The following is a 288,358-nucleotide window of genomic DNA, read 5'->3' on the forward strand; positions in this document are numbered from 1 at the left end:
ATATTTGCAGCACACTGAACACAGAAACTGAGAGAACGCTGCACGTCCTCTCGCTATCATCTCCAATGCACAAGTGAAAATGGCGGCGACGCGCGGCTCCTTATATAGAATATGAATCTCGCGAGAATCCGACAGCGGGATGATGACGTTCGGGCGCGCTCGGGTTAACCGAGCAAGGCGGGAAGATCCGAATCTGCCTCGGAACCGTGTAAAGTGGGTGAAGTTCGGGGGATTCGGATCCCGAGGAACGGAACCCGCTCATCACTAATATATATAAACTTGGGTCGCTTAGCTTAGTCACACAGCTACCTCATTGCACCTCTTTTTTTCTTTGCATCATGTGCTGTTTGGGGACTATTTTTTTTAAATCTGCCATCCTGTCTGACACTGCAGTGCCACTCCTAGATGGGCCAGGTGTTTGTGTCGGCCACTTGGGTCGCTTAGCTTAGTCACACAGCTGCCTCATTGCACCTCTTTTTTTCTTTGCATCATGTGCTGTTTGGGGACTATTTTTTAAATCTGCCATCCTGTCTGACACTGCAGTGCCACTCGTAGATGGCCAGGTGTTTGTATCGGCCACTTGGGTCGCTTAGCTTAGTCACACAGCTACCTCATTGCACCTCTTTTTTTCTTTGCATCATGTGCTGTTTGGGGACTATTTTTTTTAAATCTGCCATCCTGTCTGACACTGCAGTGCCACTCCTAGATGGGCCAGGTGTTTGTGTCGGCCACTTGGGTCGCTTAGCTTAGTCACACAGCTGCCTCATTGCACCTCTTTTTTTCTTTGCATCATGTGCTGTTTGGGGACTATTTTTTAAATCTGCCATCCTGTCTGACACTGCAGTGCCACTCGTAGATGGCCAGGTGTTTGTATCGGCCACTTGGGTCGCTTAGCTTAGTCACACAGCTACCTCATTGCACCTCTTTTTTTCTTTGCATCATGTGCTGTTTGGGGACTATTTTTTTAAATCTGCCATCCTGTCTGACACTGCAGTGCCACTCTTAGATGGGCCAGGTGTTTGTGTCGGCCACTTGGGTCGCTTAGCTTAGCCATCCAGCGACCTCGGTGCGAATTTTAGGACTAAAAATAATATTGTGAGGTGTGAGGTGATCAGAATAGACTGGAAATGAGTGGAAATTATGGTTATTGAGGTTAATAATACTATGGGATCAAAATGACCCCCAAATTCTATGATTTAAGCTGTTTTTGAGGGTTTTTTTGTAAAACAACACCCGAATTCAAAACACACCCGAAACCGACAAAAAAATTTCAGGGAGGTTTTGGCAAAACGCGTCCGAATCCAAAACACGGCCGTGGAACCGAATCCAAAACCAAAACACAAAACCCGAAAAATTTCCGGTGCACATCACTAAATATATACACTGCTCAAAAAAATAAAAAGGGAACACTAAAATAACACATCCTAGATCTGAATGAATGAAATGTTCTTATTAAATACTTTGTTCTTTACATAGTTGAATGTGCTGACAACAAAATCACACAAAAATAATCAATGGAAATCAAATTTATTAACCCATGGAGGTCTGGATTTGGAGTCACACTCAAAATTAAAGTGGAGAAACACACTACAGGCTGATCCAACTTTGATGTAATGTCCTTAAAACGGATGGTCTTCAGTATGCCGTTTGTCGGGATGCCAGCGCACAATATACCGGCGCCGGAATCCCGACAGCCGGCATACCGACACTTATTTTCCCTCGTGGGGGTCCACGACCCCCCTGGAGGGAGAATAAAATAGCGTGGCGCGCGCGCCACCGTGCCCGCAAGGGGCTCATTTGCGCTCGCCACACTGACGGTATGCCGGCAGTCGGGCTCCCAGCGCCGGTATGCTGGTCGCCGGGAGCCCGACCGCCGGCATACCATAGTACACCCCCTTAAAACAAGTCAAAATGAGGCTCAGTAGTGTGTGTGGCCTCCACGTGCCTGTATGACCACCCTACAACGCCTGGGCATGCTCCTGATGGGGTGGCGGATGGTCTCCTGAGGGATCTCCTCCCAGACCTGGACTAAAGCATCCGCCAACTCCTGGACAGTCTGTGGTGCAACGTGGCATTGGTGGATGGAGCGAGACATGATGTCCCAGATGTGCTCAATTGGATTCAGGTCTGGGGAACGGGCGAGCCAGTCCATAGCATCAATGCCTTTGTCTTACAGGACCTGCTGACACACTCCAGCCACATGAGGTCTAGCATTGTCTTGCATTAGGAGGAACCCAGGGCCAACCGCACCAGCATATGGTCTCACAAGGGGTCTGAGGATCTCATCTCGGTACCTAATGGCAGTCAGGCTACCTCTGGCGAGCACATGGAGGGCTGTGCGGCCCCCTAAGAAATGCCACCCCACACCATTACTGACCCACTGCCAACCCGGTCATGCTGGAGGATGTTGCAGGCAGCAGAACGTTCTCCTTGGCGTCTCCAGACTCTGTCATGTCTGTCACATGTGCTCAGTGAGAACCTGGTTTCATCTGTGAAGAGCACAGGGCGCCAGTGGCGAATTTGCCAATCTTGGTGTTCTCTGGCAAATGCCAAACGTCCTGCACGGTGTTGGGCTGTAAGCACAACCCCCACCTGTGGATGTCGGGCCCTCATACCACCCTCATGGAGTCTGAATCTAATCGTTTGAGTAGACACATGCACATTTGTGGTTTGCTGGAGGCCATTTTGCAGGGCTCTGGCAGTGCTCCTCCTGTTCCTCCTTGCACAAAGGCGGAGGTAGCAGTCCTGCTGCTGGGTTGTTGCCCTCCTACGGCCTCCTCCACGTCTCCTGATGTACTGGCCTGTCTCCTGGTAGTGCCTCCATGCTCTGGACACTACGCTGACAGACACAGCAAACCTTCTTGCCACGGCAGGGGTACTCAGATTTTATCAAAAACCTATAGTGACGCAAAGTTAAAAGTTACAGCATACCAACGTGTCGGGTCTATGGCCCCCGAAACGTTGATATGCTGTGACTTTGCATCATTACAATTTTTTGACAAAATCTCTGATTTCCCCTGCCTTTTTTACCGGTATTACAATTAATTACAGAGGGCACTTGAATATTATTTTGCATGTCAGGAGTGCCGGACTGCCATTCATTCACATACAGTAGCATACTTACAAACACAGCATACATACATCACAGTATACATGCACACAGCATAGATGCATACACACACTATACATGCACACAGCACACATACACAGTATACGTGCACACATACATACACACAGTATACATGCACACTGCATACATACACAAACAGTATACATGTATACATACCACACACACACACACACACACACACACACACACACATGCTACTGACACTGCTGCAGTTAAAGGAACAGCATGTACAGTACCTCTCCTAGTCAGTATATTTTACTACAGACCACAGGCCTCTCCTTCACCCCCGAGATATGCCCAAGCACCTGGAGTCAGTGACAGCATCATATAGCTACTGCCCAGTGTCCTCATCAGGCTCTTTCAATACCCCACATACTGCCTGAGAGGAGCTGCGCGCTGTCGTAGCAGCTCCCCCTACAGGCACCCAGCAGCAAGCTTCTCTCACTGGTAGTGTAAGGAGGGAGCTGCTGCTGCAGCCGCGTGGGTGCACTCAGTCTGCCTGTGCTCCTCCTTACTGTATACACACACAAGAAACATTAATTAGCAGCGCAGGTGGATCGGTGGCCAGGGGGGGTTTCTAGGTACTCTGAAACCCCCCCTGCGTGCGCGTATGCTTTCCCTTCCCCCCCTTTGCCTGGTTTGTGTGCTTCCCCACTGGGAGTGGTTCCCAAAAAGGCCCCATGTAAGTTCTACCTCCTTCAGCACTTGTCCCACCCACATGGGGGTTCGGTTAACGACGCTATCCCAGAAGACGCCTGTCGGGTTTGATACCAGTCTTCTGACTAGGCTCTGCAGATTGTTTGTGGTTTTGGTCCCGGGGCTCTGTTGCCCAATTTGGAGATTGAGTCCGCTTTTCACCTTCTACCAATTCACCCCGATTCCCTTCGGTTTCTGGGTTTCCGTTTGGGAGGGGGGTTTTACGTTGATAGGTGCTTGCCCATGGGGATGTTCGGTCTCTTGCGCCTACTTTGAGAAATTCAGCTCTTTTTTGTATTGGTGTGTCCAGTCAGCCTCCGGTCACACTGGGGTGGCTCATTACTTGGATGATTTTCTCTTTGTAGGTCCAGGTAGCAGTTCAGTTTGTGGCAAGGTTTTGGACATCGCGAGTAGTTTGTTCAGATTACTGGGGGTCCCTGTAGCCTCTGATAACACTGAGGGTCCCATCTGCTGTCTCAGTTATTTGGGGATCAAAATAGATACAGCTGCCAGTTGTCGCCTGCCTGCTGGCAAGGTTCAGAAACTCCTGGGTCTTATTGATGAGTGATGAGTAAACATAGGGTCCGGCTTAAACAGGTCCAATCGTTTCTGGGTTCTTTCAACTTTGCATGTAGGATCATCCCCATGGGGCGGGTTTTTTGCAATAAGCTTGAGAGGTCCACGGCTGGCATTTCTAAACCTCATCATACTGTATACCTGTCCCGCGAGATCAGGGATGATCTGGTCTACATTCCTGGCCGAGTGAGCATGCAGTCTTCTTTTCCTTTGAGGCTTGGTTCCGGCCATGTGGCTTTTGTTTTGTTTGTTTCATTTTCATTACAGGATGCTCTGGCGTTGTGCGCTATCGCGCGCCCTCAGGCGACTCGGTCCGGCCTGGATCGCTGGGGTCCAGCTGAGGTCGCCGGCTGCTGACTATTATTCTGGGCCTGGCAGTTTGGGGTCATTTTATTTCTTTAATTTCAGTACTGCAGAGAGTGGGGCCTATTCCTTGCGGATGGGGCAGCTGCTCTGGCTGCATCAGAGGTATTCCAGCGGCGGCTATACAGGGGCCTGGCCGCTGGAAATGTTCGGCTTGTATGTTTTCTATACGTTGATTATGTTTGTTGCGCCTGTTACTTTAACCCAAAAACTTAGTTTACCTCTCTGTTTTCAAATGGCTAGCATGCATGAATTGAGGGTGTGAAGTAAATTTTTTTTTTTTTTTAAATTGTTTATTTTAATTTTTAGGTTATGAATATCACCACAGCTCCCCACCACACGTGGGGTGAGCTGTTGTCATGTAACAGATACAACCAAAAACAGAGATATAACTCTAGAACATGAATCATGCGGTTCCCATCTTGTGACAGGAAAGAAAGGAGGTAAATAAGAGGAATAGGATAACATGTGAGTCATTAATCATACATTTGTTGAAATGAAAAACAGTTATGGATTATACCTCTGGGTGAGAGTAAAGAGAAGACCCTACTGTCGGGTGGGAACCGGATATTACGCACTTAGCGTATGGCATTAGAAAGATGAAGTCTAGGGAAAGAAAGAGAGAGCAAGAAGAGAGAGAAGAGGGAGCGGGTCAAGACGGGATGGGAATAGGATATAGGGGGGGGGGGGAAGACCCAGGTTTGGGGGGGCCGCTAGTGCGCCTCCTCAATCCGCTGATCACGAGTAGGGCGTTAGTATAAGAAGGGAAAAATGCTACCTGAGGGACACGAAGAGGTCACATTAGGGGGCGAGCTTGTAACTACTTGTCAGGATAGGTGGACACCGAACTCAGAGCAGGAGAGCCATCGAGCTTCCGGGGGATCGTAATCCACTTGCGGGAGCCTGTGAATCGAACCAAAGTTCCCAGCTCAGAAGAAACTGGAAAGATCTATTATGGAGATATGCAGTGATTTTTTCCATGCTTGCGAGGTACCATACCTTGTTGATGACCTGTCTAATAGGGGGGGGCTCCCTCTGTTTCCATTGAAGGGCAATTGAGCATCTAGCTGCGTTTAGGATCTGTGTCAGTAGTTTACCGGAGTTTGGGGGTGCGTTAGCAATGGGGAGTCCTAGTAGGAAGGACCAAGGGGCTTTTTGTACTTGAGTCTGGAGTACTGTACTCAACAGGTGTGCGATTGCATCCCAGAATATTGTGATTTTAGGGCACGTCCACCAAATATGGAGGAAAGAGCCATGTTCCCCGCATTCTCTCCAGCACATGGGTGATGAGGATGGAAACATTTTGTGGAGTCTTGAGGGGACAAGATACCACCTGTATAAGATTTTGTATGCGTTTTCCTTTACCAGGGTTGAGATAGAGGACTTCGCGACCGCAGCGAAGATGTCCGACCAATCGTAGTCATCAGGTACCGGCCCTAAGTCCCGTTCCCACTGGAGCACGAAGGCCGGGGTCGTCTTCTGATCCCGATTCTGGAGAAGGGAATACAGCAGAGAGATGATTCCTCGCTCGAGTGGTTTGTGATAACAGTAGGATTCCAGCGTGGTGAGAGGTTGGAACGGGGACGTGTTTGATAAAGAAGTGATAAAATGTCTCAGCTGGAAATAGGTGAAAGGGTTTGCCTCCGGGAAGTCAAATTTCGTCATGATGTCCGATAGAGGAGCGCAATTTCCATCGGTGAGCATGTCCAGAACAAAGCGTATGTTCCGTTCCGCCCATGGACCCGAGCGGGATAATGACTGACCCGGTGCAAATGAGGGGTTGTCCCATAAGGGGGTAAGCGCCGAGGGAGATGTCAGTAAGTGAAAGCGACGCGTGCAATAGTCCCAGATCTGACAAGTGAACTCTAGCACCGGGTGCAATTGTAGGTGGGGAGATCTGGATCTAGGGAGGGATAGGAGTAGGGATGACAAAGATGGGATGTGGCTAAGTGCCGACTCCAGCTGGAGCCAGCGTAAAGTCTGTGTAGGGGCGAACCAGGTTACCGCCTGGCTAAGGTGGGAGGCCAAATAATATAGGCGGATGTCTGGGAAACCTCTACCTCCTTCCTGCACTGGTTTGCGCAGGGTTGAGAAGCCTATTCTAGGCACCTTGTTCCTCCACACAAATCGGAGCAACCATGAGTGGACTTGTGCTAAAACAGATTCCGGAACCTTCACTGGTAGTGTCTGAAACAGGTAAAGTAGACGGGGAATAATGTTCATTTTCAGAGCTACAATGCGACCCAGCCAGGAGATAATTAGTGATTGCCATTTATGGAGGTCGGCTTTAAGGTTTTTGAACAGTGGCGAAAAGTTTTCCTTATATAAGTCTCCGTAGCAGCGGGTAATAAAGATCCCCAGATAACGAATTTTAGAAGCGCACCAGGTGAATTTAAAGTTGCTTTGCATGTGGGATAATCGGGGAGGGGGGATGTGGAAGGGGAGAGCCTCCGTTTTGGACCAGTTTACTTTGTACCCCGAGACTTGGCCATATTCAAGGAGGAGGTCAAAAAGGTTCGGTAAAGAAGTGTGTGGTGAGGAAAGCGATAGGAGGACATCGTCTGCAAACAAAGAGATTTTGTAAGTGGAGCCCCCCACCTTCAGTCCCCCGATGTCGGGCGAGGCTCGGATGCGGGCTGCTAGAGGCTCTATAACTAAGGCAAAGATCAGAGGCGAGAGTGGGCAGCCCTGTCTGGTGCCGTTGGAGATAACTAGAGGGTCCGACTGCACTCCGTTCACAGATACTCTGGCGGAGGGGCACGAGTACAGGGCCTGGATTCCTGTGAGAAACTCCCCCTGAAAGCCGAAGTGGGCAAGTGTTTCGAATAGAAAGGGCCACCCTATCCTGTCAAACGCCTTCTCTGCGTCCAGAGAAAGCAAAAGAGCAGGAGTGTGCGTGAGGTTGATGTAGTGAGCAAGGCTAACAATGCGTCTTGTGTTGTCTCGGGCTTGGCGGCCGGGAATAAATCCCACCTGATCATTATGGACAAGGTGTGGTAATACACTATTCAATCGTAGGGCTAAAATTTTTGCGTAGATCTTGATATCCGAGTTAAGTAGCGAAATAGGTCTATAGTTAGCGCAATTAGAAGCGTCTTTGCCGTCCTTGTGGATAACTATAATTTTAGCCTCCAGAGCCGATTTGGAGAAAGAAGCTCCCTGTAAAACAGCGTTGAAGAGGGATGAAAGGTGGGGTGTAAGTTGGGGAAGAAAAGTCTTGTAATAGGCGGCCGTAAAGCCGTCTGGGCCCGGCGCCTTGGTAAGTTTTAGGGCTTTAACCACGGTGGCGATTTCTTCATCGGAGACCTTTGAGTTTAATCCTGCGGCTTCCGATGGGCTCAGACAAGGCAGCCGGCATTGGGACAGGAAGGCACGGATGGCCTCATGAAAGTCCGGTTTCGATTGAGTGGGCCCATGGGCGTTGTATAGCTTTTCGTAGAAGCGAGAGAAAGCTTCAGTAATACCTTTAGGGTCAGCTGTTTTCTTGCCAGAGGAGGACTGGATAGATAGGACATTGTTCCTAGCAAGTTTAGCCCGAAGTCTAGAAGCTAGTAGTCGGTCAGCTTTATCCCCTTTTTCGTAAAAGGACTGATTAAGCCATTTCAGGCTAGTCTCTGCCTTCGCCGTCAGGAGCATATTTAGTTCTCCCCTGGCCGCGGACAGGGACGAACGATCTGCTTCGGAACCAGTTTTTTTGTGTTTTTGTGAGAGGGACGTCACTAAGTCCGAGAGCTCCCGGATGCGTTTGGATCTGGTCCTCTTATTATGAGATGAGGCACTAATCAGGCTTCCGCGTATTACTGCTTTGTGGGCGTCCCATAATATCATAGGGGAAATAGATGGGGATATATTTGTATCAAAGTAGTGTGAAATTTCGGCAGCTATGCGAGTTTTTGTTTGAGGGTTCAGGAGGAGTCTGTCATTCAGCCTCCAAACAGGGTGCCGAACGGGGGGGTGCGGGCCAGGGACGTCCACAGAAACCGGGCCGTGGTCTGACCACGTGCTCGGGTGGATGGAGGCGTCAAGAATGCATTGGGCTGGTTCTGCACTTAGAAATATCATGTCCAGTCTTGTGTAGACATCGAAAATGGGGGAATAATATGTGTAATCCCTAGCATTTGACTCCTTCGTTCTCCAGGTGTCGAAGAGGAGGTGCTGTGACAGCAGGTGGTTTAGAGCGGCTGCGTTGCGCGAGTGTAAGGAGCGCATGGATCTGGGCAAAGGTTTTGATCTGTCCAAGTCGCTGTCCAGAGTTATGTTAAAGTCTCCCCCCAACACCACGCTGCCGTTTCTGTGCAAGGCTAAGAGGCTATTTAGGGAGCGAAAGAAAGGGGCCTGAAGCTGGTTTGGAGCATATACGTTCAAGAACGTATAGGGGGATCCATTTAATAACCCTACTAATAGCAAGTATCTGCCTTCTGGGTCCCGCAGTATTTCAGAGGGGGTAAAATCTAGATGGCTAGCAAATAGTATAGAGACCCCCTTCTTCTTGCGCATGGGGTCGCAAGCATGGAAAGATTGTGGGAAAGATTTTGATCTAAGTTCGGGGTGCGACTTACCCGAGAAGTGGGTCTCCTGTAGGAATACGATGTCACCACTGAGTTGTTTAAGGGACTGGAACAAAAAAGAGCGTTTACGTGGGCTGTTTAATCCCTTCGTGTTCAGGGTAATTATTCTAAGAACCATGGTGTTGAGGTGGAGCACAATTCCTGTGGGAGCGCATCAGCGGGGCCCCTGGGGAGAGAGGGGAAAGGAAAGGGGAGGAAATCAGAGAAAGAGGGGGAGAAAGAGTAAGAGAACAGAAGGAGCATAGGCAAAAATTAGTATCCATAACTTGATAACAGAGAAATTCCATTCTCACTAGTCGGACCCAAGGAAGAAGGAGACCCGCAGGTCCAGTTCGTCCGACGTCGACCTCGGAGGTCGAGTGGGGGGTGGATGAACCCGGCCGGTTGAAGAGAAGACCGGGTCCCGTGTGTGTACAAACTCAATTTAAATGTATGTATTGCGGCTTGTAAGCCATAGGAGCTAACGGGGAAGGGAGGGGAGGGAGGGGAGTGGGGAGAGGAAGGGGGTGAGTCGCATATTGCGGTTGGTAGGCAGAAGAAACCAACAGAGGGGGGGGAGAAAAGCAAGTTCGAGGGAACTAAAGGTACATGTGATATGTCTGTTACGAAGCAACAATAGTAGCATTGGGATCAGTTTGGATTAAGAAAAGGAGGTTCGGCCCCGTCGGGCCGCTCGCGGCAGGAGCCCGCGCGGCCAGGCGCGCGGGACCCTGTCCCAAGGGCCCGGGAAGGCCCACCCAAAACACATTCACCAAGGCAACAAGCGGTCAACAGCAGTTATCTAGCGGGCTCCGCGCCATTGAATGGGGGGTGAGTGGAGGCGAGGGGGGGGGGGGGAGGAAGGGGAGCATAAAGGAACCAAGGGTAAACACGGCATGGCAATCACAGAGCAACAATAGCAACACTTAGAGTAGTATGAGGTAATAAGAGAGAGGCGGCGGCCCAGTCGGGCCGCCAGGGACAGTAGCCCCCGCGGCCAGCCGCGGGGAGCCCCTGCCCCAGGGGCCCGAGAAGGCCCGCCCGCCAGACATGCAGCAGTGTAATAAACAGTGAATAATTGTTATATAAAGGGCCTTGCACCCCATGCGAGCCTCAGCAAGGCGCACCGGGATCTTCCGTGGTACACTGAGGGCCCGTTCGGGCATCACGGCCCTGTAAGGCCCCTAACATATAGCGGCTCATGTATCCAAAGAGGTACGTGTTGTCGGTCCAACTGTGTTCCATTCTGGAGATGGGGCCGTGAGGGAAGGGGAGGTGTTGACTGGTAGAGGTCGTTGAGAGGCGGCCGGGGGGGCGGATATGTTCAGTTGACGGAGTAGTTGTAGGGCTTCGTCCGGTGATCTGGCAGAGAGGAATTTACCATCCGCCCTGACCTGGAGGGCAAAGGGGAAGCCCCATCTATATCTGATGTTGCTGTCTCTCAAGGCTTTGGTTATGTCCTTTAATTCCCGCCTCCTATTCAGCGTAACTGGTGACAGGTCCTGGAAGATTGAAAGATCTGAGCCTTCGAAAGAGGTAACCGGAGACCTCCGAGCTTTGGCGAAGACTTGGTCTTTGGCCGCAAAGTAGTGAAACCGTAGGATCACATCTCTCGGTGTTGTTGCCTCCTGGGATCTAGGACGCAGGGCTCTGTGAGCTCTATCTAGGAGTAACATGTCGTCTGGAACGGAGGGGGCGAGAGTGCGGAAGAGGCGGAACAGGTAATCCATGAGGTGGGATTGCTCCACCGTTTCGGGAACGTTACGGATTCGAAGATTGTTCCGACGGCCTCTGTTGTCTAAATCTTCTTGTTTATCTGCCATCAGCATAACATCGGTACGCATTTGGGTCATCTCCTGTTCCGATTCTTGTTGGAAGGCTATGAGCTCTTCTTGTTTTCTTTCGATGGCGTCGACTCTGGAGCCCAGGTTGTCCACATCGCTTTTCAGGCCCGATATCGCCTCCTGTACCTCCGCGCGGATTGATTTCTTAATGTTGCGCTTTCGGACAGGAGAAGGGCGACGTCTGCTTTTGTGGCGGGTGTAGAGGAAGAGTCATCATCTGAGTCCCAGTCAGAGGTGGGTGGGGGTGAGGCAGATTTCCGGGTGGAGGATGGGGTAGAATTCTTGAAGTAGCCCACCAAGTTATGGGCGTTCGGCTTTTTCCCCCCTTTAGGCATCGTGGTGGTGAGGGGTGAGAAAAATTGGTAGTCAACACCTAGGCAGGTATGGGGGAGCTCCTAGAGCATTAGGATCGCACACGGGACCTGGAGCGCAGTATGACAAGATCACATGGTGAACGGTTCACGGGAGGATGGCCCGCAGAGCCCGGTCGGGTGTGCTGAGGTGGGAGGGTACACCCTTAAGCCCCCAGTTAGTTTAGGATCTCCCGGGGTCACTGTTGGGGTCGTCCAATGGGCCGCGTCGGTTGTCTATGTGGGCGTAAGAGATGGCGCCCTGAGGGTGCCCCTGGTGGTGTCAGTGTTCGTGGGCCCACTATTATATGTCAGCCAGCAGTGGTGCGTGAATAGGAGGGGGAGAGCACGCGTCAGGCAGTGTGTCTCCTCTGGTGCTGTGCGCAGCGGTGCCCCGTCGTCCGTGCGTGGGAGGCAGTGCAGCCAGATGGGGTGAGCTTGGACCATAAGGGTCTGTTCTGATGGAGCTCAGACCTGATGCAGCACCGCGAGTCTGGGGAGGGCAGATGAAGGGACACTCAGTCACTCAGACTCCGGGCCACGATCTCATCTATCCCCAGCTTCAATGTAGGGCTATGTTATGTATCTATGCCCCCTGGCCCAGGAGTGTGACCCTGAGCGAGGGCACCTGCGACGTTTCCAGGGGATCTATAGCTGAGCCAGGCCTCTGCCAAGATGGCCGCCGCTGCTCCCTTCGTCTCGTCTGGTAGGCCGGGGATGTGAGCAGGGCCAGGATAAAGCCCCTACAAGGGCCGGTGATGTGATGTCCCGTGGGTAAAGAAAATATATTTCTTTTGTGTGTCGGGGCAGCGGGGAGAGGTGTCCGCGGTGAGATGCTGGGAAACACCAGCGTGTGACTCACCCACCGCGCGAGGCTGTCTCCGTCCGCCGCTCAGAGCTCCGTCTTCCTACCTCACTCGCTGAGGACCCTAGGGAGCTCCGGTGCAGGGGGTATCTCTCTCCGCCCGCCTGTATTCTTCGACGGGGTAAGTTGCGGTCGTCTCCCGGGTAACGCCGTCCGCAGGCCGCAGGGCAGTGCTGAGTAAGGGAGGGGAAGCCGTACTCCAGCCCCCGGCTTCTGATGGAGGGGAAGGCCGCAACCCGCGGGAACCCTTAAAAGGGCTCCCCGGCTCCGCAACCGATGCCCCTCGCCCTGGGTGACAAAGGGCACAGGAATCTGTGTCTGTGCTCCCGTGGGGTACAGCAAGTCCCTGCAAATAGTCTATTTATGTGTGGGGCTGCAGGAGCTCACATGAAATGCTTCCTCACAGCACACCAGCCAGGCCACGCCCCCGTGAAGTAAATTTTTTAATTTTCCTCTGAGGGGGCCGAATTACGGGAGGTTTTCTGAGTTTTCTCCTTCACTTGGGTTCCTTTCTGTTTGTCACAACTGAGGGCTGGTGACGGTAGCAGGAAGCCTCAGTTGTAGGGGCTGACGGGTACCGGAATTTAGGAGGTGAGAGAGGACTCCTAGACATGCGCTTAAGCAGTAGCACCCAGATGCCCGAAGGCGTGACCACGACAACAGGAGATGCCTTTGAGGGTTTTATTAAATAAAAAGTCAAGACTAAGCAACCAAACAATAAGTGAAAATGTGAGTCTCTGAACACTACTGGTAAAGACCAGCAGTGGCGGATTTAGGGGGGGGGGGGCACAAAGGCACGTGCCCCCCCTGTCGTTCATTCATTTAAACCGCAAGCCCGCCCGTGTCCAGGATGAGGGAGTCAGCCTCTTAGCCCTCCTGTCGGGCCTCGGGCGGGGAGACAGAGGTGAGGGAGAGACTACAGTAGCTGCGGTGCACACCGCTATTAAGGGACCTGAACCATTAATAGCCGCCGCTCCGTGCTGGGATGGCACTAAGCAAGATGTTCTGCCGGCGGCTCAGGCGGGGAGCAGGATTGTGCTAGCACACTTTAAAGCTACGGCTCCGTAGCTTTAAAGTGTGCTGGCACAATCCTGCTCCCCGCCTGAGCCACCGGCAGAACCTCTTGCTTGGTGCGTGCTGGTCTCATATTCTGGTGGTTCAGGCATCAGTGGCGCACGCAGGGGGGGTTCTGAGTACCCAGAAACCCCCCCTGATGGATCACACATTTTTTTTCAGCATTGGTCCGGACGGCCGTCAATTGTAGCCCTGCCCCCTCGCGGCTATTTGCCGCGATTCGCGGGTCTGTCGTGAAGGGGGCGGAGCCAATATGAACAGATTCTCATGTAATTGAGTCATATTGACTCCTCCCACTCAACTCCGACCCGCGAATCGCGGCATTTAGCCGAGAGGGGGCGGAGCTACAGTTGCCGGACCAATTATGCCACGGTGGCTTATTTTTGAAACATGCTCCAGTCCAGCCCTGCATTAATGACAACTGCAACATCCTCTTCCTTCAGGACAGGGCAGTGTCCAAATGTATGTGGTGTGTAATTGTGTATGTGTGTATATGTATGTGTTCCATGTGTATATTTATGTGTACGTGTTCTGTGTATTGTAAAAGCCTATTATATATCCTATATCAAACACGCTAAAAGGTTAATGAACACAGTACGCAATTGGCGTATGGAATACCGTAAGAGTACGCAAGTAGCGTACAAACGCGTGGCCGTGGACGAGACGCACGAGCGGCACGTTCGCTCACGGCTTAAAGCGTAAAGGCAAGCACGCTATAGGCTGCCGACTAACGTAATGATACGCTAGCAGCGTAGCGGACGCTCGAGATCACGAGGAGATCACGAGCGGCGCTGACGCTCACAGAGTTAAACCTTTGTAACAATATCATAAACAATGTACTTCAATGGTAAACCTTTGTGCGGTGATAAGGTGTAAATGCAACACAGTGTAACCTTGTTAGTTTAAAGCTGTATGAGCGATTCTTACACTCTGAGAACCCTTTAGCAATAATAAACACTCAAATACCGGTCTAAGGGTCTAACACCTTTTAAGGAAATGAATGAACGTTCAATCGCAAAAGAATACACAATACAAGTTATACACTACCAAACTAACATAAAATACCTAACCGAGTTACTACACGTTAAAATACAACAAAGACACAATTACATTTAAAAGGGGGAAGGAGAGAGAGAATGGCTTACAACAAAATAGGAGATAAATATGGTTGCAGAGAACTTACGCACAAGGGGAACAATCGCAAGCGCCTTTCTGGATATCCAGCTCCCGATTATCAGTGATGAGAACCGTTGAAAAGAGTAGAGAGCTGGCCCAGATCGGCTTGTCTTTATATACACTTACACACAGTACAGTACAATGGTCCCTACATACTTATTGTTCATTGGACACAGGAACTCGTCTCTGCATTATAACAAAAGGTCATAGGTTGGTTCATACAGGTGGGCTGTGACTATTTCAAACTGCTCAGGTGGGAGGGAAACTGGGTTTCCCGCCGCATGGGTAATAAAGTGCAAATATAGTAAATGTCCATAAACTTCTTATGTCCATAACTATACGCACGAGCGAGTAATCTGCTTCAAACCAACACCGGAATATTGCTAATTATATTCTCTTCCGATGGATACTAAACACCACTGTGTAACCCCTGTCTGACCCTTCGTATCAAACAAAGAGGAATCTCTTTGTCCCCGAACATGCTATATTAACTAAACTTTCAGATTCTATCAAAGGGACCATAATCTACAAAATACATTATATGACTAAAATATGTTATGATTGAATCGCCCGCTAGACGCACACAAACTCTACCGTAAATGCGCATACCGCGTGCCCGCGAGTGCACGCGACCGCGAGTATACGCACGCACAGGAGAGCTCATGCTCGTGCAGCGTGCACACGCACGAGGTGCATATATGGCAATGTGCAGCGTGATATTTTTCTGACTTTGACAGTCCACCCTTTGGCAGTCACCAATAACTGCCATTTCCTAAAACAGTTCAAAAAGAGAAAAATATATGTCATGTATAATACATTTCTATGATTGGGTAGGGGAGAAGAGGAGAAGGTGGGAAAACGGTATGACCTAGTGAGATAGCAGAAGCATGTGTGTATGAATCCATGTTTGGGGGGTCATGTATCATCGTGCCGTACGTGTTTTAAATCAAGCTTCGAGGTATTGCGAAGTATACATTTGAATTCCTTCTTATCCCGTATTAAGGGTCTGTGGATGGGCTGTCAAACTTTACCGAGCTCTTTTCGGCTTTTGGTTGCAACAAAATGGGGGAGCACATTTTAGTTGATGATACATGAATGGGGGGATATGTGAGTGCTGATATCTGTGCCTATATTCCCTATCGACTATGTGTGTTATTACCTGAAGGTTGTAGAAATGAAGATAAAGGGCAATTATGGTAAATGCAGTTGTAAACTATGTGAGTTTAATGTACATTTGCCTATTGAGGTCTTGTCTGTGTCTTGTCTTGTCTTGTCTCGATGTACATGTTGACTGTAGTCTCCCAATGCTTTTGCTATAAACGGTGTGCAAAAAGCTTTCTCAATGTCCATAGACTTACAAAAAGTGTTGGGCTAGCGTAAAATTAAAAGTACTAGGGATATGGGGGGGTCTATGGCATAGTCCATCAGTTGTCTGTGTAAAAGGTTGTCAATTTCTTCTTCCAAGCGGATGTCTTTGTACCTTGGAGGAAAACAAAGGAGAAACGGGTGAAAGAAACGGACCGTGGAATCACATTTTCATCACAACATTGTCTCTATCGTTGGGTCATAAACCAAATCAGTCGTTGTTATTACAGTATCTTCACTTCTTAAACTCATCACTCGGGCGCTACGTTTACACTTTGTTAAAATCCGAACGCATCTAAATATCAGACCGACCAATATGATGACACCCAGAATACACAAAAGAAATTTCCCTACATCCATGATAATACCTTGGGTCCATTCTCCTAAACCAGAGAACCAATTTCGCGGGTTCAACCATGACACCCAACCGGTCAGCTCATTACCCACAGCAGCTAGGGTGAGATTGTGTTTCCTTCGGAACTCCCATTTTAATTGCAAAATGTCATCCATCTTTTGATCTATGACCTCGGCCGGGTCCTCTGTGCTGTTTGTAATATACGTGCAGCACTTTATTCCATACTGAGTCGCAAGGGTAACACAATACCCGCCTGTCACAGCTGTGAGATAATTGAGAATCATCCTATGCTGAACCAGTTCTGTTTTATAAGCTTGGAGCTCCCTTCCGGTATACCTGAATGTGTCATCATACATTTCAGTGATATTGTCTAATAAATTTGCAAGCGCAGATATATATTTATAATTTATCACTCCTCTGGCGGTACGAGTGATATCTAACGCGATTAGGAATTGAATCCCGGTGGATTCATGGATCAGGTCGGAGGCCGGATGCTCTGTTCTTTCTATTAGGTGCCGTTTAACGATGTGCTCGTAATGAGTGTGAGTATAAGGAGCTTGGGCACTGCGGTGAATATCCTTCATTTTAGTGTGGGATACGGTCATTACTTCAGGCAGTACTTTTCCAATATAACATAACCCTTCTGAGTTTGGGGCAAGCCACTTATACGCCTTCCTCCCGCATATGAAATATGCATCATCGGGGAGAACATATGGGACGGAGTAGGACATTACCATATTACACATTTTCCATATGAAATCTCCTAACCCTAATTCTCCCATCTGTTTAGTACACGTATCAGTTTGTACGATATGTGCACAGTATCCTGGTGATACTTCTCCAACTCTCATGATCCTACTTCCTAGGGTATACCTAAATCGGAAATATTTTCCACTACCGGCTATGTGGCGTATAAGTTCTGTATCTGTAGGCATTCTATCGGCTCTGTATGAAAAGGTCATGGTTTGGTTGTTCCATGACACTTCCCAATTTCCCGGCTTTCGGGGATTGGAAATGTTAAAACATATTAGGGATCTATCCACATGATATTGGTGGAGCTTCAAACTAGGAGGACTGGAGATATTAAACCTCCTGTCCACCGGCCTCCCACCACTTAGCTCAAGTACCTCCCCTATAGTTAGAGGGAATGGTACTAACCCTGATTTGCTATGGCCTTGAGGTACTTGAGAGCATACCCAACAATCTGTCTGATTTAACACTTTACCCACTAAGGAGTGATAGTCACTCAATGGATGCCGGTCCATGTGGATATTAAAACTGGATTGGCATTTCTTGATACACCCATCCTCAACTACACTGTCACAGAGTCTACAGATACAGTTCTCTTCAGCTAACAATCCTTCACAATTCCTCCTATTGTCAATGCTATCGGATCGTTTTCTGATACTCGCCTTTGCTTGATGATTATGTTGTTCTTGGAAATCTACGCCTCCAACTTTGTCATCAGAACCCATTCCAGAACCTCTCTCGACCTCCATGGTACTCTCGCCGGAACAGACTGCTCTGGTCAACATCATGGTCAACAGGAAAATCCGGATCACAGTCTCTTGGGGCAAGTCCATCTTATAGGAGGAAATGGAGAAGAATGAGAAGGGGGAAAGAAATAATTGAGGGAGATGGGATGGGAAGTGGAGAAAACAATAAAAGGGAACAGGGAATCGACAACTGCCTCCGATCTTATTATTCTCAATGCTCAGGTGCCGTCTCAGTCCTCCTGAAACAGACACTCCAGTGATACAACTTCCTCTACCGTCTGTTCTTTATCACGGGACCTCTCTGGATCAGCAACCTTCTTACAATGGGACGAATGAACCCAAGTCTCTCTCTCGGCAACCTTCAATGCTGTCGTGCTAATCAATAAGACTTGGTATGGTCCTTCCCATCTGTCAATAAGGCAACCTGAGCGTAGAAAATTCCGTATCATTACATAATCCCCAGGTTCAATGTCATGACAATTACTATCTGGCAGATTAGGAATCACTAACTTCAAATTATTATTCTGATTCCTTAGCTGTTTACTCATCTTAACCAAATACTTTACAATCACTTCATTGTTACACTTCAAGTCATCCTGAGGGTTAATCATGACATGCGGTTGTCGACCAAACAGAATTTCAAAAGGGGACAGATTAAGAGGGGACCTGGGAGTGGTTCTGATGCTGTATAATACAAGGGGCAAAGCTTCTGGCCATGTCAATCCTGTTTCCGTCATAACTTTGCTCAATTTATTTTTAATAGTGCTGTTCACTCTTTCTACCTTCGCACTCGCCTGGGGGCGGTACGGAGTGTGCAGCTTACTATCAATTCCCATCAACTTACACATTCCTTGAAAGACATCACCTGTAAAATGGGTACCCCTATCACTTTCAATTATTCTAGGGATACCATATCTACACACAAATTCTTGTACAATTTTCTTAGCAGTAAACATTGCGGTATTTGTGGCCGCAGGAAATGCTTCGACCCAATTTGAAAACACATCTATACAAACTAGTACATACTTCAAATTTCGACAAGGGGGTAATTGTATGAAATCAATCTGTATTACCTGAAAAGGGCCGTCTGTAGGTGGGATATGAGATGGTTCTGTTGGTATTGCCTTTCCGATATTCTTCCTCAAGCAGGTGAGGCAAGTCATTGCCCTCTTTCCCGCATGGGAAGAAGATCCTGGGGCGCACCAATATGCTCTTACCAACTTGCACATCCCTTCCTTGCCTAGATGAGTCAGCCCATGTGCTGCTTCCGCTAAACTTGGAAGGTATGCTCTGGGTGCCACTGGTTTACCCTGTCCATCTGTCCAGAGTCCTGAGGACTCCTGGCCATATCCTTTTGCCCTCCAAACTGCCTTTTCCTGGGTGGAACACAAATTTTGCATTTCACACAATTTCTGTGTGTTGACGGTATTAAATACCATCAGTTGTGTGGTGTCTGTCTGTCTGGGGGTACCAGCTGCTAACTTAGCAGCTTCGTCTGCTCGGCTGTTACCAAGTGATACCGGGTCTTGGCTATATGTATGTGCTTTACACTTGATAACAGCCACTCTGTCGGGTTCCTGTATCGCTGTTAGAAGCCTTTTGATGTGAGCTGCATGCGCTACCGGTGTACCAGCTGCCGTCATGAAATTTCTGAGGCACCATAGGGCTCCGAAATCATGGACTACCCCGAAGGCGTATCTAGAGTCGGTATAGATATTGGCTGTTTTGCCCTTAGCCAATTCACATGCTCTGGTTAGGGCAACCAGTTCAGCAACCTGGGCTGAGTGAGGTGGGCCTAGCGGTTCTGCTTCTATGGTGCCTTGGTCATCTACGACTGCGTATCCAGTACACAAGTCTCCCGAGTCCGTCTGTCTGTGACAACTACCGTCAGTGTAGAAAGTAAGATCTACATCTTCCAGTGGGTTGTCACTGATGTCAGGCCTTGCCGTGAAATTTTTGGTCAAATATTCCATACAATCATGTGAGTCAGGTCTGTACCAAATCCTCCTCCATCACTCTCATCCCCCACCCTTTGTGCCTGTCCAGGCACACCTGGGAGATACGTTGCTGGATTTAGTGCACTGCATCTCTTTATGGTGATGTTTACAGGGGCCATTAGTGCTAATTCCCACCTTGTAAACCGTGCGGATGAGACATGTCTGGTTTGGGCAGAATTTAGTAAGGCTGACACTGCATGAGGTGTATGGATTGTGAGGTTGTGTCCTAACACTACATCTTCGCTTTTCGTTACTAGCAATGCTATCGCAGCGACACTTCGCAAGCATGTGGGGAGGGATCGCGCTACCGTATCTAGCTGAGCGCTGTAGTATGCTACCGGCCTGCTGGCATCACCGTGCTTTTGGGTTAGGACGCCTGCCGCGCAACCAGCACTTTCTGTTCCGTACAGCTCAAAGGGTTTCCCATAGTCTGGCATACCTAATGCTGGTGCCTGCGTTAGGCACTGTTTAAGTCTCTCAAATGCCATCTCGGATTCGTCTGTATGCGAAATCCGATCAGGTTTGTTTGATGAGACCATCTCCTGCAAAGGTAATGCTAGAATGGAAAAACCTGGGATCCAGTTACGGCAATACCCACACATTCCTAAAAATGTTCTGATCTGTTGCGGAGTTTGTGGCAGTGTCATGTCTCGAATTGCTTGAATTCTATCAGCGGTCAGGTGTCTCAGTCCTTGTGTCAGACAGTGTCCCAGATATTTTACTTTAGTCTGGCATAATTGCAACTTGTCTTTGGAAACCTTGTGTCCTGTGTCTGAAAGATGAAACAGGAGCTGTTTCGTATCTTTCAGGGACGCTTCCAGTGAATCTGAACACAGTAGTAAATCATCCACATATTGGATCAATACTGATCCACTTTCTGGTTGGAAAGACTGTAAACAATCATGCAAAGCCTGTGAAAATATACTTGGACTGTCTATGAAACCTTGTGGTAATCGAGTCCATGTGTATTGGACTCCTCTGTATGTGAATGCAAACAAATATTGGCTGTCAGGGTGCAGAGGTACCGAGAAGAAGGCGGAGCAGAGGTCAATAACAGTGAAAAATTTCGCAGTGGGAGGGATTTGAATAAGGATGACAGCTGGATTTGGCACTACGGGGAACTGACTCTCAACTATTTTGTTAATCCCCCTTAGATCCGGCACTAGCCTGTAACCCCTCCCCCCACTCTTTTTCACAGGGAAGATGGGACTATTGGCAGTGCTGGATGTTCTTACCAGAATTCCCTGTTGTAGCAAGCGCTCTATTACGGGGTATACTCCTAACTCCACCTCTGGCTTCAGAGGGTATTGTGGGATTTTTGGAGCTATCCTACCATCTTTTACTTGCACAACTACTGGAGCTACGTTTGCCATTAATCCAGTGTCTTGTCCATCTTTAGTCCAAAGTGACTCTGGTATTTGGGATGTCATTTCTTCTACCTGGGATGAACTCCTATTTATCATAATGGTATGTGACATTAATTTTGATGGGGAGTCTAGCATGTCTCGTACTTCCTGAGCGTGATTCTCAGGTATGTCTAAGAATACACCTTCAGGGGTACAATAAATGACACACCCCATTTTACACAATAAATCTCTTCCCAGGAGATTAGTCGGTGCCGATGCAGCCAGCAAAAAGGAATGCTTGGTATGCAAAGGCCCTATTGTAATCTCTGCTGGTTTGCTAACAGGGTAGTGCTGTACTACTCCCGTTACTCCCATGGCTGGAATTGTTTTACCAGTGGTTCTCATGCCCACTGTCGAATTTATCACTGATTTGGCCGCCCCCGTATCTACAAGGAAATTTAATGATTTACCAGCTACATCAATTGTGATCTCGGGTTCACTTCCAAGACTTGCAATCAATTTCACTGGCTGCAGATTACAGGTGTGGCCACACCCCTATTGGGTATGGTGACCTCCCTGAATCGCGGTGGCAGCAATTACTTGTGGTGGGGGTAGATGGGAACTATCAGAGATTTGCCAGTCTCTTCTTGGGGGATACCTTTTTGTTTCCCCTGCATGTGGCTCATAGCTCCGCCCCTTCGGTCCTTGATCCCAATGTCTCGTATCAGGTCGTTGTCTATAGGGTTGATATGAATTTTGTATTTGTCTTGCTTTACAATCACGTGACATGTGTCCCTCTCTGTGACAATTATAACATTTTATACCTCTTGACTTACCCACAGGGGTCACAGTTCTGGGCTGAGGTGGCCGGGTAGTGAGGGCCTGTATGCTTACAGCCATTAACTTATCACTCTGTGACTCCCTGTGTCTGATGATATTTCGATCATGCCCAGCAGCAGCCTCTCCCAATGCATCCACCGACATACCTCTCCAATCAGGCCTAGTGGTTTGTATTCTATTTCTTAAAACCTCCTTTAGACCGTCCATTAATACTGAAACAGCTACTTCCCTGTGGTGTACATTAGTTTTAATGTCATCTATACCAGTGTACCTAGCCATATCCTGCAGAGCCCGGTGAAAATACTCTGGTGTGGATTCACCTTCTTTTTGTTTTATGGTAAAGATTTTATTCCACTTTACAACTGCAGGGAAATATACCCCTAACTGTAAGTTGATTCTCTTTACATTATCCTGATTATACTCATCTGTTAGTGGTACTTCCTCATCTAACTTGCAATCAGCGATAAACTTTACCGGATCAACACTAGCTCCCTAATATACTTTTGACATGCAACTAAATCTTTCCTAGGATCAGGGAATTCAGACATCATTGATCTTAATTCTGCTCGGGAAGAGGGACAGTGCATGGCGATGTTTCTGACAGGAGTTGCTCCTGAAGCTTCGGTTTTCCCATTTGGCACTGCTATTACCCTAACAGGATTAAGTCCAACAACATCATTCTGAGTAGATTCTACAACATGTGGTGAAATGGTTTCAGCATAGTGTATGGTGCCGTACTTACCAGTCGATACGACCTCACCTGTCCCTCCGCTAGGGGCCTTTGATACTAATCTTACGGGTTGAGTCGTGCCTACTGCTGTTTCTGATATAGTGGCTGCTAAGGAGAGTGCTGATATTGTTGTGGGCTCATCCTCTTGGTCACAATCCTGGGGAAAGTTCAAAACAGGGTACAACCTTCACAGATTAGTGTTAGCATTAATTACTTTGGTTACATTATCCTTAACTTCTACACATTTAACATAACCCTGAGTGCCATTCTCTGCAACCAATTTCTCTCCAGGTATGTATGGTGGTGGGGGTGCAGTGGCTATCAGTTTCCTGATAGGGTTAGATCCAGTGGCTTGCGCCAACCACCTTTGTATTTCACCTTCCTGTTGCCACAATGTTAAATAATCATAATGTTTAATACGCCTTTTTGAAGATTTAATCAGGCAAACTCTTCTCCTTAAATTCTGTAACACTTCTGGGTTAAAACTACCTACCCGGGGAAACTTTTCCCCGTCATGCTCAGTCATCCTTTCCCATTCATTGCACAACATTTCTGTGTGATGACCATATTTCTCACACATGATATACCTTGCCGACCCGATTGGTCGGTTTACCAAATCAACCTGAACCTGGGTTGATCGCCCCTTACCTGAACAACTGGCCCCCATCTCTGCAGGTGCTGCTTTTACTACCTCTGACTTCAAATCAGGGTCTTTGGCAACCCTTACAAAAACCAAGATGCTCGGGGTAAGGCTGCGGTGGGGGTTTTGCTCCGAAGTCCGCCCACTTAACTCCCGTCCACGCTGGCCAATACGGCGACCAAAGTTCCCAGAGGTTCCGTACCCAACCTAGGGCACCTAAGTACGTCTACTTGCTCGGGCGTGTGGGAGTGTCTTACCCTCCCCAGCAAGTATCAGTCGCTGGAATGTCCCTGAGTGATCAGGCTACTTCCCTTAAAATAAAAAAATTACACAAATCACGTTAACAATGTGCAAGCAGCGTTCTTCTGAATTCAAGACACGCTGATGCACACAATCACATGCGGTACAATCGTATCTGCACACAAGCAACTAATCTTATGTGCGGAACGATCAGTGGAATCGAAAATTTCGGCTGCGAATTCCTTCAGCAATGAGCTTCTTTGGCCTATATGGGTCTAGCACCAACCCTCTTCGGTTGTGCTTCTCTACTTCTAGTCTGCTGTACCTGAACCTCCTGTTCTATGACCTCCTGGTCTGTGACCTCCTGGTCTGTGACCTCCTGGTCTGTTATGTACAGCAGACTCTACTGCTCATAAATGTGTCGAGACTAACAAGGGATGCCTCCCAAGCCACCCCACGATATCACTCTCGCTGGTGTACCTCTTTCTACTGGCCTATGGTTCCCACTTCCGTAATAAAAGAGAAATCTTATATATACACACTCTTACGTTCAAACACTCTTATTTCTGTACAGAATCCCTTTCATTCAGTAATAGTCTAACCCAGAAGAATTACAACAGACAAAGTCTTTTTCTTTTAACTTTAAACTTTTTGGATTTGAGATAGATTTTCGTTATTTTCGCGTTACTTCCTTATCGCCTATTAAAACAATACTATCGTGCGGTTTGTATTATGTGGGCGTATCCGTACGCTCCGTTGCGTGATATACGCTCCGTGCGTCGACCCTTGCGTTGCGTACGCCCTGCCCTTGTAAGGACACGTGTACGCAGACCAAGTACGTCCACAGTTACACACTACACGTTTATCAATGTGAATGATCTTTAACAGTAATCCTTCACTGACCACCACTCAAATATCCCTTGTATTCTAGGCGAGATTGTGTGCGTGCCTTTTACAATTATTCCCTTAACTATTTATCCTTTAACTATTAATAACAACAAATGTCTCAACACGTTATCACTAGTGTGTGGCAATCAGGAGAATGAGGTACGGACAAATAATCCTAAACAAGGAATACAGGTGTGTGTGCTTATGCGTACGTTCGCAAAACAGAAACTAAACAGGTTTTAAAAGACAATAACGTACTGTTCCTACCTTTTGGTTCCGGATTCCTTCAGCACTCCTTACTACGCGAAGCAGACGCTTATCTGGTCAGCACTACGAGGAATATTACTTCCCGCCTTTTGCTGACCGATAATGTCTGCTGAAATTACCTAGTGCAGATATGTGAAGAGCAGGCGAGACCCCAATTGTAAAAGCCTATTATATATCCTATATCAAACACGCTAAAAGGTTAATGAACACAGTACGCAATTGGCGTATGGAATACCGTAAGAGTACGCAAGTAGCGTACAAACGCGTGGCCGTGGACGAGACGCACGAGCGGCACGTTCGCTCACGGCTTAAAGCGTAAAGGCAAGCACGCTATAGGCTGCCGACTAACGTAATGATACGCTAGCAGCGTAGCGGACGCTCGAGACCACGAGGAGATCACGAGCGCCGCTGACGCTCACAGAGTTAAACCTTTGTAACAATATCATAAACAATGTACTTCAATGGTAAACCTTTGTGCAGTGATAAGGTGTAAATGCAACACAGTGTAACCTTGTTAGTTTAATGCTGTATGAGCGATTCTTACACTCTGAGAACCCTTTAGCAATAATAAACACTCAAATACCGGTCTAAGGGTCTAACACCTTTTAAGGAAATGAATGAATGAACGTTCAATCGCAAAAGAATACACAATACAAGTTATACACTGCCAAACTAACATAAAATACCTAACCGAGTTACTACACGTTAAAATACAACAAAGACACAAATACATTTAAAAGGGGGAAGGAGAGAGAGAATGGCTTACAACAAAATAGGAGATAAATATGGTTGCAGAGAACTTGCGCACAAGGGGAACAATCGCAAGCGCCTTTCTGGATATCCAGCTCCCGATTATCAGTGATGAGAACCGTTGAAAAGAGTAGAGAGCTGGCCCAGATCGGCTTGTCTTTATAACACTTACACACAGTACAGTACAATGGTCCCTACATACTTATTGTTCATTGGACACAGGAACTCGTCTCTGCATTATAACAAAAGGTCATAGGTTGGTTCATACAGGTGGGCTGTGACTATTTCAAACTGCTCAGGTGGGAGGGAAACTGGGTTTCCCGCCGCATGGGTAATAAAGTGCAAATATAGTAAATGTCCATAAACTTCTTATGTCCATAACTATACGCACGAGCGAGTAATCTGCTTCAAACCAACACCGGAATATTGCTAATTATATTCTCTTCCGATGGATACTAAACACCACTGTGTAACCCCTGTCTGACCCTTCGTATCAAACAAAGAGGAATCTCTTTGTCCCCGAACATGCTATATTAACTAAACTTTCAGATTCTATCAAAGGGACCATAATCTACAAAATACATTATATGACTAAAATATGTTATGATTGAATTGCCCGCTAGACGCACACAAAGTCTACCGTAAATGCGCATACCGCGCGCCCGCGAGTGCACGCGACCGCGAGTATACGCACGCACAGGAGAGCTCATGCTCGTGCAGCGTGCACACGCAGCAGCGTGATATTTTTCTGACTTTGACAGTATGTATATCGATCTATGTATGTATTGATGTGTTCTATGAGTGTGTGTACTGTATATATGTATGTATGTGGTGTTCTATGTGTGCGTTTGTGTGTATGTGTTCTATGTAATATATGTATTATATATATCTACATGTGTGTGTGTGTGTGTGCGCACGAACACACTTGTGCGCACATAGAAGTAACACCCCCCCTTCCCCATTAATCCTGCGTTTACCCCTGAGGGGGGTATCCTGTGCGCAGGATCTAGAGCAGTGGTTCTCAAACTCGGTCCTCAGGACCCCACACAGTGCATGTTTTGCAGGTAACCCAGCAAGTGCACAGGTGTATTAATTACTCACTGACACATTTTAAAAGGTCCACAGGTGGAGCTAATTATTTCACTTGTGATTCTGTAAGGAGACCTGCAAAACATGCACTGTGTGGGGTCCTGAGGACCGAGTTTGAGAACCTGTGATCTAGAGTGATAAGATACTCATAATGAATGTATCTGCAGATGATATATGGGGACAAGCATAGGTAAACGCAGGGGGGATATCCAGTTGCCCGATGTTCCGCACAGTTGCCCGATGTTCGGCACAGTGGGAAATTGCGGATTGCATTTGGAAACCCCCCTCTTGAAATCCTGCGTTTGCCCCTGGGCATGGCCCGGAACTGCCCTCTCTTCTGCTCCCTGCCTGCGGGGAAGAGATCTGTGCTGGGTCCCCGCGATATAACCGTTGCCCCTGCCTGGGACATACAGTTGGTCTGAGGTATCAGCTGTGTACGAGGTACAGTGGAGTTCCAGATTTTGCCTCAGTGGCAGTTATCTACAGTACACAGTATGAGGCTAATCAGAGGTGGATGCAGACGTCTGAAAATCGGGCAATTTTCGGACATCTGCACACGGGCATTGGCTGCAGTACGTGTGCACAATCAATCATTATGCGATCGCATCCTGGGAGGATGCCTTTGCATCATGATTGACAGATGGCGGGCTTCTGGGGGCGGTAACACAGTATTGGGGGGAGTGCACCATGAAATGCAGGCGTGTCATGGCCATTTTCGGGGCCGATGATGTCACCTGCATTTCCTGAGATCGCATGGCGGCGGTGCACCTGCCTGCGCAGCCATGAGGTCGACCTCTATTTGAGTTTTTCGCAATGCAATCAAAATAGAATTGTGATCCCATCGCGGGGCGGCACCAAACATGCTGGGCGACTTTGCCATGTGCTGGGCAGCCCCCCACCGTATGCGATTTTAGTGGTTGCAGATCTTGCTAAAATAGCAAAATCTGCGACTAACTCTGAATAACCCCCAATGTCCTTATTATTAAGGCATACCAGTAAAATATAGTAATTACAGGTTGTTGTTTTTTTTTTTTCTAAATTGTAAAGCAACTAGGGTGACAATGTATATAGGGTCAGCTTAAATTCAGGCTGGCATTGGTGATCACTAAAAGTGGCTGTGAATTACTTGCTTGAGTGATGGAGAAGGGATAGCAGGAGCAGAGAGTGTTATACAATAGTTTGTCTTAGTTATTTCTATTAGCTGTTCAACAGTGACCTAGTTTGCATGTGGTTTAGCTAGTGGCAAAGTAGCTACGGGACTGGGGATGTTATATGGTATATGGTGCTGTGGATGGCACCTGGCCTGATTCCTGTGCCACCCCAGACAGCCATTGCTCCTGGAAGGTCCAGCTCTGGTTGGGGAAAGCCGGGAACACCTCCTCCAACATGGGACGGGGAGAGGCCGTTCCCGCTAACAGAACACTCTCTTCACTGGTGAGGACTCTCATTATATTAATACACCTTACTGCACCTGTCCTGTGTAATTAGCAATCATACCATGTATGTCCATCGCTACGGATCCCAGAGGCTTATAGGGCCCAGATAACCATCTGTCTCTCCAAAGCATCAACCTCTCCCCGTCAACCTCTGCATCTCCCTGTCACCCGCTTCTTATCCCTGTCAGCTTCTCCCCATTACCTTCTCCCTGTCACCCACTGCCTTTTCCTATAACCCTTTCCTGTCACTCACTGCAGTACCTCTCCATCTCCCACTATCTCTCCCCGTCACCTCTCTCCTGTCACCAACTGCAACACCCCGTCATCCTCTGTCACCCACAGTCTTCCCCAGGCATCACTCACTTCCTCCCCCTGCCACCCATTTCCTGGCATCACCCACTGCCTCCCGCTGTCATCCATTCCCTGAAGTCACCCACTGTCTCTCACTGTCACACTCTGCTTGTCCCTGTCACCCATTGCCTCTCAGTCACCCATTGCCTCACCCTCTGCCTCTACCTTGTGTCACTATCTCTCTATCACCCTCTTTTTCCTGTCACCCTCTGTCTTTCCAAGGCATCACCTGCACCCCATTATATGAATATGGCATTACCTTTGAGGCCACGCCCCTTGCTGAGAGGCTATGCCCCTATAGAGAGGCCACGCTCACTTTTCCAAGAACATGCGCCTTTGGCGTGCACTAGTAACACCCCTCTTCCTCATCATAGTGCTCCCCCTGTCATTTTGTTCTGGATCCGCCCCTGAAGACCAGTAATCTGAAGCTGGAGTGAAAAGTGCTGTATAACACTTGGGAGCCCAGGTGAGGTTAAAGGTGAATGCTGGGAAACATAGGTGAAACTTAGAATGAAGCTGGGGTTCGCAGGTAACTGTGAGCGAAGCTGGGGATCGCTGGTAAACAGAGAATGAAGCTGGGGTTCACAGGTAACTGTGAGCGAAGCTGGGGTTCACAGGTAACTATAAGCGAAGCTGGGGTTCGCAGGATTTGTATTCCACAGTAAGGGTTAATACTGGTTGAGAGGTAAACAAAGAACTGCTGGAGAGTGGCTGCTGGAAGCCGTGGAGACACACTCTGCTAGCGCTGGGTGCGGAAACAAGTTAGGCAGGTAGCACTACAGAGCTTTAGCCATACCTCCCAACTTTCTTTTCCTGTGGAGCGGGACACTCGCGCTCCTGAAAAGGGGGTGTGGCCTACGAAAAGGGGGCGTGGCTTCGCGGGAGGACCCGCGATCGCGAGTCATGCCCCCGTTTTCGTCACTGAGGGGGCATGCCCAGCGCTCTGTGAGCCGCTGGCATGCTCCCTCTCCCTCTGACTCCACTGAGTAGACGCTGTGCGCATGCGCACAGCGTCTATTCATTGCTGCTCTGCTAAGCAGGGCAGCGAGAGAGGGAGCCTCCCAACTGCCCCCCCCCCCCCCCCCACCGCGGGACACTGCGGCCCGCGGGTGGGACAGCGGGACAGTCCCCAAAAACCGGGACTGTCCCGCGAAAATCAGGACAGTTGGGAGGTATGCTTTAGCACAGGAGACCTGGAACAGCACTGCAGAGGGAAAGCACCAGGGAGTCAGGCTATATTGCAGGGAAGATCCACAGGAGAGTCCACAGTGAACTGCACACTGGAATCGCTGGAGAGACAATTGAAGCACTGACAACCTTTTGGACAGGATACTTATACCTGCTGGATAGCAGGGATTGGCTGACAATTATGACCTGGCTCTAGCAGTATTGAGGATAGGTGTGGATAGTGACATGTGATCCAAGTCCAAAATGGCTGCGCCCATTGACGGAGATTGAAGGGGAAGAAACAATCTGAAACCATGTGTAAAACAACAATGGCGGCGGAGGCCGCAGCAGCAGAGTTCCATGCGCCCAGATGCGCACAGCGGCCAAAGGGATGGAAGCGGCGGCCGGGGCACAGAGAGGACGCACATCCAGCAGAAGACCACAGGCGCGGCAGTGACGGCTGCGACGGGACTGGGAGCGCTGCACCGCCGTAAGTGTAAATACTAAGAAGGCCGCTGAAACCAGCGCTACAGGCCATAACCAAAAACATAACTATGGCCCGGCTCTGGCTCGCTGCGCCAATCTCAGGACACACCTAACAGGTAGGATAGAGCGTCTAGTTACCCGGATCGTGACACTGTTGCTGTATTTGTCTTAGTTTGAATTGTTGCTGATGTAGGGTTTCTCTTTTTCAGCTGCATTGGATACTTCGGAACAGATTTGGCTAGTTGGCCATTCATAAATTTTTGGAGCGGCGAGGCATCCTATGGCAGGACAAACAGATGACTTTTTTGGTGACAGGGTAGTCCGATGGTTAGGTGTGAGAGGTTTGCGTTGGGTAGGTTTGCTTTGGCTTCTTTCCCGTCATGAACGACGGTGGGGCCAGCCCGACTGAATCGTCATTCACCTTGGTGGGAATGACTTGGGTCGAGTTAAGGGCATCGACCTCATCTGTCAAGATGGATTTGGTGGCTTTGCGAGCCTCTTGGCCTCAAGTGAGTGTTGTGGTCAGATATTGTACCCCGGTTTCACTGGCGGGGTGCTGTTCACTTCTCTGCCATAGAAAAGGCTCGTAAGAAGTAAGAAGATGAATTCTTTGGTGTCTGTGTATGTGAAGGCCATGGGTGGTTTGACAGTTCGGCATCCCCTGCTGGTTCTTCGTAACTCCCAGCCTTATAGGGAGGACGGTGTTCACTTTTCCCCGGCAGGCATTAGTGTGTTTTTTAAACATTTTTAACTTTTTAGATAGTTAGTTTCGGCTTTTTTGGTTTTCTTTTGTTTGGATGGCGTCTGCGGTTTAGGTAAACCTTGTGGTGGTGGAAATTCGCTACCAGCTAGCAGCTAAAAGCTTGCATAAGTGGTCATTGTGGGGCACGCCTTTTTGGTAAGACAGCAAGTGTGTCCTCCCCCTGCGGGTGGACTACGGACGTTCCCGTGCGGTTTCTTCCATTGCTCTGTTAGAGTAAAGGGTGGTGAGTCCTGCACAATACGGGTTATGCTTTAGGTGGCGGTGCTAAGTCCCCTCCTAGGTTATTTGGTATTATTCTAGTTGACTAGTGCTGGTGAGGTGGTAGCGCCTTTCTTTGCCATCCTCCAAGACATAGTTAAAATAAGGCCATCAAACAATAAATGCCTGTTGACCTTTTTAAATCTAGCAGTTGGTGTACGTGTCGTTATTTCTTAGTGCTAAGCTAGTTTAAGTATATACATGTTTAAGTGTGTCACAATACAGTTATGGGCGACTTATGCAAACTGCAGACGGCTGAATATCATGAGTCTGACGCTGACCCACCGGCCGTTGTCACACAGCATAGGTGGAACCCTTACAATTCTCTGCAGTCTCCGGTCCCTGTAGACTGGCTGAGAGCGCTATCTATATAATTATGTAAGTCTTGTATGTTTATGTACACATGTTTTATGTACAGTGTGTTTTCACTTTTTTTAAAGGAGGAAGGGGCACCAAACTCCAACATGCCTCCGGGCGACTGGGATGATCTTATGCACCTGAGATCTATCTTGTAAAATGCTCCCTGTTGTTCCGAACTGGTTCTAAGTTCTACATGAGATGATGTAGACTGAAACAGATACAGAATAGAAGGATAAAATAGTCCTGTTCAAGTTCTTTAAACAGATCACCATTGCACCAGTCATTTTTGGTGAGGATTGATGTCAGGACCTGTGAGTTCTGTAGTAATTTTGACTTTATTTTTTTATTTTTTCTATCAGAAATGTGCATGTCTGTCAGTGAGGCAGTAATGTGCTGGTGTCAGTGAGGTCGGGATGTGCTGCTTTCAATGAGGCAGTGATGTGCTGCTGTCAGTGAGGCAGGGATGTGCTCCTGTCAGTGAGGCAGGGATGTGCTCCTGTCAGTGAGGCAGTGATGTGCTGCTGCCTGTGAGGCAGTGATGTGATGCTGTCAGTGAGGCAGGGATGTGCTCCTGTCAGTAAGGCAGGGATGGGCTGCTGTTTGTAAGGCAGTGACGTGTGCAGACCACCTGAATGCAGTCGCTGTGTACAGATGTGTGGCTGCGTTTGGGTCTAAATGACCCCCCAAGTGTGCAGATAGGTATGAGGCATCAAGGCTCAGCACAGGGGTTAGTAGATAATGGTTTAAGAACAGAGATCTCATGTGTTGGCAAATGTATGATAGGCATAAAGTCCCCCTTATTGCATCCAAATATTGATTCCTTCATATCACACAATGATAATATGCAAATTCTAAATTTCCTGACTATGGGGCCAATTCAGTAAGGATTGTAAAAATTACAAATTTACCAAAATTGCGAGCAAAAAAAGAACGCCCAAACGGGAAAACTGCAACACTAATTTAATGTTACAAAAAGAAGGTGGGCTTGTGAAATGTGCAAATATTGCGAAGACCTAAAAAAATACGCATTATTTGCTTACATGTTTCTGATGTTGCAATTTTTGCAAACAACTGTGTTTTAACCTCACTACCTACTTGCCGGGCAAAAAAAAATAAAAATGGTGTTGCTGTTCTTGAACTTATGTTTGTGTGTGTAGCGATATAAAAAAAAAATACCCAAATGTACGTGGGTATGTTTTGTTAACAAAAAAACATGTTGGTTGCTTAAAAAGCATTAAAAAAACTGTTAGGAAGCTAAAAGACATTAAGCAGACCCCACAAAGCAAAATGTTTGGAAATGTTAATTAACGTTTGCGTTTCAAAAATAGTGTGGTTGTCAAACCACGATAGTTAGTAAGTGTAAAAACAATTAGTTTCCTAACCTATATTTTACATACCCTCCAACATGACCCGCCCCACTAGGTACAAAATGCTCTGTTCCTGGACTTCCCTCTTAATTTATTATTGCCATCACCTGTGAAGAAAGTAACAGCTTTTATTATCATTTAACTAGTTCAACACAGGTGCTGGTAATCATAAATTAAGAGGGAAGTCCAGAAACAGAGCATTTTGTACCTAGTGGGGCGGGTCATGTTGGAGGGTCTGTTTTTTATAAATAAACATGTGTTCAGGGTCGGACTGGCCCACAGGGGTACCAGGGAAACCACCGGTAGGTCCCACTGCCTGAGGGACCATTTCTTCCTCTAGGGAACAGGTTCCAAACTGTGCACTTGTATTACACATGGTAGATATGTTGCATTACACTGCAATAGACTATTGTGTATTTCAAGCCTCTGTGGAGGCTGGCCACACCCTTAAGTATGGGCCCCTATTACTGCATTCCCCCGGTGGGCCCTTCATGCCCCAGTCCGACACTGCATGTGTTACAGCGTTTAAAGCTCCCTTACATGTTCAGAAGTTTCAATACAGCTGAATGAAGTGATTTGTGGTCAGCAGTGTGAGCTTCTTCAGCTGGGTGTAATGAAGCAATGATTGCAGTATACATCAAACATTCTACAACTGAGGTCAGCTTGTGCAGATTTTAAGGTAGACCTGTAGTCACTCAGAAACTGCACACCATAAATGTGCGATCAGTTGTAAAAATTGCATATGCAACGCCCACCGAACATCATCATACGCCCACAACACGCCCCTGCTCGTTGTTTTTGCGAGTCCAGCCCTTTAGTACACCCCCTACACGCCTACTTTTCATAGTGCATACACCGTTTTTGCTTCGTCTCAGAAGTTGCATTTTTTTTCTCTGTTTTTGTGGGATATGGTGCAGATTTTGCGATTTTCCGCATTTTCTGCGATTTTTGCTGCTTTGCGATTCTTGCTGACTTAGGCCCTATGGGCCTTATTCAGGTTCAGTTGCAGTTTTGTTAAAACAGCAAAACTGCAGCTGCTAATACTCACATGCTGGGGCTGCCCAGCATACAAATGCCCACCAGCGGTGTGATTGCATCACTGAACTAGGGATGCTCCCCTGTCTGCCCAGCCTGGCTTCGAAGGCAGGCACAGGGTGGCCATGTTTTCCGTCATGATGTCATGACGTCACACGGCCGCCCAGAAAACGACCCAAACCCGCACCTATTTTCGCCGCCCCGGACTGCCTCGCAAACACCTCCGTCTGTCAATCAGGCAGAGTTGTTCGCATTAGTGAGGTGCGATTGCATCTCACTGCATATGCACACGCAGTACGGGTCCTACGCGTGTGCACTGGGCATATTATCACCAGTATGTGATCCTTACTGAATAAGGCCCTATAGACAGACTATTATCCATATATCATAAAATATATAATTTTCTTTCCAAAACACTTTTACTTTAAATCGCCTTGGCACATGGTGGGTTACCTTAAAATACCCTAGGCGATACAGCAGATGAAAACAGTTTTGTGCCCACACAATGAAGTTCAGCTAATCATGTTTTGTTGCATCAAGCCAACCAGGATGTGGGTGTTTCCTAGTAAAGAGCAACACATTTTAGGAGAGCTAAGTCCAGTGTAAAAGTGTCTATATGACAGGACAGTAGGAAAGCTCCATAGCAGAGCTGCAGGATGACGTTTATAACTGACTCTCTGTCTAGGGCCGATGTGTTACTGTGCCTGACAGCCTGCATTGCATTCCTCATCTACTGGATCAATGGCTCTAAGAAGAGTACAAGAAATATGCCCCCTGGACCTACCCCTCTCCCCCTCATTGGGACCTTACACGTGCTGGACCTGAATAGACCCTACAAGTCATTGATGGAGGTAGGATACTGATTATGTGAAAATACTGCATTCTATAAGCATGTCTATAAAACAGAACTTGTTGATTTGTAGTACCTGATGTTTTCCTCTTACTGTAATCTATGTCATTAGCAAATACAGAAAAACAAGGACCTGTGGCGCTACTTGATATCTAGGAATTCAATTATATTAATGCATAAAGTTTTATAATCTGTTTATTATGAACATAGTACTAAGACAAAACAAAATCAGTATTTAAATAAGCATTTAAAAGAGATATTTCTATACCGGGGTTGTGGCTTGATAAGCACCCCCACAGTACCTGTCTACAATTATTAAATCAATTGTTATATTAGAATACTGTTACATTTATACACGGTTTTAAATTATTTACATATGGCTTTATGAACTTGTGACATATACTCCAATCATAAAAACCACCACCCCTCTGCCTTATACTAACAGCATCACTGAGACTCGGACGCTATATTAATTAGCGCAGAACAATTAAGTGTGTGAGCAGTGAATTTTAATAATTGTAGACGGGTGCTGTGGGGTGCTTATCAAGCCACAACCCCGGTATAGAAATATTGCTGTCTCTCTCTTTTAAATGCTTATTTAAATACTGATTTTGTTTTGTCTTAGTACTATGTTCATAATAAGCAGATTATAAAACTTTATGCATTAATATCATTGAATTCCTAGATATCAAGTAGCGCCACAGGTCCTTGTTTTTCTGTATTTGCTATTGCCATAACGAGGAATACTTGAAAAGAATTCCTCTTAGGTACCTGGGCTGCACTGGTATAACCTATCCCACACAGACAAACTCCAATTGGAGGGAGCGCAGATCACACCCCCACCTGTGTAATCTATGTCATACCTATCAATGTTTCTGCAAATACTGTACTGCTTGTATTTAATTTTTGCTATTCCATAGGGATGACCATCGTCCATTGATGATTCAAAATCATCGATGGTGTATGGATGATGTTGAATACTTTTGCCATTGATGGGGGAGAACCAAATGGCTTCCCTCCATTGACAGTAAAGAACAACCAGATAGTTTTTTTTTCTCTTCTACAATGTGTCGGGACACAGAGCATAGATCCGCCCCCAACACCCACAAAGCCACTCCCCCAATCGTTGATTTGCCTGCAGCCCACTCCATAGTAAAGCAGGGATGACCATTGGTGGGTGAAACCATCGATGGATCCCTAACCAATGGTTTTATGCCATCAATATTACCATCAATGTTAACCCACCGATGGCCATCCCTACTATCCCAGAACCTCATCTGACTTAAATCTATGTAAATATCATATACTGTATGTATCTGCGGTTTGTCAGAAATTATATGTGTACAGTGCTATTTTTCTAGAAAAATAGGTTCAGGACCTCCTGGGGTGGGCAGAGTTGTGGGTAATGTGTGAGGAGCTACAGTGGGTGGGGGTATCTTTGAAGAATAAAGAATTTTCCTTTGTAAGAATAAAGAATTTGTGCACACCGTAGGCACATGCCAAAAAAGAGTGTGTAGCCTCACTGCAAGGGGAGTGGCCTTGCGGCAGGGGACATGGCCTTGCAGGAAAAGACTACTTTATACCCCAGTTTGCAACCTGCACACCCAGACATTGGTCACCACTGGAAAAATAAATCCTGATTCATGCCCCTTACATTATTTGTCATTTTTCCTCCATATAGTAATGCTCTTTACACAATATGACACACACCATAATGCAGTGTTCGAAGTGGGCTGGTATACACCGATATGGCATACCGGCACTTCGAACACTGACTGAAGACCCATGCCGCCGCATCATTTCAAATTCGGCTCTATTCACGCGCCAATTGGAGCTCTCAAACTGGTAACCAATCAGGAGCGGCCGCTCCTGTTTAGCTGACGATCTGCGGCAGATTTGAAATGGTGGCGGTCGTAGACGGACCAGAGCCGCACTGAAGGCCGCCGCCGACCACAGCCTCCTCACCACCGCCGCCAACAGCCTCCTCCGCACTACCGCCCACAGCCTCCTCCTACGCTGACCACAGCCTCCTCCGCACCGCTGCTGCTCATTAGGTAATCTTTCCCTGCTGCCTTTCTCTCTCCCTACTGTATGTCCTTGTTGTCCCTCTCTCTGTCACTCTCCTGTCCCTATGTCCCTGCTGTCACTCCCTATCCCTATGTCACTCTCCCTGTCCCTGCTATCACTCCCTGTCCCTATGTACCTCTGTCACTCTCCCTGTCCCTCTGTCACTCTCCCTGTCCCTATGTCCCTGCTGTCACTCCCTGTCCCTATGTTTTTCTGTCACTCTCCCTGTCCCTATGCCCCTGCTGTCACTCCCTGTCCCTATATCCCTCTGTCACTCTCCCTGTCCCTATGTCCCACTGACACTCTCCCTGTCCCTATGTCACTCTCTGTTCCTATGTCCCTCTGTCACTCTCCTTGTCCCTAAGTCCCTGCTGTCACTCTCCCTGTATCTGAATTTTGGCACATACTGTGTGGCATAATTTGAAGTTTGACTCATACTGTGTGGCATAATGTGAATTTTGGCTCATACTGTGTGGCATAATGTGAATTTTGGATCATACTGTGTGGCATATTGCGAGTTTTGTCTCATTCCTTGTGGCATAATGTGAATTTTGACTTATTCCGTGGGAATTTTGGCTAATACTGTGTGGCATAATGTGAATTTTGGCTCATTCCATGTGGCATAATGCGTAAGGGGCACCAGTACTAGATAGTATAAGGGGTCCTACTATTGTGGTGCATAATGTGTATAAGGGATATATGGTGTGGTACTCTACACTTAAGGACATGCCCCATTTTGAGTGGCCACACCCCCTTTCACAAAGCGCCTGCACCCTCAGCGAACGCATAATTGCAGCCATCGCTTTTCCATACCCCTACTTAAAAATGTCCACTTCGACCACAGACCATAATTCCCATTACACATTATGGGGGGTATTCAATTGAACTGGCGTCTTGTCGGAAAGACAGCAGTTTCCAATTTTTTTAGGTCGGAAGGGGTTCTGACCTATTCAATCGGGATGCTTTTTTTCCCGACAAGTCGGCAAATCCGACTTCGCAGAAAACACGTGGATCGGCGGATTAGCCACGGATCCATGTGTTTTCTAGGATTCCGCTGGCAAATCCGACAGGTTTTGGCCCCAGTTTCCGACAATGTCAATCCGAATTTAAAATACTGCTCATTGAATACTGGGATGTCGGATCCTTTCTGTCGGAAAGAATCCAACATCTATTGAATACACCCCTATGCACATGCCATAATGCTCATTACACATTATGCCACACACTGTAATGCCCATTACACATTATGCCACACACAGTTATACCCCTGACAACATTTTAATCCCCACACACAATAATGCCCCTTAAAAATTATGCCCCACAGAAGGCTTCTAATTACTTTTAAATTACCTTCTTGTTGTCAGGGGTCTCACACTCGTTTTCAGGGGTTTCATGCTCATTACCAGGGGTTTCATGCTGATTGCCAAGGGTTTCATGTTCGATGCCAGGGGTTTCATGCCCTGGGTTCCGTGCTGGTGGTCAGGGGTCTCACGGTCATTGCCAGGGGTCTCATGTTTGTTGCCAAGGGTTTCATGCTTGTTGCCAGGGGTTTAGTGCTCATTGCCAGGGGTTTCCTGCTCATTGTCAGGGGTCTCATGCTTGTTGCCAAGGGTTTCGTGCTCATTGTCGGGGGTTTCATAGGTTTCTGCATCTTCTCCCAGTGGTGTCAGTGTTCCCGCCACTTTCAGGTAACACTATTTGCGCCTTCATTGACTCATCTGTCTCCTGCTACGCGGTGGCCATTTTTAGAGGGCCTTATTTTACACCAGCTGCAGGCGGAAGTCCCTGCAACTCCTGGCGCTCTAAATACACTGCGGGGCTGCGAGAGTTATTGCTACGCCACTGGAGGAACACATTGTGTTTCTCCCTCACCCCCGCATGCGCCCCCCTTAATTAAAAAAAACTTTGGTGGCATCGCCAGCCCTGCTGACAGGACGTTCTGGAACTCCGTTACTGGTGACGTCATTTTTAAGAAGACCTTCAGTAACTGCATTCCGGAGCATTCCAGCCGAACAATTGCCCTGTATGTGCTAATGCTAGATTGGTGATGCAGTTTTAGATATATTATTAGTCAGATACATGTAATACTTTGATCAGCTGACATTTTTGCTCACGTTTCTGGTGTAAATGTGCTACAACCAGGGGCAGATTTGGAATTTAAGGTGTCTCTGTAAAATATTGTGAAAGTGGCTTCAACTTGGCATATGTCCCAATTGTCCCATTTTTTGTGGAAATGTCCTGATTCATAGGCTGCAAAAGGGGTGGATTGGTCAGGGTTTCGGCAGATCATGAGCAGGGCCTGTTGTTTCCCTTTTTGGCATGTGTAAATAATAGGAGGTAAGTGTGACCAAACCTGGTACAGTCAGGATGGGATACAATACATGGTCACTCAATTCCGCCACCTTCTTCCTGCGGCTGTATTCTTGCCCATTCCTGGCAGGTCCTCCATACTATCCAACTGGGCTAGGGTCTGCCCTGTCGCTCACTGCAGTGGGAGCTGCTGGAGTGGTGGCATGCACCCCAGCTCCCACTGGGCATGCATGTTGAGATGTGATAAACCCTACTAGATTATTATATAGGTATACACCGAGTGGACAAATTATTATTACCACCAGGTGATGTCTTAATCTGTATATAGCTGAGTACACACTGGTCGATATATCGGCCATTCAAGCGTGAGCCCATCAGCGGGTGTCTACCCCCAATATGTCTCTGAACAACGTCGATCACAGACATATGCGGCATAGCCAATGGCCACTATGGGGTGACGGAAAGGACCCGACAGCTCTCTATTCAATGCAGGCCAAACCCGCTCGTTCACGAAAGTGTCAATCTGACTTTTTTTTAAGTAGGATTGACATTGTCGGAAACGGGGCTAAAACCTGGATTCTTCTTGTATCGTCACAACTCTCCAGGGTAGTGCAGGCAAGCAATGCTAGGTGAGGCATACTATTCATTGAGAGGACATCTGAATTGGTCCCTGATTTAGATTAATGTGATGCACCATTGCCCATATGTGGGACTGAACAAGTATACCAACTCTCTTGAGTATCCAGTATCGGCTTATGACTGCAAGCCTTGCAGTCAGGCGCAGTATTACAAATGTGTCTGAACATATCCTGCCTTAAATTTGCGGCATGGCGTGCCCGCTATTTATTTGCATTGCGGGACTGTCCACCGACATCAGCCCTTTCAATTGCTATTATTCTCGGGCACGTGCATATGCAGAGCTACAAAGACTTCCATAGATACGGGTAGCAGGAGCATTACATACCGCTACCCGATCTAGTGCATTGCTGCCATGTCCCCCTCTGTACTCAGTCAGTGGGAGCGTTCTTACCCCGCTGACTGCAACCGCACTGAGCTTCTTTCTCTTTTGGCCCGGGGTGTGCATACATAGGGGGTAATTCCAAGTTGATCGCTGCAGGAAATTTTTTAGCAGTTGGGCAAAACCATGTGCACTGCAAGGGGGGCAGATATAACATTTGCAGAGAGAGTTAGATTTGGGTGGGTTATTTTGTTTCTGTGCAGGGTAAATACTGGCTGCTTTATTTTTACACTGCAATTTAGATTGCAGATTTAACTCACCACATCCAAATCTATCTCTCTCTGCACGTTATATCTGCCTCCCCTGCAGTGCACATGGTTTTGCCCAACTGCTAACAAAATTCCTGCTGCGATCAACTTGGAATTACCCCCATAGTGCCTGCCTGCATACGGATGCACCACGTGAACGCTACGTTATGCCGATTTCTATGTCCCGCAATGCATTCGCATCACTGGCAAAGACGCAAAGGGACACATCTGTATGTCTGCTGGTCCATTCTATGTCAACTTTAACAGCTGTCGTCCTGAAACAATTCACCAGTGCAGCTGTTTTGCTAATGCTATTACTGCTGCTGCTATTATGCATAAAATCACCTGGTGGTCATAATTATTCACCCATTCAGTGTATAAGAACTTTTACTTTAAACTATGTGTAAATAAAGCTAGGTTTCTTTTTTTTTTTCAATAATGATTTTTTTATTAATTTCCAAATATAGAGAAAAAAAACAAACAAGTGTACACGAACATAGATCGTATAAAGTGTACAACATTGAGCTAGTACATGAAACCCGATCATAAACAACAAATCTGAATTCAGACGCTCAGTTCACTAATAGTGTACATAGTTTCTATTAACTATCAACCATAAATAGAACCATAAAAGTAATAAAATAGAGAGCTCAGTAGAGAGGGAAAGAGAGAAAGACAGAACAAGACAGCGACACACGAAGGAAGGAGTATAGACAAAGAGAAGAAAACATATATGTCAGGGGAATACCTTACTCAGATATGGTAACAGATAGATAGATAGATAGATAGATAGATAGATAGAGGGCATCTGTCACATACGGGTATTATCAGATTGTGGAGAGTGTAGAATTGCCGTGTCAATGGGATCACTAAAAGTTACGGAGTGACCCTGTCTCTCCCGGAATTCACTCCATTTAAACCATCTCATATAGATAGAAGACGGAGATGAAGAGTACACACATCCCGCCGTTTCAAAAAGGAAATGCTTATGGGTATTATTAATAACCGTCTGAATGTGAGGTATGGACTGTGATTTCCACAATTGGCCTATCGCCGCCTCAGCTGATATTAAGACGTGACCTACAATATACTTGTCGCAGCTGAGGAGAGCGTGAGGAGAGTAGTGGAATAAGGCAAATAGTGGATCTGGTGGCATAATCGCTCCCACCACTTCCCCCAAAAGAGAGAACACTTCCGTCCACAGAGGCCCCAAAACTGGGCAATCCCAGAAAATATGTAGAATGGTTCCTACATCACCACATTTTCGCCAGCATAGCTGGGAGGTCGAGGGCCAGATACGGTGAAGCCTCTGCGGAGTGAAGTACGCCCTATTGCATAGTTTATAGAACATTTCTGAATGCTGGAGACATTTAGAGATTTTAAAGCACTGTGAGGAAATTGTATCCCACTCTTCCTCTCGAAGTACAATAGAAAGATCCTTCTCCCACTTAATCTGCGAAGGGAGTTTACCGGTTTTATTCAGAAGAACAATATATTGATACCATCTGGATACCCCACCCCTATGCCCAGAGGTAGACAATCTAGAAAGCATAATAGCAGGTAGAGGAAGGGGGCCACCAGACCCGTCCACATAAGAATGGAGCCAATGGCGTAGTTGTAAGTACTTGAAAAAAATCATGCTTTGAAATCCCAAACTGAGACTGAAGCTGAGAGAAAGGAATCAGACCATCATTCAAGAAAAGATCTTTCAGTCTCACAACTCCAGCGTCAATCCAGGTGTCTAATATAAGATCAGGGATAGTACAAGCTACGGTTCTGATAGGGAGATCCGCTGCCGGTAATACAATAGATGGGTCAGATACAACCACTGAGTGCCATAACTTCAAAGTACATCTAATCGCGTCCCCAGGACCAGTCCATTTCGGAACGCTATTTATCGGCAGTAGAAATAGATCTGTAACGTTAATCGACCCTAAATAGGATTTTTCAATGACTACCCATGGTTTGGGGGAATGAGCTGCATACCAGTCGCGGGCCTGACTAAGAAGGCAGGCGGAGTGATATGCATCTAAGTTGGGGTAAGCTACCCCACCAAAGCCCTTGGGCAATGACAGAACCTGCCTAGAGATACGCCGTCTAGATCCCTTCCAGATGAAGTGTAACAGAATTTTATTAGCCCTAACACTAAGAGGTTTAGGGAAGCTGCGGGGGATGGCCCGAAATAGGTAAAGGAGTTTAGGTAGCAGTACCATCTTAGTTGCAGATATACGCCCCAGCCAAGAGATTTCATGTAAAGACCACTCTTTAATCAATTTTTCGAAGGCGCTAAACAAAGGGGAGTAGTTACAGTCATACAGATCTCTGTCAAGCGATAGATGTATACCTAAATATTTAATAGTTCTCGCTTGCCAAGCATATCTGTATCTATCCTTAAGTAAAGCCAGGATATGTGGTGGGATATGGAGCGGTAGTGCCTCCGTTTTGGAAGTATTCAGTTTATAGTATGATAATCTAGAATACTTATCTAATATGGCATGAAGACCGATAAGGGAGGATTCAGGGTTGGTCAGACAGAGTAGAATATCATCTGCGAAAAGGTTGACTTTATGACTCAATCCTCCTATCTCGGGTCCCGAGACCCCCGTTGCAGACCTAATAGTCTCAGCCAGGGGTTCAAAAGCCAGGGCAAAAATAAGGGGAGACAAAGGGCACCCCTGTCTGGTGCCGTTGAGAATATCGAAACCCCTGGATAGACACCCATTAACATACACCTTAGCAGAGGGGGCAGAATATAAAGCAAAAATGGAATCCAGAAACCTTCCCTGGAAGCCAAACTTATCCAGGACTGATCTCAGATACCCCCAGTGTAACCTATCAAACGCCTTCTCAGCGTCCAATGATAGGACGAGGAGAGGCTCTTTATTAGCATTACAATACTCCATGACATTGTAAACTCTCCGAGTGTTGTCCGGGGCCTGCCTGCCCGGGACGAAGCCAACCTGATCAGCAGCTATAAGGGAAGGCAATAAAGGGCAAAGACGGTTAGCGATAACCTTAGCAAAAAGCTTTACGTCTGTATTCAACAGAGCTATCGGTCGGTAATTTTGAATGGATGCGTGAGATTTACCCGGCTTAGGGATAGCAACTATCCGCGCTTCAAGCATCTCCCTCGGGAACCTCCCAGCCTCCGACGCCTCGTTGAAGACTGTCAATAACACTGGTGCCAAATCTGCATTATAAGTTTTGTAGAAATTAGACGGAAATCCATCTGGCCCCGGCGCTTTGTCACGTGGAAGACCGTCAATAGCTGCCTCAAGTTCAGTAATAGTCCAGGGAGAGCTGAGGGACAGGCAGGCCTCGGAGTTCAGTGTCGGTAGGGACAGGTTTTTAAAAAAAGACTGGATTTCAGCTTCAATGGGTTGGGGAGTATTAGGATCTGACTGTAGATTGTAGAGTCGGGAGTAATACTCTGCAAAAGTGTCTGCTATACTATAAGGGTCAGAGACTCTTGAGCCCGTAGGGGAATAGACAAAGTGAAGTCTGGCCTTAGCTCGCTGGCCTCGCAGTTTCCGTGCCAAGAGACGCCCTGCCTTATTTCCAAATACATAAAATCTCTGATTTAATCGGGCAAGATTGCGTTGTACTTCCCGAAGAGAAAAAACGTTCACCTTTTCCCTTGCGGCAAGCAAAAGCTTAAAGGCAGTTCTATTCTGCGGGTCAGCCTTATGTGCTAATTCTAATTTTGCAACTTCGGTTTCAGCCAAGAGACGTTCAGCATTTTGAGAATGTTTTAGCCGTGAAGCGGCCTGGATGGCAGCCCCCCGCATTACAGCCTTACAAGAGCACCAATTATTAAAGACCGAGGTGTCTTCGGGTTTGTTAGTTTCTAAATATAGCTTTAAAGTTTGATGTATGGCAAGTGAAGCCTCTTGATGGCATAGCAGGAAATTTCCCAGTCTCCAAGGACCCGGTGACACTTTACGGGCCCCAAGTTTCCACACCACCTTCAGCGGAGAATGGTCAGACCATGACATCGGTAATATATTAATTTTCGTAATGGCCGGTAGTGACACTCTGTCAGTCAAAACGAGATCGATTCTAGAATATGAGGAGTGGACATGTGAGTAAAAGGAGTAATCTCTAACTGTAGGATGTTTAGTCCTCCACGCATCATAGAGATCGTACTCTCCTAACAATTGGCGAAGCCCAAGGGTATTAATAGGGGAAGTTCTGGGTTTAGCTAAAGGGCTCCTAGTGGGGAGAGATCTATCAACAGAGGGGTCTACAACCAAGTTGAAGTCCCCCAATAGCATGACGGCACCTTTAGCGTGCTTCTGTATCAGGGAGAATAGTGTCCTACAAAATGAGAGTTGACCAGAGTTGGGTGCATAACAGGAAGCCAAAGTAACAGTGGTATCCTCAAGCTGTCCAATTAATATTAAATACCTTCCTTCGGGGTCTACGATTTGGGATTCTAGAGTGAATGGGCAGTCACGAGAAATTAGTATAGCCACTCCGGCCTTTTTTGCGGGACCATTAGCCATGTAGCAGGTAGGGAAATGATTATCATAGAGTCTGGGGGGGGTCTGATTTCCTAAAATGAGTTTCCTGGATAGCGACCACATTCGCCTTCAGTTTATAGAAGAAAGATAAGGCCAATCTACGCTTCTGTGGGGAATTCAATCCCTTAACATTCAGTGATACCAAATTAACCATAACAAACTAACCAGGAGGAGGAGCATCCGCTGAAACCAAAGAATACAATTAAAAAGGTACAATACCCTGAACACAGAGTGAAAGAAGAAAGAAGCATGGGGGGGACGAGACACAAAGGGAGACACACATAGGAGGACAAAGAGAGAAAAGAGAAAAACACAGTACACAAAACAAAGAAAACCGACTCCGTGCAGAGACGAAGTCATAGTAAGACGCCAAAACATACAGGGCCTCACCCAGCAAGGTTGGGAGGTTAGTGGCCAACCTCCCCGCAATCAAGTAACCAAAATATTGTAAACATTATAAACAAACAATCGCACATGGCATATGAAGGGAATGTCGTTAAGAATGGAATGATAGGCTAATTTGTAATGATGTATGTAAAGAAGGTCTTATAGACCTTGATTAAAAGCTGCGCTGATGCTTCATAAAATTCAGCCGTGCGTCCACGAACTGAAATACATGTAGGTGGGAGACTGATAAGAGGTACCTCTGTTAGAAATCACTGTTGAAATGTACGGTCTCTCCTCTCCTTATGCACATGCAAGCCTCATTGGCGGACAGTGTCCCAGTGTTGGAAATGCGGACACCGGCGCTGTATTAATGTGTAATGAATAGATGGTAATGGTATAAAGAAATCAAATTCTCTTGTAGTGTATCACCTGATGGAGGAGCCTCTCCGTTGAGAGCGCTGTACTGAGCCGGGTATGCAGCGGCTCGATGCAATGGGAGTACAGCTGGTCACGCCGATGGTGAACTATCCGTTTGATTGCGGCTATACTTCTCCACTGTGAGCGCTGTACCCATCTGGGTGTGCAACGGCACAGTGTAGTGGGAAGGCAGATTCTCTAGCCGCTGGAGAAATATCCGTTTGATTGCGGCTATGCTTCACTCAGTGTTTACAGCTCAAAAAGTGTCAGGAGAATATGGCAGTCAGGTGGAATCCTTCAATGGAGTATCTTAACGCGTTTCTCGGCCTGCAGCACTGGCCGTTTCATCAGAAGGAAATTAAATCATTTCCTTCTGATGAAATGGCCAGTGCTGCAGGCCGAGAAACGCGTTTGCGAGATGCTGCTACTGGTGCCGCCGCTGCTGTTCTTGCTGCGGGAGGCAATACATCTACCCAGTGGGCTGTCACAGTCATATAGTCCTGAGTCTGCCCTGCTCCACTTGTCCACATGTCCGTGGTTAAGTGGACATTGGGTACAACTGCATTTTTTAGGACACTGGTGAGTCTTTTTCTGAGGTCTGTGTACATTTTCGGTATCGCCTGCCTAGAGAAATGGAACCTAGATGGTATTTGGTACCGGGGACACAGTACCTCAATCAAGTCTCTAGTTGGCTCTGAATTAACGATGGATACCGGAACCACGTTTCTCACCGCCCAGGCTGCCAAGGCCTCAGTTATCCGCTTTGCAGCAGGATAACTGCTGTGATATTTCATCTTCCTCGCAAAGGACTGTTGGACAGTCAATTGCTTACTGGAAGTAGTACAAGTGGTCTTCCGACTTCCCCTCTGGGATGGCGATCGACTCCCAGCAGCAACAACAGCAGCGCCAGCAGCAGTAGGCGTTACACTCAAGGATGCATCGGAGGAATCCCAGGCAGGAGAGGACTCGTCAGACTTGACAGTGACATGGCCTGCAGGACTATTGGCTTTCCTGGGTAAGGAGGAAATTGACACTGAAGGAGTTGGTGGTGTGGTTTGCAGGAGCTTGGTTACAAGAGGAAGGGATTTAGTGGTCAGTGGACTGCTTCCGCTGTCAGCCAAAGTTTTTGAACTTGTCACTGACTTATGATGAATGCGCTGCAGGTGACGTATAAGGGAGGATGTTCCGAGGTGGTTAACGTCCTTACCCCTACTTATTACAGCTTGACAAAGGCAACACACGGCTTGACACCTGTTGTCCGCATTTGTGTTGAAATAATTCCACACCGAAGAGCTGATTTTTTTAGTATTTTGACCAGGCATGTCAATGGCCATATTCCTCCCACGGACAACAGGTGTCTCTCCGGGTGTCTGACTTAAACAAACCACCTCACCATCAGAATCCTCCTTGTCAATTTCCTCCCCAGCGCCAGCAACACCCATATCCTCATCCTGGTGTACTTCAACAGTGACATCTTCCATTTGACTATCAGGAACTGGACTGCGGGTGCTCCTTCCAGCACTTGCAGGGGGCGTGCAAATGGTGGAAGGCGCAAGCTCTTCCCGTCCAGTGTTGGGAAGGTCAGGCATCGCAACTGACACAATTGGACTCTCCTTGGGGATTTGTGATTTTGAAGAACGCACAGTTCTTTGCTGTGCTTTTGCCAGCTTAAGTCTTTTCTTTTTTCTAGCGAGAGGATGAGTGCTTCCATCCTCATTTGAAGCTGAACCACTAGCCATGAACATAGGCCAGGGCCTCAGCCGTTCCTTGCCACTCCGTGTCGTAAATGGCATATTGGCAAGTTTACGCTTCTCCTCAGACGCTTTTCATTTTGATTTTTGGGTCATTTTACTGAACTTTTGTGTTTTGGATTTTACATGCTCTCTACTATGACATTGGGCATCGGCCTTGGCAGACGACGTTGATGGCATTTCATCGTCTCGGCCATGACTAGTGGCAGCAGCTTCAGCACGAGGTGGAAGTGGATCTTGATCTTTCCCTTTAACCTCCACATTTTTGTTCTCCATTTTTTAATGTGTGGAATTATATGCCAGTATCAATAGCAATGGCCTACTACTATATTTACTGCGCACAACTAAAAGGCACCACAGGTATACAATGTAGATGGATGGGATAGTATACTTAATGGATGACGAGTGACGACACAGAGGTAGGTACACAGCAGTGGCCTACCGTACTGCTATATACAGTATACTGGACCTGGTGGACACTGTCAGCAAACTGCTAAACTAGTCTAAGAAAAAGGCACCACAGGTATACAATGTAGATGGATGGATAGTATACTTGATGGATGACGAGTGATGACACAGAGGTAGGTACAGCAGTGGCCTACGTACTGCTATATACAGTATACTGGACCTGGTGGACACTGTCAGCAAACTGCTAAACTAAAATGCACCACAGGTATAGGAATGTAGATGGATAGTATACTTAATGGATGACGACACAGAGGTAGGTACAGCAGTGCACTCTGCACTGTACTCCTCCTATATAATATTAATTATACTGGTGGTCCCCAGTCCCCACAATAAAGCAGCACACTGTGAGCACAGATATGGAGTGTTTTTCAGGCGGACAAACGTATACTGGTGGTCACTGTCAGCAAAACTCTGCACTGTACTCCTGCTATAGCTGCTCCCCAGTCCCCACAATTAAGCAGCTATAGCACTCAGCACAGATATATCATGCAGCACACTGAGCACAGATATATGGTATGGAGCGGTTTTTCAGGCAGAGAACGGATAAAAACTAAACTCTGCACTGTACTCCTCCTAACAGCTGCTCCCCAATCCTCCCCACAATTATAGTCATAAACAAGCACAAGCAATCAAATCAACTGTCTTCTACTAAACGGAGAGGACGCCAGCCACGTCCTCTCCCTATCATCTCCAATGCACGTGTGAAAATGGCGGCGACGCGCGGCTGCTTATAGAATCCGAATCTCGCGAGAATCCGACAGCGGGATGATGACGTTCGGGCGCGCTCGGGTTAACCGAGCCATACGGGAGAATCCGAGTATGGTTCGGACCCGTGTAAAAAAGGTAAAGCTCGGGGGGGTTCGGTTTCTCGGAAACCGAACCCGCTCATCACTAATTATGAGAGCCCACTACCTCACCCATCTTTGTTTCCAAATGTCCGGTCCTCTCGCCCAAATCCTCAACGGAGCGCTGGCAGGATTGCAACATAGTACGGAATTCTGACGCCACCTCATCTTTAAACTGGTGTAACAAAAGCTTCATGGCGCCCACCGTTAAGGCTTCACTGTCCTCCAGGCGTGGAGAGGAGGGGGAATCCTCAGATGAAGGTAAGGCCATCATGGGCGAGGAAGTCGTAGGCGGGGGATCCGATCCGGTGGCAGAAGCCCCAGGCCCTTGAGACTTATTACGATAAGGGGAGGGCTTGAAAAAGGCAACTTGAGAAATTGATTTGGAGGCTTTATTCTTTTTTGGAGGCATCATGTATCACCTTGAGAAAATAGAAGAACCCCAGTAGAAAGGAGGATTCCGTCAAAGGCCCAGAACGGTAGATATACTCTATGCCACGTGCGTGACTGTGTCAGCTAAAATGATTGCGGGGAGTTGCCGGGAAGATACATTGGAAAGGTGCCTACATCCTATAGGTATAGCAGCGTGCACGACTCCGGTGGGTAGATGTCATCAATTTCTCAACAGAGAGGGCCCAGTGGACCCAATGGAGAATGTGGAAGCAGCTGCAGAATCAGAGGACTCCGACCTCAGGACTGGTCATGCAGGTAGACAGGGCTCAGCAGGATAATCTGAGCTGCTGAGGTTTAGAATAGTGATAGAGCAACTGATAGGGCAGCACAGCAGTACAGTTTCCTGGGCTCTCCTTATGCACTGTAGTCTGTAGTGTGAAGATGGCCGCCACCACCTGTCTCCCGGGCCATATATTCAGTCCCAGATTAGGAGCCCAATTTTGTGGGGGGGGAGGGCCCCAGAGGAGAGGATCCAGAGGGGATATGGGGGCCGGTGCTGGATGCTGCTGTGGAGCCTCCCGGGTGTCCATTTCGGCCGTCGCATCCGCGATCCGGCCACGGAGCTTGCCGCCGGGCAGGAGTATGAAATCTAGCCCCCGGCTTCTGGAGCTGAAGTAGGCCGCGTGCCGGAAACCTCTTTCCCGGTGGTCCCACCACCCGGGGCGAGTGCTGTGGGCCTCCCACCACCGCGGGCAGCAGCAGGAGGGCTGTAGGGGCTGCAAAGGAGGCAGGAGTCGGGCACTTTGGGCATATAATAGCAGGAGCTCCTGAAGTGCACTTCTGATCAGCTCCGCCGCTAAGCCACGCCCCCTCCTTTTTATTTTTTTTAACAACAGCTGGAGCAGCCCCAGAGAGTGCCCGGGAGACAAAGGCACCAATAGACTCCCCCCAAGCAGCGGCAGAAGCAGGGCCGAGCTGCCACTCAGCACCCACTGCGAGGGGTCCATGTGTGGGCGCAACGCCAGTGAGCAAGATGGCGCCGCCAGACCCTGGTGTAAACCCTCGGCTGTCCAGGCCCTCGGAGGCCACTAACTGATCAGCCGGGAACGGGTGCAGCGGCGGGCGTAGTGTGCAGGCCGGGATCCCCCAGTCCGGGCGCCGATGAGCGGGTGAGGCAGCTGCGGTGGGAGAGAGCGGCAGAGTCCGCCCGCCCCCGGCTCTCCACAGCGTGACCGCGATGACCGGCGGGCTTCCGTCCGAGGTAAGGGGGCAGCGGGCAGCACTCGCCTCCACTCGGAGCAACAGGGTAGAAGGCGTCAGGAAGGGTATTCAAGCACCGATGTGGGGGAGGGGGGGCCACCCTCCGCGGCGGACTTCAGCCACAAGAGACCTCCTCCTCCGGGGCAGCAGCAAAATAGAGGTCCCGGCTTCTCCTGAGTCAGAAGGCCGCAACCCGCACGGGTGCAGGAGACACCTGCCGGCTCCGCGGACCTCACTGCCCAATACAGGAAGACCCCAGCTGGTAGAGGTGGGTCCCCAAGGTCACCAGGGAGCAGCAGATTATTGTTATATATGAGCGTAAGGTAGGAGCTCCAGTGGAACACGTCTGCCCAGATCTGCAGCTAGGCCACGCCCCCAAAGCTAGGTTTCTTATACACTTGATACATGCTGAGGAATTATAGGTCTTTAATAAGACGCATTTTAACCTGAAGGTATCCTCTTGTGTACACATAAATTAAACTTTAAAAGATTGTCCACATAGCATTGTACACACAGCTTGAAACGGTTGCTATTAGATTGAGTGGCCAGTATTCCAAGGATTCAGGACCGCTCCGAACATCGGAAATCTGAGTCCACTTGAGATGCTGTTCGGGTGTTCCTGCCAGATTCAGATTCAATGTCAAGGCCGAACGTTATCCTCCCAAATTCTTGTGGGAATGGATTCTATATATGGCGCCATGGCCGTCACTTGGTGCCAGTTTACACTAAAGCACACTGCCGTTTGCTGCACTGTACTTCGCTGTATTAGCTGTGCTGTGTCCACAAGTGGCTATGCTCTATAGTGACTGTATATATAGACACACTGCACGCTGCGGTATGCTGCATTATACTCTGCTGTATTAGCTGTGCTGTGTCCACAAGTGGCTGTACTCTATAGTAACTGTATATAGGTGGCACACTGCATGATGCTGAATGCTGTGCTATACACTGTACTGTATTAGCTGTGCTGTGTCCAGACTTACAAGTGGCTCTGCTGTAAATTGTACTGTTTGGTGCACTTTACCTTAGTACACTTTGATCATGCGCATCTATAAGCCCTGTGTTCCACGCAGTTTGAACTGAGCTGCAAGTTAAAAAATAGAAAAATAAACAATATCTGTATACCTATTTTTGTATTGTTTGGTGTGCTTTACCCTAGTGCGCTTTGTTTACGTACATCTATATTCCCTGTGATGCATGCAGTTTGAACAGAACTGCAAGTTAAAAGAAGAAATAAAACGTATTTCTGTTGTTTGTACTGTTTGGTACGCCTTACCCTAGTGCGCTTTGTTCACGAGCATCTATAAGCCCTGTGATCCACGCAGTTTGAACCGAGCTGCAAGTTAAAAAACAGAAAAATATAAATAATATCTATTGTTTGTACTGTTTGGTTCGCTTTGTTCACATGCATCTATAAGCCCTGTGGTCCACACAGTTTGAACCAAGCTGCAAGTTCAAAAAAGAAAAAAAATATATACGGTAGATCTTTTGTTTGCATTGTTCTGTACACTGTACCCCAGTATGCTATGGCAATGGTTATATAGATGTGCTATAAACTGCCATATGTTTATGCAGCAGCTCTGTCACTTAGTAACCAGTCAGCTCACTGCAGCATTTGGCCAGTATTGGTGAAAACATTATTGTAAGCTGTGAGGTGGTCATGACTGAAAATTAATGTTACTGAGGTTCATAAAATGTTAGGAACAAAAAAATGGCCAAAATATGTGTATTTAGCTTTTTTTGTCAAATTTTTAACAACAAAAAACTAATCCAGTCACAGCGGTTTGGCAAATCCAGAACCGGAAGATGAATCAGAGCCAAATCCAGAAAAATGGTCCGGTGCACCTAAAAGAGAATGAAAGGGGAGAATCAAAAGCCTCTCAAAATCATCATAAGACAAACTTTTTAAACTTCTATCTGGTATTATACCATAATTTACCATTGTTTTATCTTGTACTAGTATTTAGTACTCATAATTCGCCTGGTCACTAGCGATTGTATCCAGCATTACAGGGGTTTCTTTTTTCCTGTCTCTTCCCCCATCTGACCATCTCTCTCTTTCCAATGTCTCTCTGGGGGTAATTCCAAGTTGATCGCAGCAGGAATGTTTTTAGCAGTTGGGCAAAACCATGGGGGAAATTCCAAGTTGATCGCAGCAGGAAATTTTTAAGCAGTTGGGCAAAACCATGTGCACTGCAGGGGGGGCAGATATAACATTTGCAGAGAGAGTTAGATTTGGGTGTATTATTTTGTTTCTGTGCAGGGTAAATACTGGCTGCTTTATTTTTATACTGCAATTTAGATTGAACTCACCACACCCAAATCTAACTCTCTCTGCAAATGTTATATCTGCCTCCCCTGCACTGCACATGGTTTTGCCCAACTGCTAACAAAGTTCCTGCTGCGATCAACTCAGAATTACCCCCCATGTTTACTGCAGGGAAGGCAGATTTAACATGTGCATAGAGAGTTAGATTTGGGTGTGGTGTGTTCAATCTGCAATCTAATTTGCAGTGTAAAAATAAAGCAGCCAGTATTTACCCTGCACAGAAACAAAATAACCCACCCAAATCTAACTCTTTCTGCACATGTTATATCGGGTGTAGTATGGCTAACCGGCGGTCTCCTGACCGCCGGTCAGCTTACCGACGCCAGGATCCCGGCAGCATACCGACGCTGGGAACCCGGTGGGGAGGGGCGAGTGCAGCAAGCCCCTTGCGGGCTAGCTGCGGGCTCGGTGGCGACCTGTGGTCGCCACAGGTTCTATTCCCACTCTATGGGTGTCGTGGACACCCACGAGTGGAAATAGTCCCTGTTGGTCGGCATGCCGACCATCGGGATAGTGAGCCTTCGGGATGGTGGAGGAGGTCATGTGACTGTCGGTCAGCAGACCGCCGATCACATGAATACCACCCGTTATATCTGCCCCCCTGCAGTGCACATGGTTTTGCCCAACTGCTAAAAAAATTCCTGCTGCGATCAACTTGGAATTACCCCCTCTGTCCCTAACTCCCTCCAACCTGTCTCACTGTTACTTTCTCTCTCCCCTGTGTCTCTCTGTACATTTATCCCTCCCCATGTCTATCTATTCCTCTATCTCCCCATGTCTGTCTCTTTCTTTCCCTGTATATCTCTCTCTCAATATGTATCTTTTCTTCTGTGTCTCTCTTTCCTCTGTATACCCCTCTCTCTTCCCCTCATGTCTCTCTTTTTCCCTACATGTATTTCACTCTCCCCGATGTTTGTCTCTCTTCACCAATATTTCTCTCCCCCCCCCCCCTGTCTCGCTCTCTCTTACCTCTTGTCTCTCTCATTCCCCCATGTCTCTCTCCACGTATGTCTCTCTCTCTCTGTATCTCACTCCTACCCTTCATGTCTCTCTCTCTCCCCTTGACAACTCACTGCGATATCAATGTCCAAACATCCTCTTACTATACCATATCTTCAGCACCAGTCTAGTGGGATGTAGTTGATTGAGTTAGATGCAATTGTATTTTCCTGTGGAAAATCACAGTTAAACAGAGGACAACCAGCAAAACTTTCAACTGTAACATAAAAAAACTGCTTTCATCATCTCATTGTCCTACAAATCCCTACAACTGCCCCCATATCCTTCATAATTCAGTTCAAGCTACTCCCTTTCACTTTCATACATCTCATACAACTCATCAGGTCTGCATCTCCTTCAACCACATCTGTACTTCTTCTGTTATAAGCTTCAACATACCAGCAGTAACTGGTGGAGTTTCAAAATAGTACCATATGTGTAGGTGGGTCATGAGAAAGCAGCACAGTGCCTAAAATAGTGAGAGCATAACCCTGATATTTGTAGAGTTTCTGCCTGAGCTGTATAATATGGTCATTGCTCATGGAACAGGAGGAAAAAATGTATCTCGCGAATCTAGGAAGGAAAGCATGCCTCAAAAGTGGACACTGAGTTGTAATTTCTTAATGTGACAGCAGCACCCCTTTTTTGTGACAGTGTGAAAGATTTTGATTTCAGGTGCCCTTTTCCAAACTTTCTGTCCCCAGGACCACCTTTACTAGATGCTGTAGAACTATCATGACAGACAGCAGCCATGGCATTGGTACTTGGTTGCTACTTTTACTCTTCTATCGACTAATCGTGATCTTGTCATAACAGGTATGCCCGCTTGAAACTGCAGTAGCTTGGCCCTTATATTTATTTGAACACAGTGGGGTACAGCACACACAAGTTGTACTAAAAAGCAAATATAGTGTAATAGTATTATTTGTTTACTTGAACTTTAAAAAAAAAAAAATGACCACTGCTGAGTCACAGTGATTATGTGACGTGAATACAGTGGGGTACACCACACATACATTGTACCAAAAATTCAATTGTAGTAATAATATTACTACAATTGAATAATAATATTACAATTGTAGTAATAATATTATTTATATTCTTGAACCTTTTTCGAAAATGACCATTCACACTGTTTATTTGACTTGAAAGCAGTGGGGTACAGCACAAATTGTACCAAAGAAACAAGTATACTATAATAGTATCATACTTACCTACATTTTATTTCTCTTCTCCGGGAGAAGCCCGGAGAGGAGACGCTGCAGGTGTCATCGGGGGGCGGGGCTGAACTGTGACATCAGTAAGCCCCGCCCCCGCATCGGGAAATGTCGCGGGTCCGCGGGAAGGGGGCGGGGCTAAAATGACGCTATTTGCGTCATTTTAACCCCTTCTCCACCCGACGGACCCGCGAATGCGGGAGGTTATCTCTCCATCCTGCTCGCATCACTAGGGTGCGAGCAGGATGCGGGAGACCTGCCCACTGTTCCGGGGGTGCGGGGGGCTACCCCAAAAAACGGGAGCCTCCCGCAGCTTCCGGGAGAGTAGGTAAGTATGAATAGTATTAATAATTTAATTGAACTTTTAAAAAAGTCAGTGGCAAAAAAAAGTTTAAAACACCATTGTGCTGTGCACCAAAGGTAAATGCGGCCTTATATGGCACTCCGATCTGCAGTTGCAGTGTGCATTTGCACCAAAGGTGATACTCAGCACCAATGTAACACTTAGGATTACACAACAGCACCAGTGTGAGACACTTAGAGGCCTATTTATCACCATCCGCATTCAGGATGCAGATGACAGGTGATAAAATCACCCTAACTCGTACTGCGATAATTGATTACATCGCAGGGATGTATCAATCATTGCATGCAGGAACAGAGCTTGCAGTCAAGCTCTGTCCCTACGATGACTCTTCGCAGCATCATCGGGGTATTTTTCTTAAAAAATCCCCCGATGTCCTGCTGCGCATGCGCCGCCCCTGCTGACATCGCCGCTACGGCCGCCCAGTTGATCCCCCCTGCAACGACCCCCCCCAGTAGGATAATATACTCACCTGTCCAGGGAGCCGGTCCGCGCTACTTCAGAAGGCTGCCGGGCGCCGGGTACTTCTCCTGCACTATGACCCCCGGTGCTGTAAACTGCGCTGCCATTTTGCAGTGTCACTTTACTGCACCGGGGTCACATTGTAATACACCGGCTCCCTGGACAGGTGAGTATGTTTTTTTCACACTGTGATCAGCTTGTGTGTCCATCGGACACACAGAGCTGATCACTTTAGACGGGTCCCTCTCAGTTTTCTCAGGGGCAGAGAAAGCTGAGCAAAAGGGTGCTTATCACATTTTCTCTGACGTCCTAGTGGATGCTGGGAACTCCGTAAGGACCATGGGGAATAGACGGGCTCCGCAGGAGACTGGGCACTCTAAAAGAAAGATTAGGTACTATCTGGTGTGCACTGGCTCCTCCCTCTATGCCCCTCCTCCAGACCTCAGTTAGAATCTGTGCCCGGCCAGAGCTGGGTGCTCCTAGTGGGCTCTCCTGAGCTTGCTAGAAAAGAAAGTATTTGTTAGGTTTTTTATTTTCAGTGAGATCTGCTGGCAACAGACTCACTGCTACGTGGGACTAAGGGGAGAGAAGCAAACCTACCTGCTTGCAGCTAGCTTGTGCTTCTTAGGCTACTGGACACCATTAGCTCCAGAGGGTTCGAACACAGGGCCTGACCTCGATCGTCCGTTCCCGGAGCCGCGCCGCCGTCCCCCTTGCAGAGCCAGAAGACAGAAAATAAGCGATGAAATCGGCGGCAGAAGACTCCTGTCTTCATTAAGGTAGCGCACAGCACCGCAGCTGTGCGCCATTGCTCCCACAGCACACCACACACTCCGGTCACTGTAGGGTGCAGGGCGCTGGGGGGGGCGCCCTGGGCAGCAATTATAATACCTTTTGGCACTTAAAATACACATAATACAGTCTGAAAACTGTATATGTGTAAAAAAAACCGCCATTAAGTTACATAAATCGCGGGACAGAAGCCCGCCGCTGAGGGGGCGGGGCCTTTTTCCTCAGCACACCAGCGCCATTTTCCCTTCACAGCTCCGCTGGAAGCAGCTCCCCAGGCTCTCCCCTGCAGTATCCTGATACAAGAAGGGTAAAAAAGAGAGGGGGGGGCACATAAATTTAGGCGCAAATAAGATATTTAAGCAGCTATTGGATAAATCACTTTTTATAGTGTAAATCCCTGTGTTATATAGCGCTGTGGTGTGTGCTGGCATACTCTCTCTCTGTCTCCCCAAAGGACTTTGTGGGGTCCTGTCCTCAGTCTGAGCATTCCCTGTGTGTGTGCAGTGTGTCGGTACGGCTGTGTCGACATGTTTGATGAGGAGGGTTACGTGGAGGTGGAGCAGGGGCAGATAAGTGTGGTGTCGCCCCCGACGGTGCCGACACATGATTGGATGGATATGTGGAAGGTCTTAACCGAGAGTGTCAACTCCTTACATAAAAGGTTCGATGACGCAGCAGCCTTGGGACAGCCGGGGTCTCAGCCCGCGCCTGCCCAGGCGACTCAGAAGCCGTCAGGGGCTTATAAACGCCCGCTAGCTCAGATGATAGACACAGATGTCGACACGGAGTCTGACTCCAGTGTAGATGAGGATGAGACAAATGTACAGTCTACAAAAGCCATCCGATGCATGATTACTGCAATGAAAGATGTATTGCACATTTCTGATATTAACCCGGTTACCACCAAGAGGGGTATTATGTTTGGGGAGAAAAAGCAGCCAGCGACTTTTCCCCCATCTGATGAATTAAATGATTTGTGTGAAGAAGCGTGGAGTTCCCCTGATAAGAAACTAGTGATTTCTAAGAGGTTACTGATGGCGTACCCTTTCCCGCCAACAGATAGGTTACGTTGGGAAACATCCCCTAGGGTGGACAAGGCGCTGACACGCTTATCTAAAAGGGTGGTACTGCCGTCTCAGGATACGGCCGCCCTAAAAGAGCCTGCGGATAGAAAGCAGGAAGCTATCCTAAAGTCTGTGTATACACACTCTGGTACTCTACTGAGACCTGCTATTGCTTCAGCCTGGATGTGTAGTGCTGCAGCAGCATGGACTGATACCCTGTCAGACAACATTGATTCCCTCGACAGGGATACTGTTTTGCTAACCATCGAACATATAAAAGAAGTCATCTTATATATGCGGGATGCCCAGAGGGACATTTGCCTGCTGGCATCTAGAATTAATGCAATGTCCATTTCTGCCAGGAGAGTATTATGGACTCGGCAGTGGACAGGTGATGCTGATTCAAAAAAACACATAGACGGTCTCTCGGACCTCGTATCCACAGCAACTGCTGGGAAGTCGACTTTATTACCTCAGGTTCCCTCACAGCCTAAGAGAAAGCACCGTATTATCAAGTGAGTCCTTTCGGCCTCAGAAAGGCAAGCGGGTCAGAGGAGCATCCTTTCTGGCCAGAGGCAAGGGTAGAGGAAAGAAGCTGCACCAGGCAGCCAGTTCCCAGGAACAAAAATCCTCCCCTGCTTCCACTAAGTCCACCGCATGACGTTGGGGCTCCACAGGCGGAGCCAGGTGCGGTGGGGGCGCGTCTATGAAACTTCAGCAACCAGTGGGTTCGCTCACAAGTGGATCTCTGGGCTGTACAAATTGTATCTCAGGGATTCAAGCTGGAGTTCGAGGCGACTCCCCCTCGCCGTTACCTCAAATCAGCCTTGCCAGCTGCTCCCAGGGAAAGGGAGGTAGTACTGGCGGCAATTCACAAGCTGTACCTCCAGCAGGTGATAATCAAGGTCCCCCTCCTTCAACAGGGCAGGGGTTACTATTCCACAATGTTTGTGGTACCGAAACCGGACGGTTCGGTGAGACCCATTCTGAATTTAAAATCCTTGAACACTTATATAAAGAAGTTCAAGTTCAAAATGGAATCGCTCAGGGCGGTTATTGCAAGCCTGGAAGAGGGGGATTTTATGGTGTCGCTGGACATCAAGGATGCTTACTTGCATGTCCCCATTTACCCACCTCACCAGGAATACCTCAGGTTTGTGGTACAGGACTGTCATTACCAATTCCAGACGTTGCCGTTTGGTCTCTCCACGGCACCGAGAATATTTACCAAGGTAATGGCCGAAATGATGATACTCCTTCGGAAGAAGGGAGTTATAATTATCCCGTACTTGGACGATCTCCTCATAAAGATTTATTCCAGAGAGCAGTTGTTGGTCAGCGTAGCACTCTCTCAGGAAGTGTTGCAACAGCACGGCTGGATTCTGAATATCCCAAAGTCGCAGCTGATTCCTTCGACGCGTCTGCTTTTCCTGGGCATGATTCTGGACATAGAACAGAAGAAGGTGTTTCTCCCGGTGGAGAAGGCCCAGGAATTGTCATCTCTGGTCAGGGACCTCCTGAAACCAAAACAGGTGTCGGTGCATCACTGCACGCGAGTCCTGGGAAAGATGGTGGCTTCTTACGAAGCAATTCCCTTCGGCAGGTTCCATGCAAGGATCTTTCAGTGGGATCTGTTGGACAAATGGTCCGGATCGCATCTTCAGATGCATCGGCTGATCACCCTGTCCCCAAGGGCCAGGGTGTCTCTGCTGTGGTGGCTGCAGAGTGCTCATCTTCTCGAGGGCCGCAGGTTCGGCATACAGGACTGGGTCCTGGTGACCACGGATGCAAGTCTCCGAGGATGGGGGGCAGTCACTCAGGGAAGAAACTTCCAAGGACAGTGGTCAAGTCTGGAGACTTCACTACACATAAATATACTGGAACTAAGGGCCATTTACAACGTCCTGAGTCAAGCAGAGCCCCTGCTTCAAAACAACCCAGTACTGATTCAGTCAGACAACATCACGGCGGTCGCCCATGTAAACCGCCAGGGCGGCACGAGAAGCAGGATGGCAATGGCAGAAGCCACAAGGATTCTTCGATGGGCGGAGAATCACGTGCTAGCACTGTCAGCAGTGTTCATTCCGGGAGTGGACAACTGGGAAGCAGACTTCCTCAGCAGGCACGACCTCCACCCGGGAGAGTGGGGACTTCATCAAGAAGTCTTTACACAGATTGTAAATCGCTGGGAACTGCCACGGGTGGACATGATGGCGTCCCGCCTCAACAAAAAGCTAAAAAAATATTGCGCCAGGTCAAGGGACCCTCAGGCGATAGCTGTGGACGCACTAGTGACACCGTGGGTGTACCAGTCGGTTTATGTGTTCCCTCCTCTTCCTCTCATACCCGAGGTACTGAGGATAGTAAGAAAGAGAGGAGTAAGAACTATACTCATCGTTCCGGATTGGCCAAGAAGAACTTGGTACCCAGAACTACAAGAAATGATCTCAGAGGACCCATGGCCTCTGCCTCTCAGACAGGACCTGTTACAGCAGGGGCCCTGTCTGTTCCAAGACTTACCGCGGCTGCGTTTGATGGCATGGCGGTTGAACGCCGGATCCTAACGGAAAAGGGCATTCCAGATGAAGTGATTCCTACGCTGATAAAAGCTAGGAAGGATGTGACAGCAAAGCATTATCACCGCATATGGCGGAAATATGTCGCTTGGTGTGAGGCCAGGAAGGCCCCAACAGAGGAATTCCAGCTGGGTCGATTTCTGCACTTCCTACAGTCAGGGGTGACTATGGGCCTGAAATTGGGGTCCATAAAGGTCCAGATTTCGGCCCTATCTATTTTCTTTCAAAAAGAACTGGCTTCACTGCCTGAAGTTCAGACGTTTGTAAAGGGAGTGCTGCACATTCAACACCCTTTTGTGCCTCCAGTGGCACCTTGGGATCTTAACGTTGTGTTGGATTTCCTGAAATCACACTGGTTTGAGCCACTTAGGACCGTGGAGCTAAAGTATCTCACGTAGAAGGTGGTCATGCTGTTGGCCTTAGCTTCAGCTAGGCGTGTGTCAGAATTGGCGGCTTTGTCATGTAAAAGCCCGTATCTGATCTTCCATATGGACAGGGCAGAATTGAGGACTCGTCCCCAATTTCTCCAAAAGGTGGTATCAGCGTTTCATTTGAACCAACCTATTGTGGTGCCTGCGGCTACTCGGGACTTTGAAAATTTATGTTCCCAGGACGGCTGGAGTCAGGAAAACTGACTCGCTATTTATCCTGCATGCACCCAACAAGCTGGGTGCTCCTGCTTCAAAGCAAACTATTGCTCGCTGTATCTGTTGCACGATTCAGCTGGCACATTCTGCGGCTGGACTGCCGCATCCTAAATCAGTGAAAGCACATTCCACAAGGAAGGTGGGCTCTTCTTGGGCGGCTGCCCGAGGGGTCTCGGCTTTACAGCTTTGCCGAGCTGCTACTTGGTCGGGTTCAAACACATTTGCTAAATTCTACAAGTTTGATACCCTGGCTGAGGAGGACCTTGAGTTTGCTCATTCGGTGCTGCAGAGTCAACCGCACTCTCCCGCCCGTTTGGGAGCTTTGGTATAATCCCCATGGTCCTTACGGAGTTCCCAGCATCCACTAGGACGTCAGAGAAAATAAGATTTTACTCACCGGTAATTATATTTCTCGTAGTCCGTAGTGGATGCTGGGCGCCCGTCCCAAGTGCGGACTCTCTGCAATACATGTATATAGTTATTGCTTCACTAAAGGGTTATTGTTATGAGCCATCCGTAAAAGGAGGCTCAGTTGTTGTTCATACTGTTAACTGGGTATGGTTATCACAAGTTGTACAGTGTGATTGGTGTGGCTGGTATGAGTCTTACCCTGGATTCTAAATCCTTTTCTTGTTGTGTCAGCTCTTCCGGGCACAGTTTCCCTAACTGAGGTCTGGAGGAGGGGCATAGAGGGAGGAGCCAGTGCACACCAGATAGTACCTAATCTTTCTTTTAGAGTGCCCAGTCTCCTGCGGAGCCCGTCTATTCCCCATGGTCCTTACAGAGTTCCCAGCATCCACTACGGACTACGAGAAATAGAATTACCGGTGAGTAAATTCTTATATTATTTTTTTTTTGTAAATCTGGTCAAGTCGCATTTCCCATTACAAGTATGGGGAATGCGATGTGGGTTACTAAAAAAAAAGTGAGTTAAAGGGTTTGGAGCACTTTTTTATGAAAACTGCTCCAAATGCTTTTTAATACATTCAGGTGATACTAAAATAATGTGAAAAGGGTGTGAAAACACACCCTTCTTCACATTATTTTAGTAAAAATAATGCTAATAAATAGGCCCCTTAGACAATTTATTATTATTATTATTATTATTATTATTATTATCCTTTATTTATATGGCGCCACAAGGGATCCGCAGCACCCATTACACAGTACATAATAAAATGAGTAAACAAGAAAACCGCACTTACAGTACAGGACAAAATAGGACAGGTATAGAGAACCCGGAGTTAGGTGCCATCAAAGGGAGTAAGGAGTATAAGATAGTGTAAGTAAGAAAAGGAAAGGAACATGAGGAAAGAAGTCCCTGCTCTTACGAGCTTACAATCTAAAAGGTGAGGGGCTAACAGACCAGACTGACACAGGGGTGATCTTCAGTTTGCTGACTGTCGGGACCCCGACGCACAGTATACCGGCGCCGGAATCCCGACAGCCGGCATACCAACACTTTTTCTCCCTCTTGGGGGTCCAAGACCCCCCTGGAGGGAGAATAGATAGAGCTCCACCGTGCCCGCAGCGTGGCGAGCGCAGCTCTTTTGTGCTCGCCCAGCTGTCGGTATGCCGGCGGTCGGGATTCCGGTGCTGGTATGCTGGCTGCCGGGAGCCCGGCCGCCGGCATACCATACTACATAGATGGGGTAGACAGTGAGCATAGACAAGAGGGTTAGGAGGAGAGTTGACTGGGTTTGGTGAAGAAGTGGGTCTTGAGAGCCTATTTGAAGTTTTGTAGAGAGGTGGAGAGTCGGATGGAGAGAGGTAGAGCATTCCAGAGATAGGGAGCAGCACATGCAAAATCTTGTAGGTAGGAGTGGGAGGAGGTAATTAGTTGGCAGGAGAGATGGCGTGCATTAGCAGAATGAAAAGGATGGGTGGAAATGTAAAGAGAGATAAGGTCAGAGATGTAAGAGGGAGAAGAGTGGGTGAGGGCTTTGTAGGCGAGTGTGAGAAGCTTGAATTGGATTCTGAATGGGAAGGGTAGCCAGTGAAGGTCCTGCAAGAGAGGGGATGTGGACAATAGATGTACTGTAACTTTCAAGTTTCTGCACTATAAAAAATAATAAACAATGACTTGCTAAATGCCTGTACAGTATATATACTGTAGCTCGGTCAGTATTACACTAAGGGGACTGGAATGGACACTTGGATAGGTCAGCTCAGCAGCACTGCAGTGAAGAATGGACAGATAGTTCAGCTCAGCTGCATTGGAGTGGTTGGACAGATAGGTCAGCTCATCCTGAAGTGGACAGATAAATCAGCTTAGCACTGGCATGGAGGCAGCACAGACATCGGGGAGACACCTGTTTCTCTAACGTCCTAGGAGATACTGGGGTGGTCTTAGTACCATGGGGTATAGATGTGGTCCATTTGGAGCCTGGCACTTTCAAAATTCTTCAGTGTGTGCTGGCTCCTCCCCTCTATGCCCCTCCTGCAGACTCAGTTTAGAAAAATGTGCCCAAGGAGCCGGGTGCATCCTCTTCAAAACTTTATTTTAGTTTGTTATTTTCAGGCAGCACTGGCTGGCACCAGTTTGCCTGCTTCGTGGCACTTGGGGGAGGGGGGGGGGACTGGACCAACCTCTTGAAGGGTTAATGGTCCGGATCCCTGCTGACAGGACATAGCTCCTGAGGTGTTGTTTCGCTCGCCCCCATGGTGTGTGCGCACTCCAACAGCATGCTTCCACCCCTAACAGAGCTGAAGATGCTGGTGTGGTGAGTACAGTTAGCGGGTCCCTGGTTCACATGGTGTCATAAGGGCACGGCGGGCACTTGGCACTGCAGGCTGTGGTGCCCGCTGCATATACCCACATAATAATGTACAGGGACTGCGCTCTATTAAGGGACGGGGCTTTACTAATAGCGGGACCAGCGGCTCAGAGGCGCCATTTCCTGCTGCATCACACTACAGGCTGCTACTACAAGGACCCTCAAAAACACCTTAAACTGGTACCAGGGGGTTTTGTAGAAGGCGGGAGCAATATATTGTCTAAAAAAAACTAGTCACCTTATCTAAGGCTCTAGTTTCTGCCTGGCAAAGCACTGCTTTGCTGATTGAGGCAAGAGTGTTCTGGTTTATCTCCCTCTCTGTTTCTCTTCATCCAGGCTGTAAGCTGGGTTACTGTGTATATTTCACTGCTCCTGTGTGTGTGTTCTGCTGTATAAACATGTCTAGCAAGAAAGTTGCATGTCAGTCCTGTAACACATAGTTTTCCCCCACCCCAGGGGGGTCTCTGTTTTGTATTCAGTGCAGTCTCCCTTCACAGCAAAACAGCACATATGTAGGAACCAGAATGGCTGAGTTCAATTAAAAGGATGATTTCTAACATATCTTCTGAACTGGCTAGTGCCAGGCAGGAAAGACAAGTGTTTAAAAAATCTATGGATAATTTTCTGGTTCACATTTCAGACCTCAGACCTGCCCCTCAACCCCCTCTGCTGGTTTTCCCAGAAACACACGCTGCCCCATGTGCTCCAGTCTGACTCTGATAATGACATTCCAGATTTTGAGGAAGGGGAAGTAGAGGTTGATAAAGGAGACAGTACTCTGTCTCAGAGTGTGGAAGCCCTTATATTAGGGAGATCCTGTATATCCCTGATAAAGAGGCAGAACCTGATGAGGAATTGCTTCTTAATATATTTAAAAAAGTCTACTGCCACCTTTCCTGTCTCTAAGGAATTAAACACACCTTTTAAAGAGACGTGGATTAATCCTGACAAGAAATTTCAAACCCCTAAGCAGTTGCTAACCTCTTTCCCTTTCCCCCCTGAGGATAGGAAGGTGTGAGAGACTCCTCCAGCTGTGGATACCTCAGTGTCCATGCTGTCACGTAAAATTGTACTGCCTGTACCTGGTGCTATCTCCTTAAAAGACCATGCCGATCGTAAGATTGAGACTACACTCAAATCCATTTACACTGCAGTGAGAGTCGCACAAAGACCCACCATTGCTTGTGGTTGGATATCAAGGGCCATTGTTAAATGGTATGGTAATGTGATAGGGTTTTGACACTATGGGGTATATTCAATTGAAGTTGAAAGCTCCCGTCAGTCGAAAAGACGTCAGTTTTCTACTTTTTTAGGTCGCAAGGGGTTCCGACCTATTCAATATAACACAAAATTCGACAAGTCGAGGAATTCGACTTGTCAAAAAGCACGTGGATCGGTGGAATAGCTGGTTTTGGCCCCCTTTTCGACCATCTCAATTCGAGTTTAAAAAAAAGTCGAATTGAGATGCGGGAGCAGAGATGGGGAGAGCCGCGGGCAGACGGGGGAGAGCAGTGCCGGAGGATGTGTCACAGCCGCCACTCACAGCAGCGTCCACCCAACTCCAGCAAGCGAGACCTCGCTTGCCAGAGCTGGGTGGACGCTGCCGTGAGCAGCGGCTGTGATGCGGGAGCCAAGACGGAGGAGAGGAGGAGATGGGAGGGGGGAGACGGGGGAGAGGAGGAGATGGGGGAGAGCCACGGGTAGATGGGGGAGAGCAGCGCTACAGCAGCGGGCAGCGTAGCCGGAGGATGTCACAGCCGCCGCTCACAGCAGCGTCCACCCGGCTCCAGCAAGCGAGACCTCGCTTGCTGAAGCCGGGTGGACGCTGCCGTGAGCGGCGGCTGTGACACATCCTCCAGCTATGCTGCTGTAGCGCTGCCCTCCCCCGTCTGCCCGACTTTTTTTAAAGTCAAATTGAGATTGCATTGAATAGCCCAGGTCAGATCCATTCCGACATATGAATGTCGGAATGAATCCGACTTCAATTGAATATACCCCTATGTCTCAAGATGAACTCCTGACTCTCCTACAATATATTCAGGATTCTGCTAACTTCATGAGTGATGCAATCAAGGAGATTGGCCTAATGAACTGACGTGCCGCGGCTATGGCTGTGTCGGCTCGCAGAGCGCTATGGATGCAACAGTGGACAGCGGATGCTGAGTCCAAAAGGTGCGTTCTGAATCTTCCCTTCATTGGGGAGGCTCTGTTTGGTGAGGAACTTAACAAGTGGATTTCACAATCTGCGGCTCCTCCGGCTAGACAGGCTTACCCCGGCCCCTCTCTACAGTCCTTTCGTGAGGCCTGATTTAGAGGCAGGGCCAGGTGTGCCTCAAATGCAGCTAGATGAAATCGAGGTAAACCTCGCAGACCAGCAGCTGCTGGATCACTGGAGCAGAATTCAGGTTTTTCCTCAACAAAGCCCTCCACGTAACAGTTGGCCCCAGCTGCAGGGGGACTTTCAGGTGGGTGCTCGACTCCAATATTTCCAACAGGTTTGGGGGGAGTCTTGCCGGGATCCTTGGGTGAGAAACCTAATCTCAAAAGGATACCGGTTGTAGTTTCAGACACTCCCTCCTCACCGATTCTTCAAGTCCGGCTTACCAGTTTCATCTGTGGCAAGAGTTACCTTGCAAGACACCATACAAAAATTGCTCTTAACGCAGGTTATTGTCCCAGTCCCTCCTCTACTTCGAAACAAAGGATTTTATTTAAGCCTGTTCGTGGTACCAAAGCCGGACGGCCGATCTTGAACCTCAAATCTCTGAATCCGTACCTACGGGTGTTCAAGTTCAAAATGGAATCTCTGAAAGTGGTGGTCTCTGGCCTAGAGGAAGGGAGTTCCTGGTATCCCTGGATATCAAGGAAGCGTACCTTCACATCCTGATCTGGCCGCCTCATCAGGCATACCTCAGATTTGTGCTGCAGGACAGCCACTTCCAGTTTTGGGCCTTACCTTTTGGTCTCTTCACGGCACCGAGAGTGTTCACGAAGGTTATGGCGGAGATGATGCTGCAACTCCGCTTGTTGGGAGTGAACATCGTTCCATACTTGGACAATCTCTTCATAAAAGCTGTGTCCAGGACTTGTTTGTTGGAAAGCATCAACCTGACGACGCGACTTCTCATAAGTCACGGTTGGATTCTCAAGCTACAAAAATTACACCTGGAACCTGCGCAGAGACTTCAGTTCCAGGGGATGATACTGGACATGGTGTCTCAGAAGGTGTTCCTGCCTATGGACAAAGCCTTGACAATCCAGTCTATGGTCCGCTCCGTTCTGAAACCACACAAGATCTTGGGCATCATTGCATCTGCCTATTAGGCAAGATGGTGGCCTCCAACAAGGCTATTCAATACGGAAGATTCCATGCCCGTCCGTTCCAGCTAGACCTGCTGGACAGAGTCACATCTCCAGATGCACAGGAGGATTTCTCTTTCCCCAAAGGCAAGGATCTCCCTTCTATGGTGGTGGCAGATCTCCCACCTAGAGAAGGGGTGAAGGTTCGGAATTCAGTAATGGATTCTGTTGACAACGGATGTGAGTTGGGGGGCTGTGACGCAAGGGGCTCAGTTTCAGGGAAGGTGGTCGCCCCAAGAGGCTTCTCTTCCGATAAACATTCTGGAACTCCGGGAGATTTAAAATACCCTTCTGCAAGCCTCTTACCTCCTTCAAAATCAGGCCATACAGGTCCAGTCAGACAAAGCCACGGTGGTGGCGTACATAAACCGAAAAGCAGGGCTGCAATGCGAGAGGTGTCCAGGATACGGGTGGTCTTCTATTTGCCGGCGGTCGGGCTCCCGGCGCTCAGTATACCGGCGCCGGGAGCCCGACAGCCGGCATACCGACACTTATTTTCCCTCGTGGGGGTCCACGACCCCCATAGAGGGAGAATAAAATAGTGTGGCGCGCGTAGCGCGCCACCGTGCCCGTAGCGTGGCGAGCGCAGCGAGCCCGCAAGGGGCTCATTTGCGCTCGCCAAGCTGTCGGTAAGCCGGCGGTCGGGCTCCCGGCGCCGGGATGCTGGTCGCCGGGAGCCCGACCGCCGGCCAGCCGTAGTGAACCCCCAGGATACTCCTCTGGGTGAAACGCAATGCTAGGGCCATGTCCCCCCTTTTTCATTCTGAGAGTGAACAACTGGGATGCAGACTTCTTTAGCAGACACAATCTGCACCCGGAGGAATGGGGCCTTCACCCACAGGTGTTTCAGCAGTTGGTTCAATGGTGGGACTGCCTGCTGATCGACATGATGGCTTCTCACCTCAACAAGAAGCTGCGTCGCTACTGCTGCAGGACGAGGGATCCACAGGCTGCAGCGGTGGACGTTCTGATGGCGCCCTGGGTTTACCAGTTCGTCTATCTGTTCCCTCCGCTTCCTCTCATTCCCAGAGTTCTCAAAAGACTAAAACGGGAAAGCGTTCAGGCAATTCTCATTGCCTAGGATTGGCTTGGTATGTCGACCTCCTATCCATGTCCCTTGAGGAGCCCTGGCCTCTGTCACTTCAAATAGATCTTCTTCAGCAAGGGCCGTTCATCTGTCCAGACTTACCGCGGCTTCGTTTGATGGCATGGAGGTTGAAAAGGAGATTTTAGCCAGGAAAGGGCTTCCCGCCAAGGTTAACTCAACTACTGTCCAGGCCAGGAAAGTGGTAACATCTAAACATTACTACCGCATATGTAAGAAGGAAGAAGAGAGAGGGTTCGAAATGCCTTAAAGTGGTGCACTTAATCTTTAATTAAAATATAACTTTTATTATAATATATGGTAAAACCAGCGAATATTAAAAGGAAAAGTAAAGTAGTGTGAATAAGAAAGAAATCGTGATTGAAATTGAAAGAGCTGCGCACTAGATGTCACCCAAATGATTTATATATTATTCATATGGTTTCAGGATAATGAAGAGTGTGTCAAAGGTATATGTTTCCTATATAGCTGTGTCTCTACTAGCCATAGAGGAACTCCTTAAATAAATGTCTCAAGTTTTCCAATCCTTCCCAGGATACATAATATGAGACTACTGTGGAAACAGGACTCCAATTTTCCTAGTGTGTGTTATACTAATAGTGATACTCTAATAGTTTGCTGTGTTCTTATAATAGCAGTAATAAACTTAATAAAATGATCTCCCAAAGCTGTGAGCTATGCTTTCAGTATATCACAGAAATGGTAACAGAACTCTGGCTGAGCTACAAATATATCTCATAAACATCTGAGTGCCCTCCTGAGCTTCGTAAATATTGTTACATCCTTTAGAGAGGAACCATAAACATATGATACATTTGTATCACATGAGAGAAAAACAACTGCTGTCAGTTCACGGACTGAACTCTGGCAGCCTGAGATCTTTTGGCTGTTAATACGTGACAGTCTTATCTTGTTAAGTTGTGACTGGATAACGGGGCTCGTTTACAGCTATCGTCGCTGCTGACAGAAGTTAATCAGTAGTCCCTAGTCACAATATTATTTTCTCAACACTTGATCTCTATATATGGCTATATTAGGACTTTATTCGTGTAGTCCATATGGGATCATTCAGGATTTAATCTCTCTGTTATTAGAACAGGAGATAATAATAATGAGATAATGAGGGCTCACTCAGTGCTAATCATCTTCTGTGCACTGTTCATTTCTTTATTAGGATAACCCAAAAATTGCAATAGTAACCAAGCCTTTATGATTATGTTCTGATGCCTGGATGTATTAAGCGCCCACAATATCACAGTTTTTAGACATTTAATGTAATATTTCTAAAAAGAATAACATTAGCATATGCTTTCAATAAGTCAATAATAGCTGTGAGATCATTACATATATGAGCCGTGTCACTGATGTTCTGACGTGTATATAATCCTTTATCAGGCAATTTTCAATATATACACATATGCATCGAGTGTTTAATATCGTTCATGTCAGAACTAAGTACTGCAATCTAAAAGAACACCTTTCACATTGACTGCACACACTGTGTTTCAGTATGCACAATGGAGTCTGACATAAATTTCTAATACAACTGTTTCCTATACATATCCCCGCAGCTTGCATGGGATATGCCACTCTTCACTTATTCAATCCTTCCTAATCTGACATAGTAAGGTGACTATCTGCAGTGCGCAGCTAGCCTGACGCACGCTTCGCTGTTCGCTTCATCAGAGGCATCATTTGGGTGACATCTAGTGCGCAGCTCTTTCAATTTTAATCACGATTTCTTTCTTATTCACACTACTTTACTTTTCCTTTTAATATTCTCTGGTTTTACCATATATTATAATAAAAGTTATATTTTAATTAAAGATTAAGTGCACCACTTTAAGGCATTTCGAACCCTCTCTCTTCTTCCTTCATGCAGATTTATTTTGCCTGTGGTAGCACCCCCTAAATGGTTACGAATAACGCAGATGTGCTCTGGATAATATAAATTGGGGTCATTTTCATAATAAGAAGTAACCTGTGCGACCAGTATTACAGTTACTACCGCATATGTAAGAAATATGTTTCTTGGTATTCTACTGTTGATTTACATCTCTGACGGTTCTTATTCTTCCTGCAGGCAGTTTTGGCTATGGGCCTATGTTAAGGCTCCATTAAAGTTCAGGTCTCGGCCTTGACTATCTTCTTCCAACGGCAGTTGGCTGTGATCCCAGAGGTCCAGACGTTTTTAAAGGATGTCCTTCATATTCATCCGCACTTTGTGCCTCCCACGGCTCTGTGGGAACTCAATTTGGTCCTGACCTTTCTCCAATCTGATTGGTTTGAACCATTACATAGGGTGGACATGAAGTATTTGACTTGGAAGACTGTCGTGTTATTGGCCTTGGCCTCTGTAAGAGCCCTTATCTGGTGTTCCACGAGGATAGAGCGGAGCTCAGGACTCACCCGCAGTTTTTGCCTAAGGTGATGCCGGCGTTTCACATCAATCAGCCGATAGTGGTTCCCGTGGTGTCTGACACGTCAGGTACGCCAAAGGTTAAAGAGGACCTTCAGTTTGGTCATTCGGTTTTGAAGGGGTCTCAGCACTCTCCCATCTAGTCTGGGAGCTTTGGGACTTCCCCATGGTACTAAGGACCATGTCCTTCCCCATGGTACTAAGGACCACGTACCTCTAATCTCTTAGGACATTAGAGAAAATAGGAAAATAGGAATTTAATACCTACCGGTAATTCCTTTTCTCGTACTCCGTAGGGGGTACTGGGCGCCCGCCTCTGTGCTTCATTTGTTTTCCTGCAAGCTTTGTTCTTGTGTTCTTGTTTGGGTCAGCTGTTGCTGTCCCTTGTTTCAAGTTGTGGTTAGCATGGCTAGCATCTTGTTGTGTTGTGTGCTGGTTCGGTTCTCACCACTTTTCTTGTCTATTTTCCTCCTCTCAAAGTTTGTCCGTCTCCTCAGGCACAGTTTTCATAGACTGAGTCTGCAGGAGGGGCATAGAAGGGAGGAGCCAGCACACTCTGAAGAATTTTTAAAGTGCCAAGCTCCAATGGACCCCATCTATACCCTATGGTACTAAGACCATCCTAGTATCCCCAAAGGACTACAAGAAAAGGATTTGCCGGTAGAAATTAAATTCCTATTTTCCTGCTGTGAAATGGCGCCCGAGTTACCGCTGCAGGCACGTATATCGGAACCAAAACTTGTAAATATATGACACTGGGATGATGACGTTTTGCCTCATTTTGGTATCCGAGCCGGGAAAACCCGAGCTAGTGCTCAGATTCCCTTGGATGGATCCATGAAGTTCAGGTGGGCTCGATTTTCGGAAAACAGAGCCCACTCATCTATACTGTAACCCTTGTATGACTTGTCTACATACTTTCATTTGAGACAATGTAAAACAGCATTTACTGTAACTGCGCTCTATTTTTACAGCTTGGATCACTTCTACATATCTCTATTCCCTAACTGTAATGGGATAGTAGCCATAGGCGTTTCTATAAGGGATGCAGTGTGTGCCTTGCACACAGGTCCCTGGATCCAGGAGGGCACACACTGCACTCATATATTATACTTACCTCTCCGCAACGTCAGCCCTGCACTGCAGACAGAAATTACTCAGGAAATGCGCACTGGAGATGTCCCCGGGAACAAGGCGCGGGCGTCATGTTCTCGGAGACCTGCACATGCGCAGCAAACTCTGGCATTATGCCAGAGTCTACTGCTGCCGGAGAGGAGGGGGTCCGCGCCGGAGGCTGCATGCGGCTCCCCTCCTCTATTAAAACGCCCCTGCCACTAGCATTAGATTTATGTTTAAAAATTCAATTTTAAAGGTTTTTGAGACCATATGGCAAACACAATGCATTTCTACTTACATTCAGCAAATTATTAGAGATATATTGTGTCAAAGGCACTGAATGCACATGAAGTGACTTTTGTCTTTTTATATGTTTTTTTTAATGGATTACGCGTTATTACTATTTTTAGTTACTTCAAATTATCCTGCTGGTGTGAGGAGATCATACCTCAGAATTTGATGTGTATTGCTGGGAAAATGCTGTGTGAGACACAACTGACTCAGAGTCATAACTACGTGTGAGCCAGGTGTGCCTGGCACACAGCGCAGTCGCCCTGAGGGCGCAACTGCCAGCATTCCAAGTCAGCGGCTTGTAATGAGTCAAATTGACTCATTACAAGCTGCCTGTGCTGTGTGCGCCAGAGCAGGAGAGGAGAGGAGCAGCTTCGGGTGCAGGGGAGGAGGAGGAGGGAGGGGGACTCTGATGCCGTAGCAGCGCTATGTAATTGGTAGCGGCGTTGCTGCAGCTGTCCCTCTTCTTCCGCATTGGCTGGGATCCCAGCATTCACAGCGGCGGCGGACAGCCAATGCCAAAGGAGAGGGACAGCTGCATGCACTGCCGCCAGCAATTACACTGCGCTGCTGCGGCTCCCTCCTTCTCCCCTGCCTCTGGAGCTGCCAGCACCGAGGAGCCTGACTGCCTGAGCCAGCAAGTACGTATCAACTATTCTGTCTCTGTCTGTCTGTCTGTCTATCTATCTGTCTAACTATCTCTGTCTATCTGCCATAATGTGTAAAAAGGGGGACTGGCTGCCATGATGTGTAAAAAGGGGGACGCTGTCTGCCGTAATGTGTAAAAAGGGGACGCTATATTCCCTTCCTCAGGCAGTCTGAGGAAGGGAATACCCCGAAACGCGTTGCAGCTGGAGAGTGCAGTGTGTGCCTCTACTTAATTGGGGAAAAGGTGAACCAGACGGAGGGGAGATACGGTCAAGGGAGCAAGGTTCCGGAGCCTGACATCCAATATTTACACCTGAAGGCCCGACATTCACTACTATCTGGTAATCCTCCACCCAAATATTACCCTCCATTAGGGTGCATTTTTTAAACAAGATTTCCACATCGTTTGTGTGTTAATTTGTAGTATTTTCATGTTCTAAGTTTTATGAAGAAGTTGTTATAACAGAAATATTAAATATCCCTATACAAACATACTACACTATATGCCATTCTGTTGTTTCCTTTACATATGGAATCCGTTGGAAAACTGTGAGCATTTGTGAAGCATTAAGGGAAGTATCTGATTCCATTATTAAGGGAATTTTATTCTAATCACCATTGGAATTGTATAAAGGATTGTGTTATTTTCACATTCAGGAATCTATCAGCTCATTAGCGCACCCTGTTGTACCTACTTTTTGCATGCCACATTCCATATCTAGGTATAAGGGAATACCATGAGTTCAAAGGGGTGCTGCTTTTAAGGGGCTCATCTGGCGCCATATTAGCTCTATAGATCAATCTATACCACGTTAATAAGGGGACGCTGTCTGCCGTAATGTGTAAAAAGGGGACGCTGTCTGCAATAATGTGTAAAAAGGGGACGCAGTCTGCCGTAATGTGTAAAATGGGGGACTGGCTGCCATAATGTGTAAAAAGGGGACTCTGTCTGCCGTAATGTGTAAAAAGGGGACACTGTCTGCCGTAATGTGTAAAAAGGGGGGCGCTGTCTGCCGTAATATGTAAAAAGGGGACGCTGTCTGGCGTAATGTGTAAAAAGGGGACTCTGCCATAATGTGTAAAAAGGGGACGCTGTCTGCAATAATGTGTAAAAAGGGGAAGAGGTTTTCCATAATGTGTAAAAAGGGGGACTGTCTGCTGTATTGTGTAAAAAGGGGACGCGGTCTTCCATAATGTGTAAAAAGGGGGACTGTCTGTCATAATGTGTAAAAAGGGGGACTGGCTGCCGTAATGTGTAAAAAGGGGTACTGGCTCCCGTAATGTGTAAAAAGGGGGACTGGCTCCCGTAATGTGTAAAAAGGGGGACTGTCTGCCGTAATGTGTAAAAAGGGGACACGGTCTTCCATAATGTGTAAAAAGGGGGACTGTCTGCCGTAATGTGTAAAAAGGGAGACTGCCGTAATGTGTAAAAAGGGGAACTGGCTGCCGTAATGTGTAAAAAGGGGCCGGGGACTGGCTGTCGTAATGTGTAAAAAAGGGAATCTTTCCGCCGTAATGGGTAAAGGGGGCTCTACCTGGTGTAGTGGCGCTACTGTGCAGTGTAATGGGAATAATGGAGACTACTATGCACCGTAATATGAATTGGTATTATTTTGTGGCCACACCCCTTCCCCATGAAGCCACGCCCTATATTTTATGTGCACACCAACGGCGCGCACTGCCCCTATTTTACATAAGGGGGGGCGCCAATGCCATTTCTTGCACACAACGCTAAAATGTCTAATTACGGCATTGCAACTGAGAGAACCACATCTAGAGCTGGAAGTATAAGAGTATACCTTGTCATCTATAGTGCTGCTGGAGCAGTATTCTTTTTATTGTGTACACTTAGGGGGTAATTCAGAGTTCATTGCAGCAGCAAATTTGTTAGCAGTTGGGCAAAACCATGGGGGTCATTCCGAGTTGATCGCTCGCTAGCTAGTTTTAGCAGCCGTGCAAATGCTATGCCACCGCCCACTGGGAGTGTATTTTAGCTTAGCACACAGGTTCTCAAACTCGGTCCTCAGGACCCCACACGGTGCATGTTTTGCAGGTCTCCTCACAGAATCACAAGTGAAATAATTAGCTCCACCTGTGGACCTTTTAAAATGTGTCAGTGAATAATTAATACACCTGTGCACCTGCTGGGTTACCTGCAAAACATGCACCGTGTGGGGTCCCGAGGACCGAGTTTGAGAACCACTGGCTTAGCAGAAGTGCGAACGGTTGTATCGCAGAGCGGCTACAACATTTTTTTGTGTAGTTTCAGAGTAGCTCAAAACCTACTCAGCGCTTGCGATCACTTCAGACTATTCAGTTCCGGAATTGACGTCACAAACCCGACCAGCGTTCGCCCAGCCACGCCTGCGTTTTCCCTGGCACGCCTGCGTTTTTCCGCACACTCCCTGAAAACGGTCAGTTGCCACCCAGAAACACCCACTTCATGTCAATCACTCTGCGGCAAGCAGTGTGACTGAAATGCATCGCTAGACCCTGTGCAAAACTACATCATTCGTTGACCAACTGCTAACAAATTTGCTGCTGCGATCAACTCTGAATTACCCCCTTAGAAAAGTGATGTGATCTCAAAGGATGAACTAGGAGGCTATAGATAATAGTACTTTTTGAAAATGCTTTGACTGAAGGGAAAATGTTAAACTTTCATTCAATTGCACATGGTAATATTTTGCAGCTTTCTGAGAAATATGGAGAAGTCTTTACTATACAGTTTGGACCCAAGAAGGTGGTGATAATTGCTGGATACAAAGCGGTGAAGGACGCTCTCATCACCCAAGCTGATGATTTCGGATATAGGGCGGAAATACCGATCATGTCACTGCTCACAAAAGGAAATGGTAATGAGAACAAACACTTCATCTATAGCAATAGCCATGTAATTTCAGAGACCTTTTTGTAATATAGATCAGTGGAAATCTGGCATTTTACACTTAATGACGCAACCTCTCTTCTTCTACTGTCCGTATAACTAATTACTATGGCGGAAACATAGGTGGTTATACAGAGTTTCAAACCAAAAAAAATAGCAATTGTCCAAAACTTCAACGCATCGTGTGACGCATTGTGTGCACATCGTATGTGTTTTTGGTAGGATTACAATGCAGTGCGCATCCCTGTTGGTCAAACGTCGCATCATTTAATTATTTGTGCAGCCCATATTATCCGTCATAATCGTATGCACATTTGGCCTATTTCAGTAAGGCATACTTGCCTACTTTTGAAAACTAGTTTCAGGGAGATTCCAGGTGGCAGCAGAATGTGCCGTTGAGGGGTGTGTCTAGCTCTGCCTATGGGCGTAGTTATTACCACTCAGGGGTGTGTCCTACAATGGCAGGTGAAAACTATAGCACTATAAGCAGCAAAAAAAAAAAAAAAAGAGTAATATAGGTACACTATATACTGTGTACATTCGTGAGAAGAGATGGAGAAATAGAAAATCTATATACACTGGTGCGGGATTGATATATATTACACCCACATATACAATAATAAATACTTTGGCACCCCTGGAGTACTCTTGTGCACGCCAAAGGTGCTTGCCTGAAAAAAATAAAGGGGGTGTGATCTCACAAAAAAACCCAGTTGTAGTACTCCATACACATTACGCCCACATCAGTAGTGCTCCTTACACATTACGCCCACATCAGTAGTGCTCCGTACACATTATGCCCACATTAGTAGTGCTCCGTACACATTACGCCCACATTAGTAGTGCTCCGTACACATTACGCCCACATTAGTAGTGCTCCGTACACATTATGCCCACAGTAATAGTGCCCCTTACACATTAGTATACATGACTTTTAGGAGTGAGGACACTTGATGGTACTGGGAGCCTGGCCCACTTACTCGAGGGGTGCTGCCCACTGCTGCCACTGCTAACATATGCATGCAGGCTCAGCAGAGTCCTCAGGTCAGGGACTCCTCTCAAACCACCTGTCGCAGTCCAATGCCAGTGTGGAACAGCAGCCGGCTAAGCAAAGGAGCCGCGGCTCACCCACAAACACAATGGCGCAGTGCAGGCCAGGCAGCTGAGACACAGACTGCCACTTCCCCCACCAGAGCTTATTTCTGCATGTGGCTAACTGGGACCGGGTCAGGGTGCCCTACTGTGGTGCGTACCCAGAGTAGCTATCAGTGCTGCAAGTAGAAAAAAGTGTCAGTGGTACTGTGTGTGTGCGCCGAAGGCGTGCATGCCCCCCCCCCAAATGGGTGTGGCCAAATGCCACATGGGGCATGGCCAATGAAAATGGGGGCGTGATATACATATAGGGGGGGCCAGATACACATATGACCCCAATAGTGCCAGATACACATATGCTCCTACAGTGCCTGATATGCCCCCACGGTGCCAGATACACAAATGCCCCACGGTGCCAGATACACAAATGCCCCCAGCAGTGCCATATATGCTCCCAGCAGTTTCAGATACACATTGCCCCAGCAGTGCTAGATACACATTGCCCCCCAGCAGTGTCAGATACACGTTGCCCCAGCAGTGCCAGATACACGTTGCACCCAGCAGTGACAGATACACGTTGCCCTCAGCAGTGTCAGATAATACACGTTGTCCCCAGCAGTGTCAGATAATACACGTTGTCCCCAGCAGTGTCAGATAATACACGTTGTCCCCAGCAGTGTCCGATAATACACGTTGTCCCCAGCAGTGTCAGATAATACACGTTGCCCCCAGCAGTGTCAGATAATACACGTTGTCCCCAGCAGTGTCAGATAATACACGTTGCCCCCAGCAGTGTCAGATAATACACGTTGTCCCCAGCAGTGTCAGATAATACACGTTGTCCCCAGCAGTGTCAGATAATACACGTTGCCCCAGCAGTGTCAGATAATACACGTTGTCCCCAGCAGTGTCAGATAATACACGTTGTCCCCAGCAGTGTTAGATAGTACACGTTGTCCCCAGCAGTGTCAGATAATACACGTTGTCCCCAGCAGTGTCAGATAATACACGTTGCCCCCAGCAGTATCAGATAATACACGTTGTCCCCAGCAGTGTCAGATAATACACGTTGTCCCCAGCAGTGTCAGATAATACACGTTGTCCCCAGCAGTGTTAGATAGTACACGTTGTCCCCAGCAGTGTTAGATAATACACGTTGTCCCCAGCAGTGTCAGATAATACACGTTGCCCCAAGCAGTGTCAGATAATACACGTTGTCCCCAGCAGTGTCAGATAGTACACGTTGTCCCCAGCAGTGTCAGATAGTACACGTTGTCCCCAGCAGTGTCAGATAATACACGTTGTCCCCAGCAGTGTCAGATAATACACGTTGTCCCCAGCAGTGTCAGATAATACACGTTGTCCCCAGCAGTGTCAGATAATACACGTTGTCCCCAGCAGTGTCAGATAATACACGTTGTCCCCAGCAGTGTCAGATAATACACGTTGTCCCCAGCAGTGTCAGATAATACACGTTGCCCCCAGCAGTGTCAGATAATACACGTTGTCCCCAGCAGTGTCAGATAATACACGTTGTCCCCAGCAGTGTCAGATAATACACGTTGCCCCAAGCAGTGTCAGATAATACACGTTGTCCCCAGCAGTGTCAGATAATACACGTTGTCCCCAGCAGTGTCAGATAATACACGTTGTCCCCAGCAGTGTCAGATAATACACGTTGCCCCCAGCAGTGTCAGATAATACACGTTGTCCCCAGCAGTGTCAGATAATACATGTTGTCCCCAGCAGTGTCAGATAATACACGTTGTCCCCAGCAGTGTCAGATAATACACGTTGTCCCAGCAGTGTCAGATAATACACGTTGTCCCCAGCAGTGTCAGATAATACACGTTGTCCCCAGCAGTGTCAGATAATACACGTTGTCCCCAGCAGTGTCAGATAATACACGTTGTCCCAGCAGTGCCAGATACACGTTGTCCCCAGCAGTGTCAGATAGTACACGTTGTCCCCAGCAGTGTCAGGTAATACACGTTGTCCCCAGCAGTGTCAGATAATACACGTTGCCCCAAGCAGTGTCAGATAATACACGTTGTCCCCAGCAGTGTCAGATAATACACGTTGTCCCCAGCAGTGTCAGATAATACACGTTGTCCCCAGCAGTGTCAGATAATACACGTTGTCCCCAGCAGTGTCAGATAATACACGTTGTCCCCAGCAGTGTCAGATAATACACGTTGTCCCCAGCAGTGTCAGATAATACACGTTGTCCCCAGCAGTGTCAGATAATACACGTTGTCCCCAGCAGTGTCAGATAATACACGTTGTCCCCAGCAGTGTCAGATAATACACGTTGCCCCAAGCAGTGTCAGATAATACACGTTGTCCCCAGCAGTGTCAGATAATACACGTTGCCCCAAGCAGTGTCAGATAATACACGTTGTCCCCAGCAGTGTCAGATAATACACGTTGTCCCCAGCAGTGTCAGATAATACACGTTGCCCCCAGCAGTGTCAGATAATACACGTTGTCCCCAGCAGTGTCAGATAATACACGTTGTCCCCAGCAGTGTCAGATAATACACGTTGTCCCCAGCAGTGTCAGATAATACACGTTGTCCCCAGCAGTGTCAGATAATACACGTTGTCCCCAGCAGTGTCAGATAATACACGTTGTCCCCAGCAGTGTCAGATAATACACGTTGTCCCCAGCAGTGTCAGATAATACACGTTGCCCCAGCAGTGTCAGATAATACACGTTGTCCCCAGCAGTGTCAGATAATACACGTTGTCCCCAGCAGTGTCAGATAATACACGTTGTCCCCAGCAGTGTCAGATAATACACGTTGTCCCCAGCAGTGTCAGATAATACACGTTGCCCCTAGCAGTGTCAGATAATACACGTTGCCCCAAGCAGTGTCAGATAATACATGTTGTCCCCAGCAGTGTCAGATAATACACGTTGCCCCCAGCAGTGTCAGATAATACACGTTGCCAGTGTCAGATACACGTTGCCCCCAGCAGTGCCAGATACACGTTGCCCCCAGCAGTGCCAGATACACGTTGCCCCAGCAGTGCCAGATACACGTTGCACCCAGCAGTGTCAGATACACGTTGCCCCAGCAGTGTCAGATACACGTTGCCCCAGCAGTGCCAGATACACGTTGCCCCAGCAGTGCCAGATACACGTTGCCCCAGCAGTGCCAGATACACGTTGCCCCCAGCAGTGTCAGATAATACACGTTGCCCCAGCAGTGCCAGATACACGTTGCCCCCAGCAGTGCCAGATACACGTTGCCCCCTGCAGTGTCCGATAATACACGTTGCCCCAGCAGTGCCAGATACACGTTGCCCCCAGCAGTGTCAGATACACGTTGCCCCAGCAGTGCCAGATACACATTGCCCCCAGCAGTGCCAGATACACGTTGCCCCCAGCAGTGTCAGATACACGTTGCCCCAGCAGTGCCAGATACACGTTGCCCCAGCAGTGTCAGATACACGTTGCCCCAGAGTGTACCGGTTAGGAATTTCTTACCGGTACGCCATACCGCCATACTTGCAGCACTGGTATCTATAGAACCACCCTGCTCAGTACACATTACATTATACACAGCCCCCCATAATTACACCCAGTACCACACTACAGTAAACACAGCATACAGTACATAGCCCCCTTCCCCATATTACACAGATCCCCTCACCCATATTACATTATACCCAGCATACAGTACACTACACAGCCCCCCCCCCCCCATATAGACCCAGCACCACATTATACTGCATTATACACATCCCTTCCACCCCCATATTGCACTCAGTACTAGATTACATCATATTATACACACATTATATAACACACAGCCTCCATTCCCCCACGTTACCTCCAGCACCCACCTGGGTATGTTGCCCCTTCCAGTAAAGGCTGGGAGCTGACCCTGGGACAGTGAGGGGAGACAGCCTAGTGCAGACACTCCAGTGAGAGGCGAGGAGCAGGAGCCAGGAGGAGGAAGCTGCTGCTGGGCTGATCCATGCTGCAGCCCCGAGTGTGGTGGGCGGGGCCAGCCACAGGAAAGCAGAAGCAGAGCCCTGCTGCAGTGTGGCTCTGCTACACAGTACACACAACCATGCTGTGGCCAGCCAGGCAGTCTCCCGTGCTGGCCCCACCCCCCGACCTCTCCGGACTTGCGCATGCGCAGTCCATATTTTCAGCCTCGGACCTGTAAAAACCGGGAGGGCTGTCAAGGTATGCGGGGCAGCGGGAGGCTCAACTAAAAATCGGGAGCCTCCCGCTGAATGCGGGAGGGTAGGTAAGCCTGCAGTAAGGATTGCAAATTCTGCTAATTAGCAGAATTTGCAATCCTTTTGTTAGCATGCTGGGAGCCACCCATCACAGGGCAAGGCCGCCCAGCATTCTGCCCGCCCAGGGCCGGTGCAAGGTTTCTCAGCACCCTAGGCAAATCTTCAGCGCCCCTCCCCCCATGAGGGGGAGGCAGAGACGGGCCCCAGACATAGAGAGTCAGGGAGTGAGCGACAGTGTCAGGGAGAGAGGGAGAGGGAGAGAGAGCCAGTGTCAGGGAGAGAGTGACAGTTTCAGGCAGGGAGGGAGAGACAGTGTCACAGAGAGTGAGATAGAGTGTCATGGAGACAGAGGGGGTCATTTCGAGTTGATCACTAGATAAAAATGTTCGCAGCGCAGCGATTAAGTGAAAACCGGCACTTCTGACATGAAGTGGGCGTTTCTGGGTGGCAACTGACCGTTTTCAGGGAGTGTTCGGAAAAACGCAGGCGTGCCAGGAAAAACGCAGGCATGGCTGGGAGAAAGCAAGGGAGTGTTTGTGACGTCAAATCCGGAACTGAACAGTCTGAAGTGATCGCAAGCGCTGAGTAGGTCTGCAGCTATTAAGAAAATGCACAATATTTTTTTGTAGCTGCTCTGAGATGCATTTGTTCGTACTTCTGCTAAGCTAAAATACACTCCCAGAGGGCGGCGGCATAGCGTTTGCACGGCTGCTAAAAACTGCTAGCGAGCGATCAACTCGGAATGACCCCCAGTGTCAGAAAGAGAGGAAGAGAGAGACAGTGGGGGGGGGGGGCAGTGAGACAATGTTAGGGAGCTAGAGAAAACAGACAGAGAGGAGCAAGAGAGAGAGTGTCAGGGAAAGACAGAGAGAGAGAGAGATAGAGAGAGAGAGAGAGGGAGAGCCAGCAGGAGATACAGTATACTACCTGAGTACAGCACAACACAGTAGGGATGGCCATCGACCATCGATGATTCTGAATCATCGATTATTTATCCTTGATGTTGAATATTTTTGCCATCCATGGCAGAGAACCAGATGGGCTTCCGCCAATGGTATTGCACAGTACAGTATACACAGTATATGGCACACATATACCATATATAGTACAGTGTGTGATATGTATACACCACATAATACGCACAGTACATATAGTATAATGTACACTTACAGTTTGCTGGGTAAGAGAGAGAGAGAGAGATATATATATATATATATATGCTCCTATGGGTGCCCGGCACTCCTGCAACTGATAGCAACGTCCCCGAGTGCGGGATACTTTCTGGTATCACACACACACACACTAAATCCAACAATGTGCTGGGGTGCTTCTTACCATGTTCAGAAGATAAACTCCTCATTCCTGGTGCATAAGTAATATGAAGGGGTGCACTCTCCAGGCTCTCATTAGAATCCAAATCACAGTGAGGACCGAAACGTCAGCAATACTGATTGTATCTATGTCTCAATAAAAGATTTGGATTCTAATGAGAGCCTGGAGAGTGCACCCCTTCATATTACTTATATATATATATATATATATATATATAAAATACACACAGTATATAATACAGCGGACACAGCGTAATCACACTGCTGTGTATATAATATACACAGTACAGTATATAAGATATAATGCACACATATAGTGCACTGGGTGATATATACATCCTGTATATATTATAAGTTAGTGGGACACACGGTGTAATCACACTGCAGGCCAGGCTGCAGCACATATATAAATAGAGACTCACAGTCACAGCTGTAAAGGAGGATACCGACCAGAGGGGAACAGGTCTATGATGGGGACGGGACTTCGCAGCATTAGGCCCCCCCCCCTAAATACCCGCGAATTGGGATCCAGCCTGGGCAGAGCAGGCGGGCCAGGATATGTCCTCCCCTCCCCTCCCCTCCCATCCTCCGTGTTTGAAAGCTGCAGCGTTACACAGCTTTCACTGTAGCAGCTTCAGCTCCTCCAGACCTCCACACAAAAAAACATGACACCGGGTGAGCAGGCGCCATACATCCCTCGCGGTGAGCGCAGTGCAGATCCTGTGAGTCTGTGACATCATTGATTTTGTTGCTTCACTCAGCGCCGCCCTCCAAGTGCCGGCGCCCATAGGCAGTTGCCTAAAGCTGCCTAGTGGTGGCGCCGGCCCTGTGCCCGCTTCCCCTCCCCCTTGATGAAGCAGAAATTGGGATCGCATTGCAATTTCTGGTTCATCATAGAAATTAGTGATGACTCCTGCTGGAGCAGCTTAGCTGCACCCGCAGGAGGCCCTCCGCCATGATCCACATCACGGCGGCTGCATGTGATGTTACGCAGCCACCAAGATCATGCCACACTCTGCCACGCCCCGTTCACGCAGCATCGCCCCCGCAACGCTCCGCCTCCGCTCTGGAAACGGAGTGTTGCCGTCCCAACCCACCCATTTTCTATGCCCCCCCCCCGCAAAGAAAGTGTGGGCGCATGCGCAGGAAGGCACTGCTCATGCGTCCACGGGGCGATCGCAATAATTCCGGTTGGATCGCGATTTGCGATCCAACCTGAATTAGCCTCATTGTATGCACATACGATGCATCGTACGATGGTGCATACGATCATCGTCCTTAAAATATTTTTTTGTGATCACGTGCTAGGTGAGGCATACGATCATACGATAGATCGTATGATTCATCTTATGAAAAAAAATAAATAAAGCCAAATCATGTGCGATGGGTTCCACAGGGGATTGAAGGGAAATCATATGAGGAATCGGATCGGATGCTGGTTGTCCTAATGTATGGCCAGCATTACTCTCTCAGCACATGTTATATCTGCCCTGTGCCCCACCTGCAGTGCAACATGCTTTTGCCCAATTGCTAACTTTTTTTGGTTTGCTAACAACTCTAACTAACCCCCCTAGTCAGCAACTTACAGTTGTACAACATGATTATCTTCAGTATAGCAACAACTCTCATTTAATGGTAATCTGCAATGTAAATATAATCTTTCCATTTATTGTTTATTGTATATTTTGCTGGGTTTTGCTACCTTTGATATGAAGGTAGAGTTCTAAGCATTTGTTATAACAGGTATGCACTCCTGAAACTGCAGTAGATTGGCCCAGACAGCCTCTAATAGCTCGGCAGCGCATGACTAAAAGCCACTACTGAGAAATCATACTGTGGTGTAAGAATGTGCAGTATTGTCATTGCCATCTCCTTGTAGCTTACTTGGACTCCTGCTGATGTTACAATGCCGTCCAGGATACCGATGCCGACATCCCGACAGCTGACAATGCCGGCAACCGGAATCCCAGCTCATGAGGGCTATTCCCACTCGTGGGTGTCCACGACACCCATAGAGTGTGAAGAGATCCAAGCCCACAAGGGGACTCCTAGCGCTCGCCCCACTGTCGGGATATTGACAGCCGGCATTCCGCTTGCCGGGATTACGTATGTAACCCAATGTTATGCTGAGAGATAGCATTTTATCTATATAGTATATACTCCTTCATGTACTCGACTTTGTGCTGTACAAAGTTCGCCTCAGGTTGCTTCTTCTCATCAGACCTTTCACTTTATAAAACGTCTGCGAGACTACTCACATATCACATGCAGATGCTTTCCCGCGGATTAAGGAATACATATGCTACTCTATAGCTAGGTCCATGGTTCTCATGGCTCTCTCCACGTCATGGGTTGGGGTTCTACCTGGGATTGCTAGTCACCTTCCAAATTTCCCCCCCCCATTACTGCTTTTCCATGCCAAATTCCTATGTTGCATCACTTTTATATCCCATTCATTTTGCAAAGCTTATACTGGCCAATGCTCTATACATTTTCCTTTGATATGAATAAAGGACTTTTGCACTCACAGCTTCCTTTGATTCTGCATTCCAGTGGGTTAGGTATGATACATCGACATTCAAATGTCAGTATTCATAATTTTGACAATCACCATGTTGACATTCCCCCATAGCCTGATCCTAATATCCTCCTATTACCTAACCTTAACCATTCCCCATAGCCTAACCCTAACATTCCCTAGTGCAGGGGTGGCCAATCAGTCAGAGGCAAAGAGCCAGAAAAGATCTTTAGTCAAGAGTAAGAGCCACTCTCATGCATGCGCCGAAGGCACACGTGCAAAAATGGGGGCGTGGCCTAGTTGTCACAAAGCCACACCCCATTTTTGTGCGCACACCTTTCGGTATGATGTTTGTAGGAGTATGACCTTGTGTCCTAACCCCTGTTTCAGTTATTGTGTACAGTGCCACATACATATAAAAATGGCCAAAAATGGGTGCCTCCACAGTGCCAGATACATATATGCCCCCACAGTGCCCTATACATATATGCCCCACAGTACCAGATACATATATGCCCCCCCATCACCCGTGCTGCTCACCGCGCTTCTGCTCTGCTGCAGTGCTGTTTGTGAGGGGAGGAGAGCGCAGTGTGCGCCTTTCCTGCCCCTCAGTCTCCGGCGGCGTTGTCGCCAATTAGGTGCCGGTCCGTGAGCCAATCAGAGCTCATGGACCGGCAGCTAAGACTCTTGATTGGCTGCCGGTCCGCGAGCTCTGATTGGCACACAGGCCGGCGCCGGGCACTGCAGTCAGACAGCGGGAGGCTAGACTCAAACTCACGAGCCGCATGCGGAGGAAGAAAGAGCCATATGTGGCTCGAGAGCCGTGGGATGGCCACCGATGCCCTAGTGCCTAACCCTAACCTTCCCCCATAGCCTAACCCTAACCTCTCCTTAGTGGCTAACCCTAACCTTCTCCCATAGCCTAACCCTAACATGACCCTAGTGCATAGCCCTAACCTCCTCCATAACCTATCCCTAACCTACCCCTACTGCCTAATCCTAACCTTATCCCATATCTTAACCTCCCTCCAGTGTATAATCATAAATATCCTGATGACCTAACCCTAAACTCAACTTAGTGCCTAACCCTAAATTTCCCCATAGCCTAACCCTACCCCCCTAGTGTCTAACCCTAACCTTCCTCCATAGTCTAACCCTAACCTCCCCACAGTGCATAACCCTAGCTTTCCCCATAGCCTAATTCTAACCTTCCCCCTAGAGCCTAACACTAACCTTCACCATAGCCTAGCCCTTGACTCCCACTCATACCTAACCCTAACTTTTCCCATAGCCTAACCCTAACGACCCCCTAGTACCTAACCCTAACCTTCTCCCTAGCCTAACCCTAACCATCCCCTAGTGCCTAACCCTAACCTTCTCCAATAACATGACCCTAACCTCCCCCTAGTGCCTAACTCAAACCTAACCCCATAGCATAACCCTAACTTCTCCCTAGTGCCTAAACCTAACCTCCCCCTGGTGTCTAACACTAACCTTCCCCATAGCCTAACCCTTAATTCCCCCTCATACCTAACCCTAACCTTTCCCCACAGCCTAACCCTAACATCCCTCTGGTGCCTAACTCTAACCTGCTCCCTAGCCTAACCCTAACCTAACTCTAGTGACTAATCCAAACCTAACCCCTAGTTCCTAACCCTAACCTGCCCCTAGTACCTAACTTTCCCACATAGCCTAACCCCAACCTCCCCATAGTTCTTAACCCTAACCTTCCCCATAGCCTAACCCTAACCTCCCCCTAGTATCTTCTCCAATAACATAACCCTAATCTCCGCCTAGTGTATAACCCAAACCTAACCCCATAACATAACCCTAACCTCCCCCTAGTGCCTAATCCAAACCTAACCTCATAGCATAACCCTAACCTCCCCCTAGTGCCTAACCCTAGCCTTCCTCCATAGCCTAACCCTAACCTTCCCCTTGTGCTTAACCTTTCCCCATAGCCTAACCCGAACCTCCCCCTAGTGCCTAACCTTCTCCAATAACATAACCCTAACCTCCCGCTAGTGCATAACCCAAACCTAATCCCATAGCATAACCCTAACTTTCCCCTAGTGCCTAACCCTAACCTTCCACCATGGCCTAACCTTAACCTCCCCATAGTGCCTAACTCTAACCTTCCCCAGAGTCTAACTCTAACCTCCCCCTAGTGCCTAACCCTAGCCTTCCCCATAGCCTTATCCTAACCTCCCCCAGAGCCTAACTCTAACCTTTCACTTTAGCCTAACCCTAACATCCCCCTAGTGCCTAGCTCTAACCTGCTCCCTAGCCTATCCCTAACCTCTCCATAGTACCTAAATCTAACCTTCTCCAATAATAAAACCCTAACCTCCCCCTAGTACCCAATCCAAACCTAACCCCATAGCATAAACCCAACCTCCACCCAGTGCCTAATCCTAACCTCCCCCTAGTGACTAACCTTAACCTTCCCCAGAGCCTAACTCTAACCTCCCCTTAGTGCCTAACCCTAACCGTCCCCCATAGCCTAAGCCTAACCTCCCCCTGGTGCCTAACCCTAGCCTTCCCCATTGCCTAACATTAACCTCACCCAAGTGCATGCATAACCCTAACCTTCCCCCATAGCCTAACCCTAACCTCCCCCTAGTGCCTAACCCTAACCTCCCCCTAGTGCCTAACCTTCCCACAAAGGCTAACCCTATTAAACCTTCTAAAAAGTGAATTAGTGGAGAAGTTGACACCAAGCAGCTTCTAGCTAGCATATATCAGGTACATTCTATAAAATCATATGTTGATTTGGGCAACTTCTCCACTTGTCCACTTCTTTGAAAGGTTTGATACATTTCTCCTATATATATTAACTCAATCCCCAAACTTGTGTAGAAGTATTGGAGAGCTGAAGTAATTATACTCATGTATTAGCAGTGTTTGGTGATATTTTATAACACTGCTCTGACATTATATATGTAAATTTCCTTGTCATTTTTTGTTTAGAATCTAAATATTTACTCAAAATTTGATATCACATAAGGTTTTTTTAGATATTTTGAAAAATTTGAATTAGAAAATTAAAGCATTTAAGTGCTCGACAAGACTCCATTCTGCCTGCTCTATACGGTACACATCTTGCTCCATCATCAGAATCCCCCTCCTCATCTTCCTCATTCTCCTTTCATGTCCTGGTGCAGATCCCTTCTCAGCATACTACGCTACCTGCTTGCTGTTTTTAGTGTTTATGGTACAGCGACTGCCTCTGCCTGTCAATCAGGCAGAGGCGATCGTAGCAGCCCGATAGCCTTCGGCCGTCTGGCATGCGCCGGTGCACTGCAGCACCGGCGCATGTGCAGTTCTGACCCGATCGCACCGCTGCGATAAACTGCAGTGTGCGATCGGGTCAGAATGACCCCCAATATACTTAATATCTCTCTCTTTGAATCAGCATATCGGTCCTCTGTTTGCAACAATCTATATATTATTCAAAGACATAAACAAGACATCATAGTGTAGGTGTATTTGTTTCCAATCAAATATGTGTTCCTCCTGGACTCTAATACCCCTTTTCCACCTGATTACCGTGTCCGATCCGGGATTTTTAACCCGGCTACAACCCGTGTCGGCCCCCCCGTTTCCACTGCACTTCGACGCGGGTTATTCCCGTGTCGGATCTGTTTCCACCTAACCCGGGTAAGCTCTGTAAAAGCCTATTGATGTCATTACAAATGGACTTTTTACTGTCTCATCAAGAGGATGTCATCAAAAGAACCAAAAGCTTGTTTGCAAGCTGCCTCAATGCCTGCATGTGCCCAGCGTAGTGTTGTTTGCAAGCTGCTGCAATAGATGTGCACAGCGACTTGCATCCGCGTTTGTTTGCAAGCTGCTGCGGTGCCTGCATGTGCCCAGCGTTTCTCCCAGGGATGACATCATCTTCCTGTGCCCCAGAAGCACCAATCAGCGTCTCAGAGCGTTACTCGGGTCTGAAAACACGGGTAATGACCGTTTCCACTGCACACTTACCCGGGTCATTACCGTGTTCTACCCAGGTAGCTATCCGGGTAGGATTCCCGGGTCACTCAACCCGTGTTGACCCGTTTCCACCTACTAAAAACCTGTGTCGATGCGCGCCCCCGTGCCAAAACACGGGTAAAAAAAGATAGTGGAAAAGGGGTATTACTAATATCAGTGGTCTACAATAGGAGTAGACAACTTGAACATATATCGAGAGCGGACACTGCCAATTATGGTTCTCCCTTAGATATTATTCTCAGGTATGGGTCGGATGGAACATGCAAAGAAAGAGACACTCCAATAGTGTAATGCTGGATTTACACATTCAGTCACCACAAATATTTAAGTCATAAACTCTCACCAGAAGATTGTAGACAACTGAACAGACATAGGAGCGGACAATGCCTTATGCAATTCACATTAGGAACTGATGTGAACTAACAACTAACTTATGGCTTTTAAAAGTGAGACATTCACCAGTCCCTCTCACTTTTAAAAAGAGCGTGGTGATGCAATCATTTCAGCGTAGCCCCACCCCCGCTTTACAATGACCGCATTACCGACACCCTTCTCCTGTGCGGCAGGATGCCGCGGGTGGTGGTTAGTGGGTGGTAAGCGGCATGCAAGAGACTTTCCTACTTAGTGTCTACTGTAACTGCAACAACCTCACTTGTCATTTACTTAATTTCAGGTTTATTATTTAGTCATGGAGAGTTATGGAAATCTATGAGGAGGTTTACACTGTCAGCACTGCGAGACTTTGGGATGGGGAAGAAAACAATTGAAGTGAAAATTCAAGAAGAATTAACCCCTCTCATAGAAGACATCAAATCTCACAATGGTAAGATAAGCTACCTGTATGCCTAATGTACGCTTGCCTACTCTGGCTTACTCTCATCCAAGCAAACTAGGGATGGCCATAAACAAATATCTTTTAATTTATTTTTTGCAAGGTTCTGGGACACGGAGCATAGCTCTGCCCCTGACACCCGCTAAGCCCCACTCCCATTTTTATAATGGCCCGCAGCCCAGCCAACACCTTTCAGCAGTGGCCATTGAGTGGTGCAAACCATCGATGGTTCGCCATAGATGGTGTATGCATTGGTGTTTCTGTCATGGGTGCAATGTGTGTGGTGCCCATGGGCCTCTGGCTCCAGGGGGGCCCACACTGCACCCATATTTTAGTACTTACCTCTCCGGAGTCCAGCGTCGGGTGCTGCAGCCGCTGCTGTCGCGCAAAAAATCCCTTCCAAAATTGCCGCTGCGCATGCGCAGTTTGAATTTTGTATCCGGAACATGGCGGGCGCCATGTTTCCAGAGACCTGTGCATGCGCAGTAGGCTCCAGCACAGTGTCGGAGCCTACAGCGCCGTGGAAAGGAGGGGGCCCACCCGGAGTCTGCACGCGGGACTGCTCCTCGCTTAAGACGCCTATTCACCACTGTTTTGATAAGCAGGGCAGCGAGTGACAGAAGCCTCCCACCCCTTTTCCGACCTCTGGCTGACTCTCCTTTTCCAGTTCAGCAGTACACTGTAGGGCACTGATGCGATGATTAAAGGCAGTGTGTGTGTGGGGGGGGGGGGGGGGAGTGAGTCTGGGGTAACTTGTCCCCTTGTGCCCCCTCTCAATCTGGCTCTGCCGGGTACAAACACACTATAGAGGAAACTGCAAGCAAACTACAGCTCCAGGCAGCAAGGGCTGCTGGGAGATGTAGTTTATTCTGAGTTTCATCACAGCAATGTGGTGTGCCCGGCTCCGTGATAGGCGGCAGCTAGTCGAGTCTGGAACTTGAGCTCCGCCGTCTCTAAGTGACATAGGGAGAGGGGTGTCAGCGCCCACTCCAATCCAGCGCCCAGGTCGATGCCTCCCTAGCCTCTCCTAGTTGCGGCAACGTCATACACTTCTACTACATTTAGGGGAATCGTGTGTGTTTTTTAGGAATCAGGATAGGATGGCCCAACCTGATGGCACAGTTCAGGTATCAAAGGGAAGTCAAGAGCCACTGAAACGCCAGAGACCTCACCACTGGTTATAAGGGGTTAAATCGTGGAGGTATTCTTCATCTAGAAAACGGAACCCCTTCATTGGCATGATGAATTAGTCATTGTTTTAGGGGGATCTCTTCAGACTGTTGCACACCAAATAAGTAGAGAGTTATGGTCAAAAGCAAAAATTTGGTAAATGTACCCTAACAGCTCCTTATTCAAGTGCCGGCTCTGACCAATTTGGTGCCCTAGGTAAGATTTTATCTGGTGGCCCTCCATGTGGGACCTTCCGCGTGCGCATACATGAAAAGGGGGCATGGCTTCATGGAAGGGGCATGGTCTGACAGAAGGCATAGCTTCGTGGTTCTGTACTCCCCTTCCCCCATTGTGTTGTGCTCCCCATCCCACGCAGCCTCTTCCACTATTGTGCCTCTCCAGCCCACACAAGTGTCTCTTCAGCCCCAGCTCAAGAACGTTGTTGAAATAGTGCACACTAATATATATGAAGGATGATCGGTTCGGATTCTGAGGAATCTGAACCGCTCCGAACACGGGAATCTGAGCGCACACGAGCCTGAGGCTCTGGTGTTTTCGCCAGACTTGGATTCCCCACCAAGTCCGAATGTCCTCTTCCCAGTGTTGGATTCTTGCTGGACTTGGATTCTATGAAAGGTTCCGCGGCCAGGACTCGGCTCCATTTCTCGAAGATAGCAGCACGCTGACGTGTGCTTCGCTTACTCTGCAATTAAAACAAAAACATAACTGCATTATGGGGGACATTTGTGTTCATATAGTATATGTAAGGGGATACACTGGCATTAAAAAAATACTTATTTAGGGGGGACATTTGTGTTAGTATAGTATATGTAAGTGGATACACTGCTACAAGCCTGCAACTTTTGTGTGACTCTCACAAGGGGCTGTACTGTAGGGGGTACACTGTGTTGACTCGGCTATTATAATTACAGTAACTCTGCTTTGTGCACTCCAGACTCGGAGTATCACAAGGGGGTGCGCTGTACCCTACTGCGCTCTCTTCACGTGCATCTAACCCTGTGATTCACGCAGTTTTCCTGTCGCTGTAGGGCTTGGTTTGTTAAGCTGTGCATGTCCTTTTTAATATCCAACATAAGGGTTGATGGGAAGGGCCCAAGGATAATTCCATCTTGCACCACCATTAATTTCATGGTGGTCATTCCAATCCGTTCGCACACTGCAGTTAGTCGCAGCGGTGCGAACGGGTCAGAAGTGCGCATGCGCGGCGGCCGCATTGCACATCCTTGTCATTGCCCGGTGACGGTAGTAGCCGGGCAGCGATCCTGCCAGCGGAAAAAGTGATCACAGCGGCAATCGCAAGAAGACTGATAGGCGGGAGGCGTTCCGGGGCGTCAACTGACCGTTTTCCAGACGTGGTGAGGCGAACGCAGGCGTGTCCAGGCGTTTGGAGGGCAGATGTCTTATGTCAATTCCGGGACCTTCGTCACTGGATCCGTCGCACAGGATAAGTAAGTCTGACCCTGGTCTTGTTTTGCAGGAAACTTTTTAAGCATAACAGGGCTGCATAAGCGATCGCAGCCCTGCTATGCTAAAATACACTCCCCCATAGGTGGCGTCAAGCTGATCGCCCGAGCAGCAAAAAGTTGCTACGTGTGATCAACTTGGAATGACCACCTATGTTTCTTAAATGTGCTATAAACTGCCGTGTGTTTGTGGCTCTGCTCTGTCGCTTAGTAAACCAACTAGCTCGCTGCTGACTTTGGCCAATATTGTTGAAAACAATATTGTGAGGTGGTCAAAACTGACTGGAAATGTCTGGAAATTAATGTTATTGAGGTTAATAATACTCTAGGGACAAAAAAGGCCCAAATTATGTGATTTTAGCATTTTTGTACATTTAAAAAATAAATAAATCCAAATCCAGTCACTGCGGCCGACAAATCAGAACCAAATCCAATCCATCAAAAATGGCCCGGCGCACATCCCATATATATCTAATAACTCAAACAATATGAATAAGTCCCTGCAGACTTCAGCACCAGCCCACACCAGTGTCTCTTCAGCCCCAGAATGTTGATAAAAATAGAATTTTAATTACCTACTGGTAAATCCTTTTCTCGTAGTCCGTAGAGGATGCTGGGGTCCACATTAGTACCATGGGGTACAGACGGGTCCACTAGGAGCCATTGGCTCTTTAAGAATTTAACAGTGTGGGCTGGCTCCTCCCTCTATGCCCCTCCTACCAGACTCAGTCTAAAAACCGTGCCCGAGGAGACGGACAACTTCGAGAGAAGGATTTTACACAGATAGTGGAGAGATTCATACCAGCTCACACATACAAGGCAAACCAAGCTAACCAGCTTGAAAACTCAGCAACGGCTGAGCAAATTACTTAACCAAGTAACAAAACAGTACTTAACCAAGAACCAAGCAGTACTGAACAAAGTAACCACTGCAGGATCACGAAGCGCTGTGCGGGCGCCCAGCATACTCGACGGACTGCGAGAAAATTATTTACTGGTAGGTAATTAAAATCCTGTTTTCTCTTACGTCCTAGAGGATGCTGGGGTCCAATTTAGTACCATGTGGATGTACCAAAGCTCCCAGTATGGGAGGGAGAGTGCTGAGGTTCCTGCAGAACTGATTGACCAAACTTTAGGTCCTCAGAGGCCAAAGTATCGAACTTGTAGAACTTAGCAAACGTGTTCGACCCTGACCAAGTAGCTGCTCTACAAAGCTGTAAAGCCAATACACCCCGGGCAGCCGCCCAGGAAGAACCCACTTCACGAGTAGAATGGGCCTTAATAGATTTTGGACACGGCAAGCCTGCCGTAGAATAAGCATGCTTGATAGTAAACCTGATCAAGCGAGAAATTTTCTGCTTAGAAGCAGGACACCCAACCTTGTTGGGATCATAAAGGACAACCAGAGCGTCCGACTTCCTGTGACGAGTTCTCTTCACATATATTTTCAAAGCCCTCACAACATCCAAGGACTTTGAGGTAATGGAGGAGTCCGTAGCCACTGGCACCACAATAGGTTGGTTGATATGAAAAACTGACACAACCTTTGGAAGAAACTGCTGAAGCGTACGGAGCTCAGCTCTATCCTCATGGAAAATCAAATAGGGGGTCTTGTATGACAGTGTCCCCAGTTCAGACACACGTCTAGCAGATGACAATGCCAACAGCGTGGCCACCTTCCAAGTAAGAAACTTGACATCCTCCTCCTGTAAAGGCTCAAACTAATCCGATTGCAGGAACTGCAGCACCACATTAAGATCCCAAGGTGCCGTAGGAGGCACAAAAGGTGGTTGGATGTGCAGAACCCCTTTCAAGAAAGTCTGAACCTCTGGGAGAGCAGCCAATTGCTTCTGGAAGAAAATGGACAAGGCCGAAATCTGGACCTTGATGGAGCCCAAGCGTAGGTCCACATCCACACCTGCAGAAAGAGGAGAAACCGTCCCAGTTGAAACTCCACCAATTCACACCAAGACACATACTTTTTCCAAATGCGATGGTAATGTTTAGACGTTACTCCTTTCCTAGCCTGTATCAGGGTAGGAATAACCTTGTTCGGAATGCGCTTCCGAGCTAATATCTGGCGCTCAACCTCCATGCCGCCAAATGTAGCCATGGTAAGTCTTGATAGGCGAACGGCCCCAGTTGCTGAAGGTCCTCTCGAAGAGGAAGAGGCCTCGGATCTTCCAGCAGTAACTCCAGAAGATCCGCGTACCAAGCCCTTCTTGGCCAGTCTGGAGCAATGAGGATCGCCTGAACTCTTGTTCTCTTTATGAGTTTTAGAATTCTTGGGATGAGTGGAAGTGGAGGGAACACATGCACAGACTTGAACACCCACGGAGTTACCAGTGCGTCCACCACCACTGCTTGTTGATCTCTTGATCTGGACAGTACCTCCAAAGTTTCTTGTTGAGACGGGAGGCCATCATGTCTATTTGAGGTACGCCCCAAAGACTCGTCACCTCTGTGAACACCTCCGTATGAAGGCCCTACTCTCCCAGATGGAGATCGTGTCTGCTGAGGAAGTCCACTTTCCAGTTGTCCACTCCTGGAAGGAATATTGGTGACAACGCCACTTCGTGCTTTTCCGGCCAGAGTAGGATTCTTGTTACCTCTGACATAGCAGCTCTGCTCTTTGTTCCTCCCTGTTGGTTTATGTAGGCCAGCGTCGTTACATTGTCCGACTGTACTTGAGTGGGCCGATTTCGCAGAAGGTGCTCCGCTTGAAGAAGACCGTTGTATACGGCTCGTAGTTCCAGAATGTTTTTGGAACAGTAGATTTCAGACTTGTCCACCTTCCTTGTAAGGTTTCCCCCTGAGTGACTGGGCCCCAACCCCTGAGGCTTGCATCCGTGGTTAGAAAATCTGGACCTTGATGGAGCCCAAGCGTAGGTCCACATCCACACCTGCAGAAAGAGGATAAACCGTCCCAGTTGAAACTCCACCAATTCACACCAAAGCACATACTTTTTCCAAATGCGATGGTAATGTTTAGACGTTACTCCCTTCCTAGCCTGTATCAGCGTAGGAATGACCGTCGTCGGAATACCCTTCCGAGCTAAGTTCTTGCGTTCAACCTCCATGCCATCAAACGTAGCTGCGGTAAGTCTTGATAGACGAACGGCCCCTGTTGAAGAAGATCCTCGTGAAGAGGAAGAGGCCTAGGATCCTCCAGCAGTAATTCCAGAAGATCCGCATACCAAGTCCTTCGTGGCCAGTCCAGAGCAATGAGGATCGCTTGAACTCTTGTTCTTATTATTAGCTTGAGAATCCTTGGGATGAGTGGAAGTGGAGGGAACACATGCACTGACTGGAATACCCCTGGAGTTAACATGGCATCCACTGCCACTGCTTTTGGGTCTCGTGACCTGGAACAGTACCTCCGAAGCTCTTGTTGAGGAAAGAGGCCATCATGTCTATCTGAGGGACACCCCATTGGCTTGTCACTTCTGCGAACACCTCCGGGTGGAGGCCCCATTCTCCTGGATGGAGATCGTGTCTGCTGAAAAAGTCCACTTCCCAGTTGTCCACTCCCAGAATAAAGATCGCTGACAATGCCACCGCATGCTTTTCTGCCGCTCTGCTCTTCGTTCCGCCCTGACGGTTTATGTAGGACAATGCCATTACATTGTCCGACTGAACCTGAATGGCCTGATCCTGAAGAAGATGTGCCACTTGTAGAAGGCCGTTGTATATGGCCCTTAGTTCCAGAATGTTTATCGGAAGGGTGGATTCCAGACTTGACCACTTTCCTTGGAAATTTTCCCCTTGGGTGACTGCTCCCCAACCTCTGAGACTTCCGTGGTTAGAAGGATCCAATTCTGAATCCTGAACCTGCGGCCCTCGAGTAGGTGAGAAGTTTGCAGCCACCAGAGGAGTGAAATTCTGGCTTTCGGCAACAGGCATATCTGCTGGTGCATGTGAAGATGAGAACCTGACCATTTGTCTAAGAGATCCAGTTGGAAGGACCTCGCATGGAATCTTCCATACTGTAGAGCCTCGTAGGAGGCTACCATCTTTCCCAGAAGGCGAATGCACTGATGAACCGATACACGGGCTGGCTTCAGGATGTCTCATACCATCGATTGGATCACCAACGTTTCTCCACTGGTAGAAACACCCTCTGCACCTCGGTGTCGAGTATCATCCCCAGGAAGGGCAGCCTTCTTGTTGGCTCCAAATGTGACTTTGGAAGGTTGAGGATCCACCCTTGATCCTGGAGTAGTCAAGTTGAGAGAGCAATACTCTGCAACAACCTCTCCCTGGAAGATGCTTTTATCGGCAGATCTTTCAGATATGGAATTATGTTCACACCCTGCCTGCGGAGGAGTAGCATCATCTCTGCCATGACCTTGGTGAACACCCTCGGTGCCATGGAGAGGCCAACTGATAGTGACAGTCCAGCAGCGCAAACCTGAGGTAAGCCTGGTGAGGCGGCCATATTGGAACGTGAAGGTATGCATCCTTGATATCCAGGGATACCAGGAATCCCCCCTCCTCCAGACCTGAGATCACCGCTCTCAGAGACTCCATCTTGAATTTGAATCCCTCAAGTAGGGGTTCAATGACTCTAGGTTTAATATTGGCCTTACCGAACCGTCCGGTTTCGGTACCACAACAGGTTTGAGTAATAACCCTTGTGTTGTAGGTGAGGTGGAACTGGAACAATGACATTTGTTTTAACCAATTTTTGAATGGCATGCTGTAGGATAGCACTTTCTGTCAGCGAAGCTGGTAAGCCCGATTTGAATAATCTGTGAGGTGGGAGTTCTTGAAACTCCAGTCTATACCCCTGGACAACAATATCTGTCACCCAGGGGTGTAGGCATGATGTCGCCCAGATGTGACTGAAATCTTTTAGTCTCGCTCCCACCTGTGTGATCTCCAGGCTGGGAGGTCCACCGTAATGCAGAAGATTTTGTGTTCCTGAGATCCTGTTGGTGCAGGTTTTCTGGATTTTGCCTGACCTCCCCTAAAGAAGGTGGCGGGGGGTTTGGATTTTTAAAATTTTGTGGTCCAAAAGGACTGCAGTGTAGACACAGGATAAGATTTCCTAGCTGGTGGTGCTGCTGAGGGAAGAAAGGTTGACTTACCCGTAGTTGCCATGGAAATCCACGCATCCAATGCGTCCCCAAACAGAGCCTGACCTGTGAAGGGTAGGTTCTCCACACTTTTCTTGGATTCTGATTGCGCAGTCCATTGGCATAGCCAGAGTCCTCTGCGTGCCGAGACCGCCATGGACATAGCCCTCGCATTCAGCATGCCAATGTCCTTCATGGCCTCCACCATGAAACCTGCAGAATGCTGTATGTGACGCAAACACAATTCAATGTCACACCTATCCATAGTATCTAAGTCCTCAAGTAATGTGCCTGACCACTTTACTATAGCTTTAGAAATCCACGCACAAGCAATGGTGGATCTTAAAGCTACGCCATTAGCTGTGTATAGTAATTTGAGCGTAGTTTCAATCTTGCGGTCATCCAGCTCTTTCAAAGCGATTGAACCAGGGACAGGTAAAACCACCTTTTTTGACAGCCTAGATACAGAAGTGTCTACTATAGTGGGGTTTTCCCATTTTTTTCTGTCCTCTTCAGGGAAAGAAAAAGCAATAAGAACCCTTTTTGGGATCTGGAATTTTTTCTCTGGGTTTTCCCAGGATTTTTCAAACAAAAAAAAGAGTTTAACTCCTTAGAAGCCAGGTGTCACAACTGAGGGCCTGAGCTGACGGGAGGCAGCCTCAGTTGTAGGGGCTGAGATGTACCGGAACCTGGGAGGTTGTATCAGACCCCTGGACATGTAAGTAACATGAATAATAACTGCCCGAAGGCGTGACCACGACAACTTGGATAAAAGTCAATGATGTTTATTATGACAACTCCGCAACACAGCAGCAGTAAAAGAAAACGTAAAAGTCAGCAAAGAATAAATACAGTTCCTGGGTACTACAGGATGGCAGGAGCCACAGGGCACTGGTAGTGTGAGATAGTTCTTATGATCTTCTAGATGGAAAGTCCTTACCAGGCCCGACTGTAGCAATGGAGATAACCCAGGATTGTGCCAGCTGGTGTTCCAGGAAAAGCTGGGTTGCTGAAGATAAAACAGCTGCTGTGGATACTGGCTGGAACCAGACTGTTGTTAGCACGGAGTGGATACTGGCTGGAACCAGTTAAATAATAAATGAACTTGGGAGCGATGAAATATGAACTGAAATGTAGAACTTGAGAGCGGAGAAATAATAATACCGGTGGAGAGTGGTAAAGTGTAGAAAGGACACCGGCCCTTTAAGGGAAGCTGTACTCTGCTGGAAGCTGAGCTGGAAGCAGGTAAAGTTGTAGCTGGAAACAGATGAATCCACAATGGATTGGAGAGTCAGGCTACACCGCAGGTGGAATGCTGGTGCGGGTCTCTATGGTGGAAGTCTTGAGACAGGAGCTGGAACCTGGAAGACAATCACAGGAGAGAGACAAACAGGAACTAGGTTTGACAACCAAAGCACTGACGCCTTCCTTGCTCAGGCACAGTGTATTTATACCTGCAGCAAGGAAGGGATTGGCTAGGCAATTATGCAGATTATCAATACTGAGAACAGATTGGTGGAAATGATCAGCTGACAGAATCCAAGATGGCTGCGCCCATGCAGACACTTGGAGGGAAGTTTGGTTTGTAATCCATGTGGTAATGAAAACAGTAATGGCGGCGCCGGCCACCGGAGACAGGAGGCGCCAGGCTGACAGATGCACATCCAACCACGCGGACACAGCGGAGGCCGCGGCTGACGTAATCGCCACTCAGACACTCTGCATGCAGAAGTTCAGGGACGGCGGCGGAGGCCGCGGGAGACGCCATGCCAGGTGTAATATGGCGTTTACTGTGACAGCGTCCCAGAGTGACAGGAGAGGATACAGGAATGTACACATCAGGATAACAGATGGGATCCGGTCCTGGAGCGCTGAGCCAGCCTTAGGAGGCATCTGATGGGTAAGAAATGGCGTCCAGATACCCAGATCGTGACAGCACCCCCCCCTTTAGGAGTGGCCCCAGGACACTTCTTTGGCTTTTGAGGAAACTTGGAATGGAATCTCCGGACCAAGGCAGGAGCATGGACATCAGAAGCATTGGTCCATGAACGTTCCTCAGGACCATAACCCTTCCTGTCAATAAGATATTGTAGTTGACCGTAACGGTGACGTGAGTCCAGGATCTTGGCCACTTCATACTCAACGCCTCGTTGAGTTTGGACTTTCGGAGTTGGAGGAAGTGAGGAATGAAACCGATTCAAGATCAGCGGTTTCAACAGGGAAACATGGAATGTCCTGGGTATTTTTAAGAAGGGAGGCAACTGGAGTCTGTAAGCAACAGGATTGATGACTTGTTCAATCTTGAAAGGACCGATATAGCGAGGTGCAAACTTCATACTGGGAACTCTTAACCTCAAATTCTTCGTGGATAACCATACCCGATCACCCACCTTGAGAGCAGGAACTGCTCGACGCTTCTTATCCGCAAACTTCTTGTACCTGAACGATGCCTTGAGCAGAGCTGATCGTACGCTCTTCCAGATATTGGCAAACTGATGCAAGGTGATATCCACTGCGGGAACAGAAGTTGCTGGAAGCGGTTGGAACTCAGGGACTTTAGGGTGGAATCCAAAGTTAGTGAAGAATGGTGTTGAAGCAGATGAAGAATGATACTGGTTGTTATGACAGAACTCGGCCCAGGGAAGAAATTGAACCCAGTCATCTTGAGAGGAGGACACATAGATGCGGAGGAAGGCCTCCAAGTCCTGATTCACCCTCTCGGTTTGACCATTGGTCTGAGGATGGTAAGCCGTGGAAAACTTTAGCTTGACTTGGAGGACTTGACATAAACTTCGCCAGAATTTGGCTGTGAATTGAACTCCTCGATCTGAGATAATTTCTTCAGGAAGACCGTGGAGTCGGAAGATCTCTTGTATGAATACTTGAGCCAACTTGGAAGCTGACGGAAGACCGGTGAGAGGAATGAAGTGTGCCATCTTGGTGAACCGGTCAACTACCACCCAGATGGTATTGAACTTGTTGCACATGGGTAAGTCTGTAATGAAATCCATCGACAAGTGGGTCCATGGTCGACGGGGAACGGATAGTGGAACCAGTTGCCCCGCAGGCGACTGGCGGGATACTTTATGTTGGGCACACTTTGGGCAAGATGCAATAAACTCCAAGACGTCCTTTTTCAGAGTTGGCCACCAATAGGACCTAGAGATAAACTCCAGGGTTTTTTGGATACCTGTATGTCCGGCAAAACAGGAAGCATGGGCCCAATGCATGAGCTTCTTCCTTAGCATCGGCTTCACAAAACTTTTCCCTGATGGGGGCGTAGAGTCCATCCCTACCGTGGAGAATGCCAACGGATTTATAATAGGATGCTTGTCTGAAGACTCTGACTCATTTTCTTGCTCCCATGAGCGGGAAAGGGCATCGGCCTTGCGATTCTGAGAGCCCGGACAGAACTGGAGTTTAAAGTCGAACCTGGAAAAGAAAAGTGCCCATCTGGCCTGACGAGGGTTGAGACATTGTGCGCCCTTCAGGTATAAAAGGTTCTTGTGGTCTGTAAGTATGGTGATTGAATGAGAAGCTCCCTCCAACAGATACCTCCACTCTTCTAGAGCGAGCTTGATGGCTAGCAACTCCTGGTCGCCAATGGCATAGTTGCGCTCAGCTGGGGAGAACTTCCGGGAGAAGAAACTGCAAGGGTGTAAATGGCCATCTTTAGCCCTCTGAGATAACACCGCTCCTACTCCAACGGAGGAGGCATCCACCTCTAAGATGAAGAGAGTCGATGTCAGGCTGTTTCAGAACAGGCGCAGAGATGAACCTTTGTTTTAAAAGATGAAATGCTTGCATGGCTTCTTCAGACCACTTGGACGGGTTAGCACCCTTCTTAGTGAAAGCAGTAATAGGCGCCACAATGGTGGAAAAGTCTCGTATAAACTTTCGGTAATAGTTGGCGAACCCTAAGAACCTCTGGACCCCTTTGAGGGTTAAGGGTACCGGCCAATTTTGGATTGCTTGTAGTTTCTCAATATCCATCTCTAGTCCGGAACCGGACACAATGTACCCTAGAAACGGAATGGACTTGACTTCAAAGACGCATTTTTCTAATTTGCAATAGAGATGATTGACACGGAGACGGGACAGAACCTCTTTAACCCAAAAACGATGTTCCTCTAAATCGTTGGCAAAAATGAGGATATCGTCTAGATAGACCACGACATGACGGTATAGAATGTCTCTGAAGATCTCATTGACAAAATGCTGGAAGACAGCTGGAGCATTGCTCAATCCGAAGGGCATGACGAGGTACTCATAATGTCCGTCACGGGTGTTAAAGGCGGTCTTCCACTCGTCACCCTCACGGATCCGGATGAGATTGTATGCACCTCGCAAGTCCAGCTTTGTAAAGATGGTAGCTCCGCTAACTCTGTCAAAGAGCTCAGTAATCAGGGGTAAAGGATAACGGTTCTTGATGGTAATGTCGTTCAAACCTCTGTAGTCGATGCACGGCCGCAGACCACCATCTTTCTTTTTTACAAAAAAGAAGCCTGCGCCGGCTGGAGAAGAAGAAGGTCGAATGAACCCCTTTGCTAGGTTCTCTTTAATATATTCCTCCATAGAATGCGTCTCAGGCAGAGACAACGGATAAGTTCGGCCTCGAGGTGGAACCTTCCCTGGAACGAGATCAATCGGACAGTCCCATTCTCTATGAGGAGGAAGGATATCAGCAGAAGCTTTACTGAACACATCCGTGAAATCTTGATATGGAGGAGGTGGAACATCAGACGACCTGGGGGAGGAAGAACAGACAGGCAATACTTTAAACAAACATGTCTCAGCACAGGAGGAACCCCATGCCAGGATTTGCGTAGTCGTCCAATCAATTGTAGGATTGTGAAGACGGAGCCATGGAAGGCCCAGGACCACAGGATGTGTGGCTCTTGGAATCACTAAAAAAGAAATAAGTTCGGAATGAAGAACTCCCACTCTCAGACGAACTGGTAGAGTCCTTAAAGAAATAACTGCATCAAAAATGTTGCTGCCATCCACGGCAGTTAAAGAAATGGACGAAGGAAGTCTCTCGGTGGGTAGGGACCACCGTTTAACATAGGCTTCGGTAATAAAGTTCCCAGCTGCTCCGGAATCAAGGAGGGCAATGACGTTCCGATAACGTTGAGCAACTTGAAGCGAGACTGGGAGATTACAATCTTGAGGAGATGGAGAGGAGATCATTACTCCTAGCCGGCCCTCTCCTTGGCGAGCTAGGATTTGGAGTTTCCCGGACGTTTGGGACAGGCATTAATGGTGTGAGACGGAGCTGCACAATAGAGACAGAGAAACTCGGAGAGACGTCTTCGGCGCTCAGCAGGAGTTAAACGGGAACGGCCAAGTTGCATGGGCTCATCTTTAGATGGTGACAGTTGACGAGGAGGAGGAGCAGAAGATTTTGGAGCAGATGATCTTCCACGCTCAGTTGCTCTCTCTCTGAAACGTAAATCAACTTTCGTGCAGAGTGAGATTAGCTCATCTAACTTAGAAGGTAAGTCTCTGGTAGCTAACTCATCTTTAATACGCTCAGATAAGCCATGCCAGAATGCAGCATACAGGGCCTCGTCGTTCCATGCCAGTTCGGATGCCAGGATCTGGAACTGTATCAGATATTGTCCTACAGTACGTGACCCCTGGCGTAAACGGAGAATCTCGGATGAAGCTGAGGTTACCCGGCCTGGCTCGTCGAAGATGCGCCTGAATGTTGACACGAAGGCAGTGTAGGAAGATAGCAGGGTGTCGGACCTCTCCCATAACGGTGATGCCCAATCAAGGGCTGAGCCACTGAGAAGAGAAATAATGTAGGCAATTTTTGTACGGTCACTGAGAAAATTGCCAGGTTGTAGCTCAAACTGAATCTCACACTGGTTGAGAAATCCCCTGCAGAATCTTGGAGATCCGTCAAATTTTGCTGGCGTTGGAAGATGAAGACGTGGAGCAGAAATGGGTAAGGTGGGTGGGGTTATAGCTGGAGTCACTGTGGTTGACGCACCAGACGCGCCTGATCCACGGAGAGTTGTCTGAATCCCATCCAGCCGAGTAGAGAGATCCTGGAGACAGCGGATGATGTGGCCCTGTGCAACCTCCTGATGTTCTAGTCGGGCTGCCAGTTCTTGCATCGGCCTGGCCGCTTGATCCTGGTCTCCGGCTGGATTCATTAGGTCAGTGCTTACTGTCACAACTGAGGGCCTGAGCTGACGGGAGGCAGCCTCAGTTGTAGGGGCTGAGATGTACCGGAACCTGGGAGGTTGTATCAGACCCCTGGACATGTAAGTAACATGAATAATAACTGCCCGAAGGCGTGACCACGACAACTTGGATAAAAGTCAATGATGTTTATTATGACAACTCCGCAACACAGCAGCAGTAAAAGAAAACGTAAAAGTCAGCAAAGAATAAATACAGTTCCTGGGTACTACAGGATGGCAGGAGCCACAGGGCACTGGTAGTGTGAGATAGTTCTTATGATCTTCTAGATGGAAAGTCCTTACCAGGCCCGACTGTAGCAATGGAGATAACCCAGGATTGTGCCAGCTGGTGTTCCAGGAAAAGCTGGGTTGCTGAAGATAAAACAGCTGCTGTGGATACTGGCTGGAACCAGACTGTTGTTAGCACGGAGTGGATACTGGCTGGAACCAGTTAAATAATAAATGAACTTGGGAGCGATGAAATATGAACTGAAATGTAGAACTTGAGAGCGGAGAAATAATAATACCGGTGGAGAGTGGTAAAGTGTAGAAAGGACACCGGCCCTTTAAGGGAAGCTGTACTCTGCTGGAAGCTGAGCTGGAAGCAGGTAAAGTTGTAGCTGGAAACAGATGAATCCACAATGGATTGGAGAGTCAGGCTACACCGCAGGTGGAATGCTGGTGCGGGTCTCTATGGTGGAAGTCTTGAGACAGGAGCTGGAACCTGGAAGACAATCACAGGAGAGAGACAAACAGGAACTAGGTTTGACAACCAAAGCACTGACGCCTTCCTTGCTCAGGCACAGTGTATTTATACCTGCAGCAAGGAAGGGATTGGCTAGGCAATTATGCAGATTATCAATACTGAGAACAGATTGGTGGAAATGATCAGCTGACAGAATCCAAGATGGCTGCGCCCATGCAGACACTTGGAGGGAAGTTTGGTTTGTAATCCATGTGGTAATGAAAACAGTAATGGCGGCGCCGGCCACCGGAGACAGGAGGCGCCAGGCTGACAGATGCACATCCAACCACGCGGACACAGCGGAGGCCGCGGCTGACGTAATCGCCACTCAGACACTCTGCATGCAGAAGTTCAGGGACGGCGGCGGAGGCCGCGGGAGACGCCATGCCAGGTGTAATATGGCGTTTACTGTGACAGCGTCCCAGAGTGACAGGAGAGGATACAGGAATGTACACATCAGGATAACAGATGGGATCCGGTCCTGGAGCGCTGAGCCAGCCTTAGGAGGCATCTGATGGGTAAGAAATGGCGTCCAGATACCCGGATCGTGACACCAGGAAGGTAAGCGAGGATTTCTAACTTTCAGTAAAATAAGATTCCTCTACCTGCTCAGGTACCTTCTCAGTAATATGTAAAATATCCCTAATGGCTTCAATCTTTAGTTGCACCCCCTTAGCAAGTGATGCACATCCCCCCTGCATATCCCCGTCACCGTCCCCTGTATCAGAGTCGGTATCAGTGACAACTTGCATTATCTGTGCAAGTGTACGTTTTTGTGGGTATGTAGGGGGGGTCAGTGCCGTTTCTTGCGGCGGGCAAGCTGTGCAACCGCACAGGGCGCCCGCCGCGTCACTTTGCTGGTCTCTGTTTCCCCCTCCGCCCTCTTCCCAAGTACTCCTACTTGGGGGGCGGAGTTTCATGGAATGACGCGGTTGCGTCGTGACGTCACAACGCAATTGCATCATTCCGTGAAACTCCGCCTCCCGAGCAGGAGTACTCGGGAAGAGGAGGGGGAGCCAAGCTGGAAGGAGGTGGCGGCCGGCGCGAGGAAGGAGAGGCGGCCCGACCCGAAGAGCGGGAAGAACATCTTCAAATGTAAGTTGTCTCTCTCTCTTCCCCCCTCTCTCTCCCAACCTTCCCCCCCTCTCCCTTCCTTCCCCCCCTTCCTTTCCCCCTTCCTTCCCCCACTTGACACTTGCCTGCCGTACTGTGTAAATTGGGGACACTTGCCTGCCGTACTGTGTAAATTGGGGCCACTTGCCTGCCATACTGTATACAATGGGGACTCTTGCCTGCCGTACTGTGTAAAATGGGGACACGTGCCCAGTGCCGTTTCTTGCGACGGGCGAGCCGTGTAACCGCACGGGGTGCCCGCCGCGGCACTTCCTGAGCACTTTCAAACCCCCCTACCCTCTCCTCCCGAGTGCCCAGCTCGGGGGGCGGGGTTTCGCGTAATGAAGCGTTTGCATCGTGACGTCACGAAGCAGTTGTGTCATTCCACGAAACCCCGCCCCCCGAGCTGGGCACTCGGGAGGAGGGAGAAGGGGGAGCCAAGCCGGCCAGCGCTGCGCAGACGAGGGAGAGGCGGCTGAAGAGCGGGAAGAGCCGCTTCAAATGTAAGTCAGCCCCTCTCCCTCTCTCTCTCTCCCTCCCCCCCCCCCCCCCCACCACCACCTGCCGTACTGTGTAAAATGGGGACACTTGTCTGCCGGAATGTGTAAAATGGGGACGCTTGCCTGCCGGAATGTGTAAAATGGGGACACTTGCCTGTTGTACTATGTAAAATGGAGGTACGTGCCTGCCGCAATGTGTAAAATGGGGACACTTGCCTGCCGTAATGTGTAAAATGGGGACACTTGCCTGCCGGAATGTGTAAAATGGGGACACTTTCCTGCCACAATGTGTAAAATGGGGACACTTGCCTGTTGTACTATGTAAAATGGAGGTACGTGCCTGCCGCAATGTGTAAAATGGGGGCACGTGCCTGCCACAATGTGTAAAATGGGGACACTTTCCTGCCGCAATGTGTAAAATGGGGACACTTTCCTGCCACAATGTGTAAAATGGGGTCACTTGCCTGCCATGCTGTGTAAAATGGGGGCACGTGCCTGCCGCAATGTGTAAAATGGGGACACTTTCCTGCCGCAATGTGTAAAATGGGGACACTTTCCTGCCGCAATGTGTAAAATGGGGACACTTGCCTGCCGTACTGTGTAAAATGGGGGCACGTGCCTGCCGCAATGTGTAAAATGGGGACACTTGCCTGTTGTACTGTGTAAAATGGGGGCACATGCCTGCCGCAATGTGTAAAATGGGGACACTTGCCTGTTGTACTTTGTAAAATGGGGGCACGTGCCTGCCACAATGTGTAAAATGGGGGCACGTGCCTGCCGCAATGTGTAAAATGGGGACACTTGCCTACCGTGCTGTGTAAAATGGGGACACTTGCCTACCATGCTGTGTAAAATGGGGACACTTGCCTACCGTGCTGTGTAAAATGGGGACACTTGCCTACCGTGCTGTGTAAAATGGGGACACTTGCCTACCGTGCTGTGTAAAATGGGGACACTTGCCTGCTGTAATGTGTAAAATGAGGACTTTTTTTTTTTAATCCTGTGGTGGCCGTGATGATGAGATCAGATGAGGCCACGCCCATCTTAACAAAGCCACGCCCATTTTTACGAGGCCACGCCCCCTTGCCTGGGCTTCCAAGTATGAGCCGTCTAATTGCCTATCCCTGTGTGCACAGTACGACATAATAACCCCTCTCATGATGGGTTTAGACGCCTGCCAGAACGTCAGAGGCTTCTCGGACTCATAACTTGCGTTATTACTCTTATAATCTAGCCACGCCGCTTCCAACATGTTACGAAATTTCAATGAATTAGCCAGATGTGCCGGGAACCGCCACTGCCTCACCGGACCCTTATCCACCTGCACCGCCAGCTTAATCCAACATAAGGCATGGTCCGAAATACTTATAGCTTCGATCAAAGCGTCCATAACCTTAGAGAACATATGTTCTGACAATAGCAAGTAATCAATGCGGGAGAGCGTACCATACGCGGCCGACAGGCAAGTATAGTCCCGCTCTAGCGGATAGCACGCCCTCCACACATCCACCACCCGCAGCCGGCGGGTTATATATTGAACACCCACTTTAGGGTCAGTAAGCCCCCGACTGGAAGCCACATTCCTATCCATAACATGAGACGAAACCACATTGAAATCCCCCCCTAGCACAATGTTGGAATCTATATGACCATACAGTTTGTTCAGCATTTCTAAAAAAAATACTTTGGGGTGATTATTCGGAGCATATATGTTACATAACAATAATCGTGTGCAATCCACTGTGACGTCTGCAATAATATACAGACCCTGTGGGTCAACCTTTACAGAATGAACAGTACAAGAAAGAGACTGTCTAACCAATATGGCTACCCCCCGTGCCTTAGAGGAATATGGTACCGAGGCCAACACTGACCACCTAAGTGTATTAAATTTGGCCATCTCTAGAGGAAGGAGATGCGTTTCCTGCAGGAAAGCTATATCCATACGGAGCTTGTTCAGATACATAAGAATTTTTTTCCTCTTAGCCGGGGAGTTAATACCCCCCACATTCCATGTGCTAATCGTTAAAGACGACATGCAGCTAATCTACAGAAACCCAGTGAAGTAATGATGAGCACAGAAATGAAATGGTGGTCCAGCCACCGCCGCCCCACCCACCACGCCACTTGAGCAAACATACAGGGGGGACTAGACAAGACACAGAGAGGGTAACAACATATAGAAAAAAAAAAGCAGAACAGGACAGGAGGCATCAACTCGCCTCCATCATCCAAGAAATAAGGACTTCCAGCCATTTAGAAATCCGTACTACTAACTTAAAACATGGCGTGCTAACCCCTAGCACACCCCGGCCAATAGCTACTTTCAAAGAGAAAAATAAGAATCCCAGCTTCCACCCAGCCCACCTGAACAGACTAAACTGAGAGTAAGGAAAAGAGGGTGTTAGGTGCTTATAAACTGGATAAGAATCACTTAAGCAGTTTTTCCCCGCATATGGATACCATACAAATAGCAGACATGCAAGCAGTCCCATCCGGAACCTCCAGGCCTTCCATCAAGTAATGCGTGGAACCCTCAACTCAGGGCCTATGATGTAGAACGTGGTGAAGCAGGAGAGGATGAATGTCCTGACTTTCATCCTTCAGACAGGTAGCCAGCTGCGTCAGCCGCATTAGAAAAGTCACGGAAGGAGTCCCCTTCAAAGACCGTAATCGTGCAGGGTACAACAGTGCAAATTTCCTGCCCTCCTGGACCAGGTGGGAACAAATCTGGGAGAAATCCCTGCGGGCTCGGGAGACTTCTGCAGAGTAATCCTGAAAGAGACGAATGTCCCCACCATCCCATGCAAGAGCCCTGTGTCTCCTGGAAGCAGACCAAATAGCCTCTTTATGCAAAAAGTTTAAACAGCGGAAAATCACCACACGTGGCCTCGCGTTCTGACCCATCCTGGGCGGTCCTAGGCGATGGGCCCTCTCCACTACCATGTCTGCACATGTATCCTGGATTTCCAACAACTCCGGAAGAGACACCTGTATAAAAGCGGTATAGGTCTGGCCCTTTAAGAGATTCTGCTAGGCCCATGACCCTAAGGTTATTCCTCCTCGATCTGTTCTCCAGGTCGTCTAATTTATTCATAACTTGGTAATAAGATTTCTGCATAGTGTCAGCATTTGTTTTCAATTCTGCTACGTCTTGAAACACTTCCCCCAACCTTTGCTCCGTGGCTAATACCCTCTGGGACAGCTGTTTCATCTGAGACTTAATGTCCTGTGCCACCTGCGTCAGCTTAGCAGCGTGTGTGTCCATGAGGGGCCCCATTGTTACCTTGATAGCTTTCACGACATCCTCATATGAGACAGGGGCTGCAGGGTCAGGAGAGGCAGGCCGAGATCCATCATCCAGCTGTGAACCCTACCGTGTGTCCGGTGCGGCAGCCATATTGGATTCTGCCGGGCGCCGCTCAGAGCGGGATCTTTGCTGCTTTGCCGGCATGGGAGAGGTGAGAAACTTCTACATATGGTGGAGGAGAACTTCCCCCCACGAGGCTGCGGGAACCGCTGGGATTGCGTCCGCGGTGCTGCTTGCTGTTCTGGCCGGGGTAGCAACGGAGCTCTCACGCCAGGCTCCCGATCACATGGGAGCCGGAACCGGAAGTCAAGCCCATGCAGTTTTACATAAGCTCTAGCGACGCTTTTCAGTCGCACTGCTGATCGTTGAGTGGTTGACAGGAAGTGGGTGTTTCTGGGTGGTAACTGACCGTTTTCGGGGAGTGTGTGTAAAAACGCAGGCGGGCCAGATAAAAACGCAGGAGTGGCTGGGGAAACGGGGGAGTGGTTGGCCGAACGCAGGGCGTGTTTGTGACATCAAAACAGGAACTAAATAGTCTGAATTGATCGCAAGGTAGGAGTAGGTCTCGAGCTGCTCTGAAACTGCACAATTTTTTTGTAGCAGCGCTGCGATCCTTTCCTTCGCACTTCTGCTAAGCTAAGATACACTCCCAGAGGGTGGCGGCTTAGCGTTTGCACTGCTGCTAAAAGCAACTAGCGAGCGAACAACTCGGAATGAGGGCCATAGTCCTTAGACATGTTAATGTGAGATACACACCTACACACACACACACACACACACACACACACACACACACACACACACACACAGGAAAATGTCAGCCACAGTTTCCCCCAGAGTACCTTCAGAGAGTCACAGAGTATAAGGAGCCAGCCACACAGCGCCCCTGTGGGCAGTTATTATGATAAAGCCCGGCGCTGACTAACCAACCTTAATAGATCAATTAGCACTATCACCACACTTCCCCCCTGTCTATAACACCCTGGTACCGCAGAGGATAGCTGGAGTTATGTGGATGGCAGCGCTCCCTGTCAGCGTTCTGTTCTTCAGATCTGCAGGGAGATAATGGTGCTGGTGAGTGCTGGATCCACTCTGAGGAGAAGCCCCGCCCCCTGTAATGGCGCCCGGCTTCCCGCACAAATTGTATTATATTACTGTTCTGAGTATTTTATTGCTAACAGCAGGATTAGCCCCTGTTAGCTGACTGACCAGTGTAGGGTATCAGCACTGGCTCAGGACGCCCCTCAAGCGCTCACAGCATGTGTTGCTGAGCCTGCATTGGAGCGCAGCCTGTCAGAGCTGCGCTCCCACCCTTGTGCTGCCATTCCTGCCGGGGACCCGCTATCGGGCTGCCGGCGCTGTACTCACCACTCTTCTTTCTTCTTGCTCTGTTAGGGGATGGCGGCCGTGCTGCGGGAGCAAGCGGTCACCTCGTGGGCTTGCGATCAGCACCCTCAGGAACTCAGTGTCCTGTCAGTGGAGATAGAGAACCATTAACTTCAAGAGTTGGTTCCTATACCCGCCCCCCCCCCCCCCCCCCCTAAGTCCCATGAAGCAGGGAGGCTGTTGTCAGAAGCCTTCCTGTAACCTAATAACGCTATTAAAACACACAAAAAACTAAGAAAACTCCTAGAAGCTACCCTAGCTGTGACCAGCTCCACCGGGCACATTTTCTAAACTGAGTCTGGTAGGAGGGGTATAGAGGGAGGAGCCAACCCACACTATTAAACTCTTAAAGTGCCCATGGCTCCTAATGGACCCGTCTATACCCCATGGTACTAAATTGGATACCAGCATTCTCTAGGACGTAAGAGAAAGGGGCACTACTGCTATGGGTATTATGCGGTTAGAGGCACTACTACTGTGGGCATTGTGTATAAGGGGCACTACTGTGGGTATTGTGTAAAAGGGGCACTACTGTGTGTCATAACACGAATAATGTGGTGTAATGTTAATGAGCTTGTGCTACTGTGCAGCGTAATGTGAATTGGGGATACTATTCTATTGCGTGACCAGGCCCCTTTCTTTTTGTGACCGCATACCTTTTTGTGGCGTGCGCCTATGGCACGCGCAGTCCCTTTATTTACTAGGCGCAGGGGGGGGGGGGTGAGCTCTACCACCTTTCTAGGACCACTTTGAGCACTGATTCAAACCCTCCCAATAACAGCAACTGGGATTTGTTATACAGGTTGAGTATCCCTTATCCAAAATGCTTGGGACCAGAGGTATTTTGGATATCGGATTTTTCCGTATTTTGGAATAGTTGCATACTATAATGAGATATCATGGTGATGGGACCTAAATCTAAGCACAGAATGCATTTATGTTTCATATACACCTTATACACACAGCCTGAAGGTCATTTTAGCCAATATTTTTTATAACTTTGTACATTAAACAAAGTGTGTGTACATTCACACAATTCATTTTTGTTTCATATACACCTTATACACACAGCCTGAAGGTCATTTAATACAATATTTTTAATAGCTTTGTGTATTAAACAAAGTTTGTGTACATTGAGCCATCAAAAAACAAAGGTTTCACTATTTCACTCTCACTCAAAAAAGTCCGTATTTCGGAATATTCCGTATTTTGGAATATTTGGATATGGGATACTCAACCTGTATCAGACCCTCCAACATGACCCGCCCCACTAGGTACAAAATGCTCTGTTTCTGGACTTCCCTCTTAATTTATGATTTCCATCACCTGTGTTGAACTAGTTGAATGATAAGAAAGCTGTTTCTTCACAGGTGATGGCAATAATAAATGAAGAGGGAAGTCCAGAAACAGAGCATTTTGTACCTAGTGAGGCGGGTCATGTTGGAGGGTCTGTTATATACCCCCAGTAGTGTGACATTTTGCCGTGTTTATACAGGTGCTAAAAGAGTGAGCCTGGGTCTTTTTCATCTGGTGCAATCTGGGCTGCGGTTTTCTGCGTATTTATCCTGGGGAAAGTATAACGCACAGGCCCATGAGCAGTGGCTTATGATTAAAGCCTGGTTTTTGCTAATTTGCTTCACGCAGTACTTATAGCTATGCTTACCGTACTATCCCTTTACATTGGGACACTTATGAATTGCGCAGGTTCTGTGGCTGCCTGACTTCATGCCTGAATTTCACCTGGTTGTAATCAGCCAGTCAGAATCTGTGTAATCCATTAGTGTCCAGGTTAAAGGGATAGCATGGTAAGCCTACTTATAGCTATAGTCATTTAAGGATGGGATGACAAGGAGTCAGTAAAGGAATACTTGCCTTATTAAAAGTAAAAAAAAATAAAAAAATTTTTTACATTCTTAATTTTATTTTCATGTACAGAAGGCCCCAAGACAAAGTGGCAAATATATCACAGATCATCTGCCTCCACAGCTTTTATAGCAAAAAGTGTTAATAGAAGATTTTTATCGCTGCAATTACTGGTGATGTAGTAGGAAATATTTTCTATTGCAACCGCATGTGATAAATAGTCCACTTCTGCACCTCCCACAAGAAGCACCTGTAGATCATCCTTGGGCAGCATGATATAAATCAAGTATGATATAAACTTAAAAATTGGTTATCTGGTACCTCAGTAGAAAACAATAAATCCAAAAAACAAGAAAAAGAGAAAAAATAAAAAAGGATTAGTGTGATCAGGGTGTCTGTGCCCACTTGACCCTAGATGGGAGCCTTGTTTGGATAGCAATTGCCAATTCTGGTATGGGCCAAAATGAACCTAGAATCTTCAATACTCGATTTCTGGTGACAAAGAAGGGGGCTAGCTGGCTGGTGAAGCAGAAGCGGGATTGGCTGGCTGGTGACCAAGAAGGAGTCTGGCTGGCTTGTGACACAGAGGAGGTGCTGACTAACGGGTAAACCAGAAGGGGCTGGCTGGTGAGATACTGTAGGTAAAAATTAAGAAATAGAGCGCTGTGTCAGTGAATAAGTGTATTGGTACAAAGCTGAAAAGAAAAAGGATTATTAATAAGCTCTTTATAGAGAATTTGTTAATGGGAGCCAGGGGGTGTCTTTCAGGGATGTGCTGAAGTTCTTTGTGATGAAAGTGCCGTTACGCTAGGATTGAAGAGCTGGTTGCCTATCTACCTGGCCCTATCCTAACCTGCTTCCTCTGGCGCTAGTTATTTCTACGTTGCGTTGAATTTTCCCGCTTGTGTGACAGGAAGTTGCGGTGATGTCACTACCGGTATGGCGCAATTCTGGTCCCAGCAACCAATGCATTTCATGGTGTGTTGCACTTTGTCAAGGATGCCTGCTTGGACTACTGAGTCCATATTTAAAAAAACAAAAACCATCAACATTTATTGTTCCCTTATTTAAAAACTGCAAGTAGTATGCCGGATCTTAATGAAAAACAGCGGTGAGCACATGTTCTCAGTATTCACTGGTTCAGCTTTGCTATATATAAAAAAAGTGTAATGAATAATATGGCTGGCTGGTGAGACAGAAGGGGGCTGGCTGGTGAGACAGGAAGGTACTGGCTGATGAGACAGAAGGGGGGGGGGGCTGACTGGTGAGACAGGTAGGTACTGGCTTGTGAGACAGAAGGGAGGGCTGGCTGGTGAGACAGGTAGGTATTGGCTGGGGAGACAGGTAGGTACTAGCTGGTGAGACAGAAGAGGGGGGCTGGCTGGTGAGAAGGGTAGGTACTGGCTGGTGAGGCAAGGGGGGCTGGCTGGCTGGTGAAACAAGAGGGTCTGGCTGGCTGGTGAGACAGAAGGGGTGCTGGCTGGTGAGACAGGTAAGTACTGGCCGGTGAGACAGAAGGGGGGCTGGCTGGCTGGTGAAACAGAAGAGTGTTAACTGGCTGTAGAGGGAGCTGGAGCTGCAGAAACACGAGAGAATGAGGCTGGATAGAACTGGGTAGATATGCTACTGCGCAGATGGGGGCACCACTGTCTATTTTGCCTCTGTGCGTCTGGTATGAATTTACGCCCCCGAAACCATGTATGATAAACCATGCATGGGATGTAAATATATTTTTTTCTCTCTGGGTAATACTGGTTGTCTTTGCATGTAAACATTCACCACAGTTAAAATTAGTTTTACAATATTACAGTGTAGGAGATTATTAACAGGTTGAACTCTATGGATAAATTGTCTTTTTTTCAACCTCAAAAATTATGTTACTATGTTACAAATGCGGGGCAGCTTTATTTTTACACTGTAGAATTGAGTTGAACATGCCACTCATTCTTAATCTCTCAGCACATTTTACATCCGCTCCCCCTGCAGTGATGTTGGGAGGCATGGTTCAGGGCCTATTTGGTCAACATGACTATTTGTCTAGTAAAATCACTGAGTGTGTGGCCATTCAGAAACAAATACACAACATGGTGATGGTGCTGATATCAATGATGCATAAACAGTAGATCTACAGTCTGCATTGTGTCATACCCACCTCTGAGAAAACAATACCACTGAACAAGTGACTATTGTGTCACTGTTTAAGGGCCTGAGTCAGTGTCGGATACAAATATGTAGCACCTGCCCATAGACTCACCGAGCAGGCAGTGATGTTGGCGCCGCCGCGCTATGTCCGGCAGCGCACCCCACTAGTACTACAGTAATGTGAAGGAAAATAAAATAAACTACTGCTCCCAGAATCCCTTGCTTCCACACAGCAAGGGCTGCTGGGAGCGGTAGTTTGTTTTGAGATTTTTCACATTACTGTACATGCAAAATAAACTACCGCTCCCAGAAGCCCTTGCTGTCCGGCTACTAGGAGCGGTAGTTTATTTTGAGATTCTTCTTCTTCTAGTACTATAGTGCGGTGCGCCAACACCACTGACTGCTTTGCAAGTCTCTGGGCACAGGGGGGCATATCAGATAATACAATACTTTGATTAGATTAATATGTAAGGGGAAGTATTAAAGTGGACAAAATATGTAAGGGGAACTTCAACTGTTGGCAAATGTGTCAGGGGCACTTATATAGTGGGCAAATGTGTAAGGGGCACTTATATAGTGTGCAAAATGTGTATGGGGCACTTATACAGTGGGCAAGTTTGTAAGGGGCACTTATATAGTGGGCAAATGTATAAGGGGCACTTATACAGTAGACAAATGTGTAAGGGGCACTTATACAGTGGGCAAATGTAAGGGGCACTTATATAGTGTGCAAATGTGTAAGGGGCATTTATATAATTGGCAAATATGTAAGGGGCACTTATACAGTGGGCAAATGTGTAAGGAGCACTTATACAGTGGGCAAATGTGTAAGGGGCACTACAACTGGGCTTTTACAATCAGACCACGCCTCCTTAAAAGTGCTTAGGTAGGCGCCAAAGTATTTATTCGCTTACCAAATAATTGACCTCGGGCCGGCCCTGAGTGGAGGACACTCCTCTTAAAAGTGGACATTTAAAAGACTCATCTGGGAACAGTTCAACTGTATCCCATACTTTCTTTTTCCTTTATTCCTGTAGGCAGCTGGTGATTCTGATTATACATTGTTTCTATGAATAAGGGACCTGATAATCAGGTAATATTTGTGGGATAGTACCCGTAAACACCCATTTTTATGGGTTATTTGCAAGTATTAAGTAGGCACTGGATGCATCTAAGGGGGTCCACAGTAGATATTGGAGATATCCGCTGCATTCCCCCATTTTCTATCTGATAATCATTCCCTATTTAATTTTTTTTTTTTTTCTATCACTGGTTACTTAATTGCAGAATTTACCAAGTGGAGCTTGGCCCCAGGTCGTTAGCCATTGTAGGCCATAGGTTACAGTCCACAGAGTTTACCAGGGAATGGATCCGTAGGACGGCACATGTGCAAAATGGTGCTGGGGTCCTACAGAAGAAGTGATCAGAACCCGTGCCACTGCAGCTATACCTGGCAATAAGAAGTTAGACTTATTGGGTCTAGAACCTGATACTTATAGATACTGTATGCCCCTCTATATTTTATGTGAGATAATTTTTACTCCTATACTGTTCAGAATACATCCAAAGGGGTAGAAACTTCTTTCTGAATTTTTGGTTTGGGCCTTTTAAAGTTTTATCTGTTTCATCTAAAAGGGACCTTTTGGAATAATAACTATTTGTTATGCTATTTAATATACTTTTTGCTCTACATATCTAAAGATTTTTTTTTCTGTTCTGTATGTGGGAGAATCATTTGGATACAGTGGAGCATATTTACCAATGATTGGATTTTGCTATGCATGGCAGTAAGAAATGATGTACCACCGGAATGTATCATTAATCACACGCAGGGACAGGTGCTCCTGCAATCATTTCCCTTCTCTTTTAAAACCCTGCAGTGGTACTGGTGTAGATTTTTTGCAGTGATACAAATACCACGTCATTACTGTACTTATTGGTTGTTACATTTGAACTCGACACACATAGGGGTCTATTCAATGACTATCGGATCCTCTCTGACGGAGAGAATCCGACAGTTCAGTATTCAATTATTCCGACAGGTGTTGCCCGTTTTCAACAATGCTGATCCAACTTTTTTTGAAGTCGAATCAGCATTATCGAAAACAGGCCAAAATCCTGTCGAAATTGGCTGCTAATTCAACAAAACACGTGGATCCGCGGCTAATCCGCCGATCCACGTGTTTTTAGACAAGTGCCGTTTTTTCCGACTGTCTGAAAAACGGCACTGTCATTGAATAGGTCAAATGCAAATTCGACCTACTTTTGTTGAGAAATGCTGTTTTTTCCGACTGTCGGAAAAACCGCCACCACTTGAATAGACCCCATACAGTACAATCCTGGTCAGAATAAATGAATTTCAAAAATATCTCTGGTTCTAACGTACTAATAGATTACAGGATGCTAACTTGTTTACCCATAGTAAATCCATCTTCCCTTTCTATCTTTTTGCTTGCTGTAGGCAAACCATTTGATAGCACCGTCATACTGACCAGCGCAGTGGCCAATGTAATCTGCTCTATTATTTTTGGGAAAAGGTATGAGTATGATGACCAAAAATTTGAAAGACTGAGCAGATTGATGGAAGAAAACAGCAAACTGGCTGGAGCACCCTCTTTATTCGTAAGAGCCACTTTTATCTTTTGACTTTGAGATCCTACAATTACTGTAAGCATGTTCATATAATATACCTATTTTAAGTGTAAGTAGCATTTCTGATTGGAAAAATCATTTTGATTTGCAGTACCCATTACAGGTATAAGAGAACAATTAAATAGATAATCGCTGCTCCTATAATTTGCATAATTAGATGAACTGAAAAGGAATCTCAAGCCCAAAAGACAACTATCAATTGTAGCACAATAATAGGATTTGTAGCTCAGTATCAATGTGTAGCAAAGATTACCATCAGTACAGTTTGGTTTATTGTGGTATATTAAGCTAACTATCTGAGACAGCCGGTGACAGAGGGCCTAATGGCATGTAGTCATGTGACCGGCGGTCAGGAAACAACCGCCGGTCACAATACCGACCACTACATCCCGCCCACTCGAAATCCCGATCACTACATCCTGCCCACAATACCGATCACTACATCCTGCCCCCCCCTCCCGCTGGCATTCAGAGGCCAGGATCACGGTTCAATTTCAGACACGCTGGGGGCTGTGGAAGCGCTTCTGTACATTGCAATGTAAAAAAAACCCACCAAAAATGGGCGCCGCCAAGGTGGAGACAGACGCTAGAGGTCACATTTGACCTCTAGCGCCAGTCTCCCCGGCGGCGGGCCTTTTAAGGGTTCTTTGTACACTGCAATGTACGGAAGTGCCCCCCCCCCCACACACACACACACACACACACACACACACACTTTCCACCGGCATTCAGCGGCCAGGATCATGGCGACGGGATGCTGACTGCCTGGATCCAAGCTGAAATTGCACAGCTGCAAGGAAGCCGTGTAAGTAAAATTCAAATGCACAGGAGGCGTTTAAAATACACATAGCAATACAGGAAACCACATAAATCTGCTGACCAAAATGGTGACTTTTAAATGGGTACAGTTATTTGCATAGGCTAATTGGAGTGCTGGCAAGACCACATGAAGACTTTGGGAGGTCCAGAGCCCTTAAGACAGTGGGAGGCGAGCCCTAAGATGTAAAATTTAAATCTTAGTATCATCTCATTCCCAAGATAGAGTTACTATTAGATGGTAAATATGAAAATGACAGTCAGTACTTTTTCACATATTTTGCAACTCTATGTCCTAGTGGAGATACAGTACCCACAGTCTCATTACCATAAGCCAATAAACTCACCTCTGCCAATGTGGGAGTTGGCACAGGGTCTGCCCCCATCTGACACTGCATGCAGACTGCATCGCCACTGAGCCTGCAAACGCTTACACTATAGTCAGTGAGGAGTGCTGAGTGGCACACGCAGCAGTTCATTACCCCAGTCATCAGATTGGCCGTGTTCGCCAGCAGGGGATCTCTGAGAGAGGGCCTACCACCATAATACAGCTGGGGATGGGTCAAGGTTGTTTATCTCTAAATTAAGATTATGTGAAAGAATTATGCTGCATACACACGGTGCGATTCTGCCTATGCTGCCGATTTGCACTTTGTGATTTCCCTTGATTACCCCAGAGCCAAAATCCCCCAATATTGACTATACACACGGGGCGATTTTTGCTATGGTCAATTTTAGTCATTGACTATACAATGTACTAGATCAGGGGTGGCCAATCAGTCAGAGGCAAAGAGCCAGAAAAGATCTTTAGTCAAGAGTAAGAGCCACTATCATGCATGCGCCGAAGGCACACGTGCAAAAATGGGGGCGTGGCCTGGTTGACACAAAGCCACACCCCATTTTTGTGCGCACACCTTTCGGTATGATGTTTGTAGGAGTATGACCTTGTGTCCTAACCCCGGTTTTAGTCATGTTGTATAGTGCCACATACATATAAAAATGCCCAAAAATGGGTGCCTCCACAGTGCCAGATACATATATGCCCCCACAGTGCCCTATACATATATGCCCCACAGTACCAGATACATATATGCCCCCCCGCCCCCTCATCACCCGTGCTGCTCACCGCGCTTCTGCTCTGCTGCACTGCTGTTTGTGAGGGGAGGAGAGCGCAGTGTGCGCCTCTCCTGACCCTCAGTCTCCGGCGGCGTTGTCTCCAATTAGGTGCCGGTCCGTGAGCCAATCAGAGCTCATGGACCGGCAGCTAAGACTCTTGATTTGCTGCCGGTCCGCGAGCTCTGATTGGCACACAGGCCGGCGCCGGGCACTGCAGTCGGACAGCGGGAGGCTAGACTCAAGCTCATGAGCCGCATGCGGAGGAAGAAAGAGCCACATGTGGTTCGAGAGCCGCGGGTTGGCCACCGATGTACTAGATTGTACACTTTATAGTCAAAATTGACCTTACCTGCACAGTCTATTTTTACTTGCGATGCCCACCCTGCTTGAGCGTGCATCGGCATCGCAAGCTGTATACACACGGTGCTACTGTATATGCACCATGTTTACTACCGATATGGACTATATGGGCCATATAGGTAGTTAAAATTGCACTGTGGACTGTGTATGCCCCTTAAGTCTCAAGTGCAAAAATTAGATTTCATAGTGCAGGACGAGATTATTTCATGGAGGAGAAGTTGTGGAGAAGATACATTTACAGCAACGTTACTTGCTCTGTGGGCCACAAGATAAAGCTACACGTGCATGTACTTATGGTCACATTGTGCCACATATGGGCCCTCATTCCGAGTTGTTCGCTCGCTAGCTGCTTTTAGCAGCCGTGCTAACGCTAGGCCGCCGCCCTCTGGGAGTGTATCTTAGCTTAGCAGAAGTGCGAACGAAAGGATCGCAGCGCTGCTACAAATAAAGATTGTGCAGTTTCAGAGTAGCTCGAGACCTACTCTTAGCTTGCGATCACTTCAGACTATTTAGTTCCTGTTTTGACGTCACAAACACGCCCTGCTTTCGCCCAGCCACGTCTACGTTTTTCCAGCCACTCCTGTGTTTTTATTTGACACGCCTGCGTTTTTTCACACACTCCCCGAAAACGGTCAGTTACCACCCAGAAACACCCACTTCCTGTCAATCACTCTGCGGCCCACAGTGCGACTGAAAAGCGTCGCTAGAGCTTGTGTAAAACTGCATCTGATTTTGTGAAAGTACGACGCACGTGCGCAGTGCGCCCCATACGCATGCGCAGAATTGCCGTGTTTTGCCCTGATCGCTGCGCTGCGAATGAAAGCAGCTAGCGATCAACTCGGAATGAGGGCCATGCTCTGTACGCAACGCATACATTTACACCATATATTTGCCACATGTCCAGGTGACCTGTGTTGGGTGTTTTAATTACAATACAGTGAATTTTTAAATAGGGAATATTAGTAGTGTCATGGCAGATATAAAAAAGGAATCAAATAAATTTTCAGTTGTATTACATTATGTTGAACTTGAAATACAGTATGTTTCTAGGTTATTGATCAATGGGTCGCCATGGATTAAGGCCCTCATTCCGAGTTGTTCGCTCGCTAGCTGCTTTTAGCAGCATTGCACACGCTAAGCCGCCGCCCTCTGGGAGTGTATCTTAGCATAGTTGAAATTGCGAACGAAAGATTAGCAGAATTGCGAATAGAAATTTCTTTGCCGTTTCTGAGTAGCTCGAGACTTACTCTGCCACTGCGATCAGTTCAGTCAGTTTCGTTCCTGGTTTGACGTCACAAACACACCCAGCGTTCGCCCAGGCACTCCCCCATTTCTCCAGACACTCCTGCGTTTTTCCCAGAAACGGCAGCGTTTTCTCACACACTCCCTTAAAACAGCCAGTTTCCGCCCAGAAACACCCACTTCCTGTCAATCACACTCCGATCACCAGAACGATGAAAAATCCTCGTAATGCCGTGAGTAAAATACCTAACTTTTGAGTAAAATAACTAAGCGCATGCGCTCTGCGAACATTGCGCATGCGCAGTAAGCGACTAATCGCAATATAGCGAAATTCGGCAACGAGCGAACAACTCGGAATGAGGGCCTAAGTCGACACTCAATAGGTCGACCACTGTTGGCTGACATTTACATGTCGACAGAGGAAAAAGGCAGCCAGTAAGGTCGACATGACCTTTTTACACTTTTTTGGTGTTGTTTTTTTGCGCAACATGACCGGGAACCGCAATGAATGCACCGCGTCCCCTTGCATGGCTCGCTTCGCCCACCATGCTTCGGGCAAGGCGCCTCGCTCCACTATCACTGCGCTCAGCATAGGTGACTATTCCCAGTCGTAGTCCACGTAAATGCTAAAGTATAAAAAAGTTTAAAAAAAAAAAACAATTTAAAAAAACTCATGTCGACCATTTTAACGTGTCAACCTTTTTCCTGTGTTGACCATGTCAGTGTTGACCTATTGACTATCGACCTAATCCATGTTGACCTACCATCTGGATACATGATTCTATCCATAGAAGCAGAGAAAACAGCAAATATCTGTTCCAATTAGCACATGAAAGAAAACAGAAAAGTCATTTTCTTTCAGGTCCTGTTTTCCCATTGAGACTTATACCACTTTTACACCAAAAACCAGGTTCGACCCAGGTTTCCGGACACAGGGGGTCATTCAGACCTGATCGCACGCTAGGTTTTTTCGCTGCGCTGCAATCAGGTCAGAACTGCGCATGCTTATGCACCACAATGCGCAGGCGCGTCGTACGGGTACAAAGCGGATCATTGCTGAGCGATGGATTTAACGAAGAATCCATTCGCACAGCCGATCGCTAACAGATTGACAGGAAGAAGGCGTTTGTGGGAGGCAACTGACCATTTTCTGGGAGTGGTTGGAAAAACGCAGGCGTGTCCAAGCGTTTGCAGGGCGGGTGTCTGACGTCAATTCCGTGCAAGAACAGGCTGAAGTGATCGCAGCGGCTGAGAAAGTTCTGGGCAACTCAGAAACTGCACAAAACTTTTTAGTACCGCTCAGCTGCACATGCGATCGCACACTTGCAAAGCAAAAATACACTCCCCTATAGGCGGCGACTATCTGATCGCAGCGCTGCAAAAAATAGCTAGCGAGCGATCAGGTCTGAATTAGGCCCACAGTTCCAAACTGTATATGCTCCTATCTGTAATTCAGTCAATCCAGAGATAGTTTTCCATTACATAAAGCCAGAGCTGTATCCACCCTTCCTGTTCTGGTGGACCCTGCCAAAAAGCTTTTCTCATGGCATTGTCCAGCATTCCTCTGGCTTAGCACTCTGTTTACTTCTCTGCATTGCTAAATATTTCTCCCCCTCTCAGTAACTGCAATAACTCAGCAGGCTGCAGCTGCTGGTAAGCAACATGTTTTATTATTATTATCCTTTATTTCTCTATCGTCCTAAGTGGATGCTGGGGTTCCTGAAAGGACCATGGGGAATAGCGGCTCCGCAGGAGACAGGGCACAAAAAAGTAAAGCTTTTACCAGATCAGGTGGTGTGCACTGTGTTGCCTTATAGGTAATTGTCTGCACTTAGTATAATATTAGGGCAATGGATATTGTCTGAATCAAAATATAATTCATTATAAATAGGCGATGTTACCATAGTGGACAGTATACTGGATATATATAGTAAGGAATAGATATGAAATAAGTTTGAATGTATGAGGTAATGTTTAGCTGATTTAAGAGATTAGGTTTGTGTATGTGTTTATATAGATATACTGTATATTTGTGTTTTACAGCAAGATGGTAAAAAATAGTGTAGGGAACAGGTTTATTCTGCTCTAGTCATAAATAAGGCCAGAGAGGTTACAGTAAGATCAAGAGTCATTGTAGAGAAAAGGTATTAGGCCATAAATGATAATAGGTATGTGACAGAGCTCTGTTGGTCATTGGAATTCACAGGTGTGCTTACAGTAGATCAGAATCTACTGGTTTGTCTATTGTCCAGTGAAGGTTAAAAGCTAGGGAGTATAAATTAACTACTATGAAAAGAGATCACATCCATTGATAAAACATTGTGTAACCGACCCCAGGAAAACTTGTCAATACAACAGAACTTTGGATGAAAAGACATTCCAGATTTTACAATACTATACTTGCTTAAGGCAGTGTGGACACCACACTTTTATGACACCATGCCTCCGTGAACAGGACACGACAGCCCAGTTCAATGTTTGTTTTATTACACCTTGGAATCTGACAAACCTATAATTACCTATTCCATTGGAAACTATGAGAATATGATAGTTTGAATTGGTAAAATATGAGATAAAAGGACCAGACTTGTAGTTAGGAGTTAGAAGGAAGAGGGAGAGGGAGAAGAAGAAGGAGAAGGAAGGAAGTCAGTCAGGAGGAGAAGTCATGGAGAACATGCAGAAGGAATGATTCTTGGGATGGCAATCTTTAACTTGCAAGTATACATTTTATGTTAGCAATTGAAACTGTTTGTGAAACTTATGTCATGTTGTTTTATGTTATGTAACGAAGGAAGCATATATAATTATAATTAGTATATATATCACTACTGTGTATATCTTATTCTGTACGATTTGATCTGCCTGTAAATAAAGAATCATATAAAAAGAGCGGTAATATTCAAGCTTGAACTCTCTTTAAGGAATCTTAACTTAATAACTTCATAAGTCATATGTATAAGGACTGCATATATGTATCAGCCAATTAGTTTGTAAGCCTGACATAATATATTTGCAGATATATATGATAAATGCATATTAATTGAAATATATCCATATATTAAATACCATATATGATATATTAAATATTAATATTCATAAATATGATTCCATAAATCAATATTGGCGACCACGAATTGGACTTGTTATTACTGAATCTGATTATCTGATCTATAATATTTATGAGGAGTAGCAGATGCTATAAGCTGGCTACCAAATCTGCAGAATCACGGTGGGGATGTATCTATGAAAATTTATTACCATTGTGTAATGTCAATTTTGTATTCTGTATAACCTAGGATAAATGTGTTAGTGCAATATACGTTATTTTAACTAACATAATATCTATTAGGAAGCAGCACCAAAGGCTATAAGCCTGCTGGCAAAATACAAGATCACAGTGGAATAGGTTACAAATGAGAATAAAGAATTTAAAGGCCTAGAATAGAAAATGTGCACAGTGGAAAAGAGTATTTCCAAATAAATGTATAAATGTACCAGGTATTAGAGTTTAACCTTAAGACACCGGTCAATCTTAAGGAGAGGATACCTTCAGTACTAAAAACAAAGAATATATAAATTTAGCATTGAAATGTTAAAAATGCAAAAGTTTTCTGTAGCATTTAGAAAAATGCGCAGAACTGCGGCTCTAGAAGCCAAACAGAAATGTAAAGAAGAATCAGGTTCACGTCTTCGTAAGGCGTGCCTGACCATTAATGCAAAAATGCATTCGTTATTTAAGTCCCTTAAACAGAAAAATAAACAGAAAAAGTTTGGGGCAGAAGCGAAAAGCCTGACAGTTTGTAATCAAATTGTCAAGATCTCTGATGAAGAGATAACATCCAGCAAGCAAGCTGAGATAGAAACACCAAACAGGAATAGTGTTGAGGTATGTGAAACTCTGTACACAGAGTCTACAGGAGTCAGAAATGACTTAATCAGTCAAGATCCTAAAATTAAGGAAAGTTACATGTTGCAGGACTGCATCAATGTGCAGCGCATGGAGTCTGCTATGGTCACACAGACCACCAGCAGAACAGCCTCTGTGGTAAAGGAAGAAAGTAGCAATGTGCCGGATGTGTCTATCATCAGACAGCACATTAATGTAAAGGAGGTAGCAGCAATAGGAGATGTCCCCTATACTGTGTCTAGTAAGGGGGAAGATCATTGTAACTCAGATTATGAGTATTCTGCTGAATACACTCTCAGAGTTCCCAATGTAAATGAAGAATTTGTTATGCCCTTAGGCAAAGGTGAATTGTCAGCAGATTTAAACACTGATAGCAGCAGTACAGTGCACACAGGGGTGGGGAAGTTCCCCATGGTGAAAACTCCCATGGCAACCAGAGTTGCAAACCTTGAAATGTATTCACCTGGAAACATGTTTAAAGGGAAAATCCATGAAATTAATTCAGGAATGCATGTTTACAAACAAAGTTCCCAAACTTATGTAACCCCCACAGAGCACTCAGAGACTTCTAGTGATGGTGCAAATGTTTGCATGCTCTCAGAGAGACCACATGCAGAGTGTCATTCTGCAAACCACACACCAATTAACAATGACAAAAAGGATCACCAGGATGAAAATGTTTTTATGCCCTGGTGCCATAACCATTTTATTACAGGTGTGGAAAGACAGAAAGCCCTGGGACCTGCAATACATATTTGGCAAAGTTTAACAAGTTTCTCTCCCCACAAAAGTAGGTTTTTTCAGAAGCTCCAAGATTCTTCCAAACTAAGGAGCCACACCAAGCAGCAAACGCTATGGTTAAAGACAGTCTGGGACCAGGCTGCATCACAAGGGAGTATGGTCACAAGTGAATACGGTAGTATCATTCCTTTACTTGTTAGATCCAATGAAGCCATTGTTTGCTTTGATGTTCAAACAGCCACAGTTTCCAAATTAAACCTGCATCATATCTGCAGCGACAATTGTGCTGTCATTGACACACAATGTGACAGGAAAGATTGGCACAGGCCAGAAACAATTGTTTGTTTGTTATTCAATCGTTAAAAGACACATTTGTAAATTCTGTACCTGATAACATGCAGCAGATAGGACAGAATGCATAGCAAGCTATGTTAAATCACTGTATAAATATCTGTGATAGTCATTGTATGTATTTTTGTTTGATTCATAGTAATCCTGGCAACCTGTATACAGAATGGTGCAAGACTCCAAAAAGACTCCAATTTACAAGGGAAAAGGTCTTCATTAACCCTTTCATCGCTGCTATCCAGCAAAATCTACATAGCATCCCTAAAGACTGATATATGGACAAATCCTCAAGGAGTTTTCCAGTTTCACAAGAAAGGGGAAGGTTTTCATTAACCCTTTCATCACAAGTAATCATTACTTGTCTTTCAAACTACATGTACACTCCCACAACAGTGTACAGCACATCTCATCACTGTGATTATACAGAACTGTCTCATCCCTTCATATACCTTAATCACATATATGTAAACATTTGTCTGAGATATATTTTATATCATTGCATATATACCTTGTAAATATTTTATGTTTTTTTTATATATTACACAATAGATACTACCTATGCTTCCTTCGTAAAAGCTTCAAAAGTAATTAAATATCTAATACAGGATGGTATACCACGTTATAACAAATTGGGCCGAGATTATTAAGTGGGATGAATAATTCTCTTAATAAAGACTGTCACAAGTCTAAGATAATTATTTGTAGCATAACAGGGTCACTGTATATGCACATGGCTGCATATAAAATAATATTGGATGGAATTAGATATATTTAAAGCCATTCCTAAATGATATTTAATATCTGTTTGAAGCAAAATTATATTCATTTATTGTATTGATAGGATGTTACTATATACACATCAAAAGCATTTTAAATAATTATTAGTCAAAATATAGGTAGGATAGAAAACGCCTTTATATGGGTTAAACTGGTATAAGTTTATGTAAGATTGAGATGTATAAATAGGTACAAGGTAGAATAAGGAGATTTAAGACTGCATGGTAATTTATTCAGTGAGGAAATACAGAACAGAGTAGGTGTACTACTCACAGCCATTTGTGGTACTATTGCCCGAAGACAATTAAGACCTACTATTAACAAGCAAGGAAAGAAAGAAAGAAAGAAAAAAAAAAAAAGACTGTTTCATATATGCCTGTTCTATTCAAAATCACAACCTGTTTGTGCAAAAGCAATATGGACACTGGTCACAACTGCGGCATTGGATAAACGCAAAGGAAACAGAACTGCTAAAGACTGTATAAAGACTATTACTATTACTGAGGGTCGTCACAAGTACTGAATGTTCAAGACACAGCACTCGACGTACACAGCCCTCTGCCTCAAACAGCGAAATGGCAAGCAAAGGAGCAGCTGCTACGAAGAATTCTACTTCTAGTAATGGTGCAAATGTTGCAAACGCAAGGCCATAATGCAAACGCAAGGCATCTCCAATTGCAAGCAAACCACGCAGATGACAGTCTTATCCCAGTAAATTGCTACATACAAGAACAGCAAAAATGTCCAAACGTACTGATCCAGATACAGAAAAAAGGTCTACAATTGGGCTATGGTATTCCAAATGTCTGTAGAAATTAGTTTTCCTCATGAATACTGAATAAAAACCTCAGTTTTGTCTGCTTTAGTTAAAAAGTAGAATAAGGTTAGGTAAGCTAAGAATTTTTAGAGATTTTTAAAATCATAATGGTTATTATTATTACACTTATGGTATATATTATGGTTACAACGAAAGTTATGTTTGAAGGAATATTTTGAAATGTATTTGGAAGCAATTACGCTAGTTTAATGTGTGGCCAATCAAAAGAATTTCTCATGGCCACAAGGGGGCGACTGTTGCCTTATAGGTAATTGTCTGCACTTAGTATAATATTAGGGCAATGGATATTGTCTGAATCAAAATATAATTCATTATAAATAGGCGATGTTACCATAGTGGACAGTATACTGGATATATATAGTAAGGAATAGATATGAAATAAGTTTGAATGTATGAGGTAATGTTTAGCTGATTTAAGAGATTAGGTTTGTGTATGTGTTTATATAGATATACTGTATATTTGTGTTTTACAGCAAGATGGTAAAAAATAGTGTAGGGAACAGGTTTATTCTGCTCTAGTCATAAATAAGGCCAGAGAGGTTACAGTAAGATCAAGAGTCATTGTAGAGAAAAGGTATTAGGCCATAAATGATAATAGGTATGTGACAGAGCTCTGTTGGTCATTGGAATTCACAGGTGTGCTTACAGTAGATCAGAATCTACTGGTTTGTCTATTGTCCAGTGAAGGTTAAAAGCTAGGGAGTATAAATTAACTACTATGAAAAGAGATCACATCCATTGATAAAACATTGTGTAACCGACCCCAGGAAAACTTGTCAATACAACAGAACTTTGGATGAAAAGACATTCCAGATTTTACAATACTATACTTGCTTAAGGCAGTGTGGACACCACACTTTTATGACACCATGCCTCCGTGAACAGGACACGACAGCCCAGTTCAATGTTTGTTTTATTACACCTTGGAATCTGACAAACCTATAATTACCTATTCCATTGGAAACTATGAGAATATGATAGTTTGAATTGGTAAAATATGAGATAAAAGGACCAGACTTGTAGTTAGGAGTTAGAAGGAAGAGGGAGAGGGAGAAGAAGAAGGAGAAGGAAGGAAGTCAGTCAGGAGGAGAAGTCATGGAGAACATGCAGAAGGAATGATTCTTGGGATGGCAATCTTTAACTTGCAAGTATACATTTTATGTTAGCAATTGAAACTGTTTGTGAAACTTATGTCATGTTGTTTTATGTTATGTAACGAAGGAAGCATATATAATTATAATTAGTATATATATCACTACTGTGTATATCTTATTCTGTACGATTTGATCTGCCTGTAAATAAAGAATCATATAAAAAGAGCGGTAATATTCAAGCTTGAACTCTCTTTAAGGAATCTTAACTTAATAACTTCATAAGTCATATGTATAAGGACTGCATATATGTATCAGCCAATTAGTTTGTAAGCCTGACATAATATATTTGCAGATATATATGATAAATGCATATTAATTGAAATATATCCATATATTAAATACCATATATGATATATTAAATATTAATATTCATAAATATGATTCCATAAATCAATAACTGGCTCCTCCCCCTATGACCCTCCTCCAGACTCCAGTTAGATTTTGTGCCCGAACGAGAAGGGTGCAATCTAGGTGGCTCTCCTAAAGAGCTGCTTAGAGAAAGTTTAGCTTAGGTTTTTTACTTTACAGTGAGTCCTGCTGGCAACAGGATCACTGCAACGAGGGACTTAGGGGAGAAGTAGTGAACTCACCTGCGTGCAGAGTGGATTTGCTGCTTGGCTACTGGACACTAGCTCCAGAGGGACGATCACAGGTACAGCCTGGATGGTCACCGGAGCCGCGCCGCCGGCCCCCTTGCAGACGCTGAAGAGAGAAGAGGTCCAAAATCGGCGGCTGAAGACTCCTGAGTCTTCATAAAGGTAGCGCACAGCACTGCAGCTGTGCGCCATTTTCCTCTCAGCACACTTCACACAACAGTCACTGAGGGTGCAGAGCGCTGGGGGGGGCGCTCTGAGAGGCAAATAAAAACCTTATTAGAGGCAAAAAATACCTCACATATAGCCCACAGAGGCTATATGGAGATATTTAACCCCTGCCTAACTTCAAAAATAGCGGGAGACGAGCCCGCCGAAAAAGGGGCGGGGCCTATCTCCTCAGCACACAGCGCCATTTTCTCTCACAGAAAAGCTGGAGAGAAGGCTCCCAGGCTCTCCCCTGCACTGCACTACAGAAACAGGGTTAAAACAGAGAGGGGGGGCACTGATTTTGGCGATATTGTATATATATAAAAGATGCTATAAGGGAGAAACACTTATATAAGGTTGTCCCTATATAATTATAGCGTTTTTGGTGTGTGCTGGCAGACTCTCCCTCTGTCTCCCCAAAGGGCTAGTGGGTCCTGTCCTCTGTCAGAGCATTCCCGGTGTGTGTGCTGTGTGTCGGTACGTGTGTGTCGACATGTATGAGGACGATGTTGGTGAGGAGGCGGAGAAATTGCCTGTAATGGTGATGTCACTCTCTAGGGAGTCGACACCGGAATGGATGGCTTATTTAGAGAATTACGTGAGAATGTCAACACGCTGCAAGGTCGGTTGACGACATGAGACGGCCGACAATCTATTAGGACCGGTCCAGGCGTCTCAGAAACACCGTCAGGGGTTTTAAAAACGCCCATTTACCTCAGTCGGTCGACACAGACACAGACACGGACACTGAATACAGTGTCGACGGTGAATAAACAAACGTATTTCTCATTAGGGCCACACGTTAAGGGCAATGAAGGAGGTGTTACGTGTTTCTGATACTACAAGTACCACAAGAAAGGGTATTATGTGGGAGTGAAAAAACTACCTGTAGTTTTTCCTGAATCAGATAAAATAAAATGAAGTGTGTGATGATGCGTAGGGTTTCCCCGATAGCAAATATTGGCGTTATACCCTTTCCCGCCAGAAATTAGGGTACGTTGGGAAACACCCCTTAGGGTGATAAGGCGCTCACACGCTTATCAAGTGGCGTTACCGTCTCCAGATACGGCCGCCCTCAAGGAGCCAGCTGATAGGAAGCTGGAAAAATATCCTAAAAAGTATATACACACATACGGTGGTTATACTGCGACCAGCGATCGCCATCAGCCTGGAGATGCAGTGCTGGGTTGGCTTGGTCGGATTCCCTGACTGAAAATATTTTATTCATGTAGAGCATTTAATAGGATGCATTCTATATATATGTATGTGAGATGCACAGAGGGATATTTGCTCTCTGGCATCAAGATAAGTGCGTTGTCCATATCTCCCAGAAGATGTCAGGGACACGACAGTGGTCAGGTGATACAGATCCCATACGGCAGATGGAAGTATTGCTGTATAAAGGGAAGGAGTTATTTGGGGGTCGGTCCATCGGACCTGGGGACCACAGCAACAGCTGGGAAATCCAACCTTTTTTACCCCAAGTTACATCTCAGCTAAAAAAGACACCGTCTTTTCAGCCTCAATCTTTCCTTTCCCATGAGGGCATGCAGGCAAAAGGCCAGTCATATCTGCCCAGACATAGAGGTAAGGGAAGTAGACTGCAGCAGGCAGCCCTTTCCCAGGAAAAGAAGCCCTCCACCGCGTCTGCCAAGTCCTCAGCATGACGCTGGGGCCGTGCAAGCGGACTCAAGGTGGGGGGGTAGTCTCAAGAGTCTCAGGGCGCAGTGGGATCACTCGCAAGTTGACCCCTAGATCGTACGAGTATTATCCCAGGGGTAAAGATTGGAGAGTCGAGACATCTTCTCCTCGCAGGTTCCTGAAGTCTGCTTTACCAACGGCTCCCTCCGACAGGGAGGCAGCATTGGAAACAATTCACAAGCTGTATATCCAGCAGGTGATAATCAAAGTACCCCTCCTACGACAAGGAAAAGGGTATTATTTTTCCACACTATATTGTGGTACTGAAGCCAGACGGCTTGGTGACACATAGTCTAAATCTAAAATGTTTTGAACACTTACATAAAAGGTTCAAATCGAGATAAAGTCACTCAGAGCAGTGATAGCGAACCGGAATGTCCCTGGACATCAAGGATTACCTCCATGTCCAAATTTTGTCCTTCTCATCAAGGGTACCTCTGGTTCGTGGTACAGAACTGTCAATATCAGTTTCAGACGATGCCGTTTGAATTATCCACGGCACCCCGGGCCTTTTTACCAAGGTAATGGCCGAAAAGATGTTTCTTCAAAGAAAAAAGGCATCTAAATTATCCCTTACTTGCACGACCTAAAAAGGGCAAGTTCCAGAGAACAGTTGGAGGTCGGAAGAGCACTATCTAAAGTAGTTCTTCGACGGCACGACTGGATTCTAAATATTCCAAGAATCGCAGCTGTTTTCCGACGATACGTCTGCTGTTCCTAGGGATGATTCTGGACACGGTTCAGAAAAAGGTTTTTCTTCCCGAGGAAAAAGCCAAGGAGTTATCCGACCTGTCAGGAACCTCCTAAAACCAGGAAAGGTGTCTGTACATCAATGCACAAGAGTCCTGGGAAAAAGGGTGGCTTTTTACGAAGCAATTCCATTCGGCAGATTCCATGCAAGAATTTTCCAAAGGGATCTGTTGGACAAATGGTCAGGGTCGCATCCTCAGATGCACCTGCGAATAACCCTGTCGCCAAGGACAAGGGTATATCTTCTGTGGTGGTTGCAAAAGGCTCATCTATTGGAGGGCCGCAGATTCGGCATACAGGATTTGATCCTGGTGACCACGGACGCCAGCCTGAGAGGTTGGGGAGCAGTCACACAAGGAAGAAACTTCCAGGGGGTATGGACGAACCTGGAAAAGTCTCTTCACATAAACATTCTGGTACTAAGAGCAATCTAAAATGCTCTAAGCCAGGCGGAACCACTCCTGCAAGGAAAACCGGTGTTGATTCAGTCGGACAACATCACGGCGGTCGCCCATGTAAACAGACAGGGCGGCACAAGAAGCAGGAGTGCAATGGCAGAAGCTGCCAAGATTCTTCGCTGGGCGGAGAATCACGTAATAGCACTGTCAGCAGTGTTCTTCCCGGGCGTGGACAACTGGGAAGCAGACTTCCTCAGCAGACACGATATTCACCCGGGAGAGGGGGGTCTTCATCCAGAAGTCTTCCACATGCTAATAAACTGTTGGGAAAGACCAATGGTAGACATGATGGCGTCTCGCCTCAACAAGAAACTGGACAAGTATTGCGCCAGGTCTAGAGATCCACAGGCAATAGCTGTGGACGCACTGGTAACACCTTGGGTGTACAAATCAGTATATGTGTTTCCTCCTCTGCCTCTCATACCAAAGGTATTGAAGATTATACGGTGAGGAGGAGTAAGAACAATACTAGTGGCTCCGGATTGGCCAAGAAGGACTTGGTACCCGGAACTTCAAGAGTTGGTCACGGACGACCCGTGCCCTCTACTTCTGAGAAGGGACCTGCTACAACAGGGTCCCTGTCTCTTTCAAGACTTACCGCGGCTGCGTTTGACGGCATGGCGGTTGAACGCCAGATCCTAAAAGGGAAAGGCATTCCAGAAGAAGTCATTCCTACCTTGATTAAGGCAAGGAAGGAAGTCACCGCGAAACATTATCACCGCATTTGGCGAAAATATGTCGCGTGGTGCGAGGATCGGAGTGTTCCGACGGAGGAATTTCAACTGGGTCGTTTCCTACATTTCCTACAATCAGGATTGTCTATGGGTCTCAAATTGAGATCTATTAAGGTTCATATTTCGGCCCTGTCAATATTCTTCCAAAAAGAATTGGCCTCAGTTCCTGAGGTACAGACTTTTGTTAAAGGAGTACTGCATATACAGCCTCCTGTGGTGCCTCCGGTGGCACCGTGGGATCTAAATGTAGTTTTAGATTTCCTCAAATCCCATTGGTTTGAACCATTGAAAAAGGTGGATTTTAAATATCTCACATGGAAAGTGACTATGTTACTGGCCCTGGCTTCCGCCAGGAGAGTATCTGAATTGGCGGCTTTATCTTATAAAAGCCCTTATCTAATCTTCCATTCGGATAGGGCAGAACTGAGGACTCGTCCGCATTTTCTCCCTAAGGTGGTATCAGCGTTTCACCTGAACCAACCTATTGTGGTGCCTGCGGCCACTGGCGACTTGGAGGACTCCAAGTTGTTGGACGTTGTCAGAGCCTTAAAAATATACATTTCAAGGACGGCTGAAGTCAGAAAATCTGACTCGCTGTTGTTACTATATGCACCCAACAAGTTGGGTGCCCCTGCTTCTAAGCAGACGATTGCTCGTTGGATTTGTAACACAATTCAACTTGCTCATTCTGTGGCAGGCCTGCCACAGCCTAAATCTGTTAAGGCCCATTCCACAAGGAAGGTGGGCTCATCTTGGGCGGCTGCCCGAGGGGTCTCGGCATTACAATTCTGCCGAGCAGCTACGTGGTCGGGGGAAAACACGTTTGTAAAATTCTACAAATTTGATACCCTGGCAAAAGAGGACTTGGAATTCTCTCATTCGGTGCTGCAGAGTCATCCGCACTCTCCCGCCCGTTTGGGAGCTTTGGTATAATCCCCATGGTCCTTTCAGGAACCCCAGCATCCACTTAGGACGATAGAGAAAATAAGAATTTACTTACCGATAATTCTATTTCTCGGAGTCCGTAGTGGATGCTGGGCGCCCATCCCAAGTGCGGATTATCTGCAATACTGTACATAGTTATTGTTAACAAATTCGGGTTATATTGTTAAGGAGCCATCTTTAAGAGGCTCTTTCTGTTATCATACTGTTAACTGGGTTTAGATCACAAGTTGTACGGTGTGATTGGTGTGGCTGGTATGAGTCTTACCCGGGATTCAAATTGCCTCCCTTATTGTGTACGCTCGTCCGGGCACAGTACCTAACTGGAGTCTGGAGGAGGGTCATAGGGGGAGGAGCCAGTGCACACCACCTGATCTGGTAAAAGCTTTACTTTTTTGTGCCCTGTCTCCTGCGGAGCCGCTATTCCCCATGGTCCTTTCAGGAACCCCAGCATCCACTACGGACTCCGAGAAATAGAATTATCGGTAAGTAAATTCTTATTTTATATGGCGCCACAAGGGATCCGCAGCGCCCATTACACAGTACATAATAAAATGAGCAAACAAGAAAACCGCACTTACAGTACATGACAAAATAGGACAGGTATAGAAAACCAGGGCTTAGGTGCCATCAAAAGGAGTATGGAGTATAAGATAGTGTAAGTAAGAAAAGGAAAAGGCACATGAGGAAAGAAGTCCCTGCTCTTGCGAGCTTACAATCTGTTTAATGTTATAATACACGCATGGTATAAGTAGCATTAGAACCATGTTGTGAAACTTGCGCTGGCATTGTCGCGCCAACGTAGTAACTGGTGACATGATCACCGTGTTCCCTCAGACAATCACAAGTGTTCTCTTATGCTAGCTGCCTGTGATTGGCTGAGCGCCTATTGGCTCTTCTGGTCAGATGAGGACAATGTTATTTTGCACCGCAGTCCAGTAAGGAAAAGTTCATGTAATTAAGTATCTGTTTAAAACACTGTCCGATTAAACTCACATTGTGGATGAAGAATTTAATTTGACAATTAAAAAAAAAAAAACATTTTGTAGTTTAATAAAGTGCTGAAAGAATAGTATTAGGATGTATATTGTAGTAAAATATCTTTCACCTTTAGGTACATCTTTATTTTTTATTATATTGCAGCTTTTGTAGTACTGTAGTGGTGCCTGGAGGAGCCCCAGTGCTATTCAGCAAGGTTATCATAACTTGTTCGCCCCCTGTAGATGCAGCAGACCCATGCTGAGCAGTGGGCATGCAGGAGCTGGCTCACATTATGATGGGGACACCATGCTCATTGTTCCGCTACTTTAGCTGGAACCAGTAGTGCTCGATGCTCATTACAGGTTTCTTTTCCTTTTTTTCAACACTGAAACGCTATGGCGGTGACAATGGCTTATTATTGCTCTAGCCACATGTACATGTATACACGCTAAAGCTATAGCACATATCCAACTCTAAATACAGACATAAAATGTGCCCAGATTAAAGCCCCCATTTATCAAGCCTTGGAGAGTGATAAATAGCACGGTGCAGGGGAGTCTAAAGAGAGGAGGGGGCCCGTGTGCACACTCCGGGTGGGCCCCCTCCTCTCCACGGCACCGTAGGATCTGGCAATATGCCGAAGTCTACTGCGCATGCGCTGGTCTTCCGAAACATGGCACCCGCCATGTTTTGGAGACAAAAGTCAAACTGCGCATGCGCGGCGGCCATTTTTTGTTTTTTTGACCGCGACGGCTGCCGCTCCAGCCCTCGGCGATGGACTTTAGAGAGGGGAGTATGAAAATATGGGTGCGGTGTGGGCCCCTCCTGGGTGCACACATTGCACCCATGATAGAAACGCCAGTGGCACGGTGATAAAGTGCCAGACAATCAGCTTCTAACTACCATGTTACAGGCTGTGTTTGAAAAATGACAGAAGCTGATTGGTTGGTACTTTATCACCGTGCAATTCATCACTCTCCAAGACTTGATAAATCTGGACCCAAGTTTCCAGATGCCTCATTACATATAACTCAAAAGCATTCCTTTAATGTCTAAGCATTGAAGGTATTGCACCATCTAAATAAAAGGTCATTTGTTTCAACAGCTGTATAATTACTTTCCCTTCATTGCAAATCTTCTTGGTATACATAAGAAAGTACTGAAGAACATGGAAGAGCAAATTGATTTTGCTTCAATGTGTATCAATAATCAACAACTCGAGTTTGATGAAAATGACATCACCGGATATGTTGATGCCTATCATGTGAAGCAAAAACAGGTAACTCTTATTAGTTTTGTAAAGATTTGATTTGTAAAACATGGAGGACAGCAAAAGTAGCACAGAGCTGAGATACTTACCATCCAGCTGACCCTACAGCTGCAAGCTGAGATACGACTGAGTTGCGCAAGACTCTGCATCATCAGTATTTGTGTACACTCAGCTCTGTAGCATCTGTAGTACAAAAACATTCAAGACCTGCCTACAAAGCTGACTTGCATTCAACTCTGATATCCGGATGATAGATAGACAGTGTCCTCTTAGACAGTCAATAGATACTTAGATAGACACCATATGTTAGACAGACAATTTTACATGAATTTGAACTTTTTCAAACCTTGTCTATCCATGTCGGCACAGAGTTGGTTATAAACCTTGTGGCGAGTGCAGCGAGCCACCGAGACCGAAGCGTGGTGAGCGAAGCCTTTCTACATTTGGGGGTTCCAGTTGACAAAACTATCCACACAACCATCAAAAACGCAAAAAAAGTGTTGTCTGCCTTTTTTATGACGAACATTTTCATGTCGACCTTTATACCCTGTCTTCCTTTTGACCCTGTCGACCTTTTGCACTCATATGCAGTAACCCGTGTTATATGCTGGCGGTGTGAAAGGGGTATTAGGAGGATATCCAGATACCCGCGGTACATTACAGTGGGTAATGATATCGCGCAGGGCTATCCTATTAGCCCTTATAAGCTGGCATGAGTGGCAGCTTATCGGGGGTTTCCTGTTGCTGCACCGGGTGCCAGCTCCTGAAAGCTGCACCTCCGGCTCCCCCCGGTCGCCTGACCGCTACCCCGGAAGAGGGGGGATGCAGGTCACGGCGCTGCCCCAGCTTCCCCGCCAGGGGTCACAGCGCCGAGTGCTGGCTCCTGTGTCGTGGCGCCCTCCCTGCAGTCCCAGCCTGCTGCTGCGGCGGGCATGCGACACTGCAGGTCATCGCGGTTATCAGGGATTTTGTTTCACTTACCTCATGCAATAAACTGGGCTGTTTCAACTGAAAACACACAGGTTTCACTGAACCTGTGTGTTTTCAGGAGATAATGTTTTTTTTTTTTTTTACAGGTGACCAAATTGGATAGCCTGTAAAAAAAATATTGGTGAAACATTTAGAAAAAAGTGCAAAGAATGGCCGTTTTTTTCACAACCAATGTTGTTTCACCTCTAACTGAATACCCCCCTAACTGTTTTCACTTAAAAGGTTAAACTTAGCATGCTCTCACTAGCTTCAGAACAGATGATGTTACTGGAGTCTTGCCAGTGTGTTCAGAAGGCAGAGCATGACAGACTGAGTTTGAAGCAGAGGCCCATAACATGACACCCTGCCCCAGTGTTGGCGACCAGGTTTTGGGTGAGAGGGATTGATGGTATGGAAGGCAGCAATAAAACATATCTATGAATAAAAGAAGGCTTCTCCACAGTGACAGGAGTCAGGTGCTTCAGTGCAACATTCTCCTGCAGCACCCAGCTCCTGTCATGAGGTGGAGCCGTCACTGCAGGTACTGGTCTCTGGGATGCTGGGCTGCCCCAGGAGTGATGTCACCGGGATTCCCGCCGAAGCCATGCCCCCTCACAATGTTCAGAATATACACTTGAGAAATAACCAATGACATCTCAGCAAGATAACAATTTCCACCCAACTTTTAAGGAGAGCTCTTTCACACACATTTGATCACACCTCCTGAAGAAATCACTTTGGCCATCACGAAACGCATTAAAACAAGGTCTGAGTCATTCTTTGTTTTGTGTAATTGATCTAAGGCGGAACAGGAACTGCTAAACCCTAACAGCTAGTCAACTTACCTCTATTCCCTGTACATTAGTGCATCACTATTCCTTTTTGTCCATGCATCAGGCTACATACATTACTAAAGGCTAGAATGAAGGTATGTTCATAAGATCTATTTATTTGACGTAAGGAGTAACAAATGTTGTGCACAACTTTGCAGAAAGCCACCCCCTTCTTTAGCTGCGGAATTAATAGTATGGTGGAATGCAGCAACTAGTCTGGAAACATTGCATCATGTGCCACTGCCAACCACTGAGCAAAATTGGTACAGCAGCTGAGTGCTTGACTGTCTATTGCACTCTGTTTGCTCCATCTGTGCATAGTATACAGTACAGAGGTACATACTGATGCTTAACAATGTACAGGATTGAAATATTGTTTCCCCTATTTGAAATATTCTCCTCCGGATAGTCAGGCATAAGGTAATGTGGATCCAGTTAAGCAGAAGGCAATCCTTTCCAGAGAATACAGTGTGTATGTTTTGGAAACCAATCAACACAAACATTGTATCATGGCCATGTGATGCAGGCAAGTCTGTGATGAAATCCATTGAAATAGAATTCCAAGGACCTTGTGGAATAGGTAACTGTTAGGCGCCGCTCTGTCTGCTTCCGAGCGACGCTCACGGCTGCCGCACCTCCCTTCCTGCCCGCCCGGCGCCTAGCAACGCCAGGACGCCGTGCGCGCTGAGCCGCCGGGTCCCTGGCAACGCCAGGACGCCGTGTGCGCTGAGCCGCCGGGTCCCTGGCAACGCTGGGACGCCGTGCGCGCTTAGCCGCCGGACCCTTAGCAACGGGGACGCCACAGACGAACTGCGTTCCCCGTTGCTTCCTATCAATCAATACACCTGTTAGCTCTGGTCGTGCAGCAGGGCAGCTGCACGACATTACTAATTAAGCTTCGCTGCAGCTATTGGAGGGCTCCCTGTTATATTCTCCCTCACTACCTGGCACAGACGCCGGTGATAGCTTCCTGTATGCTGTTCCTGCCTTGTAACGTCTGTTCCTGGTCAGCTGTATCTGGTCGATCCTGCTCCCTGTGCTCCTGAGTCCTGGAGTTCTGAAGCCGGTCCTGGGAATCCTTCCTGTTCAAGTGAACCTGTTGCAGTCATCTGGGGGTTCTCGTTTGTTGGGGTTCTCTCCCGGTTTCGTGAGTAGCGGCTCCTGCCGCGTGTTGCGGCCTAGGCCGCTTAGTCCTTTTGGTACTTTTTTGTATTGGTGGTTTTTGCGGAGGTTTCCGCTTTTCACTGTCCTCCCCGGAACTCGGCGGTGCCGTGTGGGGGAGTGGACAGTGATATCTTTTGTTGTTCTTTTCCTTTGGCGGCGTGCCGCACATATATTTAGTTTTAGGGTAGTTAGTAGCCCCTAGCTTCTGTTTGCTTTAGTTAGAGGTCCCCTTGTTATTATCCTGTCTCGGTTCACGCTTTGTCTCACTCTAAGACCTGGGGGCATCGGAGTTGGGCAGACCTAATCCGCCCTTCAAACGCGGCTGCCGTGGGCCCAAGAAACCATAGTCACTCAGGCGTGAACTGACCACACGGGTAAAACAACGGAGGTAGGGTGCTAGGGGCTATTCCCGTTCCCTCCCTATTTCAGCGTCACGTCCTGGTGCTCTGGACTCACTTCGCAACATCTTTCTAGTTCTGAGCATCAGGAACGTAACATTATCACCGGCCAAAAAAAAAAAAAACACACAAAAAAAAAAGTTATTTGTATTTGGTGGGCTTTGAAATTCGGCCTCATGAATCCAGCAGTATTAGGACCGAATCCCAGCCAGCTTTTGGCCAACCAGATTCAGGAACTAACTCAGATGGTTCAGGATCTTACTCTTCGGGTGAGATCGCAGGAAGATCTTTTGCGAGCCTCCCCGAGTAGGATTCCAGAACCAAAGATGCATCTACCTGACCGTTTTTCGGGTAACCGAAAGGATTTTTTTAATTTTAAGGAAGCTTGTAAGCTTTATTTTCGTTTAAGGCCCCGATCCTCCGGGACTGAGTCACAACGGGTCGGGATTGTGATGTCATTACTACAAGGCGATCCACAAACCTGGGCTTTTGGGCTAAAAGCCGATGATGTTGCCTTGCTATCTGTAGATGCCTTTTTTAAGTCCTTAGGCCTTTTGTATGATGACCCTGATAGAGAAGCGTCGGCTGAGAGCCACCTGCGTGCACTTAAGCAAGGGAAAAATCCAGCAGAGGCGTATTGTACCGAGTTTCGCCGTTGGTCGAACGACTGTGGCTGGAATGACCCGGCCCTGCGCAGTCAGTTTCGCCTCGGTTTGTCTGAAGTTATTAAAGACAGTCTCCTTCAGTAACCCGCTCCAGAGACTCTAGACAAACTCATGGAGCTTGCTATTAAAATTGATCGTCGTCTCCGGGAGCGGAGGGCTGAAAGAGGAGCTAGTTTCAGGCCTAGTCCATGTGTGTATACTTTCCCTGAGGACGTCGAGGAGCCCATGCAAATGGGTCTCTCCCGGCTGTCCCCAGAGGAAAGAACCAGGAGGCTAAATTCTGGTCTTTGCTTGTATTGTGGTGGCAAGGGACATATCGCACGTAATTGCCCGAATAAGCAGGGAAACGCTCTGACCAAGTGAATAGTGAGGGGGTTCACTTGGGTCTGCAGTTAATCTCCTCTAATGATTCCTTATTAGTTCTTGTAAAAATTTCCTTTGGTAGCCTCAGTTCGTTGGTGTCGGCCTTCGTCGACAGTGGAGCTGCGGGAAATTTCATGGATCTTGGTTGGGCTCAGGCTTTGGGCGTTCCACAGATACCTATGGATAAACGTATCACCATGCACGGCTTGGATGGTGGTCCGCTTTCTAATGGGGTAATCACTCACCGCACACCTCCAGTACAACTGACAGTGGGGACCCTACATTCAGAGAAAATCGAATTTTACCTTACCCATTGTCCGGCTGTCCCCGTAGTTCTGGGTCACCCCTGGCTTGCCTTTCATAATCCCACCATAGATTGGCAGTCTGGGGAGATTTCCAGATGGGGTCCCTTTTGTGTTAAGGAATGTATTTCCCGTCCAGTCCGGGTTGCGGCAGTCACCCCAGAACTTATTCCTTTGGAATATCAGGACTTTGCCGACGTTTTCTCCAAGGGTAATGCAGATATTCTGCCTCCTCATCGGTCCTATGACTGCGCTATTGACTCAGTTCCCGGTGCCTCTTTACCTAAGGGGAGACTATATGCCCTGTCTGGGCCGGAAACTACGGCAATGAATGATTATGTACAGGAGAGCCTAAAAAAAGGCTTCATTAGGCCCTCGAAATCTCCATTGAGTGCGGGGTTCTTTTTTGTTGAGAAAAAAGATGGGTCGCTCAGACCATGTATTAATTTTCGGGATTTGAATAAAATCTCTGTTAAAAACACCTACCCCTTGCCACTGATTTCAGTACTATTTGATCAGCTCCGGACTGCCGTTATCTTTTCCAAGATCGATCTTAGAGGGGCTTACAATCTCATCTGAATTAAATCTGGGGATGAGTGGAAGACGGCTTTCAGCACACAGTCGGGACATTATGAATACCTGGTGATGCCGTTTGGGCTGTCAAATGCTCCTGCTGTATTTCAAGATCTCATTAACGACGTCCTTCGCGACTTTCTAGGAAAGTTCGTGGTCGTTTATTTAGACGACATTTTGATTTACTCCGAGTCTTTAGAACAACATATTACCCATGTGCGACTGGTCCTTCAGAAGTTACGGGAAAATCATTTATACGCCAAACTGGAGAAATGTGATTTCCACATCACAGAAGTGTCCTTCCTGGGGTATATTATTTCTCCTAAGGGGTTTTTCATGGAACCAAAAAAACTCCAGGCCATCCTAAATTGGGGCACAACCCACAAACTTAAAAGCAATTCAGCGCTTTTTAGGGTTTGCAAATTACTATAGGCGTTTCATTCATACCTTCTCTGATTTGGTTGCTCCTATAGTAGCATTGACTAAAAAAGGAGCGGACCCTTCCAATTGGTCGCCTGAAGCCAAGTCTGCCTTTCTGGCCTTAAAGCAGGCCTTTGTCTCAGCTCCAGTGCTCAGACACCCTAACCCGGAGCTCCCCTTTATTGTCGAGGTAGATGCCTCAGAGGTTGGAGTGGGGGCTATCCTTTCTCAGGAAGACCCGGAGTCTCAGGAATTACACCCATGTGCCTTCATGTCCAGGAAATTCTCCTCCGCAGAATCCAACTATGATGTTGGTAATCGAGAATTGTTGGCAGTTAAGTGGGCTTTCGAGGAGTGGAAGCATTGGCTGGAAGGAGCCTAGGCATACCATTACGGTGTTTACTGGCCACAAGAACCTGCAGTATATTGAATCGGCTAAACGGCTTAATGCTCGACAGGCACGTTGGGCGTTGTTTTTTACTCGTTTCAGGTTTATTATCACCTTCAGGCCCGGTTCCAAGAATACAAAAGCCGATGCCCTGTCACGTTGTTTTCTTCCGGTTCACAACAACCACCCGGCTACTACCCCCATAGTTCCATCGTTTGTCATCCGGGCTGGCCTCACACAGGATTTATTTACACAGCTAGTCCAGCTTCAGCAGCAGGCTCCCAAAGTCACTCCTGCAGATCGTCTCTTCGTCCCTGAATTTCTGAGAGGCACTGTTCTAGCTGAGTTTCATGATAATAAGGTTTCTGGTCATCCGGGTATCACTAAGACCTTTGAGTTAATCTCTCGCTCAGTGTGGTGGCCTAATCTTTCTAAAGATGTAAGGGAATTTGTCCGTTCCTGTCAGGTTTGTGCTCAGTACAAGGTATCTCGATCGTTGCCGGTCGGGCAACTCATACCTTTAGCCATTCCTCTCAGGCCATGGTCACATATATCCATGGATTTTGTGGTGGACCTTCCTCTTTCAGCTGGATTTCGAGTCATTTGGGTGGTAGTAGACCGTTTTAGTAAGATGGCCCACTTCATTGCTCTCCCCCGATTACCCTCTGCTCAAGGGTTGTCAGTTTTATTTCTCCGCCATGTGTTCAGGCTCCATGGTTTACCCAGGGATATTGTCTCTGATCGGGGACCGCAATTCATCGCCCGTTTCTGGAAACGTTTTTGTGCCTCATTAAATATGAAACTCTCTTTAACATCTGGGTACCATCCACAGTCTAACGGACAAACTGAACGTGTTAATCAGTCGTTAAAACAGTATTTACGGCTATATTCGGCCAAACTTCAGAATGATTGGTCTGAATTTCTTCCTTTGGCCGAGTTTGCCTATAATAACTCTTGTCATTCTTCCAGCAAGGAGTCCCCATTCTTTTCGGTCTTGGGCTTTCATCCTAGAGCCAATTCTTTTTACCCTCATTTTCCAGTCTCCTCGTTGACCTTAACTTCCCGTCTCAGAATGATTTGGAAAAAGGTGCACCTTGCCCTTAAGAAGGCTGCCTTCCGAGAAAAAAAAAATTCTGATAGGTTCCGACACCCATGCACTTTTAAGGTGGGAGATAAGGTGTGGTTGTCAACCCGCAACATTAAGCTCCGACAACCCTCTGCTAGATTGGGACCCAAATTTATTGGACCGTTCCTTATCATTAAGAAGGTCAACCCATTTGCTTTTCGGCTACGCTTGCCTAAATCACTCAAAATTGGCAATACTTTTCACTGTTCCCTTCTGAAGCAGTATTTTTCTTCCAGGAGATTCTCTCGGAAGACTTCCCAGGGTAGACCTCCGGTGGATGTTCAGGGGCAACAAGAGTTCTTGGTGGAGAAGGTTTTAGATTCCAAAGTTTCTTGGGGCCGGCTTTATTTTTTGGTTCACTGGAAAGGCTATGGCCCAGAAGAAAGGTCTTGGGTCCTGGATAAGGATCTACATGCCCCTAAACTTAAGAGATTATTCTTTCAGGAATTTCCTCAGAAACCCGGCTTTAGGGGTTCTTTAACCCCTCCTCAAGGGGGGGGTACTGTTAGGTGCCGCGGTCCGCGGCGCCGCTCGGTCTGCTTCCGAGCGACGCTCACTGCCGCTGCACCTCCCTTCCTGCCCGCCCGGTGCCTAGCAACGCCAGGATGCCGTGCGCGCTGAGCCGCCGGGTCCCTGGCAATGCCAGGACGCCGTGCACGCTGAGCCGCCGGGTCCCTGGCAACGCTGGGACGCCGTGCGCGCTTAGCCGCCGGACCCTTAGCAACGGGGACGCCACAGACGAACTGCGTTCCCCGTTGCTTCCTATCAATCAATACACCTGTTAGCTCTGGTCGTGCAGCAGGGCAGCTGCACGACATTACTAATTAAGCTTCGCTGCAGCTATTGGAGGGCTCCCTGTTATATTCTCCCTCACTACCTGGCACAGACGCCGGTGATAGCTTCCTGTATGCTGTTCCTGCCTTGTAACGTCTGTTCCTGGTCAGCTGTATCTGGTCGATCCTGCTCCCTGTGCTCCTGAGTCCTGGAGTTCTGAAGCCGGTCCTGGGAATCCTTCCTGTTCAAGTGAACCTGTTGCAGTCATCTGGGGGTTCTCGTTTGTTGGGGTTCTCTCCCGGTTTCGTGAGTAGCGGCTTCTGCCGCGTGTTGCGGCCTAGGCCGCTTAGTCCTTTTGGTACTTTTTTGTATTGGTGGTTTTTGCGGAGGTTTCCGCTTTTCACTGTCCTCCCCGGAACTCGGCGGTGCCGTGTGGGGGAGTGGACAGTGATATCTTTTGTTGTTCTTTTCCTTTGGCGGCGTGCCGCACATATATTTAGTTTTAGGGTAGTTAGTAGCCCCTAGCTTCTGTTTGCTTTAGTTAGAGGTCCCCTTGTTATTATCCTGTCTCGGTTCACGCTTTGTCTCACTCTAAGACCTGGGGGCATCGGAGTTGGGCAGACCTAATCCGCCCTTCAAACGCGGCTGCCGTGGGCCCAAGAAACCATAGTCACTCAGGCGTGAACTGACCACACGGGTAAAACAACGGAGGTAGGGTGCTAGGGGCTATTCCCGTTCCCTCCCTATTTCAGCGTCACGTCCTGGTGCTCTGGACTCACTTCGCAACATCTTTCTAGTTCTGAGCATCAGGAACGTAACAGTAACGGTTGAAGGAGGTCTTCGAGGGGAATTCTCAGCAAGCTACAGTATGGTTGTGTTAGCATTCTACCATCAACAGTATTGTAACAGTAAATCCACAGGTTTTTTTTGTGTTTTTTTTTAATACCTAGATAACTGGCCGTTTTGAAGTTGTGATATAATTATAAGGTTATCTTCTTGATACAGTCTGTATGGCTGAATATATTTTTTTAAATGAAAGCATCCATACAACTGTGAGGTATTTTGAAGATATTGTTGCTGAATTGTCCGATAAAATAATATCTAGTGGCAGTTGCATCCTAAATTCGGAAATAACTTTTTAGTGATTGCAGCAATGATAGTCCACTGTAGAAGGATGAACCATACAACAAGGACTGTTTGCTAAAAAGTGGCAAATTGCTGTCCAAACATCAAACATGCAAGGAAAGATGAAGGGATAAACTCCATTTCTGACAGCGGCCGCAGCCCTCGTAGGTTTCTGTGGGGGCTGCAAAGATATCAGATTTACCAAGCTCTGGACTGTAAGGCAGTAGCACTCTCCTATTCTAACATTAATGAGAGTCATAATGATTCTCACCTTCACAGGATACACACTGAAAAACCAATATATTACCAAAATTGTTGTTTATCATCTCCAATCAGAACCGTACCGGCTCATGGACTGCCAGTCTGTGTGTTCCAGCACAGTGTTCAGAGGCATCCGGTTCTCTGCACCAACACATAGAATTGGCCAGGAGCGGGGGCGTGGCCTGGCCGGCATCAGGGAAGGCTGTGTTGCAGAGGAGCTCCAGCCTGCATATCCCTAAATGTGAGCCCTAACCTGGAATTTTAGCGACAGCTGGCCCTGAAAACACTGCTAGGGCCAGCTGAACTGCCCTGCCTCGGAGAGATAGTGCTGCGGAATCGGGGGGGACCGGCGCTGCCCCCTGCGGATTGCGGCCTACCTCCGTCGCGGGAGCCGGGACCTCGATTACGGAGACGATCGCCGCTGGACTTGCCGACGCCGCGGGCTCTCTCCTCCGTCTCTGCACCGCTCCCCACTGCAGGACCAGACACCTGCCGAGAGACGATCCCTCCCGAGATCTGAGGCCAGCGGGACCCGCTAAAGGTAACAGCCGGGACGCGTGTGACGGGCGGCGGCCATCTTGTGGTTGGCGCTGCTCGGCGCCCGCGGCCCACCGCGCACAAAGAGCGGCCTCCCTGAGACCCACGGCCTTTACCCCTTACATCCCCACTGCACTGAACCCCTTCGCCTGACGGCGGCTGGCGGCTGAGGGGCTCGCAGAGGGACAGGAACTGTTGGCGGGAAGGTGGCCATCTTGCGACTGGCGGCGCCCTCACTCTCCTCCAGGACGAGCGGCCATTGGTGAGGGAGATTATAGAGCCTTCTGTTGCTCCCTTTTCTGGCACTGCTTACCCACAGCCCTCGCACCTGCAGCCTGGCCCCTGGACTTCCACAGAGCTGTAATATACCTTCCCTCTACTGCGGTTGTGGTCTGGGGCGAAAGCTGAAAGCTGCAGCTACCTCTACCTGCCTTACAATCACCCCTACGCCCAGCTCCCACAGAACCACCCTACTGCCATACTTATGAAACGGTGGAGCCTGGATTTTTGTCATTTTACCATTTGCCCACAGAAGTGCGCTGATGTGCCGGCATCCTGAGGTTATGCGGGCCTACTGTTTCCTCTCGGCTGGTTTACTTCTGCACTGATGTCTGGCTAGCCACCTAGATCCTGGGGTGGCGTGCGGGCACTGGCCCCGACGGGATGCTGCTTTGATCACTCAACACTAACCCTGATGCTCAACTGAAGTAACTAAGGTGCCTCATGGTGAGAGGTAAGAAGGGATCGCAGAGAGGAGGAAGGAAGTCGCAAAAGCTCACCCTATCGTGCGCAATGGATACCCCGACTTCAGTCGGTATGAGACAATTTCTCCTTCCTCAGGGCCCTAACCCCACGATGGATGTCTCTTCGCCCTCGACCCCCCGTCTTTCGCCTGCTTCAGACTCAGCCTCTCAAGGTGGGCCCCAACTGGCAGACTCACACACCACGACGGACCCGGGAAGCCTCTCCCAGATCCTGAACCTCCTTCAGGCCCTCCCTACGAAGCAGGACTTTGAGCACCTGGAGGGTAGGGTCAGAGAAACTATCCGCTCGGAGATTGCGATGGTTCAGGCAGAAATAACGCACATTGGCACCCGCCTGTCTTCACTGGAGGGCTTCTCTTCAGACACGGCAGCTGCACACAACGCTCTCCGAGCCACAGTTCTTAAGCAAGCGGCAAGCCTTCAACAGCTCCAGGACCGTGTAGAAGATTTAGATAACCGCGGAAGGAGAAACAATTTGAGGATCCGGGGGGTCTCGGAAGACATCCCGCCCGACGGTCTTATAGGCTTTCTAACAAAGGTATTTAACGATCTCCTGGGCCGCGACCCTGCCTCGACCATCGAGTTTGATCGAGCCCATCGAGCCCTGAGGCCTAGAGGAACACCGTCCGACCGCCCCCGCGACATAATCTGCCGCCTACACTACTACACTGAAAAGGAGGAGATCCTCCGCAAGACACGTCGCATGGATGTGATAGAGACTGCATCTCATAGACTTCAGATCTTTCAGGATTTATCGTGGTCGACCCTTCAGAAACGAAGAGCCCTACACCCGCTCACCGCGCTACTCCGGAAAATGGGTATTAAGTACAGATGGGGCTTTCCTTTCGGACTTCAGGTCTCGCAAAATGGGAAACTGCACACCTTTAAGGACCCCTCTGATTTGCCCCTTTTCTGCCAAATGCTGGGGGTGCCGCAGGTCTCCCTCCCAGACTGGCAAGAGCCTCTGACATGCGGTGTACCCCCAGAACTTTCTCACCCTGATAACGACTGGCACCTAGTCCACCGCAACCCGAAACCCCCTAGAGAGCAGCGCTCCCCTACGCAGTCGCTGAAGAAATGAGGACCTCTACATGACTCGGGACATTCACCTTAATACTCCCAAGTTTAATTAGTTCCCTGCCGACTCAGGAGATCTCTGTGCTTTACGGCTCATACCCCCTTTTGGGGACGTGGCCGAGGCATTGGGACCGTACTTGACCCGGCAGATACCCGTCTGCCCTGCCCAGGTGGGAGGTATTTGTTCTTGGTTCTAGGATGTTTCACCACAGTGCTCTTAAGTTGTGTGATCAAACAGTTAATTATATTTCTGATTGTGATATCAACATTCCTGTTGGGGCTGGGGTCGGCACCGACCCCCCCAGCTCACCCCTACACCGCCCGTGTATTCCCGGTCTCCGATGCGATTAACGCATCCGGGCTCCCGAGAGGCGGTAGTGTGTTTCTTCTTTTTTATACGTTCCTGTTTTGTTCTGCTGGTTCTTTGTTTGGACCAGGCTCTTTGGACTACTTTTCTTATGGGTTCCCTCTTTCCGTTTCATTCTTTCCCTCTCTCCCCTTCTATTCCCCGGTGTGTGGCCCTCCGTTCCCGGGGTTGTTCTGCCCTCCTTATGAGACTCGACGTTTCACCCTGGTTTCCCGATGATGGCGGTTGACCCCAAGGTGACAGCCATAAAACTGGTTTCCCTGAATGCTAAGGGTCTTAACGTCCCGGAGAAGCGCTCTAGGGTGCTTAGGGACCTTTTTGCATTTCGGGCTGATGTTGCCTTTCTACAGGAGACGCACTTTAAAGTGGGATCGGCCCCGGTCCTTAGAGACCGTAATTATCCGCACTCCTTTTATAATAACAATAGCAGGGGCAAGTCCCTGGGTGTTGCCATTTTGCTGTCTAAACGCTTGCCTTTCCGGGAGCTTACGTCGGTGTCTTTGGAGGAGGGCAGGACGCTCCTGGTGAAATGTACATTGTTTGACCAGCCCTATACATTCATTTACATATATGCCCCCAATCAATCGCAACCTAGCTTTCTAGGGAGGGTTCTCAACCGCATTGCCCCCTTGATCACGGGTATCCCAGTTATTGGAGGTGACCTTAACTGGACTCTCCAGCCGGAGGTGGACATCTCCGGGACGCCGGCCAGAACCTCTGTAACATCGCACCGCAGAGTGCGACGCTCTCTCCATGACCACCAGCTGGTAGACACCTGGAGGCTCCAACACCCCGGGGAGAGGGACTATACGTTCTACTCCAGACCCCACGATATCTATTCTAGGTTAGATTACTTTCTCTTGCCCCACAGATTTCTGCATCTAGTGAGAGATACTGACATTGGATTGATCACCTGGTCGGATCATGCTCCTATCTCCCTGACCCTGGAGACATCATACCCACACTCCAAACAATGCACCTGGCGGTTGAACGAACAACTCTTGATGGACACTAGATTTCAACCCCAGATACTTGAGGCAATGGAAAACTATTTTATAACAAATGAAACGCCGGATGTTTCCCGGGTCACGGTGTGGGAAGCCCACAAATGTGTTCTGCGGGGAAAGCTCATACAGTTAGGTTCCATGCTGAAAAAGGAAAGGCTGGGGGAAAAGACTGCCCTACTTCAGCGGCTGAGGGACCTAGAGACAACGCACAAGACGGGCTCCTCTTCGTCTGTGCTGAACGCGCTGACCGAGACGAGAACGGCTCTTAATGCCTTGCTGTTTTCAGACATCAAAAGGGACTATAGGCTCTGCAGAAACCGTTTTTATCAGTGGGGTAACAAGCCAGGGAAGCTTCTGGCCAGGGCGCTCTGCGCGCAGCGAGCCACTCTATTTATCCAGTCGATACAGGATGCGGCGGGGACCCGCCGCACCCTTACCAAAGATATTGCCGAGGCTTTCCACTCTTATTACACTAAACTATATAATCTTCAGGAACCTAGAGCCCCGAGGTCATTATCGGCAACTAGGGAATTGGTGGCGGGATACCTCCGTGACGCAGGACTCCCTAGGATATTGGAAGATGATAGCACCTGGCTAGACACCCCCTTCACTCTCCCGGAACTGGAACAAGCTCTTAAGGAGACTCCATCCGGGAAGAGTCCGGGCCCCGATGGTTATACCATCTCTTATTATAAGCTCTTTAAAGATTCCCTCCTGCCTAAAATGCTATTGGCATTCAACGAGATCTCCGATAATCGTGGTTTCTCCCATCAATCACTAGAGGCCTTCATTACGGTTATACCGAAGGAGGGAAAAGACCCAGCTCAATGTGCCAGTTATCGCCCGATCTCCCTCCTCAACTCAGACATCAAGCTGTTTGCTAAACTTATAGCAAACAGATTGAGGCTATTACTCCCCAATATTGTGCATTCAGACCAGGTGGGCTTTGTCCCTGGTAGGGAGGCCCGGGATAATACGACCAAAATTATCGATTTAATGTATCTAGCTTCGCATAGTCAGAACCCAATAGTGGTGCTCTCTACGGATGCCGAGAAGGCTTTTGATCGAGTAGATTGGGTGTTTATGGAGGGAGTCCTGCGTCACCTGGGTTTGGGACCTGTAAGTCTTCATCGCGTCCTGGCACTATATAATTTTCCAACTGCACGGATCAAAATTAACGGTGACCTGTCCCACCCAGTTCTGATTCGAAACGGCACTAGACAGGGATGCCCTCTCTCGCCCCTCATCTTCGTCCTCTGCATGGAGGCCTTGGCAAGTTCCATTAGGCTTAACCCAGACATTTCGGGGCTCACGGTGGGGGGCAGAGAGTACAAACTTGCTCTGTTCGCGGACGACCTGCTAACTATCATATCGAACCCAGTGGTTTCTGTCCCCAACCTGATGTCTGAACTAGATAGATACGGCTCCCTGTCCAACTTTAAGATTAATCTTTCCAAGTCAGTGGCAGTGACTGTATCAAAGCCCTCCCAAACCCTTGACGGCCTCAAACAATCCTTCCCCTTCCACTGGCATCCCTCTAGCTTTAAATATCTGGGGGTTACGCTACATAGGGACTTATCACGCCTTTTTGAGGTAAACTTCAAAAAATTGCTTGACTCACTTCGCTCCGAGTTCCGGGACTGGGGCAACAGGCGGTTATCCTGGCTGGGGAGACTCAGTGCTATTAAAATGAATGTCTTGCCGAGAGTCCTCTATCTCCTCCAGGCGCTCCCGGTTTCCATTCCTGGAACTTGGTTCAGAGACCTACATAATGTAGTTAGGGACTTTGTGTGGGGGGGCAATCGACCCCGATTCCAGCATGCCATCCTTTTCCGTCCTAAACATAAGGGCGGTCTTCAGCTACCGCATTTCTCACTGTACTATGAGGCCATTGTTCTCCACAGAATCTTGGAATGGTCACGCCCACGTGACACAAAGCAGTGGGTCCATATTGAGGAGGCTGTGCTGCCCGCCCCCATTGCCTACTACCCTTGGTGCTCTAAGATACCACGCATAGACCACCCTACTATTGGACCTACACTCTTACGTTGGGACAGACTTAGGACCCTTCCGTATGTTTCTTCTAAATACTCTCCCCTGACCCCATTGTTTCACAACCCAGACTTCCCGCCGGCGATCTCAGGCCGGGGATTTGATTCATGGAGACGGGAGGGGGTGGTGCGTGTTGGCCAGCTGGTGGAACATGGAGAGATGATCCCCTTCCCCTTGATGCAATCAAAGTGGAATCTCTCCCCTTCAGAGATATGGAAATACCTTCAATTGAAACACTTTGTTCTGGGAAGTAATGCCCGCCCAGACCTGACTAGACAGTTGACGGTTTTCGAGAATTTATGTTCAGAACCCTCTCGCCCACATCATTTCCTTTCAAAATGTTATAGATTTTTGATAGTAAACAAATTCCCCGATCTCCCTAAATACGCCAGGGACTGGGCTCCCGATATACAGATAGATCTGTCAGAAGAGGACTGGGAGAAGAGTTTTCAGGCCACCTTTGTAAGTTCCTCAAGTTATTCAGTCCTCGAAACACATTTCAAGGTACTGTCTCGATGGTACAGATGTCCCCAAACACTGGCAAAAATGTTCCCCAATGTATCAGACAAATGTTGGAGATGCAATACTCAAACAGGTTCCCCGATGCATATCTGGTGGGATTGCCCTAAACTTCGGCCCTTTTGGAATAACGTAATTGCAACCTCAAAATTGATAGTGGGCTTGGAGGTCCCTTCGGAGCCAGCCTTCTGGCCTCTTAATTGTGTTACATGGCCCCTGTCGACATATAAAAACTCCCTACTAAAGTTTCTTAATAGCGCAGCCAAAGCGGTCATTCCGGTTCACTGGCGATCTACTGAACCTCCTATTATGAGGGAATGGGTTGCCAGAATAGATTGGTATATGACCATGGAGGACTTGCGAGTGACACCGGAGACACACCGAAGATTCACGACCACTTGGTCCCCTTGGTTGGAATTTAAATCCTCACATGCTTACCTGTCACTGATGACCTAACTTGAGCCCTGCACGCCGCCCTCTACTACTGTCAACAGGGATAGATGTTATTACTTCAGCTCCCTGACCGGACTGAACTGGCCAGATCCACACCGGTGCCCCCCCCCCCCCCTCCCCTCTCTTTATGAATCTTTACTTTTCCGCCCTGTACTCTTTTCTCTCCTTTCTTCTTTACCTCTTTTAGTGTTAAGAAACGTTATGTTAGGACAGCTTTATCCTAGAAGAGGTTGGCTTTGACCTTGAATTAGAGATATTGACTTGTTCACGGAATTTATGTACTACTGACCATGATAACTGTGTTAAAAGGCTTAGCCCATACCTAGCTGACTGTGTTTTTACTGTATTATCAGTTGAAAGATGTAAGCTGTCTTGAATAATCTGTAACTACTCTATAACTCAATAAACATTTATTGGGAAAAAAAAAAAAGAATTGGCCTGGAGCAGATGCTGAGAGACATTTACGTCTAAACATTGTCCTGGCATACACTGTTTAGCAGCTGATCCCACTAATAGCTTGGTGAGTCAGTACGATTCTGCCCTCAGTTTCACAGACACAGAGGCATAAGCTCTTACTTTGCGTGCAGATCAATAACAGTGGGTAATATCAGGTCGTCTTAACAGCATAGTAGGCCCTGAGCAAAGCAATGCACTGGGGCCCCTACACATCCATTCATGGGAAGCAAAAAACCCAACAAATTATGACCTGCACCATCGCTCCACATGCTTCCATAAGGTAAATGGCTGTCAGCACTCTGATTGGTGGCTAGGTCCAGCCATCCACCAATCAGCATGCTGTCTGGCTGCAGACTAGGAGGCAGATAGAGAATGCTGCACTCTGATTGGTGGATATCTCCAGTCATCCACCAATCAATATGCTGATACCCATTCACTGTTGGCTGCAGGTTGGGAGGCAGGTAGAGAATGCTGCCTCCCCACTATGATTGTGTGACCACCACCCGCCCCTGGTTAGAGGCCTTTAGAATTGTGGAGTCCTGGGCAGCTGCCTTGTGAACTTATGCGTTAATATGGCTTTGGGTAGCACTGGCCGTGGAGAAGTCACTGTAGTTCTGATACCCACCTTGGTGATGCTGCAGTCGCTCCAGCGTAATCCATTCTTGTATCAGATTATTTTGTCAGGTAATTTATGCAGGAGAGAATCCAAAATTTGGAATGCTGTATCGTAGCAGCTGAATTCAGACTGACCACTGTTGTTCAGAAGTCAGGAATTAAATCATTCTGTACAGTACAGTATCAGGAATCAAAGGGCAGTCAGAAGCACGGTTAGGTAAAAGGAATCAGGACCAGGAAAATAGGAGAGAAGTTTGGTGATTGTTGAACCACAATTATCTGGAAGTGCTTTTTCTGTGCCTGTTTGAATGTTACATAGGAGTGGTAATTACTGGAATCAGAAACTGTGGGTGAAGTTTAGAATTTGCATTGTGCAAATGACACTGAGGTTGCGTGTGGTCTTTAATAAACTCACTTGGAAGTTTACAGTGCATTGAGCATGCTCAAAGTCTGATAGATTTCCACTTGAAAAGTAGCACTGAGCAACCTAAAAGTCTTTGGAATAAATATCAGCAGAATCAGATGATCATGATAATGTAGTTGTAAGGCTGTGTTGTGAGTCGGTTCAGAAGTTTGAATGTTACATGCTGAGCTTGAAACAGTTTAGTGGGCCTAATTCAAGGTTGATTGCAAAACAACATTTTCCTCTAATGGGCAAAACCAAGTGCACTGCAGGTGGGGCAGATTTGGGTGGGGTGTGTTCAAACTGAAAACTAAATTGCAGTGTAAAAATAAAGCAACCAGTATTTACCCTGCATAGAAACCATATAACCCACCCATATCTAATTCTCCCTGCATGTTATATTTGCCCCACCTGCAGTGCACATGGTGTTGCCCATTAGAGGAAAATGGTGTTTTGCAATCAACCTTGAATTAGGCCCAGTACCCCATGTGAATCTTAAGAATTTTCCACTTCCTGAAATCTCTATATTTAAAATAAAATTTAAAAAAAACATACGAGAGTAAATTTATAAATGTAATTTTTTTGTTTTTGATTCAGGACTCAACAAAGGCCGACACGTATTTCAACGAAGAAAACTTGGTCTACACAGTTTTGGATCTCTTTTCAGGTGGAACTGAAACCACATCTGCAACGCTACGCTGGTCTCTTTTATTGATGGCAAAGTATCCAGAAATTCAAAGTAATTTTACTACTTTGCGAGATTTGTAGAGTCATGACTAGGGAAGGAAAGAGGTTCCTTGATGAGAGGAGGGATCACCATAATCGGGTGGATCGGCCAGTTTGAGGGCATTCTGCCATGTGTATGCTGTGAATATAGGATCTACCTTATGCCGAGATCCTGTCTGGAAAGGATGCACAGGCAGGGCAGGTGCAATTGTCTTTGCACCCTAGGCAATATTAGCCTACTGCCCCTCTTTCCCCAACTCTCAGTGTATTTTCAGAGGCAGTGGCTGGCAGGAGCATCTAATGTTAAATTTAAAATTGAAAAAAACAACCTACTTAATCAGCTGGTGGGCAATAGGACCACCAGTTTTTATTGACATTCCACTCCTACCACAAGCTTTTCCCTTACATGCGTCTCTGCACAAAAGCTTTTTCTTCACATGCCCCTCTGGCCGCCATCTTTTCTCTCACATGCTCCCATTGCCTCTCAGCATTTCTGCTGCGGGGTACACTGGGCTCCACAAGGATAGACATTGGGGTGTAGAGTAGGATCTTTATCCGAGGCACCAACAGGCTCAAAGCTTTGACTGTTCCCAGAATGCACAGCGCCGCGTCCTCTATAAGCCGGCCTCCCTGCACAGGAGCTCAGTTTTGTAGTTGGTGCTGCAGTAAGCAGGCACATAACAGAGGGGCTGCTCCAGGCAGCCCTAAGAAGAGTTTTATTTGAAGAAAAATGTGAAGACTTCAAGGGCAGCAGCGGTAGTAAATGTCAGAAGACATTCACTGCTGCAGCTCCAGCTCTCCCCAGCGGCGCTGTACACTCCCGAGCCCTGGTTGCCGGGTAACTACAGCAGGAGGCTCCGGTTTTCTTCACGTCAGGCACACACGACGGGGGCTCTCCGGGATCGCGTGGCCATGCTTTGGGAGGTGGTGAGTGGGTCCCGCTTGCGGGACCCAGTCTTTATCACGATCTGGCGCGGTCAGTGGGAGGCGGGCCACGCGCGCTGGCGGTGGACACTGTGGCAGTACAGGCGATCCCACTAGATCACCAGGGCATGGGTGCAGGTCAGGTTTTCTCTCTAAACCATTTTCAGTAGCCCACAGTACCCGGTGGTTTTGCCAGCAGGGGGATAAGGCTTAGACCTGAAGCCCCTCCCCCAGCCCCAGGGCGCCATTTCCCGCAAATGTTCCCGCCCTGGAGCTGCATATCTGTCTCTCCCTCACTCCCTGTCAGTGTCTGGGCGCCATTATCTCTCAGCTTCACTGTTCCTGGGACTGCTTGGGCAAATCCTCCTGTGTAAAGCCGCCTGGTTGTCAGTGCTGTGACTTTACATGACACTTAAGTATTCTTCCTTCCTTTTTAGACAGTGCTAGTTAAGAAAGAGTGCATTTAGTCAGGGTTTTCTAGTACAATTACCCTGTGATATACATCCAGTTCTTAGTGTGCAGTGTTATATCTATTGACTATATAGCTATATATATAAGCTAGTCCAGTGCAGTATTATTGTTAGTAATAACCTCTGCATTGTACAAACTGTGACTATCTGTGTGTGCATTAGATAGCTGAGTGGTGTCCATTTCGTGTCTTTCACTCAACTTGCTATCCCTTTATTCTATAACCTGAGGGGGCTTGGTGCGTCAGGTTTTATATTGATATAGGATTTTCACAAAGATATACTTTAATACGTATTTTTCTCTGTGATTTAGTCACCATATCTCTCCTTTATCTCTGCTAGTGCTGACTACACTGCGCAGGGGTTTGGGTAAGAGGTATTGTGCTGCTGCCAATTGTACTGTGTTACCTGATACTGCAAGTTATATCATGTCTGCTTCTCAGGGTAACAGTTCTGGTGCTGAACACACTGCCGGTGTTGCTGAAGTCACAGATCCCTATGAGGAGAATATAGTTGCTGTGGGCTCTGGTTCTGGGAGCTCCTTGCCCCCCCAGGGACTGTGGCAACGGAGGTACATAATGACCCACCGTGGGCCGCTTTTTCCACGCTTCTACATACGCTAGTTAATAAACTAACACCCCCTATGGGACCCCCAATGCCGGTACAACCGTATGTGGTCCCTGCAGCTAACCCGCCGTGGGCGGACGATTTATCTGCTCAATTGAAGAAGTTGAACCAGTTCCTGACTACTAAAAAGTCTGACCATCACTCGCCTAAGTCCAAGGGGTCCTCTAAGCGAGCTCTTATCTCCTCACAATCCACTGCCGTCACTGACACCTCGTCTGATGAAGATGGCACTTATACTGACCCCACAGATTCTGACACAGATACTGCTGATGGGGACAGTAGTTCACATGTGGATGTTCCTGATCTTTTGGAGGCTATTAAGTTGATTCTGCAGATTACGGATGATCCCGAGCCATCTGTCCCTCCTAAGAAACCAGATAGGTTCAAGCGTCAGAAGGTGGTTCAACAAGTTTTACCTCACTCTGATCACCTAGTGGATATACGTCAGGAACCCTGGGAACGCCCGGGTACAAAGTTTGTACCTCAAAAGAAGATGCTGGCTCGCTGTCCCCTTGCGCCAGAGCTGTTTAAGAATTGGGAAACGCCTCCTCCAGTAGACTCACATGTGGCTAGGATAGTGGTTTCCTCAGCTCTACCTGTCACTACGGTCACGTCTCTAAAAGAGCCGACAGATAAACGTGTCGAGGGTTGTCTAAAAGCGATTAACACCCTCACGGGTGCTGCACAAAGGCCCACTATTGCAGCTACATGGGCGAAGCAGAGGCTATTGAAGCATGGGCCTTGGAGTTAGAGGCTGGAATCTCTACTGACCATGCTAGACAATGCTTGTCATATATTGTCACAGCTTCTCGCTATATTAAAGAGGCGGCTTCTTATGCCGGTATCCTAGCAGCCAAGGCCTCTACTACGTCAGTCCTGGCTCACCAGATTATGTGGAATCCCTGGAAGAAGACCCCTAGAGGGTTGAAACGCGTTGGGCATCCACTACTAAACTCACACCGACACCGACAGACAGTACGGGCTGTGGAACTTTTGTAAGACCAGCCGAGCGGGGGTCACGTGACTCCCCTACCCGAAAGAAGCCAGCAGTGACGGAGAGAGACCCGAAGGAGAAGAGGTAAGCCGGTGAGGTGTTATCCGAGCCGAATAGCGGAGGAGGGGGGAGAGACGGGTCAAGTAGCTCAGGTCCCGGCGGACGGTGGGCAGTGACGGCTCCAAACAAGCCCACACTAGCCAATCGCTGCCAGATCAGTCCCTGTGGTGGCCGGATCTCCCATCACTGTCCGAACAAGGACAGAGGGGGGAATCCCTTCCCACGGGGCCTGGTCAGTCCGGTGCTCCCTGTCCCCTCACCCTCCCCGCACCAGGCGCACCTTTAACCCCGGGGAAACACCGCAATCACCGTAAGCCGGTACCTTCAGTAGCTCGAGACAATAGTCAGCGGGACGCCGCTGACTATCCTATGAGTGACTTTCACTCCTTATTACCATTTGGAACCAGCTGGGTTACAGCTAAACAGACCCACCGTTTTTCCTTTACGGATATCTTTTCAAATTAACATACATTCATTTTTTTCTTCTTTTTTCTTATTTTTATTTTTATTTTTTATGTTTCATTCAAAACAAAACGAAAAACCTTTTTTCTTGTAGTCTTTTTCCTAGATTTAACTGGATATTGCACACCACGAAGATTGCAGGTATACCAATCTGGTTGTGCACCCCAGAACTTTGCTCCAGCATTGTACCATCCCCAATATTTTTACCTAGGACATTTCTTTAACAGATCAAGTTTGATTGATAATTCGCAATGCATGCACACCAATTATGCATTTATTTCTTCTAAAAATAAAACCAAATACCTTTTAAAATTTCACGTGGTTTCACAGCATCATCATTTACATACTCATATAGGTTGAGCGCTACAAATCACAAATTGGTTAGTAGTTCCCGTAGGTCAGTCACCCTACTTTGTAAGCAGCTCGCCGAGCTCATTAAACCCAGTGCGCTGGTACAACCCCCTCCCGAAAGTAAGGCCTCTACTACGTCAGTCCTGGCTCACCAGATTATGTGGCTGAGATCCTGGTCTGTGGATCTGGACTCTAGAAAAACCCTGGAGGTACTCCCTTTCAAGGGAGATATTCTGTTTGGGGAGGACTTAAATAAGATTGTGGCTGACTTGGCTACTGCCAAAACTGCCTGTCTGCCAAGTACCGCTCCTTCTGTGTCGAAGGCTAAAGGTACTTCCTTTCGCCCCTTTCGTCCTTCAGGTAAAGCAAAAGGTCAGGCGTACAACAAGCAGGCCCGCACTTCCAAACCTGGTAAGCCAAAGCCAAAAAGAGCCTGGGCGGCCCGTCAGCCAGCTTCCAAGGCCGATAAGCCTGCCGCATGACGGGGCGGGCCTCCCCCTGGGGGACCCCAGGGTGGGGGGCCGGCTTCTAGGGTATACCCAGGAATGGTTGAAGACCACTTCAGATGCCTGGGTACGGGAAGTCGTCACTCGAGGTTACGCCATAGCCTTCAAAAACCGACCCCCATATCGATTTTGCCAGACAGACGTCCCGTTGGACCAGACAAAGGCAAACACTCTGCATTCGGTGGTACAGACCCTCCTGGATACAGGAGTCATAGAACAGGTGCCTCTTGAGGGGCCGGAGGTACTATTCTCCGCTTTTTCTAGTCCCGAAACTGAATGGGTCCTCCCGGCCCATTTTCAACCTCAAGGCATTTAACAGGTTTGTGAAGGTTTCCAAGTTCCGTATGGAAACCCTTCGCTCTATAGTTCTGGCTTTGGAACCTGGGGACTACATGGTCTCCCTGGACATACAGGATGCTTACCTGCATATTCCTATAGCAGCATCACATCAGCAACACCTGAGGTTTGCTATTGGCAACTTCCATTACCAGTTTTGGGCTTTACCTTTTGGTTTAACAACGGCTCCGCGAGTCTTCACCAAGGTAATGGCGGTGTTGATGGTGGTACTCCGCCGTCAAGTGGTCAGGATACTGCCGTATCTGGACGACTTGTTAGTCCTGGCAAATTCCCCAGAACTTCTCCTTCGTCATCTAGATATGACGGTCCGGTTTCTACAAGCCCACGGGTGGCTCATCAACTGGAAGAAATCCTCCCTGATCCCTGCTCAGAGCATGGTGCATCTGGGAGCGCTATTGGACACTCACAACCAGAGGTTGTTCTCGTGTCAGGAGCAAGTCCTGAAGCTTCAGGACAGGATTCGTTGCTTCCTTTCTCATCCGCAAGTGTCGATACATTCGGCGATGCAGGTGCTGGGCCTCATGGTATCAGCATTCGACATGGTGGAGTATGCTCAATTCCATTCTCGCCCCCTCCAGAGGCTGATTCTAGCCAAGTGGGACGGCCTGCCTCACCGGATCAGGTCTCAAATGATCTCATTGACTCCGGAGGTCCGTCTGTCACTTCTCTGGTGGCTCCAGGACCAACAATTGTGCAGGGGCCGTCCCTTCTGGATATCCAACTGGGTCCTGTTGACGACAGATCCCAGTCTAAGAGTTTGGGGCGCGGTGCTGGAGCAACACACCCTTCAGGGTCGGTGGACCAAGGAGGAGTCCCTCCTCTCAATCAACATTCTGGAATTGCGGGTGGTCTTCAATGCATTGAACCTAGCCCAGCATTTAATTCACAACCGTCCCGTTCAAGTGCAGTCGGACAACGCCACCAAAGTGGCTTACATAAATCATCAAGGCGGCACTCAAAGCCGCCTGGCAATGAAGGAATTCTCATGGATTCTACATTGGGCGGAACGCCATCTACCGGCCATAACGGCAATCTTCATTCCGGGAGTCCTGAATTGGTAAGCGGACTTTCTCAGTCGTCAGGACGTGCATGCCGACGAGTGGGGCCTCCATCCAGAAGTGTTTCAACTCCTAGTGGAAAAGTGGGGTCTTCCAGACGTAGATCTGATGGCGTGTCGACACAATCACAAGGTTACGGTCTTCGGAGCAAGGACAAGGGATCCTCAAGCAGCATTCGTGGATGCGCTGGCGGTGCCGTGGAGGTTTCGGCTGCCATACGTGTCCCCTCTGGTGTCACTCCTGCCCAGGGTAATTCGGAAGTTCAAGCAAGAAAAAGGAATTCTGCTTCTCATAGCTCCAGCGTGGCCCAGACGGCACTGGTTCTCAGACCTGCAGGGCCTATCGTCAGAGCGTCCAATTCTACTTCCACAACGCCCAGACATCCTCGTTCCGGGCCCCTGTGTCTACCAGGACCTAGCCCGGCTGTCTTTGACGGCGTGGCTCTTGAAGCTTCCGTCTTAAGGGCTAAAGGGTTTTCTGAGGCGGTCATTCAAACTATGTTGCGGGCCCGGAAACCGGCTTCGGCTCGGATTTACTATAGGGTCTGGCATTCTTACTTTGTTTGGTGCGCATCTAACGATTATGACGCTTCCAAGTTTAGTATAGCCAAGTTGTTGGCTTTTCTTCAGCAAGGCCTGGACTTAGGCCTACATCTGGCCTCCCTCAAGGTTCATATTTCTGACTTGTCGGTGCGGTTTCAGAGAAAAGTTGCTACCTTACCTGATGTGTATACCTTTACTCAGGGTGTGTTGCGTATTCAACCTCCCTATGTCCCGCCTGTGGCTCCTTGGGACTTGTCGGTGGTTTTGGAGGCGTTACAAGAGTCTCCGTTTGAACCTCTTGGTTCAGCTGATCTTAAGTGGCTTTCCCTTAAGGTGGTGTTTCTGGTGGCTATTGCTTCAGCTAGAAGAGTGTCGGATTTGGGTGCCTTGTCCTGTAGTTCCCCATATCTGATACTTCACCGTGACCGGGCGGTTCTTAGGACTCGTCCCGGATATTTACATAAGGTGGTTTCCTCGTTCCACCTTAACCAGGAGATTGTGGTTCCGGCACTTGTTTCTCCTGATCTGTCTCCCAAAGAGAAGTCTTTGGATGTGGTACGGGCTCTCCGTATCTATGTGAAGAGAACTGCTTCCATTAGGAAATCTGATTCTCTCTTTGTACTGTTTGGATTTCACAAATAGGGCTGGCCTGCTCACAAGCAGACTTTGGCCAGATGGATTAGAATGGTGATTGCACATGCTTATGTGAGGGCTGGTCTGTCAGCTCCTGCTCACATTACGGCCCATTCTACTCGGTCTGTTGGACCTTCTTGGGCGGCCCGCCGTGGTGCGACCCTTGAACAATTGTGCAAGGCGGCTACGTGGTCATCAGTGAACACGTTCATAAGGTTCTATGCCTTCAATACTGCCGCTTCCCAGGATGCTTCCTTTGGACGCCGGGTTCTTGTGCCCGCTACAGTGCGTCCCCTCCCATAAGGAACTGCTTTAGGACATCCCCAATGTCTATCCTTGTGGAGCCCAGTGTACTCCGCAGCAGAAAACGAGATTTACGGTAAGAACTTACCTTTTGTTAAATCTCTTTCTGCGAGGTACACTGGGCTCCACAAGGCGCCCACCCTGACGCACTTAGCTTCTTTGGGTTGGTATGGCATTAGCCGCTGACACTTCTCCTGTCGTGAGAGTGTGGTGTATGTGGCTACTAACCGTTATCGTCTCTTTTCCTGCTACTGCATTGGGCTGGTTAACTAAAAACTGAGCTCCTGTGCAAAGAGGCGGGGTTATAGAGGAGGTGGCGCTGTGCATTCTGGGAACAGTCAAAGCTTTGAGCCTGTTGGTGCCTCGGATCAAGATCCTACTCTACACCCCACTGTCTATCCTTGTGGAGCCCAGTGTACCTCGCAGAAAGAGATTTATCAAAGGTAAGTTCTTACCATAAATCTCGTTTTTCTCACATGACCCATGTCCACCACCTCAAATGCCCATCTTCCTGCCAGCTCTTCCCTCATATGCCTACTGCTCAACAGCTTTTCTCCACCTTCTCCTTTTAGCCCCCAACTTCCTCTCACAAACTCATCTGCCAAGCAGCCTGTCCATCACATGTCCCTCTGCCCATCACTTTTATTCTTATATGCCCTCTTTCCTACCAGGTTTTTACATGCCCCTTTGCTCACTAGCTTTGCCCTCAGATTTTCTCCTGCCAACCATCTTTTCTCTTACAGGCACCCCTGTCTACCAGCTTTTTTCACATGCCCCTCTTCCCACCATCTTTTCCATCAAGTGTACTTCTGCCCACCAGCTTTGACATTACAACCCTCTCTGCACACCAGCACTTCCTTTATATGCCCTTCTCCGCGCCAGCTCCTCCCTCACATGTCCCTCTGCGCACCAGCTCCTCCCTCACATGTCCCCAGCGTACCAGCTCCTCCCTCACATGTACAGCTGCCTACCAGATTTTTTTTTATCACATGGCCTCCTGCCCCCACCTATTCCCTCAAGCACATCTGCCCCTCCAGATTTTTCTCACATGATCCCTATACCCACCCGTTTATGGTCCCCTGCCCACCAGCTTTTTCCTCACATGTTCCTCTGCCCACCGTGTTTTCTATCACATGCCCTCCTCCCCCCACAGCCTGTCAACATTTTCTCACATGTAATATGCTACCCACCTGCTTTACTCTCAAATGCCCAGCTTTTCCCTCATATGCTTCTCTGCCCACCAGCTTTTTCTTCACAAGCCCCCCTGTCCATCAAATGCATTACTCTGTTTGTGCTCAGTACCTTGCTTCCAAGCAATGAGTTTAATGGAAAGCTTACCCCAGGCACACATTAGACGTTATGTCTAATAATATATTGTTCTGAAGCGGATCGGATTGATATATCGTCCATGTCATCTAATGTGTATGACCGACGGGTGAATCCCTGTGTCGTCCCATTTGGCACGCTGCACAATTTGGCATGACCCATGGAACAAGGGCATGCATTTTCATGCGGTGGGCAACAATACATAGCGCTTTCATCCTCCACCTCGTGCAGTGCGTAAGGGCGGCACAATATCATACCTCCCAACATGACCCTCTCCAGGAGGGACAGAATGCTCTGCTCCTGGACTTCCCTCCTAATGTATGATTGCCCTCATCTGTGATGAAACACCTTTTTTTTATCGATTTACCTGTTCAAAACAGGTGCAGACAATCATAATTGAAGGAAAAAGTCCAGAAGCAGAGCATTCTGTCCCTCCTGGAGAGGGTCATGTTGGGAGGTATGCAATATACTATCCCTTCGGTCGAGCTGTTGGTTGGGGCACACATCGTTCTGATGTGTACTTGGCCTTAGAGTTTAAATATCTATGATTATCTTTAAAATAAACCACTGTTGCTATGTATGTTTTGCATCTTCAGCTTCATAGGTAACCATTTTGCTGGGATTAGCTGAGGTGTAAACTACCAGTGAAGTCTGATAAATGATCTCAAAGGACATGTGTGTCTCCAGCGAATCCTAGTCCTTGTCTGCAGTTTCTCGGTATACACTCTGTCACTCTGAGCTTCAGAGGAGTGTGGTCCCATAACTTTTCATTACCAGGTTGGGGCTGCACAGCAGGATGGAGAATTTCAATGATAAGTTCAAACCTAGCTGCTTAGCTGGGAACTGTCACATTGAGTACAGCCAAGGTAGAAGTAAGTGGAGCTAAACTGACATCACCTGCTTGTGGATATAAGTCATGATGACATGATTGGATTTATATTATACCTCCCAACATGACCCTCTCTAGGAGGGACAGAATGCTCTGCTCCTGGACTTCCCTCTTAATTTATGATTACCATCACCTGTACTGAAACACCTTTCTTATCCATTGACCTGTTCAAAACAGGTGTCGGCAATTATAAATTAAGAGAAAAGTCCAGAAGCAGAGCATTGTGTCCCTCCTGGCGAGGGTCATGTTGGGAGGTATGTATTATGCACCAATCTCTGACAATCATATGAAACTGTGGTAATAATTGCTCACTGCTTTGTAGAAAGGGTGCAGGAGGAAATCAGAACACATATTAAACTTGGACAGATGCCAACGGCAGAAAATAGAAGGAATATGCCTTATACTGATGCAGTGATACATGAAGTACAGAGATTCGCTAATATCCTTCCCCTGAATTTGAGTCACGCAACTGAAAATGATGTGTATTTCCGAGGTTACTGCATCCCAAAGGTGAGTTTGGAGAATTTCTTTAATTAGAGCAGGCATTCCCAACCACGGTACCCAAGGCACACTAACAGTGCAGGTTTTAGTGATATCCTGGCTTCAGCACAGGTGACTTAATTAGTATCTCAGTTATTTTTATTTAACCATCTGTGCTGCAGCCTGGATATCACTAAAACCTGCACTGTTGGGGTGCCTTGAGGACCGTAGTTTGGAATGCCTGAATAAAAGTGATGCAACATTGTGTTCATTTATCAATGTGTCTATTGTTTCTAAACAATCAAATGTTATACTTCAGTAGTAACTGTAGGGGCCACTGGGGCCCTCTGGAAAACCATAGGATCCCTCCATGGTCTACACAATCAAGGAACTGAGACAAGCAGAAAGGGAAGAGAAGAAAGTCACTTGTTGAAAGACAGAGCTTCTACTAGCCAGAAGCAGTGTCGGATTGAGTATTAAGAGGCAGATGTATTAAGCCTTGGACAGTGATCAAGTGGGGAGGGAGAGATAAAGTACCAACCAATCAGCTCCTGATATTTTTCAAACACAGCCTGTAAGATGGCAGTTAGGAGCTGATTGGCTGATAATTTATCTCTCTCCGCTCTATCACTCACCAAAGCTTAGTACATCTTCCCTTTTACCTCTCTCTACTTTATCACTCTCCAAAGCTTAGTGCATCTCTCTCTAACTGCTCTCCGGTGAAATGCCATCATGGTGTCCCACAAAGTTGTGTGGCCAGCCACCAGAGGGTGTGGACAACCAGCAAAAAGGTGTGGTCAACCATTAGTGGGTGCATGCTTAGACCAACAGAGGAAATGCTTATTTACTTTTTAATTAAAAAAAGAATCATTGACTGAAGGCAACTACTTGACGGTTAGTATTCTGGCTGATCTGCTGCACCTCTTTGGCTTTCCTGGAACAATCTATCTAGTGGAGCCAATCCAAGTGAGAAGCTTTCATCTCTATGCAAGTAAATATGAGTATCTTTAATCACATTCATGATATTTTAAGGGCTTTTATTACATAAAAAAGTCATGTAAAGTATCCTCTCAATCCATAAAAGTCCCTATCAAAGTGCATCTACCACCTACACAAAAATAAAAGCTGTTGTTTTGTGAGATGAACCAATATTTGTGAGAACTCAGCCAGTTGGTTCACATTGAAGGACCTAGCGAGGTACTACGTGGAGGCAGCCATTTTGTTATGCGAATGTAGACTATGAATTCCAAGTGAATCAATAGGCTTCATTATCATGAATATTGTATGAGCCCACTGTGTGCAAACATGTACTCCTTAATCTATCCAATGTACTGTATAGCATAATAATAATGGATATAAAAGTTTGATGTGTGGTTCCTCCACCACCACCATTATCAATGATAGACTGGAAGTCTAGTGGTTGGGTTAGGAAGCATTTTATTTGGTTTCCGTCCCGCAGCAAAATATCACCTCATGAAAGCTGTTTGCTCAGTGAGGAGATATGTGGGCACTTTTAAAGTACAGTCCCTGTGACATCACTCCGGGGTCTGTTTACAATCAGAGAAAAGCTCTTTCTCCAGGGAAAAGGGCTTTATTAGCGATAGCTTTCAGCTGAGTGTACAGTAACTATAGTGGGTGCAGGGGGTGCCATTGGTATGGGGCCTGGAGGTTTAGCAGGTCCAATTCCCATGCAAACAGTAGCCCCTAGGGAGGATGCATGAGGGGCACATTTTCTTCTCTCCCAGGGGGGGGGGGGGTGTGTGCCATTTCCTAGTAAACCATGATGCCATATTATACTTGCTTTAACAAACGTTACAACTGTGTCTGCACAATGGCAACTAACTTTCTTCTCAACATATCCACTGTTGACATATTGTTTGTCACAGTGCCATAACTAGACATTTTAGTGCTGTGTGCAAGAACCAGCATTTGCGCCACCCATATCCACAATAGGCCCAGTGCGCACCATAGATGCGTGCTAAAAAATATAGGGGCATGGCTGCAAAATAATACCAATTAACATTACGCTGTGCAGTAGTCTCTATTATTCAAATTATGCCGCACAGTAGCACCACTTACACACATTACAACAGGTACAGCCCCTGTCACACATTACACCAGGTAGAGCCCCATTTTACACATTACTCCAGGTAGAGCCCCTTTCACACATTACGCCAATTAGAGCCCCCTTTTACACAGTACGGCAGGTAGAGTCCGCTTTTACACAGTACAGCAGGTACAGTCCCCTTTTACACAGTATGTCAGGTAAAGTTCCCTTTTAGACAGTACACTAGGCAGAGTCCCCTTTTACACATTACACCAGGTAGAGTCCCCTTTTACACAGTACGGCAGGTAGAGTCCCCTTTTACACAGTACAACAGGTAGAGTCCCCTTTTACACATTACGTCAGGTAAAGTTCTCTTTTAGACAGTACAGCAGGTATAGTGCCCTTTTATACAGTACGGCATGTAGAGTCCCCTTTTACACAGTATGGCAGGTAGAGTTCCCTTTTACACATTACACCAGGTAGCATCCCCTTTTACACATTACGTCAGGTAAAGTTCTCTTTTAGACAGTACAGCAGGTATAGTGCCCTTTTATACAGTACGGCATGTAGAGTCCCCTTTTACACAGTATGGCAGGTAGAGTCCCCTTTTACACATTACACCAGGTAGCATCCCCTTTTACACAGTACGGCAGGTAAAGTCCCCTTTTATACAGTATGTTAGGTAAATGCCCCTTTTACACATTACTGCAGGCAGAGCTTCTTTTTGCACATTACGGCAGCAGAGTCCCCCTTTTTACACATTACGGCAACAGAGTCCCCTTTTTACACATTAGGCAGGCAGAGTCCACTATTTACACATTACAGCAGCAGAGTCCCCTTTTTACACATTAGGTAGGCAGAGTCCCCTTTTTTAAAACATTAGACAGGCAGAGTCCCCTTTTTGCACATGTTGGCAGCAGAGTCCCCCTTTTTGCACATGATGGCAAGAGAGTCCCCCTTTTTACACATGATGGCAGCAGAGTCCCCCTTTTTACACATGATGGCAGCAGAGTCCCCCTTTTTACACATGATGGCAGCAGAGTCCCCCTTTTTACACATGATGGCAGCAGAGTCCCCCTTTTTACACATGATGGCAGCAGAGGCCCCCTTTTTACACATGATGGCAGGCGAGTCCCCCTCTTTACACATTACAGCAGGCAGAGTCACCTTTTTGACATTACGGGAGCAGAGTCCCCCTTTTTAGACATTATGGGAGCAGAGTCCCTCTTTTTACACATTTAGGCAAGTAGAGTCCCCTTATATACAATACGTCAGGTAGAGTCCCCTTATATACAATACGTCAGGTAGAGTCCCCTTATATACATTACGTCAGGTAGAGTCCCCTTTTACATAGTACGTCAGGAAGAGTCCCCTTTTACATAGTACGTCAGGAAGAGTCCCCTTTTACATAGTACGTCAGGAAGAGTCCCCTTTTACATAGTACGTCAGGAAGAGTCCCCTTTTACACATTACACCAAGTAGAGTCCCCTTTTACACATTACACCAGGTAGAGTCCCCTTTTACACATTACACCAGGTAGAGTCCCCTTTTACACATTACAGTAGGCAGAGCTCCTTTTTACAAATTACAGCAGCAGAGTCCCCTTTTTACATATTAGACAGGCAGAGTCCACGTTTTACACATTACAGCAGCAGAGTCCACGTTTTACACATTACAGCAGCAGAGTCCCCTTTTTACACATTACGGCAGCAGAGTTCCTCTTTTTACACATTACGGCAGGCAGAGTCCCCTTTTTTTATACATTAGGCAGGCAGAGACTGAGAGAAAGAGAGAGAGAGATGTGTTATACTTACCTGTGACCAGCCGGCAGTTCTCTCTCTTCCTTCCCGCCCAGCCACTGCAGCTCTTCTCAGGGCATTGTGGGTGGGCTGGGAAGCAGGCTGGGAGAGACATCATCTCTCCCAGAACAGGGCAGTGCTGTCTGGCTACCTGTGTGAGAAGAAGTGGCCGGGCAATGTACTGCAGCTGAATGGTTGGTGGGTGGCTGGGCGGATGCGGACCCCACAGTGAGGCGCAGCCGAGTGGCCAGGTGGGTGTTGCCAGTGGTCCTGCACCCACAGTGTATCTGCGCTGTGTGCCAGGCACCACTGACACACACCTAGCTACGGCCCTGGTTTGTCAGTTAAATATATGTACTGTATTCCTAGCATTGCAGAGAAAATTGCTTAAAGAAAGCAGGGAACTAACATCAGTGGGAACGAAAGAAGACACTGGGGAGCTGCTGCCCATTGTGGAACTCAATGGATGGTCCGGGCACTGCCCCCTCTATAAAGGACAGGGCTCTGAGGCAGTGTATTGCTCTGTCCTCCTGTCGTGCCAGTCCGACCTTGGCCAGAGGGCATATTTGCTTGCAAAGCTTCATTTCCTTATATTGAATGAGAAATCAGTGCAGGAAAGGAATCAATAATGATCTTAGCTAATCATATAGGTGGCTTGTACAATATCCATATCTGAGCAGGATATGTGGAGATTCGTGAGTGCAACCTCTAGAATGGAAAGAGGCATGCTTTGGCATCAGAAAGAATTCAAGATCCAGTTACTTCTATATCGTTTCAATGGCAAGAGTCACATATATTAAGAATTCTGATGCATACTATACTTATAGAAAGAAAGATGTTGTCCGCACAGACCTGAAAGCGAACCCAAACAAAAATGACTAAAGATCGAAGGACAATCATTAAATAAATGACACTTATACCCCAATTTCATATATCATGCACTTTTTGTGCTTTTATGTTAATTAGAGATATGGGGGGTGCTCCCTGAGAGTTAAGTTAAACTATTTCACAAAAATATACCAAAGAAAGGTAGACAAGAACTCTCCTAGAATGGGGCACTCAAAAGTGTTATAATGCGTGTGCAACAGCATAGGATTAAAAAAAAGGGGGGGGGGGGAAACAATATATTAAGACTTAACTTTTATTAAAGATAAAAAATTCAAATTGTTTGGAGATTATACTCTCTTCATCTAAAAAGGCGAAATATAGACACAATACATACAATACAACATGTAACAGTTTAAAAGGCACAGGTGATTAGTAAACTCCCACGGGCCTTAGCCCTATCAATAAGGGAGAGTCAATTTATGAATGATACTCAATAGCGATAATAAGTCAAGACCTTATGGCGTGTTTCGTGGTTCTGCTGCCTCGTATGTGCTACAGCATTATATACGTGGTGAGAGACCGTTACTTGTGCCAGTCTCTAGAGTCATAGACAGTGCCGGAGCATCCATGGAGAGTGTCTCATTCACTTCTGCTTTTGGTTGATGACACTACGATCAGCGCAGCCAATGAGAGAGCTACGGACACTCTACCTGCTCTGGTGTTGAAAAGGTAGGATGAACTGAAAAAAGATGACAATATACTCTTAAATTTGAGAAATACAGAAAATATAGAAGACAAGACTGTGCAGCAAACTTTGTGGTTCTGCTGCCACGCATGTGCTAGTGCATTATATGCGTGTTGAGAGACCATTACTGATGCTAGTCTATGGAAATACAGACTGAGCCAGATCAATATGCAATGTGTCTCATTCGCCTCCAACACTGGCTGATGATACTGAGGTCAGTGCAGCCAGTTTGTGGGTTACTGACACTGTGCTGTTCTGGTGTTGAAAGAGATATTTCTATGTCATACAACCTGTACCGGGGGGCAGCCTGCTGTGCGCACTTAGCGGGGCGCCCGCAACGCTCCTTCCTTTAACGTACGTTTCGCCTGGTGGCTTGTTCACAAAGGGGGGGAACAGCTTCAGAAGCTGCCCCCCGGTACAGGTTGTATGACATAGAAATACGTTCAACTGTGAAGCCCCCAGCTAAAGGCATCTGATGGCCTAACGCCATAACGAACCGTATGCTTTCACATGCACGGTCGGTGCATGATAAAAAAATACCGTTTACCATGATAATTGTTGCCAGGGGTGATAGGCCATTATAGGCTGTATATGTGCATGTTTCACAGTTTGTATATGCCTAATTTCTCTGACGTCCTAGTGGATGCTGGGAACTCCGAAAGGACCATGGGGAATAGCGGCTCCGCAGGAGACTGGGCACAAAAGTAAAAGCTTTAGGACTACCTGGTGTGCACTGGCTCCTCCCCCTATGACCCTCCTCCAAGCCTCAGTTAGATTTTTGTGCCCGAACGAGAAGGGTGCACACTAGGTGGCTCTCCTGAGCTGCTTAGTGAAAAAGTTTAAGTATAGGTTTTTATTTTCAGTGAATCCTGCTGGCAACAGGTTCACTGCACCGAGGGACTAAGGGGAGAAGAAGCGAACTCACCTGCGTGCAGAGTGGATTGGGCTTCTTAGGCTACTGGACATTAGCTCCAGAGGGACGATCACAGGCCCAGCCATGGATGGGTCCCAGAGCCGCGCCGCCGGCCCCCTTACAGAGCCAGAAGACTGAAGAGGTCCGGAAAATCGGCGGCAGAAGACGTCCTGTCTTCAATATGGTAGCGCACAGCACCGCAGCTGTGCGCCATTGCTCTCAGCACACTTCACACTCCGGTCACTGAGGGTGCAGGGCGCTGGGGGGTGCGCCCTGAGACGCAATAAAAACACCTTAGATGGCAAAAAATACATCACATATAGCTCCTGGGCTATATGGATGCATTTAACCCCTGCCAATTTTTCCTTAAAAAAGCGGGAGAAAGGCCGCCGAGAAGGGGGCGGAGCCTATCTCCTCAGCACACTGGCGCCATTTTCCCTCACAGCTCCGTTGGAGGGAAGCTTCCTGACTCTCCCCTGCAGTCCTGCACTACAGAAACAGGGTAAAACAAGAGAGGGGGGGCACTAATTTGGCAGATAAATCTATACAGCAGCTATATAAGGGAAAAACACTTATATAAGGTTATCCCTTTATATATATAGCGCTCTGGTGTGTGCTGGCAAACTCTCCCTCTGTCTCCCCAAAGGGCTAGTGGGGTCCTGTCCTCTATCAGAGCATTCCCTGTGTGTGTGCTGTGTGTCGGTACGTTGTGTCGACATGTATGAGGAGGAAAATGGTATGGAGGCGGAGCAATTGCCTGTAATAGTGATGTCACCCTCTAGGGAGTCGACACCTGACTGGATGGTCTTATGGAAGGAATTACGTGATAGTGTCAGCACTTTACAAAAGACTGTTGACGACATGAGACAGCCGGCAAATCAGTTATTACCTGTACAGGCGTCTCAAACACCGTCAGGGGCTCTAAAGCGCCCGTTACCTCAGATGGTCGACACAGACCCATACACGGACACTGACTCCAGTGTCGACGGTGAGGAAACAAACATATTTTCCAGTAGGGCCACACGTTACATGATCACGGCAATGAAGGAGGTTTTGAACATTTCTGATACTACAAGTACCACAAAAAAGGGTATTATGTGGGGTGTGAAAAAACTACCCGTAGTTTTTCCTGAATCAGATGAATTAAATGAGGTGTGTGATGAAGCGTGGGTTTCCCCCGATAAAAAACTGCTAATTTCTAAAAAAATTATTGGCATTATACCCTTTCCCGCCAGAGGTTAGGGCGCGTTGGGAAACACCCCCTAGGGTAGATAAGGCGCTCACACGCTTATCAAAACAAGTGGCGTTACCGTCTTCTGATACGGCCGCCCTCAAGGAACCAGCTGATAGGAAGCTGGAAAATATCCTAAAAAGTATATACACACATACTGGTATTATACTGCGACCAGCAATCGCCTCAGCCTGGATGTGCAGTGCTGGGGTGGCTTGGTCGGATTCCCTGACTGAAAATATTGATACCCTGGACAGGGACAGTATATTATTGACTATAGAGCATTTAAAGGATGCATTTCTATATATGCGAGATGCACAGAGGGATATTTGCACTCTGGCATCAAGAGTAAGTGCGCTGTCCATTTCTGCCAGAAGAGGATTATGGACGCGACAGTGGTCAGGTGATGCGGATTCCAAACGGCATATGGAAGTATTGCCGTATAAAGGGGAGGAGTTATTTGGGGTCGGTCTATCGGACCTGGTGGCCACGGCAACGGCTGGGAAATCCACCTTTTTACCCCAGGTCACCTCTCAGCAGAAAAAGACACCGTCTTTTCAGGCTCAGTCCTTTCGTCCCCATAAGGGCAAGCGGGCAAAAGGCCACTCATATCTGCCCCGGGGCAGAGGAAGGGGAAAAAGACTGCAGCAGGCAGCCTCTTCCCAGGAACAGAAGCCCTCCCCCGCTTCTGCCAAGTCCTCAGCATGACGCTGGGGCCTTACAAGCGGACTCAGGCACGGTGGGGGCCCGTCTCAAGAATTTCAGCGCGCAGTGGGCTCACTCGCAAGTGGACCCCTGGATCCTGCAGGTAGTATCTCAGGGGTACAAATTGGAATTCGAGACGTCTCCCCCTCGACGGTTCCTGAAGTCTGCTTTACCAACGTCTCCCTCCGACAGGGAGGCGGTATTGGAAGCCATTCACAAGCTGTATTCCCAGCAGGTGATAATCAAGGTACCCCTCCTACAACAGGGAAAGGGGTATTATTCCACGCTGTTTGTGGTACCAAAGCCGGACGGCTCGGTGAGACCTATTTTAAATCTGAAATCCTTGAACACTTACATAAAAAGGTTCAAATTCAAGATGGAGTCACTCAGAGCAGTGATAGCGAACCTGGAAGAAGGGGACTATATGGTGTCTCTGGACATCAAGGATGCTTACCTCCATGTCCCAATTTGCCCTTCTCACCAAGGGTACCTCAGGTTTGTGGTACAGAACTGTCACTATCAGTTTCAGACGCTGCCGTTTGGATTGTCCACGGCACCCCGGGTCTTTACCAAGGTAATGGCCGAAATGATGATTCTTCTTCGAAGAAAAGGCGTCTTAATTATCCCTTACTTGGACGATCTCCTGATAAGGGCAAGGTCCAGGGAACAGTTAGAGGTCGGAGTAGCACTATCTCAAGTAGTACTACGACAGCACGGGTGGATTCTAAATATTCCAAAATCGCAGCTGATTCCGACGACACGTTTGCTGTTCCTAGGGATGATTCTGGACACAGTCCAGAAAAAGGTGTTTCTCCCGGAGGAGAAAGCCAGGGAGTTATCCGACCTAGTCAGGAACCTCCTAAAACCAGGCCAAGTGTCAGTGCATCAATGCACAAGGGTCCTGGGAAAAATGGTGGCTTCTTACGAAGCGATTCCATTCGGCAGATTCCACGCAAGAACTTTTCAGTGGGATCTGCTGGACAAATGGTCCGGATCGCATCTTCAAATGCATCAGCGGATAACCCTGTCTCCAAGGACAAGGGTGTCTCTCCTGTGGTGGTTGCAGAGTGCTCATCTTCTAGAGGGCCGCAGATTCGGCATTCAGGACTGGGTCCTGGTGACCACGGATGCCAGCCTGAGAGGCTGGGGAGCAGTCACACAGGGAAGAAATTTCCAGGGCTTGTGGTCAAGCATGGAAACGTCACTTCACATAAATATCCTGGAACTAAGGGCCATTTACAATGCCCTAAGTCAGGCAAGGCCTCTGCTTCAGGGTCAGGCGGTGTTGATCCAGTCGGACAACATCACGGCAGTCGCCCACGTAAACAGACAGGGCGGCACAAGAAGCAGGAGGGCAATGACGGAAGTTGCAAGGATTCTTCGCTGGGCGGAAAATCATGTGATAGCACTGTCAGCAGTGTTCATTCCGGGAGTGGACAACTGGGAAGCAGACTTCCTCAGCAGACACGACCTCCACCCGGGGGAGTGGGGACTTCACCCAGAAGTCTTCCACATGATTGTGAACCGTTGGGAAAAACCAAAGGTGGACATGATGGCGTCCCGCCTCAACAAAAAACTGGACAGATATTGCGCCAGGTCAAGGGACCCTCAGGCAATAGCTGTGGACGCTCTGGTAACACCGTGGGTGTACCAGTCAGTGTATGTGTTCCCTCCTCTGCCTCTCATACCCAAGGTACTGAGAATCATAAGAAGGAGAGGAGTAAGGACTATACTCGTGGCTCCGGATTGGCCAAGAAGGACTTGGTACCCGGAACTTCAAGAGATGCTCACGGAGGACCCGTGGCCTCTACCTCTAAGAAAGGACCTGCTCCAGCAGGGACCCTGTCTGTTCCAAGACTTACCGCGGCTGCGTTTGACGGCATGGCGGTTGAACGCCGGATCCTGAAGGAAAAAGGGCATTCCGGATGAAGTCATCCCTACCCTGATCAAAGCCAGGAAGGATGTAACTGTGCAACATTATCACCGTATTTGGCGGAAATATGTTGCGTGGTGTGAGGCCAAGAAGGCCCCTACAGAGGAATTTCAACTGGGTCGTTTCCTGCATTTCCTGCAAACAGGACTGTCTATGGGCCTAAAATTAGGGTCCATTAAGGTTCAAATTTCGGCCCTGTCGATATTCTTCCAGAAAGAACTAGCTTCAGTTTGTTATGCACACCAGTGCCAGCAGGAAAGTACTGGTGTCAGAACTGTTATGCTCTCCAGTGTCTGCAGGAATGTACTGGTGTTTGAACTGTTATGCAAAACAGATGGACTCACAGACAAACTGGGGGATATGACATAACGTACACAGAAGGTGATAGGGTAACAAAATACACACAAAGTGAACAGAGAAGCCCAGAGGCTAAGGAACTGGGTATCTCCCTTGTATTAGAACTGCTAAGATGGAAAAAGCAAGATGTTGTGTTTTAATACGTAGAGTACCCGAAATGCTGTTGCTAAGGGCAACAGCAAAACCCTAAAGGGTTACCAACGGGTGTGGCAGTAAACTCCTTGGTCAGAGATGGAATGATAGACACAAGGAGAATCTCCACAATCCAAATTCTCACTTGCAGTGCACAGGTTTTAGCTTACTGCCACTAAACTGACCCCTGACACCTAGCACAGTGAGACAGGATTAGACAGGCAAGTCTTAGAATACAGCCGCAAACTTGCTAAGTTCACAGAGTAGTAACAGAACCCCAGCAAGCTAAACGACTGACTCCAGTCTTACTGCTAGGTCTGGATTGGCAGAGTGTAATACCAAATTCCCAGGCCTATTTGCAGTAAGCAACAAACAAATACAAAGCTACACAGTACTGGCTAACGTTCATGAACTGACTAACCAACAAAGATTCAGCAGCATCTGCTTACCCTGAAAAGAGGCCTTATAAAGCAGGTGCTGTCCACGCCCCACTCAGACCTCACAGACTGTGAGCACAAAAACCAGCACCGGATCCCCTGCCGTGCACAGAGCCTATAACCACTGCACAGCAAAAGACCCGAACCGGAGTATCAGCTGCGCTCAGGTTACTCCACTAGCACTTGTCTCCCGGTTGCCATGACGATGTGGCAGCACAGGGCAGGAGACCCTAACAGTACCCCCCCTCTGACGAGGGGTCAAAGAACCCCTACCACCGGGTTTATCGGGGAACTGCGAGAAGAAAGAGCGTATCAGTCTGGGGGCATGAAGATCACAACTGCGCACCCACGACCGCTCCTCCGGGCCATACCCCTTCCAGTGCACCAAAAATGACAGCCGACCCCGAACCACCTTGGAGTCAAGAATCCTTTCAACAACAAACTCCCTCTGGCCACGTATCAGAAGAGGGGAAGGTCTTCCACTGGTAGAAGGATTACTAATCGCCCGTTTTAAAAGGGAACAATGAAATGTTTTATTGATACCCAAAGAACGGGGCAGATCTAACTGAAATGCCACCGGATTGATAACCCTGGTGATCTTATAAGGGCCGATGAACCGGGGCCCTAACTTATGAGATGGCTGTCTCAACTTCAAATTCTTGGTAGACAACCAGACGAAGTCTCCCAATTTGAAGCTGCAGGGTCTTTTCCGCTTATCAAAAACCCTTTTGGTCACTAATGACACAGACACAAGGGCTTTCTTCACTTTCCGCCAAATACCTCTAAGGACCGAAACCACAGAGGAACCACCAGGCGTGGAGTCCACGGGGTCAAAAGAATTGGCCTTAGGATGATGCCCATACACACAAAGGAAGGGAGAGATCCCTGTAGCAGAGTGAGCCGCGTTGTTATAGGCAAACTCCGCCATGGACAGATGAGCAACCCAGTCAGTCTGACACTTGGAGACATAACACCTGAGGAACTGCTCCAAGGACTGGTTCACCCTTTCAGTCTGCCCATTAGACTGCGGATGGTAGCCTGACGACAAGCTGACAGAAATCTGGAGATCGGAACAAAATGCCCTCCAGAATTTGGCCACACACTGGGATCCGCGGTCAGAGACCACATCAAGTGGCAACCCGTGGAGACGCACAACATGCAGCATAAATAATTCAGACAGGCGTCTGGCTGATGGCAGCCCAACCAGTGGAACGAAGTGCGCCATCTTCGAAAACCTGTCAACGACAACCCAGATGGCTGTCATCCCCGAGGATTTGGGCAAGTCCACCACAAAATCCATTGAAATGTGGGTCCATGGCTTAGATGGGATAGAGAGTGGATGTAATGGGCCAACAGGAACCCCTCTAGGAGTCTTATTTCGGGCACAGATGTCACATGCCCGAACCCACTGATCCACATCCTTAGCCACCGAGGGCCACCACACCGCCCTAGATAGCAACTCCCGAGTTCTGGCAATACCCGGGTGACCTGCCGACTTCTTGGCATGGAATTCCAGGAACACTCGCTGTCTTAACCTAGGAGGCACAAACAAAAGACCTACCGGAAGGTCTGGAGGAGCCTGCTCCTGTGCTCTAAGGACTAATGATAAGAGGTCCTGGGTAATGCCCACTTTAATACATGATGGGGAAACAATGGGCAACGGCTCCTCGGTGGTCTCCTGGATTGGAGCAAAACTCCGCGAGAGCGCATCAGCCTTGATGTTTTTTGACCCAGGGCGATATGTTATCAAAAAATTAAAGCGAGCAAAAAACAAAGCCCATCGTGCCTGCCTGGCACTGAGACGCTTCGCTGACTCTAAATATGCCAGATTCTTATGGTCAGTGAGAATTGAGACCACAAACTTAGCCCCCTCAAGCCAGTGTCTCCACTCCTCGAGTGCATCCTTAATAGCCAACAATTCCCGGTTACCCACGTCATAATTCATCTCGGCAGGCGAAAATTTACGGGAAAAGTAAGCACAGGGATGAAGGCGATTATCAGACACTCCCATCTGAGAAAGCACTGCCCCAATACCCATCTCAGAGGCATCCACCTCCACCACAAAAGGACGCTCTGGATCTGGGTGTCGCAGCACCTTGGCCGAAACAAATGCCCTTTTGAGACGGGCAAAAGCCGCTTTAGCCTCACAAGACCAGTGAGCAACATCCGCCCCTTTCTTAGTGAGTGCCACCAAGGGCGCCACTATAGACGAAAATCCAGCGATAAATCGTCTATAAAAATTCGCAAAGCCCAGGAAACGCTGAAGCGCCTTCAAACTAGTGGGCTGCACCCAATCCAGGACTGCCTGTACCTTGGAACCCTCCATTTGGAAACCTTCTGGGGAGATAATATATCCTAGAAATGCGATTTGCTGAACTTCAAATTCGCACTTCTCCAGCTTTGCCCCAAGCCGGTGGTCTCTGAGTTTCTGGAGGACTAAGCGTACATGCTTCCGATGTTCCTCCAGGGAATGGGAGAAGATTAGGATGTCATCTAAGTATACAACTAAGAATCTATCCAAATATTCCCTGAGCACATCATTCATGAAATCCTGGAAGACTGCCGGGGCATTACAGAGCCCAAAAGGCATCACCAAATATTCATAATGCCCTGAGTGGGTATTAAAGGCAGTCTTCCATTCATCCCCCTCTCTTATTCGGATTAGATTGTACGCACCGCGTAGGTCAATCTTAGAAAAAATGGTGGCAGTACGAAGCTGGTCAAACAAGACCGAAATGAGAGGCAGTGGGTATGAGTTTTTAATCGTGATACGGTTCAATTCCCTGAAGTCGATGCAGGGTCGCAACGAACCGTCCTTTTTACCCACGAAGAAGAACCCCGACCCAACTGGAGACTGTGAAGGTCTGATAAATCCCTTAGCCAAGTTCTCCTGAATGTACTCTGCCATAGCCTGAGTCTCAGGACGTGACAGGGAGTACAACCTGCTCTTGGGAAGCTTAGCATTTGGCAACAAATCAATGGCACAGTCATAGGGGCGATGGGGAGGTAGTACCTCTGCAACTTTTTTGGAGAACACGTCCGCAAAATCTGCATAACACCCTGGCAATCCTGGCAAACTTAGCTGCGAGAGCCTGACTGGAAGGCTCAAGCAACTCCTGAAACAATCAGTACCCCAACTAAGAATCTCCCCAGAGACCCAGTCAAATTGAGGATTGTGGGCCCTTAACCAGGGTAACCCCAACACCAATGGGGCAAAAGTACAGACAGTCACATAAAAGGACAATTTTTCAGAGTGTGTGGCTCCAATAAACAAAGAAATCTGGCTAGTGCAAGAGGTAATTTTACCTTGGGATAATGGTTCCCCGTTTAACCCACAAATCTCAATTTCCGATGCCAAGGGTACTAAGGGAACAGAGTGTTTCAGGGCGAATTGGCGGTCCATAAAAACCCCGTCGGCCCCACTGTCCACAAAGGCCTCAGTCTTGACAGTTTGACCGAGGATCTTCAAGGTCACCGGAATGATAAAAGTCTTCTTGGGAAATTCTGACTTCTGGCCTGACAGGATATTTCCCATCACCCTCAGGCCCTGAAGTTTTCCGGCTTTTCTGGGCATGATACTACCACATGACCTTTATTCCCACAGTACAAACACAACCCCTGCTGTCTCCTCCGCGTCTTCTCACGCGAGGAGAGGCGGGTAGCCCCAATCTGCATAGGCTCCTCAGAAAATTCCTCAGAGTCTGAGGTTCCCTTGGGAAGGAAGGAAATCTCAGTCTCCCTTTCAAGCCTACGCTCTCTCAGCCGTCTATCCACCCGGATGGATAACTGCATGAGCTGATCCAAGCTATCAGGCAAGGGATATTGTACCAGTTGGTCCTTTATCTGGTTAGAAAGACCTCTTCGGTACTGGTGTCTCAGGGCTGGGTCATTCCACTGGGTATCATGGGCCAACCTCCGAAACTCCGTACAGTAAACCTCAACTGGCCTGCGCCCTTGCTTAAGGATCGAAATCTGAGCCTCGGCTGAGGCCGTCTTGTCAGGGTCATCATACAACATGGCCAGTGCCGTAAAAAAAGCATCAACACTTTTAAGCGACGGACAGTCAGGCTGCAACCCATATGCCCAGACCTGTGGGTCTCCTTGTAGCAAGGAAATCACTATGCCCACCCGCTGAATCTCCGACCCAGAAGACTGAGGCCTAAGCCGGAAGTATAGCTTGCAGCTCTCCTTGAAACAAAAGAACTGCGAGCGATCTCCAGAAAAACGATCCGGGAGATTTACTTTCGGCTCCTTAACCCCTGCAGGTGCTGCTGCTGCGGGAGCTCCGTCAGCAGCCTGGGAGGTGTGCATTTTAATGGACAAATCATTAAATTGTCGAGTCAGGACCTGCACCTGATCGACCACCTGTTGCAACGTATTTTGAGGGGTATGCTCCATATTCCCACAAAATTTCAACAGGAGTATTAGGCTGCTGAATATGTTATGCACACCAGTGCCAGCAGGAAAGTACTGGTGTCAGAACTGTTATGCACTCCAGTGTCTGCAGGAATGTACTGGTGTTTGAACTGTTATGCAAAACAGATGGACTCACAGACAAACTGGGGGATATGACATAACGTACACAGAAGGTGATAGGGTAACAAAATACACACAAAGTGAACAGAGAAGCCCAGAGGCTAAGGAACTGGGTATCTCCCTTGTATTAGAACTGCGCTATATAGAGGAAAGAACAGTATAAACACTCAATAAGTATTAAAAGAATTTATTATAAAACATGGATTTCTTTAAAAGCAGGAATTCTGTGCAAGATAATGTGCCAAATATATGCAGAAAAAAATAGATTTGCCAATATTATGCAAAAGTTGGATTTTACCCAAATGCTGGTACAGGATTAGTAGGAATTGTTCTCTAGGATCCGTTCCATATTTTGCCCATCAATATAGTGTCCAGTTATAATCCGGTATGGAAGGTACCTTTTAATATTGCTGAAGAGAGTCCATAGAAGACTTCCATATGCCGCTAGAGGATTAATGCAATGTCTCTTTGATGTAGAGTACCTCATGCAATGCGGAAATAGGCTGGTGCTTCTCTCGGGCTCTTTCGGATTACTGGTCAGCAGAATGGGCTGGTTCGGGTCCAATTCAGAGATGTCCTGTTCCAACGGGTGAATACCTGACGCGTTTCGCTGCATAAACCCTGCAGCTTTTTCAAAGGTGTATTCTGATGTCTGGGTTTATGGCTTTATATACCCTAGACAAGATGGTGGCTTAATTGGCACCTGGATGCACATTTCCTGTTTGGCACTATTATTTCTCTTTCTAATCTTTAAAACAATAAAAAAATGTATGTATATATATAGGAGACAGACCTACTTATATAAAACGGTATATGAATTATATAAAGCTTTTGTTTTGACTGTTTAAATAAACATTTCATTTCCTTATAATTTTAACATGGAATACATTGGTCCAATCAGAGGATTTGTATATGGCTCTGTAGTCATGGAGACCTCTGAAAGAGCCCATTTCATAGGTTGAGTTACAAATCATGTGATCAATGTCAGTCATGTGACCTAGGTCACCTGATGAATAAGGTATTTAGCCTAAAACAGTGTATACTGGGTGAAGAAACTATTTACATTTCCAAGTAACAATATAACCTCATTAGTGGCATCAGTCTCAGATTCCTAATTAATTTATTTTATTTGTTAAGAAGGGAGCTCCGTGGATGTAACGTCCCGGACCGTTGCCTTGGCAACCGTGGCCGGAAGTGACGTATTAGATCAAGGACACAGTGGAAGTGCCCGGGCCGTAAATTTCTAAATGACAATATAACCTCATTGTTGACGTTGGACTCAGATTCCTGGTTAGTTTATTTCATTTATTATTAGAGAGGGAGCCCCGGAGATGCGGCGTCAACTGCCGGACCGTTGCCTTAGCAACCGCGACCGGAGGTGACGTAATGGATTAAGGAGCCAGTGAGAGTGTCCGGGCCGTCGTCATGGAAACGCGGCTTGTAGTGGGCGGATTGTTGTCCCCACATGATTGGAGGTTTAAACCCTCCTCCCTCTATTGTCATGACGACGCGGTTTTCGGCCGCGTCCTCCTATTCATAGAAACCATTGTTCCCATGGGATATTTACATGAATTTTCAGCCGGTAGCCATGGAGACCCTATTGAATTTGTACTTTATTAGCTGGTCTCGGCATACAGGCAAATGAGTTGAGATTAATTGCAAATATTATATTATATAATATTATATAATAGGAGGACGCGGCCGAAAACCGCGTCGTCATGACAATAGAGGGAGGAGGGTTTAAACCTCCAATCATGTGGGGACAACAATCCGCCCACTACAAGCCGCGTTTCCATGACGACGGCCCGGACACTCTCACTGGCTCCTTAATCCATTACGTCACCTCCGGTCGCGGTTGCTAAGGCAACGGTCCGGCAGTTGACGCCGCATCTCCGGGGCTCCCTCTCTAATAATAAATGAAATAAACTAACCAGGAATCTGAGTCCAACGTCAACAATGAGGTTATATTGTCATTTAGAAATTTACGGCCCGGGCACTTCCACTGTGTCCTTCATCTAATACGTCACTTCCGGCCACGGTTGCCAAGGCAACGGTCCGGGACGTTACATCCACGGAGCTCCCTTCTTAACAAATAAAATAAATTAATTAGGAATCTGAGACTGATGCCACTAATGAGGTTATATTGTTACTTGGAAATGTAAATAGTTTCTTCACCCAGTATACACTGTTTTAGGCTAAATACCTTATTCATCAGGTGACCTAGGTCACATGACTGACATTGATCACATGATTTGTAACTCAACCTATGAAATGGGCTCTTTCAGAGGTCTCCATGACTACAGAGCCATATACAAATCCTCTGATTGGACCAATGTATTCCATGTTAAAATTATAAGGAAATGAAATGTTTATTTAAACAGTCAAAACAAAAGCTTTATATAATTCATATACCGTTTTATATAAGTAGGTCTGTCTCCTATATATATACATACATTTTTTTATTGTTTTAAAGATTAGAAAGAGAAATAATAGTGCCAAACAGGAAATGTGCATCCAGGTGCCAATTAAGCCACCATCTTGTCTAGGGTATATAAAGCCATAAACCCAGACATCAGAATACACCTTTGAAAAAGCTGCAGGGTTTATGCAGCGAAACGCGTCAGGTATTCACCCGTTGGAACAGGACATCTCTGAATTGGACCCGAACCAGCCCATTCTGCTGACCAGTAATCCGAAAGAGCCCGAGAGAAGCACCAGCCTATTTCCGCATTGCATGAGGTACTCTACATCAAAGAGACATTGCATTAATCCTCTAGCGGCATATGGAAGTCTTCTATGGACTCTCTTCAGCAATATTAAAAGGTACCTTCCATACCGGATTATAACTGGACACTATATTGATGGGCAAAATATGGAACGGATCCTAGAGAACAATTCCTACTAATCCTGTACCAGCATTTGGGTAAAATCCAACTTTTGCATAATATTGGCAAATCTATTTTTTTCTGCATATATTTGGCACATTATCTTGCACAGAATTCCTGCTTTTAAAGAAATCCATGTTTTATAATAAATTCTTTTAATACTTATTGAGTGTTTATACTGTTCTTTCCTCTATATAGCGCAGCCTCCATTTTTCTTTTTTGTGTTGTCTTCTTGGGAGTGACTCCCCTGTAATATTGGCTGCCGCTTAGCGAACCATCTCATCTCACAGCGCCTGAATACCCTTGGGTACATTTTACCTTATTCTTGCTTGTATTAGAACTGCTAAGATGGAAAAAGCAAGATGTTGTGTTTTAATACGTAGAGTACCCGAAATGCTGTTGCTAAGGGCAACAGCAAAACCCTAAAGGGTTACCAACGGGTGTGGCAGTAAACTCCTTGGTCAGAGATGGAATGATAGACACAAGGAGAATCTCCACAATCCAAATTCTCACTTGCAGTGCACAGGTTTTAGCTTACTGCCACTAAACTGACCCCTGACACCTAGCACAGTGAGACAGGATTAGACAGGCAAGTCTTAGAATACAGCCGCAAACTTGCTAAGTTCACAGAGTAGTAACAGAACCCCAGCAAGCTAAACGACTGACTCCAGTCTTACTACTAGGTCTGGATTGGCAGAGTGTAATACCAAATTCCCAGGCCTATTTGCAGTAAGCAACAAACAAATACAAAGCTACACAGTACTGGCTAACGTTCATGAACTGACTAACCAACAAAGATTCAGCAGCATCTGCTTACCCTGAAAAGAGGCCTTATAAAGCAGGTGCTGTCCACGCCCCACTCAGACCTCACAGACTGTGAGCACAAAAACCAGCACCGGATCCCCTGCCGTGCACAGAGCCTATAACCACTGCACAGCAAAAGACCCGAACCGGAGTATCAGCTGCGCTCAGGTTACTCCACTAGCACTTGTCTCCCGGTTGCCATGACGACGTGGCAGCACAGGGCAGGAGACCCTAACACAGTTCCTGAAGTTCAGACGTTTGTCAAGGGGGTACTGCATATACAGCCTCCTTTTGTGCCTCCAGTGGCACCCTGGGATCTCAATGTAGTTTTGGGGTTCCTAAAATCACATTGGTTTGAACCACTCACCACTGTGGACTTAAAATATCTCACATAGAAAGTGGTAATGCTGTTAGCCCTGGCTTCAGCCAGGCGTGTCTCAGAATTGGCAGCTTTATCCTATAAAAGCCCTTACCTAATTTTTCATACGGACAGGGCAGAATTGAGGACTCGTCCTCAATTTCTCCCTAAGGTGGTTTCAGCGTTTCTTTTAAACCAGCCTATTGTGGTACCTGCGGCTACTAGGGACTTGGAGGATTCCAAGTTGCTGGATGTAGTCAGGGCCCTGAAAATATATGTTTCCAGGACGGCTGGAGTCAGAAAATCTGACTCGCTGTTTATCCTGTATGCACCCAACAAGCTGGGTGCTCCTGCTTCTAAGCAGACTATTGCTCGTTGGATTTGTAGTACAATTCAGCTTGCACATTCTGTGGCAGGCCTGCCACAGCCAAAATCTGTAAAAGCCCATTCCACGCGGAAAGTGGGTTCATCTTGGGCGGCTGCCCGAGGGGTCTCGGCTTTACAACTTTGCCGAGCAGCTACTTGGTCAGGGGCAAACACGTTTGCTAAATTCTACAAATTTGATACCCTGGCTGAGGAGGACCTGGAGTTCTCTCATTCGGTGCTGCAGAGTCATCCGCACTCTCCCGCCCGTTTGGGAGCTTTGGTATAATCCCCATGGTCCGTTCGGAGTTCCCAGCATCCACTAGGACGTCAGAGAAAATAAGAATTTACTTACCGATAATTCTATTTCTCATAGTCCGTAGTGGATGCTGGGCGCCCATCCCAAGTGCGGATTGTCTGCAATACTTGTACATAGTTATTGTTACAAAAATCGGGTTATTATTGTTGTGAGCCATCTTTTCAGAGGCTCCTCTGTTATCATGCTGTTAACTGGGTTCAGATCACAAGTTGTACGGTGTGATTGGTGTGGCTGGTATGAGTCTTACCCGGGATTCAAAATCCTTCCTTATTGTGTACGCTCGTCCGGGCACAGTATCCTAACTGAGGCTTGGAGGAGGGTCATAGGGGGAGGAGCCAGTGCACACCAGGTAGTCCTAAAGCTTTTACTTTTGTGCCCAGTCTCCTGCGGAGCCGCTATTCACCATGGTCCTTTCTGAGTTCCCAGCATCCACTACGGACTATGGGAAATAGAATTATCGGTAAGTAAATTCTTATTTTCACTATGTCCCCCCGTTTTTTATGAATGACTCTATTTGTTTAATACAGCAGTGAAAATCCTGAAGTATTGTGATAGGAGGCAGGTTGGATATAATTGTCAGTACCCTCTCTGACTAGATCGTTAATTTTTTTTTTTTTTTTTATGCAAAAAGGCTTTGATTATGTATAAAAAGTAAAAAACCTGGGTCTTCTTAATAATGATGTGTCTAGTGGGATTAACTCTGTACATTTCTTCTGTGTCCAGGGATATGATATAAAACATAAGCTTTTTTAAGCACCGTTGCCAGGGGCAACAGACCACCTGGCCTATATACGTGTAACCACCGTGCTTCATAGTCAGGGTATATACAAAAAACTCATTGCTGTTTCTTGGATGAATGACTATATTTATCTATATAGTAACAAGAATTCAGAAGTATAAGATAGGAGGCTAACGGAATACTAAAGCCAGCATGCTACACTCTAATCATCATTTAATTGTGTAAAAGGTTACAACTATGGTGAATTATTCATTTGTGTATATAGAAAACAAAACCTTAGCATTATTTATGATGGGTGTTGAGAGAAAATTATCCTCTCTGTGATAAAAAGCATATGCTGATCTTTACTGTGGATAATGTGTTATAGATGGCAACAGATGTTTCAAGCAAGTGAAATATTGTAATAAAGTACACTTTCTTTAGAGACCAACCATTATATGGTATTAGAGGGCACAAGTTAAAGGGATAAATTCTCCTCACATTGTTATCGAGATGAGGTTGGGATGCTGTGAATGACACAGCACACATATGAAAAGTGAGCCAATGTGATATCCCTCTCTCCTGTACTGAATTCAACAGTGCCTTCTGTCTCTTTCAACACCAGAACAGCACAGTGTCAGTAACCCCCAAACTGGCTGCACTGATCTCAGTATCACCAGCCAGTGTTGGAGGCGAATGAGACACATTGCATATTGGGGATCAGTACTAAATGCCGCCGGTCGGAATCCCGGCGGTCGAAATACCGACGCCGGAATCCCGACCACACAATCCCGACAGGGAATATGTCGGGATTGTAGCGGTCGGGATTCCAGCGTCGGTATTTCGACCGCCGGGATTCCGGCCGGCGGCATCTTGACCGCATCCCGCATATTGATCTGTCTCAGTCTGTATTTCCATAGACTAGCATCAGTAATGGTCTCTCAACATGCATATAATGCACTAGCACATGCGTGGCAGCAGAACCACGAAGTTTGCTGCACAGTCTTGCCTTCTATATTTTCTGTATTTCTCAAATTTAAGAGTATATTGTCCTCTTTTTTCAGTTCATCCTACCTTTTCAACACCAGAGCAGGTAGAGTGTCCGTAGCTCTCTCATTGGCTGCGCTGACCGTAGTGTCATCAACCAAAAGCAGAAGTGAATGAGACACTCTCCATGGATGCTCCGGCACTGTCTACTCTAGAGACTGGCACAAGTAAGGGTCTCTCACCACGTATATAATGCTGTAGCACATACGAGGCAGCAGAACCACGAAACACGCCATAAGGTCTTGACTTATTATCGCTATTGAGTATCATTCATAAATTGACTCTCCCTTATTGATGGGGCTAAGGCCTGTGGGAGTTTACTAATCACCTGTACCTTTTAAACTGTTACATGTTGTATTGTATGTATTGTGTCTATATTTCGCCTTTTTAGATGAAGAGAGTATAATCTCCAAACAATTTGAATTTTTGATCTTTAATAACAGTTAAGTCTTAATATATTGTTTTTCCCTTCCCCCCCCCCCTTTTTTTTTGATCCTATGCTGTTGCACACGCATTATAACACTTTTGAGTGCCCCATTCTAGGAGAGTTCTTGTCTACCTTTCTTTGGCATACTATACTTATTCAGAGTATTCAAACTAGCCCAAAGTCGGTATGCAAGTCGTAGACCTGTGTACAACCTAATTTCATTACACATACTTTTATAGCTTGAAATAAAGAAAGAAATAACTTTATTTGGTACTTGTTTGTTTGCACTTGTATATCTTGAAATAAATAAGCCTGCACCCTATTGTCTAAATATAAAAAGATGTTCCTAATTTAGAATAAGATCTAATACTGGCCATACATTAGTACGACCAGCATAAGATCCGATTCCACAGCTGAATTCCCTTCAATCCCCCTGGGAGCACCGGCACACTATTTGGTTTTTATTTTACATACAATGAGGCATACGATCTATCGTACAATTGTATGCCTCACTAAAGCACATGATCACTGTAAAAAAAAAAGCCACTCAAAAGGACGCTGATCATATGCTCCATCGTACGATGCATCGTATGTGCATACAATTACGAAGGATAATATGGGCTGCACATATGATTTGATGATGCGACATTCGACCAGCGGGGCCGTCCATTGCATCATAATCGTATGTAAAACACGTATGATGTGCATACGATGCATCGTATGACGTGTCAAAATTGTATATTCGTATACAATCCCGTTCTAGTGTATGGCCAGCATAAGATTCCTTTAATGCTTGGAATAAATATAAGTATGAGAACTAACAAATCCAAAGCATTGAATTCATAAAGGTTTGACCATAATGTTATACTTACACAACGGTCACCTTAATGGAGTCTGCTTTGTACACTGGTCTCCACATTGAGCTTACCTTTGCACACTGGCAACCAGATTGGCCTTAGTGTTATTTACTAGCCACAAAGATTGGGCTCAGGGTTGTATACTGGCCACCAGAACCAGATGTGTCCAGAGTCCCCTGTGTGTTTATTATTTATGTACATATAAAAGGAAGCCCTTTGAATTGCCGCAGGTTACGTTGAGCTGCAAAGTGAAAATAAATATATTGTTCTATTGTTTGTACTATTCTGGCACACTTTACTCCTGTGTGTTTATTATTCAAGTACATATAAAAAAAAGCTTTTTGAGTTGCAGCGATGATCTGTGAATTTAAAAATGGATAATAATCACTTTAGAGAAGAGCAACCAAACACTATCGCTGCAGCTGCTGCCACCAGTCATGATGATGATACTAGTCCTTCAACATCATCTACTAAAGCCAATGCTCAAGAGCATAGCGGAACTAAATCAGGGCATCTAAAATACGGGGAAAAAACATTATACAGTGGTAAAGAAAAACACCTTTTCCAAAAAAAAACATAAAATTGCCAATATGCCATTCACCACACGCAGTGGCAAGGAAAAACTCAGACCTTGGCCTTTAATTATGAGTGGTGGCTCTGCCACTGTCAGTAAGGCATCTTCTTCTGCCTCTCATGACAATGCAAAATCTTTTCACTCAGTCTAGAAGAGGTGTAAAAAAATGAAAACCACTAAGGCAGTAGAACAGACTATGTGTTGAGAACCATCACACATTCCTGAGAAGAGTCTAGGGGTGTCCGTTAGCTACTGTATATGTGAGTCAGACATTTCTCTCACTGTCCTTATAGAGAAGCCTCTTTTGCCTCCTTCCACTATTTCTGCACCATCTACACATGTAGGAAGCAGTACATGTAAAGATGGTGATGAGGACAAAATAAAAAGGACAATGCTTGTATGCTTGTATGGTAGTGGAACAGGTTGGGGGGTGTGGGGGGTATGTGTGTACTACTATTATCAGACACCAGGGATGTTGATGATGTTGTTTGTGTATGTCCAGTGCCGTAACTATGTGTGTGCCAGGTGTGCCTGGCACACAGCTCAGTCGCCCTAAGGGCACAACTGGCCGCATCCTCGTTCCAAGGGGACCTTAGTCAGCGGCATTGTAATAAGTCAAACTGACTCATTACAAGCCACCTGAGCGAGGAGAGGAGCAGCAGCTGTGGAGGCAGGGGAGAAGGAGGAGGTGGGAAGGGGACTCGGGAGCTTCAGCAGCGCACTTTAATTTGTGCTGCAGCTGTCCTTCTCCTTCTACATAGCCTGTTTGCCGATGCTGTGAATGCTGGGATGCGCTTACCTCATCCCAGCATTCACAGCGGCAGCCGCCAGCCTATGTGGAAGGAGAGGGACAGCTGCAGTGGCGCCGCCACCAATTACAGTGCACGGCTGCAGCTCCCGAATCCACCTCCCTCCTCCTCCTCCTGCTCCCCTGCCCAGGATCTGCCAGCAGTTGAGCTAAGCTGCTGCACCGAGGAGCCTGACTGGCTGAGCCAGCGGGGAGAGAGTAAGTATATATCATCTATTCTTTCTATCTGTCTGTCTGTCTACCTATCTATCTACCTATCTGTCTATTTATCCAGAGCCATAAATAGGTGGCAGACAAAGCATAAGCCTGTTTTAATGTGTAAAAGGGGGACCCTGTCTGTCGTAATGTGTAAATAAAAAGTGGGACTCTGCCGTAATGTGTAAAAAGGGGACTCTGTCTGCCGTAATGTGTAAAAAGGGGGTTGCTGTCTGTCATAATGTGTAAAAAGGGGATGCTGCCTGTTGTAATGTGTAAAAAGGGGGACTCTGCCTGCTGTAATGTGTAAAAAGGGGGACTGTCTGCCATAATGTGTAAAAAGGGGGACTGTCTGCTGTAATGTGTAAAAAGGTGATGCTGTCTGCCGTAATGTGTAAAAATAACGCTGTCATCCGTAATGTGTGAAAAGGTGGACTCTGCTGTAATGTGTACAAGGTGGACTCTGCTGTAATGTTTAAAAAGGGGACGCTGTCAGCCGTAATGTGTAAAAAGGGTATGCTGTCTGCCGTATTGTGTAAAAAGGGGACTCTACCTGCCGTAATGTGTAAAAGGGGCTCTACCTGGTGTAGTGGTGCTACTGTGTGGCATAAGTTGAATAATGACTACTGTGCACCATAATATGAATTGGTATTATTTTGTGGCCACATCCCTTCCCCATGAAGCCACGCCCCTATTTTACATAAGTGTGGGGCACCAATGCCGTTTCTTGCACACAGCGCTAAAATGTCTGGTTACGGCACTGTGTATACAGGGGAGGGGTCCTGGGGTGCACACTTTTGTGTTGCCCTGGGGTCACTCAGCTGCTTCATTTTGGGGGGTCCCGCACCCTAGATTTGTACCCCCCAAAATGTTAGGGACTTGCCCGACTAATGAGGTCACCTGGACGCGGTGGGCAAGCCGTTACTTATGGCCATAACTATGCGAAGAACCTCGCTTAAAATGCAAAATTTTATTGCAATTATTATTATTATTATTATTAATAAATTGGTAATGTTTGAATTGTGCACCTGCAACCTTTTTCTTTGTATGCAGTTCTACGGCACTGTGTATGTCAGCCACCAGTGTCTGCAATTCTTGCCTGTGATAAAAAGAAAGTAATTGTGATGCCTTGGCACAAGACTAAAAAATCCACCTCTTGGGTGTGGATTTATTTTTACCCAAATCCTGACAATGTTTGCGAAGGTATCTGCTCCATTTGCGAGGCCAAAGTTTGTAGAGGTAGGAACATTAACCATCTAGGCACCTCCTCCATGTTGCATCATTTGCAGTGAGTTAATTTCATTTATTTTACAAGATTATAATGTAATTAACACCCTCATCATCAACATCCTCGGAGTCATTAGTGATCGGAGGTAGTCCTTCCAAAAATTGTTTTGTGAGGGCCCAAACAAACTAAGCACTTCAGCCACAAAGGTGGCAGTCCCTGTCACTGAAGTGCTTGGTTTTTTAAACTGTGCATGTCCTTTTTAACATCCAACATAAGGGAGGGAGAGCGCATGGACAATTCCATCTTGCACCACTTTTCCTTTCTGCCACTGCTGTGTGGCAATGTTTCATAGATGTGTTGTAGATTGCCATGTGTTTATGCCGCTGCTCTGTCGCTTAGTAACCAGCCAGCTCACTGCAGCCATTGGCCTAAACGAATGAAAATAATATTGTGAGCTATACGGTGGTCAATTAACATTAATAACTGGAAATTAATGTTATTGAGGTAATAATACTGTGGGTACAAACAAATTATGTGATTTTAGCTTTTTTTGGTAACTTTTTGAAAAATATAAATACAAAACCGAAACCAGTCACGGCATTTACTTTTGGCAAAACCAAAATCAAAACTGGACAAGTTAGAGCCAAAACCAGCAAAAGTGGTCCAGCGTGCATCTCTATGTAGAACATAGGCTACTATAGAGATCATTGAACTTACAGCTTGTTTTCAGAGATTCACAGAGTAAGGAAATTGTGTTTGCCATATAGGCCCTCATTCCGAGTTGATCGCTCGCTGCCGATTTTTGCAGCGCAGCGATCCGGTAATAAAACGGCAAAACTGTGCATGCGTACGGGCCGCAGGGCACACGCGCTACGTACTTTCACACAAAACTATGTCGTTTTACGCAAGGTCTAGCGACTCTTTTTCGTCGCTCTGTTGATCGGTGAGTGATTGACGGGACTGTGCTAAAAAAATGCAGGCGTGTCAGGTGAAAACGCAGGCGTGCCTGGGGAAACGGGGGAGTGGCTGGACGAATGCAGGGCATGTTTGTGACGTCAAAGCAGGAACTAAACTTACTGAAGTGATCGCAAGGAAGGAGTAGGTCTGAAGCCACTCTGAAACTGCTTGAAAAAAAAACAGCACTGTTCTGCTAACCTTTCGTTCGCACTTCTGCTAAGCCAAGAAACACTCCAGGAGGGCGGCGGCTTAGCGATTGCACTGCTGCTAAAAGCAGCTAGCGAGCGATCAACTCGGAATGAGGGCCATAGATCAATGTGGTCCCAGATAACTGCAGCATAGGTAAGATGCTGGCTGTAAGCAGTATCGGACTGGGGCATGAAGGGCCCACCACACCAGGGAAATGCAGCTTGAAATAAACAATAGACTTCTGCAGTGTAATGCAACATATCTACTGTACCATGTATAATATAAGTGCACAGTCTGGAACCTGATCCATAGAGGAAGGAGTGGGGCCCCTGACAGTGGGGCCCACCGGTGGTTTCCCTGTACCCCTGTGGGCCAGTCCGACCCTGGCTGTAAGCATGATAAGACTCTCACATTTTGGACCTCATAAGAGTAAAAAGATGTCAGTTATATGATCTATTAGAGTTAATAACATTACACAATGTGTTGGTTTATGATCCATAGGGGACAGAGGTCATTCCATTCCTCACATCAGTTCTGTATGACAAATCTCAATGGGAAACTCCATATAAATTTAACCCAAACCACTTTCTGGATGCAAATGGGAAGTTTCATCGACCGGAGGCATTTATGCCTTTCTCTGCAGGTTGGTGCTTTGAAATATTATATACTGTAAACATATGCAGACACACAGATATGCAGTACATTATCGTATATATGTTTATACCGTTTTAGAGCCCCTATTTGTCTGGTCACTAGCTACTGTGCTGTTTTTCCCCCCTCTCTTTTCCAAACATTCCATCCCTGTCACCCTATCCCTCCACTATTCCTTCCATCTCCATTTATTATTCTTTCTATTCTTTATGTATCCCCCTATTTCCACCTATTGTTTTCCCTTTTTCTCCCATTTCACCATATTCTTCCATCTCCCTCTACTGTTTCCCCCTCTTCTTCTAATCTCCCTTGTATTCTCTCTCTAACATCTCTACAGCCCTCTTACCCTTATTTTCCTCCTCCTCCTCCTCCTCCTCATCCTCCTCTTTTCCACACTTATTCCATCTCTCTTTTTACTCTGCCTCTCCTCCATCTCTCTCCTCCACCTCTCTCACAACTTTGTCTCTCCCTCCTTCCATATCCTCTGTTTTTCTCCTGCCCTTCAGTCTCTTGCACTTCTCCCCTGTGTCTTAGGGCCCGTACACATTATGCAATATTGTACACCACTGTAACGATTCAGTTCAGTTCAGTACAATATTGTATAATGTGTACACACGATCTGTCATAAGATGCACACTCCTGTGAATATTATGAGACATTGTCTGGTAGTCCTGCATGCAGGCTTGATGGTAAGATATTGGGTGATGCTCTGACTGCACATATTGTATAGTGTGTACATACAACATTAAGATGATAAAATATCATATGAAATTGGATGCCAGCCTGGCCCCTCCTCTTTCTTGCTGTGTGACAGGACGTGTGTAGAGAGGAGAGCAGCAAGCACAGGAAGCAAGCAAGCCAGTGTTTCTTAAAATATTTATAAAGCTTTGAGGAATATTCCCAGCGTTTTTTTGGTATGTTTTTAAATTATAAAAAGAATCTTTTGCTGCTGCTTACCACTGTAATGTTTGTAATGTTTCTCTGTCCAGGTCTGTGCAATCATTGTTTGTGCAGCGCCATATGCGATGAAGTCTCTCTGTTTAGGAGCCAGCCCTTGGTCCAACACGACCTTCTCGCTCTTTTATAACTACGTGTATTCTCCATATTTTCATATTCCAGTAACGCAGCAGCAGCAGCAGCAAAACTTACTGCTAATTATTGGATGAAGGAAATCATCAAAGCAGTTTATGAACACCAAGGCCAATCAAGACATTGGCCAGTATTTACTAAAAATCCGAGTTTGGCCGATTTGTGTTTTTTTTATCTAAGTCCCAATCCGGGAATTCACTAAGCAGAAAACTCTGCAGTGTCTGGTCTATTCGTAATGGTTTGATTGGCAAAGTTCTGAAATACGAATGAATAGACCATCGGTCAAACGCGGCTGTTATTTCATACAATACGGGCATTCACTATTCATTCGTATTTGGGTGTTAGTTTCTCTGAGTGCTCAAGTGCGGGTCTATTTTTTTTTCGATTCGTTAAAAAAAGCAAGAAAAAAATAGACCTGCTTTTTCCAGTCGAGTTTGGATAACCATGCACGGATCAGTGAGATCTGTGCATGGTTATCTATGGGAGAGTTTAGTGTAAAAACAGGAAAAAAAATTGCGTGGGGTCCCCCCTCCTAAGCACAACCAGCCTCGGGCTCTTTGAGCCGGTCCTGGTTGAAAAAATATGGGGGGAAAATGACAGGGTTCCCCCATATTTAATCAACCAGCACCGGGCTCTACGCCTGGTCCTGGTTCCAAAAATATGGGGGACAAAAAGCGTAGGGGTCCCCCGTATTTTTGAAACCAGCACCGGCTCCACTAGTCAGAGAGATAATGCCACAGCCGGGGGACACTTTTATATAGGTCCCTGCGGCCCTGGCATTAAATCACTAACTAGTCACCCCTGGCCGGGGTACCCTGGAGGAGTGGGGACCCCTTAAATCAAGGGGTCCCCCCCTCCAGCCACCCAAGGGCCAGGGGTGAAGCCCGAGGCTGTCCCCCCCCATCCATGGGCTGCGGATGGGGGGCTGATAGCCAAGTGTAAAATAAAAGAAAATAGTTTTTTGCACAAGAACTACAAGTCCCTGCAAGCCTCCCCCGCAAGCTGGTACTTGGAGAACCACAAGTACGAGCATGCAGGGGTTAAACGGGCCCACTGGTACCTATAGTTCTTCTGCAAAAAAAATACCCAAATAAAAACAGGACACACACACCTTGAAAGTTGAAATTTTTTCCCCATATTTTTTCAACCAGGACCGGCTCAAAGAGCCCGAGGCTGGTTATGCTTAGGAGGGGGGACCCCACGCAATTTTTTCCAGATTCTTAAACACTTTAAAAACCTTTTTAAGGCACACAATGAAGCCCTGCACGGATCTCACAGATCCGGACAGTATTCCTTGTGTTTTTTGAGGCAGTGTTTTACTCATCACTCCCGTAAAACACTGCCTGATATTACGAATCACATCGACATCGGAAAATACGAATTGTGAAAAGTCGGCAGCTTGGTGAATGACCGTATCAGGATTCACTAAGTTGCAGTAAAATGCACCCGATACCATTTGAGTTCAAACACCCTTCAAAACGGCCAAAACACGAATCTTTGTAAATATACCCCCTTGTGTAGTTCTGTGTAGAGTTCAGCTAAGCCTCACTTGTCACACAGCACAACTGCATAGACCTAAAATGGTGGACACTTCATATAACATGAGAATAGTCCAGCCCCTTGCATGAAAAATTCCAACCCCTTCTTTTAATTAGTATATGGTTGTTTTGGTTTTGTGTACGATGTATATGACGTAAGATATCTTATGATCTTATGTCACATCGTATAGTGTGTACATAAGATATCACATGTACGGGAGAGCAAGGGAAATTGTATACAATATCTTATCGTATCCAATCGTTGTAATGTGTACATAGCCTTAAGGTGTCCATACACTTGTGCGATTGGGCGCGATGTGATATCGTGCTTTGATTTCCCTTGAAGTCCCCCGCGCGATAAATCGCATCGAAAACGAGTTTTATGGTAAGAACTTACCTTTGTTAAAACTCTTTCTGCGAGGTACACTGGGCTCCACAAGGAAAGACATAGGGGTGTAGAGTAGGATCTTGATCCGAGGCACCAACAGGCTCAAAGCTTTGACTGTTCCCAGAATGCACAGCGCCGCCTCCTCTATAACCCCGCCTCCCTGCACAGGAGCTCAGTTTTTAGTTAACCAGCCCAATGCAGTAGCAGGAAAAGAGACGACAACGGTTAGTAGCCACATACACCACACTCTCACGACAGGAGAAGTGTAAGTGGCTAATGCCATACCAACCCAAAGAAGCTAAGTGCGTCAGGGTGGGCGCCTTGTGGAGCCCAGTGTACCTCGCAGAAAGAGTTTTAACAAAGGTAAGTTCTTACCATAAAACTCGTTTTCTGCTGCGGGGTACACTGGGCTTCACAAGGAAAGACATAGGGGATGTCCTAAAGCAGTTCCTTATGGGAGGGGACGCACTGTAGCGGGCACAATAACCCGGCGTTCAAAGGAAGCATCCTGGGAAGCGGCAGTATCGAAGGCATAGAATCTTATGAATGTGTTCACTGAGGACCACGTAGCCGCCTTGCACAATTGTTCAAGGGTCGCACCACGGCGGGCCGCCCAAGAAGGTCCAACAGACCGGATAGAATGGGCCGTAATGTGAGCAGGAGCTGATAGACCAGCCCTCACATAAGCATGTGCAATCACCATTCTAATCCATCTGGCCAAAGTTTGCTTGTGAGCAGGCCAGCCCCGTTTGTGAAATCCAAACAACACAAAGAGAGAATCAGATTTCCTAATAGAAGCAGTTCTCTTCACATAGATACGGAGAGCCCGTACCACATCCAAAGACCGCTCCTTGGGAGACAGATCAGGAGAGACCAGTGCCGGAACCACAATCTCCTGATTAAGGTGGAATGAAGAAACCACCTTAGGCAAATAACCGGCACGAGTCCTAAGAACCGCCCGGTAACGGTGAAATATCAGATATGGTGTACTACAGGACAAGGCACCCAAATCCGACACTATTCTAGCTGAAGCAATAGCCAGCAGAAACACCACCTTAAGGGAAAGCCACTTAAGATCAGCTGAACCAAGAGGTTCAAACGGAGACTCTTGTAACGCCTCCAAAACCACCGACAAGTCCCAAGGAGCCACAGGCGGGACATAGGGAGGTTGGATACGCAACACACTCTGAGTGAAGGTATGCACATAAGGTAAGGTCGCAATCATTCTCTGAAACCACACCGACAAAGCAGATATTTGAACCTTGAGGCAGGCCAGACGCAGGCCTAAGTCCAGGCCCTGCTGAAGAAAGGCCAACAACTTGGCTATACTAAACTTGGAAGCGTCATAATCGTTAGATGCGCACCAAACAAAGTAAGAATGCCAGACCCTATAGTAAATCCGAGCCGAAGCCGGTTTCCGGGCCCGCAACATAGTTTGAAGGACCGCCTCAGAAAACCCTTTAGCCCTCAAGACGGAAGCTTCATGAGCCACGCCGTCAAAGACAGCCGGGCTAGGTCCTGGTAGACACAGGGGCCCTGAACGAGGAGGTCTGGGCATTGTGGAAGTAGAATTGGACGCTCTGACGATAGGCCCTGCAGGTCTGAGAACCAGTGCCGTCTGGGCAATGCTGGAGCTATGAGAAGCAGAATTCCTCTTTCTTGCTTGAACTTCCGAATTACCCAGGGCAGGAGTGACACCGGAGGGAACACGTACGGCAGCCGGCACCACCAGCGCATCCACGAATGCTGCTTGAGAATCCCTCGTCCTTGCTCCGAAGACCAGAACCTTGTGATTGTGTCGAGACGCCATCAGATCTACGTCTGGAAGGCCCCACTTTTCCACTAGGAGTTGAAACACTTCTGGATGGAGGCCCCACTCGCCGGCATGTACGTCCTGACGTCTGAGAAAGTCCGCTTCCCAATTCAGGACTCCTGGAATGAATATTGCCGATATGGCCGATAAATGGCGTTCCGCCCAATGTAGAATCCGTGAGACTTCCCTCATTGCCAAACGGCTTCGAGTGCCGCCTTGATTATTTATGTAAGTCACTGTGGTGGCGTTGTCCAACTGTACTTGAACAGGACGGTTCTGAATTAAATGCTCGGCCAGGTTCAACGCATTGAAGACCGCCCGCAATTCCAGAATGTTGATCGAGAGGAGAGATTCCTCCTTGGTCCACCGACCCTGAAGGGAGTGTTGCTCCAACACCGCTCCCCAATCTCTGAGACTGGCATCTGTCGTCAACAGGACCCAGTCGGATATCCAGAAGCAAAAAAGGAAAGAGAGCGCAAATAGACTTGAATTATTCCATATTTATTATATCTAAAATTGCACATACACCAAAATTAGTTTAAACTATACCAATTGGCAACTGGATTTAAAACAACTTAGTACTTTAAAAATATATTTCATAGCATAGGATCCCTAACACTCGAATATCCTTATGGTTCCACTCAAGTAATACCCTACTGATTACCAGATAATTTTCACAGGTGTCCTTTAGTGAAATCAATGTAGAAAGAGTCCAAGAATGGTGAGAGACCCTTATTTATATCCACCAGTCACGTCCTGTGTGATAATACATGTATTTATACCGTAATCATGGTTATTGTTTCTTTTAAGAAAGAATTGAAACAGTTAATGTAGCAAATATACTGATGCTTCAGGTAGCTAAAAGTCAGTTTGTAAAGCAGGCTTTATATCATATTGCAGCCTTTCTAGAGCGTCTCCGTCTGCCGCTCTCTACCTTAATCACTTATTGTGTTCAGAGCGGTTAGGCTTACCGCTTCCCGAGAGTTTTGGTCCACGGCGCCGGGATTGCGCGCACCGCCTGGCGTGTCCAAGGTGATTGTAGCTGCGGCGCCTGTGTTCACCTCTCAGTGCCCGACTGGACCGCTGGCTCCAGGCACGTGATCGGCAGCCACGGTCCCTGCTTTGCAAAGGGACCAATGCAGGTGGCTCCAGACCCAGGACCGGACTGTCCAATAAAGTGATTGATGCTGAAATCGGTGGCAACCAAGTCCGTGAAGAGTGTTTGGATCCTAAAACACCCTGACGCGTTTCTCGACCGTTATAAGCTGGTCGTTTCTTCCTCTGAAGAAACGACCAGCTTATAACGGTCGAGAAACGCGTCAGGGTGTTTTAGGATCCAAACACTCTTCACGGATTTGGTTGCCACCGATTTCAGCATCAATCACTTTATTGGACAGTCTGGTCCTGGGTCTGGAGCCACCTGCATTGGTCCCTTTGCAAAGCAGGGACCGTGGCTGCCGATCACGTGCCTGGAGCCAGCGGTCCAGTCGGGCACTGAGAGGTGAACACAGGCGCCGCAGCTACAATCACCTTGGACACGCCAGGCGGTGCGCGCAATCCCGGCGCCGTGGACCAAAACTCTCGGGAAGCGGTAAGCCTAACCGCTCTGAACACAATAAGTGATTAAGGTAGAGAGCGGCAGACGGAGACGCTCTAGAGAGGCTGCAATATGAGATAAAGCCTGCTTTTCAAACTGACTTTTAGCTACCTGAAGCATCAGTATATTTGCTACATTAACTGTTTCAATTCTTTCTTAAAAGAAACAATAACCATGATTACGGTATAAATACATGTATTATCACACAGGACGTGACTGGTGGATATAAATAAGGGTCTTTCACCATTCTTGGACTCTTTCTACATTGATTTCACTAAAGGACACCTGTGAAAATTATCTGGTAATCAGTAGGGTATTACTTGAGTGGAACCATAAGGATATTCGAGTGTTAGGGATCCTATGCTATGAAATATATTTTTAAAGTACTAAGTTGTTTTAAATCCAGTTGCCAATTGGTATAGTTTAAACTAATTTTGGTGTATGTGCAATTTTAGATATAATAAATATGGAATAATTCAAGTCTATTTGCGCTCTCTTTCCTTTTTTGCTTGTTTACTCTATATAGGGACGCTAATACCCTATTCTGAGAGCAGCAAATAGCATCTCAACACAGGTTCTATCACAGGCGCCTTTCCTTTTTTAGTGGATATCCAGAAGGGACGGCCCCTGCACAATCGTTGGTCCTGGAGCCACCAGTGCAGTGATAGACGGACTTCCGGAGTCAATGAGATCATGTGAGACCTGATCCGGTGAGGCAGGCCGTCCCACTTGGCTAGAATCAGCCTCTGGAGGGGGCGAGAAAGAAATTGAGCATACTCCACCATGTCGAATGCTGATACCATGAGGCCCAACACCTGCATCGCCGAATGTATCGACACTTGTGGACGAGAAAGGAAGAAACGAATCCTGTCCTGAAGCTTCAGGACTTTTTCCTGAGACAAGAACAACCGCTGGTTGTGAGTGTCCAATAGCGCTCCCAGGTGCACCATGCTCTGAGCAGGGACCAGGGAGGATTTCTTCCAGTTGATGAGCCACCCGTGGGCTTGTAGAAACCGGACAGTCATATCCTGATGACGTAGGAGAATTTCTGGGGATTTTGCCAGGATTAACAAGTCGTCCAGATACGGCAGTATCCTGACCCCTTGACGGCGGAGTACCACCGTCATCACTGCCATGACTTTGGTGAAGACTCACGGAGCCGTAGTTAAACCGAAAGGTAACACCCGAAACTGGTAATGGAGGTTGCCAATCGCAAACCTCAGGTATTGCTGATGTGACACTGCTATAGCAATATGCAGGTAAGCATCCTGAATGTCCAGGGAGACCATGTAGTCCCCAGGTTCCAAGGCCAGAACTATAGAGCGAAGGGTTTCCATACGGAACTTGGAAACTTTCACAAACCTGTTCAATGCCTTGAGGTTGAGAATGGGCTGGGATGACCCATCCGGTTTCGGGACCAGAAACAGCGGAGAATAGTACCCCCGGCCCCTCTGAGCAAGAGGCACCTGTACTACGACTCCTGTATCCAGGAGGGTCTCTACCACCGAATGTAGTGTTTGCCTTTGTCTGGTCCAACGGGACGTTTGTCCTGCAAAATCGATGAGGGGGTCGTTTTTTGAAAGCTATGGCGTAACCTCGAGTGACGACTTCCCGTACCCAGGCATCTGAAGTGGTCTTCAACCATTCCTGGGTATACCCTAGAAGCCGGCCCCCCACCCTGGGATCCCCCAGGGGGAGGTCCGCCCCGTCATGCGGCAGGCTTATCGATCTTGGAAGCTTGCTGACGGGCAGCCCAGGCTCTTTTGGGCTTTGGCTTACCAGGTTTGGAAGTGCGGGCCTGCTTGTTGTACGCCTGACCTTTTGCTTTACCTGAAGGACGAAAGGGGCGAAAGGAAGTACCTTTAGCCTTCGACACAGAAGGAGCGGTACTTGGCAGACAGGCATTTTTGGCAGTAGCCAAGTCAGCCACTATCTTATTTAAGTCCTCCCCAAACAGAATATCTCCCTTGAAAGGGAGTACCTCCAGGGTTTTTCTAGAGTCCAGATCCACAGACCAGGATCTCAGCCACAATATCCGGCGAGCCAGGACTGATGTAGTAGAGGCCTTGGCTGCCAGGATACCGGCATCAGAAGCCACCTCTTTACTATAGTGAGGAACTGTGACAATATATGACAAGCATTGTCTAGCATGGTCAGAAGAGATTTCAGCTTCTAACTCTAGGGCCCATGCTTCAATAGCCTCTGCAGCCCATGTTGCTGCAATAGTGGGCCGTTGTGCAGCACCCATGAGGGTGTAAATCGCTTTCAGACAACCCTCCAGATGTTTATCCGTAGGCTCTTTCAGAGACGTGACGGTAGTGACAGGTAGAGCTGAGGAAACCACCATCCTAGCCACATGTGAGTCCACTGGAGGATTCGTTTCCCAATTTTTAGACAGCTCTGGCGCGAGGGGATAGCGAGCAAGCATCTTCTTTTGAGGCACAAACTTCTTACCCGGGTTTCCCCAGGGTTCCTGACGTATATCCACTAGGTGGTCAGAGTGAGGTAAAACATGTTTAACCACCTTCTGACGCTTGAACCTATCTGGTTTCTTAGGAGGGTCGGATGGTTCGGGATCATCCGTAATCTGAAAAATTTACTTATCATCCACATGTGAACTACCCTCCACATCAGCAGTATCTGTGTCAGAATCTGTGGGGTCAGTGTAAGCGCCATCTTCATCAGACGAGGTGTCCGTGACAGCAGTGGATTGTGAGGAGATAAGAGCTCGCTTAGAGGACCCCTTGGTCTTAGGCGAGCGAGAGTCAGACTTTTTATTAGTCAAGGACTGGTTCAACTTCTTCAATTGAGCAGATAAATCATCCGCCCACGGCGGGTTAGCTGCGGGGACCATATACGGTTGCACCGGCATAGGAGGTCTCATAGGGGGTGTTAGTTTAGTAACTAGCGTATGTAGAAGCGTGGAGAAAGTAGCCCATGGTGGGTCATTGTGTACCCCCATTGCCACAGTCCCACTGGGGGGCAAGGAGCCCCCAGAACCAGAGCCCACAGCTGCTGTAATCTCCTCATAGTGATCTGTGGCGTCAGCAACACTGGCAGTGTGTTCAGCCCCAGAACCATTACCTTCAGAAGCAGACATGATATAACTTGCAGTATCAGGTAACACAGTACAATTGGCAGCAGCACAATACCTCTTACCCAAACCCCTGCGCAGTGTAGTCAGCACAAGCAAAGATACAGGAGAGATAAGGTGACTAAAATCACAGAGAAAAATACGTATTAGAGTATATCTTGTGAAAATCCTATATAATTATAAAACCTGACGCACCAAGCCCCCTCAGGTTATAGAATATAGGGATGGCAAGTTGAGTGAGAGACACGAAATGGAAACCACTCAGCAAGCTAATGCACACACGTATAGTCACAGTTAAACAATGCAGAGGTTATTACTAACAATAATACTGCACTGGACCAGCTTATATAGCTATGTAGTCAATAGATATAACACTGCACAGTAAGAACTGGATGTATATCACAGGGTACTTGTACCAGAGAACCCTGACTAAATGCACTCTTTCGGAACTAACACTGTCTAATTGACATTTAGAATACTTAAGTGTCATGTAAAGTCACAGCGCTGACAACCAGGCGGCTTTACACAGGAGGATTTGCCCAAACAGTCCCAGGAACAGTGTAGCTGAGAGAAATGGCGCCCAAACACTGACAGGGAGTGAGGGAGAGACAGATATGCAGCTCCAGGGCGGGAACATTTGCTGGAAATGGCGCCCTGGGGCTGGGGGAGGAGCTCCAGGACTAAGCCTTATCCCCCTGCTGGCAAAACCACCGGGTACTGTGGGCTACTAGTAAAACGGTTTTAAGGGAAAACCTGACCTGCACCCATGCCCTGGTGATCTAGTGGGATCATCTGTACTGCCACAGTGTTCACCGCCAGCGCGCGTGGCCCGCCTCCCGCTGACCGCGCCAGATCACGATAAAGTACGGGACCCGCGAGCGGGACCCACTCACCACCTCCCGAAGCGCGGCCATGCGATCCCGGAGAGCCCCCGTCGTGTGTGCCTGACTTTAGAAGAAAACCGGAGCCTCCTGCTGTAGTTACCCGGCAACCAGGGCTCGGGAGTGTACAGCGCCGCTGGGGAGACTGAATGTCACTAGACATGTACACACTTCTACAGCCCTTGAAGTCTTCACTTTTCTACTCAAAAAGCTCTTCTTAGGGCTGCCCAGAGCAGCCCCTCTGTTATGTGCCTGCTATCTGCGGCACCAACTACAAAACTGAGCTCCTGTGCAGGGAGGCGGGGTTATAGAGGAGGCGGCGCTGTGCATTCTGGGAACAGTCAAAGCTTTGAGCCTGTTGGTGCCTCGGATCAAGATCCTACTCTACACCCCTATGTCTATCCTTGTGGAGCCATTGTACCCCGCAGCAGAAAGTGCTTTTTTGTGCATTTGATGCGCATGCAGTCCCTTGCGACCAGAAATCGGGTGATCAAATGTGATCACATCCTATGCTGCCCAAAGTACACCAGATTTATCTGTGAGGTCTGTTGAAATTTTCATAGAGAGCTGGGCTATCTGTATCCTGTATCCTGTGCACAATGGGTGGAGGGGAATGTCCAGGAAATGAGCTAAATGCCTCACAGATCGCACATCACAGTGCGATAAATCGAATGTTGTAAAAACAGCATGCGATCGCTTGTGCAATCCGATAAATATTAAGTACAGCACAAAATATCTTGAGATGCGAGATTCGACCAGCGTGCCTGTGCATTGCGTCGGGGGACACATTCGATGTGCATACAATCCTGCAGTTTATCGCACCAGTGTGGTCGAAATCGAAGGATTGTACCAGATATCTCACAAGTGTGTGGGCACCATAAGTTTTAAACTTTCCAGTACTTATTTTACCACAGTCCATTCTTCATCCATCTTCCTGTATGGTCTGAGCTTTCTTCTCCAGCCTGGTGAGTGACTGATTGGGTGTCACGTGTACACACAATATGTCTGTCCAAAAGAGTATGGCATGGCATTGTAGGTGGGTGGGCAAAACGACGGTTATGTCTTACTATTTTCTTCAGTAAAAGCCGGAGGGAGACAAGTGCTTGCCCATAAATTGTGATCACACCATGAAGTTGATGTTTTCAAACAAGTTAATGCAACATTTTTCTATGTTTATATATCCTATATTCTAATACACAATCAAAACACCATAGGCTTATGTCTGCACCTGTATGTGATATACATATATCTTCGCGTTCATATAGGGAGAAGAGCTTGCGTTGGAGAAAGCTTGGCCAAGATGGAACTTTTCCTGTTCTTTACTGGACTTCTGCATGCATTTACTTTCCACCCACCAGCTGGAGTCTCCAGGGAAGATATAAGTCTTGAGCCTGACATTGGATTCGTATTAGTCCCTAAACCACATCTGATATGTGCAAAACTCAACAACTAGTGTGCTGCCACCACAAATACCCAGTAACAACACAGATGTTGCTTTTGATTAATTTTGGCTGATTATAGATTTAATTATCACGTTTTATGTGTTCTCATATTATAGTCAAAAACAGCAAAGCTCAGATACTCACGCTACCAACACAACAGACCATAGAACTGTTCCAGAACACAAGTTTGTAATACACAGTTTGTAATACACAGCACCATTCGAATGGTCAGCACTGTCTTGTACTATTATGGTGGGTACACACTGATAGATTTATCTGCAGATCAATTGATCTGCAGATATATCTATGGACGGATCGGGCAGTGTGCTGTGCACATACACTGCCCGATCCGTCGGGGATTGACGTCATGAACTGGGCGGGCGTGTACATGTGTATTCAGCTGTCAATCACCGCCGACTGCCGCAGCATGTGTACGGGCAGCTGGCTGGTCGCCCGTACACACACAGCGATGTGCTAATATATCGGTAGATATCTTGGCTGTCGGCTGTGCTGCGGGGCCGACGCGAAATGTCTGTGAACGACGGAGTTCACAGACATATCGCCCATACACACTGGCCGACGGACCCGCAATATATTGGCCGTTCAATAGAACGGTCGATATATCGGCCAGTGAGTACCCACCTTTACTTTCCTAAATGCACACAGTAAATGGTGGATAATCCAGCTCTGTAGTAGCATGACAGAAACACTTATTGAATTACGCAGAAAGAATCACCATTATCTTAAGATACAGATGAGATTCTGGAATTGTGGGGTTGGGTGACCACAATACTCCTCGTTTAGGTTCCCCCCAAGACAGCATTATCTGTCAGGCACTGCATGAGGTGGTGGGGCCACTGTAGATCATTTCATTCTCTATGCAGTACATGTGTGATGCTTCAGTGGTTGAAAATATCTGATATGACATAAGAGGTTATTCAAAAATGTATCCTCCAAATTGCTAAATAAATTCTACTGTTATTGTACTTGAAAAATGACTGTCTAGCTTTATTTGTGGGGTTAATACATTTTAGTTTGACGGACAGTGCTCCTCTAGTTCTTTCTTTTCTTGATTCATTTCATTACAAGCTCCCTTATGTATTAGAAGTGGATCAGAGAAGACTGCTGTGTTCATCTTTGTTCTTAAGAGGCCTCCTATGGCTTTAGCATAGTTTCTCACAGTAGATGCATACAAAGACACAGTAGCTGTCTTATTAGCGTACAACTCTGACTCAAGCACACAGTACATTAATAGATCTAACATTACACAACTGGAATGGAAGGGGGGAATTATATGGAAGGGGGGAATTAGGAAAAGTAGGATAAGGAGCAGAATTGGCCATAAAGGAGGCAGGGGAATGAGATGGATTATAGGGGAGGGGAGGTGGTGCAGATCACCCCCTGTTCTCAGCCACATGAGTTTTTATATAGTGGATGGTCTAAGGGCAGGGCTCTGCCACCAGCGAGCACACTTTTCCCAGGCTGGTCATTTAGGCAAGGGCCCATTCAGAAACCTGGGATCGGTCACCTTCCTTCTTATCGTACGACTACACAATTGTGGTTGCAAGGTGGCTGTTACCAGAGCAAGTTAATGATAACAATGTGAGTTTTGTGCCATATTCTGTGTAAAGTTGTGTATGCTTTTGTATGCTTTTGTTTTACTGTAGCCAAAGGCCTAGGGAGATAGTATATTAATATAATTTCTCTGACGTCCTAGTGGATGCTGGGAACTCCGTAAGGACCATGGGGAATAGACGGGCTCCGCAGGAGACTGGGCACTCTAAAAGAAAGATTAGGTACTATCTGGTGTGCACTGGCTCCTCCCACTATGACCCTCCTCCAGACCTCAGTTAGATTTCTGTGCCCGGCCGAGCTGGATGCACACTAGGGGCTCTCCTGAGCTCCTAGAAAGAAAGTATATTTTAGTTTTTTTATTTTACAGTGAGACCTGCTGGCAACAGGCTCACTGCAACGAGGGACTAAGGGGAGAAGAAGCGAACCTACCTGCTTGCAGCTAGCTTCGGCTTCTTAGGCTACTGGACACCATTAGCTCCGGAGGGATCGACCGCAGGACCCGTCCTTGGTGTTCGTTCCCGGAGCCGCGCCGCCATCCCCCTTACAGAGCCAGAAGCATGAAGATGGTCCGGAAAATCGGCGGCAGAAGACTTCAGTCTTCACCAAAGTAGCGCACAGCACTGCAGCTGTGCGCCATTGCTCCTCATGTACACCTCACACTCCGGTCACTGATGGGTGCAGGGCGCTGGGGGGGGGGGGGGCGCCCTGAGGGCAATATAAACACCTTGGCTGGCAAAATAATCACAATATATAGCCCCAGAGGCTATATATGTGATAAATACCCCTGCCAGAATCCATAAAAAAGCGGGAGAAAAGTCCGCGAAAAATGGGCGGAGCTATCTCCCTCAGCACACTGGCGCCATTTTCTCTTCACAGTGCAGCTGGAAGACAGCTCCCCAGGCTCTCCCCTGTAGTTTTCAGGCTCAAAGGGTTAAAAAGAGAGGGGGGGCACTAAATTTAGGCGCAATATTGTATATACAAGCAGCTATTGGGGAAAATTCACTCAGTTATAGTGTTAATCCCCACATTATATAGCGCTCTGTTGTGTGATGGCATACTCTCTCTCTGTCTCCCCAAAGGGCTTTGTGGGGTCCTGTCCTCAGAGCATTCCCTGTGTGTGTGCGGTGTGTCGGTACGGCTGTTTCGACATGTTTTGATGAGGAGGCTTATGTGGTGACGGAGCAGATGCCGATAAAGGTGATGTCGCCCCCTGTGGGGCCGACACCAGAGTGGATAGATAGGTGGAAAGTATTAACCGACAGTGTCAACTCCTTACATAAAAGGCTGGATGACGTAACAGCTGTGGGACAGCCGGCTTCTCAGCCCGCGCCTGCCCAGGCGTCTCAAAGGCCATCAGGGGCTCAAAAGCGCCCGCTCCCTCAGATGGCAGAGACAGATGTCGACACGGAGTCTGACTCCAGTGTCGACGAGGTTGAGACATATACACAATCCACTAGGAACATCCGTGACTTGATCCCGGCAATAAAAAATGTGTCACACATTTCTGACATTAACCCAAGTACCACTAAAAAAGGGTTTTATGTTTGGGGAGAAAAAGCAGGCAGTGTTTTGTTCCCCCATCAGATGAGTGAATGAAGTGTGTGAAAAAGCGTGGGTTCCCCCGATAAGAAACTGGTAATTTCTAAAAAGTTACTGATGGCGTACCCTTTCCCGCCAGAGGATAAGTTACGCTGGGAGATATCCCCTAGGGTGGATAAGGCGCTCACACGTTTGTCATAAAAGGTGGCACTGCCGTCTTAGGATACGGCCACTTTGAAGGTACCTGTTGATAAAAAGCAGGAGGCTATCCTGAAGTCTGTATTTACACACTCAGGTACTAGACTGAGACCTGCAGATATTGCTGCTGCAGCGTGGTCTGTGACCCTGTCAAACAGGGATACTAGTTTGCTAACATAAGAGCATATTAAAGACGTCGTCTTTTATATATGAAGGATGCACAGAGGGATATTTTACCGGCTGGCATCCAGAATTAATGTAATGTCCATTCTGTCAGGAGGGTATTAGAGACCCGACACTGGACAGGTGATGCTGACTTTAAAAGGCACATAGAGATTCTGCCTTATAAGGGTGAGGAATTGTTTGGGGATGGTCTCTGGGACCTCGTATCCACAGCAGCAGCTGGGAAGAAATTATTTTACCTCAGGTTTCCTCACAGCCTAAGAAAGCACTGTATTATCAGGTACAGTCCTTTCGGCTTCAGAAAAGCAAGCGGGTCAAAGGCGCTTCCTTTCTGCACAGAGACAAGGGAAGAGGGAAAAAGCTGCACCAGTCAGCCAGTTCCCAGAATCAAAATTCTTCCCCCGCTTCCTCTGAGCCCACCGCATGACGCGGGGGCTCCACAGGCGTAGCCAAGTACGGTGGGGGGCCGCCTCAAAAATTTCAGCGATCAGTGGGCTCGCTCACAAGTGGATCCCTGGATCCTTCAAGTAGTATCTCAGGGGTACAAGCTGGAATTCGAGATGTCTCCACCCCGCCGTTGTCCTCAAATCTGCCTTGCCGACAACTCCCTCAGGCAGGGAGGCTGTGCTAGAGGCAATTCACAAGCTATATTCCCAGCAGGTGATAGTCAAGGTGCCCCTACTTCAACAAGGAGGGGGTTACTATTCCACACTGTTTGTGGTACCGAAACCGGACGGTTCGGTGAGACCCATTTTAAATTTGAAATCCTTGAACACATACATAAAAAAATTCAAGTTCAAGATGGAATCGCTCAGGGCGGTTATTGCAAGCCTGGACGAGGGGGATTACATGGTATCCCTGGACATCAAGGATGCTTACCTGCATGTCCCCATTTACCATCCTCACCAGGAGTACCTCAGAGTTGTGGTACAGGATTGCCATTACCAATTCCAGACACTGCCGTTTGGACTGTCCACGGCACCGAGGGTGTTTACCAAGGTAATGGCAGAAATGATGATACTCCTTCGAAAAAAGGGAGTTTTAATTATCCCGTACTTGGACGATCTCCTTATAAGGGCGAAGTCCAAGGAGCAGTTGTTGGTCGGAGAAGCACTATCTCGGGAAGTGCTACAACAGCACGGATGGATTCTAAACATTCCACAGCTGGTTCCTTCCACACGCTTACTGTTCCTGGGGATGGTTCTGGACACAGAACAGAAAAAAGTGTTTCTCCCACAGGAGAAAGCCAAGGAGCTGTCATCTCTAGTCAGAGACCTCCTGAAACCAAAACAGGTATCGGTGCATCACTGCACACGAGTCCTCGGAAAAATGGTAGCTTCTTACGAAGCAATTCCATTCGGCAGGTTCCATGCAAGAACCTTTCAGTGGGACCTCTTGGACAAGTGGTCGGGATCGCATCTTCAGATGCATCGGCTGATAACCCTGTCTCCAAGGACCAGGGTGTCTCTGCTGTGGTGGCTGCAGAGTGCTCATCTTCTAGAGGGCCGCAGATTCGGCATACAGGACTGGGTCCTGGTGACCACGGATGCCAGCCTTCGAGGCTGGGGGGCAGTCACACAGGGAAGAAATTTCCAAGGACTTTGGTCAAGTCAGGAGTCGTCCCTACACATAAATATTCTGGAACTGAGGGCCATTTACAATGCCCTAAGTCAGGCAAGGCCCCTGCTTCAAAACCAGCCGGTACTGATCCAATCAGACAACATCACGGCAGTCGCCCATGTAAACCGACAGGGCGGCACAAGAAGCAGGATGGCGATGGCAGAAGCCACAAGGATTCTCCGATGGGCGGAAAATCACGTCTTAGCACTGTCAGCAGTGTTCATTCCGGGAGTGGACAACTGGGTAGCAGACTTCCTCAGCAGACGCGACCTACACCCGGGAGAGTGGGGACTTCATCCAGAAGTCTTCCAACTGTTGGTTAACCGTTGGGAAAGGCCACAGGTGGACATGATGGCGTCCCGCCTCAACAAAAAGCTAAGAGATATTGCGCCAGGTCAAGGGACCCTCAGGCGATAGCTGTGGACGCTCTAGTGACACCGTGGGTGTACCAGTCGGTTTATGTGTTCCCTCCTCTGCCTCTCATACCAAAGGTACTGAGAATAATAAGAAGGCGAGGAGTAAGAACGATACTCGTGGTTCCGGATTGGCCAAGAAGAGCTTGGTACCCAGAACTTCAAGAAATGATATCATGGCCTCTACCGCTCAGACAGGATCTGCTACAGCAGGGGCCCTGTCTGTTCCAAGACTTACCGCGGCTGCGTTTGACGACATGGCGGTTGAATTCCGAATCCTAAAGGAATAGGGCATTCCGGAAGAAGTCATTCCTACGCTGATAAAAGCCAGGAAAGATGTAACCGCAAACCATTATTACCATATTTGGCGAAAATATGTTGCGTGGTGTGAGGCCAGGAAGGCCCCAACAGAGGAATTTCAGCTGGGTCGTTTTCTGCACTTCCTACAGTCGGGAGTGACTATGGGCCTAAAATTGGGTTCCATTAAGGTCCAGATTTCGGCTCTGTCGATTTTCTTCCAGAAAGAACTGGCTTCACTGCCTGAAGTTCAGACATTTGTAAAGGGAGTGCTACATATTCAGCCCCCTTTTTGTGCCTCCTGTGGCACCTTGGGATCTCAACGTGGTGTTGAATTTCCTAAAATCACATTGGTTTGAGCCACTTAAGACTGTGAATCTGAAATATCTCACGTGGAAAGTGGTCATGTTATTGGCCTTGGCTTCGGCCAGGCGTGTGTCAGAATTGGCGGCTTTGTCATGTGAAAGCCCTTATCTGATTTTCCATATGGATAGGGCAGAATTGAGGACTCGTCCCCAGTTTCTCCCTAAGGTGGTATCAGCTTTTCACTTGAACCAACCTATTGTAGTGCCTGCGGCTACTAGGGACTTGGAGGATTCCAAGTTACTGGACGTAGTCAGGGCCTTGAAAAATTATGTTTCCAGGACGGCTGGAGTCAGGAAAACTGACTCGCTTTTTATCCTGTATGCACCCAACAAAATAGGTGCTCCTGCTTCTAAGCAGACTATTGCTCGCTGGATTTGTAGCACAATTCAGCTGGCGCATTCTGCGGCTGGGTTGCCGCATCCTAAATCAGTAAAAGCCCATTCCACGAGGAAGGGGGGCTCATCTTGGGCGGCTGCCCGAGGGGTCTCGGCTTTACAACTTTGCCGAGCTGCAACTTGGTCAGGGACAAACACGTTTGCTAAATTCTACAAATTTGATACCCTGGCTGAGGAGGACCTTGAGTTCTCTCATTCGGTGCTGCAGAGTCATCCGCACTCTCCCGCCCGTTTGGGAGCTTTGGTATAATCCCCATGGTCCTTACGGAGTTCCCAGCATCCACTAGGACGTCAGAGAAAATAAGATTTTACTCACCGGTAAATCTATTTCTCGTAGTCCGTAGTGGATGCTGGGCGCCCATCCCAAGTGCGGATTGTCTGCAATACTTGTATATAGTTATTGCCTAACTAAAGGGTTATTGTTGAGAGGCTCAGTTATATTTCATACTGTTAACTGAGTATAGTATCACGAGTTATACGGTGTGATTGGTGTGGCTGGTATGAGTCTTACCCGGGATTCAAAATCCTTCCTTATTGTGTCAGCTCTTCCGGGCACAGTATCCTAACTGAGGTCTGGAGGAGGGTCATAGTGGGAGGAGCCAGTGCACACCAGATAGTACTTAATCTTTCTTTTAGAGTGCCCAGTCTCCTGCGGAGCCCGTCTATTCCCCATGGTCCTTACGGAGTTCCCAGCATCCACTACGGACTACGAGAAATAGATTTACCGGTGAGTAAAATCTTATTATATTGCATCAAAACTGGAACAAATAAAGACCACTATAAAATGTCGCTGTTCACACATATTACTCTTGCACAGAACAATGGTCATTTAGTCTAGATCGCTGAATATACAGTTACTAATGCCAGGTGTTAGGCATTGGCGTTTTAATGTTATAACTCTTTGTACTAATAATTGGAGAGATGCTATCCCCTACTGCTAAATAAGGGTAGGGCAATAATGCATACATTATTCTATATGTTTTTACATACTAACTGGGAAGTTATTCTATATGTTTTTACATAGTAACTGGGAAGTTACCACCTCCGACACTGCTCTTAACTACCACCCTCCTGTGGAACAAGGGCATAGCTACCATAGGTGCAGGGAGTGAAGCTGCTATGGGGCATAGAGCTGAGAGGGGCCACCTCCCCTGTCACAGTTATATGTGTTATATACAGGGGTGTAACTACCATAGGTGCAGGGAGTACAGCTGCTATGGGGCGTAGAGCTGAGAGGGCCCACCTTCCCTGTCACAGTTACATGTGTTATATACAGGGGTGTAGCTACCATAGGTGCAGGGAGTACAGCTGCTATGGGGCATAGAGCTGAGAGGGCCCACCCCCCCTGCCACAGTCACATGTGTTATATACAGGGGTGTAGCTACCATAGGTGCAGGGAGTACAGCTGCTATGGGGCGTAGAGCTGAGAGGGCCCACCCCCCCCCCCCCCGTCACAGTTACATGTGTTATATGCAAGGGCATAGATATCATAGGTGCAGGGAGTGCACGCGCACAGCGTCTATACTGCCCTCCCCCCACCACCAAGGGACACTGCGGCCCTCGGGTTAGACAGCGCGACAATCTAAAAAAAACTGGACTGTCCCGCGAAAATCGGGACAGTTTGGAGGTATGGTTATATACAGGGGTGTAGCTACCATAGGTGCAGCTGCTATGGGTCCCAGAGCTGAGAGGGGCCACCTTCCCTGTCACAGTTACATGAGTTATATACAGGGGTGTATCTACAACAGCCAGACACGGAGAAGCTGTCCTTTCCAATGCAATGGTTGCCTATCCAGGACCGCAGCTACTACCTGGTACCCGCCGTGCAACTATGGTCCAGTAGTGTTCCTCCGGCGGGCGGCACTTGCAGAGGGGGCTCAGAGACGGAGACAGCTGTGTCTCTGTCTCACTCTCAATGCAAACCGCGATCGCGATCACAACTGCTGCTGCAGGGAGCTCTATTTGGAAGAGCTGTCTCTCCACACTACTCCTCACATACAATCTGCGTTGACCTGGTAACCTACCTCCTCCTTTCAGCCAGCCCCCGGTATGTGTGTGTGTGTGTGTGTGTGTCTGTGTATGTTTGTTTGTATGTATATGCATGCATGCATGTACGTACGTACGTACGGTATGTGTGGTGTGCAGTGGTGCAAGTAGAAAAAATATCTTAAAGGCACTGTATGCGCGCGCCAAAAATGGGTGTGGCCAAATGCCACATGGGGCGTGGCCAATGAAAATGGGAGCGTGATACACATATGGGGGGGGGCAGATACACATATGACCCCAATAGTGCCAGACAGCGCCGTAACTACGTGTGTGCCAGGTGTGCCTGGCACACAGAGCAGTTGCCCTGAGGGCGCAATGGCCAGTGGCTTGTAATGAGTCAAATTGACTCCTTACAAGCCGCCTGTTCTGTGATGTGTGCGCCGCGCTGGAGGAGAGCAGCAGTGCCGGAGGCAGGGGAGGAGGAGGGAGGGGGACTGGAGCCGCAGCAACGCTATGTAATTGGTAGAGGCGCCGCTGCAGCAGTCCCCTCTCCTTCCACATTGGCTGCCCGGCGCTGCTGTGAATGCTGGGATGTGCTTCCCTCATCCCAGCATTCACAGTGTCGGCCAGCCAATATGGAAGGAGAGGGGACTGCTGCAGCGGCGCCTCTACCAATTACATAGCGCTGTTGCGGCTCCAGTCCCCGTCCCTCCTCCTCCTTCCCCCCTGCCCGGGATCTGCCAGCACCGAGGAGCCTGACTGCCAGCGGGGAGAGATGGTATCTATCTATCTATCTCTCTATCTATCTATCTATTCTGTCTGCCACAATGTGTAAAAAGGGGGACGCTCTCTGCTGTAATGTGTTAAAAAGGGGACGCTGTCTGCCGTAATGTGTAAAATGGGGACGCTGCCTGCCGTAATGTGTAAAAAGGGGGACGTGGTCTGCCATAATGTGTAAAAAGGGGGACGCTGTCTGCCGTAATGTGTAAAAAGGGATGCTGTCTGCCGTAATATGTAAAAAGGGGGACGTGGTCTGCCATAATGTGTAAAAAGGGGACGCTGTCTGCTGTAATGTGTAAAAAGGGGGACGTGGTCTGCCATAATGTGTAAAAAGGGGGACGCTGTCTGCCGTAATGTGTAAAAAGGGATGCTGTCTGCCGTAATATGTAAAAAGGGGGACGTGGTCTGCCATAATGTGTAAAAAGGGGACGCTGTCTGCTGTAATGTGTAAAAAGGGGGACGCTGTCTGCCGTAATGTGTAAAAGGGGACTCTGTCTGCCGTAATGTGTAAAAAAGGGACTCTGTCTGCCGTAATGTGTAAAAAGGGACGCTGTCTGCCGTAATGTGTAAAAGGGGACGCTGTCTGCCGTAATGTGTAAAAAGGGCACGCTGTCTGCCGTAATGTGTAAAAAGGAGGTGCTGTCTGCCGTAATGTGTAAAAAGGGGACGCTGTCTGCCGTAATGTGTAAAAGGGGCTCTACCTGGTGTAGTGGTGCTACTGTGCAGCGTAATTTGAATAATGGAGACTACTGTGCACCGTAGTATGAATTGGTATTATTTTGTGGCCACGCCCCTTCCCCATGAAGTCACGCCCCTATCTTTCATGGGGGGGCGCCAATGCCGTTTCTTGCACACAGTGCTAAAATGCCTGGTGACAGATACACAAATGCCCCACGAGTGCCAGATATACATTGCCTCACAGTGCTAGATACACATTGCCCCACAGTGCCAGATACACAAATGCCTCCAGAGTGCCAGATATACATTGTCTCTCAGTGCCAGATACACATTGCCCCACAGTGCCAGATACACAAATGCCTCCAGAGTGCCAGATATACATTGCCTCACAGTGCCAGATATACATTGCCCCCCAGTGCCAGATATAGAAATGCCCACACAGTGCCAGATATGCCCCCAGTGCCAGATATATATATATGTTCCCAGTGCCAGATATGCCCCCAGTGCCAGATACATGTATGTTCCCAGTGCCAGATATGCCCCCAGTGCCAGATACAGAAATGCCCCCAGTGCCACTTCTTGACAAAGGGGAAAGTATTTCCAGAAACACGTTGAAGCCATCCGTGTGGGGACCAACTGCCGTGTTGGAGAATTATCTAGGAGGATTTGGACTTTTCAACCATCTATGCCACGGATCCGAGTCTGTAGCCGGGACGTGTTTTGAGTCCTTCAAAATCTAGTATGCTCCAAGGGTAACCGGCATTTATTGGTATCCCCTGTTCTATTGAAGTGATTTTATGTGGAACTTTTTAACCATAAAATGATCCTTTTGGAAAACTCCAAGGTGATCCATTTTTATGTGACCAGAAGATTGAAAGATACTGCTACGTGTATTTGTGACAGAAACTTTATGTAAGTTTTATCCTTTTATAATTTCCCCTGACGTTTTTCAAGTGTGGAAGGGATGACAGTGTTAAAGATACCTTTATATGCATTCGTGGAGGGAACTCAATGTAAGTTCCATTCCAATTAGAAAAGAACATAAGTGTTACAGCCATAATGGAAGATTGAATACACTTCTCCCTCCCAGTGTGGTTCACTCCCCATTTTAGATTTAAAAAGTTTTTACATATAGAATAAGTTCTATAATAGCGCTAGTTTCAAGCCTTTGTTTTTTGTTTCCCAGGTACAGAGATGCCCCCACAGTGCCAGATATGCCCCCAGTGCCAGATACAGAGATGCCCCCAGTGCCAGATACACAAGTCCCCGCAGTGCCAGATATGCCCCAGTGCCAGGTACACATGTCCTCACAGTGCCCCCCCCCCCCCCTTCCCCTGCTGCTTACCTCGCTGCTGCTGTCCTTTGTGTGAGGGGAGGAGAGCGCAGTGTGCGCCTCTCCTGCCCCTCAGTCTCCAGCGGTGGTGCTGGTCTCTACCTTTAATTAGGCGCCGATCCGTGAGCCAATCAAATCTCGCGGCCCGGCAGCCTATCAGGAGCCTTGGCTGCCGGTCCGCGAGCTATGGTTGGCTCACGGCCGGCGCCAAATTGAAGGTAGACACTGAGGGGCAGGAGAGGCGCACACTGCGCTCTCCTCCCCTCACAGCAGCAGCGCGGTGAGCAGCAGCGGAGGTAGGGAGCGGTGGCCTGGGAGGCGATCGAGCCACATTCGGAGGTTGAAAGAGCAACATGCGGCTCGAGAGCTGGGGGTTGGCCACCGCTGGTCTAGTTGGTGAGTGCAATGAGTAACGGCATGGCTAAATTCTTAAGGGTACGCCGTACCCGTGTGTACCCGCCTACTTGCACCACTGGTGGTGTGCAATGTATGTGTGTGCAGTGTGTGTGTGAGCAAGAAACATAGAGATGCAGTATATATTGTTTATACACACACATAATATGTGTATATATATATATATATATATATATATATATGTATATAAAAAAAACATATTATATATACATATATATATATATATATATATATATATATATATATAGTATATATATACAGTATATATATATATACTGTATATACATACATGGAAACCCCTCCCATTTGATCCTGCAATTACCTCTGATCAGGGTTGGATTGCTGGCACTCTCCCTGACAGGAAGTTTCAAACCTCTGCATCGCTGAATCCTTATGCCGGTGAGCGGGGTTGGGGAGTGCTGGCAGCTGCGTCATACTGTATATGGGGTGCTGGTCATTGCAAATTGACTTATACATACACACACTCAGATATATATATATATTATATATATATATATATATATATATGCTGCTTGGATCTCACCATACGGAAAGAAAGAGGCATCGCTCTGATGTTTCAAAACTCCAACGGTGTTTAGTGAATCATAATTAGATGATCGTCAACGTTTCAAGGTCCGCAGACCTTTTCGTCAGGACGTTACAACAGTGAAAGTCAAAAGCTTTTGACTTTCACTGTTGTAACGTCCTGATGAAAAGGTCTGCGGACCTTGAAAGTTTCAACGTTGACGATCATGTAATTATGATTCACTAAACACCGTTGGAGTTTTGAAACATCAGAGTGCCACCTCTTTCTTTCCATATGGTGAGATCCAAGCAGCTATTAATTCACCTGGGAGGGCACCTGAGTCATTGTACATATATCTGGAGTGCCAAGCTACCAAACTATATATATATATATATATATATATATATATATATATAGATATATATATATATATAGATATATATATATATATGTATACAGTTAATATACACACTTTATTTTAGTCCATAGCAGACCCCTTATATTCAGTGCCCGGGGCACTGAAGATAAGGGGTCTCCTATGGACTAAAATAAAGTGTGTATATAAACTGTATACATATATATATATATATATATACCGTATATACTCGAGTATAAGCCGACTTTTTCAGCACTTTTTTTTGTGCTGAAAAAGCCACCTCGGCTTATACTCGAGTCAGCGTTATATGCCCCACAGTGCCATGTGTGCCAGATATGCCCCACAGTGCCAGATGTGCCAGATATGCCCCATAGTGCTAGATACTTACCCTCCGTCGCTCCCGCGCTGTCGTCTGAAGGAGGGACACGGAGAGCACAGCGCGCGGCTCTCCTGTGTCCCTCCTGCATCTCCGGTGGCAGCGGCGTCTGTGTGGTAAAGGAAGTGCACGAACCGGCACTTCCTTTAACACACGCCGCTGCCGCCGGAGACGCAAGAGGGACACAGGAGAGCCGCGCGCTGCGCTCTCCGTGTCCCTCCTTCAGACGACAGCGCGGGAGCGACGGAGGGTAATTATCTAGCACTGTGGGGCATATCTGGCACTGTGGGGCATATCTGGCACACATGGCACTGTGGGGCATATCTGGCACACCTGGCACTGTGGGGCATATCTGGCACTCTGGGGCATATCTGGCACATCTGGCACTCTGGGGCATATCTGGCACTGTGGGGCATATCTGGCACATCTGGCACTGTGGGGCATATCTGGCACTGTGGGGCATATCTGGCACATCTGGCACTGTGGGGCATATCTGGCACTGTGGGGCATATCTGGCACATCTGGCACTGGTGGGGCATATCTGGCACATCTGGCACTGTGGGGCATATCTGGCACCGTGGGGCATATCTGGCACTATGGGGCATATCTGGCACATCTGGCACTGTGGGGCATATCTGGCACTTCGCGCTTCGGGAGGTGGTAAGTGTGGTAGCCCACTAGTATTAGGTATGCAAGATCTGCAGTCACTGTGTATAGTACATCACCCTTACCTTGCCCCGGCTGGTCATGGGTTCAGGCACAGTTACCAGAGGGTCCCCTGAAGAATCAGGTCTTTAACTACAAGTACATTGTGGGTGTGGACTACAGGTGTCGGTGCAGTGCATAAAGAATTGGGCGCCAGGCCATCTCAGATAAACAGCATAAAGTTTATTTAAACATCAAACAGGGAGATTGCAGGGATAACTTGTGAACACTCCTCCAGCACAAAGCATAAGTTACAGTGGATCACACATCAGGGCACCTCCTCCAGCGCATCGCTTAGTCGCAGCGGCATATACATGGCAAACAGCATTACGTACCAGGGCGTTCTGTGACCAGTAGTGCTACACATCAGGTGACCGTCTCTCTCTCTCTTACTTAGCGAGGATTCTTTACCTTGGGGGCGCTTACTCACGCCACGTGGCTTTCCGACCACTTCACCCAGATACCTCTCGAGATACTTTTCCATGGGGGCGCTTACTCACGCCGCGTGGCTTCCGACCTCTTCACCCAGATACCTCTTGAGACTCACACCATTAGCACACTTTTCTCCTGGCATCGCCCTTTCACTGGATTCTGCATACTGCTGCTCTTACACTGCGATGTCTCCCTCTGTCATCAAGTGCTTTGCTGTGGCTGGCATCACTCCCCACCTAAACATGTGGGGAGCCCTCACTGGGGCTACATCTTTCTGGCTAAATCCACCTCACTGTCTGCTCACTCTCCTCACTGACTGTCCTCTCTCTAGGCTGCTGCAGGACAACCTTTTTATAACCCTGCATTCCCAGGTACACATTCTATCTGGGATTTCCCGCTCTGTGTTTCCCGCTCTCAGTCTGCAAATGAGTGAGTCATGCCCTTTGCATTTTGCAGACTAATCTGTATAGCTATGAGCTGTGCTGTTAACTCCTTCTGTGCTGCAAGCCGTAGGCTGCTGGCACAGTGCTATGCAACTCCAGCAAACATTTTACTTTTATTAAAGTCATGCTGGCACCTGTAGTGCCACAGTTGATTTGGGCTGCAGTTTCAGGGTATCACATGCACCCCTGCTGAAATCTTGCGTGTCCTCACGCAACAGCAGTTTTCAACATAACATATAATGACAGTACATGTGACAAAAAAAACAACAATCACATATTCAGGAAAACATGGCATGTCAAACATCACATTACATCCAAATCACATATTCTGTTGCGGTTTTCAAATGAGTTACAGTCCAGAGTCACATGTGATAGTAAAATGTTCCAGACATCTTGTGGCAATTGCGCCAAACACAGAGAACCTGCCCTCGCCTGCCCTTGTCTCCCCCCACGTCTGGGTCAAAAGAGACAGGTGGCTCTCGTGGGCCCCTCCCATTAAACAAGTTTCTCCAACTTTAGGAAAATAGATATAGGGGACTACATTCCCCTTGCGATCCTTGGCTCTTTCGGACACTCAGAAATGGCCAAACAGTGCCCCCAAGGGTGTTGCTCCGACCGGGTGCACTGCATAGTCCCGATGTCCTGTTACATGAGTTCCACCTCCACAAATATTGCCCTTAGAGCCCCACGTTGGTAACCATGGTTGCTCGTATCCTGTTCGCGGACGCCAAATGTGGTAGCCCACTAGTATTAGGTATGCAAGATCTGCAGTCACTGTGTATAGTACATCACCCTTACCTTGCCCCGGCTGGTCATGGGTTCAGGCACAGTTACCAGAGGGTCCCCTGAAGAATCAGGTCTTTAACTACAAGTACATTGTGGGTGTGGACTACAGGTGTCGGTGCAGCGCATAAAGAATTGGGCGCCAGGCCATCTCAGATAAACAGCATAAAGTTTATTTAAACATCAAACAGGGAGATTGCAGGGATAACTTGTGAACACTCCTCCAGCACAAAGCATAAGTTACAGTGGATCACACATCAGGGCACCTCCTCCAGCGCATCGCTTAGTCGCAGCGGCATATACATGGCAAACAGCATTACGTACCAGGGCGTTCTGTGACCAGTAGTGCTACACATCAGGTGACCGTCTCTCTCTCTCTTACTTAGCGAGGATTCTTTTCCTTGGGGGCGCTTACTCACGCCGCGTGGCTTTCCGACCACTTCACCCAGATACCTCTCGAGATACTTTTCCATGGGGGCGCTTACTCACGCCGCGTGGCTTCCGACCACTTCACCCAGATACCTCTTGAGACTCACACCATTAGCACACTTTTCTCCTGGCATCACCCTTTCACTGGATTCTGCATACTGTTGCTCTTACACTGCGATGTCTCCCTCTGTCATCAAGTGCTTTGCTGTGACTGGCATCAATCCCCACCTAAACATGTGGGGAGCCCTCACTGGGGCTACATCTTTCTGGCTAAATCCACCTCACTGTCTGCTCACTCTCCTCACTGACTGTCCTCTCTCTAGGCTGCTGCAGGACAACCTTTTTATAACCCTGCATTCCCAGGTACACATTCTATCTGGGATTTCCCGCTCTGTGTTTCCCGCTCTCAGTTTCCCGCTCTGAGTCTGCACATGAGTGAGTCATGCCCTTTGCATTTTGCAGACTAATCTGTATAGCTATGAGCTGTGCTGTTAACTCCTTCTGTGCTGCAAGCCGTAGGCTGCTGGCACAGTGCTATGCAACTCCAGCAAACATTTTACTTTTATTAAAGTCATGCTGGCACCTGTAGTGCCACAGTTGATTTGGGCTGCAGTTTCAGGGTATCACAGTAAGTGGGTCCCGCTTGCGGGACCCGGTCTTTATTGCGATCCGGCGCGGTCAGTGGGAGGCGGGCCGCGCGCGCTGGCGGTGGACACTGTGGATACAGGCGATCCCACTAGATCACCAGGGCATGGGCGCAGGTCAGGTTTTCTCTTAAAACCGATTTTAATATCGCCCACAGTACCCAGTGGTTTTGCCAGTAAGGGGGATAAGGCTTAGACCTGAAGCCCCTCCCCCAGCCCCAGGGCGCCATTTCCAGCAAGTGTTCCCGCCCTGGAGCTGCATCTCTGTCTTTTCCTCACTCCCTGTCAGTGTCTGCTGCGCCATTATCCCTCAGCTCACTGTTACTGGGACTGCTTGGGCAAATCCTCCTATGTAAAGCCGTCTGGTTGTCAGTGCTGTGACTTTACATGACACTTCAGTATTCTACCTGCCTTTTTAGTCAGTGTTAGTAAGAAAGAGTGCACTTAGTCAGGGGTTTGTACAATTACCCTGTGATATACATCCAGTTCTTACTGTGTACTGTTATATATATTGTCTATATAGCTGTGTAAGCTAGTCCAGTGCAATATTATTGTCTGTAATAACCCCTGCATTGTACAAACTGTGACTATTTGTGTGTACATTGATAGCTGAGTGGTGTCCATCTCGTGTCTTTCACTCAACTTGCTATCCCTATATTCTATAACCTGAGGGGGCTTGGTGCGTCAGGTGTTATCTAATATAGGATTTTCACAAAGATATACTGTATTACGTATTTTTCTCTGTGATTTAGTCACCATATCTCTCCTTTATCTCTGCTGGTGCTGACTACACTGTGCAGGGGTTTGGGTTTATAGATATAGTGCTGCTAATAATTGTACTGTGTTACCTCATACTGCAAGTTATATCATGTCTGCTTCTGAGGGTAACGGTCCTGGGGCGGAACACACTGCTGGTGTTGCTGAAGCCACAGGCACATATGGGGAGAATATAGCAGCTGTGGGCTCTGGTTCTGGGGGCTCCTTGCCCCCCAGTGGGACTGTGGCAATGGAGGCACATACTGACCCTCCGTGGGCCGTTTTTTCCACGCTTCTGCATATGCTAGTTCATAAACTAACACCCCCTATGGGACCCCCAATGCCGGTACAACCGTATGTGGTCCCTGCAGCTAACCCGCCGTGGGCGGACGATTTATCTGCTCAATTAAAGAAGTTGAACCAGTCCCTGACTACTAAAAAGTCTGACCAACGCTCGCCTAAGTCCAAGAGGTCCTCTAAGCGAGCGCTCGTCTCCTCACAATCCACTGCTGTCACTGACACCTCGTCTGATGAAGACAGCACATACACTGACCCCACAGGTTCTGACTCAGATACGGCTGATGGGGAGGGTAGTTCACATGTGGATGTTCTTGATCTTTTGGAGGCTATTTAGTTAATTCTGCAGATTACGGATGATCCCGAGCCATCCGTTCCTCCTAAGAAACCAGATAGGTTCAAGCGTCAGAAGGTGATTAAATAAGTTTTACCTCACTCAGACCACCTAGTGGATATATGTCAGGAACCCTGGCAAAGCCCGGGTACGAAGTTTGTACCTCAAAAGAAGATGCTGTCTCGCTATCCCCTCGCGCCAGAGCTGTCTAAGAATTGGGATACGGTGGTTTCCTCAGCTCTACCTGTCACTACTGTCATGTCTCTAAAAGAGCCGACGGATAAACGTGTCGAGGGTTGTCTAAAAGCGATTAACACCCTCACGGGTGCTGCACAAAGGCCCACTATTGCAGCTATATGGGCGAAGCAGAGGCTATTGAAGCATGGGCCTTGGAGTTAGAGGCTGAAATCTCCTCTGACCATGCTAGACAATGCTTGTCATATATTGTCACAGCTTCTCGCTATACTAAAGAGGCGGCTTCTGATGCCGGTATCCTAGCAGCCAAGGCCTCTACTACGTCAGTCCTGGCTCGCAGGATATTGTGGCTGAGATCCTGGTCTGTGGATCTGGACTCTAGAAAAACCCTGGAGGTACTCCCTTTAAAGGGGGATATTCTGTTTGGGGAGGACTTAAACAAGATAGTGGCTGACTTGACTACTGCCAAAACTGCCTGTCTGTCTAATACAGCTCCTTCTGTGTCGAAGGCCAAAGGCACGTCCTTTCGCCCCTTTCGTCCTTCAGGTAAAGCAAAAGGTCAGGCGTACCATAAGCAGGCCCGCACTTCCAAACCTGGTAAGCTGAAGCCCAAAAGAGCCTGGGCTGCCCGTCAGCCAGCAGCTAGGACCGATAAGCCTGCCGCATGACGGGGCGGGCCTCCCCCTGGGGGATCCCAGGGTGGGGGGCCGGCTTCTAGGGTATACCCAGGAATGGTTGAAGACCAGTTTAGATGCCTGGGTACGGGAAGTCGTCACTCGAGGTTACGCCATAGCCTTCAAAAACCGCCCCCCTCATCGATTTTGCCAGACAGACGTCCCGTCGGACCAGACAAAGGCAAACACTCTGCATTCGGTGGTGCAGACCCTCCTGGATACAGGAGTCGTAGTACAGGTGCCTCTTGCTCAGAGGGGCCGGGGGTATTATTCTCCGCTGTTTCTAGTCCCGAAACCGAATGGGTACTCCCGGCCCATTCTCAACCTCAAGGCAAATTTGTGAAGGTTTCCAAGTTCCGTATGGAAACCCTTCACTCTATAGTTTTGGCCTTGGAACCTGGGGACTACATGGTCTCCCTGGACATACAGGATGCTTACCTGCATATTCCTATAGCAGTGACACATCAACAATACCTGAGGTTAGCTATTGGCAACCTCCATTGCCAGTTTCGGGCGTTACCTTTTGGTTTAACAACAGCTCTGCGAGTCTTCACCAAAGTTATGGCGGTGATGACGGTGGTACTCCGCCGTCAAGGGGTCAGGATACTGCCGTATCTGGACGACTTGTTAATCCTGGCAAATTCCCCAGATCTTCTCCTGCGTCATCTGGATATGACGGTCCGGTTTCTACAAGCCCACGGGTGGCTCATCAACTGGAAGAAATCCTCCCTGGTCCCTGCTCAGAGCATGGTGCATCTGGGAGCGCTGTTGGACACTCACAACCAGAGGTTGTTCTTGTCTCAGGAGAAAGTCCTGAAACTTCAGGACAGGATTCGTTGCTTCCTTTCTCGTCCGCAAGTGTTGATACATTCGGCAATGCAGGTGCTGGGCCTAATGATGTCAGCATTCGACATGGTGGAGTATGCTCAATTCCATTCTCTCGCCCCCTCCAGAAGCTGATTCTTGCCAAGTGGGACGGCCTGCCTCACCGGATCAGGTCTCACATGATCTCTTTGACTCCGGAGGTCCGTCTGTCGCTGCTTTGGTGGCTCCTGGACTGACAATTGTGCAGAGGCCGTCCCTTCTGGATATCCAACTGGGTCCTGTTGACGACAGATGCCAGTCTAAGAGGTTGGGGCACGGTGCTGGAGCAGCACTCCTTGCAGGGTCGGTGGACCAAGGAGGAATCTCTCCTCTCGATCAACATTCTGGAATTGCGGGCGGTCTTCAATGCGTTGAACCTAGCCCAGCATTTGATTCAGAACCGTCCTGTTCAAGTACAGTCGGACAACGCCACCACAGTGGCTTACATAAATCATCAAGGCGGCACTCGAAGCTGTTTGGCAATGAAGGAAGCCTCACGGATTCTACGTTGGGCAGAACGCCATCTACTGGCAATATCGGCAATATTCATTCCGGGAGTCCTGAATTGGGAACCGGACTTTCTCAGTCGTCAGGACGTGCATGCCGGTGAGTGGGGCCTCCATCCAGAAGTGTTTCAACTCCTCGTGGAAAGGTGGGGTCTTCCAGATGTGGATCTGATGGCGTCTCGACACAATCACAAGGTTCCGGTCTTCGAAGCAAGGACAAGGGATCCTTAAGCAGCATTCGTGGATGCACTGGCAGTGCCGTGGAGGTTTCGGCTGCCGTACTTGTTCCCTCTGGTGTCACTCCTGCCCAGGGTAATTCGGAAGTTCAAGCAAGAAAAAGGAAATCTGCTTCTCATAGCTCCGGCGTGGCCCAGACGGCACTGGTTATCAGACCTGCAAGGCCTATCGTCAGAGCGTCCACTTCTACTTCCACAACGCCCAGACTACCTCGTTCAGGGCCCCTGTGTCTACCAGGACCTAGCCCGGCTGTCTTTGACGGCGTGGCTCTTGAAGCTTCCGTCTTAAGAGCTAAGGGTTTTTCTGAAGAGGTCTTTAAAACTATGTTGCGGGCCCGGAAACCGGCCTCTGCTCAGATTTACCATCGGGTCTGGCATTCCTACTTTGTTTGGTGCGCATCTAACCATTATGACGCTTCCAAGTTTAGTACAGCCAAACTTTTGGCTTTTCTACAGCAGGGCCTAGATTTAGGCCTGCATCTGGCCTCCCTAAAGGTTCATATTTCTGCCTTGTCGGTGTGGTTTCAGAGAAAAATTGCGACTTTATCTGATGTTCATACTTTCACTCAGGGTGTGTTGCGTATCCAACCTCCCTATGTCCCACCTGTGGCTCCTTGGGACTTGTCGGTGGTTTTGGAGGCGTTGCAGGAGCCTCCATCTGAACCTCTTGGTTCAAGCTGACCTTAAATGGCTTTCCCTTAAGGTGGTGTTCTTGCTGGCTATTGCCTCTGCTAGAAGAGTGTTGGATTTGGGTGCCTTGTCTTGTAGTTCCCCGTATCTGATTTTTCACCGTGACAGGGCGGTTCTTAGGACTCGTCCCGGATATTTACCTAAGGTGGTTTCTTCGTTCCACCTTAATCAGGAGATGGTGGTTCCAGCTTTTGTTTCTCCTGATTTGTCTCCCAAAGAGCGGTCTTTGGATGTGGTACGGGCTCTCCGTATCTATGTGAAGAGAACTGCTTCTATTCGAAAGTCTGATTCTCTCTTTGTTTTGTTTGGATTTCACAAACGGGGCTGGCCTGCTCACAAGCTTGGTGGATTAGAATGGTGATTGCGCATGCTTATGTGAAGGCTGGTCTGTCAGCTCCTGTTCACATTACGGCCCATTCTACTCGGTCTGTTGGACCTTCTTGGGCGGCCCAACGTGGTGCGACCCTTGACAAATTGTGCAAGGTGGCTACGTGGTCCTCCGGGAACACGTTCATAAGGTTCTATGCCTTCGATACTGCCGCTTCCCAGGATGCTTCCTTTGGACGCCGGGTTCTTGTGCCCGCTACAGTGCGTCCCCTCCCATAAGGAACTGCTTTAGGACATCCCCATTGTCCAGACTTGTGGAGCCCAGTGTACCCCGCAGCAGAAAACGAGTTTTATGGTAAGAACTTACCCTTGTTAAAACTCTTTCTGCGAGGTACACTGGGCTCCACAAGGCGCCCACCCTGACGCACTTAGCTTCTTTGGGTTGATATGGCATTAGCCGCTGACACTTCTCTTGTCGTGAGAGTGTGGTGTATGTGGCTACTAACCGTTGTCGTCTCTTTTACCTGCTACTGCATTGGGCTGGTTAACTAAACTGAGCTCCTGTGCTGGGAGGCGGGGTTATAGAGAAGGCGGCGCTGTGCATTCTGGGAACAGTCAAAGCTTTGAGCCTGTTGGTGCCTCGGATCAAGATCCTACTCTACACCCCATTGTCCATACTTGTGGAGCCCAGTGTACCTCGCAGAAAGAGTTTTAACAAGGGTAAGTACTTACCATAAAAATCGTTTTCTCCCCTTGTCCCTGTTTATTTTGTATTATCAATTACTGTCCTATAGTTGTATATTGTTTCTCGTCACAGCTAGACTATAGTACTGTATTGCATTACATAGATTGTTTTTCTTTTTTTTGAAGATAACAGGGAGTTAGACCTAACAAACAAGATGGGTGGGACTGTGATTGGGGATCTCACTCAGTGCATGTCGTGAAAGATGTACGCGCACCTGGAGCAACCGTCCCAGTGTGATTACATCTGCACGAGGTGTGTGTGAACAGTTGCCCTGGAAGCCCAGGTAACTGATCTAGAGCAAACCATTACGCGGCTGAGGGAGAGTCACAATCTAGAGCAAGGCTTAGACAGAACGGTAAAGGCGTTGCAGGAGGGCACACCGGTAGATGAGGATGTCCAGGCAGCTAGCTGGGTCACAGTTAGAAGGAAGAAATAGAGGGAGAGGCTCGACATCTCTGAACTATCAAACCCCAACAAATTCACTCGATTAGATGAGGATTCGGTGGATGATAGTGAGGAAATGATGGTGCCGGAGGAGACTGTTCCCTCTAGCAACCAGAGGAGCTGTTCCTCTGGCGCAGTTGGGATAAAAGATAGTGAGGTACCTAGTCAGATTGTGGTGGTAGGGGATTCCATTATCAGGAAGACAGATAGGGCAATCTGCTACCGGGACCGTGATCGCCGTACAGTCTGTTGTCTCCCAGGTGCTCGGGGCTGCGAATGACCCGGCGGTCTTGGTGCATGTTGACACCAATGACAAAGTTAGTGGAAGGTCGGATGTTCTTAAGAAAGACTGTAGGGACTTAGGCAAGAAACTTAAGGTAAGGACATCTAAGGTAATATTCTCTGAAATATTACCCGTGCCACGCGCTAGCCCAGGGATGCAGAGGGAGATTAAGGAGGTAAATGTGTGGCTTAGGGTTTGGTGCAGGAAAGAGGGATTTGTGTTACTGGAACACTGGGCAGACTTCTCAGTCAGGCGCCATCTTTTTTGTCGTGATGGATTGCACTTGAATGAGGAGGGGGCAGCGGTGCTGGGGGGAAGAATGGTTAGAAGGTTAGTTGAGATTTTAAACTAGAAGCCTGGGGGAAGGGTTTAGCTAGAAACTACGGTCATGCAGTGAGGGGATGGCGGTAGTAAACGAAATGGGGGAGGAGTAGGGGGGAGGGAAAGTGCAGCCGGTAGGGGTATAAACATGTACTAAAAAATGTTTTTATCAAAACACTATCTAATAACGATTACGGGTCATCGTTGCTGCATAAAGAGAATGATGTCCCTAGCACAAGGGGAATTACTTATCTGAATTGTATGTATGTAAACGCTAGGAGCCTTACAGATAAATAGGGCGAACTAGAAATACTTGCAGCAAGCAAACAGTATGTTATTATAGGCATTACTGAAACTTGGTTGGACGAATCTAATGATTAGACAGTCAATCTAGAGGGTTTTAGGCTGTTTAGGAGAGACAGATTAAATAAACGGGGTGGAGGGGTATGTCTTTACGTAAAGCAGTTTTTAAAACCTGATATATGGGAAGATATTCGGGGGAGACTGTAGACACTGTTGAGACATTATGGTTAGAAATTGCATGCGGGGGTAAAGGAATAAAAAAGTTAGTATTGGGTTTATGCTACCTGGTCGCCTGGTATTAATGTGTCTGATGAGGAACTGTTACTGAAGCAAATTGAAAGAGCAGCAGGAGTAGGAGACATAGTAGTGATGGGAGATTTTAACTATCCAGAGATAAATTGGAAAAACAATTCATATGATACTGCTACGAGTAATATGTTTTTAAACACACTAAATGATAACTACTTAGTTCAACTAATCGAGGAACCTACTAGGTACAATGCAATTTTAGACCTGGTACTAACAAACAATGGGGAATTGGTATCAAATATTATAGTAGGGGAGCCCATAGGAAACAGCGACCACAATATGGTCACATTCAATATCAGTTTTCATAAGCAGTCCGATACTGGCTCAATTGGGACTCTAAACTTTAGCAATGCCAACTTTGACATAATGAGGGAAGCTTTAAGGGATATTGAATGGGAAATTTTGTTTCAAGGAAAAAATACTACAGAGAAATGGGATTTATGCTAGTTAAAAATACTCACAAATTTATTCCCACGAGCAGCAAAAAAAGGAATAAAAATCCCAAACCAATGTGGTTTAACAAAAAGATAAAGGAATTTATTGGCAAGAAAAGGCGAGCATTAAAAAAATACAAATCTGACAGGAATGCGGAGTCATTTCAGCACTATAAGAATTGTAACAAAATATGCAAAAAAGAAATAAGAGCGGCTAAAGTAGAAACATAAAAAATAGTAGCAAACAAAAGCAAAGCGAATCCCAAATCTTTTTTTAAATACATCAACAGCAAGAGCTTAAAGAAGGAGAGTATAGGCCCTTTAAAAGACAAGTTGGGAGTCCTAATCAAAAATGATAATGACATAGCGGACAAACTAAATGAGTTTTTCTCAACGGTATTTACAATATTACAATATTCTCAATAATGATAATGTCCCACTGATAAGTGCTTATTTAAGTGAGGAGCTAGTCTGTGACCGATTAAAAAATGTAAAGATTAATAAGTCACCAGGTCCTGATGGAATTCACCCAAGGGTTCTAATGGAGCTTCACTCTGAACTTGCAAGACCGCTATTTTTCATCTTTAAAGATTCAGTTATATCAGGTATAGTTCCCAAAGACTGGCGTATAGCGGAAAGTAGTGCCAATATTCAAAAAGGGAAGTAAAGCTGAACAGGGTAATTACAGACCAGTTAGTCTTACATCTGTAGTGGGAAAATCATTGGAAGGTATTCTAAGGGATAGTATTCAGAAGTTCCTTGAAGCCAATAAGGTAATTAAAAGGAATCAACATGGATTTGAGAAGGACAGGTCATGTCAAACCAACTTACTTGGCTTTTATGAACCAGTAAGTGCGAAACTTGATCAGGGTAAGGAGGTGGATGTAATCTTTTTAGCCTTTTCCAAAGCTTTTGACACTGTACCACACATGCGACTTACCTATAAGCTACAAGAAATAGGGCTAAGGAGCACAATATGCACTTGGGTCAGAAATTAGTTAGATAATAGGGAGCAGCGCGTTGTGGTTAATGGATCAGTTTCAAATTGGACTGAAGTGCTAAGTGGTGTGCCACAAGGGTTTGTACTAGGACCACTATTGTTCAACATTTTCATTACAGAACTAACAGCAGGTCTAGAGAGCATGGTGTCAATTTTTGCAGACGATACCAAATTGTGTAAGGTTATAAATACGGAGGGGGATGCTGAGTCTCTTCAGAACGACTTAGTTAAACTAGAAGCATGGGCAGCCAAATGGAGAATGTGCTTCAATACAGACAAGTGTAAGGTAATGCACTGTGGTAGCAAGAACAAATATAATACCTACATACTAAATAGGGTAATACTAGGGGATTCTGTACTGGAAAGGACGTAGGTGTTCACATAGATAGCAAACTAAGCAGCAGTACACAAAGTAGGATTGCAGTAAAGAAGGCTAATAAGATATTAGCATGCACAAATGGGAAATTTAATACAAGGGACGAGAGTGTTATACTCCCATTATATAAATCACTAGTGAGACCACATCGTAAATACTGTGTACAATTATGGGCACCATACTACAAAAGGGATATCCTGGAGCTAGAAAAGGTTCAGAGGTGGGCGACCAAACTAAGTAAGGGCATGGAGAGGCTGAAATACGAGGAAAGGCTTGCAAGGCTAGGCATGTTTACACTGGAAATGAGGAGACTAAGAGGGGACATGATCAACATCTACAAATATATAAGGGGACAATACACAGAGCTTGCGCAGGACCTGTTTTTGGTATGATCAGCACAGAGGACACGTGGACACTCGCTTAGGTTAGAGGAAAGGAGATTCTGCACAATGCGGTGTAAAGGTTTTTTTTACAGTAAGGACAATACGAGTTTGGAATTCCCTGCCTGAGGGAGCTTTAATGGCAGACTCAGTCAACACCTTTAAGAATGGGTTAGATAAATTCCTAATGGATAAGAATATCCAGGGTTATGGTGATTAGTCACGCAATATAGTTACTATTAAAAGAGGAATGAAACACAACGGCTGACATCAGCATCAGACAAAATTTAGACCAAAATAATCCTGCATAGGAGACCACAAAGAGGTTGAACTCAATGGACAAATTGTCTTTTTTCAACCTTAGATACTATGTTACTATGTTAGCTCTTTTTCATTTACATTATCCTGTATTCTAAATTTGCGTGCCTCAGCCATGCAAAGCATAATCCCCAATGACCAGCCGTCAGAGCCACGATAACACATGAGTCCGGAAACTTTTCCTGGATCCCATGTGTTATCACATGAAAACAGGACATTTTTCAGCAAATAAAAACGGACTATAATTGGATAGCCCAAAAATGACCATTGGTCTAAGATCGTGATAACAGTCCATTTTCAGCCAAAAAAAATAGTTCAGCTAATTGGATACCCCAAATATATTTTTAGTGGTGATTGGAGAAATAAAAATACACACACAGCTGCTCTGCATAACCAGAGCAGAGAAACCGAGTAATCCTACTTAAAGCTCCAAGGGTGTGATGTACTAAACAGAAAATGCGGTAAACCCCCGTTTACCACATTTTCCTAATGTACTAAGCCCCGAACACCAGGACAGCGCAGCGGAAGGGATTGCCAGCTTTTGCTAGTGAAACCCCATAGAAGCCTATGGGCTTCTCTCTGCTGCGTTGGTGTGAGGGATCCGATTGGATGAATTTTTTTTTTTAAATTGTCAATCAAATAAAGTTTACATTTGTTGCTTGAAAAAAAAAACTTAACGTCTATTTTGATGGGTTTCCACTAGTTACTTTTCATTAAGTACCACTGAGTAGAGCATGGATGTTATTTGACCTAGATTTGTCACCAATTTATGATTATGTTGCTGTTTATGCATTTAGCTTTACACATCCTGACCAAGAAGGACCCAATGTATAGATCTCACAATGTTGTGTGCCATTAGGCAGTGGCAAATGCAGGATTTGTAGAAGGGGGTTTCCAAATGCAATCCACAATCTCACACTCTGCAGAACATTGGAGCAAGTGCGGGAAACTTGGAGTGCGGTTGAGAACCTAATAACGACCATGGATATTAATTTAAACATTGGTCTTTTTATACAGTGGATACTGTATGGAATACAGTATTAATATTTAACACTATATAGATGTTCTATAGTATAGGCTGTATCAAACATATTTAAATAATAATTAAATACACATACATAATAGAACCAGTACTGCACTTTCTAAGAACAAATTCTCCCACATCATGGTATGGCTGCTGTCTCTTCTTCCTGGTAGCTACTCACTGGTCTAGTGCACTGATTGAGGACTCAGAGCCATACACACAGCAAACTTGGTAGAAGATACTGCTACCACTGGGCATGTGCAGCAGCTCTGCTCTGTCCCTTGAACAGCATGATGTAACAGCAGATATAGTAATCTTGTTATATGCCATTGCTATGTTTGTCATTATTTGAGTCACTGGCCAAGAGGAAGTTCCGCTGTACCGGAAGTGACGTATCGGGCTGTAGCGGTTACCATGGTAACCAAAAAGCATTACGGATATGCAGATACAGGAACATGTAGATAATGCTGTAACAAATAGTGCAGAAACATGAAGTTACATATAGTCATGTTGTGGACCATGGGGGTAATTCCGAGTTGTTCGCTCGCAAGCTGCTTTTAGCAGCTTTGCACACGCTAAGCCGCCGCCTACTGGGAGTGAATCTTAGCTTATCAAAATTGCGAACGAAAGATTAGCAGAATTGCGAATAGACACTTCTTAGCAGTTTTTGAGTAGCTCCAGACTTACTCGGCATCTGCGATCAGTTCAGTCAGTTTAGTTCCTGGTTTGACGTCACAAACACACCCAGCGTTCACCCAGACACTCCTCCGTTTCTCCAGCCACTCCCGCGTTTTTCCCAGAAACGGTAGCGTTTTTTCACACACACCCATAAAACGGGCAGTTTCCGCCCAGAAACACCCACTTCCTGTCAATCACATTACGATCACCAGAACGAAGAAAAAACCTCGTAATGCCGTGAGTAAAATACCTAACTGCATAGCAAATTTACTTGGCGCAGACGCACTGCGGACATTGCGCATGCGCATTAGCGACTAATCGCTCCGTTGCGGAAAAAAAATAACGAGCGAACAACTCGGAATGACCCCCCATGAGTGTAAACACTTACTACTTAGTGTTGTGCAAAAGCAGATTGGAGTTATTTAGAATAGTGGCATTAATTAGCATACAAATAAAACTCTTAAAGGTACAGTACAGGTACAATAACTACAATCTTCTTTTGCACAACACTAAGTAGTAAGTGTTTACACTCATGGTCCACAACATGACTATATGTAGCTTCATGTTTCTGCACTATTTGTCACAGCATTATCTACATGTTCCTGTATCTGCATATCCGTAATGCTTTTTGGTTACCATGGTACGTCACTTCTGGTACAGCGGAACTTGCTTGATGTCCCCTGTACACTGCAACTGCGGCAAATTGGTTCCTATCAGTGTCTCTGGACTGACGTTTCCCAGCATGTCTTCAGATTGAGAGGAGGGACGGGCTTCATATCACAGGTGATTTGATTTATGTTTTAAAGATTTGCTATATATACCTCTTGTCTGTTGCTTTTTGTTATGATGACCCTTTGAGAAAGGTGCTGCCAGTAGCATATGCTTGTCTCAAAGATTAAGCCATGCACGTGTAAGTACACACGGCCGGTACAGTGAAACTGCGAATGGCTCATTAAATCAGTTATGGTTCCTTTGATCGCTCGACCCTGTTACTTGGATAACTGTGGTAATTCTAGGGCTAATACATGCCGACGAGCGCTGACCCCCAGGGATGCGTGCATTTATCAGTCCAAGCTCAATCCGGGGGTTCCCGGCGGGTCGGCCCCGGCCTCCCGCCGCCCCCGGCCTCTCGGCTGGGAGGAGGATCTTGGCCCACTTGGACTGGAAACCTGCACGGCTGGGGAAAGGTACGACCTTCTCAAATTTTTTCAAGTTCTTTTGGTACCGGGCCATGTGAGCTGATTTGTGGATGGTCCTACAGGTTCCCCTGTCTGACAGTTCCTTCCTCGTGGCCAATATTCCCTCTGTGCAGAGCCGGCCCTAACCAATATGATGCCCTAGGCAAGATTTTGACTGGTGCCCCCTAGCACCACCGCTAGTTCCGCCTCTGACCCTGCATCCCTTTCCCAGCACCATCACCCCTCACCCATAGCAGTCCTTATTTTGAGTTTCATACTCCCTATATTTTAAATAGGAACAGTGTGCACATTCAGCGCACAGACCAAAAAGGGGTATGTTTTTGCTGGCAAGGGGCATGGCCACACAATAGTATCCCCAATTCAAATTACGCCACACAATACTACAAATCTATTCACATTTTATCATGCGATAGTGTCCCTAATTCACGTTACATCACACAGTAGTACCACTATACCTTATATACATTACTCCTCATAGTAGTGCCCCTTATTCACATTACACCACACTGAATTGCTCCTTATTCACATTATACTACACCATATTGCTCTTTATTCACATTAGGCCACCAGTAGAGCCCTTTATATATATTGCGCCACACAGTAGAGCACCTTATACACATAATGCCACACATTAGTAATGCATTTATACACATAATACCACACAGTTATGCCCCTTACACATATGATACACATTATTAATGTGCTTATAAACATAATGCACCTTACACATTATGACAACCTTTATTAATGCTCTTATACACATAATGACACACAATGCCCCTTACACGTCACATATTATTAATGTCCTTATACACATAATAACACACATAGTGCCCCTTACACATATGCTGCACATTATGAATGCCCTTATACACATAATGACACACATAGTGCCCCTTACACATTTGCTGCACATTATTAATGCATTTTTACACATGACACAAATAATGCCCCTTTCACACATGCCAATCACTACTGCACAACCAACCCATTCAAACACAGCACTCACACAACCGCTAACACTGTGACCTCTGCCTCTGCTTGGATACAGATGTGTCCTCATAAATCTTGCCTCGGTGCTAATGTTGGGTTACTTTTCTTGATGATAATGCATCTTATTTGCATCGCTATGTGGCTAGGATGCACAAGCAGCTTCTGCTGATTAAAATGATACGCAGCAAGCCTATATACTGTGTGTGACTGTGGCTGTATCTGCATATGAAATGTTACACACAGAATATAGGCATGCTGCATATCATTTTAATCAGCAGAAGCTGCTGATGCCCCTAGGCATACCAAATGCCCTAGGCATTTGCCTAGTTTGCCTATGCCTAGGGCCGGCTCTGCCTCTGTGTTTCATTTGTTTTTATTCACTTGTTTTTATCCAATAAACCCTTCCTTCAAAATGGGTGGCTGAATAAGTATTCTGATTGGATAAAAGATACCTTGATGTGCAGACTGAATACGCCCCTTCTAGTGAGTACCGGTACGCAGCACAGCTTACAAAGATAACCTGATGTGTTTATACCTATACTTTTTATTGTAAGTTAGGTACGCTGAAAATTCCAGTATTATTTTCTAAAGAAACCTTTACACGTTTTCAACCTCACTCACTTTTGTAAGTGAGGTACGATTGATTACCTTACTCGAGATCCCTCCCCACTTGCTCATAAAAGTGTTCATTATCCCTATTGAGGCTCCCCAAAACCCAAAATTTGCCTTTTTGTGTTTTTCATAATACCACGCCGTATGACTGCATTATTCCTGGAGAGAAAAATCATCCTTCTCTCAGAAATCATAAATCCATTGAAAACACCCAAGATAAGTATCTTTCCTCATCACTAAAAAAACATAATTTCCCAGCTGAATCATCAGCTTCACTCCCCACCCCCTTTCCAGCGCCCACTCCCTGCACCCACACCACTTGTCCAACCGAAACGGCTGCTGTCAGGGTGGGGGTTGTTATGCCCCAGCTGCTTATGCCTGTCATCATATGCTAAGTATACCTCTACTACTACTTTATGAGATGGTGTTGATATGCTAATTGAAGATAAATCTTTCATGAATCTATTGCTGGTTGTGCTGGTCTTTCCACCATGAGAACCCCTGGGAACTTATGGACTTTTTGCTACAGTATACATACACAGACCTTGCACACCACATTGTACTGAAGGTGTGTGCGGTTTACTACCTGCTTGTCTATATGGACCACCTAAGTGGACCACCCATTTTTGCTTATATGGATTAAAAGCACTTGCACTTTACTCTTGGCTATTGCAGTCTCTGAGTGCCGCTGATTGTTTCATTGAAAACTTCTGCATGCATGTTCCAGATGGCACCGGAGCACCATTGATCTTACATGGAGAGTGCCGATCCGAGCACATACTAGATATATAGATATATATATACCAATTCTTTTTCAACAAATATTTGCATAATGTGCATTTATGTATTGTGTAACTACTGCATATTGTTCAAATATTAGTACAGTGGAGGTTATCATGTGTTTGGAGCGCTGTTTCCAGTGTACCACATTGTTTTTATTGGGATTGTTTTTGTTTAGAGCATTGCTACGGTGATGTAGGGAAGGGAACGGACGTCATCAGTGGGCGCCCGCATCCCTGAGCTGCACGCCGAGTGACACACGTGGTGGGGATCCTATTTAAGGTATGTGTTTGTATCACTTATTATACCTGATGACGGAGGAATATTAAAGCTCCGAAACGTTGTAATCCACTCTGCTGTACCAGTCTATTCTTCCGAGTGCCGCCGTACATTGCTTTTATATATATATATATATATATATTAGTGATGAGCGGGTTCGGTTCGTCGGAATCCGAACCCCCCCGAACTTCACCCATTTTACACGGTTCCGAGGCAGATTCGAATCTTCCCGCCTTGCTCGGTTAACCCGAGCGCGCCCGAACGTCATCATCCCGCTGTCGGATTCTCGCGAGATTCGGATTCTATATAAGGAGCCGCGCGTCGCCGCCATTTCTCACTCGTGCATTGGAAATGATAGTGAGAGGACGTGGCTGGCGTCCTCTCAGTTTTATTCAGGTGGCTGCAAATATCTGTGCTCACTGCTTTATTGTGGGGACTGGGGACCAGCAGTATTATATAGGAGGAGTACAGTGCAGAGTTTTGCTGACCAGTGACCACCAGTATTATACGTTCTCTGCCTGAAAAACGCTCCATATCTGTGCTCAGTGTGCTGCATATATCTGTGCTCACACTGCTTTATTGTGGGGACTGGGGACCAGCAGTATTATATAGGAGGAGTACAGTGCAGAGTTTTGCTGACCAGTGACCACCAGTATTATACGTTCTCTGCCTGAAAAACGCTCCATATCTGTGCTGCATTGTAGTATATAGTAGGAGTACAGTGCATAATTTTGCTGACCACCAGTATATAATATATAGCAGTACGGTACAGAAGGCCACTGCTCTACCTTCCTCTGTGTCGTCAAGTATACTATCCATCCATATCTGTGGTGCATTTCAGTTTTGCACAGTTTGCTGACCACCAGTATATAATATATAGCAGTACGGAGCAGAAGGCCACTGCTCTACCTACCTCTGTGTCGTCAAGTATACTATCCATCCATACCTGTGGTGCATTTCAGTTTTGCACAGTTTGCTGACCACCAGTATATAGTATATAGCAGTACGGTACAGTAGGCCACTGCTCTACCTACCTCTGTGTCGTCAAGTATACTATCCATCCATACCTGTGGTGCATTTCAGTTTTCCACAGTTTGCTGACCACCAGTATATAGTATATAGCAGTACGGTACAGTAGGCCACTGCTCTACCTACCTCTGTGTCGTCAAGTATACTATCCATCCATACCTGTGGTGCATTTCAGTTGTGCGCAGTATATATAGTAGTAGACCATTGCTATTGATACTGGCATATAATTCCACACATTAAAAAATGGAGAACAAAAATGTGGAGGGTAAAATAGGGAAAGATCAAGATACATTTCCACCTCGTGCTGAAGCTGCTGCCACTAGTCATGGCCGAGACTATGAAATGCCATCAACGTCGTCTGCCAAGGTCGATGCCCAATGTCATAGTAGAGAGCATGTAAAATCCAAAAAACAAAAGTTCAGTAAAATGACCCAAAAATCAAAATTAAAAGCGTCTGAGGAGAAGCGTAAACTTGCCAATATGCCATTTACGACACGGAGTGGCAAGGAACGGCTGAGGCCCTGGCCTATGTTCATGGCTAGTGGTTCAGATTCACATGAGGATGGAAGCACTCATCCTCTCGCTAAAAAACTGCAGTGCCACTCCTAGATGGGCCAGGTATTTGTGTCAGCCACTTGTGTCGCTTAGCTTAGCCATCCAGCGACCTTGGTGCACCTCTTTTTTTCTTTGCATCATGTGCTGTTTGGGGACTATTTTTTTGAGGTGCCATCCTGTCTGACACTGCAGTGCCACTCCTAGATGGGCCAGGTGTTTGTGTCGGCCACTTGGGTCGCTTAGCTTAGTCACACAGCTACCTCATTGTGCCTCTTTTTTTCTTTGCATCACGTGCTGTTTGGGGACTATTTTTTTGAAGTGCCATCCTGCCTGACACTGCAGTGCCACTCCTAGATGGGCCAGGTGTTTGTGTCGGTCACTTGTGTCGCTTAGCTTAGCCATCCAGCGACCTTGGTGCACCTCTTTTTTTCTTTGCATCATGTGCTGTTTGGGGACTATTTTTTTGAAGTGCCATCCTGCCTGACACTGCAGTGCCACTCCTAGATGGCCAGGTTTTTGTGTCGGCCACTTGGGTCGCTTAGCTTAGTCATCCAGCGACCTCGGTGCAAATTTTAGGACTAAAAATAATATTGTGAGGTGTGAGGTGTTCAGAATAGACTGAAAATGAGTGTAAATTATGGTTATTGAGGTTAATAATACTATGGGATCAAAATGACCCCCAAATTCTATGATTTAAGCTGTTTTTGAGGGTTTTTTTGTAAAAAAACACCCGAGTCCAAAACACACCCGAATCCGACAAAAAAATTTCCGGGAGGTTTTGCCAAAACGCGTCCGAATCCAAAACCAAAACAACAAAACCCGAAAAATTTCCGGTGCACATCATGTATATATATATATATATATATATATATATAATATATCCAATCTGAGTCCTGCACTCCTCAGATCGGCTATGTTGTAGCGTGCTCCGGTGCCCTTCTGACAATCCAAACAGACTGTCTATGTAGCATATACAGAGGCAGCACTCGGGAGACTGAAGTACTAGTGCAAAAAAAACGGTGCAATCAGGTCAACGTTTCGGGGTTCAGGGACCCCTGTCAACGCACAAGTACTTCAGTCTCACGAGTGGTGCTTCTGTATACGATTTATATATATATATATATATAGATATAGATATAGATATAATGCTACCAATATCGGCACTCAAAGGCTCACAAATAATACGGATGTGTGCCTTCCAAAACATGCTGCTGGTGGGCAGAATGTTAAACACGTGTAACATGGGTTATAGTTATTGTTTTGGTCATGAATTGATGGATAGTTTGGGGATAAATATACATATATATATATTTATATATTTGCTTAATTGACAGTGTCCTTGGTCTGGCACTCCTTCCCCCCACAGGGTATTGGCTCCGGTGCCCTCCTTAAGCAAACAAGCTCAGTATATAGAAGATGGAAGGCGGCACTCAGGAGACTTACTTGAGAAAGTAGAAAACGTGCTTTTAATGGGTGACGTTTCGGGAGACGCACTCCCTTCTTCAAGACACAGCAATACAAATGAACACAGTGAAGAACAAAACTTAAATACCTTACCAGTCCCCGGCTCCGTTCCCTCCGTCACGGCCGGCGGCGTCCCGAGCTCCGGAGCCCGCACTTCCGGTTTCGGCTATCTCCGCCCTTTCCGGCTGACGTGACTCCGTTGCCGGGCGACGCGGCCGCTGGGAGGGACCACCTAAGCAAGGGATCTGTGTTGTCATGGCAATGCGTTGTCATGACACCAGAATGCTATAGAAAAAAACATGTGTAAATAAAGCAATATACAATCGGACCACTTCCGTGGAAATAAACAAATATCAAAGTGTTTAAAAACGTGCTAGTGGCTGCCACAGAGTGATATACCATACATATTATAAAAAACACAAATCACATGTGTATAAAACAGTAAATGATCTACAGCGAATCCTATCAGACCATATATACTGACTATCTTTGGTGAAAAAAACAGAAGGAACTTTAAAAAGCACTAACAGCTAAGTCCAATCTAATAATAATGACCTATTCTAACGGTCTGTCAATAGTTAAACTACCTGAACTTCAGCCTCAAGAACCAACCCACCTGTAGAAGGGGGCTGTGGGTGTAAGGGTCCCTGTCTAGATGGAAGGTCAGATAGAACATCTAGACAGGGACCCTTACACCCACAGCCCCCTTCTACAGGTGGGTTGGTTCTTGAGGCTGAAGTTCAGGTAGTTTAACTATTGACAGACCGTTAGAATAGGTCATTATTATTAGATTGGACTTAGCTGTTAGTGCTTTTTAAAGTTCCTTCTGTTTTTTTCACCAAAGATAGTCAGTATATATGGTCTGATAGGATTCGCTGTAGATCATTTACTGTTTTATACACATGTGATTTGTGTTTTTTATAATATGTATGGTATATCACTCTGTGGCAGCCACTAGCACGTTTTTAAACACTTTGATATTTGTTTATTTCCACGGAAGTGGTCCGATTGTATATTGCTTTATTTACACATGTTTTTTTCTATAGCATTCTGGTGTCATGACAACGCATTGCCATGACAACACAGATCCCTTGCTTAGGTGGTCCCTCCCAGCGGCCGCGTCGCCCGGCAACGGAGTCACGTCAGCCGGAAAGGGCGGAGATAGCCGAAACCGGAAGTGCGGGCTCCGGAGCTCGGGACGCCGCCGGCCGTGACGGAGGGAACGGAGCCGGGGACTGGTAAGGTATTTAAGTTTTGTTCTTCACTGTGTTCATTTGTATTGCTGTGTCTTGAAGAAGGGAGTGCGTCTCCCGAAACGTCACCCATTAAAAGCACGTTTTCTACTTTCTCAAGTAAGTCTCCTGAGTGCCGCCTTCCATCTTCTATATATTTGCTTAATTTAAAAAACTATACTATGAAAGTTCATACCACTATTAGATTAATTCATTAGAAATGAAATATAAATGTAATAGGTCATATATACATGTTTACCTTAAGAATATATATCTGTATTGTATATGTATAATATGTGAGTATATGCAGGTTTGAAGGTAGACCTTATGAAATAAATATTTATAATTGTATAAGTTGATGGATATATGTGCAGGGGCTTAACCTGCAAAGAAGAATAGAGGCAGAGGGAAAGCAGTATGGGCTCAATGACAGCTGTCAGTGACCATTGTGTGAGGCACTGACAGCTCTGACAAAAAAAAATTCTGAGGGGAGCACTAGCGCCCTGCAAGCGCTGTATTGGCTGATAACCTGGGGAGAGTAGCGTGCCGTGAGCGGGAAAAACTGGGGCAGCACGAGACTCTTGCAGTTTGGGGGGTATTGAAACTGTTACTGAACTGGGGGGCCGCGTGCGGTGAGCGGGAAAAACTGGGGTTCACGAGGACTGTTTAGGGCTATAAAAGAGGGAGAGCCGCGCTGGGTGTTCAGATTGGGAGCCGCTGAGGAGAATACTTCTCTCCCCTCTCCGTGCTGCACAGGAAAGAGCTGTGCTGTAAACATAGCGGCGCTGGAGTGGGAGGAAGATACCTACCTCTGTCCCGGCAACCTGAAGTTCCTCCCTGCCGCTGAGAGTCCTGATCGCTAGAGGAGGCGAAGCAGAATAAGGGGGACTGGAGGCGCGGCTAACCTAGAAGGAAGCACCAGTCCCGCCGTCCATGCCCCGAGGCATAATAAGAGGGGCGGAGCAGAGGCGCTACTAACAGCGGAGGCGGCGCCCGAACATCAGTCCCTGCCCCACCACGTCAGAAAGTGGGGGAAACTGAGGCACGGTGATCCACTGAAGGGAGTCCGCAAAGAAGCCCACCTTTGGGGGAGTGTCGGAAGGAGGGGTCGCTGAAGACAGCGTGACAGCAGCAGTGGTTAAGCCAGCCTCCTAGCTGAAATTAAGAGCGGGGGAGAGCTGTGAAGTACAGATGAAAGAAAGAATTCAAATGTCCTCCAATCGGTGAGCTGATTGAGGAGGTGAGCTCTATCGTGATTGGCCCTCAGCTGGAGCTGGGGGTGAAGACAGCTTAAGGTCTGTGACACTATTTTTTACACTGCAATAGCACCAACATACTAAAACACTCAGACAATAGACAGGTGGTCCTACACAAGATAGACTTTGATGGGCACTTATTGGCTGGGCATTAAGAAAGAGTACTGCCTTATTACTCTGCATTGTGCTGTGAAGGATAAACTAATTAACTAGTAGGAAACAACAGCCTATTTAACTCACTGACTTTTGCTGGTTTCCTACCACTTCCCTGTGAGGAATGTAATGGCAGGAGGGAAGGTGATATCTGCTACCAGGAAGGATCACTTAAGTTATGCAGTGTAAATTCTTGTTTGGATACATATAGTTTCACAGACTAGTAACTTAGTTCAACTATCAACAAGGTTTTAGTCCAAAGAGATTTTAATTGATATTAAAGAGATCTCTAATGGGGAATTGTTCCCACATCTCCGGAGTTAATATTTCATGACAAGGAGACATTCATATGGCAAAGATACAATTCCACTTCACAGAGAGGAACTTTTGTATACAACTAGGATAGAAACATAAGTAACAAAATACTGTGACTACTACAAGCTAATGCTACAGTGTTTCATGGACTGAGAGATCCTTAACAGTAAATCACCACAACAGTATCCCAGGAACAGTATTTCTAATTGAATCTATGACATTGGAATACAATTGCAATAGTGTTCATCAGCCACGGCTTAAATAATTTCTGCTCCATATAAACAGAGAATAGAATACCACTGTCAGTTTACAGAATCCTTCTATGCATGGAATGTTTGTTTTTATGGTAGGGGCCCCTTTGTGCACATTAGTTTTAACGAGTACCCGGGTAACTCAATCTCAATTGGACACAGGGGAAAGTTTTTTTTGTATTGCATGCAAACTACTATGTATATGATTAGAAGTAATATATAAATATATATATATATATATTGAAGGTAATATTGTCTTTATGATCCACAAGACAGTTTAGTGTTTTAGTATGATTATATAATTAAAATTACATTACTTACCATTATCTGTGTTGCTTGACTTGGATCCTGGACATCTGTAAGAAAAGAAAGGTACAATATAAAATGTGATGCGTAAGTGATTTAAACACTATCACACATACATCTCATGGGGAAGGCTTACCCAAGCGAGCCTTATAGTAACCAGCTTGGGTGGAGGCACAAATACTGAGTAACCATCCCTTAAGGAAATACTGAATAGTATCATATTAAATTAGTAATAGGGAAGGAGGGTTACATTTTGGAGGCACTGCTGAGATGTATGTGTGATAGTGTTTAAATCACTTACGCATCACATTTTATATTGTACCTTTCTTTTCTTACAGATGTCCAGGATCCAAGTCAAGCAACACAGATAACGGTAAGTAATGTAATTTTAATTATATAATCATACTAAAACACTTCTGCATTTATAAACTGTCTTGTGGATCATAAAGACAATATTACCTTCAATATATATATATATATATATTTATATATTACTTCTAATCATATACATAGTAGTTTGCATGCAATACAAAAAAAACTTTCCCCTGTGTCCAATTGAGATTGAGTTACCCGGGTACTCGTTAAAACTAATGTGCACAAAGGGGCCCCTACCATAAAAACAAACATTCCATGTAAACCATAGTGAACAAAGAGCCATTACAGTAGCCAAAACTTTATGGGAACGGTTCTTTGTTCACTATGATTTACCAGCCAGATTGCACTCTGACCAGGGGCGGGATTTTGAAGGGAAAGTTATTAGGGAGCTCTGTCTGTACTGTGGGATAAAGAAATCCCGGACTACTCCTTACCATCCACAGGGTAACCCTCAGCCAGAGCGTTTTAATCGCACCTTGCTGGATATGATGGGCACCTTGGACCCCATGTGCCACACACAGTGGAATAGAAGGATATGTCACCTAGTGCATGCCTATAATTGCACTAAGAATGAATCCACTGGGTACTCCCCATATGAATTAATGTTTGGGCGTGAAGCCCGACTGCCCATAGATGTTTCTCTAGGACTTCCATCTCGAGATGCAAAGGGACAAACTCATTCCCAATATATTAACAATTTACGGAAAGAGCTAAAATATGCTCATGAGTTAGCTCTGGAGACTGCCAGGAAAGCTGGGATATCAAACAAAAAAAGATATGACATGAGAGTAAAAGAGATTGTATTGGAAATAGGAGATCGAGTTCTAGTGAAGCAATTAGGACTTCCTAGACGACAAAAATTAGCTTATCGGTGGAAACCTGACCCATATATAGTAATTGAACGACTACCTAACATCCCTGTTTACAAACTGCGACTGGAATCGGGGGAGGGACCAGTTGTTACATATCACCGACAGCATCTCATGCCTATTATCCAAGATATTCGTTTCCCTGAGAATTCTGAAGTAAAACCACTGAGACACCCTACTTTGAGAGACTGTAGGAGACTGCGATCTATAAATAGCCAACATCAATTACAAGGATGTTCTGTTAGTAATCACAATGAGACAAATGACACTGAGGAAGGTGCAGGATATTTTTATTATGACAGTATTGGTGCTAGCAATGTTCCCCAGATTTCCCATTGTAGCTCCCCACAGGTACTGGAGGAAAGTAATTTGGAAAAAGAGTGTGTTATGTCATATAGAGAAAACCCTGAAGCAGGAGAAGCATTAAATTGGGAAATTTCATCTGAAAGTGGGGTAAATGATCCAATTATTAGCACTAGGGATGGATCAGATATGGATCACATTAGTTCAAATGTTAGTGAAGAAATCAGGGGTAGTGACCGGCCATTAAGGGAACGCAAGCCGCCAGTAGTGTTCACTTATCCTGAACTGGGTAAACCGGTGTATGTACCTCAAATAATTCATCCAAGTATAGTCCTCACTTGGCCCTACTTTGGGTGGGACTCAATGAAAATAAGGGATTTGTGGTGATCTGAAGGAATGGGATGGAAGTTATACAGATCACCAGGGGGAGAGTGTAACATGGATTATAGTCATTGCTTTGGTCATGAATTGATGGATAGTTTGGGGATAAATATACATATATATATATATATTTATATATTTGCTTAATTTAAAAAACTATACTATGAAAGTTCATACCACTATTAGATTAATTCATTAGAAATGAAATATAAATGTAATAGGTCATATATACATGTTTACCTTAAGAATATATATCTGTATTGTATATGTATAATATGTGAGTATATGCAGGTTTGAAGGTAGACCTTATGAAATAAATATTTATAATTGTATAAGTTGATGGATATATGTGCAGGGGCTTAACCTGCAAAGAAGAATAGAGGCAGAGGGAAAGCAGTATGGGCTCAATGACAGCTGTCAGTGACCATTGTGTGAGGCACTGACAGCTCTGACAGAAAATTCTGAGGGGAGCACGAGCGCCCTGCAAGCGCTGTATTGGCTGATAACCTGGGGAGAGTAGCGTGCCGTGAGCGGGAAAACTGGGGCAGCACGAGACTCTTGCAGTTTGGGGGGTATTGAAACTGTTACTGAACTGGGGGGCCGCGTGCGGTGAGCGGGAAAAACTGGGGTTCACGAGGACTGTTTAGGGCTATAAAAGAAGGAGAGCCGCGCTGGGTGTTCAGATTGGGAGCCGCTGAGGAGAATACTTCTCTCCCCTCTCCGCGCTGCACAGGAAAGAGCTGTGCTGTAAACATAGCGGCGCTGGATTGGGAGGAAGATACCTACCTCTGTCCCGGCAACCTGAAGTTCCTCCCTGCCGCTGAGAGTCCTGATCGCTAGAGGAGGTGAAGCAGAATAAGGGGGACTGGAGGCGCGGCTAACCTAGAAGGAAGCACCAGTCCTACCGTCCATGCCCCGAGGCATAATAAGAGGGGCGGAGCAGAGGCGCTACTAACAGCGGAGGCGGCGCCCGAACATCAGTCCCTGCCCCACCACGTCAGAAAGTGGGGGAAACTGAGGCACGGTGATCCACTGAAGGGAGTCCGCAAAGAAGCCCACCTTTGGGGGAGTGTCGGAAGGAGGGGTCGCTGAAGACAGCGTGACAGCAGCAGTGGTTAAGCCAGCCTCCTAGCTGAAATTAAGAGCGGGGGAGAGCTGTGAAGTACAGATGAAAGAAAGAATTCAAATGTCCTCCAATCGGTGAGCTGATTGAGGAGGTGAGCTCTATCGTGATTGGCCCTCAGCTGGAGCTGGGGGTGAAGACAGCTAAGGTCTGTGACACTATTTTTACACTGCAATAGCACCAACATACTAAAACACTCAGACAATAGACAGGTGGTCCTACACAAGATAGACTTTGATGGGCACTTATTGGCTGGGCATTAAGAAAGAGTACTGCCTTATTACTCTGCATTGTGCTGCGAAGGATAAACTAATTAACTAGTGGGAAACAACAGCCTATTTAACTCACTGACTTTTGCTGGTTTCCTACCACTTCCCTGTGAGGAATGTAATGGCAGGAGGGAAGGTGATATCTGCTACCAGGAAGGATCACTTAAGTTATGCAGTGTAAATTCTTGTTTGGATACATATAGTTTCACAGACTAGTAACTTAGTTCAACTATCAACAAGGTTTTAGTCCAAAGAGATTTTAATTGATATTAAAGAGATCTCTAATGGGGAATTGTTCCCACATCTCCGGAGTTAATATTTCATGACAAGGAGACATTCATATGGCAAAGATACAATTCCACTTCACAGAGGAACTTTTGTATACAACTAGGATAGAAACATAAGTAACAAAATACTGTGACTACTACAAGCTAATGCTACAGTGTTTCATGGAATGAGAGATCCTTAACAGTAAATCACCACAACAGTATCCCAGGAACAGTATTTCTAATTGAATCTATGACATTGGAATACAATTGCAATAGTGTTCATCAGCCACGGCTTAAATAATTCCTGCTCCATATAAACAGAGAATAGAATACCACTGTCAGTTTACAGAATCCTTCTATGCATGGAATGTTTGTTTTTATGGTAGGGGCCCCTTTGTGCACATTAGTTTTAACGAGTACCCGGGTAACTCAATCTCAATTGGACACAGGGGAAAGTTTTTTTTGTATTGCATGCAAACTACTATGTATATGATTAGAAGTAATATATAAATATATATATATATATATATTGAAGGTAATATTGTCTTTATGATCCACAAGACAGTTTATAAATGCAGAAGTGTTTTAGTATGATTATATAATTAAAATTACATTACTTACCGTTATCTGTGTTGCTTGACTTGGATCCTGGACATCTGTAAGAAAAGAAAGGTACAATATAAAATGTGATGCGTAAGTGATTTAAACACTATCACACATACATCTCATGGGGAAGGCTTACCCAAGCGAGCCTTATAGTAACCAGCTTGGGTGGAGGCACAAATACTGAGTAACCATCCCTTAAGGAAATACTGAATAGTATCATATTAAATTAGTAATAGGGAAGGAGGGTTACACACGTGGATAGATGCGGCAGCCCTCCAAACAAATACAATACAGACTGGTGTTTTAGGCAATGTTTCAGCGTCCTGAAGCCTCCTTGATAAAATTGTTTCAGGGCACCTTAAACAGTAGTCTGTATTATATTTATTTGGAGTGCCACCGCATCTATCTATCCATCTATCTATATATATATATATATATATATATATAATATAAAGAGAGAGAGAGATATTGGTGGTCATTCCGAGTTGTTCGCTCGGTAATTTTCTTCGCATCGCAGCGATTTTCCGCTAACTGCGCATGCGCAATGTGCGCACTGCGACTGCGCCAAGTAAATTTGCTATGCAGTTAGGTATTTTACTCACGGCATTACGAGGTTTTTTCTTCGTTCTGGTGATCGTAATGTGATTGACAGGAAGTGGGTGTTTCTGGGCGGAAACTGGCCGTTTTATGGGAGTGTTTGAAAAAACGCTACCGTTTCTGGGAAAAACGCGGGAGTGGCTGGAAAAACGGAGGAGTGTCTGGGCGAACGCTGGGTGTGTTTGTGACGTCAAACCAGGAACGACAAGCACTGAACTGATCGCACTGGCAGAGTAAGTCTCGAGCTACTCAGAAACTGCACAGAGAAGTCTTTTCGCAATATTGCGAATCTTTCGTTCGCAATTTTGCTAAAGCTAAGATTCACTCCCAGTAGGCAGCGGCTTAGCGTGTGCAAAGCTGCTAAAAGCAGCTTGCGAGCGAACAACTCGGAATGAGGGCCATTATCCGGCAGTTGCCCCAAGTTGAATGTTTGGCAAAGGTGCCACTCCGAACCGTGCCTGGATATTTTCAGTACAGCAATCGATCTTTTAAGGATGGCACGTAAGTCGCTAGTGCACGCACTGTACGTTGAGACGTCATTTTGTTATAACACAATGCCTCACTGATATCTGCCTTGCCCAACACTGATTATAGCGCACTGTCACTGGCAATTTTACAGGCTGCATGGCACAACCACAAATTACTGGCCGCATGTCACTGTGACAGCAAATAAGATCACTAGACATTTTTTCATTCAATTATTTTTTAAGGTGTATAGTATGTGATGATATGTTTAATGGGGGTTTGCTTGTATTTTTTTGACCTTTGTTTTCATCTTATTTTCAGAAATAGACATTCTGGACTGGATTAATTGACTTGTACCAGGCCAACGAGTGCCTGTGGAGAATAAAATGTAAGGATTACTCCAACCGGCCAAAGAAGACTCTGGCATTCCAACAACTTGTGCTGTACAGCAAAACACTAAACTCATATGCTGACATAACATGGGTGAAGAAGAAGATCCAAAATCTGCATACTGTTTTCATGAAAGAACACAAGAAAAGCAAGGATTCTCAATGTTCAGGAGCCGGGACAGATGATGTCTATAAACCCACACTATGGTATTACGAGTTACGACCTGCTCCTCTTCACCCTGGATCATGAGCCCACGAAGCCATCAGACTGCTCACTGGTACCTGCCTCGCTCGTGGCCGTTGCAGACGAGGCATTGGGGAGTCAGGATCTGGTAAGTACATACACAGTCCAGATACACTCTTTTTTTTTTAAACACACATAGTTAGATGTGAGAAGCAGTGACAAGAGTGGAGAAGTGTGCCAGTGGTGTTTTATATTGTCAACTTCTCCAGTGGCACGCTTTTCCACTGTTTTCGCTGCTTTTGCTTGTACAGTCCTCCTGGGAACGAGAATAAAAAATGTTACGTTTTCTATTTGGACCTAACTACTTTTTTTAAATTTCAGCTCGTCTCGCGCGACGTGGATCCTGACGCTCCCGCCAGTGAGCATTTGGAACTGGGAGAGACTATGCTAGAGACGTCGCCCCCTCAACCAGCCAGCAAGGGGATGAGGCCAGTGAAGCGTCAGTAACCTTCCAGTTCCATACCAGCACGTGCAGAACAGTTTTTGGAACACACGCAGCAGGTGCTTCAGAAGCCCCCGGACCAATTAATGATTTTGGGAATGCAGATCGCCTCAAAGTTGCAGAGTGTAGATCAAGACCAGCTTTGGATGTTCAAACGCATCATGTATGTGCATTGACACGTGCTCAAGCCAAGCCATTGACTGAGAGCATGGTCCTTCCATCATTCACGATGCAGCAGCCCCTACCCCCGCCCTCAAGTCACTCCCCGATACTAGCGTCGATACCGCCACCACCAAACCCTGCTGCGATGCAACCACATCCCAGTTTTTCTGCAGCGCGGCCCCCTATGTCACCTGTCACCCAACCCAGTTCCTCGACTGCCTTTCACTCCACATGGCTGAGTGCACAGTCGGCTCTGCATGGCGATGCTAGTAATTATTTTGATAGCGATTTTTAAATATGTGTTCCTAAAAATGTTCTGCACTTTCGTGAGTTCTTGATCCAGGATGATGGAAGTATGGTTGAAGTACCATAGTGGTAGTTTTGGACTTCATCTGCTCCTGCTACCTGATGTTGGGATTTCTTGTTTTTCTTGTGTTCTTTTGAAAAGACTTTGATTGAAAATATTTTTCTTGGCCCTAGTCATGTTAGCATCAATGTTATGTACTTTGCTGTAGCTGTGAAGTTGTTGGAGTGCCAGAATTTGTTGGAGTAACCTTTGCTCTAAAGGCACTCGTTGGTATACAAGCCAATGAATCCAGTCCAGAATTCTTTGTTAATTTTTTTTTAAAAACCTTTTGAAAAAAATAAAAAAATAAAATAAAAACCATGCGTAGTGTTGTTATTTGTGCCTTACAGGATGGATGGGAATTAGGAAGTATAGGGGTATTGGGAGGTATAGGGTGGTATAGCAGTGTTTATGGCAGGTATATGGGGTAATGATAGGTATAGCGGTGTATATGAGAGGTATAGGGGTATTGGGAGGTATAGTGTGGTATAGGGAGGTATAGCAATGTATTTGGGAGGTATAGTGTGGTATAGGGAGGTATAGCTGTGTATATGGGAGGTGTAGGGGGTATTGAGAGGTATAGCGGTGTTTATGGCAGGTATACAAGGTATTGATAGCTATAGCAGTGTATATGGAAGGTATAGGGGGTATTGGGAGGTATAATGTGGTATAGGAAGGTATAGCGGTGTATATAGGAGTATTGGGAGCTAAATGTAGAAGTCCTCACTGGTAGTTTGCAAAAGGTCCAAAGTGCAGCACTTTTAAACAATTATTGGTCAGAAAAGATTAAAGAAAGGTCAACATTTATTTTTTTGTAAAACTGCTGCACTTTTGTACTTTTGGAACCGGCACTCTATTGGCTGCGTAAGCCACTATATACTTGCTGGTGTTTTCATAGTTTTGGACCCCGCATACACCCAACAGTAGAAAGGCGGCAGTGCTTGGCTCAAATAGGGTGAATATCAGCCCATTTTAATGTAAAAGTTTCAGGGAATCCAGCTCCTTCAACTGGACACACCTGTCCTGATGAAGGAGTGAGTCCACCCAAAACATTGATAATAAAATGTCACTAAACTCACCCTATTTGAGCAAAGCACTACCGCCTTTCTGCTGTCGGATGAAATGAAATTTAATTCAATTACATAACGTCTACAAAATTAATGTCTTTATTGTGTCCCTCTTGGCCCTTTTTGAAGACCAATAGTCCAAGATGCATCTTCACAGAGAGAAAAAGGGCCAAGTATGGGGATTACGGATTCTGTAATGGTTAGCATTACTGTCTCAGAGCACTGAGGTCATGGGTTCGATTCTCACTATGGCCTGAACTGTGCGGAGTTTGTATATTCTCCCCGTACTTGCGTGGGTTTTATTTATTTAAACAAAAAAAAACACAGAGAAAATAGATAAGATTTTATATGCTAATTCAGTTCCACAATAGTAAATTATGTAATGCTTTCCTCCTGCCATGACACTGCCCCTGGTCCATTGAAATAGGCCAGGTAGTCATCCCTGACCTTTTTTGCCCCTGTAGAGGCCACTACAATTACCCAAGAGCTGTCTAGAGAAACCACCATATCAATGTTCACAATATGGTGGAAGAAGTGGAAGGCCTTTGAACAGTTTTTTTCCGCAGAAAGTTATGCAGTGCACAACAAGCCAAAACCACCTTGTTAATTTTGTCCACACGCAGATTGATGGGTGTGTGAAAAAGAGCGGCGTCTTCTCTGCTTCTGGGCCCTCTCCATATAAGCTATCAGCGCAGCGTCTGCATATGCTGTAATCAGACGATAGCGAAAAGGATCCATCTCAAAAAGAAGTAAAGACACTTTGTTAAGGCAAGCCAAAAACAAAGCTCAGCAATATAGCAATTTACCAGCGTTCGGGAGGAATAAACCACACCAAACTAGTCACAGAGCATAAATGCAAAGAGCTAAAAGGAGAACAGAATGACAGACATGGGAATGGAGAGAGTTAAACCTCCTGTGATGGGCGTGGACCAAAATGGCATGACAGGTTACAGCCAATTATAGGTAGGGGAGGGATTAGTATATATAGGGGATGCATAGGGCATTAGGGGTCTCTTTTAGTTTGCCTTCCCGCCCTCCCACCCCATTTTTGGTTTTATTAGGCACAGAGTTTTTTGTGGCTTTAGGTTGTTAGTAGTGGTTTTCTTGTTGGCTATTTGTTTGGCGGAAAAGAACGGCAGGTTCTAGTTTGGTTTGTTAGTCACAGTTTTTACGGTGTTGGTGTGGTTTAGGTGCACTCACCTCCATTGACTTTTAAGGCAGCTAGATCACCTGACAGGGGGCAGCGTCATCACCCATCAGGGTCGGCAGTCAGCGTGGAGGTCTGAGTTGGATACCTAAGTATGGTTTTTGTGGTAGATTAGGATTGTTTTAGTTTTAATGTCTTTGAGGTTATCTTCAGTGGGTTTTTAGCCGTTCTTTTTTCTGCCACCATATTCGGTTAATATTATATGCTAATTTAATATGTTCTTTTACATGTTTTTCTAGTGGTTAGGGTTACAATAAATAGCTAACAATTTTCTGCAAATTCAAGTCTCCGTGTCTTTATTCTTAGTATAAGGGTATAGGATGTTTTACTGTTAGAATGGAGGCACATATCAGCCATTAGGAGGTTTATGGTTGCTAGGCATGTATCCCCTCCTAAAGCCCTGCCCACACACCCAGAAATGCCTCCCCTATATTAAAATATGTAAATAAGATGCCAATCCAAAAGATATCTTTCGTCTTTCAAATTGTTTGGAAAATTGCTTATGTGCCCTAAACACTGGGCGATAATAATCAAAGATATGAACGATCTCGTTCATTAATGAACGAGATACCGCTCATATCTTTGAGTGTGGAGGCACCAGCGATGAACGATGCGTGGCCCCGCGCTCGTTCATCGCTGGTGCCCCATTGCTTGTGCATGCAGGCCAATATGGACGATCTCGTCCATATTTGCCTGCACTGCTATGGAGCCGGGTGACAGGGGGAGCCGTCACTGCCACCCTTGCCGCCGGGTCGCCCATCAGCCGTATCCGCCGTCGGGCAGCTCGGCGGCGGATCACACAATGTGTAGGGCCCATTAGTGTGTACACTCAATTTCATTTGTCAGGACTCCTGGAAGTTCAAGGGAAATTGTTCATCTTTCAAATTGTTAATCTTTCACATTGGTCATGTCTTCTAGTGTGTAGGGCCTTTTAGTGTATGTGGAGTGTGAAGATAGCTGGAGCCACTTCATCAAACACATCTCTTGTTCTGGTGCACAAAATGATTATATTATAAATATACTAATTTCCCTGCAGTACATTCAGCCTGTCTTCCCTTCTGTTTCCTTGCTGTAGACAAACCATTTTATAGCCACATTATACTGAACAGCGCAGTTCCAATGTAATCTGCTCTATTGTTACTGGGAAAAAGTTTGATGATACAAAGGTTCAAGATACCGGCGGTTGGGATCCTGGCAGTCGGAATGCCGATGCCGTAATCCCGACACCCGTCAGAACACCGATGCCAGGATCCCAAACATGTCAACATCCCGTCGCTGGAATCCCAAAGGTAACTCTAGCTGGGAGGGTTTGGCTTTGGGGGTTGGGGGGATAGGTTTAGGTGCCACCCTCGGGGGAGGTTAGGGTTAGGCTGTGGGGTTAGGGAGGTTAGGTTAAGGCACTAAGGGGGGTGTTAGGGTTAGGCTGCGGTAAGGGGGGGAGGTTTAGGATTTGCAGAGTTTTTTGGATAGTTGCCGCCCAGACAGAGTGAAAACCCGCCCCGTGCAAGTCTGCGTCAGCTGCAAATCCATTCACAACTCACTCACCATCAGATGATTTTTCCAGTCTGTGCGCAGCCCAGGACTTACTCCTACAGTGTGAAAGAATCAGGCTGATCGGGCCGGAGCTGACGTCACACACCCTCCCTGAAAATGGTTGGGAATGCCTGCCTTTTTCCTGACACTCCCAGAAAACAGCCAATTACCACCTCCAAATGCCCGCTTCCTGTCAATCAACCTGCGTTCGCCTAGCGATCAAAAACGTATGCAGGATTTTTTCACCGTTTGGCCTCGCGCCTGCGTATTACGATCTGTATGCCTGCGCAGTCATTTGATAATCGCCCGCTGTGCACTTTCACACAACAGCAATCAGGTCTGAATTTGGCCCTAAGGGAGCAGGTTAGGGTTAGGCCCTAAGGGAGGAGGTTAGAGTTAGGCACTAAGGGGGGAGTTTAGTGTTAGGCTGCGGTAAGGGAGTGATAGGGGTGGGGGAAGGGTGGGGGAGTTAGAATACTTACCTTGTCCCTGTTGGGATTGTGACCATCGGGATGCTGGCGTTGATATTGTGACCACTGGCATCACGTCTGTTGGTCATACATACCGATCCCGATGCAAAATTTTTAAAAATAAGTAGATTTATGGAAGAAAACACCCATCTGATTGCAGCACCAAAATTGATGGAAAGAGCCATAAGGTGTAAGTAAATCGCTGCATTTTGCAGGACAAAACTATTTAAATAAGATAAAAGTGTGGTGAAGGTGCATTTACAGCAGCATTACTTGTGTAAGTTATGCACAAACCTAGATAAGAAAGCATTTTGTATATACTGTATTTACGCCACAAAACCCTAAGGAGCAGATGGGTTATGATAAATACGACCAAAAATCGCATTGCAATAATTGAATACATTGCAAGGCTGTATCGATTATCGCGTGTAGGTACAGAGGTTTACGAGAAAGCTTGTCTCTGCGAATCTGCTTCACATACTTTTCACATAAAATACAATGAGAAGGTTTCGGAGCACGTGCCGCTGCCGGCTAGTGCTACCCATACTTGCCTACTTTTGAAAAAGCATTTCAGGGAGATTGGGAAAGTGACACCTATCAGTGTGGACATGTACTGCTACATCTGAGAGGAGTCTCACAAAAATCACTTACATCTAAATGTAACTGATCCCCAAAGTTAGTAAGATCTACTAGTTGAAGATATTGGGAAGGATTTGTTTGTGTATTGTGTTTTACAAGAGGTTCCATATACTGTAAGTGTTAACAACAAGATATAAATCTGCACAGGATATAACAATTGTGATTCTATGAATTTATAATATTATAGAACCAACGTAAAAGCCTACTATAATAATAAGTTCGGCAAATGGTTGGTGGTGCTCCCGGGAAATAGTTATAACAACTATGAAACAACGGGTGTGGTCCTTTGAAGAGAAAAGGACAGAAAGACAACTATATGCCTTTTCCAGGGCACACTTGAAATGATTTCAAGTGTGCCCTGGAAAAGGCATATAGTTGTCTTTCTGTCCTTTTCTCTTCAAAGGACCACACCCGTTGTTATATACTGTAAGTGGCCAGGAGAAACCATTATGTAAAATGCATGTAGCCATAGGGATCATTGTGCTTTATAACCAATGCAGGGAAATAGCGCTGATGATCCCATTTGAATGTATGTATCTCTGATTTCTTTTTCCCCCAAGAATATAACAGCTATATAATGAGAATAATCTTCAGGGAGTCAGGGAGATTGCTACTATAACAGGGAGTCTCCTGTAGAATGGGGGAGGATAGCAACTATGGTGCTACCCAGGCCCGGCGCTACCCGCTCAGCGAAGGGATGCAGAGCAGGTAGGCGTCGTGCTCGGGAGGCGCTCTCCCTGCTCTGCATCCCTGCTGCTGTATGTGACTGTTGCTGCCGGCTGCCGCTGCACCTGAGTCAAACAGTATTACAGACAGCGGTGCCGGTAGCTGTGTGGAGTGTGGGCACAAAGTTGGTAGAATGCGGACTGCGGATTGGAGCGTGGAGCTGACATCATTGCACGTGTATAACGCCTGTGAAGTGTCACTTGGGGTGGGTGGGAGCCGGCATTCAGGCGGCAGCAAGGAAAGGACTACACTTCCCTAGCCGCACATTCCACTGCTGTGTGCCAACAGCAGCGAAGCGGTTTAGGCATCCAGTAGCTCTCAGTATCACACACAGTGTCCGGCAATACCTTGGCCTGCCTCTGCTCCCGCGTATAGTGCGGCGCCCGCCACTGCTGATTGGTGCTCTGGGACTATTTGGTGGTTGAAATGCTGAGCAGCATGCAGTGTCTGGACCGGGAAGGAATCCAGGATACCCCTTCCCCCTCCCTCCCCAGCGGTCTGACCCGAACTCGGTGAAGAAGGGGCGGGGCACACTGACCACGCCCACCTGGAACATCTCATGCTCTCGCTGCCTGTCACGCGCCCTGCAAGCCACAGCCATGCAAATGGATTTTTCCAGTTGCCATTGGCAACATCTCCACAGTGAATGCTTAGTGACATGTATGTTATACTGTATATACCGAAGTAATAGGGGTCTATGGAACATATTTGGTGCGGCATACACTTTATTCAACACAATGAAGGTACACTGGTCTCCTTTCCATCAGTTTTAGTAGAGAGGGCCAGGCTTCAACACCGTCCCCAGCAACATTGCAGCAAGCTCCACCACGTCATGCCCATCTGCATTGCATATTGCTGCTGCAGCCAGCCACGCTGTGGCCTTCGGCGACCGCCATGAAGCCCTCAGGGTCCTCACAGCTGTGGTCCTCAGCGCACAAGAGGAAATACGCTCTCCTGGCCTCAAATAAGTAAACCAGCTATACAGGACAGCATCGTGGCTACCGTGCAACGCTGGAGCAAGAAACTCGGCATCCCGAGAGGGTGGTCACGTATCTGAGTGCTGCGTAGGCACTTAAGATCACTTGGCAGGGGCAGGGGATGCAACTGATCAGGTTAGCATACCCACAGAGACTCAGGGATCTTGTGATATTGCAGACACCCTGAAGTCCCCCCACCTTTTTGTGTTCTGTCACTTGTGTCACACAGTGCCATTGTGCCACCTCCACTGATTTCTGTCACTGTGGCACCCCCCCCCCCCCCCCCCGGTGTTCTGTCCCTGTCACTGTGTCACCTTGTTAATATGTAAAAAAAAAAAAAAAAACATGTTCACTCCAAGCCACTTTACCCCACTCACCTTGATTTCCAGCAAACCACACCCCTTTTATGCGACGCATGCCTTTCTGAAGTATGGGAAGGAGGGCGCAAAGTTATATTTTGCAGGGGAGCGCCAAACTCCCTAGCACTGGCCCTGGTGCTACCCCCAACCCCCACTCCTTGCCCCTCTGCTTATACTTACCAGACCAGTGCTCGGTGATCGCTGAGTCTCTCCTCCAGTCAGCTGGTCGCCAGGTTCCTGCTCTGTGGCCCCTATCAGCTGTGCTGTAAATCGGCATCTTATATGCTGTAAAGTGAGATGCCAGTTCACAACACAGCTGACCAGGGTCACAGAGCAGGAGCCCGGCGACAAGAAGCCGGAGGAGAGAGCTCACCGATCTCTGCACTCCTGGGTGCTGGAAAGTATTTTTTGTAATTTTTTTTCTTTTTTATTTTTTACAATGATCAGCTTCTGGTCTATTTAGACTACAAAGCTCATAACATGGCCTGCCAGAGCACAGCAGGAGTTGGGGAAATGGGGTGAGGGGAATGGGGCGGTCTACACCCTTATTAACACTATCTTATACAATTCCCCTAAGTGAATTTCAAGAAGATCACATTTTCCATTATTAATATGGGAAATGCGATCTGCTTACTTAAGATGTGAATTAAGGGGCTAGTAGTAGTTTTTCACAAAAAGCGCTCCAAAATCCCATTAATACATTCAGATTATATTAAAATAATGTACATAGGATGTAAAAACACCCTTATTTCTCTAACGTCCTAAGTGGATGCTGGGGACTCCGTAAGGACCATGGGGAATAGCGGCTCCGCAGGAGACTGGGCACATCTAAAGAAAGCTTTAGGACTAACTGGTGTGCACTGGCTCCTCCCCCTATGACCCTCCTCCAAGCCTCAGTTAGATCTCTGTGCCCGAACGAGAAGGGTGCACACTAGGGGCTCTCCTGAGCTTCTTAGTGAAAGTTTTAGTTTAGGTTTTTTATTTTCAGTGAGACCTGCTGGCAACAGGCTCACTGCATCGAGGGACTAAGGGGAGAAGAAGCGAACTCACCTGACTGCAGAGTGGATTGGGTTTCTTGGCTACTGGAAATTAGCTCCAGAGGGACGATCACAGGTTCAGCCTGGATGGGTCCCGGAGCCGCGCCGCCGGCCCCCTTACAGAGCCAGAAGAGCGAAGAGGTCCGGAAAAAGCGGCGGCAGAAGACGTTCCTGTCTTCAATAAGGTAGCGCACAGCACTGCAGCTGTGCGCCATTGCTCTCAGCACACTTCATACTCCGGTCACTGAGGGTGCAGGGCGCTGGGGGGGGCGCCCTGAGACGCAATAAATCACGATTAAAATACCTTACATGGCAAAAAATACATCACATATAGCTCCTGGGCTATATGGATGCATTTAACCCCTGCCAGAATGTACAAAAAACCGGGAGATAAGGCCGCCGAAAAGGGGGCGGAGCCTATCTCCTCAGCACACTGGCGCCATTTTCCCTCACAGCTCAGTTGGAGGGAAGCTCCCCTGGCTCTCCCCTGCAGTCACTACACTACAGAAAGGGTTAAAAAAGAGAGGGGGGCACTAATTAGGCGCAGTATTAACAATACAGCAGCTATAAGGGGAAAAACACTTATATAAGGTTATCCCTGTATATATATAGCGCTCTGGTGTGTGCTGGCAAACTCTCCCTCTGTCTCCCCAAAGGGCTAGTGGGGTCCTGTCCTCTATCAGAGCATTCCCTGTGTGTGTGCTGTGTGTCGGTACGTTTGTGTCGACATGTATGAGGAGAAAAATGATGTGGAGACGGAACAGAGTGTCTGTAACAGTGATGTCACCCCCTAGGGGGTCGACACCTGAGTGCATGTACTGTTGAAAATTACGTGACAGTGTCAGCTCTGTATAAAAAACAGTGGTTGACATGAGACAGCCGGCTACTCAGCTTGTGCCTGTCCAGACGTCTCATAGGCCGTCAGGGGCTCTAAAGCGCCCGTTACCTCAGATGGCAGATACAGACGCCGACACGGATACTGACTCCTGTGTCGACGGTGAAGAGACAACCGTGATTTCCAGTAGGGCCACACGTTACATGATTGTGATAATGGAAAATGTGTTATACATTTCTGATAATACGAGTACCACCGAAAAGGGGTATTATGTTCGGTGAGGGAAAAACTACCTGTAGTTTTCCTGAATCTGAGAAATAAAATGAGGTGTGTGATGATGCGTGGGTTCCCCCCTGATAACAATTGATAATTTCTTAAAAAGTATTGGCTGTATTCCCTTTCCCGCCAGAGGTTAGGGTGCGTTGGGAAACACCCCCTAGGGGGTTAAGGCGCTCACACGCTTGTAAGAACAAGGGCTCTACCCTCTCATGAGATGGCCGCCCTTAAGGATCCTGCTGATAGAAAGCAGGAGGGTATCCAAAAATGTATTTACACACGTACTGGTGTTATACTGCGACCAGCAATCGCCTCAGCCTGGAGGTGCAGTGCTGGGTTGGCATGGTCGGATTCCCTGACTGGAAATATTGATATCCTAGATAAGGATAGTATATTATTGCCTATAGAGCATTTAAAAGATGCATTTCTATATATGCATGATGCACAGCGGAATATTTGCCGACTGGCATCAAGTATAAGTGCGTTGTCCAATTCTACCAGTAAAATGGTCAGGTGATGCGGATTCCAAACGGCATTTGGAAGTATTGCCTTTAAAAGAGGACATTTGGGGTCGGTCTTTTAGACCTGGTGGCCACGGCAACAACTGGGAAATCCACGTTTGTACCCCAGGTTGCCTCTCAAAATAAGACGCCGTATTATCAGGCGCAGTCCTTTGTTGGCAAGCGGACAAAAGGTTCCTCTTTTCTGCTCGTGACAGAGAGAGAGGAAAAAGGCTGCAGAGATTAGCCAGTTCCCAGGAACAGAAACCCTTTCCCGCCTCTGCCAAGCCCTCAGTATGACGCTAGGGCTTTACAAGTTCAGGCACGGTGGGGACCCGTTCTCAATGAATTTCAGTGCGCAGTGGGCTCACTCGCAAGTAGACCCCTGGATCCTTCAGGTAATATCTCAGGGGTACATATTGGAATTTGAGACGTCTCCCCCTCGCCGTTTCCAAAAGTCGGCTTTACCGACGTCTCCCTCTGACAGGGAGGCAGTTTTGGAAGCCATTCACAAGCTGTATTCCCAGCAGGTGATAATCAAGGTACCCCTCCTGCAACAGGGAACGGGGTATTATTCCACACTATTGTGGTACCGAAGCCAGACGGATCGGTGAGACCGATTCTAAATCTAAAATCTAAAATCTTTGAACACTTACATACAGAGGTTCAAATTCAAGATTGAGTCACTCAGAGCAGTGATTGCGAACCTGGAAGAAGGGGACTACATGATGTCTCGGGACATCAAGGATGCTTACCTTCATGTCAAAATTTACCCTTCTCACCAAGGGTACCTCAGGTTATGGTACAGAACTGTCACTATCAGTTCAGACGCTGCCGTAGGGATGGTCCACGGCACCCCGGGTCTTTACCAAGGTAATGGCCGAAATTATATCCCTTCGAAGGAAGGGAATTTTAGTTATCCCTTACTTGGACGATTCCCTGATAAGGGTAAGATCCAGGGAACAGTTGAAAGTCGTTGTAGCACTATCTCAGGTAGTGTTGCGGCAGCACGATTGGATTCTCAATATTCCAAAATCGCAGCTGGTTCCGACGACTTGTCTTCTTTTTCCTAGGGATGATCCTGGACACAGTCCAGAAAAAAGGTGTTTCTCCCGGAAGAGAAAGCCTGGGAGTTATCCGAGCTAGTCCGGAACCTCCTAAAACCGAACCAAGTCTCAGTGCATCAATGCACAAGGGTTCTGGGTAAAAATGGTGGCTTCCTATGAAGCAATCCCATTCGTTAGATTCCACGCAAGAACTTTCCAGTGGAACCTACTGGACAAATGGTCCGGGTCGCATTTTCAGATGCATCAGCGGATAACCCTGTCACCAAGGACAAGGGTATCCATCCTGTGGTGGTTGCAGAGTGCTCATTTTCTAGAGGGCCGCAGATTCGGCATTCAGGACTGGGTCCTGGTGACCACAGATGCCAGCCTGCGAGGCTGGGGAGCAGTCACACAGGGAAGGAATATCCAGGGCTTAGGGTCAAGCCTGGATACATCACTTCACATAAATATCCTGAAGCTAAGGGCCATTTACAATGCTCTAAGCTTAGCAAGACCTCTGCTTCAAGGTCAACCGGTGTTGATCCAGTCGGACAACATCATGGCAGTCACCCACGTAAACAGACAGGGTGGCACAAGAAGCAGGAGGGCAATGGCAGAAGCTGCAAGGATTCTTCGCTGGGCGGAAAATCATGTGATAGCACTGTCAACAGTATTCATTCCGGGAGTGGACAACTGGGAAGCAGACTTCCTCAGCACGACCTCCACCCAGGAGAGTGGGGACTTCACCCAGAAGTCGTCCACATGATTAAAAAACTCGACAGGTATTGCGCCAGGTCAAGAGACCCTCAGGCAATAGTTGTAGACGCTCTGGTAACACCGTGGGTGTACCAGTCAGTGTATGTGTTCCCTCCTCTGCCTCTCATACCCAAGGTACTGAGATTGATAAGATGGAGAGGAGAAAGCACTATATTCGTGGTTCCGGATTGGCCAAGAAGGACTTGGTAACCGGAACTTCAAGAGATGCTCACGGAGGATCCGTGGCCTCTACCTCTAAGAAGGGACCTGCTCCAGCAAGGACCCTGTCTGTTCCAAGACTTACCGCGGCTGCGTTTGACGGCATGGCGGTTGAACACCGGATCCTGAAGGAAAAAAGGCATTCCGGATGAAGTCATCCCTATCCTGATCTAAAGCCAGGAAGGATGTAACCGCAAAAACATTATCACCGCAATTGGCGAAAATATGTTGCGTAGTGCGAGGCCAGTAAGGCCCGACGGAGGAAATTCAACTGGGTCGATTCCTACATTTCCTGAAAACAGGAGTGTCTATGGGCCTGAAATTGGGGTCCATTAAGGTTCAGATTTCGGCCCTGTCAATTTTCTTCCAAAAAAGAACTAGCTTCAGTCCCTGAAGTTTAGACGTTTGTAAAAGGGGTACTGCATATACAGCCTCCTTTTGTGCCTCCAGTGGCAATTTGGGATCTCAATGTAGTTTGGGTTCCAAACGTCACATTGGTTTGAACCACTTAAATCTGTGGAGTTAAAATATCTCACATGGAAAGTGGTCATGCTGTTGGCCCTGGCCTGGGCCAGGCGCGTGTCAGAATTGGCGGCTTTATCCTGTAAAAGCCCTTATCTGATTTTCCATTCGGACAGGGCGGAATTGAGGACTCGTCCTCAGTTTCTCCCTAAGGTGGTTCCAGCGTTTTCACCTGAACCAACTTATTGTGGTGCCTGCGGCTACTAGGGACTTGGAGGAATCCAAGTTGCTGGATGTTGTCAGGGCCCTGAAAATATGTTTCCAGGACGGCTGGAGTCAGGAAATCTGACTCGCTGTTTATCCTGTATGCACCCAACAAGCTGGGTGCTCCTGCTTCTAAGCAGACTATTGCTCGTTGGATTTGTAGTACAATTCAGCTTGCACATTCTGTGGCAGGCCTGCCACAGCTAAAATCTGTAAAAGCCCGTTCCACAAGGAAAGGGGCTCATCTTGGGCGGCTGCCCGAGGGGTCTCGGCTTTACAACTTTGCCGAGCAGCTACTTTGTCAGGGGCAAACACGTTTGCTAAATTCTACAAATTTGATACCCTGGCTGAGGAGGACCTGGAGTTCTCTCATTCAGTGCTGCAGAGTCATCCGCACTCTCCCGCCCGTTTGGGAGCTTTGGTATAATCCCCATGGTCCTTACGGAGTCCCCAGCATCCACTTAGGACGTTAGAGAAAATAAGAATTTACTTACCGATAATTCTATTTCTCATAGTCCGTAGTGGATGCTGGGCGCCCATCCCAAGTGCGGATTGTCTGCAATACTTGTACATAGTTATTGTTACAAAAATCGGGTTATTATTGTTGGGAGCCATCTTTTCAGAGGCTCCTCTGTTATCATACTGTTAACTGGGTTCAGATCACAAGTTATACGGTGTGATTGGTGTGGCTGGTATGAGTCTTACCCGGGATTCAAAATCCTTCCTTATTGTGTACGCTCGTCCGGGCACAGTATCCTAACTGAGGCTTGGAGGAGGGTCATAGGGGGAGGAGCCAGTGCACACCAGTTAGTCCTAAAGCTTTCTTTAGATGTGCCCAGTCTCCTGCGGAGCCGCTATTCCCCATGGTCCTTACGGAGTCCCCAGCATCCACTACGGACTATGAGAAATAGAATTATCGGTAAGTAAATTCTTATTTTACATTATTTTAGTAAAAATAATTTTTATAAATATGTCCGTAAATGAGGATCTATGTTATAAAATATAATTAAAACACAGATGGTGTTAGATTTAGAAAATATTTGCAAACTCCCAGAATGTCTGAGAGATTCCTGAATTCTGGAGAACTCTCCCAAACGGGTTCAGTATGATTTACCGACGGACACTATACCGACGGTCATAATCCTGCCAGTGATGGACCTACAGTCAAAATACTGACACGGTCAAAATACCAACATTCATTATGCCGACATGTTCAAAATGCTGACATAGTCAAAATACCGACATGAGGTTTTCTGTGTTTTTTCAATGTCGACATAGGTCGACATGGATACCGTCTTAGTGTACCGCGTCCCCTCACATGGCATGTTGCACTCCCCGTGTACTATTATATTCCCCCTCCAGATCTACTGAGGTGGTAAAGTATGAACAAGTCTAATTTTGGCCAAAAATTCTTTAAAAACGCATGTCAGCATTTTGACATGTCGGCATTTCAAATGTCAGTATTCTGACCATGTCGGCATTTAGAGCATGTGAACATAATTCATGTCGGCGTTTTGACCGTGTTGGTATTTTGACTGTCGGTCAATGGCTGTCGGGATTATGACCGCTGGTAAATCAATTGCTACCCCTCCCAAATCAGCCTTCCAGATTTCGCCTAATTCCCAAGTGAATTGGGTGACACATGGGCTTGAGGACACAGTGCATGGTGAAATGTGTTGTTATTATTATGACATTGCACAGCAAGGGGCTGGAGCTAAAACCATGTTATTGACATTGGCCCTCATTCCGAGTTGTTCGCTCGGTATTTTTCATCGCATCGCAATGAAAATCCGCTTAGTACGCATGCGCAATGTTCGCACTGCGACTGCGCCAAGTAACTTTGCGATGTAGAAAGTAATTTTACTCACGGCTTTTTCTTCGCTCCGGCGATCGTAATGTGATTGACAGGAAATGGGTGTTACTGGGCGGAAACACGGCGTTTCAGGGGCGTGTGGCTGAAAACGCTACCGTTTCCGGAAAAAACGCAGGAGTGGCCGGGGAAACGGTGGGAGTGCCTGGGCGAACGCTGGGTGTGTTTGTGACGTCAACCAGGAACGACAAGCACTGAACTGATCGCACAGGCAGAGTAAGTCTGGAGCTACTCTGAAACTGCTAAGTAGTTAGTAATCGCAATATTGCGAATACATCGGTCGCAATTTTAAGAAGCTAAGATTCACTCCCAGTAGGCGGCGGCTTAGCGTGAGCAACTCTGCTAAATTCGCCTTGCGACCGACCAACTCGGAATGAGGGCCATTGTTAAACCTCCAATCTGATATAAAAAAAAGAAAACTCAGCAAGAACTACTTAGAAATAGCTAAAACCAAAAACAAAACAAGTTATGCAACATTATGTTGATATGCAATAATGTACTTAGTCTAACTGCCAACAGAAGCAATGTTTAAAAGTAAACAGCAATTAAGCCATTCCAAATAACACAAGAGATAAAATTGAAAAGAAATCGTCTTTCAAGTTTATTTATTTCCATACAGACTTGTTGTTACATCTCAATTCATGCACATATCTGTGATTTATATGAGGGTCCGTTCAAGTCAAAATTACAGCTTTCTGGACGGCCCCTCATAGATTTAGTCAATAAATGGAAGGCCTTTCTATTCCACACAGCCAGAGCTGTATTAAGACTCCTGGGGCCTTAGGCAAAATACTGGTTTGGAAACTCCCTCTCCTCAGATAACACTGCCAAACTTGCATTTATCCACCATACCACTCTATTTACATTCTCTTGTTGATTTTTACATTCCCTAAAAACTTCCCTCGCTCCAACCCAGCAGGCTCCAGCATTCTAGTCATTCTGAGACTTGTAGTTCCACAACAACTTGAGTTATCACATTGCATAGTACAGGTCTGCTAGAGTTCTCTGTAGCAGATCAGTACGGAATGAGGATCTATGTATTAAGAGCAACTTTTTGGAGTCCAGCATTTGTGGTTCTTCAGCAAAGCATAACAGGTTTAAATCACTGCCCTGTTTCAGGTCTACTCATATTCTAGACAAGTGACTCAGTTGCATCATGCCCGTCCTCCCTGAGACAAGCCATTATTTATTACTTGTGTCACCCTTTCATTGTTCCCAGGGATGTATGGTGGGTGGCATGTTATAGGTGGTATCTAAAGGCATATAGATCAAGATCAAAAAACTCAGATAGTCATAAAATGTTATTTACATGTCAATAGAGTGGTCTTCTAATTATAAGCAACCACAGGTTAGTGTATAAAGATGAACAACAGTGGTGCCCCATGTACATACTACTGTAGGTACTGCAATTGATAAAACCCAATGAAGATTTAGAATAATAATGGCTTTCCTCAGTCTTATGGGTGTGTCAATCACTGAAGTAGACACTGGCATATCTATAATTCTGTAATGGGTGCAAGATGTGCGGTGCACATAGGCTCCTGAGTCCAGGGGGACACCACACCACACACCCTGCACCTATTTAACTATTCTCACCTCCCTGTCAGCCTGGCGCTGACTGCATAGCAGCAAATATCACTCGGAAATAGCCGCCGCAGCTATTTTCCTGTGATTCGCACATGCGCAGTTATGATGTCCCCGGGAAAGCGCCGGGTTCAGGGAGACCAGCAGTAGACTATGGCAGATTGCCAGCATCTACTGCACTGCCGGAGAGGTGGGGGTCCAATTGGAGACTACACACAGACTTTTAGCCATAATAGCATCATACGTCACTAGACTTAAAGGTCAGGCTGATTAGACTGCAGGTGCATGTGTAAGAGGGCAGCGGTGCGTGTAGTGATGCCTGCTGCCGTGCAGGTGTAGTTTCGGTACTCACCAGGCGCCGCTCTCTCTCACCTTCAGGTACCGGAACCTTCAACAGACCTGGAAATCTTCAGTCGGATCCGGACACGGCGATTCCCTCTCGGAGCTGACCGACGAACGAGCTGAGGAGAAAATAGTCTACCTTAAGGGGGGTATCAACCCTTCTTCCACCGGAAAAGGGGATACCCCAGGGGTGACAGCGACCTTCACCGGTTGGGCGAAAGGTCATCACTGGCACAAAGCCTCAGCCACCCAGAAGACACACACTCGCACTCTCGCGTGTAGTGTGATGAAGGGGTTCTCACGTCCGTGAGCAAACCCCTATTCCGGCGCTCGGGGACAGACAAAGGGACAAACGTACACAGATGCTACTCACCATCAGTTCCGCACTGCGAACGTCTTCTTCTCTTACAGGTCCCTGTAAGGAGGCAAACGAACAAGCAAACAGCCGTGCAGGGCCTAACTCTAACCTAGTGTCACACCCCTATACTAACTACAACGGCAGAGCCCTCAAACTAGCTCTGTGGGTGTGGTGCAACAAAACTAAACACAGACTTAACAAGCTCACCCTTTGGCCCGCATGGTAACAACATTCATCACGATACACAGTGCAAGCAACTACCACGGTGCTGTCCCTTTACGTACCTGACTCAGAGCACCAGGTAGTGGGGGCCGCACAGCTCACCCACCTCCCGTACTCTGTCTTTCCAGGGGCCCAGGCCGAGCGGGCCTGCCTGCCTAAACACCTTGGGGTGGACTGGGCCTAGTGCCCAGTGCCACCTTTATCCACCTTTGGGGAGGGAACCTCTTATTTACTGGGCCTTACGCCCCTAACTGCACACAGGCTAGAGGCCTGACATCACCCACGGGCCTAGCGCCCGCCTAACTGGTTGCCCGTTGGATGACCTGGGCCTAAAGCGCTGGGTCACCTTATATCCCTAACCTTCAGAATACGCTAGGGCCTAAGGCCCTCTACTGTCCCCCAGGCCTATTGCCTGTATTTGTCCCTCGGGCCTAATGCCCGCCTATCTTGTGCCACGGGCCGGGGGGGGGGGGGGGCGACTAAACGTGGCCGCGGGCCTAGTGCCCGGCTAACTGGGCCACGAGCCCGACAAAGTGCCCACGGGCCTGACTGTGCCCACGGGCCTAATGCCCGAACACCCGGTGGTCTAGGGAGGAGCGGGTACAGGGGCACCTGAGAAGGGCCTACCTGACCCGCTGGGAGAGGCACCAGGGGGGAGCTTTGTCAGCTCTCTTACTTTCCACCCCTGGTGACCTCTCCGGCGCTCCTTTTCAATCTTCGGCCGCTGGCCCGTCCTGGCCAGCGGCGCCGCCTCGACGCATGCAGCCGCCGCTGGACATCTTCTTTCCGGAGCCTGGAGTCTTCTGGCCTCTTCCGCGGCCACCGGAGCTCCTTCCGCGACGTCTTCCTCCTCCTGGCGCCACTCTGATCTTCGCCGCTCTTCGGCGCGGCTTCATCTCTCTTCGGCTCCCACACGGCGTCTGACGTCAGACGCCGGGGGCGGGGCCTGTGACGCAGCGAGCGCCGATTGGCTCGCCGCGCCCGCTTCTGATTGGCCGGTGCCCCGCGAGCCGTGATTGGCTCGCGGACGGCGCCGGATTTCAAATCCCGCCGCCGCTGTAAGTCTGGTGCAGGGAAAAGTCTAATCCCTGCACCGGACACCCGCCGCTGTTGGTTACTGACAGGCGCTAGGGACAGACACACTGTCCCAGCGCTGTCAGAGATGCCCTCCCGCAGGGGACACAGATCCCCTGCGTGTTGTAGCTGGGATGTGTCCTGGGGAACAGGACACATCTCCACATTCCCCCCCCCCTTTTTCCTTTGTAGTCCCTACAAAGGTCTCCACGACGTCCATCGTCCGCGGGTCAGGGGATTCCAAGGTCCCTCCGGCAAGGTGGTATTCGAGGGCCCAGCCCGGACAGACTGTGGCCCCACATCCCTCCTCCACCGGTTCCGGATTCCTCCTCTTCGTTCCTCCCGACTTCCATCGGTGGATCCTCTGGGGTAGTGGCACCTCCTCACGGTCGCTCGACGTGGGCCGCCAAGGGAAATTTTCCTACACGGGGACAACAGTCACCCACTCTTGGCCTCCCATATCGTCTGGGGCATCGTCCCTATCTTCAGGGTGTGGTACCAACCACCACCCAACAGCGGAATCCTCCGGGGCATCCTCCCGGGCAACCACCATCTGTCGCATTTCCTCGTGGGGCATCTCCCAAGGTCCCATGTCTTCCTCTGGAACGGGTCCTCCCACGGCATCACGATCCTCTCCCCGTACGTCCGTCCAACTCGGCACTTCCGGCAGGTATTCTTGTTCCAGGACTATCTCCTCCTCTTCACGGAGGGCAATCAATTGGGAGCACGACTCCACCCGATCCTGCCAGTCCCACTCGTCGGCACTTCCGATGCCCGAGTCGTCCTCCATCTGCTCTTGGATGGATTCGTCGGCGGACATCTCACCGTAGTCCGAGTCCTCCTCCACCGATACCTGGACTAGGGGATTATTTTTCTCCGCAGCGTACTTAGTCCCTTCCGCTGGCACCTCTAATTCCTCAGCATACTCCTTCGCTTCCGCTGGCATCTCTACTTCCTCAGCGTACTCCTTCGCTTCCGCTGGCATCTCTTGGTACCCAGGACACACCTGTTCCACACAACCTGGTCGTGGACAGTTTCAACGCGGGGAGATTCCGGACGTCCTCGTCACTGGGTCTTCACGCTTTTCCTCGCAGCGTGGTATCTTCACCTCCCAGTCTTCCACCTCCGCCTTATGCGGGAAAGGATCCTTCTTTACTAGGGTCACTTTCTTGGGGCAGAGTAGGTCCGTGGCATCTTCCCAGGGACACTCATTGGCCGAATGTCCTGATCGCCGACACTTCCAACACGGGAGGGCCACTGCCACCTTCTCCAAGACGGGTTCCTTGGCCACCTCCTTCACTGAGGGATCTTCACCCGTTGGTTCCGGCTCAGAGGAAATGGGCACCTGCAAACTAACTTCAAGCAGGGTCTTCCGCTCCATTTCTCTGGTTTCCTCCTCCCAATTTCTGGGCACGACCATTCGCAATCATCCGGTCTTCATTCCACGGACAATCGGGAAGCGCATGTCCCCTCGCCTCACAGAGCGCACACACGGGCTCTGCAGCCACCCGGTCCCAAAGTTGCTGACGAGACTCCGTCAGCTGCTTCACCGTGGCCTCGTAGTCTGTCCTGTCTTCAGTCCAGGGACACTCCAGGAGCCAATGTCGGGGATCTCCACAGCTTTCACACCAGGAATCAACCTCGTCTTGGCTAAACTCTTCATCCCAGGGACAACTGTTATGCTCATGCCCATAGTTTCCGCAGAGCAAACACCAGGACTCTTTCTTCGCTTGGCCCTTCTGACGTCTTCGGTCCGCTTCCTGGACCACCTTCTTTGGGGATGTCTCTCGCCAAGGACATACGTCGGCAAAGTGTCCCATTTGCCGACATTTCTTGCAGGGCGTCACAGCGGCTTTCTTGCGCCCCTTCTCCCAGCGCTCTTCCTTTCCACGCTGGACCGACCGCTACACCATCTTCAGGAGGTCTGCCCCAGGCACCGTCACCCAGTCGCTCTGGTCTGCACACATCCGGGGGTGGGTCTGTTCCGGAGCCGTCCGCACGGAGGTCTTCTTGGGGACGTTCCACATCGTGTCCGCGGTCCTTGATCCTGCCGACTACGCCAAAATGTAAGAGGGCGGCGGTGCGTGTGGTGGCGCCGCTCTCTCTCACCTTCAGGTACCGGAACCTTCAACGGACCTGGAAATCTTCAGTCGGATCCGGACGCGGCGATTCCCTCTTGGAGCTGACCGACGAACGAGCTGAGGAAAAAATAGTCTACCTTAAGGGGGGTATCAACCCTTCTTCCACCGGTAAAGGGGATACCCCAGGGGTGACGGCGACCTTCACCGGTTGGGCGAAAGGTCATCACTGGCACAAAGCCTCAGCCACCCAGAAGTCACACACTCGCACTCTCGCGCGTAGTGTGATGAAGGGGTTCTCACGTCCGTGAGCAAACCCCTATTCCGGCGCTCGGGGACAGACAAAGGGACAAACGTACACAGATGCTACTCACCGTCAGTTCCGCACTGCGAACGTCTTCTTCTCTTACAGGTCCCTGTAAGGAGGCAAACGAACAAGCAAACAGCCGTGCAGGGCCTAACTCTAACCTAGTGTCACAGCCCTATACTAACTACAACGCCAGAGCCCTCAAACTAGCTCTGTGGGTGTGGTGCAACAAAACTAAACACAGACTTAACAAGCTCACACTTTGCCCCGCACGGTAACAACATACATCACGATACACAGTGCAAGCAACTACCACGGTGCTGTCCCTTTACGTACCTGACTCAGAGCACCAGGTAGTGGGGGCCGCACAGCTCACCCACCTCCCGTACTCTGTCTTTCCAGGGGCCCAGGCCGAGCGGGCCTGCCTGCCTAAACACCTTGGGGTGGACAGGGCCTAGTGCCCAGTGCCACCTTTATCCACCTTTGGGGAGGGAACCTCTTATTTACTGGGCCTTACGCCCCCTAACTGCACACAGGCCAGAGACCTGACATCACCCACGGGCCTAGCGCCCGCCTAACTGGTTGCCCGTTGGGTGACCTGGGCCTAATGCCCTGGGTCACCTTATATCCCTAACCTTCAAAATACGCAAGGGCCTAAGGCCCTCTACTGTCCCCCAGGCCTATTGCCTGTATTTGTCCCTCGGGCCTAATGCCCGCCTATCTTGCGCCACGGGCCGGGGGGAGGGGGGGCGACTAAACGTGGCCGCGGGCCTAGTGCCCGGCTAACCGGGCCACGAGCCCGACAAAGTGCCCACAGGCCGGGAGGGCCTGACTATGTGCCCACAGGCCGGAAGGGCCTGACTGTGCCCACGGGCCTAATGCCCGAACACCCGGTGGTCTAGGGAGGAGCGGATACAGGGGCACCTGAGAAGGGCCTACCTGACCCGCTGGGAGAGGCACCAGGGGGGAGCTTCGTCAGCTCTCTTACTTTCCACCCCTGGTGACCTCTCCGGCGCTCCTTTTCAATCTTCGGCCGCTGGCCCGTCCTGGCCAGCGGCACCGTCATCGCCTCGACGCGTCCAGCCGCCTCTGGACATCTTCTTTCAGGAGCCTGGAGTCTTCTGGCCTCTTCCGCGGCCACCGGAGCTCCTTCCGCGACGTCTTCCTCCTCCTGGCGCCACTCCGATCTTCGCTGCTCTTCGGCGCGGCTTCAACTCTCTTCGGCTCCCAATCGGCGCTCGCCGCGCCCGCTTCTGGTTGGCCGGCGCCCCGTGAGCCGCGATTGGCTCGCGGACGGCGCCAGATTTCAAATCCCGCCGCCGCTGTAAGTCTGGTGCAGGGAAAAGTCTAATCCCTGCACCGGAGACACCCGCCGCTGTTGGTTACTGACAGGCGCTAGGGACAGACACACTGTCCCAGCGCTGTCAGAGACGCCCTCCCGCAGGGGACACAGATCCCCTGCGTGTTGTAGCTGGGATGTGTCCTGGGGAACAGGACACATCTCCACACATGCTTTTTACTTGGCTCTATCAAAGGGTCTGCATTTGCCCAAGCTTGTCACTGTGTTATTGGAGCATCACAGTGCTGTACGGCTGTACAGTACTTGGCACAGGAGAGATAGTACCTTATCATATTGACTGCTATTTATCTTCATCTGAATCTTGTTATCTTCAATAAAACCTTCTCTTGGATTTAATTAACATGTGTACTAACCTCCTTGCTCACTTCCACTATGCACCTACAACCTTGCAGGTATCTGTCAATAATTAATCTCTATAATTCCATTTGTAGATTTTTCAGCAGCATAACACATTCATGAGTTAGATCACATTCTAAAGTTCTCTTTTTGTGTTTTGCAATGTAGGAGTCAATTTAATAAGAATTGTGTTTGCCCAAGTTTGCATTCTCGGGCATATTGACCCATTTTATCAATCATAGAGACATAGAGACAATTAAACTGCAAAACATGACCAAATCTGCAAATATGAATCAACACACAATTGAACCAACTCACAAGAACTCTCAATAGAATTAATAAAACACAGAAATGTAATAAAAATTTATTTTTTAAACATGGAGCAAATTGTGGAAAAAAAAAATACTTTTAAAATAGAGGTCCACATTTGCATCACATTTGCAGTAACCTGCACAGATCAGTGTGATCTGTGCAGTGCTTCTCTGTGTAAAAGTAAAGAGTTAAAGGGCCTAATTCAGACCTGAACGCAACAGCAAACTTTTTCTCTAATGGGCAAACCCATGTGCAGTGCAGGTGGTGCAGACATAACATGAGCAGAGAGAGTTAAGGTGTGTACACACGGTGAGATAAATCTGTAAGATTTTGACTATATAGTCAAAATCTTATGAAAAGTTAGTGCATACAGTATCCCAAGGTGTTAGGCAGCTTGCAATAATGATTCGATACCGATGCGCTCTCCCCGTGGGGTCGGTATCGTAAGGCTAGACAGACTGTGCAGGCAAGTCAATTTTGACTATCTAGTGTACTACTAACTAGTACAAAGTATAGTCAAAATTGGCACTTAGTCAAAATCGTACATATACACAATCTCAAGCACAGATAGTCAAAATCTGTACTATCTGTGTTATCTGGGTTCTGGGGGGAGTTCAAGGGAAATCGCATAGTCAAAATCGGACATAGCAAGGATCTTACCGTGTGTACACACCTTTAGATTTGGGGTGTTTTTTAGAGATGTGCACTTGAAATTTTTCGGGTTTTGTGTTTTGGTTTTGGGTTCGGTTCCGCGGCCGTGTTTTGGGTTCGACCGCGTTTTGGCAAAACCTCACCGAATTTTTTTTTGTCGGATTCGGGTGTGTTTTGGATTCGGGTGTTTTTTTCAAAAAACACTAAAAAACAGCTTAAATCATAGAATTTGGGGGTCATTTTGATCCCAAAGTATTATTAACCTCAAAAACCATAATTTCCACTCATTTTCAGTCTATTCTGAATACCTTACACCTCACAATATTATTTTTAGTCCTAAAATTTGCACCGAGGTCGCTGGATGACTAAGCTAAGCAACCCTAGTGGCCGACACAAACACCTGGCCCATCTAGGAGTGGCACTGCAGTGTCACGCAGGATGGCCCTTCCAAAAAACACTCCCCAAACAGCACATGACGCAAAGAAAAAAAGAGGCGCAATGAGGTAGCTGTGTGAGTAAGATAAGCTACCCTAGTGGCTGACACAAACACCTGGCCCATCTAGGAGTGGCACTGCAGTGTCACGCAGGATGCCCCTTCCAAAAAACACTCCCCAAACAGCACATGACGCAAAGAAAAAAAGAGGCGCAATGAGGTAGCTGTGTGAGTAAGATAAGCGACCCTAGTGGCCGACACAAACACCTGGCCCATCTAGGAGTGGCACTGCAGTGTCACGCAGGATGGCCCTTCCAAAAAACACTCCCCAAACAGCACATGACGCAAAGAAGAAAAAAAGAGGCGCAATGAGGTAGCTGTGTGAGTAAGATAAGCGACCCTAGTGGCCGACACAAACACCTGGCCCATCTAGGAGTGGCACTGCAGTGTCACGCAGGATGGCCCTTCCAAAAAACACTCCCCAAACAGCACATGACGCAAATAAAAATGAAAGAAAAAAGAGGTGCAAGATGGAATTGTCCTTGGGCCCTCCCACCCACCCTTATGTTGTATAAACAGGACATGCACACTTTAACCAACCCATCATTTCAGTGACAGGGTCTGCCACACGACTGTGACTGAAATGACGGGTTGGTTTGGACCCCCACCGAAAAAGAAGCAATTAATCTCTCCTTGCACAAACTGGCTCTACAGAGGCAAGATGTCCACCTCATCATCATCCTCCGATATATCACCGTGTACATCCCGCTCCTCACAGATTATCAATTCGTCCCCACTGGAATCCACCATCTCAGCTCCCTGTGTACTTTGTGGAGGCAATTGCTGCTGGTCAATGTCTCCACGGAGGAATTGATTATAATTCATTTTAATGAACATCATCTTCTCCACATTTTCTGGAAGTAACCTCGTACGCCGATTGCTGACAAGGTGAGCGGCGGCACTAAACACTCTTTCGGAGTACACACTTGTGGGAGGGCAACTTAGGTAGAATAAAGCCAGTTTGTGCAAGGGCCTCCAAATTGCCTCTTTTTCCTGCCAGTATAAGTACGGACTGTCTGACGTGCCTACTTGGATGCGGTCACTCATATAATCCTCCACCATTCTTTCAATGGTGAGAGAATCATATGCAGTGACAGTAGACGACATGTCCGTAATCGTTGTCAGGTCCTTCAGTCCGGACCAGATGTCAGCATCAGCAGTCGCTCCAGACTGCCCTGCATCACCGCCAGCGGGTGGGCTCGGAATTCTGAGCCTTTTCCTCGCACCCCCAGTTGCGGGAGAATGTGAAGGAGGAGATGTTGACAGGTCGCGTTCCGCTTGACTTGACAATTTTGTCACCAGCAGGTCTTTGAACCCCAGCAGACTTGTGTCTGCCGGAAAGAGAGATCCAAGGTAGGTTTTAAATCTAGGATCGAGCACGGTGGCCAAAATGTAGTGCTCTGATTTCAACAGATTGACCACCCGTGAATCCTTGTTAAGCGAATTAAGGGCTCCATCCACAAGTCCCACATGCCTAGCGGAATCGCTTCGTGTTAGCTCCTCCTTCAATGCCTCCAGCTTCTTCTGCAAAAGCCTGATGAGGGGAATGACCTGACTCAGGCTGGCAGTGTCTGAACTGACTTCACGTGTGGCACGTTCAAAAGGTTGCAGAACCTTGCACAACGTTGAAATCATTCTCCACTGCGCTTGAGACAGGTACATTCCACCTCCTATATCGTGCTCAATTGTATAGGCTTGAATGGCCTTTTGCTGCTCCTCCAACCTCTGAAGCATATATAGGGTTGAATTCCACCTCGTTACCACTTCTTGCTTCAGATGATGGCAGGGCAGGTTCAGGCATTTTTGGTGGTGCTCCAGTCTTCTGTACGTGGTGCCTGTACGCCGAAAGTGTCCCGCAATTCTTCTGGCCACCGACAGCATCTCTTGCACGCCCCTCTCGTTTTTTTAAAAATTCTGCACCACCAAATTCAAGGTATGTGCAAAACATGGGACGTGCTGGAATTTGCCCATATTTAATGCACACACAATATTGTTGGCGTTGTCCGATGCCACAAATCCACAGGAGAGTCCAATTGGGGTAAGCAATTCCGCGATGATCTTCCTCAGTTGCCGTAAGAGGTTTTCAGCTGTGTGCGTATTCTGGAAACCGGTGATACAAAGCGTAGCCTGCCTAGGAAAGAGTTGGCGTTTGCGAGATGCTGCTACTGGTGCCGCCGCTGCTGTTCTTGCGGCGGGAGTCCATACATCTACCCAGTGGGCTGTCACAGTCATATAGTCCTGACCCTGCCCTGCTCCACTTGTCCACATGTCCGTGGTTAAGTGGACATTGGGTACAACTGCATTTTTTAGGACACTGGTGAGTCTTTTTCTGACGTCCGTGTACATTCTCGGTATCGCCTGCCTAGAGAAGTGGAACCTAGATGGTATTTGGTAACGGGGGCACACTACCTCAAGAAATTGTCTAGTTCCCTGTGAACTAACGGCGGATACCGGACGCACGTCTAACACCAACATAGTTGTCAAGGCCTCAGTTATCCGCTTTGCAACAGGATGACTGCTGTGATATTTCATCTTCCTCGCAAAGGACTGTTGGACAGTCAATTGCTTGGTGGAAGTAGTAAAAGTGGGCTTACGACTTCCCCTCTGGGATGACCATCGACTCCCAGCAGCAACAACAGCAGCGCCAGCAGCAGTAGGCGTTACACGCAAGGATGCATCGGAGGAATCCCAGGCAGGAGAGGACTCGTCAGAATTGCCAGTGACATGGCCTGCAGGACTATTGGCATTCCTGGGGAAGGAGGAAATTGACACTGAGGGAGTTGGTGGGGTGGTTTGCGTGAGCTTGGTTACAAGAGGAAGGGATTTACTGGTCAGTGGACTGCTTCCGCTGTCGCCCAAAGTTTTTGAACTTGTCACTGACTTATTATGAATGCGCTGCAGGTGACGTATTAGGGAGGATGTTCCGAGGTGGTTAACGTCCTTACCCCTACTTATTACAGCTTGACAAAGGCAACACACGGCTTGACAAATGTTGTCCGCATTTCTGTTGAAATACTTCCACACCGAAGAGCTGATTTTTTTGGTATTTTCACCAGGCATGTCAACGGCCCTATTCCTCCCACGGACAACAGGTGTCTCCCCGGGTGCCTGACTTAAACAAACCACCTCACCATCAGAATCCTCCTTGTCAATTTCCTCCCCAGCGCCAGCAACACCCATATCCTCCTCATCCTGGTGTACTTCAACACTGACATCTTCAATCTGACTATCAGGAACTGGACTGCGGGTGCTCCTTCCAGCACTTGCAGGGGGCGTGCAAATGGTGGAAGGCGCATGCTCTTCACGTCCAGTGTTGGGAAGGTCAGGCATCGCAACCGACACAATTGGACTCTCCTTGTGGATTTGGGATTTGGAAGAACGCACAGTTCTTTGCGGTGCTTTTGCCAGCTTGAGTCTTTTCATTTTTCTAGCGAGAGGCTGAGTGCTTCCATCCTCATGTGAAGCTGAACCACTAGCCATGAACATAGGCCAGGGCCTCAGCCGTTCCTTGCCACTCCGTGTGGTAAATGGCATATTGGCAAGTTTACGCTTCTCCTCCGACAATTTTATTTTAGATTTTGGAGTCCTTTTTTTACTGATATTTGGTGTTTTGGATTTTACATGCTCTGTACTATGACATTGGGCATCGGCCTTGGCAGACGACGTTGCTGGCATTTCATCGTCTCGGCCATGACTAGTGGCAGCAGCTTCAGCACGAGGTGGAAGTGGATCTTGATCTTTCCCTAATTTTGGAACCTCAACATTTTTGTTCTCCATATTTTAATAGGCACAACTAAAAGGCACCTCAGGTAAACAATGGAGATGGATGGATACTAGTATACTTATGGATGGACGAGCGACTGCCGACACAGAGGTAGCTACAGCCGTGGACTACCGTACTGTTTCTGCTGCTAATATAGACTGGATGATAATGAGATGAAATTAATATATATATATATAATATCACTAGTACTGCAGCCGGACAGGTATATATATTTATTATGTAATGACTGATGACGGACCTGCTGGACACTGTCAGCTCAGCAGCACCGCAGACTGCTACAGTAAGCTACTATAGTAGTATGTATCAAGAAGAAAGAAAAAAAAAAACACGGGTAGGTGGTATACAATTATGGATGGACCAGCGACTGCCGACACAGAGGTAGCTACAGCCGTGGACTACCGTACTGTGTCTGCTGCTAATATAGACTGGATGATAATGAGATGAAATTAATATATATATATATATAATATCACTAGTACCTACTGCAGCCGGACAGGTATATATATTTATTATGTAATGACTGATGACGGACCTGCTGGACACTGTCAGCTCAGCAGCACCGCAGACTGCTACAGTAAGCTACTATAGTAGTATGTATCAAGAAGAAAGAAAAAAAAAAAAACACGGGTAGGTGGTATACAATTATGGATGGACCAGCGACTGCCGACACAGATGTAGCTACAGCCGTGGACTACCGTACTGTGTCTGCTGCTAATATAGACTGGATGATAATGAGATGAAATTAATATATATATATATAATATCACTAGTACTGCAGCCGGACAGGTATATATATTTATTATGTAATGACTGATGACGGACCTGCTGGACACTGTCAGCTCAGCAGCACCGCAGACTGCTACAGTAAGCTACTATAGTAGTATGTATCAAGAAGAAAGAAAAAAAAAAACCACGGGTAGGTGGTATACAATTATGGATGGACCAGCGACTGCCGACACAGAGGTAGCTACAGCCGTGGACTACCGTACTGTGTCTGCTGCTAATATAGACTGGATGATAATGAGATGAAATTAATATATATATATATAATATCACTAGTACCTACTGCAGCCGGACAGGTATATATATTTATTATGTAATGACTGATGACGGACCTGCTGGACACTGTCAGCTCAGCAGCACCGCAGACTGCTACAGTAAGCTACTATAGTAGTATGTATCAAGAAGAAAGAAAAAAAAAAAACCACGGGTAGGTGGTATACAATTATGGATGGACCAGCGACTGCCGACACAGAGGTAGCTACAGCCGTGGACTACCGTACTGTGTCTGCTGCTAATATAGACTGGATGATAATGAGATGAAATTAATATATATATATATATATATATATAATATCACTAGTACCTACTGCAGCCGGACAGGTATATATATTTATTATGTAATGACTGATGACGGACCTGCTGGACACTGTCAGCTCAGCAGCACCGCAGACTGCTACAGTAAGCTACTATAGTAGTATGTATCAAGAAGAAAGAAAAAAAAAACACGGGTAGGTGGTATACAATTATATATATATTATATACAATTATATATATATATATATATATATATATATATATTAAACTGGTGGTGATTAATTAAACTGGTGGTCAGGTCACTGGTCACACTATCAGCAACTTGCAAGTCGTACTCCTAAGCAGACAATCACAATATATATTATACTGGTGGTCAGTGTGGATATGTACTCCTGCTCTCAGACTCTAACTGCTCCCCACTGTCTCCCCCACAAGTCAGATATACAGTCACACTATCACTTCAGCAAGTAGTAGTACTCCTCCTAATGCTCCCCAAAATTACTAAAGTAAATACTGTGTCTCTCTCTACTCTAGTCTCACTCTCTTCTCTATAAACGGAGAGGACGCCAGCCACGTCCTCTCCCTATCAATCTCAATGCACGTGTGAAAATGGCGGCGACGCGCGGCTCCTTATATAGAATCCGAGTCTCGCGATAGAATCCGAGCCTCGCGAGAATCCGACAGCGGGATGATGACGTTCGGGCGCGCTCGGGTTAACTGAGCAAGGCGGGAAGATCCGAGTCGCTCGGACCCGTGTAAAAAAACCTGAAGTTCGGGCGGGTTCGGATTCCGAGGAACCGACCCCGCTCATCTCTAGTGTTTTTATTGTGTGATGTTAATATGTCTTTATTAAACAATTGAATTTTATCAGCTCTGCATTTATTTGGAAGCCTCTGTTCCCACAAGCGCTGCTGTTTATCTCTTTGTCAATATCTGCCCCCCTGCAGTGCACATGGTTTTGCCCATTTGCTAACAAATTTGCTGCTGCCATCAGTTCTGAATTAGGCCCTTGGTCATACTTACCTACCCTCCCGGAATGGGCGGGAGGCTCCCGAAATTCGGGTGACCCTCCCGACCCCCCGGAAGAGCAGGCAAGTCTCCCGATTTCAGGGGTCACCCCCTGCCCGGCCGCCCACTTAGCGAGTAAAGTGGGCGGTCCGAGCAGGCGATGACGCGATTCTTGTTGAATCGCACCATCATAGCCACGCCCCCTGCTGTATAATGGCGGTAATAGCGGCATTACACAGCGGGGAGTGTGGCTTACATGACGCGCCAGGCAGTCACGCCCCCGTTCCGCCTCTGGCCCGCCCCCATCAGCACGTCACCACATTGCCTGCCTGCCCTGCTAAGCAGACTGGCTGCTCTCTCCCGGAGAGAGCAGCCCAAAAGTCGGTAAGTATGCCCTTGGTTTTGCCGATTAGAGAAAGATTTTTCTTTTGTGATCAGGTCTGAATTAGGCCCAAAATCAGAACAAAAATTGTGTGTGGTCCCGCCAAGCATAACCAGACCCGGGCTCTTTGAGCCGACCCTGGTTGAAAAAATACGGGAAACAAGATGTGTAGGGGCCTTCTATGTTTAATGAAACAGCAAAGGGTCCTTGGAGCCAGCACTAGGTTTAGAAATACAGGGGGAGGGGGGGGGGGGGGGGAATTAGTAGGGTTATTTTTGTATTTTCGGAAATTTACAGTACAGCTCGTTATGGAACCCTGGTGTAACATGACATTGGAGGATACGTAACGGAGTGCAAATTGCTCAAATTGTTTATTTTAACCATTTTGTTTGGTTAGGTTGCCATTGGACAGAAGTATTAGAGTAAAACTTGCCAGAAAATTACTGTAATACTATGATTTTCAAACACTACTTGCCATCACAATATTTTTAATCTTATGAATAAAAATTGTCAGTTGTAAGCCGCAAGTTCACGAATTGCTTTCAAGTGCTGAAAAAATGTCACCAAACATGATAGAGGTGTCTTTGGCAGGCGAAATTCCTCAGACTGCATCTATCCAGATAGAATATAATAAAAACATAATGCAAATCTCTGTATATTGAGCAAATAAAATAGAGGGGGTTTTGTTATATTTCTCTAACGTCCTAAGTGGATGCTGGGGACTCCGTCAGGACCATGGGGTTTAGCGGCTCCGCAGGAGACAGGGCACAATAATAAAAGCTTTAGGATCAGGTGGTGTGCACTGGCTCCTCCCCCTATGACCCTCCTCCAAGCTTCAGTTAGATTTTTGTGCCCGGCCGAGAAGGGTGCAATCTAGGTGGCTCTCCTGAGCTGCTTAGAATAAAAGTTTAAGTTATGTTTTTTATTTTCAGTGAGTCCTGCTGGCAACAGGCTCACTGCTACGAGGGACTTAGGGGAGAGAAGTAAACTCACCTGCGTGCAGGATGGATTTGCTTCTTAGGCTACTGGACACCATTAGCTCCAGAGGGAGTCGGAACACAGGTCTCACCCTGGGGTTCGTCCCGGAGCCGTGCCGCCGACCCCCCTTGCAGATGCCGAAGTTGAAGAGGTCCAGAGGTCCAGAAACAGGCGGCAGAAGACTTTCAGTCTTCATAAGGTAGCGCACAGCACTGCAGCTGTGCGCCATTGTTGTCAGCACACTTCATACCAGCGGTCACTGAGGGTGCAGGGCGCTGGGGGGGGCGCCCTGGGCAGCAATGTATTATACCTTTTTTATGGCTAAAATACATCACATATAGCCCTTGAGGCTATATGGATGTATTTAACCCCTGCCAGATCTCACAAACTCCGGGAGAAGAGCCCGCCGTTTTAGGGGGCGGGGCCTATTCTCCTCAGCACACGGCGCCATTTTCCTGCTCAGCTCTGCTGTGAGGAAGGCTCCCAGGCTCTCCCCTGCACTGCACTACAGAAACAGGGTTAAAACAGAGAGGGGGGGCACTTATTTGGCGATATGATTACATATGTGAAAATGCTATAAGGGAAAACACTTGTATAAGGGGTTGTCCCTGTATAATTATAGCGTTTTTGGTGTGTGCTGGCAAACTCTCCCTCTGTCTCCCCAAAGGGCTAGTGGGGTCCTGTCCTCTATCAGAGCATTCCCTGTGTGTGTGCTGTGTGTCGGTACGTGTGTGTCGACATGTAGGAGGACGATGTTGGTGAGGAGGCGGAGCAAATTGCCTGTATTGGTGATGTCACTCTCTAGGGAGTCGACACCGGAATGGATGGCTTATTTAGGAATTACGTGATAATGTCAACACGATGCAAGGTCGGTTGACGACATGAGACGGCCGGCAAACAAATTAGTACCTGTCCAGGCGTCTCAGACACCGTCAGGGGCTTGTAAAAACGCCCATTTACCTCAGTTGGTCGACACAGACACAGACACGGACACTGACTTCAGTGTCGACGGTGAAGAAACAAACGTATTTTCCTTTAGGGCCACACGTTACATGTTAAGGGCAATGAAGGAGGTGTTACATATTTCTGATACTACAAGTACCACAAATAAGGGTATTATGTAGGGTGGGAATAATCTACTTGTAGTTTTTCCTGAATCAGATAAATTAAAGTGTGTGATGATACGTGGGTTTCCTCCGATAGAAAATTATTGGAGGTATACCCTTTCCCGCCAGAAGTGAGGGCGAGTTGGGAAACACACCTTAGGGTGGATAAGGCGCTCACACGCTTATAAAAACAAGTGGCGTTACCGTCTCCAGATACGGCCGCCCTCAAAGAGCCAGCTGATAGGAAGCTGAAAAATATCCTAAAAAGTATATACACACATACTGGTGTTATACTACGACCAGCAATCGCCTCAGCCTGGATGTGCAGCGCTGGGGGGGCTTGGTCGGATTTCCTGACTGAAAATATTGATACCCTTGACAGGAACAATATTTTATTGACTATAGAGCATTTTAAGGATGCATTTCTATATATGCGAGATGCGCAGAGGGATATTTGCATTCTGGCATCAAGAGTAGATGTGATGTCCATATCTGCCAGACGATGTTTATAGACACGACAGTGGTCAGGTGATGCAGATTCCAGACGGCACATGGAAGTATTGCCGTATAAAGGGGCGGTCCATCGGACCTGGTGGCCATGGCAACAGCTGGAAAATCCACTTTTGTTACCCCAAGTCACATCTCAGCAGAAAAGGACACAGTCTTTTCAGTCTCAGTCCTTTCGTACCCATAAAGGCAGGCGGGCAAAAGGCCAGTCATATCTGCCCAGGGTTAGAGGAAAGGGAAGAAGACTGCAGCAGGCAGCCCATTCCCAGGAACAGAAGTCCTCCACAGCTTCTGCCAAGTCCGCAGCATGACGCTGGGGCCATACAAGCGGACTCAGGTGCGGTGGGGGGTCATCTCAAGAGTTTCAGCACGCAGTGGGCTCACTCGCAAGTGGACTCCTGGATCCTACACGTAGTATCCCAGGTGTACATTGGAAATTCGAGACGTCTTCCCCTCACAAGTTCCTGAAGTCTGCTTTACCAACGTCTCCCTCCGACAGGGAGGCAGTATTGGGAAAAAATTCACAGGCTGTATTCCCAGCAGGTGATAATCAAAGTACCCCTCCTACAACAAAGGAAGGGGTATTATTCCACACTATATTGTGGTACTGAAGCCAAACGGCTCGGTGAGATCTAAAAGATTTGAACAATTACATACAAGGATTCAAATCAAGATGGAGTCACTCAGAGCAGTGATAGCGAACCAGGACGATATGGTGTCACTGGATATCAGGGACGCTTACCTACATGTCCAAATTTTGCCCTTCTCACCAAGGGTATCTCAGGTTCGTGGTACAGAACTGTCACTATCAGTTCAGAAGCTGCCGTTTGGATTGTCCACGGCACCCCGGGTCTTTACCATGGTAATGGCCGAAATGATGATTCTTCCTAAAAGAAATTTGGACGCTTTCCTGATAAGGGCAAGGTCCAGAGAACAGTTGGCGGTCGGAGTAGCACTATCTCAAGTAGTTCTACGACAGCACGAGTGGATTCTAAATATTCCAAAATCGCAGCTTTTTCCGACGACACGTCTAATGTTCCTAGGAATGATTCTGGACACAGTCCAGAAAAGGATGTTTTCTCCCGGAGAAGAAGGCCAGGGAGTTATCCGAGCTAGTCAGGAACCTCCTAAAACCAGGAAAAGTATCAGTGCATCATTGCACAAGGGTCCTGTGAAAAATGGTGGTTTCTTACAAAGCGATCCCATTCGGTAGATTTCACGCAAGAACCTTTCAGTGGAATCTGCTGGGAAAATGGTCCGGATCGCATCTTCAGATGCATCAGCGGATAACCCTGTCTCCAAGGACAAGGGTGTTTTCTTCTGCGGTGGCTGCAGAGTGCTCATCTATGAAAGGGCCGCAGATTCGACATTCAGGACTGGGTCCTGGTGACCACGGATGTCAGCCTGAGTGGCTGGGGAGCAGTCACACAAGAAAAAAAAAAAAAAAAAATTTCCAGGGAGTGTGATCAAGTCTGGAGACTTCTCTCCACATAAATATACTGGAGCTAAGGGCAATTTACAAGGCTCTAAGCTTAGCAAGACCTCTGCTTCAAGGTCAGCCGGTATTGATCCAGTGGGACAACATCACGGCAGTCGCCCACGTAAACAGACAGGGCGGCACATGAAGCAGGAGGGAAATGGCAGAAACTGCAAGGATTCTTCGCTGGGCGAAAAATCATGTGATAACACTCTCAGCAGTGTTAATTCCGGGAGTTTAAAACTGGGAAGCAGACTTCCTCAGCAGGCATAACCTCCACCCGGGAGAGTGGGGACTTCAGCGGGAAGTCTTCCACATGATTGTAAACCGTTGGGAAAAACCAAAGGTGGACATGATGGCGTCCCGCCTGAACAAAAAACTAGACAAATATTGCGCCAGGTCAAGGGACCCTCAGGCAATAGCGGTGGACGCTCTGGTAACACTGTGGGTGTACCAGTCAGGGTATGTGTTCCCTCCTATGCATCTCATACCAAAAGTACTGAGAATCATAAGAAGGAGATGAGTAAGAACGATACTCGTGGTTCCGGATGAGTCAAGAAGGACTTGGTACCCGGAACTTCAAGAGATGCTCACGGAAGAACCGTGGCCTCTACCTTTAAGAAAGGACCTGCTCCAGCAGGGGCCTTGTCTGTTCCAAGACTTACCGCGGCTGCGTTTGACGGCATGGCAGTTGAACGCCGGATCCTGAAAGGGCATTCCAGATGAAGTCATCCCTACCCTGGTCGAAGCCAGGAAGGATGTAACCGCAAAACATTTTCACCGCATTTGGCGAAAATATGTTGCGTGGTGTGAGGCCAAGAAGGTCCCTACAGAGGAATTCCAACTGGGTCGTTTCCTACATTTCCTGAAAACAGGACTGTCTATGGGCCTAAAATTAGGGTCCATTAAGGTTCAAATTTCGACCCTGTCGAATTTCTTCCAGAAAGAACTGGCTTCAGTGCCTGAAGTTCAGACGTTTGTAAAAGGGGTACTGCATATACAGCCTCCTTTTGTGCCCCCAGTGGCACCTTGGGATCTCAATGTTGTTTTGAGTTTCCTAAAGTCACATTGGTTTGATCCACTCACCACTGTGGAATTAAAATATTTCACATGGAAGGTGAAGATTCTATTAGCCCTGGCTTCAGCCAGGCGTGTGTCAGAATGGGCGGCTTTATCATATAAAAGCCCTTACTTAATTTTTCATTCTGACAGGGCAGAATTGAGGACTCGTCCTCAATTTCTCCTTAAGGTGTTTTCTGTTTTTCACATGAACCAACCTATTGTGGTACCTGCGGCTACTAGGGACTTGGAGGACTCCAAGTTACTTGACGTTGTCAGGGCCCTGAAAATATATGTTTCCAGGACGACTGGAGTCAGAAAATCTGACTCGCTGTTTAGCCTGTATGCCCCCAACAAGATGGGTGTTCCTGCTTCTAAGCAGACGATTGCTCGCTGGATTTGTAGTACAATTCAGCTTGCACATTCTGTGGCAGGCTTGCCACAGCCAAAATCAGTAAAAGCCCATTCCACAAGGAAGTGGGCTCATCTTGGGCGGCTGCCCGAGGGGTCTCGGCTTTACAACTTTGCCGAGCTGCTACTTGGTCAGGGGCACACCCTGACTGAGGAGGACCTGAAGTTCTCTCATTCGGTGCTGCAGAGTCATCCGCACTCTCCCGCCCGTTTGGGAGCTTTGGTATAATCCCCATGGTCCTGACGGAGTCCCCAGCATCCACTTAGGACGTTAGAGAAAATAAGAATTTACTTACCGATAATTCTATTTCTCGTAGTCCGTAGTGGATGCTGGGCGCCCATCCCAAGTGCGGATTGTCTGCAATACTTGTACATAGTTATTGTTACAAAAATCGGGTTATTCTTGTTGTGAGCCATCTTTTCAGAGGCTCCTTCGTTGTTATCATACTGTTAACTGGGTTCAGATCACAGGTTGTACGGTGTGATTGGTGTGGCTGGTATGAGTCTTACCCGGGATTCAATATCTTTCCTTATTATGCACGCTCGTCCGGGCACGGTATCCTAACTGAGGCTTGGAGGAGGGTCATAGGGGGAGGAGCCAGTGCACACCACCTGATCCTAAAGCTTTTATTATTGTGCCCTGTCTCCTGCGGAGCCGCTAAACCCCATGGTCCTGACGGAGTCCCCAGCATCCACTACGGACTACGAGAAATAGAATTATCGGTAAGTAAATTCTTATTTTCTCATACGTCCTAGAGGATGCTGGGGTCCACTTCAGTACCATGGTGTATAGACGGTTCCGCAGGAGCCATGGGCACTTTAAGACTTTTCCAGAGTGTGAACTGGCTCCTCCCTCTATGCCCCTCCTCCAGACCTCAGTTTAGAAAATGTGCCCAGGCAGACTGGTCGCACTCTAGTGGAGCTCTACTGAGTTTCACTAAAAGACTTTATGTTAGGTTTTTTATTTTCAGGGAGACTGCTGACAACAGTCTCCCTGCTTCGTGGGACTTAGGGGGAAGAAGCAGGAACCAACTTCCTAAAGAGTTTCATGGCTCTACTTCTTGCTGACAGGACACCATTAGCTCCTGAAGGGTACTGAACACTAGCTGCGGCTATGCGCTCACTCCCACAGCACACCGTCACCAGTAGCGGATCTTGCCACGGGCAAGCAGGACTTTTGCCCGGGGCGCCGCCATCCGGAGGGCGCCGCACCAGGGCAAGATCCGCTACTGCTGTGCCCCCCGCTGCCCGCTGCCGCTGTGAAGAGAAACTAGGCGCGTACGCGTCTAGTTTCCCTTCGTGGAGAGGTCCTTTACTGTGCAGTGCGCGATGACGTCATTGTGCACCGCACAGCAAAGGTCCTCTCCACGAAGGGAACTAGACGCTACACGTCTAGTTTCCCTTCGTGGAGAGGACCTTTGCTGTGCGGTGCGCGATGACGTCATCGCGCACCGCACATCATTTCAGTCTGTACAGGGGGCGTAAATGACCACGCCCCCTGTATGTAGCCACGCCCCCTATTGTCGCGCGGGGCGCACAGCGCCCAAGAACCGGCCCTGGCTGTCACCTCCCTAACAGAGCCAGAAGTCAGAAGACGCGTGAGTATTATTACCGGAGTTCTGCAAGAGGGACCTCTGGTCATCGTGGCGGCTAAGGTACCGCGCAGTGAGCGGGAACGCTGCGCGGACATGCTATCCATACACAGCGCACAGCAGGGTGCGGGGGCGCCCTGGGCAGCATGAAAACCTACTCTGACTGGCAAAAAGGTAGCATATTGGGCCGTGGCACAATCCTACACCCCCGCCAGTATAAATATTACCTCATGTTTTCTGAGGGGAAACGCGCCATTGCAGGGAGCGGGGCTTTCCTCCTCAGTCAGCCATTTTCTCCAGGCAAGCTGCAGGGAGAGGACACGCTGGCCCTCCTCCACATCTGAATCAAGTATCAGGGTGTAAATTAGGGGGGGCAGAGTGAAGAGTGGTGCTTAAATTGGCATACAAAAGCGCTAAAAGGTCTCTGTAGATACACAGCGATATTTTACATTGGCGCTGAGTTGTGAACTGGCAAGTCCCTTCTGTGTCCTTCTGACAGATTTACTGTGGGTCTGTCCCCTATAAGCCTTGGAGTGTCTGTGGTGGGATTGTGCACGTGTGTGACATGTCTGAGGCAGGAAACTCTTCCCCTGAGGGAGCCATTTTAGGGACACAGAGTTGTAATGTGGTGGCGCTGCCGGCACACCATGAGCCTGAATGAGTGAAAGAATTACGTGATAATGTGAATCATATCAGTAAGAGATTGGATAAGTCTGAGTCTCATGCAGAAAGTTGGAGAAAATCTGTTGAAGATGTGATTTTTCAGAGTTCTGCTTTTTCATCCTCTGGGTTACATAAAAGGTCATTTGCACAAGTTGTACAAACTGATACCGACACGGACTCTGACTCCTGTGTCGACACTAGTGATTCCAGGGGAATAGATCCAAAGTTAGCAAAAAACATACAATACATGATTATTGCTATAAAGGAGGTGTTAGAAGTTACAGACCCCCCTCCTTTACCAGAGGGGGGCTTACTTTTATAAAGAAAAAAAGATTAATGTAACTTTTCCTCCATCTCATGAGCTGAACAGTCTCTTTGAGGGAGTCTGGGCAAACCCTGAAAAGAAATTTCAGATTCCTAAAAGTATTCAGGTAGTTTACCCTTTCCCTGCAGAGGACAGGAAAAGGTGGGAGTCACCCCGTGTTTTAGACAGTGCCATGTCACGGTTAACAAAAAAGGTGATTCTCCCTGCACCTGTGTAACCCTATCTATGTATTGGCGTGCCTCCACCCAAGCTTTTCCTTTTCCCACCCTGGTTTGCTTGGGAAAACCGTCCCGTAACTGGGTAGTGGGTGTCCGTAATTATAAATACAAATGTGTTACTAATAATGTTAACAATAGTATTGTACAGGTATGGTTGAATTAGAATTCTCACCTTGTTAAAAGTAGCTGTCGATGGGTTTTTTCTTCTTCTAGATCTCCAGGATACACCAGACCGACTATAACAGGTAAGTAACTTTATTTGTAACAGGAATTAAGAATCACTCCCTTTCCAGTGTTTAAGCGGCATACATATATCAGACACTTTCAAAAGTAATACTCAGTTAGGTCTATATGACAATAACACTGCATGCAACACAACAAAAACAAAAAATCATAACCCATAGTCAGTATGACTAGGGACCCGGGGTTTTAATAGTTTACCGTATACCTTCAGCGCAGTTTACACCTCTGTACTACTCTCAGTGATCACTGTTTATTGGTTAGTTAGTAACGATTTCCCCTGGGGTTTGTCCCATTGAGTCTGTGGTTAACATATGGGCCCTCATTCCGAGTTGTTCGCTCTGTATTTTTCATCGCATCGCAATGAAAATCCGCTTAGTACGCATGCGCAATGTTCGCACTGCGACTGCGCCAAGTAACTTTGCTATGTAGAAAGTAATT

At 47.3% G+C, this 288,358-nt stretch overlaps 1 protein-coding gene and 1 long non-coding RNA gene across 3 annotated transcripts; both read left to right on the forward strand.

Annotated features, from left to right (window-relative positions):
- Window positions 1–34,423: 34,423 nt before the first annotated feature.
- On the forward strand, window positions 34,424–205,236 carry LOC134945330 (cytochrome P450 2K1-like). 2 transcript variants are annotated; one of them, XM_063934534.1, is made up of 9 exons: window positions 34,425–34,698; window positions 75,243–75,405; window positions 89,307–89,456; window positions 116,912–117,072; window positions 135,876–136,049; window positions 154,249–154,390; window positions 164,199–164,386; window positions 192,250–192,391; window positions 204,065–205,236. In XM_063934534.1, the coding sequence occupies exons 1-9, from the start codon at window positions 34,504–34,506 to the stop codon at window positions 204,250–204,252; spliced, it is 1,503 nt and encodes a 500-aa protein (XP_063790604.1). In that variant the 5' UTR covers window positions 34,425–34,503; the 3' UTR covers window positions 204,253–205,236. The 2 variants fall into 2 exon arrangements, with proteins under 2 accessions (XP_063790605.1, XP_063790604.1); XM_063934535.1 differs by lacking the exon at window positions 135,876–136,049 and having other exon boundaries at window positions 34,424–34,698.
- Window positions 205,237–248,185: 42,949 nt separating this feature from the next.
- LOC134943737 (uncharacterized) lies at window positions 248,186–249,808 on the forward strand. The gene is made up of 2 exons (XR_010181714.1): window positions 248,186–248,628; window positions 248,862–249,808. It is a non-coding gene; the product is annotated as an uncharacterized LOC134943737 (long non-coding RNA).
- Window positions 249,809–288,358: the final 38,550 nt, after the last annotated feature.

This window comes from Pseudophryne corroboree, chromosome 7, assembly GCF_028390025.1.
Source record: "Pseudophryne corroboree isolate aPseCor3 chromosome 7, aPseCor3.hap2, whole genome shotgun sequence".
NCBI classification, from domain to species: Eukaryota; Metazoa; Chordata; class Amphibia; order Anura; family Myobatrachidae; genus Pseudophryne; species Pseudophryne corroboree.

Coding starts and splice junctions, on each gene's coding strand:
- LOC134945330 (XM_063934534.1), top strand. CDS start 34,504: ATGACGTTTATAACTGACTCTCTGTCTAGGGCCGATGTGTTACTGTGC. Junction 34,699..75,242: donor CCTACAAGTCATTGATGGAG/GTAGGATACTGA, acceptor AATATTTTGCAG/CTTTCTGAGAAATATGGAGA. Junction 192,392..204,064: donor ATTTATGCCTTTCTCTGCAG/GTTGGTGCTTTG, acceptor GCGTTCATATAG/GGAGAAGAGCTTGCGTTGGA.